General features: G+C 38.6%; 12 protein-coding genes across 25 annotated transcripts; 3 read left to right on the forward strand and 9 right to left on the reverse strand.

Moving 5' to 3' along the window:
• Window positions 1–2,049: 2,049 nt before the first annotated feature.
• On the reverse strand, window positions 2,050–33,421 carry ctbp1l (C-terminal binding protein 1-like). Of its 3 annotated transcripts, none has more exons than XM_079839834.1 (11): window positions 33,272–33,421; window positions 32,213–32,270; window positions 30,987–31,147; window positions 16,881–17,035; window positions 16,664–16,808; window positions 16,360–16,566; window positions 7,220–7,434; window positions 4,040–4,170; window positions 3,768–3,895; window positions 2,709–2,829; window positions 2,050–2,624 (listed from the first exon to the last, which is right to left on the reverse strand). In XM_079839834.1, exons 3-11 carry the CDS (start codon window positions 31,042–31,044, stop codon window positions 2,435–2,437), a joined length of 1,350 nt encoding a protein of 449 aa, XP_079695960.1. In that variant the 5' UTR covers window positions 31,045–31,147; window positions 32,213–32,270; window positions 33,272–33,421; the 3' UTR covers window positions 2,050–2,434. The 3 variants fall into 3 exon arrangements, with proteins under 3 accessions (XP_079695960.1, XP_079695959.1, XP_079695961.1); XM_079839833.1 differs by having other exon boundaries at window positions 33,281–33,412; XM_079839835.1 differs by lacking the exons at window positions 30,987–31,147; window positions 32,213–32,270; window positions 33,272–33,421 and adding an exon at window positions 25,446–25,578.
• A 2,795-nt stretch (window positions 33,422–36,216) lies between these two features.
• Window positions 36,217–60,187, reverse strand: ankrd13d (ankyrin repeat domain 13 family, member D). The gene is made up of 16 exons (XM_079839826.1): window positions 59,366–60,187; window positions 59,147–59,282; window positions 56,615–56,739; window positions 55,994–56,039; window positions 55,674–55,817; window positions 54,952–55,141; window positions 54,798–54,864; window positions 52,647–52,728; window positions 52,444–52,505; window positions 51,531–51,661; window positions 51,281–51,438; window positions 44,742–44,855; window positions 44,488–44,660; window positions 40,330–40,409; window positions 39,997–40,221; window positions 36,217–36,709 (listed from the first exon to the last, which is right to left on the reverse strand). Exons 1-16 carry the CDS (start codon window positions 59,447–59,449, stop codon window positions 36,646–36,648), a joined length of 1,881 nt encoding a protein of 626 aa, XP_079695952.1. The 5' UTR covers window positions 59,450–60,187; the 3' UTR covers window positions 36,217–36,645.
• An 8,371-nt stretch (window positions 60,188–68,558) lies between these two features.
• On the reverse strand, window positions 68,559–92,087 carry kdm2ab (lysine (K)-specific demethylase 2Ab). Of its 2 annotated transcripts, none has more exons than XM_079839824.1 (23): window positions 91,880–92,087; window positions 90,995–91,030; window positions 90,394–90,532; window positions 88,036–88,114; window positions 87,899–87,945; window positions 87,627–87,805; window positions 87,180–87,286; window positions 84,256–84,349; window positions 82,775–82,928; window positions 82,565–82,680; window positions 81,552–81,678; window positions 80,987–81,270; window positions 80,824–80,901; window positions 80,477–80,743; window positions 78,032–78,163; window positions 77,873–77,953; window positions 77,469–77,735; window positions 76,942–76,974; window positions 75,881–76,773; window positions 75,282–75,445; window positions 75,060–75,206; window positions 69,661–69,873; window positions 68,559–69,576 (listed from the first exon to the last, which is right to left on the reverse strand). In XM_079839824.1, the coding sequence occupies exons 2-23, from the start codon at window positions 91,025–91,027 to the stop codon at window positions 69,395–69,397; spliced, it is 3,816 nt and encodes a 1,271-aa protein (XP_079695950.1). In that variant the 5' UTR covers window positions 91,028–91,030; window positions 91,880–92,087; the 3' UTR covers window positions 68,559–69,394. The 2 variants fall into 2 exon arrangements, with proteins under 2 accessions (XP_079695950.1, XP_079695949.1); XM_079839823.1 differs by having other exon boundaries at window positions 68,562–69,576; window positions 75,881–76,803; window positions 91,880–92,039.
• A 952-nt stretch (window positions 92,088–93,039) lies between these two features.
• Window positions 93,040–141,308, reverse strand: stx3b (syntaxin 3b). Of its 10 annotated transcripts, XR_013818237.1 has the most exons (12): window positions 140,853–141,302; window positions 125,354–125,428; window positions 125,154–125,253; window positions 109,284–109,358; window positions 108,180–108,250; window positions 107,994–108,102; window positions 107,719–107,792; window positions 103,256–103,390; window positions 103,015–103,127; window positions 100,253–100,363; window positions 94,721–94,800; window positions 93,320–93,765 (listed from the first exon to the last, which is right to left on the reverse strand). XR_013818237.1 is itself a non-coding variant. In XM_079839844.1 (11 exons), the coding sequence occupies exons 1-10, from the start codon at window positions 140,880–140,882 to the stop codon at window positions 94,723–94,725; spliced, it is 858 nt and encodes a 285-aa protein (XP_079695970.1). In that variant the 5' UTR covers window positions 140,883–141,302; the 3' UTR covers window positions 93,040–93,765; window positions 94,721–94,722. The 10 variants fall into 10 exon arrangements, 5 of the variants coding, with proteins under 5 accessions (XP_079695970.1, XP_079695969.1, XP_079695968.1 ...); XM_079839844.1 differs by lacking the exon at window positions 103,015–103,127 and having other exon boundaries at window positions 93,040–93,765; XM_079839842.1 differs by lacking the exons at window positions 93,320–93,765; window positions 94,721–94,800; window positions 100,253–100,363; window positions 103,015–103,127 and adding exons at window positions 97,123–98,134; window positions 98,453–98,542; window positions 100,533–100,643.
• A 1,779-nt stretch (window positions 141,309–143,087) lies between these two features.
• On the reverse strand, window positions 143,088–148,379 carry ran (RAN, member RAS oncogene family). Of its 2 annotated transcripts, none has more exons than XM_079839847.1 (7): window positions 148,294–148,379; window positions 147,623–147,699; window positions 145,167–145,251; window positions 144,909–145,034; window positions 144,640–144,827; window positions 144,054–144,224; window positions 143,088–143,970 (listed from the first exon to the last, which is right to left on the reverse strand). In XM_079839847.1, exons 2-7 carry the CDS (start codon window positions 147,653–147,655, stop codon window positions 143,926–143,928), a joined length of 648 nt encoding a protein of 215 aa, XP_079695973.1. In that variant the 5' UTR covers window positions 147,656–147,699; window positions 148,294–148,379; the 3' UTR covers window positions 143,088–143,925. The 2 variants fall into 2 exon arrangements, with proteins under 2 accessions (XP_079695973.1, XP_079695974.1); XM_079839848.1 differs by having other exon boundaries at window positions 148,187–148,318.
• A 1,958-nt stretch (window positions 148,380–150,337) lies between these two features.
• On the reverse strand, window positions 150,338–152,951 carry ndufs8b (NADH:ubiquinone oxidoreductase core subunit S8b). The gene is made up of 7 exons (XM_079839849.1): window positions 152,900–152,951; window positions 152,345–152,388; window positions 152,200–152,265; window positions 152,020–152,109; window positions 151,236–151,408; window positions 151,037–151,165; window positions 150,338–150,746 (listed from the first exon to the last, which is right to left on the reverse strand). The coding sequence occupies exons 2-7, from the start codon at window positions 152,385–152,387 to the stop codon at window positions 150,615–150,617; spliced, it is 633 nt and encodes a 210-aa protein (XP_079695975.1). The 5' UTR covers window position 152,388; window positions 152,900–152,951; the 3' UTR covers window positions 150,338–150,614.
• Window positions 152,952–153,881: 930 nt separating this feature from the next.
• Window positions 153,882–172,892, forward strand: tbc1d10c (TBC1 domain family, member 10C; the record flags this gene model as incomplete). Its single annotated transcript, XM_079839822.1, has 10 exons — window positions 153,882–153,977; window positions 154,239–154,351; window positions 154,783–154,879; window positions 157,725–157,832; window positions 159,261–159,367; window positions 159,482–159,596; window positions 162,103–162,168; window positions 162,255–162,444; window positions 166,239–166,399; window positions 169,764–172,892. Exons 2-10 carry the CDS (start codon window positions 154,239–154,241, stop codon window positions 172,890–172,892), a joined length of 4,086 nt encoding a protein of 1,361 aa, XP_079695948.1. The 5' UTR covers window positions 153,882–153,977.
• A 25-nt stretch (window positions 172,893–172,917) lies between these two features.
• rad9a (RAD9 checkpoint clamp component A) lies at window positions 172,918–182,974 on the reverse strand. The gene is made up of 11 exons (XM_079839839.1): window positions 182,667–182,974; window positions 182,426–182,496; window positions 182,213–182,335; window positions 180,132–180,246; window positions 179,633–179,732; window positions 179,429–179,535; window positions 179,248–179,354; window positions 176,498–176,562; window positions 175,857–175,964; window positions 175,571–175,772; window positions 172,918–173,261 (listed from the first exon to the last, which is right to left on the reverse strand). The coding sequence occupies exons 1-11, from the start codon at window positions 182,698–182,700 to the stop codon at window positions 173,139–173,141; spliced, it is 1,155 nt and encodes a 384-aa protein (XP_079695965.1). The 5' UTR covers window positions 182,701–182,974; the 3' UTR covers window positions 172,918–173,138.
• A 927-nt stretch (window positions 182,975–183,901) lies between these two features.
• LOC307140356 (uncharacterized protein) lies at window positions 183,902–194,931 on the forward strand. The gene is made up of 6 exons (XM_079839827.1): window positions 183,902–184,067; window positions 185,537–186,567; window positions 190,324–190,460; window positions 190,723–191,233; window positions 191,330–191,572; window positions 193,918–194,931. Exons 2-6 carry the CDS (start codon window positions 185,746–185,748, stop codon window positions 194,104–194,106), a joined length of 1,902 nt encoding a protein of 633 aa, XP_079695953.1. The 5' UTR covers window positions 183,902–184,067; window positions 185,537–185,745; the 3' UTR covers window positions 194,107–194,931.
• Window positions 194,166–204,948, reverse strand: p2rx3a (purinergic receptor P2X, ligand-gated ion channel, 3a). The gene is made up of 12 exons (XM_079839838.1): window positions 204,660–204,948; window positions 201,193–201,328; window positions 201,008–201,079; window positions 200,850–200,904; window positions 200,643–200,745; window positions 200,469–200,546; window positions 199,895–200,036; window positions 196,451–196,587; window positions 195,661–195,754; window positions 195,523–195,588; window positions 195,361–195,438; window positions 194,166–195,267 (listed from the first exon to the last, which is right to left on the reverse strand). Exons 1-12 carry the CDS (start codon window positions 204,791–204,793, stop codon window positions 195,145–195,147), a joined length of 1,218 nt encoding a protein of 405 aa, XP_079695964.1. The 5' UTR covers window positions 204,794–204,948; the 3' UTR covers window positions 194,166–195,144.
• Window positions 204,949–212,627: 7,679 nt separating this feature from the next.
• On the reverse strand, window positions 212,628–237,115 carry ssrp1a (structure specific recognition protein 1a). Its single transcript, XM_079839825.1, has 18 exons — window positions 236,966–237,115; window positions 236,467–236,522; window positions 232,560–232,745; window positions 231,733–231,838; window positions 230,170–230,363; window positions 229,966–230,066; window positions 227,837–227,966; window positions 225,923–226,026; window positions 225,711–225,839; window positions 224,944–225,165; window positions 224,700–224,772; window positions 223,100–223,229; window positions 217,482–217,527; window positions 217,078–217,222; window positions 216,629–216,796; window positions 213,874–213,986; window positions 213,191–213,353; window positions 212,628–213,112 (listed from the first exon to the last, which is right to left on the reverse strand). Exons 2-18 carry the CDS (start codon window positions 236,518–236,520, stop codon window positions 213,038–213,040), a joined length of 2,139 nt encoding a protein of 712 aa, XP_079695951.1. The 5' UTR covers window positions 236,521–236,522; window positions 236,966–237,115; the 3' UTR covers window positions 212,628–213,037.
• A 2,019-nt stretch (window positions 237,116–239,134) lies between these two features.
• clcf1 (cardiotrophin-like cytokine factor 1) lies at window positions 239,135–254,870 on the forward strand. The gene is made up of 3 exons (XM_079839840.1): window positions 239,135–239,878; window positions 249,198–249,358; window positions 252,136–254,870. Exons 1-3 carry the CDS (start codon window positions 239,863–239,865, stop codon window positions 253,093–253,095), a joined length of 1,137 nt encoding a protein of 378 aa, XP_079695966.1. The 5' UTR covers window positions 239,135–239,862; the 3' UTR covers window positions 253,096–254,870.
• Window positions 254,871–281,347: the final 26,477 nt, after the last annotated feature.

Consider the following 281,347-nt stretch of genomic DNA (forward strand, 5'->3'; position numbering starts at 1 on the left):
ACGTGGCCAATGGGGAAGCGAGGGGGAGGGGCCTGATAGGTGTGACCATCTCGTTATCATGCATTCATCCATGAGGATTGGCAATAGAGGACGACGGCCATCTGGGGACACTTACCACAACATCGGCCAGCAAATCATGCCCAATCACACCACTGCCACTTCCAAATATTTTCGGACCCCTCTTCTCCGTGTATTAACATACATGTCGACAAAGACGTGAAACTGTGCTCCTTTATACAGAAAATTACAAAGATCAAGAACTTTCTAAAGCTAAAGCCTGAGATTCAAACTACATCTAATGAAACAATATAATAGACATCCTATGCTTGAAAGAAGCTTTATTTTGTCATTTGCAAATTAACTGATGCACCGGATAGGCAGTCACACACGGTCACATACATGCAGACGCATACACACCCCCTCAGAATAGGAACCTATGATCTAAAAAAGCTGTACAAAGCGAGAAAGATTTGAGCATACATTCAATATCTGTTACTGAGGTACTAGAAAGGCCTTTCTCTTCAGACAACACGCCATCCCGAGACACTCTCCTACCTTCTTTGGAAAGCAACCAGCGTTTCTGTGACCTAGCTTTTACATTCTTTCCACCTTATCTTCTGTGCTCTAAACGGTGAAAACGCAGAAAAAACAAAGGCTGATATCATAGAAGACGCCCATGCAAATGTCAAACTCAGGGCATGACCTGCTTTATCACCCATCCTGAGTATCTGGAAGTGTGTCGATGAGTGACAGATGGAGCGGCCCACGACAGGCCTGTCTGAATCTCTGCTAAACCTTCACGAGAGGCTTGCTGTGCAAGCATCAGCTGAGTGGGGATGAACTAATCAGCCCAAACCTGAGGGGGAAAGCAAGTCACCGCCACCTGCTGGCCATCAACGTTACTACAGCCTCCAGAGCACGCAAGCCCCAGCTCGCCTAAAACCAGGACTTCCTTCCAAAAAGGTGGATGAAGTTCAGTTTGTTTATCAGGCCTGTATGAAAACGTATTACAAAGTGTATTAAGAGTTTAAGTGCCTTGCGGAAAGGAGGAAGGGCAGGGCAGGGCAGGGCAGGCGAATGCGCTACACAGTGATTTCATGGGTATTGATGGAGGGGGGGGGGGGCGAGAGGACGAGAGCGGAGATCTGAAGGGTGGACGAGTATGCCTCGCCGCGTCACAAAGAGAAGGCCTAATCGGAAAAGGAGGCACAAGGAGGAAGTACAGCAAGAGATAATCCAGGACAGAGAGAAGATATGGAAAACAAGGCAAATTTTCTTCAAATGGCTAAGAATAAAAAAGGTGCCAATATTATCAGCTTAGCAATGGTGGATCTCAGTATGAGTCAAGGGGAGGTCAATGTACGCACATTGTAAAAAGAGCATCTGGGTTTGTTTGTTTTTTTTTGAGGGGGGAGTTGTGTAGATATGTTTTGTTAAACCAGCTATGTTACACAGTTTGTCAAATGAATATGGCTTTGTTTGAAACTTGCATCTATGAAGATGGCAGCCTACGAGCAATCTCCCATCACAAAGCAGCACAAGGGGCGACACAAAATAAAACGAAGTCAGCCATCACAAGACGATGGAATCTCACATTTGCGATTTCAATGACACTTGTTATGCAGACCTCAGGCATTACGGACGCTGTAAATCTTGTGACTTAAAGTGGAGCACATGATCAAACCCCCAACAGCTCTGGGGGTGAGGCTCTCATTTTCTGAAAGACAGAGAGAAAGAGGATGGACAATTCTAGAAGATGCCTTCCACATGAAGAGAGAGTGAGAGGAACGTGAAACATCTGAGCTCTTCCCATGGACCGAGTTACTCATAGCCACGGGCTATCACCATTAGCCTTGATCTCTGTTATTGAACACCAGCTGTGAAATAAACACTGATGGCTCTGCTGAATTTAATCAAATATGTTAGCCAGCTGTTACTTTGTTTTGATGATCAAACATTTGCTAAGATGGGACAGGTTGAGAAGGTTTTACAAATGTATGCTAGGAGGAGGAGGAGGAGGAGGATGGGCAGGGGACGAAGGAAAGAAAACAAGGTCCATGCGTTTATTTCCACGCTTTTAAAACAGATTAGAAAAGAACAAAATGTAAGAAACACTACTCGGAAACAAACTCCAACTAGTCCAGAGTAGATACAAAGCAAAGGAATTGGGATTTCGTAGCTTACAAATAGTGTGTTTCAACCCAATTATTGAATCCTTGAGAGAAGTTATTGCTTTCTGCCAGAGTGAACAACAGAGGATACAGTGAGTGGAAATGAGGGGTACTTTTGGGGTTGAGGGTTTCACTCCTGGGTTTGTACATGTGTTCTGTTGGACTGGGGTGACCCAAGGTCACATTGAAAGCAAGGGGTGTCGGTCCCCCTGGGTGAGGTGAAAGGGCATCAAATCAGGGCAAAGATGGAATGTGCTGGGATGCTATTGGTCGGAAGGGATGTCTCTGTCCGCCTCTGCCTTGGAGGGTTGCCCAGGCGATGGGGTATGAGGCGGGTGTGAGACCGGGGCGATGGCGTGGGCCAGGGGCAGAGATCCAGCCACGATGCCCTCCACTCCTGCCCCGGCTCCAGGCAGCCCGCCCGTTGCTACACCAATCAGCCCTGCAGGGAACCTAGGACAGAGACACAAGTCAGTTTTTACCCTCTTAAACATGGTGTAGGGAAACCAATAGCAGTCAGGAAAAATGTGTAGTCACCTATAGGCTGCAGCTCCGTTGAGTTCAGAGTGCACGGTGGTGGCCTCCATAGACGGCCACTGAGAGGCTGCCATCAAATACTCCTTATTCACACAGTTCTTCAGACTGTCCGGGATACGACCTGCACGGACACAAGAGAGCATGAATTAAAGGCTTGCATCAAAGACACTTTAACTGGTTTAAACAGTCATTTATACAGAGTCAACACAAGAAAGGGCAATAAAGTGTCAGGGCTTTATAGGTGATTTTTTGCTGTTAGAACCAGCTAAGAAAATGTCTTGGATTTTAATTGGGTTAAGTTATTTTGACCTCCATTTCCATACGGATTTCTTAAATTACTCTACAGGCATATGATATTGTGACAGGTAGGTATGGGTATCGAGAACAAGTTCCATTTTAGAACCAGATCCAAATTTCCCAGAACTGGTGATTCGATAAGAAACAGGCATTTCGATTCCGCTTATCGGTTCCTATGTGTGCATTTTATTGTGATTTTAAACCATTTCAAGCTCAAAAGACTTGTGCGCCGTTTTCTGTTTTCTCACCCGAAGTAGTAATATATAGAGAGAGAGAGCCAGCATCACTGGCTATTACATGGCAGAACATATTAAACATTTAACAATTTCAATTCAAATAAATAAAAACAAACATTTTATTAAATAAAATAAGTACATGTACAAAAGGAGTACAATTTTATAAAAGATTCTTTAAATGTACTTTTAAAATTAAAAGATTATCTGGATCCATAAATCCTTAAAACTGTCCTGATAAAAAAAGCACCGTCTCATAACATTAAAGATTGGGCAGTCCAAAAATATAATTACGCACTGTTTCGTGTCTTCATCTGTCCATCCACACAAACATCTGCAGCAGCTCAATTATAACTGCACATGTAAGAATACTTAAATGTTTTGTATTACTTGTTTATTCTATGATAAGTGTTGGAAAGCATGTCAAACACGCATAAAAGAAAATAAATGAATCCTCCTGCAAATAATTGTATCGAGTAGATATTCACAGCAGGCACAGGCTGATAATGACCACCTGGTGTTTTCTGACCTGTTATAGCTCTGCGCACCTCCCGCGCCGCCTCCTCTCTGGCCTCAATGGAGGCCTGTTCACTGTACCAGGATGTGTGTGGGGTACAGATAAGATTTGGGGCGTCCTTCAGTGGGCCCTGAGAGAAACTGGTGAAGAAAATGGGGTTAGTGTCACACAAAGGGAAAAAAACACTACAATAAGAGGTTTCACAGGCCAAATCGTTAAATATGGATTATTAAATTATTGTATAATAAAATAATGAAAGCAAAAAGGAAACTTGTTTCTCTCACCTGAAGGGCTCTGTCTCATGAACGTCCAGAGCTGCTCCCCGTATTCTGCCCTCTTTCAGAGCCTGGGCCAAAGCCTTCTCATCCACCAGACCACCACGCGCAGTGTTCACTAAAAAGGCGCCCTGCCGCATCTACAAAAAAAAACCAATGATTTATATTAAAAGTAAGCCAAATGTAGCATACTGCAAAAGTGCTGTTACACTTATGCCGAGTTCAGACTGCACGATTTTCAATCACTGCTCTTTTCACACTGCATGACTATCTGGGGTAGCGTTCAGTTGCTGCTTTTTTCACACTGCACGAAAGGTCGCCAACAGGGGGTTTCACACTGCATGACTGTACAAGAGGAAAAAACGCTGACAGCTGTCCCGTCCGCAAACTACGTTTCAAAAGCAAACACAGTCGAGAAGTAACAAGGAAACAACGCGAGATCACACGTGCGTCAGACTTGAGCTCTCGCGTGAGACTGGAATTGTAATTAAAAATATAGACTGTAGAACACTTGCAATCCAAATTGTCGGTGTGCTGATTTGCAGCGAAAAGGAGAAAAAGAAAAAAGATTATGGCAGAGGAAATGGTTGGAGACACAAGGAGCAATGTAAGAGTTCTGCAAAGAGACTTTGAGGTAAATCAATCATTTTGCACCGTGCTGCTGTTGCGGGCTGGTCAAGCAAATGTTTGTGCTTTGTTTCTGTTTGATAGAATTGTAAATATATCTATTAAAATACTGATGTTCTGGTCTATAACTCCTCCCCGAACCTCCAGCTACCCTGTATCTTGCCCTCTCATTGGCTGTCTGTCATCACCGACATTTCACACAGCAGGAGTTTGAATCACTGACAGGTCCAGATATTTAGCATGCCAAATATCTCATGGCTTCGGAGACTCTTCGACGAGTCTCTGATTGCGTCTTTGATCATTCACACTGTGTGACTGTCACTCATGTGCACGAGCACCGATTTGCCTATGATTTCGGGCATTTGTCTGCGATATCGCAAAACCTATCGCCGAGTCAAAATCGGGGCTAAAATCGGCAGTGTGAACTCGGCATTAGTTTCCACATGAATCTTTTGCCACCACAGGGGTGTATTCCAGAAAGTAGGTTACCCATACCTGGCTAAGTTCACGGATAAGAAAACAGCCCTAGTTGAGAAACTCTTTCACGATTCAACGATTAAATTAGAGTAGTCGAAAAATCCTTGATTGCAATTTACTAGTGTCAAGTAACCGGCAAAATACTAGAAGTGGCACATTCCACAGAGAGAATCAATTTCATGAACCGCATTATTAGACCGTTTTCCTAGGCTGCATGATATATTAAAACACATTTAAAAACCATACTATAGCACAGTGCTATTATGAATTCACAATGGCTGCGATTGAATTAAATAAATATGTCCTGCAGGTTTAATATATATACACACTTTATTTAGATGCATGTAGATTTGTTTGATTGTTTATATTTTCTATTAAATTATGCATTAACAGTGTTGTTCTATAAAACCATATGATTACTTTCTTTTGATACTTTATTTGAAATACAATTGCTTCGCTGTTATTATATATGTATTTTAAGTAATTTTAAAGGCTTTCGTATGCTTGGGTCAATTTTTATTAACTAAAGAAAAAAAATCGGATTACTCGATTACCAAAATAAATGTTAGTGACAGCCCTCTCAACTTTCAGGGTATGCAAGTAGACAACTTATTCTCTGAACATAGCTTAAAGTTTATCTCGGAGGCATTCAGCGCATGCGTGCCCTATTGATGAGGCTCCAGGGGCATGAAGGATTTTGCACAATATTGCGTATAATAAAGCAATGTTTATCTTATTTTACTCTATACATTTTATTTTCATCATTGCACATATACATTCAAAATTATTTTTGCAACATGGCGCTCTTTATAATACATTTCTATAATAAAAATACATAATACTTCTCACCTTACAATAAAAGTACCAAAATGACTAGTAAACATGGAGGAAAAAAAACCTTTAAAAACAGCCTCTGCTTACAGGGATATGGCTGTTAAATCAATCTTTCTGTAATGTATATATTTAGCATCAAGAAACAATACAATTAAATGTTCAAATAAACTGATTAAAAACATAAGATAAAAAAAAAAAGATTGCACAACCACCCAGCAGGTGGTGATATGCACAAAGTCTATAAAATCAGCATTAAACAAAAGAAGTAGTATGTTGCACTTATTGTCAATTTCCATGTAGATTCCTGTATTTGGCACGTTGTTGAGAATGTCTATGTGTTTTTAATGTGAACATACTCAGAGTTAAAATGAACTTACTCCCGGATAGGTCTTTGCAACCCATAACCTTGAATAAGAAAGATTTGGGTTTAACAACCAAGAGTTCAGGCTTTATGTGTGACAGGTGTGCTTTCTGCAATAATGCTTTTTTGCACTCAAACAATGCATTCCCTTAAAGTATTCACTTAATTTTTCAAAAATTAAAATTAGCCCATGATTTACTCCCCTTCAAGTCATACTAGGTGTATATGACATTCTTCTTTCAAACAAATACAATCAGAAAAAAAAATGTCCTGGCTAATCCAAGTTTTATAATGGCAGTCCAAAATTTGAAGCCCAAAAAAGTGCATCCTTCCATTATAAAAGTAATCCATACAGCTCTGGGGGTTAAAAAAAATGATCACTTTTTTGGGCCTCAGATTTTTGGCTGCCATTCACTGCTAGTAAATCATGGGGTAATTGTAATTTTTGGGTGAACTATCCCTTTAATAGCAGCAACTGCAGCTCAGGAATGACATGTTTCAGTATTTCCTCCTTTTAGGTTCTTGAAGACAGAGAGAACAAATGTTTGTGTGTCTACCACAGATGTGTTGGAAGAGTAAACTTTTTCCCATTCATCTTGGGAATAATTGTGTAACACACATGGCATCAGCAGTTTACTTCTGAAAATTAGGCCAGATTGCCTTCTGTGAGCCGTACTGGAGTCCACATGAACATAATCCAGTCCTCCATTTTCAAGAATTGGGTGCGGTCCCATTGCGTAAACCCAAGTTCAGAAAACAGCTTCCACAGGAAGCAAATGAATCAAACTGATGTCAAACGGACCCAGGTTCATACTAAAAGCAGTCAGAAGCGAATGGCTTCAACAGTGCCGTTAAATGAGAAGAGTGTTACTGGAGGGCTGCATTCGTACCTGTTTGATGGTGAAGTCATTGATGAGGTGGTGGTTGTGTTCGTTTAGGCTGCAGTGTAGCGACACGCAGTCCGAGTGGATGAGCAGGTCCTGTAGTGTCGCCATGCGCTGGAGCCCTAGTGATCGCTCCACCCCATCTGGCAGGTACGGGTCATAGAAAATCACTCCAAACCCAAATGCCTTTGCCCTCAGAGCAACTGCCTGGCCCACACGTCCTAAAAACAGCCATCACAAGAAACTGTTTAAGTCTCAGCTCAGGTTTGAACACATTACTAATCTCAAATCAGGTTCATAAAATTACTAACTGATAATTAATTATAAGGCAAGACACCCCAGCTGAAGAGAAAAATATATATTTAAAAAAATCGAAATGGTCACGATCCCAAAATAATTACTTTGATACCCGACTAAAATACCTTGATACCAATACTGAATCAAAACCACGGCTCATCCAGCTAGTGAAGAGCAGCTTGAAATGCTCCAACTGAAAACACTGCAAGTTTGAGTCGCTTATAACGTGCATTTGAAAAAGCAACATGCGTCAATTGTCTTCTCAAACTTGCGAAGCGTTCATAAACCGGTTGTCCAACAAAAGACAACATTTAATACCATGTTTTTACTTCAAACTCACTTCATAACATCAGTTGTTTGAAATAACTTCCTTTTGTGAGCTGATGTGGCTTCTTATCATAGAATGAGGCAGACAATTTATACAGTGATAAAGGCCATGTCAATTAGCATTGCAATTGACGATAGCTTAATGCCTTTGTCCACAGTCTTTCCTGTAACGTCAAGTTAAATTACTTCTGTAAGGCATGTGGTAGAGATGTGCTATTATTTTATCCGCAACCACATCACAAAACTCCTCATCTGTCCACCATCCATCCACACTAGCGTTTTTTGACCAATTTTCAAAGCCGCACTACAAGAATCCCACAACTAATTAATGCCTATTGCACTTTATTTTTTTGCAATTTTGACAATCATACAAGAAACAAACTATGGAGCCTCGATATTAAAGAAACTGACTCTATTCATTAACTTAATTCGCTGTCCACCGCACAACGGGCATGTTCACATTTTGAATGGTCCATAACAACCCCATATCTTGCCTGCTTCCCTTGCACATCTAATTAATGGGCAAAGTTTTCAGACTATTTTTCTTACCTTCTTTTTTTGCTGTGGATGTTATTGAGCTTGTAGAAGTTTAGCTTTGCGTTCTTCTGAACATCTCGCGCTGCCAATGCCCGATGTCATTTCTGATATCACTCCATAATCTGTCTCCCTTTTAAATGCCTATTCCCCAAGTGGTAGGCTACAATGACTGGCTGTTTTAAAATATAACTAATATCGAAACAAAATAACCCAGGCCTCTCATCTACGAGACGTTTAGGCCTCCATACTGACAGCTGGGCTCATAGCTTGCAGGTTTGCTTAGTGGCCTACCAGGCGCTGCAACGAGACGCGACATGATGGGAGATGAATTATCGGTCAACTTGCACTGTATTCTACTTTCTTGTTGCACACTGGAGATGAAAAAATGCTGGTAGGCTACCATAGGCTACTTAATTTAAACTTTTTGTTACCTTTAGTGTGAGTGTGTCTGTGTGTGTGTGTGTGTGTGTGTGTGTGTGTGTGTGTGTGTGTGTGTGTGTGTGTGTGTGTGTGTGTGTGTGTGTGTGTGTGTGTGTGTGTGTGTGTGTGTGTTGCTCAGTGAAACATCGGAAAATACAGATTATGCGACACAGAAGAATCTTTATTGGTATCTCTCAGACAATGCCTATTTTATGTGCCAAAAGACACAACAGGCAGGGATACAATTAAAATAAATACAATTTTCTAATGTAACCCGATCGAATTTAATTATTCTATTCTAATTTAAATATTTTTCGTCACGTCATCCGCCAGATCCATGGTTTATCCGCGGCTGTAACCGCCAACCGCACATCACTAATATGTGGAGTTCCGCGCTCTGTAAGGCTCACTCCATCCTATTTTGGGGTGTGGTGTGGTGTGGTGGGGGTCTGGGAAATATAGGAAAAATAATACTTCTCTCTAAAAGAAATGTACATGATAATCCATGTTTTTCTCCAATGTACAGAAGTGTAGGCTTTGTTTTTTCCCCCACAGTGGATGCATAAGAGGCTCATATTTTATATTAAAAGACATGGATTTTGATTTTGCATACCTCCTGAATTTTTTTTTTTAAACGGATTGATTTTAATCATAATATAATATTAAATAATAAATCCTTAAACTTTTGATTTTTGATCTAATGATTTATAGTCATAGTCTGCCAGTAAACAGGTAATCCTGCACTCTCGTGAATGTTTTTTTTTTAATTATTATAAAAAATTGTATTTATTATTTTCGTCTTTATTATTATTATTGGTAACTCTTTAAGGTGACATAGATAAACACTATTACATGTACGTACTATAATAATAAAAGTTAATTATGCATAATTACAAGCAACTAACCACAAACCAAACCCTAACTGTAACTCTATAGTAAGTACATAAATATGTAATGAGGAACATTAATTAACGGTTCCTTTACTTAAGTACAATGTAACCATGTCACCTTAAAATAAAGTGCAACCTAATTATATTGTTATTTTTAATTCTTAAATGCTACATTTTTTATTTTTAATATGAAAGTGTTATTACAATAGTACTATTTCTTGTTTAATATTTTTATTTGAAAATAATAATAATAATAATAATAATAATAAATTGTCGTAATAATGAGATCTGTTGTTAAAACGACATTTTTCCCGTTAAAACTATTCTCCTAGTTATTACTCCGTTGTTCTCCTAATAAGGACATGTGTTGTATAGTGATGTGTGTATATATGTCTGTATCCACATTAGAGAATTTATTTAGCCCATGCCTTTGTCACACTTGTTTGAAAAGCAGAAGCAAGCGCAGCAAAAATAGGCTCATCTGCTGCCTTTATCAGTGGCAGTGCCCATAACACGAAATTGTAATGTATTGATGTAGCCTACAGTTCTTAACAGCCATGGGTAGCAGGTGCCATGGATCACTAATGATTAGGGCAAAACTTTAACCTAGTAATGACGGACCCCGGTGCAGCCACAAATATCATAACTCTATAGGCCTACTGTAATTAAGACACATTCAAGAAATGTATTAAAAACAGAAAGACGCTATAGTTTCAGCCTTACTCAAAGGCCGCGGAAACATGGCCAGTGGGTTCGTTACGCACGTCAATCCATTCCCGGCGTTCTTGGTTTGCTTCTTATTTATTAAATATACAGGCAATTAGATGAAACCTTGATCAAAATTAAAATACAATTTATAGAAAACGAAATTCATTTTAAAATAAAGACTTTCTACAAAACAAAACTCAATAAAAATCATGTCTGACCATTTGTTGTTATTGTGAGTTTACACAAATAAAAGTAGACAGTTTATAATTATGTCTTGAACTTATCTGTTTGGCTAAAAATGACAGAGTAGGCAATTCTGATATTCCATCGTCATAAAGGAAAAAAATTCTGGCGCTTTCGTCGGACAGAGGGTTAAAGAAAACGTATAGCCTATTTAGTTTCGTAGTTAGGCTATGTTTAAATATTAGCCTATTATATAATTTTTTTTAAAATTTCATATGTTGATTATGGAAAGTGAGCAGCATGAGTAAGACGTGCAATATGTCTGGAGACATGGAGTGGGGTTAGACTTGATTTTTATTGAGTTTTGTTTTGTAGAAAGTCTTTCTTTAAAGTGAATTTCGTTTTCTATAAATTGTATTTTAATTTTGATCAAGGTTTCATCTCATTGCCTGTATGTTTAATAAATAAGAAGCAAACCAAGAACGCCAGGAGTGGCCTTTGAGTAATGCTGCATTCACACCAAATGCGAATAGAGCATCAAAAATCGCATCTACCGCATCTAGTTGGACTTGAACATTTTGAATCTATAATTTGTTGTCTGCTAAATCGTTTTGACTGCAGGGCAATTGAAGATAATGACCACACCACATTTGTGTGGCTATTGTTTACTAGCCTATATTTTTTTTATGAAAATGAAGAGGCAGAGTGGTGTTTTATGACATATTTATCCTGGAGCGCCTTGAACGCGTGTCTATTTCACTTCAAACGCTCGATTTATATGGATTCAAAATGTTCAAGCGTCCAACTAGACGCGATATTCGTGTTCGGTGTGAAATAGCGTCTTTCTGTTTTTAATACATTTCTTGAATATATGTCTTAATTACAGTAGGCCTATAGATAGTTATGATATTTGTGGCTGCACCGGGGTCCGTCATTACTAGGTTAAAGTTTTGCGCTAATCATTAGTGATCTATGGGCACTGCCACTGATACAGGCAGCAGATGAGCCTATTTTACGCTGCGCTTGCTTCTGCTTATCAAACAAGTGTGACAAAGGCATGGCCGAAATAAATTCTCTAATGTGGATACAGACATATATACATACACACACACACATCACTATACAACATGTCCTTATTAGGAGAAAATATATGTCGTTTTAACAACATAACATGTTATGTCGTAAAAACGACAATTTTCTCGTAATATCTCGTTATTAAGACATAATTGAGTGGGAAAAAAAATGTGGCAGCAAGGAGTCACGGTAATTATATATACATATACATATACATATACATACACACAAAATGCAATTATATTTTGTGTAGCCCTATTCTGTTATTGTTTCTGAAGAGTGTGTGCCCTCATGCATCACGCTGTGAAATACACACTGAACAGAACACCTAAACATCCCACCGCTGGCCAGATACGCAAACTATGTTTCTCGGCTACATAAAGCAAACCGGCGTCTCTCGCCACTGAAGATTTGATGGTTGCGGCTTGTAATCAAGGTAAAGGGGTAAAGTGACGTACAAGAATCGTACAGCAAGTGCTTAAGTCCATTATATTGAAGCGCAAAACAAACAGTGTTGCACTGTACACTGAATTCTGAAAGTTTTTGTTCTGATTTTTTTCTTCATGTGTGTTTGGTGTGCATAAATGTATTAATTACACAGACTCCTTGTATAATTGGTAATTTGATGTCCTTTTGTAGTGTCCAAGTGTCCTTTTTTGGAAAGAAAACCAAGTTTACCTTGAAAAAAAATATTTTTGCGAGAATCACCCTTCAATCTGATAGTTTACTCAATGGCAAAATAAAATGTTAAGATAATGATGTATGCTTAATTTCACAAGTATGTGATTAAACCAAGTGTGCCACACGATTGCAGAAAATTGAAGCCAAAGCGTCTCAATCGCCCCCAGGTGACTGGATGCAGTATAGGTCATAAAGCCCCCCCATCCATGAAATGTAATGGGACATAGACAAACTAAACAATCAAATTATACTTCACATTTTTTCCAAAGATGGTTTCTGTCATTTCAGGCTGTTTTTTAATCGCACTGATGTAAGTTCAAGTGTTCGTTCTTTAAATAAGTTTAGTTTTAGTTAGTTATTTGATGCTATAAAAACAGGAGTGTGACGTTATGATTGACAGCTGAGATTGACAGCTTCTCTGAGAAAGTAGTCACTGAGGCACTAACGGACACAATGGAAACAGTCTCAGATTTCAATTCTGTCCATTTTACTCAGAAATTAAAACAAATAAATACGTTTTAACACTACAACCAATCATCTCCTCAGCCCATACCAGTTACAAACATTAATGAACATCTGAAGGAATGTTCACAGTAGATCTTACCGGAATCTGTATCTATGTCTCATGTAATTGCTCAGTTTATCAACCGTGAAAAGACGGCAATAAAACAGCTTGTAAACAATGTCATGTCACACTTAACTCAGAAAAAAAACTTATTCAGTGACCATTAAAGGTCCCATGGCATGGCATTTTTCTATTATTTTATAATGTTTCCTGAGGTGTACTTATATTGTTAGTATGACTTTTACATCATAAAATGTCATAATTTAGAAATAAAAGGCATTTTTTCTATACTGTTGTTTGCCCTGTGGCTGAATGCCCTGCTTCAAGAGGCGTGTCTGCTGTGAGACTTCAGTAAAAACGCCCACTGTTGTGATTGGCTGACATCTTTGCATTTTAAATGAGCGGAGGGGGCGTGGTTTAACGAGGTCTACGAGGCACGAGCAGGCACGAGCTGCTGCCAGAGAGACGGATGGACCCGAGTTCACTTCACATCAGTTCTCAGCATGTCTGAACTGTTGAAGTTACAGCATATACTTCAGGTTATTAGTCTATTTCTAGTCGGAGGGGCTGTCACTCATGTCAGAAAGTTAGTAACTTTAGTAAATTATGGATCAGCGCTGACTGGAGACGTGAACCGTTTAGAACGATTCAGTCCGATTTGGTGAACTGATTCGGTTCACTAAAAAGAACTGGTTCAAAAGAATGATTCGTTCGCGAACCGGACATCACGGAGACGGAGCTCAGCGATTGCTAACAAAGTTATTTATAGTAACTACTGAGTTATGAGAGCGCTGTCTGTCAGCGCGAGTTTATTGTGTTTGTATCTGAGAGTTCTGAATAAACACGAGTCCCAGTCACGCCGAGTCCGTCTTCATCATTATTACCAACTTTGTAACACATGCAAAGTACCATTACAGCTGTCGAGATGAACGAGTTAAAAGTAAGTGTTGATAATAGCATTATTTTTAAAATAAAATAAAAGCGTCAGTGACGCGCGTTGAGTACACAGCGCAAACAAAGACACAACAGCAGTAATCGAATGTAATCCAGTTTATTGTGGGGCTAGGCTGGCTAGCCCGTATACCCTCACGCTTACCCCCCTTCTGCTTAATCTCACGCCACGTTTGGTGCCTCCGCTGTGGGCCAGATGCAGTACTGGGGGTCGGGGATGATGAAGGCCGACCGGTCAGCCCGAGCCTCGGCGTGTGTAAGGTTTATCTAAGGATGTTACTCTGCCGATGTTGAGCAGAAACTCCCGACTGTATGCACATTCTAGAACCGATAGACGCGACGAGGACGTACAAAAACACTGACTCACAAGATAGAAAACACCGTTCTGTCTGGAGAGAGAGAAGCCGCATTGTGTGCACGAATAATAAATAATTAGCTACACATCAGAAATCACTGATCACAGATCAGAAGGAACTGAAAAAAGACTTCTGTTTTCATTTGTACATCCAAACACTGAGAAACTGCCAGCGTTCACAACCCATGATCTCTCGAGCGTTTGCATGGGTGTGCCAGATTCTCTGGGCGGAGGAAAGGGAGGAAACCGTTCCTGCTTGGACGTCAAACCAGGAGACTTCAGGATTGGCTCGTCTGGCCTGTCATTTTCTCAAAGGCAGAGAAAGACAGCCAGCACTCGGGTTTACACCGATAAACATTTCTATCCACTTGGGGACAATATTCAGTCTAGGGGAACTCATATTAATGTTGAAAAACCTCATAAAAGGAAAATTTCATGCCATGGGACCTTTAACTCATTTGCCAGCTAGCAAAATTAACTCTAGAGAGGAGCATTTTGCTAAATGCGCCATATTACATTTTCAATATAATTTTTTAAATGTTCAATATATAGGCCTAATGCATGTTTGAATAAATCAGTCAAGTTGAAAGCCACCATTTAAATGTTTATATTTCAAAAAACGATTTGGAGTAGAAATATAATGTAATTGTAAAGTTAGTATTAGAACTTTATTATTATAAAAACTTCCCTGAGTGTAATTTAAGTGTTTGTATACTAATCAGTTAATTTTAACCTAACTAACCTCAACTAATTCACGCCAGAATTTCCATTTTGCATGAAAGCTCATCCTGACACGTCAGTCTGCATTAAGCTTCTAACTTCACTGAACGAGCGCCGGTGTGGAGGGAAAACGCAGACGCATGCGCATTAAACAGACTGAACACAGTAGAGAGACAATTAATATTCAGCACAATAACATTCATTTAGCTGAAATATCTGCTGTTGGACACTACATTTAGGTTTAAAAGTCAATATGTAATTCAAGAATTTTATGAGTGTACTTTACTGTAAAAAGATAACTGCGTGTAATTGAATAGAAATGTCAGACGTTTCCACAGGATAAAGAAATGACAGTAACAGGTGACTGTCCATAGCGAATGTGTGTTCCTGCAGAACATTCCTCTTATCTGGTAACACAGAGTTTGTGTTTATTTTCTTTAATATCTCTTTAATGTAGGGATTTAAACTAACAATGTATAGCACAGATATACCCTTACAAAAATGAACCATGGTTTTATTATAGTAAAACCATGTTTTTTTTGGCATATTGATTACCATTTGTATAACCACACAAATACCATAGTTAAACTATGGATTTAAAGCAAAACTATGGTTAATTTGTGGTTACCATGGAATAACTACAATAGCCCCGTTTTATTTATTTATTTTTTGGGGGTTTTATTCGTTATAAAGCCATGGTTAATTTTTGTAAGGGTAGATTTATTCAGTATGTATGTTTTCATAGCACTCAGCTGACAAGTTTGTTTGAAGGAAAGCATTGGGCAGTATGTGGAATAGTGCATTTTGTCAATTAAAAAAAAAAAAAAAAAAGCGCTTTTTCATGGATTAAATCTAAAAAATAAAAATCGGCCAACTAATCTATAATCAATCACAAGTTGCAGCCCTGGTTTACAGCATTAGTTGAGAGATTTTTTTTTCTTTGAGAAAATTTGTTATGTACTGTACCATACATCTCCAAAATAATCGATACGGAATCGAAAAGCTTGTCGAAAGCTTATTTTTAAGTGCTGCTGAAGTGGAGATTTCTGCCTCAATGCATGAGAAAAATCACATTGAGAAAACCGCCTTTAAAAAGATATTTATTGTAATTGAAATCTACAGACAAAAAAATAAACACATAAGGGTATTTTGGATGTTTTCTTTCCACTAGTCTGAAGCTAAAAAGCCCAAAATCTCAAAATTGACCAGTGCATGAAATAAATGTGACAAGTGTCTTGCTTAAGTCTTCTTTAGTGAATTAATATTTAAATAAATTATCCATTAATATTTAAATGCTGCTGTTTGTCATGTTTTACAGTGTAGTTATTTTATATGTATTGAGTGTAAATGTGCTGTCAGCTGTCACCTTAATAGAACTATTCATTAAAAAAAGCCTTGGTTTTCCTGCCAGCCCTGATTTAATCATATCAGGACTCACCCAGTCCGATGATGCCCAGCGTTTCCCCTCGAATACGTGCAGCGCCTCCGGCAACCTCCCGGATCTGCTCCACGCTGGAGGCACGGGTGCCCTCGCGCAGAGCCTGATGCATCCAGGTGACGCGACGATACAGATTCAGAATTAGACACATGGCAGTGTCTGCCGTCTCCTCCACAGATGCGGCTGGCACATTACACACTGCTATACCTGTTTAAGATGGAGAACCAGTTTAAACGGTCAGTCTGACTGAAACTCATTTATTCAATCAAACATGATCATTTCACAACAAAGGAACAAAACTCACCCAGCTCTGCTGCAGCTTTTATATCAACATTGTCAAAACCACTGCCAATCCTCACAATGACCCGAAGACCTTTAAACTTGTCCAGGTCGTCTCGCGAGAGCGTAATGGTGTGGTAGAGCAGAGCACCAACAGCCTCATTTAGGACCTGCAGCAGAAGAAAAACCCATGAAACTGACTGTATAAAAGCCTTGGATATGGGCACAACCTGTGACATTACCTTTTCATGGATCTCTTGGGTGGACTGTGCATCACAGAAGGCCACGGTGGCCACGTCTTTCAGGATAGGCATCTCCACAGTACAGTCCCGCCCATCCAGCAGTGCCACCAGAGGACGAGGGTGCATGGGCCCATTGAGGATGGGTGGTCGAATACCTGCAGGACACCAAAGATCATCTAACTTAATCATTTCTTACACACAATGGAAACTCAAATGGTTCATCAAATGACCACAATTCTCATCACAAACACTACATGTCCTTTACAGGAACCTACAAGCAAACATTTTAAAATCATTACTAGGGTTGGGTATCGTTTGGGTTTTTTTCGATTCCGGTGCCAAACCGATACTTTTAAAACGGTTCCGGTGCCTAAACGGTGCCTGAACCGATACTTTTTTTTTTTTAAAAGGCCACCAAACGAGGTGGATGACATTAAATGGCTTTTTATTTATTTATTTATTTATTTATTATTTAAATTGAACCATTTATTAAAAGTTTAATGTATACTTAAATGTATGAATATAAATAAATACAAAACACAATTTACTTATTTACAAATTATAATTGACATATTTACAAATTCACAGTAAAACCTAAGCCACCCAACTACAACAAGCCTAATATAACTCTAAACAGTTACAGTAATAACAGCAGTCGTCTGTATTCTTGCTCTGCTACAAACCAGCATCGAGCTTCAGCTTTATTTTGAAATATGATAATTTTCTCTGGCTAAATATTTTAGAACGCATCGCCTTAATGTTTCCATGACGACGCGTCATGTTTCTCACATGACACAGCAGCCGCAATAGCGCTGACAGCTCAGCTGTATCGGGTTTATTTCGTTTTTTCTTTTTATTCAAAATATTCACAAACTTCTTAACTGTGTCACGAACTATCTGATGTTCAAATGTGTGAGTCAATGTGTGTTAGTTGATCTATAAAGCGCAATGGGCGGCGCCATGTTAGTTTGCGCCTCAGAATCGGATCTGTCGGATTTACAACACTTGAGTCTTACAAAATACATGAAAGTAAGTGACCAGTGAACTGGAAGAAGAATAGAGTAAACTATAAAGTTACTATATAATGTGCATTTATCTGATGTGAATAAAACACGTAACGTTAGTCAAATTATAACCGCCTGAAAGGATTGTCATTGCCGCTTTCATAGACATCAGTGTGTGTTTTTTGCTAGTACTTATGAACATTTAAATGTCTGAAACCTGAAATAAACATGATGTCGTTGAAAACACTGAGTAGTTGTCATGAGTTGTGATGTGACGAGCGCTGAGCGTCTGTCTCTGGCTCAGCCAAAGCGCGAAAGCACGTTTGAATTTTGGCACCGAAATGAGGAACCGAAAACTGCGTTCTGATTCGGTCCGGTACATACCGGTTATATAAGTACCGGTGCCATATTGGAACCGGATTTCGGTACCCAACCCTAATCATTACAGAAAAGCAGCACCTTAACTCAAACAGCCAATAAGAACAAACACCAAAGCTTATGGATACTAGTAGGGATGCTCCGATCGATCGGCCGATAATCACATTCTATGACACAATCGGGAGTCTCTAAAACTATATCTCACCAATCTCACCAGCCGATCACAAATTGATGGTGTCAGACTTTAGCACCACAGTCATGTCATTAGTGGGGAGTTATTGCGCGGTCTCAATAATGCGTTTAAGCCTTACGATTTAATCAAAGTGAATTTGAAACTGTCCACACGCAGTAAAGCCTTTAAGTGAACATAAACCGTGCATTCGGTGTGAAAGTGAAAACAGGCAAATAAAGCTGCTGCTGTTGTTTTTGCATTCATGTTAATCAAACAGTCTCTCATTGCTCTTAACTAAATCCCTTTTGTGAAGATTGTGCACTGTTTTTGTTCAATTGATTACCTTATGCAATTTATGCTGCATTTCTATTTCTAGTGCTTGATGTTTATCTTGATGTTAAGTGTTGATGGTGAGCAACTATTCAGTACAGGAGGAAAGAGGAATATCTCCCAAAAAGGCTTGAACTTTTAAAGAGAATCCTGCCTTACCTAATTAAGTAGATGTTAGAAGGAAGGACACAAATACTCAGCACTTGCTGAATAATATTCCTGATCCTTTTTGTATCAGACTACTCATTTTGTACATTTTTTTGGAATTGTACAGGAATTGCAGGATTTCTATTTGTTTTTGTCCTCGGTCACATATTGCAGTGGGTCTTAAACCGGTCCTGGGGACCCTCAACCAGTGCATATTTTGCATGTTTCCCTCATCTAACACACCTGATTCAAATCATTAGCTCATTAGTAGTGTATGATGAGGGAGACATACAAAATGTGCAGTGGTGATGGGTTCCCAGGACAGGTTTGAGAACCACTGACATTTTGGACTTTGTTTAATAACAACCTTTGGTGTGTAATTAGGTTCAGTTTGACATTGTGAGACCGGTGACGATTCACACCTCTACAAGACTTCATTTGATTACGATTATCAAGTCAACGTTTCGATTTGATATCATGTTCATCACGATTCGTTGCATCCTCAATTTTCAACATTACTGCACATGGCTACGTTTTCGTCAATGAATGCAACCAGTCAGATATATGAACTCCCTTTTTATTTTATCTGCTCCAAGAAAGTACACTTTCTGAACATAGTAAACATCAAACAAAACTTAAGTCTGCACACAGCAGATGACAGGAGCATTTAAAACTAATAAAAACTAGTAAATACTTAAAGTTACAATAATGCTCTCAAACACACACACTCACATGCTTGCACGCTGTAAATGTTAAAATAGTGGGTCCATTTTTTTTACTCACTTTTGTTTCGCCTCCCTCTGCCATTTTACACTACCACGAGAAGCGCATGTGAGACGAATGACAGAGAAAAGTCGGTAGGCTATAATCAGTTATGGCCTATTATAGCATTATCTGCATTGATGCAGAATCGTCCACGTCCGCATCGCGGACCCCTAAAGTCTTGTAGGCTCTTTAATAAGCCAGAGTACCTTAATATGCAGGGGTTTTCCTACATTGAACATTTTTGGTGGCTGCCAAACTAATTTTAGTCCCGCCAAAGCCTTATTTGATCAGTTATTGTGATTTATGAGTGATGTAGATGACTGTTGCGCTTGTTATAGGGCGCATGTTAACGGAGTGACGGAGAGAATGAGCAGAGAGCCCTCCCCCGCACACTCTCTCCGTCTTCAAAATAAGCATGTCTTAGCTCGCTCATATTTCACGTATTATGTTAATAAAAATCCAAATCCATGTTGCAAGTGGCGCATTCGGACATTTTTTTTCCCTGAATTACCGCTGGGTGTGAATTGCGAAAAATAAAATTTAAAACATTTTTAAAAAAGTTGACTGACAAGCTGACATAAACCACACTTTCAATCAGTACCGTTGCAAGGGCTGTGCCAAGTGTGCGACCGCACAGGGCCTCGCGCAAAAGAAAAGTGACAGCTGACTTGATGTAAAGCCAATAGTTAAAGTTCATGTTTTTGTCCTTCAAAATAGTTAACAGTTAAAAAACATAGCAAAAATGTGTATAGTGATGCTTTATTATTCTGCTTGTTCATTTATTATGCAGTAACTTGCAATAGCCTATTGCTCTGTGCGTGTGTCAGTGATTCATGTGCGTGTCAGTCAGCGGCCATCTCACGTCAGGCTCGTAGAGCTTTATCACAGTCCATTCAAATTCTGATTTTGGCCGCCTCTGAAATGGGTCAAACCATAGGTATTGAAAGAAGTTCAAGCAAATACGCTAGAAATGCACGCTCATTCAAGGATATGCATTTATTGCATGGACAGAGAAAAGCACGGACGTCTGCATTTCATCAAGGTTTTTATTTAACACTATTAAAGTAAATAAATAAGCGTAGCCTAACTATTACGCACCTTTTGGAGCATCAGTGAGAGCAATGGCACTGCAGAACGAGTAAAGCGTACTCTTATCTCTAGATGTTTTAAACGTTTTTAAATCTGAAAACTGCAAAAAGCAACAAAATTGTCAGACATCCATTTAGCGCATGCTCACAAAGGAAATACTGAAAAACAGTGCTGGTCCTCTGAATAGTATACGGTCTGTTTATTTTACTAAGAAATCGCTTCTGATGATTCAGTGAGAGCAGTCCAAACTCATTCAAGTGGATTCAGGCTGTTTTGCAAACACATTTGACCCATTGACAATTTAGAATATCATTTTGGCGTCAAAATGTGCGCACAGCGCAGTTGAGTTACAATTCAACGTCTTGAGCCTAATGCTGTTAAACTGAATATACAAGTGTTTTTCTTAAATATCCACGAAAACAACAAATTGTTCGTCACTATAGCAACAGTAGACCCCCGTTTATAGGCTATACCCCCAGGCCTCGCACATCACGTTCGCACAGGGCCTCGCACCCCCTTTGCGATGGGCCTGCTTTCAATAAACGGGAAACAAATCCTGTCCAGTTATTAAATGTTTTCTGTGTTTTGACGAATCTTTCGCTGTGTTCTAACAGACGGGATTCGCACACAACGCGTCTGCTAATGTCTGATTCGCGGCCTAATGACTCCTTTGAACCGAATCATTTTAACGACTGGTTAGAACAACTGATCTGTCCAACACTGGACAAACGAATCAGTTTAATAATTTACTAAGAACACATCTGAAAAGAGAACAAGTGTGCTCACCTAATTTAGCAAGAGTGGATAGTAAGAATTAGTTTTAATTATCCACAGTCTTTCAGCTTATTTATGTTGAATATGTGTAGTAAAATAAATAGCCTAAAATCATTTAGACTGGAGTGAGGTGAAACCAGAACAAAGTTATTATTAGCTAGCTGATAATTTTATGAAATTGTATATGGCAGAAAATGTGGCTTTTTGTTCATTTGTAATACTTTTTAATATTGAATTGATCATCTGCCAAAACAATTATCTGTAAATAAAGTAAAAAATGAGGAACAAAAACAAACATCAAGATAAGATAAGCAAAAGTTACAAACTACAAAGATTTATTTACATTTTATTGTCAGTATCGCGCTTACAGATCATGTGGGTAGGGTTAGGGTACTTTTTACTGTTTTTGTGTTTTTGTGTTTTTGTGTTTTTGTGTGTGTGTGTGTGTGTGTGTGTGTGTGTGTGTGTGTGTGTGTGTGTGTGTGTGTGTGTGTGTGTGTGTGTGTGTGTGTGTGTGTGTGTGTGTGTGTGTGTGTGTGTGTGTGTGTGAATATGGATAGTTTTTTTAGAGCCTTATCAAAATGTTCACTGTAAAATTAATATTTGTTGTGCTTATTTGATTAATTAAAACAATCTATAGCAAAAACGTCTGTGGTATTAACTATCTAGAAAAAAAACAGACATTCAACAAAGGGCTTAATTATTACTTGTATAAAGCTTGAATGAATGGGCTCGGTATTGGCCAATCATGATGGAAAAAAAAAATTGGTAGTTGGTATCGGCTGCAAAAATCCTGATCGGAGCATCCCAAGATACTAGTCATGTTAATGAACAACAGCAGCAGCATCTGCCATCGTTTGCAACCAAGATGACATTAACTTCAAGGTTCATTACATCAGATCAGCAGATTAAACAGCATTAAATTAATTCCTCCTGTAAAAACATCCTTGAATGCATTATGAGAGGCAAAACCAAATATTCTCAAGCCTTTCAAGACTATCAGCATTTCTTTTTACCAAACAGATGACGGATTATTTACGTCAACAAACATCCATATTAAATGACACCAAACTATAACCAAGCCAGAAGAGAAATTAATAATATTTTGAATGTTAGTGGCCTGATAAATTCCAGGAAACCATCTTATTATTGTTACTCTTATGGGACAAGACAACAGCTAACAACTACAGGGTCCAACCCAACCCCCCCAACCTGACAAACGAAAGTGTGAGCAGGGGACAGAGGGAGGGAAGGAGACGAGGAAAGGGGGTAGGGAGTCTTCACATGACTCATAATGACCTACATTCAGCAGACTGGAAGCTAAATTATCTTTGTCTCCATACTGCTAAACCATCACTAACTACTTCAGGTCTAATACATTTAAGATAGAAATCTCAATGTAATTATAATTACACATAAACACCACAGTAAATCCTGCATGGAGCCATACACAAGCCTATCAAATTTTTTTAGATGTTGCATCATAACTTATTTTAATGAGGGTTGAAGTGATAGTTCACCCAAAAATGAAAATTGTCATCATTTAGCCTACACACCCAAATGCCGTTCTTAAGTTTCTTTCTTCTATGGTGCATAAAAGATGATAATTTGAAGAATGCTGCTAAACCGTTTTGGTTACAATTGACGTTCATTGTATGGACAAAAAACAAACATTCTAATATCGATCATTTTGAGAAATGTCTGTCATCATGTTTGTCGTAATTAGTGTGAGAACATTTTTCATTTTGTCAGTTAACTAAACCTTTAAGGTTGAAAATAGTCTAACTTTTGAGAGCCCTGCATTCTATTCCATTACACTCCATCTAGCCGCAGTTTTGCACATCCCTTGGAGATTTCACTATAATAACAAACATCAAGGTTTAAAGGTTATTTAACAATCAACAGTCAATACATTCAGAGTAACGGTTACGGTATCAATTGTAAAGAAGAAAAAAAAGCAGTTATGCTTCAAATGAGATGTTTTTAAAGACAACTTCTTGCTGTGAGTTATAGTGTGATAATCTAAAGATGTTTTCTGTAAAGGGCCATAAAATTGTGCAATAACTTGTTATTTAGCACATTAATGAGCTAACCTATCTGAAGGTCTGAGCTTACCTTCCATATTTCATCTAGGGTCCATTTTGAATATGTGTAGATTAGATCATGCCGCCTCGGCACATGCAAGCACTACTGCCTATTGTAGACACTTTTTTAGATTGAATTGTGAGGTGCAGACATGCTACAGAACAAGGAAAAGAGGAGGAAGACCGCACAAAGATGCCATGACAATGCAATACAGCATCATTACAAGGCAAAATGCCACATTAAAAGAGGATTGGTCATACATACTAAAAAGTCATAAACAGCCATATCACAAAGCAAGCAGTGCTGTATTTACTGCATACACAGCACATGACAGGGACAGGGACAGGATCTTAAAAGGCAAATATTTTAGTACACAGTCACCATTGACTGTAAAAACGAGCAGATATGTCATTTTTGTTCACAGTTGAAGACAGCACTTTTTTTTTTTTAAATTAGCAGGGTAAAAAGCTGACATCAGACAATGAGGAACTTCTGCCTGTTACAGCCAAATGCAGAACAACTACAGGAAGGACATTTCTGGGCAAGGGCAAAAACAAATCCAGCCTGGGACGCATTTCCAAAATGTATGGTTCTTGGGACGAGACAGGAAAGGATGCAAGAGGAGAACTTAATTGATCTGCATCATCAGATTCCCATCATGCATCGGGATGTTCTACGTGCCACGATCATTAAACTGCATTACATAATGAACAGTGTTACAAATGGCAGAATTCATTGCGGCATCATCAAATCTGCAATTAAGAGCTGCAGTTCAGGGAATGCAATGCAATGGCAGAATAAGTGTGTGAGATGTTGCTCGTCACATAATGATGATCTCATTAACACACTCGTCTAAGAACAGCTGTGGGGTAAAGGGTGTTAAACCGTTCATCCAAGAACTCAAACACCAAAACCTATTTCGAACAATGCTTATGTAAAACCGAATCTGGTGCGATCCGAAAAGCCATGTTACATTTTACGATTTTAAGACCCAACGCCCCCTTCCATCACTGACAGGTGTTGCTGCACTGTCGGCTGAGATGGGGGTGGGGTAAGACGCCTCTGTGATGTTCACCAACACACACACACTCATGCTATCACACTCCTGTGCACAGCTAATGATTAAGGAGAGTGCCATAACGAGACCTTAAAAGACAAATATTTGCACTCTTTCCCTGCAAATCAATGCTTTGTGGAAACACACACACGCTGCGTGATGGCAGGACAGAGTGTTCTGGGAGTGGAATAAACATAATATATGAAGCAAGAAATATGCAGAAGGAAAAAAATGGCTGAGAGGCAAAATTCGTAGTCTGCGGTGCTCTCACAAGGAACAATGCAAACACTTATTGCTGTAGGGTCACGGCTAGAACGCCGCTGAGAGCACAGATGCCGTGTGTTGAGTTCGCGCCAGGCTGCATGAGAAAGAGAGAGGGCCGCAACACAAGCATGGCCATGCAAACAATGCCATTCATTCAGCGCTCGTTTCTCCTCTACTTCACCCCCCTCCCAAACCTTCTCTCGCTCTCCCTCCCTCGCCATTTCACCCCCCACATGGTCCTCACACGCACACACGGTCTCAAGGAGAGGGGGGGAAGGGTGGGTGGATGATAATACAGCTGCACCACACCCTGCCTCCTGCTTGGCCAACACACACACACACATACACTCTTGCTCAAGCTGCAAGGACATGCACTAGAAGCGGCAAAAAGGAAAAATACGCCCGTTGCTGACACCACACCCATGTGAATTACTCGCACTGCATCTTCAAGGCAACTCACACACACAAACAACATCAAACAGGTACACGTAGGTCCAAACCTTGCATCATGAAATCCACGCGCCTGTCTTCTCTCCCCTCCTCTCCTTCTATCGCTCTCTCTCCACCCTTTACAATCAGTGTCAGGCTGTTTTTGCCTGGCAGACACCCATCTCCCATGTCATCCACACTGGCCCCTCCCCCACGGCGACGGTCCAATCAGAGGCCTGGGCTTTGAGTGCCGGCCAACCAGCACAAACCTCCACGGCATTGACAAGCAGCACTAGAGGCAGTTAGGCAGTTGTTGTTTTTTAAAGAGACAGAGTCTTGTTCTGCTCACATCTACATGACCTCGCTCTTCCAAAGAAACGCCTCCGTTATCCTCTTCGCCCGCCCTCTCGCTCCCTCTTCTGCTATCACTTGGATAAATATCACTGCCATCTGCAGCTGTAGCCATAAAACGGGACTTAAATATCAGGAAAATTATCAGCAGGGATATTTTAACAAAAATCGCTCCGCCTGAGCTGATGACATTAATCATTTTCCTCATAGGATGTAATCTGCAAGCAAAACAACTTGCTTAGCTAAATAAGGTTTGACCCGAGGAAACTGCTGTTCAGAGTGAAGCTTCCAGTTACAATCTCCATGTAAATTGCATAAGGACACAAGACCTATTTGAATCAGCATTTAAAATGTCACAATTAAGCAATAAAATACAAGAGACTGTGATATACGGTTAATATTGTCGTTGCAAAGGGCACAATGTGAGCCAAGATTGAAAAAAAAAAGAACCATTTCTTATTCAGCACCAGTTCCATTTTTTATTTTGTTCTGGAACAGTCTTTGGTCAACGTGGAATCCTTTAAAATTACTAAAGCATTGTTAACAAAAACGTTAAGAAGCCAGGATCAATAATGATTGACATTTCTCATATTTAAACAGCACAGCTTCTTAAGGCCTTATTGCGTTTAAAAAAAAAAAAATTGGTACCACAATAGAAATAGAGACTCTTACCAAGCAAATTAATTTAGTGTCATCCATCTACCTACACTTGCAATGTAACGGAAGCAGCTAAATATATTTTATTTCTTGTCATACATCCGAGTAAAATATTATCCCAAAGGGAAAAAAAAAAGTGGGCCGTGTACTTTGTTCTGAGCATTGGTTATTCACTGGATTTTGAGATGTGGTCGTGGCACTCAAAAGTAGAGGCAGATAAACGGGAGCTTGCAGTGACGAGTTTAAGCGACTAAATTATTGGAGAAGTCCCTCAAGCCACCAGACAGAAGTCTGTCATTTGCACCGGAAGATCCATTTATGATATTGTGATTTAAAAAAAAAAACATATGCATGGATAATTCGTTTATGATCAATAACCATGCATTTAGAGTGAATTTTCATTTAATGCAGAGTGAGTAAGAATCATATGGTCTGCTAAATATTTTCCCATATCTCGACTATTTAACAGGTAACCTTCATGACATTTATATCAACAGCGAGGTTGAAATAAAAACAGGGCATGCAAATACAGGCCAAAACCTAAAAAATAATGATGCCATGTAGCAAGAGGATTCTCGAATTGTCTTGTCAATCAATAGCAAATTGATGCAGAATTACATAAGCCACGTGTCCACCGCAGGAACTTTCCCCAGGAACTGGGAACTTTGGGGTGGTACTCGGTGTGTTTCAACCGCAGGAACCAGGGTCTAAACGAAGTTCCAGGTAAATATTTTCCCCTCCAAGCGGCCCTGCTCACGAGGTAGTACTTTTTCAAAGTTCAGGAACTTTCGGGGTGGGACTTGGGCACTGAACATGCTGATAGGTTGAGCTCACGCAGCATTTTATTTCAACTGGCATTTTTAAAAGTCTTTTGCGAGGTTCGTTCTGCGTTCAGTAAATAACAGTCTTGCTCTTTCGGTCCGATGTCGCGCGTTCGTCTCAGCAATCGCACGGTCAATGTTCGTAATAGCTGATAATAACATACGTTGATTTATTTGTTATTACGCTTTAGCATCAGTGCTCGTCTCTTTTCTGCCGTTTTGTTAATGACCTCTTTAGTAAACCAATACATAACCAGCAAAAGTAGCACAGCTTGCATCTCCTCCATACTTGTTATTGTTGCAGACAATGATTACTGATTACTGATTAATAAAAATGATTACTGTCCGTCGGTGACTGGGAGGAACAGTCGCTCGCAGTCCCACGTCTCTGGACTAATTTGCCTAATCTTCACGGTACTTTAGACCGCAGTGGAAACGCAGACAGTAGCAGGTCTGGGGCAAAAAAAAGTTCCTGGTACAAATTGTTCCGGGTAATTTCGGTGGAAACGGGGCTATAGTCTATTCAACTAATAGTCATGCTCATCTTGATTTATACTACGGGACTGAAGAATGCTTGAATGTGATTGGTTGGCGGACGTTCTAAACGCACTGCAAGAGTAGTTCCAGACAGGTCTTGACCGCATTGCATGTCAATATCACGTCGCCAAATGATTTCAGTTATTTAAAAAGGTTGTTACAGCCGACGACAGCAAAAGAACCAAAACCTACAATGACACTCACCAAGCTAAGGTTAAAAACGACAAATTATGTCCATGTTTTTTGCCACAAAATTACATTTTATTATGTACGAAAAGCACGTCATGCTCTCTTCTGCTCTCTCACTTAAACGCACACACATTCAGTACGGACACACGGACAGAAGTGTGTTGTCAGCGGTCAGGTAATAACAGCGCTGTTCTTAGTTTCATATTAGCAGACGCTAATGCCGAACACTGTTTGAAAGAGGTGCACAGACAGAGGTAATTCACATACGCTCTCTCTCGCTCTCATAACTGCATTAATAACTAGGGCTGGGTATTGACACAGATTTCCCAATTCGATTCACAAGCTTTCGATTCGATTCAATTCAATATCTGAATAAATTTTCTCAAGGAAAACCAATTTCTGAACTAATGTTGTAAACTATGGGAGTCAGTAGATACTACATTAGCCTACTAATATTGAAGGTAAAAATTTACTGATTTGTAAACAAACACTCATAATAATAATAAAGTTATAATATTAACTTTACAATTACATAATCATAATTCCACTCCAATTAGTTTTTTGAAAAATAAACATTTAAATGGTGGCTGTCATAACTTCCCAGATTTATTCATGCATTAAATATTGAAGAACATAAAAAAATGAAAGTGAATATCCCATTTAATGTGGTGCATATAATTAGCAAAATACTCCACTCTAGAGTTAATTTTTCTAGCTGACTAATGGGTTTATGGACACTGGATATGGTTTTTCTGAGAAATGTGACGTTACACGACATGGTTTACAAGCCGTTTTACTTGCGTCTTCCTGCGGTTGAATTGAAACACTGATTGAGCTATTCTATGTGACTTGATACGGATTTCGTTAAGTTGTCCTGTATCTTTTAACACACTTTCAGAAGCTCATTCATGTTTATTTTGCGCTGTTACTGGTATTAAGGCGGAAGAGAAGATCCATTCATGTTTGCTCCACGCTGCCGGTTCTCTTGAGCTGAGCGATCTTGCGCCACAGCGCCAAAACGGTGTATGTTATTAAATTTCGTACAAAAAGACATAATTTGAAATCTAAGACTTTGTTTCATATCAATAGTAATAAAGCACAAAGATTTTTGCGATGTATTGGATGGGAGGCGTGCTACAATGATTATTTCATTCATTAACTGAAAACAGGATGCCTAATCGATTCTTGGGATTTAAGAATCGATATTGTTTTGTAAAAGTGAGAGTCGATTAAAACCGAGAAATAAATATTTTTGTACCCAGCCCTATTAATAACTGCATTAGTCTGCTATCAATGGCAGAAGGCTCCGTTACTAGCTCTAAAATGGATTTAGATGTGTAAGAAATGAGTCCTTCACACAAGAGCGTTTTAAAGACTAAACCTGAAAAATGTCTTGGAAATAGATCTGAACAATGTTGAAGTGTGGTAACCGTAGTATAATCGGAATAATTGACTCCGGGCCGTTGAAATATTGAAAAATAAAAAGCAAACCCATGACCACATTACCATTTCGGGTGTGCATTATTTTTCAAAAAATTCAAAGGCCCGTCGTCAATTATTCCTTACATAATGCCAAATAGATACTGCACATTTCACTGATCCGACCACACAACTACAACCCATTAAAATACTGGGTCCATAAATTAGGATTTTTTAAAAAGAAGAAAAACGTATGATGTTCATATCATCATATGATCCGCTCTGTGCCATCATGTCTCTGTACCGGAGCAGACTGTGTGCACGCTGCGTTGGATCGCGTGACACTAATGTGAAACCAGACTTCATTCGCCTCAATAGAAAGCATATTTACACTGTCTGAATCATTCACTATCCCCTAGTGCACTATGTGCCATTCACCATGTAGAAAAGAGTAAATGTGTCAACAAGTGACTGATTTCAGCCACAGCTTCAGTCTATTTATAGTGTAGGGGGGTGGGACACTTCAGATTCTCAAGAGCATTTGATTGGACAGAAAACCTGATGAGAAGCTGAAGTGCAGAGTGATGTCATCAAAATCATTTATCCATATTGGCGGATGAGAGAGACTAAGTTTTGAACGCTTATAAATGCAAAGTTTGTCATTGTTTTGGAGCACACTAGCTTACAGATAAAAGTAAGGCTAACAATTCACACTAAAAGCCAAAAAAAAAAAAATTACATTTTGATTTCATGGGGACTTTAAGAGGGGAGACTATATTCACCAAATCTAAAGAAAACAAGCTTTCCCTATATTTTATGAAAGTGGCAGAAAATGGACAGGAGTTTCATTCATTTAGTAGTAATGTACCATTTAATAAAGTACACAACAGGCACTGTTTTTAATAACAGTAGTGTGTGTCTGTGCTGCCCGTGCCGCCCAAGCACAAAACAGGAAGGAGAAAAGATAAGCGAGAACAGAGCTTAAACTGTCTAACAACTACATAACCTGCCACACAAACAGTCACAAAACAACCATATAGCCCATTACTCAGTGTTAGTTTTTCACAACTACACATAGTACAAGGACAGTAGCAGACGATTCACTCAAGGTTTACACAGACACACACAAATAAATAAACAAACATTTGGATGATACATTTATGTTAATACATAACAGTCCAATATTTAAAGCAAATGCAAAACTGACTAACTACAGTGGCAAATCTAAATTACAAGGTACATAATCACTTTTTGAAGTTCAGCTCAAGACATAAAATGCAATGCTTTTCAGGCACGTGTATCTGGTGGTGGATGCAAGGATTCACTTAAAGTCAACATGAAATCAAAATGTACCCATTTGCATGGTCTTATTGCTCAGTGTACATAATACCAAAGAGATAAAAACATAAATTTCTTTCATCAAAATGTAATAACTCCACTTAAAATGTAACCAACTGGTGTCTGTGGAGAACTGATAACTATGCAATGACTGCTTCTTCATAACCCAGTCCCACCCTAAATGTGGTCACATTACGGACTTAAATTGGGTGCAAACTTTAAGATTAAATTTAAGAGTTTTGGGTTGTTGAAAGTCAATAGGATGTATCTTATCCATCTAATATGGTTGCATCTTCTCACCTTCGCAGATGCGGTCGAGTCTCTGCCGCTTCACTTTGTGTTTGTCCATCAGAGCCATCGACTGGCAGTTTTTCAGTAAGACCAGCTACGGCCACAACACGAGGGAGAGCGAGGGCACAGCGTAGCGTTCAGTCCAGAAACCACCCAAATCCTTAAAATAGCTGCAAAGAACAATTTCACAGGTTAATAAACAAGCCAAAAGCACCTTGACTACCTAAAAAATTCAAAAATTAAAGCGTCATGCATTTGATCTAGTGAAAAATACAATTCATTCTAGAAATGTTTCACGGTGAGGGTTGTTCAAGCACAAAAATGACTTGATTCTTAAAGGGGGGGGGGGGGGGGTCTAATGCCATTTCATGCATTCGGACTTATTCACACTGTTAAAAAGTTGGATTCTCATGCTAAACATGGACAAAATGTAATGTAATCCATTCAGCCGATCTTTGTATCTGGCGGTAGCACTTTTAGCATAGCTTAGCATACATCATTGATTCTAATCAGTCCATAAGCATCTCATTTAAAAAATGACCAAAGACACTTTGAATATTATTCCTATTTAAAACTTGACTCTTCTACAATTACATCGTGTGCTAAGACCAACTGAAAATGAAAAGTTGCGATTTTCTACACCTATATGGCTAGGAACTACTTTCTCATTCCTACGTAATAGTCGCGGATCTTCGCGGCCGTACCATGGCTGCAGCGGCGCAATGATTCATTGGTATTCTGTGAAACATGGTGGTAGTTTACACCTTCGACTTACTATCACAGCCCTTTACAACACACAGAACCATGGCTAATCACACAGGTAAATCCACAACACAATTTGTCGGCTGCAAGCCTGAAACTTTCTCTGCAACTACACAAACTTAGTGCCGGTCACATTGAAAGTTACCTAGCTGGGGGCTACTTTCAGGAGCTGTGTAATATCATTGCCATGGTACGGCCGCGAAGATCCGCGACTATTACGCAGGAATGAGAAAGTAGTTCCTAGCCATATAGGTGTAGAAAATCGCAACTTTTCATTTTCAGTTGGTCTTAGCACACAATGTAACTGTAGAAGAGTGAAGTTTTAAATTGGAAAAATATTGAAAGTGTCTTTGAAGGATGCAATACTACTCTATAGGTACTCAAGATTAACATGAGACTGGCAGAAACTGGGTGTGTTTCATGTGCCCTTTAAAAATAGTGCTGGGAAAATGTCAAATGAAACTAGAACCCACCTGATGATGTCAAAGCCAATCAACTTCTCTGCTGACGTCACGGTCTTTATACCGGCGGCTGAAGGGGGAGAACATCAGACAAGCATTAGTTATGACCCAGGGCACAGCGAAGAAAACTGCCATTCACTAAATCACTCTAGTATACCATCAGGCATTTGAGAGAGGAAAAACGCCCATTTCTCCACTAGCATTTATGTTGTAGTGCCTTTAAACTCGCTTATTGAAGACCATTTCGGTGAACAATTTGATACTTGCAATATAAATATCCGTAAACGAACGAATAAACGCGTTTCAAGAAACAAGACTACATCGCATGTATGTTTTGAGCGCTCAGCTGACGATAACTTCATGATAGTTAACTTCAGTTTCATTTCGCTTAGTTATTTCTCTCTCGTGGTGTTCAATGGGCAAACCTGTGACTGTAGAGTAGCTCAAGACACTAAAAACTACAGAAGAGAACATAAATGAAGTGAAACCTCCATAAATCATGACAAGCGTCGTGTCGCCGCGTCTCGAGCGCTCTTCGCTCGCGAGACTGCAGAACTCTGCGCGCGGATAGTTAGAGAGCGCGAGACCAACGGCTGCGGTCTCAAACGGTCGCGTTTAACGGAATAAACTCAGTTTCGTTCATTTTAACGGGTGCGTTGTAGTTTTGTCGCGTCGCTCGCTCGCTCGCTTCAAGTTCTCCAGTTAGCGCGGCGCTAGCTAATTAGCACATGCAGCAAGACACAATGCAAATGACTACACAATTAACCTCCAAACCCACTAGTCAAAACACACAGGGGGAAACAAGAGCTTATTAGTGGTTTTTAATCGCCCCTATAACTATATGAAGCTCTGGTAGCTTTGCTTCTCTGACTGTGAATACACACTGAGAAAGGCGCTTAGACTGGTTGCTAACTGAGCTACCAAACATTACACACACACACACACACACACACACACACACTGAGTGTGAGAGATACAGTCATAATAACACACTGCAGTCTCACAGCGCACACAATCGCCAGCCTGATGTCCGTAACGTGTCAAAGATAGTCCAGAAGCAGGGTAACGCACCCCACTCACCCGAAAAAGCGTCTCTGGAGGTTGATGTACGGGTCAGTGTGGTCACGGTAGGTGATTCAACTCTTCCCCGCTATCACTCGCCATGAAATCTGCACAGAAAAGGAAGTCGAGGCCGCACAGACAACGTGCTGTGGAAAGAGCGAGTATTCAGAGCAGAGACATGAGCGCCGTGCAGACGAGCGCCTTCCACAGGGCAGCCCGTGCTATTGCGGGGTCCAGCAAGCGGGATGCACTTCATTCTCTTTTCTTCATACGTCCTATTATAAGGTAGACTACAGAAGCTCGTTTCCGAAATAAAAAATAAAAAAGGTAATTGCCTTGCGACGTTTTTTTTTATCTCACTGACTTTTTTCTTGCAATTCTGAGGGGGGAAAAAGTCCGAATTGCGAGATGTAAACTTGCCATTTTGAATTTATAAAATGGGAATTTTGAGGAAAAAGGTCCGAATTGTTAGATGTAAACTCGGAATTCTAAATTCTAGACCTCAGAATTCTACTGACAATCCTGACTTTTTTTCTCAATTGAAAGTTTATTTCTCAAAATTAAGACCTTTTTTCTTGCAATTCTAAGAAAAAGCTCCGAATTGCGAGATATAGCCTACATTCGAAGCTAAAATGTCGGGATAGAAGTTAAAACTGTGAGATGTAAACTCGCAATTAGACATTTATAACTTCAGAATCAGAATTCTATTGTGACTATCTCAAAATTCAGATTTGCTTCTTGCAAAAAAAGTCAGAATTGCAAGATAAAATAAACTCCCAATTGTGAGAAAAAGTCAGAATTGTGCCTTTGTTGAGAATACCTTTTCTTATTTTTAAGAAAAGGGAGGGGGGGGGGAGAAAGGGGTAAGATGTGTCAGTATGTAAGCCCCCAGTGTGCATTATTTTTCACATGATCATTTATTTAGAAAGGGCCCTCTATGCTTTAAGCAGTTCTTATCATTTATGCTGATAAATTGTGTAAAACCATACTATTATTATATCCATGAATTATTAAATTAAGCATTAAGCAAGTGTTGTGGGGTAAAATGTATTATCATATGCTTTAAGGTAAGATGTATCAGTGACTAAGCTATTAGTGATAATAAGCATTGTATCTAAAAGTAGTTATATCTTAGAATAAACTGATTTAATTAACCAAATTAATTGGACAAACTGCATTGGTTCTCTAACTTTTTGCCCCCCATTGTCCCATTTTCTGCCTTAATTATGACAACGCTGAATCCAGAGGATTCAAGATCAGTCAGTCAGACAGACACAATATTGGGAAAAGTTTTGGGACCTCTGCCTTTACATGCACATGAACTTTAATGACATCCATTCTTAGTCTGTAGGGTTTAATTTGGAGTTGGCCCACCCTTTGTAGTTATAACAGCTTCAACTCTTCTGGGAAGGCTTTCCAAAAGGTTTAGGAGTGTGTTTCTGGGAATATTTGACCATTTGTGAGGTCAGGCACTGATGTTGGACGAGAAGGCCTGGCTCACAGTCTCCGCTCTAATAAATCCCAAAGGTGTTCTATCGGGTTGAGGTCAGGACTCTGTGCAGGCCAGTCAAGCTCCTCCACACCAAACTCGCTCATCCATGTCTTTATGGACCGTCGCTTTGTGCACTGGTGTGCAGTCATGTTGGAACAGGAAGGGGTCATCCTCAAACTGTTCCCACAAAGTTGGGAGCATGAAATTGTATTAAGAGCACAGTGTTCCTTTCACTGGAACTAAGGGGCCAAGCCCAACCCCTGAAAAACAACCCCCACACCATAATCCCCCTCCACCAAACTTTACACGTGGCACAATGTACCGTTCTCCTGGCAACCACCAAACCCAGATTCATCCATCGGATTGCCAGACAGAGAAGCGTGATTGGTCACTCCAGAGAACACGTCTCCACTGCTCTAGAGTCCAGTGGCGGCGTGCTTTACCCCACTGCATCCAACGCTTTGCATTGCACTTGGTGATGTAAGGCTATGATGCAGCTGCTCAGCCATGGAAACCCATTCCATGAAGCTCTCTACGCACTGTTCTTGAGCTAATCTGAAGGCCACACAAAGTTTGGAGGTCTGTAGATATTGACTCTGCAGAAATTTCGCAACTTCTGCCCACTGTGCACCTCAGCATGCGTTGACCCCGCTCTGTGATTTTACGTGGCCTACCACTTCGAGGCTGAGTTACTGTTGTTCTCAATTGCTTCCACTTTATTATAATACCACAAAGAGTTGACCGTGGAATATTTAGTAGTGAGGAAATTTCACGAATGGACTTATTGCACAGGCGGCAACCGATCACGGTACCACACTTGAATTCTCTGAGCTCCTGAGAGCGACTCATTCTTTCACAAACGTTTGTAGAAGCGTCTGCATGCCTAGTGCTTGATTTTATATACATTTGACCATGGAAGTGATTGAAACACCTGAATTCAGTGATTTGGAGGAGTGTCCCAATACTTTGGTAATATATTATCTATATAATACGAACGATAGATAGATAGATAGATAGATAGATAGATAGATAGATAGATAGATAGATAGATAGATAGATAGATAGATAGATAGATAGATAGATAGATAGATAGATAGATAGATAGATAGATAGATAGATAGATAGATAGATAGATAGATAGATAGATAGATAGATAGATAGATAGATATTTTTCTGAACTACCCGCAGATGTAATGGATGATTCAGTTGCCTTACATAACAAAATGACAGCAGTGTAAGATTAATAATAGAAACACTGGAACTCTGCAGCACCTAAAATCACACACACTGTGCAGATGCAGATCTGTGTGGACAGCAGCTTTTCTGAAGCCTAAGGCTACCCCAACATCATTACATCATTGATACCAATATATTTAAGTGTTTCAGTCAGTTTCTTTGTCTGCTGCCTACATCTTAGATGGCCGTTTCCCCATGCACACAAAAACGGCATAACAGAGATCATTGTTGTGAAAGTGTTTGTCAACATTTAATACTTATTCTTTCATGTTATCATCCACCATACATAAACTCATTATTGTATGCAATAGTATTTTCAGTACTTTACCTTTATCATAGTCATCAATATTCATAATTTATATTCACATTTTCATCCGTATCATTATACAATGAAGTTGAAGTTGACCTTTTATCACTCAAAAGACAGTGGAACTGAGAGGATATCATTCACATTTTCATGCCACGTTTTATCATCTCTTATGAATTGTTTCAGTCTCGGCACACACACTCTCTCCAATTCCTCTGGCTATCCCATCTTTATTATTTTGGAAAATAAATAAAGAGTGATGAATCTATAAGAAGAATAATTTAAAATTGCAGAAAAAAACACAACCAATAAATTACACCTTTAAACCCACATCAAGCATCGCTACAGTTACTTCTCTGTGAGAGACAGCTGTATTATCCTCTCCAGCTCTTCTTCCTCTTCCCTCCTCGTCCTTTAGGGAACAAAAAGAGGAATGTTATTGGCTGATGCACAAATAACTGTTCCACATCTTTTATATTAATTGGAATAGTTAAGTTTATTCTCTATTGAACTCATGAGATGATGTGGTATGTGGAAAATCGCTCACATTAAAGGTGCAGTGTGTAAATTTTAGTGGCATCTAATGGTGAGGTTGTGAATTGCAACCGTCCACCGCTCACCCCTCCCTTTCGGAGCACACAGAGAAGCTACGGTGGCCGACACAGGACAAAGATGTCATCGTCTGAGACAGCAGAGAGTAGCTAGCGCTCTGTAGAGAAGTTTGTCCATTTAGGGCCACTGTAGAAACATGGTGGCGCAAAATGGCGGCTTCACTGTAAGGGGACCCGCGGTGTATGGAGATAGAAATGACTCATTCCAAGGTAATAAAAACATAACGGTTCATTATGAAAGGTCTTTATACACCACTGAAAACATCGTTATGTATATTATATTGCATTTCTGTCAATAGATCCTCATAAATACTACACACTGCACCTTTAAGGGGGCCGTTTACACGACACTGCTTTAAACTAAAAACAGAAAAACTATGCCGGTCTAGGCCGGCCTTTTACACAACAGCGGCTTTTTGGGGGCCTGAAAACACTACTTTAGAAAAAAACTGTTTCAAAGGTTTTTGAAAACAATACCGTTATCATATCTGTGTAAATTACAAAAACACGAATTTGTGAAAATAGTGACATCATGCGCATTACGTGTTCAGTCTATAAGCAGAATTTCTTTACAAAGTGACATCGCCAACTACTGGCCTGGCATGAATAAAACAGCATTTTTAGTCGTTTTCGGGGATCCATGTGAACAGGGATCCTTTTAACAACATTGTCACCTTTAAGCGGAAAAACAAATTCGAAAACACAAAGTAAAAACTTTTAGGTTTTTTTAGTTTGTGAAGAACAAAACAACAAAAGGTGTTCATGTTTTTGTGACTAATGTAGATTTTTAGAGACTGATATATTGTATATAATGCTGCAAGTGAAAAAGGGAAGAAGTAAAGGGGTTAATGTGTAGCAAATGTTCTTGTCATGCTGTATATAGCTTACAAAGCAAAAAAACAGAACAAAACAACTTTCTCTTTTCTCTAGCGTAACAATACCAAAAAAAATACACACAAAAAAACAAGAGATAAAACAAAACAAAAAGAACAAAACTATTTTCTCTTGGATGAAAAATGTGTAGTAGATGTTCTTGTCATATATAGAACACAACAAAACAAAAACAGAACAAAACAGTAAATGTTGTCATATTATATATAATGCAACAAAAAAACAGCAACAAATGTTCTCTTGGATGAAATATGTGTAGTAAATGTTCTTGTCATTATTTATATATATATATATATATATATATATATTTATATTTATAACGCAACAGAACAAAATGAAATTCTCTCTTGGATGAAAAATGTGTAGTAAATATTCTTTTCATGTTGTATATAGCGCAACAAAACAAAACATTAAATTTTTTTAGTAAATGTTGTCATATTACCGTATTTCCTCAAATAAAAGCCTGTAGTCAATTAAACGCCGGGCCTCTGATAGTGGCCGGGGGCGTGGCCAGCACGAACAAATAAAGGCCGGTCTTAAATTAAGGCCGGGGAAAAATGAGTGTGGATTATCTCCTAAATGCCTTTCATTTCATGTGCATTCAAGTTCATCGTAATGTACAGTAGGGTTGTGCCGAAGGTGTGAAACCATCGTGACCGTCTATTCACGATAGACGTCCAAGTTTAACGTCCAAGTTTGTAAATAAAGAGTAAATGACAGCTTCTGACATATTTGTATAGCGATTTATTTCATACACCTCATCTCCCTCCTGCTGGTGTACTTTTGTATTGTGTGACAAGGTCCAGTGAAGGCGTGTTTAGGGCGGGTTTTACAGGAGTGCCGCGAGGCATGTTTTCGGCCTCTGTGCTCGCGCTGGCAAGTTCTATCGTTTCAAAGAATAGCACAACGGCGAGCGCGTCGAGTATACCTCCCCAAACAGACGAGGCGCGTGCGCAGTCAGCGCCAGCGGAGGCTCGCACTGCGGAGCAAAACGAAATAAACAAGGCTTAATGGGGCAGAAGAAGACTGTACATTCGTGAGATGGACGTATGCGCATTACTTCGAGTTTGTCAGAGATAAGGACAAGAAGAACGTAATAGTCAAATGCAAATGCAGCCTTCGTCTAAAAACGAAAAAAACTATCGACGTCGCGAAATAGCTCAAGCTATTTAAAAAAAAACAACTCTTGCACTTTTTACACTTGCAATGACGTTTTTGCGTTGTGAAATAAAATAATGACAACAATACGAAAAGAACAAATGTGCATCTTGTCATGGAATTAGAGTTTACATACAGTTCTGTTGTGTCTAATATCAATAGACCCAAGCTATTCCCAGATAATCACTTTACCGTCCTCTACCCTACTTTTAACAGACTTGGATCATTTGTGATTCACTCTGTCATCCTTTCTTGCATTGTCTTGAGCCTTCCCTTTGCCAATTATATGCTATATTGTTAGTAGCCTGGATAGCTTTCTTATGGATGTAAAATGCTCTGTGGTAGCCCTACATTTTGTCATTTTAGAATGTTAAGTTCTACTTCTGTAGTTATGTTGGTGAAAGTAACTCAAAAGTAATACATGAGTAATGTAACGCATTACAATTCTGAGACAGTAATATTGTAATGTAAAGAATTACTTTTAAATAACAGTAATAAGTAATCTATAATGTATTAGAGTTTGGAAGTAACTTGCACAACACTGGTCGCCAGTGCATTATAGAGTTGGTCTGGCACCTTCCTATTAGTCAGATCTTTTAAACGTGAATAAGTCAGTAAGATGCCTGCGATCCTCAGACAGTATTACACTGTCATATCCAAGATCAAGATTGAAGTTGCGAGGTGACCGTGCGTTTTCAGTGGCCGGTCCTAGGATATGGAATAGCCTTCCTTTATCTGTGAGGTCTGCATCATCCGTACTGCATCCGTAGTTAGTCTTATCTTTTTATCCTTGCATTTCATTCATTATAACTTTTGGTTTCTTTGAACTCAAATTGATGCATTTCATTTTTTATTTACTTTTTATTTTATTCTTTTCTGTGTACAGCACAGTGATCAACTTTTGTTGTGTTTTTGTGCTGTATATATAACTAATTGAAATGAATGAAATAACTTTGTGTCCGGAGTCTATGATGCCTTGAAACCCTCAATAGCTTTGGGAACGGAGCTTATGTCATTTCTGCTCCTTCGTCATTCGTACCTATCTAACTCCTCTTGTTCTCTGCATGAAAGCTCCATTGCCATGCGTAGCTGTTCATCAAAACTGGAGGCCACAGCAAACGCTCCCGGCGCCCGAGGCTCGGCCAGTGAGCTGTAACACGGAGGAGAGTTGAGGGCGGGATCAGATGGGGATAACGGCAGGCCAGGATCCGACTCTCCACTCTCCCCTCCAGCCAGAGACAAAGACAGAGATTCCTGAATCGCCCTATCAGAGACAGAGTCGCATTTCAAAGCAGCCGAACAACTGATATCCACATCCTCATACACTGTTGTTGATTCATACACACACACACACACACACACACACACGCACCTCTCAAGCTGAGAGTCCTCCTCATAAAGCGGAGGCTGAGAAACTGGACGAGTGTTAGTGAGAGCCTCCCATATGGTCACCTAGAGAAACACACAGGAAAACAAAGAGAAATGAGGGAGTGGGTGGAAAGCAGTGGAGGGAATAATGGAAAGCTAATGTCTGCTAATTGTTTAGTATTGACTAATCATGATTAATTAGTCAATACTAATTAACCACTGACTTCAGCTGAACAACAGCCGAAATGCATAATTTTCCTGTCATCACTGTAAAGCTGCTTTGAAACTATCTGTATAAATAAAGGTGACTTGACCTGACTATTATTGCTTCAGTTGAGTGTTGATTTCAGCATCTACTTTAGATCTGTTCCTGTTGCATTAACAACATGTTTTTACAGCATTAATTACAAACATGTCCGTTGTGCACATGAGTGGTTTTTAACATTAAATTAAATTAATAAAGGCAAACATTGTTAAGTATTTTAATGTTAATTCCCTGAATCTCTAAATCAAGGGTGCTCAACCAGTCGATCGTGAGAGTAAATTGCACTCTGGTTTGCCGTTTCTCTCTCTTCACCGTTCCCATATCTCAGACCTCAAATATATAACATATAGACATAGTATTTCTTGAGTAAAGAAAACGCTGTACTTATTTTAATAAACAGTTATTTTACCCTAACAAGATCACTGATTACGTTCAGCTCTGTGTTGCGCTGTGTGAGGAGAGGCGGAGCCATGAGCTGTGAGGATTTGTTTGACAGTCCAATGGAGTAACGAGATTTAACACAAACTCTTTTAATGCTTTTCATTGGTTAAATATTTGTTATTATTTTTGCAATGCAATGCATTTACAAAACATGACTATACATTCATAAATGATTAATAAGTAATATGCTAACATTTTATGATCATTTACTAATGGTTTGTTCATCATTTGTTCAAGATTAACCATTGTTTATTGAGATGATACTAAAACAATTTTGACATACTTCAATGATTTATAGATGATAAATAGTGTATCAACTAATAACTCATCAAACATCCACTATTTTGGTTTATTTCAAGATTTACAATTTTTTAAAGATAACTTACAGCATATTTGTAAATTGTTAACATACCACTGATTAATAAGTTATAAAAAATATAGTCATCTTTTGTAAATGATTAGTTCATCATTACTAATAATTTATAAATTTTTCACGTGGGATCATGTACCTGTGCTTTTACTTGATATTTTTGTTCCTATTTTTTCTCTCTCTCTCTCTCTCTCTCTCTCTCTCTCTCTCGTTTTTTTCTTTTGTGTGAGTTATTTTTGATGCTCTGTTCTTGTTTTTAGGTTGACTTTTTATTTTTTTTTATTCTGGCACATATACATTCATGTTTATTAATGTGCATCCCCTGTAAAGAAAATAAACTAAACTAATGACTTATAAGTGACTTAAAACTGAAAGTTATTGACCACGACGAAATTAGGGGCTGAATTCGAAATCGCATATTAACACACTTCTCATATTATTTCATATAACTATATGGCAGGAATAGCAAGAATACTATGCTAGTACGCTAATATGAAATCAGCCAGGGTAGATCTCAGCACACTGACAAATTTAAAAGTAGATCTGTGTTCAAAATGAATAACATTTGATTACCTATGTCCTTAATAGGTTGTATCTGTGGTTGCATTCTTGGTTACAGCACAACATTTTTTTAGATGGTGGTTAAATAATTGATTCAGGAGTTAATTATATGATTTGTTATGGTGGCTGGTAAATGGTAACAGCTTATTTTGGTTAAAAAAAAAAAAAAGCTACTGTCAAAATATCTATAGTTACTAATCATGGAATGTTTAGTTTTTGCATGAAAGTAAAAGAAAAAAAGCTAGATAATTCCAATGTTATAGGGACACTTACATTAAAAAAACAAATACTAAATTTTCTCTAGAATGAATAATGTACTATGCTGCAACAAAAAACACATTAAAACATATCTTGAATGAAAAATGTGTAGTAAATGTGCTTTGCAACAACAACAAAAACAATGCTAAAATCGAATTAAATAATAAATTAATTAAATAAAAATTGAAAAAATAAAATAAAATAAATAAATAAAAACAATTATAAAATTAAATAATAAAATAAGATTTGGGCCATAAAATATTTTATCATAAAATTGCATATAGCTGTTTGGTGAAGGCTTTGTGTCCGAAGACTACAATGCCTTACAATCCTGTTTAGATCACTAAGTTTGGGAACAAATCTTATGTCTGGATTAGTGTTAATTTTGTCACCTATTTTTAATTTAGTCTTAGTCTTAGTCTTGTGCCAAATGTCCTTGTTAGTTTTAGTCATATTTAGTCATTCACATATCTTTTTTTGTTAGTCAAGTTTTAGTCGACTAAAAGTCTTGTCATTTTAGTCTAGTTTTAGTCAAAAGACAACACAAGGTATCTTAGTCAAGTTTTAGTCGACCAAAAGTCTAGTCATTTTAGTCTAGCTTTAGTCAAAGGAAAACTCAATATATTTTGTGGCAAAATAAGTTACATAAAATATATATAACTGGTTGATTTACAGCATAGATGCCTAAAATCAGCATTAGCTCATGAGACGATGGGCACAAATATTGATTTCGATCTTGATTCAGTATGAATTCATTTGTATATAGCCTACTGTACATATAAGGAACAATACGTTTTTTACACTTTTTTGGGGTTATATTATATTTGCTTGCATTCTTTACTATTCACTATTATTAACATTTCAAAATTTCACAAATAAGTAAGCAGTTATGATCTGCAATACTTTTTTGAGCAACTAGACTACATGTGTATTATTAAAGAGCCATACAGGCACCCAGTGGGTAATGGCATTACAAGTGACATTTTTGTATTTTTCCAGCCACAAAATGGCTCTAATTTGCCTCTTTGCAGTGGAATTCTCTATTTTAACCTTAATTAACACACTAATTGTAATATAAATAATAAAAATATTAGAAGAAAAATATTTTAAGTGGTCATTAATGGACCATAAGTATTGCACAAATAGTATTTAGTACCAAAAGATCTCCTCAAAATATTCAATAAATATTATTGAATTAAAATATAGGCTATTTATTTTAAAATAGTTAAGGTGTATGGTCACATTTGACCACCAATGAGTATAAGTGTGACTTAATTAGTAAGGAATACCTGAGGGTTAAATACAAGAAAAACATTAATATTAATGTTAACAATGTTGCATCTCTACCACTCTCCCTAATAAAATGATACTGTAAATGTGGCTGACGCACACTATGCTGTACGGTTTACCAAAAATTGCTGCAAACACCTGTATAGTGAAGCTGTTGTGTAACTTGCGCGGCTTAAGCCATTCACATACACTGACACAGCGCTAGAAGTGTTGAGCGCTCTGGGAACCACGTGACCACACGCGCGCGGCCGCGAGATGACAGGAGGAGTATGAGAGACCTGTAACCTACTCGAGCAACAGCGGGAACTCTTTCGGAATATTTTGAACAGCTGAATATTCATCTCATGATGAAAAAGTAGAGACAATTGTAGACGAAAATGAAGAGAGATTTTATCTTAGTTTTTATTTTATGCAAAACATTTTAGTCTCGTCCTTTTTCGTCAACAATAATGCATGTTAATTTAGTCTTAGTCAGTGTTTTTGGACATTGGTGCAGTCTCGTCATCGTCTCGTCTTCTTCACGGAAAAAAAGGTTGTTAACGAACATATTTAGTCTCGTCTCGTCTGACGAAATTAACACTAGTCTGGATTATGTAATTTGCCATAGATATCACAATAAATGTAATAATTGCAGTATCAGTTCATGAGCAGCTTTACAGAAATGAACCTGAATCCGCCAAATTTTCGCCAAAAAATAACATGTACTGATTATTACCTGAATATAAACTCTAAATATCTTTCTTCTGTTATACATATTTGAAAGAATTAATGCAAGTGTAAAAAATGATCAAATCCAGTGATACGTTCTCTCTCAAATCATAGATTCTTCAACAACAATCTTGTTTCCAGGCAGACTGAAATATGCACCGACTCTGAGAAGTTGAGTCCAGCCAGCCAATCAGAATAGAGCTTGCCAAATTGAGAAAGTGCAATCTGAGAGCCTGTCCATGGACATACCATCTGATAGATGCCAATACCTGGTCGCTCTCTGTTCCCGCGTCCAGCAGGCTCTGCTGTATGGCGAACTGGAGTAAATTATCATCCTCGTCTCTCATCGGTTCACTGCGGCCTGGTCCAAGTGTGGTGTAATCTGGAGGAGGCTCAAACACAGACGGGTCTATTTCACACTGCAGAGGAGGAGGTGTCTGACCTGAAAGCAGAGAGGTGAGGGTGAATAGCCAGCACAGTTACAGCCTGAGGAACTTTGGACCTGAACAGAGGAGATGCATACCAGCCTCTGTGGCTCCCTCTGGAGATAGGACAGTAACAGAACTGACCGGCTCATCACAGCCACAAAGATTGCTGAATGTCACTCGAGCGTTCAACACGTGGAAGAGAGGAATTTCTACGAGTAAGAACATGATATAAGTCAATTTAAAGTGCCCTGTTATGCTATTTTACAGGTCCTCCTAATTTAGTTTTGGAGGTCTACTACAACAGGTTTACATGCATCCAAGGTTAAAAAGCACTTATATTTTCTCATAATATACAGTGTAGCATCAGCTCTCTGAAATATTTTGGTAAAGGATTCAGTCTCTCTGAAGCCCGTCTTTCAGTCTGTTGTGATTGGTCTACTCTGCTCTGATTGGCCAGATGGGCCAGTCCATGTGTTTAGTCTACTCTGCTCTGATTGGTCAGATGGGCCAGTCCATGTGTTTAGTCTACTCTGCTCTGATTGGTCAGATGGGCCAGTCCATGTGTTTAGTCTACTCTGCTCTGATTGGTCAGATGGGCCAGTCTGTTATGATTGGTCTACTCAGCTCTGATTGGCCAGACGGGCCAGTCCATGTGTTTAGTCTACTCTGCTCTGATTGGTCAGATGGCCCAGTCTGTTATGATTGGTCTACTCAGCTCTGATTGGCCAGACGGGCCAGTCCATGTGTTTAGTCTACTCTGCTCTGATTGGTCAGATGACCCAGTCTGTTGTGATTGGTCTACTCAGCTCTGATTGGCCAGACGGGCCAGTCCATGTGTTTAGTCTACTCTGCTCTGATTGGTCAGATGACCCAGTCTGTTATGATTGCTCTACTCAGCTCTTATTGGCCGGATGGGCCAGTCCATGTGTTTAGTCTACTCTGCTCTGATTGGTCAGATGACCCAGTCCATGTGTTTAGTCTACTCTGCTGTGATTGGCCAGATGGCCCAGTCTGTTGTGATTGGTCTACTCAGCTCTTATTGGCCGGATGGGCCAGTCCATGTGTTTAGTCTACTCTGCTCTGATTGGCCAGATGGGCCAGTCCATGTGTTTAGTCTACTCTGCTCTGATTGGCCAGATGGCCCAGTCTGTTATGATTGGTCTACTCAGCTCTTATTGGCCAGATGGGCCAGTCCATGTGTTTAGTCTACTTTGCTCTGATTGGTCAGATGGCCCAGTCTGTTATGATTGGTCTACTCAGCTCTGATTGGCCAGATGGGCCAGTCCATGTGTTTAGTCTACTCTGCTCTGATTGGTCAGATGGCCCAGTCTGTTATGATTGCTCTACTCTGCTCTGATTGGCCAGATGGGCCAGTCCATGTGTTTAGTCTACTCTGCTCTGATTGGTCAGATGGCCCAGTCTGTTATGATTGCTCTACTCTGCTCTGATTGGTCAGATGGGCCAGTCCATGTGTTTAGTCTACTCTGCTCTGATTGGCCAGATGGCCCAGTCTGTTATGATTGGTCTACTCAGCTCTTATTGGCCAGATGGCCCAGTCTGTTATGATTGGTCTACTCAGCTCTGATTGGCCAGATGGGCCAGTCCATGTGTTTAGTCTACTCTGCTCTGATTGGTCAGATGGGCCAGTCCATGTGTTTAGTCTACTCTGCTCTGATTGGCCAGATGGCCCAGTCTGTTATGATTGGTCTACTCAGCTCTTATTGGCCAGATGGCCCAGTCTGTTATGATTGGTCTACTCAGCTCTGATTGGCCAGATGGGCCAGTCCATGAGTTTAGTCTACTCTGCTCTGATTGGTCAGATGGGCCAGTCCATGTGTTTAGTCTACTCTGCTCTGATTGGTCATATGGGCCAGTCTGTTATGATTGGTCTACTCTACTCTAATTGGTCAGATGGCCCAGTCTGTTATGATTGGTCTACTCTACACTGATTGGTCAGATGACCCAGTCTGTTATGATTGGTCTACTCTACACTGATTGGTCAGATGGCCCAGTCTGTTGTGATTGGTCTACTCTACACTGATTGGTCAGATGACCCAGTCTGTTATGATTGGTCTACTCTACTCTAATTGGTCAGATGGCCCAGTCTGTTATGATTGGTCTACTCTACACTGATTGGTCAGATGGCCCAGTCTGTTGTGATTGGTCTACTCTACACTGATTGGCCAGATGGGCCAGTCTGTTGTGATTGGTCTACTCTAAACTGATTGGTCAGATGGCCCAGTCTGTTGAGATTGGTCTACTCTACACTGATTGGTCAGATGGGCCAGTCCATGTGTTTAGTCTACTCTGCTCTGATTGGTCAGATGGCCCAGTCTGTTATGATTGGTCTACTCTACACTGATTGGCCAGATGGCCCAGTCTGTTGGGATTGGTCTACTCTGCTCTGATTGGTCAGATGACCCAGTCTGTTGGGATTGGTCTACTCTACACTGATTGGCCAGATGACCCAGTCTGTTGTGATTGGTCTACTCTACACTGATTGGTCAGATGGGCCAGTCTGTTATGATTGGTCTACTCTACACTGATTGGTCAGATGACCCAGTCTGTTGGGATTGGTCTACTCTACACTGATTGGCCAGATAACCCAGTCTGTTATGATTGGTCTACTCTACACTGATTGGTCAGATGGCCCAGTCTGTTATGATTGGTCTACTCTACTCTAATTGGTCAGATGGGCCAGTCTGTTATGATTGGTCTACTCTACACTGATTGGTCAGATGACCCAGTCTGTTGGGATTGGTCTACTCTACACTGATTGGCCAGATAACCCAGTCTGTTATGATTGGTCTACTCTACACTGATTGGTCAGATGACCCAGTCTGTTGTGATTGGTCTACTCTACACTGATTGGTCAGATGGCCCAGTCTGTTATGATTGGTCTACTCTACACTGATTGGTCAGATGGGCCAGTCTGTTATGATTGGTCTACTCTACACTGATTGGTCAGATGAACCAGTCTGTTGGGATTGGTCTCCTCTACACTGATTGGCCAGATAACCCAGTCTGTTATGATTGGTCTACTCTACTCTAATTGGTCAGATGGCCCAGTCTGTTATGATTGGTCTACTCAACTCTAATTGGTCAGATGGGCCAGTCTGTTGTGATTGGTCTACTCTACACTGATTGGTCAGATGGCCCAGTCTGTTATGATTGGTCTACTCTACACTGATTGGTCAGATGGGCCAGTCTGTTATGATTGGTCTACTCTACACTGATTGGTCAGATGAACCAGTCTGTTGGGATTGGTCTACTCTGCACTGATTGGTCAGATGGCCCAGTCTGTTGTGATTGGTCTACTCTATACTGATTGGTCAGATGGCCCAGTCTGTTGTGATTGGTCTACTCTACACGGATTGGCCAGATGGGCCAGTCTGTTGTGATTGGTCTACTCTACACTGATTGGTCAGATGGGCCAGTCTGTTATGATTGGTCTACTCTACACTGATTGGTCAGATGACCCAGTCTGTTGGGATTGGTCTACTCTACACTGATTGGTCAGATGGCCCAGTCTGTTATGATTGGTCTACTCTACTCTGATTGGTCAGATGGGACAGTCTGTTATGATTGGTCTACTCTACACTGATTGGCCAGATGGCCCAGTCTGTTGTGATTGGTCTACTCTGCTCTGATTGGTCAGATGGGACAGTCTGTTATGATTGGTCTACTCTACACTGATTGGTCAGATGGCCCAGTCTGTTGTGATTGGTCAGATGGCCCAGTCTGTTATGATTGGTCTACTCTACACTGATTGGCCAGATGGCCCAGTCTGTTGTGATTGGTCTACTCTACTCTAATTGGTCAGATGGGCCCGTCTGTTGTGATTGGTCTACTCTACACTGATTGACCAGATGGCCCAGTCTGTGTGGATTGGTCTACTCTACACAGATTGGCCAGATGGCCCAGTCTGTTATGATTGGTCTACTCTACACTGATTGGTCAGATGACCTAGTCTGTTATGATTGGTCTACTCTACACTGATTGGTCAGATGACCTAGTCTGTTATGATTGGTCTACTCTACACTGATTGTCCAGATGGCCCAGTCTGTAATGATTGGTCTACTCTACACTGATTGGTCAGATGACCCAGTCTGTTGGGATTGGTCTACTTTACACTGATTGGTCAGATGACCCAGACTGTTATAATTGGTCTACTCTACACTGATTGGCCAGATGGCCCAGTCTGTTATGATTGGTCTACTCTACACTGATTGTCCAGATGGCCCAGTCTGTAATGATTGGTCTACTCTACACTGATTGGTCAGATGGGCCAGTCTGTTATGATTGGTCTACTCTACACTGATTGGTCAGATGGGCCAGTCTGTTATGATTGGTCTACTCTACACTGATTGGCCAGATGGCCCAGTCTGTTATGATTGGTCTACTCTACACTGATTGGCCAGATGGCCCAGTCTGTTATGATTGGTCTACTCTACACTGATTGGTCAGATGGGCCAGTCTGTGATGATTGGTCTACTCTACACTGATTGGCCAGATGGCCCAGTCTGTTATGATTGGTCTACTCTACATTGATTGTCCAGATGGCCCAGTCTGTTGGGATTGGTCTACTCTACACTGATTGGCCAGATGGCCCAGTCTGTTATGATTGGTCTACTCTACACTGATTGGTCAGATGGGCCAGTCTGTGATGATTGGTCTACTCTACACTGATTGGCCAGATGGCCCAGTCTGTTATGATTGGTCTACTCTACATTGATTGTCCAGATGGCCCAGTCTGTTGGGATTGGTCTACTCCACACTGATTGGCCAGATGGCCCAGTGTGTTTTGATTGGTCTACTCTATACTGATTGGCCAGATGGCCCAGTCTGCTATGATTGGTCTACTCTACTCTGATTGGTCAGATGACCCAGTCTGTTATGATTGGCCTACTCTACTCTGATTGGTCAGATGACCCAGTCTGTTATGATTGGTCTACTCTGCTCTGATTGTCAATTGGCCCAGTCTGTTGTGATTGGTCAAACACTTATGCCGCGCTTTGGAAACTAAATGTCCATATGCATATCTGAATTTCAGCTCCCGAGGCATCCTCAGCATTTGATACACAGTGAACAGTAACAATGATGTCGGTTTTACCGTATCAATACCAGCGCCAGTCCTCATTCTTTGGAATTGCATGCAAAGTGTATTTGCTTTGACAGTGCTGAAAACAATGTCCTTCTCGACATGACAACAACACGAACCAAACTCTTCCAGAGCTCGGCTACAACTACAGTGTTCGAGGGTCAAAGCAGACGTTGTACACGGGCAGCCAATGAAGACCATAGCCTGGCATTATACAAATAAATAATTAGAAAAGGAAGTAATACTGGAATTACTGGCGACATGTTTCAGGCAGTTCAGAATCGGTTCTTACTTTTAGGAGACAATAACTCCATTTATCTGCACTTTGATCTTTGAATCTTTGCAGACCTTTTAACCTTTTACATTCACAAACAGCTTTAACACACTACATGAAATACAATATCTGAAAAAGCATAATAGGGGCACTTTAAATTTGCATTGGCAACAATTTTTGGTGTATTTCTGAGTAAAACAGGATATTCTTTGAGAAAATATTTTAAATAAGAAAAGTTAATAACAATAAGACAAAGAACATATATTAAGAAATCATGTTGAATTTAAGGGCGCTTTCACACCTACCTTGTTTGGTCCGGATTTTCTGACTTTTCAGTTTGGTCCAAATCAAAATTACAGGTGTGAAACCTCCCCCGTACCACGGTCCGGACCAAACAGATGAAATTAGGTCAGACGAAAAGAGGTAGTCTCAGTCTGGATCACACTGAACAAAGGTTTGGTTCGTTTCTAGTGAAAGCATTTTCTGTATGGTTTGTACTTTCAGACAATTTACAGGAAGTTCCTGTTTATGTTTAAATATTATAATGTTATTTTTAAATTTCATCTAGGCTACATTGATTATGAAAAGTGAAAAGATGCGCAATATGTCAGAAGACAGAAGGTCAGAAATGATTTTGAAAGAAATGTTGTATGATTTTGCTTAGAAAGCCTTTCTTTAATGTGAATTTTGTTTTGTATAAATTGTATCTTAATTTGAATCAACGTTTAATCAGATAATTGCCTGGATTTAATAAATAAGAAGCAACTAGTCTATAGCAGACAATAATCACGGGATAATCATGCTTTGCACATGAACTGGAGCGCGTCTCAAATAAACCGAAACTCAGCAGGCTACTTGTCTCACAAACATGAGAAATATGTGTATATAAAGCTTAAAATGTTCACTTTTAAACGTAACGAAAAGAAAACAGTCAAGCAATGCGCACTGTTCAATAGTGGCAACGATATGCGTCCGTTCATTCGTTCTTGTCAAAGACGCTGACGTCAGACGCACGTCCGTTTACAAACCAATCAATGTCCAGATGCAGCCCACATAGATGATGGTGGACGCAAGTGTGTCATGTAAAGTTCTTTAGTCCGCTCGCATAATTGCAATGTGAAACCAAACCAAAACTAACCGAATGTATAAAATGTATCAAAACATGAACTTCGGTTCGGACCTTGGTGCGGACTTTCAGGTTTGAAAACGGCCTTAGATTTTAAAATAGTCAATCAACTGGATGTGTCTCTTCTTCTCACCTATCTTTACAGGAAAGCCAGGTGGTAGGCGTAGGGTGATGAAATCACGCAGCTTGGCAAAGTGGGCGTTAGATATGGCCATGAGGTCAATGATGGGCGTCACCTGCTCAGCCAGTGAGAGAGGATGAACTTCACTCAACCACAGAGTGGCTTTAAACCTGACAGACAGACAGAGGTATAGAGACAAACAACATATTCTTAATTCACGTACAAACACTGTTCAGACATGGAGTTGCCATAGAGACAGTACCTCTGCACTTTGCTGGTAAGCTCAATGGGCCGCCCAATATCTCTGCCGTTCAGGTTAAACTCTGCATCGAAGTACTCCTCTGCTGTGATAGCTGTTGGATTATGGGGACTAGCGCACTGAGAAACCTGACTCTACAAACACAATATACAAATGAATCCGTGTTGTCTCATATCAATACAGTCCCCAATGTACATTTTTTAAATGTCTTTGAAAGTAGTCTCTTCTGCTCACCAAGGCTGCATTTATTTGATCAAAAATACAGTAAAAACAATAATAGTATGAAATATTATTACAATATGAAATAACTTTTGTAATATATTTTAAAATGTAATGTATTCCTGTGATCAAAACTGAATTTTCAGCATCATTGCTCCAGACTTCAGTGTCACATGATCCTTCAGAAATCATGCTAATATGATAATGTGGAGCTCAATAAACATTTCTTATTGTTATGAATGATGAAAACAGTTGTGCTGTTTAATATTTTTTGTGATGCATTTTTCCACAATTCTTTGGTGAATAGAAATGAAAGAACAGCATTTATTTGAAATATAACTTTTTATAACATTATAAATGTCTTTACTTTTAATCAGTTTATGCATCCTTGCTGAAAAGTATTAATTTCTTTTTTTTTTTTTAAGTCCTAACCCCAAAAGTTTGAATGGTAGTTTATGCTTATTATTATTTTAATTTGTTTTAAATGATTATACTCATTTAATAATCATTTAACAATTACATTTTTTTTCATTGTAATTATTTTGTTAATTTACTTCCTAAATATATTATTAATTTATCTTTGAAATTTATTTGAGAGCATTTTTTTAATTATAGTAAAAAAAAAAAAAAAAGTAAATATATTGAAAATGTAAATAAAAACTAAAATGATATGCAAGTGACCACTGACCACACTCACCCCAGTACTGGAGATGTGCTGCTCAGCAATACCGAGGAACGACTGTAGAGGAGTTCTAGATCCTGAAAGCACAGAGGAGGCCAGGAGCGTGTAGAAGGTGACCGTACAAAAGGAAAATCATTTTCAAAAACTGTCTCAGACTGTATATTAATTAGTTAAATTGACTGGCAGCACCATTTTTCTGTCCGTATGGGTTTATGTACCTTTACTCCTAGACTTGTCCTGATCAGAAAGGTGTTCAGTCCGAGAGCGTGTCACTAACTCCACATTACAAGCACTGTAAACCTACAATTATGTAATTATAAAAAGCAATTAGTAGTCCTGGTGCAGAGTTAAAGCGATTTCTGAACATTTAAAGGGTTAGTTCACCCAAAAATGAAAATTCTGTCATTAATTACTCACCCTCATGTCGTTCGACACCCGTAAGACCTCCGTTCATATTCCCGTAATGGCCTCCATTGGCATTCAGTACATTTATAATCCCAAGACCGATAAAAGGCACTTAAAACGTCATTACAAAGTCCATCTCACCACAGTGACTCTACAATAATCTTACGATGCGACGACAATAGTTTTTGTGCGCCAAAAAAATCAAAATAACACCTTTATCCAACTTGTTATTGTCTTCCGTGTGTGCCTCCACGACGCATGCGCGAGAATATGATGCAGATCCGGCATTCGGACAGATGACCCAGAAGTGATTTGTTTACAAGCAGAGGAAGACGCGCGTATCTAAGCTGTTGGATTCTACATTGATCGTGCTTTAGGTCTCGGCGTAGTTCTCAAAATCGGGCTAAAGTGTGCATTTCATGGATTCCCGAACGCTGGTGCTACGTCATATTCTCGCGCATGCGTCGTGGAGGCACACACGGTTTTTTTTTCGCACAAAAACTATTGTCGTCGCATCGTAAAATTATTGTAGAGCCACTGTGGTGAGATGGACTTTGTAGTGACGTTTTAAGTGCCTTTTTATCGGTCTTGGGATTATAAATGTACTGAATGCCAATGGAGGCCTATCTGAAGCCTTTCTCAGCCATCAGCTTTCAACAAAAATATCTTAATTTGTGTTCCGAATATAAACGGAGGTCTTACGGGTGTCGAACGACATGAGGGTGAGTAATTAATGACAGAATTTTCATTTTTGGGTGAACTAACCCTTTAAATCAACACCTAAAAACAAACACATTTTTGTGTGTATTTGTTGGATGTCTGTTCTCTGTGTGCGCTGAAAAAATATTGTGTTTGTGGATCGGACCAATCAATGGAGCACCACAACACACTTGTAGCCAATCAGAAGTAGTGGGCGTATCTGCTTTTGATGGGGGAGGAGAGCGAGAGAGCAAGAGGGAAATTTGAAGAAAGACTGCAGATGGCTGAGAGACATTACAAAAAAAAGGTCAGAGGAATATACCTTATTGTTCCGAATATAAGACAACCTTGATTATAAGACGACCCCCCCCCCCCCACACACACTTTTTTTTGTCCCAAGATGTACCTTTTGGAAAAAGGCCAGATCTAGTATTTTATAAAGAAAATGCTTGCATAAATATTTTAATTTTAGTATTCAAATTATGGTAAATACTGATAAAAATGTACCACCAATCACATTTAAAAAAGAAACCATAAAAATAACCTGTAGCCCATCTGAATTAACAATTAGGTTCTGCATCTCAAAGTGAAAACCATGTAGCCTACCAACATTTCTTTAACAGTAGAAGTGAAATCTGGGTACAGTCTTACATTTTAAAATCACGTGCGTTGGAAGTTTGGTCCCGTCGGCGAGGCACGCAAACATGACAGTCCCGCGGCTCTTAGACAGTAAGCTTTTCTTTGACTGTTTGCATCTGTTTGCGCTCACAACCGTCCAACATTACACTCTGACACACCGTATTTCTTGGCACACTCGGTGTTGCGGGTGTATAATTGATAAAAGTCTAGACCCTGAACATAAGACGAACCCGTTTTACCAGATGTATTTCGTCTTATATCCTGAACAATACGGTAATTGGAAGATGAAGGGTTAGCTTTAGGACCCGGCGTTAATATTAGAAAAGCTTTCCAGCGCTGGAGAGACCAAAGCGGGAAGGCTTGAAAATGGTTGCTTTGTTTCTGCTCAATACGTGAGTTTCACAGAACCAAGATAAGCTGTTGTTGTTGTTGAATGACAGCTGATTCATCCATACTCACGCTGAATGATGCGCCAGCTGTTAGTGTCCGTTATTTGAGGGGCGGAGCAATAAAGGGAGGGCTGCGTTTGTTTGGGTGTCGATTTCAAATATCAACAGTGTTTCTCAGAAATCGCTTACTGCACATTTAAATGCCTCTTAAAGTGTTTAAAGTGAAATTAGACCCACCTTTGCTTCATATCCACTCACCACCTCCGTCTTCTCTGAGCGCCATCCCCAAATCCCAGACTTATTTCTACAGTCAGGGCAGAACAGAGAATTAGGTATGCATTCCTTACAGACTCAGAGTAATTCATATCTGTGGGAAATGCTTTTCCTGTACCTCTCAAAGGCAATGTTTCGTGTGTTGAGATGAGTGGACACTATAGGAGAGGTGAGTCTCTGGGCCGTGTTTTCTTGTGAGGGCAGCATTGCGGCGAGCAGCGAGGGAGTGTCGCGTGGAGACAGAGACAGCGGTTCTGTATACACCACCTGCTTCTCGTGGTCCACCTCCATCACCAATGCCCCACTCTCTGCAAAACACAAGCCTCTTCAAACCCCTGAACTCTGCATGTGCACCCTCTGCTTGAGCGTGTGTTGAATAGGACCTATTAAGCTTAGTTACATTTTCAACTTCCTTCAGTGTGTAATGTTGCTGTTTGAGCATGAAAAAGTTATTCTCTATATCAGTGCGCAGTGTTTCCGAATTCTCTGCAACGCTGCGATTGTAGTCTTGAGTTTTCTCCCATTAACATCACAATAAACCTCATTTAAATAATTCCCACCCAAGGCACGTGCAAAATAAAGGAGCGAGGCCTGGATGAGTTGCGTTAGTAGTGTGTCGAAACTATCAGTTATGGCAAGGTGTGTGACATTTCCGAAACATGCTTGAAGCAGTTGATCACAACACACTAGTCCAGCCGACCAATCAGAGCACACTTTTCAGAAGGAGCGTTACTGACAGACTGGGAAGAGAGGTGCTGCAACAATGTAAAATATGTAAAAAAACATTCAAGCATGAAAACCTATTCTAGTAAACCCCAAAAACAAACTTTAAAGACTCACCTCCACCTTTGAAGATGTAGCTGCGTCGGCCCTTAAGCCAGGTCATGTGCTCAAAGCCCAATAAAGTGGTGTCCACCCGCAAACATGAGCCGCTTTTCCATACGCGATACACATCGCTTGGACAAACTTTCGACACCAGAGGAACTGAAACAGAATGACAACTGACTGTCAAGAGCAACTGATAACAGGAGCTGTCCACATCTGTGGTGCTGAAATGGTTAAAGTTGCAATCTTGGCTGTCAATGGTGGGACAGTAGTGATCTACAGTGAAGGCGGAAGAGTTTGCGGGTCTTTCCGAACATTTTAGTTCTTCAACTTACCCCAGCTAGTAAATTCCCATTTCATCTCCACATAGAAATCGCGTGCCTGCGGAAAAAGACAACATGCTGGAATGCTTTCTGAGAGAGGATGTTGATTCAAAACAACACTGTACCTGATAGGTTTACAAGTCCATTTTATTTATAAAGCACATTTCGCAATACACACAATCATAATGATGTTAATGTTTATAGTATTTTAACTCCTTATGGCATTTAGCAGATTAGAGCTGGGTGATACACTTTGCGACGATACAAACAAACAAGCAGTTGAGATTTGTTACATAGTATATATTGCTTTCCATGGTTTGTATTGTATGTATGTGGATAAAGTTGGATATAATATACATGTATATCCAACTTTATATATAGAGCTGGGTGATAATACAGTTTGCGACAATATAAACAATCCTGTAGCCGCGATTTGCAAATAAAGTTTGGATTTACTTATAGCAGTTGTATAATTGTTATTAATTATTAATTTGTTAGTTGATTTGAGTTATTACTTTATGGGTTGATACTGAGAATAATGTGGGCCGGTTAGGTTCTAAAAAGGCTGGGTCTACCCAGTGAACGGACATCAAATGCACCTTCAATCAGGGTGTATGTGTGCATGTGGATCACCTGTCTGAGTTTGCTCAGTAGCTCAGGAATACCAGCCAGTCTCTCTGTGGCTCTTCTGAAGTCTCTGTACTGAAGGACCAGCTGCACCAGCTCAGGGTCTCCAGTGCTCACTGCTTCCTGCAGAACTGCACACATAATTCAACACTGCCATCACCACTGGCCTGCACCCTAAAGATGCACATGTAACCGGTCCTACTCGACCCGCTCCGAGCGGGATTCGAACAGTGGTCTCCGGAGTGGGAGGCGGGCGTCAGTCGCTAGAGCGTCTCTTGAGATCAGGGAAGTGAGGTCTACGTCCGTTACACTCATCCCCCGAACCTCACTCCCCTCCGGGTCGCGGCATCATATGTAACCGATCCCACTCAACCCGCTCCGAGCGGGATTTAAACTTGGGTCTCTGGCGTGGGAGGTGGGCACTCTAACAAGGAGGCTAAAGGCCCCAGCTTCTAACGTCAGTCGCTAGAGTGCCTCTTGAATTCAGGGGAGTGAGATTCACATTTACTGGCCTATATCACCTACACATGTGTTAGGAAAACCAGAAAAAATTATACACTTCATTATTAATATTGTCCTCTGTGGGATTTCAGACCTGTATTATTTCTGAGGAATAAATATAAAGATATTCTATAGAATGCAATGACAGCTCTTTCCCATGTAATGGAAGTGAATTGACATTTGGAACGATTGACGTTTGCGGGTCATTTTGACCCGCATTATTTTATTGTTATAGGCAGCTGCATAGACCCGAAATAAAAACTATTTTTAATGTATTTTTTTATGTCAGTTTCTCAACTACCCTCTAGGCGTATTTATATTTATGCATTTTTTGCAGACACTTTTATTCGATGAAACCTACACTGCACTGAAGGCCATTTTTATCAGTTCATGCATGTTCAGTTCAGAGAATCGAACACATGATCCTGACGTTGCTAACGCCATGCTCTACTGTTTGAGCTTCAGGAAGTGCTTTTCCACAATTCTTCCATTTAAATGTAAAAAATTTATAATTATATTTACAATATTGTTTATAATATTTACAGTTTATATAAATGCTTAAAAGCTCTTAAATAGAATTTTTAAACATGTTCTCATTTTTGTTTATTTTATTTCGTTTTTTCATTTAATTTTTCTTTATTCAACCAGGTTAAAAACTCATTGAGATATTATAATACCAACCACTATACAATCTGAAATCACAGCAACAATTTAGCGGGGGATAAAACAGTCTTTTTTATAAAAAAAAAACTACAACCTTAAATTAATTTACACATACGCAACTTTAAAATATGTTGTAGATTATTTCAAGGAACAGAAGCATTATACCTAAAGGAACATTGAGATTAAACAGGCCATTCGAGCAAAGATTATAGTGTATATTTGTGTTAGATAAACAGAGACAGATAAAGATTTAAACGACTGTTGAATTTGAATAAAACAGTACCAAATTAAACTTTTCCGCTTAAAGCCACAATATATCATTTTTGCTGCTAGAGGTCACTTATTCAGCTTGATGTTGGCTTGAAAAGCGGAGCTTTTATTATGCCGCAGACGAGCGTTTCTGCTTCTTCCACTCATTGGTATGTGGGGTAACGCAGAGCTGTTTTATCATATTACATAAATTTGAGTGTGTTGAAAGTTGTTATAATGCTACTCTGTGCGTTCACTCTGTAGCTACTATGAGACACTTGTTAACACTGCAGTGAGCTCGATCGATATTAGGCATGGTAAAACATGGTACTAGCGATAAATCAAGAAAACAACATTTAAACAATAAGACTAACTGTGTTGCGTGTTTTCTGTCGATGAATGTCCAAACATTTGCTCACCTGTCCAATAAAACACAATATATTAAAGCGTATTTGGTGTTTCCATGGTTTCTACAAAATAAAACTGGAAACCGAGGGTAACGCGGGTATGATGTCATTGATAGGTGAGGTTATATATATCCTGGTTATAATGGCTTATTTCTCTGGATTTAAACATTTTTGGAAGCATTTGAGTACACAAGTCAACAAAATATATAACATTGTTCTAGTAGTTGTTGGATATTTTAATCCAAAAATCTTACATATTGTGCCTTTAACCAGAGGTGGCAACTCAGCCTTGTCATAACAAACAATGACGTGTTTGTTATAAAACATAAAAAAGACAGTGTCAAGTAGGATACAGGAGCATTAAAGCAGATCTCCAGTCCAATAGTGGTGAAAAAAAAAGGTTGCAGACACCAAGTATTTTATCACACTTAAAGTCCTAAATTAAGTTTAAGTTTAAAAATGTACTTATCATTAAAAAAAACTTAAAAGAAGATTGACTATCAAATGCAATACCAAATAGTTTGGGTGAATTGTACTGCATCAAGTTAGGTGGTCAACCTGACCAAACCTGACGATTTTGAACATAATACAATACAAGCCCGTCATTGATGGAAAAGTCCAAACTTCTTCTGTGTTCCATAAACACAGGCGTTTGGATATAATACATTATAAAAAATTGTTAATTAGAGATTAATTACTCATGTAATGGTTCGTGTACCTGTCCATCCCTGTGTGCTGCTGTGTGTGGGGTCAGCGTTGTGTCTCAGTAAGACGCGCGTGGACTCCAGGTGCCCGAGACACACTGACAGCTCGAGCGGCGAGCGCCCGCGCGGATCCAGCCGCTGCATGTCATGCTGAAATACACACATTAAACAACAATCAAACCGGTTTAGGGGGAAAGCCCATGATTTAAAATAATAAAGAGTACTGCATGCACCTGCTGTTTCAGAAGCTCTCGGTCCAGTTCTTGATATTGATTGTTCCACACCAGAAAATGTAAAGGAAACGCCTCTTCAGCCATTTCAGCGATGTTGAATTTAAGTTTTCAGTTGTCTATATTTTATTTTACGTTATGTTTTATTTTTTTGGTCGCCGAATAGGCTTTTAGAAAATGTTTGTTGGGCAGCGGCCACTTTTTCATCCAAACAAGCGTACGTTTATTTACGGACCGTTCATTTAATTTGATAAGATGTGTCGTTTAATCTGCTCTGTGAATGAATTCCCTCAGGACTCCAGATGTCTCATTTACACTCGGATTCGTGTGTTATTTCGTTGTAAATCCCCCCGTTTGCTGAAAATATCCACAGACAGTCAAGCAAACAGCTGCTTAGCTAGCGAAGCTACGTCAAAATATTTGCAAGTCTTTATAAAATATCCTCTCCGAGGCTAAAACGATTGCAAATTGATCGGTAAAAATGAGCGGCGTTCCGTTAAATGAGGGAAAACCGAGAGCATGGATGAGTTGGAGGTTTATTTGGAGTAAAGCATCCTTGAGTTAGCAGATAGCTTCCCATCATCCTCATCATCAGGCTAGTGCTGGTAGAGCTCGCTGACACATGATGTTCTCACTATCCACTGATAGAGAAAACGACTTGTTTCCATTATATTCCCGTCGGGCTGTAAGGACCTGGCGGGAAAATGTGAATAAACCAGCGCAGACAGCAAGCGGAGGCCTAATTTCCACCCATGTCCATGTGAAAAATGCATCGGATGCGGGCTTGGCTGTGCTGATGATACCCTCCTCATGCGCCTTCAGCATGGAGGCTGGATGTAACTCATCACACAGCTGCATGTGCAGAATATATAAACTCACCTGAGATCAGATAACATCACATGCAGAATTTTAAACTTATCTGAAATCAGACTTCATCATGGCTACAATCTATCATTTATTTGAAAACATAACATCAGATGGGTTTGGCAAAATCATAAACCCAATTCTTATATCAGCAAGGATCGTGTGCTGAATTTATAGACTCATATGAGATCAGACAACACCTTCAATTGAATTTATGCTCATATGAGATCAGACAGCACCCTAAAATGAATGTACTCATCTGAGATCAGACAGCACCTTGAGCTGAATTTATGAATTCATCTGAGATCAGACAGCACCTTAAACTGAATTTATGAATTAATCTGAGATCAGACTGCACCTTAAAATGAATTCATCTGAGATTAGACAGCACCTTGAGCTGAATTTATGAGTTCATCTGAGATCAGACAGCACCTTAAACTGATTGTATGAATTCATCTGAGATCAGACAGCACCTTAAACTGAATTTACTCATCTGAGATCAGACAGCACCTTGAGCTGAATTTATTAACTGATTTGAGATCAGACAGCACCTTAAACTGAATTTATAAATTCATCTGAGATCAGACAGAACCTTAAACTGAATTTTTTAACTGATTTGAAATCAGACAGCACCTTGAGCTGAATTTATTAACTGATTTGAGATCAGACAGCACCTTAAACTGAAATTATTAACTCATCTGAGATCAGACAGCACCTTGAGCTGAATTTATTAACTGATTTGAGATCAGACAGCACCTTAAACTGAATTTACTCATCTGAGATCAGAGAGCACCTTGAGCTGAATTTATTAACTGATTTGAGATCAGACAGCACCTTAAACTGAATTTATATTCATCTGAGATCAAACAGCACCTTAAACTGAATTTACTCGTCTGAGATCAGACAGCACCTTGAGCTGAATTTATATTCATCTGAGATCAGACAGCACCTTGAGCTGAATTTATATTCATCTGAGATCAGACAGCACCTTAAACTGAATTTATATTCATCTGAGATCAGACAGCACCTTAAACTGAATTTATTAACTGATTTGATATCAGACAGCACCTTGAGCTGAATTTATATTCATCTGAGATCAGACAGCACCTTAAACTGAATTTACAAATTCATCTGAGATCAGACAACACCTTGAGCTGAATTTATATTCATCTGAGATCAGACCGCATCTTGAGCTGAATTTATTAACTCATCTGAGATCAGACAGCTCCTTAAACTGAATTAACTCATCTGAGATCACACAGCACCTTAAACTAAATTTATTAATTCATCTGAGATCAGACAGCACCTTGAGCTGAATTAACTCATCTGAGATCAGACAGCACCGTAAACTGAATTAACTCATCTGAGATCAGACAGCACCTTGAGCTGAATTTTTTAATTAATCTGAGATCAGGCAGGACCTTAAACTGAATTAACTCATCTGAGATCAGACAGCACCTTAAACTGAATTTTTTAATTAATCTGAGATCAGGCAGGACCTTAAACTGAATTAACTCATCTGAGATCAGACAGCACCTTGAGCTGAATTTATTAACTGATTTGAGATCAGACAGCACCTTGAGCTGAATGTATATTCATCTGAGATCAGACAGCACCTTAAACTGAACTTATGAATTCATCTGAGATCAGACAGCACCTTAAACTGAATTTACTCATCTGAGATCAGACAGCACCTTAAACTGAATTTTTTAATTAATCTGAGATCAGAGAGCACCTTAAACTGAATTTATTAATTCATCTGAGATCAGACAGCACCTTGAGCTGAATTTATATTCATCTGAGATCAGACAGCACCTTAAACTGAATTTATGAATTAATCTGAGATCAGACAGCACCTTGAGCTGAATTTATTAACTGATTTGAGATCAGACAGCACCTTAAACTGAATTTACTCATCTGAGATCAGACAGCACCTTGAGCTGAATTTATTAACTGATTTGAGATCAGACAGCACCTTAAACTGAATTTACTCGTCTGAGATCAGACAGCACCTTGAGCTGAATTTATATTCATCTGAGATCAGACAGCACCTTGAGTTGAATTTATATTCAACTGAGATCAGACAGCACCTTAAACTGAATTTATATTCATCTGAGATCAGACAGCACCTTAAACTGAATTTATATTCATCTGAGATCAGACAGCACCTTAAACTGAATTTATTAACTGATTTGAGATCAGACAGCACCTTAAACTGAATTTATATTCATCTGAGATCAGACAGCACCTTAAACTGAATTTATTAACTGATTTGATATCAGACAGCACCTTGAGCTGAATTTATATTCATCTGAGATCAGACAGCACCTTAAACTGAATTTACAAATTCATCTGAGATCAGACAACACCTTGAGCTGAATTTATATTCATCTGAGATCAGACAGCACCTTGAGCTGAATTTACAAATTCATCTGAGATCAGACAGCACATTGAGCTGAATTTATTAACTCATCTGAGATCAGACAGCACCTTAAACTGAATGAACTCATCTGAGATCAGACAGCACCTTAAACTGAATTTATTAATTCATCTGAGATCAGACAGCACCTTGAGCTGAATTTATTAACTCATCTGAGATCAGACAGCACCTTAAACTGAATTAACTCATCTGAGATCAGACAGCACCTTAAACTGAATTAACTCATCTGAGATCAGACAGCACCTTGAGCTGAATTTATTAACTGATTTGAGATCAGACAGCACCTTAAACTGAATTTACTCATCTGAGATCAGACAGCACCTTGAGCTGAATTTATTAACTGATTTGAGATCAGACAGCACCTTAAACTGAATTTATATTCATCTGAGATCAAACAGCACCTTAAACTGAATTTACTCGTCTGAGATCAGACAGCACCTTGAGCTGAATTTATATTCATCTGAGATCAGACAGCACCTTGAGCTGAATTTATATTCATCTGAGATCAGACAGCACCTTAAACTGAATTTATATTCATCTGAGATCAGACAGCACCTTAAACTGAATTTATTAACTGATTTGATATCAGACAGCACCTTGAGCTGAATTTATATTCATCTGAGATCAGACAGCACCTTAAACTGAATTTACAAATTCATCTGAGATCAGACAACACCTTGAGCTGAATTTATATTCATCTGAGATCAGACAGCATCTTGAGCTGAATTTATTAACTCATCTGAGATCAGACAGCACCTTAAACTGAATTAACTCATCTGAGATCACACAGCACCTTAAACTAAATTTATTAATTCATCTGAGATCAGACAGCACCTTGAGCTGAATTAACTCATCTGAGATCAGACAGCACCGTAAACTGAATTAACTCATCTGAGATCAGACAGCACCTTGAGCTGAATTTTTTTATTAATCTGAGATCAGGCAGGACCTTAAACTGAATTAACTCATCTGAGATCAGACAGCACCTTAAACTGAATTTTTTAATTAATCTGAGATCAGGCAGGACCTTAAACTGAATTAACTCATCTGAGATCAGACAGCACCTTGAGCTGAATTTATTAACTGATTTGAGATCAGACAGCACCTTGAGCTGAATGTATATTCATCTGAGATCAGACAGCACCTTAAACTGAATTTATATTCATCTGAGATCAGACAGCACCTTAAACTGAATTTATTAACTGATTTGATATCAGACAGCACCTTGAGCTGAATTTATATTCATCTGAGATCAGACAGCACCTTAAACTGAATTTACAAATTCATCTGAGATCAGACAACACCTTGAGCTGAATTTATATTCATCTGAGATCAGACAGCATCTTGAGCTGAATTTATTCATCTGAGATCAGACAGCACCTTAAACTGAATTTACTCATCTGAGATCAGACAGCACCTTAAACTGAATTTTTTAATTAATCTGAGATCAGACAGCACCTTAAACTGAATTTATTAATTCATCTGAGATCAGACAGCACCTTGAGCTGAATTTATATTCATCTGAGATCAGACAGCACCTTAAACTGAATTTATGAATTAATCTGAGATCAGACAGCACCTTGAGCTGAATTTATTAACTGATTTGAGATCAGACAGCACCTTAAACTGAATTTACTCATCTGAGATCAGACAGCACCTTGAGCTGAATTTATATTCATCTGAGATCAGACAGCACCTTAAACTGAATTTATATTCATCTGAGATCAGACAGCACCTTAAACTGAATTTATTAACTGATTTGATATCAGACAGCACCTTGAGCTGAATTTATATTCATCTGAGATCAGACAGCACCTTAAACTGAATTTACTCATCTGAGATCAGACAGCACCTTGAGCTGAATTTATTAACTGATTTGAGATCAGACAGCACCTTAAACTGAATTTACTCGTCTGAGATCAGACAGCACCTTGAGCTGAATTTATATTCATCTGAGATCAGACAGCACCTTGAGCTGAATTTATATTCATCTGAGATCAGACAGCAACTTAAACTGAATTTATATTCATCTGAGATCAGACAGCACCTTAAACTGAATTTATTAACTGATTTGATATCAGACAGCACCTTGAGCTGAATTTATATTCATCTGAGATCAGACAGCACCTTAAACTGAATTTACAAATTCATCTGAGATCAGACAACACCTTGAGCTGAATTTATATTCATCTGAGATCAGACAGCACCTTGAGCTGAATTTACAAATTCATCTGAGATCAGACAGCACCTTGAGCTGAATTTATTAACTCATCTGAGATCAGACAGCACCTTAAACTGAATGAACTCATCTGAGATCAGACAGCACCTTAAACTGAATTTATTAATTCATCTGAGATCAGACAGCACCTTGAGCTGAATTTATTAACTCATCTGAGATCAGACAGCACCTTAAACTGAATGAACTCATCTGAGATCAGACAGCACCTTAAACTGAATTAACTCATCTGAGATCAGACAGCACCTTGAGCTGAATTTATTAACTCATCTGAGATCAGACAGCACCTTAAACTGGATTAACTCATCTGAGATCAGACAGCACCTTAAACTGAATTAACTCATCTGAGATCAGACAGCACCTTGAGCTGAATTTATATTCATCTGAGATCAGACAGCACCTTGAGCTGAATTTATGAATTAATCTGAGATCAGACAGCACCTTAAACTGAATTTATTAACTGATTTGATATCAGACAGCACCTTGAGCTGAATTTATATTCATCTGAGATCAGACAGCACCTTGAGCTGAATTTATGAATTAATCTGAGATCAGACAGCACCTTGAGCTGAATGTATTAACTGATTTGAGATCAGACAGCACCTTGAGCTGAATTTATTTAACTCATCTGAGATCAGGCAGCACCTTAAACTGAATGAACTCATCTGAGATCAGACAGCACCTTGAGCTGAATTTATTAACTGATTTGAGATCAGACAGCACCTTGAGCTGAATGTATATTCATCTGAGATCAGACAGCACCTTAAACTGAATTTATGAATTCATCTGAGATCAGACAGCACCTTAAACTGAATTTATGAATTCATCTGAGATCAGACAGCACCATAAACTGAATTTATGAATTAATCTGAGATCCGACAGCACCTTAAACTGAATTTATTAATTCATCTGAGATCAGACAGCACCTTGAGCTGAATTTATATTCATCTGAGATCAGACAGCACCTTAAACTGAATTTATGCCTTCATCTGAGATCAGACAGCACCTTAAACTGAATTTATGAATTCATCTGAGATCAGACAGCACCTTGAGCTGAATTTATTAACTGATTTGAGATCAGACAGCACCTTAAACTGAATTTTCTCATCTGAGATCAGACAGCACCTTGAGCTGAATTTATTAACTGATTTGAGATCAGACAGCACCTTAAACTGAATTTATAAATTCATCTGAGATCAAACAGCACCTTAAACTGAATTTATAAATTCATCTGAGATCAGACAGCACCTTGAGCTGAATTTATATTCATCTGAGATCAGACAGCACCTTGAGCTGAATGTATATTCATCTGAGATCAAACAGCACCTTAAACTGAATTTACTCATCTGAGATCAGAGAGCACCTTGAGCTGAATTTATATTCATCTGAGATCAGACAGCACCTTGAGCTGAATTTACAAATTCATCTGAGATCAGACAGCACCTTGAGCTGAATTTATTAATTCATCTGAGATCAGACAGCACCTTAAACTGAATTAACTCATCTGAGATCAGACAGCACCTTGAGCTGAATTTATTAACTCATCTGAGATCAGACAGCACCTTAAACTGAATTAACTCATCTGAGATCAGACAGCACCTTAAACTGAATTAACTCATCTGAGATCAGACAGCACCTTGAGCTGAATTTATATTCATCTGAGATCAGACAGCACCTTGAGCTGAATTTATGAATTAATCTGAGATCAGACAGCACCTTGAGCTGAATTTATGAATTAATCTGAGATCAGACAGCACCTTAAACTGAATTTATATTCATCTGAGATCAGACAGCTCCTTAAACTGAATTTATTAACTTATTTGATATCAGACAGCACCTTGAGCTGAATTTATATTCATCTGAGATCAGACAGCACCTTAAACTGAATTTATTAACTGATATGATATCAGACAGCACCTTAAACTGAATTTACTCATCTGAGATCAGACAGCACCTTGAGCTGAATTTATTAACTGATTTGAGATCAGACAGCACCTTGAGCTGAATTTATTAACTCATCTGAGATCAGGCAGCACCTTAAACTGAATTAACTCATCTGAGATCAGACAGCACCTTGAGCTGAATTTATTAACTGATTTGAGATCAGACAGCACCTTGAGCTGAATGTATATTCATCTGAGATCAGACAGCACCTTGAGCTGAATTTATTAACTCATCTGAGATCAGACAGCACCTTAAACTGAATTTATGAATTCATCTGAGATCAGACAGCACCTTAAACTGAATTTACTCATCTGAGATCAGACAGCACCTTAAACTGAATTTATGAATTCATCTGAGATCAGACAGCACCTTAAACTGAATGTATTAATTCATCTGAGATCAGACAGCACCTTGAGCTGAATTTATTAACTGATTTGAGATCAGACAGCACTGTAAACTGAATTTACCCATCTGAGATCAGACAGCACCTTGAGCTGAATTTATTAACTGATTTGAGATCAGACAGCACCTTAAACTGAATTTATTAACTCATCTGAGATCAGACAGCACCTTAAACTGAATTTATTAACTCATCTGAGATCAGGCAGCACCTTAAACTGAATTAACTCATCTGAGATCAGACAGCACCTTGAGCTGAATTTATTAACTGATTTGAGATCAGACAGCACCTTGAGCTGAATGTATATTCATCTGAGATCAGACAGCACCTTGAGCTGAATTTATTAACTCATCTGAGATCAGACAGCACAAACTGAATTTATGAATTCATCTGAGATCAGACAGCACCTTAAACTGAATTTACTCATCTGAGATCAGACAGCACCGTAAACTGAATTTATGAATTCATCTGAGATCAGACAGCACCTTAAACTGAATTTATTAATTCATCTGAGATCAGACAGCACCTTGAGCTGAATTTATTAACTGATTTGAGATCAGACAGCACTGTAAACTGAATTTACCCATCTGAGATCAGACAGCACCTTGAGCTGAATTTATTAACTGATTTGAGATCAGACAGCACCTTAAACTGAATTTATTAACTCATCTGAGATCAGACAGCACCTTAAACTGAATTTATTAACTCATCTGAGATCAGGCAGCACCTTAAACTGAATTAACTCATCTGAGATCAGACAGCACCTTGAGCTGAATTTATTAACTGATTTGAGATCAGACAGCACCTTGAGCTGAATGTATATTCATCGGAGATCAGACAGCACCTTAAACTGAATATATGACTTCATCTGAGATCAGACAGCATCAAAAACAGATATTTATCAGATCAAATAACATCAGTCAAGTATGTGCCAGAATTTATACATCGGAGATCAGACTCTATGGTGGTCTGAAGTATTTAGGACTGGACCGAATCAGAATGTCATGCTGCTGTTTTTATAGACTCCATGAGATCCGACTGCATCAGATTAGGATGTACTGAATTCATAAACCCTTCTGAGAACAAAAATAATGTATTCAACTGTTAACCTATCAGCCTCAGACTAGGGTGAGATGAATTTACTAAGTCTGAGATCTGACAGGATCAAATGAATCGGAGCGCAACTTTATGAATACACACTATAGTAACAGTGCAGCTATGTCTTAAAATACTGAATGAATATATATATAGGTGTGTGTGTATTATATTATATTAATAAGTTGTGCAATGGCTATTAAGTAAACTAGAAACCAATGACACAATATTTGTTTAATTGGATAACTAAGATCAATATGTAAACATTTTCAACAAATCGTCAGATGTCAGCATTTTTACTTATTCAAATCAATTCAAGCTTACATTTTTCTCTCATTTTTTTTATTTTATTGAAAAAGAAAAAAAAAAGTGAAAAAGTTTCTCAAAATAATTATAATGCTACAGATGTTTTTTTTTTACTACAGGAGAGGAATACATTTACACAAGGGTGCTTATATATTTATATATCTCTATACTCTCAGGTATTAAGGAGGGAGAGGAATTAAGAACAAAAAGGTATTCCTCAAGTAAAAATGACATTTAAAGTAAGGGGATGAGTGAAAAAAATGAAATTTAATGCTAACCTCCACACTACTAAGGATAAATGAACCGGTGTCTATGTGACAATGGATCAGAGAAGCAAATGTTTTAAAGCAGACAGTAAACTGCTCTGAAATAGAAAACAAACTGTAGAGGAATAGCACCTGTTGATCTCTTTAATAGAGCCCATGGCATGACAGGCCTGAGAACCGATCTGATTGCCAATTGCAGTGTGTTTGTGTGTACACAGAACAAAGGGAAATAGTTAACTACAAAAGGATACTCATCGCCCAGATTCATTTATACATAAGCCCCACCCTGGATGCTTCGTGCTCCTCCCTCCTAAGCCGCTATACATGAAAACTGGTCCCCTGTCAAACAGAGAACCTCCCTACAGACCTACAGAACCCATCACACACACACACACACACACACACACATACAGACTCTGCGTTCCTTCTCAGTCACACAAATATTCACAAAGTCTCTCTCTCTCCCTGAGAAGGGCAGCTTTTACGATATCCGCTGAATGAGCTTGTCATCTGATAGGCAGTAGAGGGCGTTGACAGACAGCTCGGAGATAAAGCTTTCGCATGCCTGCCGCGAGACCCCTTTGCAGCCGCGAAGGTCCAGTACAGAGAGACAGGACAAACGGCGCAGGTACTCCAGACAACGGTCTGTCAGGCGGCTGCAACCTGGTGACATCAAACGGAAGAATTCATTTTTGCATAATGTCACTAAGTTGGAAGCTATAAGCAGGTCGGTGTGCAGTTGCTTACCTGCCAAGTTGAGGTGTGTGAGTGTGTTGCGTGTGGAGGAGCCCACTGCGCTGAGGAGGTTGAGAGCACCGTCTGTGATGGGACAATGCGAGAGCTCCAGGCGTGTGAGCAGAGGCATGTGTCTGATGATCAGCCTCAGTGTGGCTTCAGTCACCTCCAGACCGCACAGCCACAAGCACTGCATGTTCTTCATCTGGGAACGGTTATCACTGCCTACAGACACACACACACACACAATATGTATTGCACACCCCTACTTGAAAACGGTGTCTAAGGTAATATAGAAATTCTTGCTTTAAATGTGCAAGCTGACATGGAGTATGTCACTCGTGTTACAAAAACATGCTTTGAGAGAGCGTGCTTTCACTGCATGATGTAGCCCATTTTAATGCAGTTTAAAAGACGACAAAATTCAAGATATAAGGGGCCATTTTCCCCACAATCTGTCTTATATTTAATTATATATTAAATTATATAATTAAGCAATATTACAATCTAAAAAGTAATTCAGGGGACCCATTACCACAACTTAAATAAACGCATGGTTGCAAAGTTTAAAATTCTCATTTAAAGGGATAGTTCACCCAAAAATGAAGATTCTGTTATTAATTACTCATGTCGTTCCAAACCCGTAAAACTTTTGTTCATCTTCAGAACACAAATGAGGATATTTTTGATGAAATCCATGAGGTCCGTGTGCTTTCCTGTAGCTCAAACAGTAGAGCATGGCGCTAGCAGCGCCAAGGTCGTGGGTTCGATTCCCAGGGAAAGCAAAAATGGACAAAATGTAAAATGTGTACCTTGAATGCAATGTAAGTCGCTTTGGATAAAAGCGTCTGCCAAAAGCATAAATGTAAATGTATGTAAATGTCTCTGACCCCTCCATAGACAGCAATTTAATTAACATTTTCAAGATCCAGAAAGGCAAGTTAAGAGATTGTTAAAATAGTCCATGTGACTCCAGTGGTTCAGCCTTCATTTTACGAAGCGACGAGAATACTTTTTGTGCGCAAAAAACGAACAAAAATAACGACTTTATTCAACAATTTCTTCACGTCTGTGTCAGTCTTCTACGCTGTTGATGTAGTAAATACAGTGCAGGGCTTCAGAGTTACGCCAGAGCTACGCCAGGATGCCGGCTTACCATTGGCCGATGCTGTTCACGTGAGCACCGTGACGCACGCATGTGATGCTGATGCAGGAGCTGGACAACGTCAACAGCGTAGGAGACTGACACAGATGAGAAGAAATTGTTGAATAAAGTTATTTTTGTTTGTTTTTTGCGCCAAAAAGTATTCTCATCGCTTCATAAAATTAAAGGGGCACTTCAGCGCTGGGAAGATGAATGTGTATTTAAACTGGGTCATTTATGCAGTAGAAATGTGAATTTTTTTTTTTAAGTTGGTGCCTTCTAGACCGAGAAAAGACAGAACATTTATTTTTGTCTCATGTGGATGAAAGACAACAACTCCCAGAATGCACTTGCTTCGCTGCCCTACAAGGCCACTCCCAAAGCCACAGCTATTGGTTATCACTTGCCCACCATGACACCGCCCCACCGTCGTTTTAATTTTCATAGTAATAAAATAATTTAGTTCAGTTAGAGACACTACAATAAAAAACTGAGTGTGTCTTTTCAATAAAGTGTGAGTGAGCCGAACGAAAGTCACGGCACAAACCAGGCAGGAGTCAGAGCTGAGGTGAGCGCGGCATCATTCACGGCGTGTGTCCAGTCTGGTGCATTATCAGATCGCATGTGGAAGCTTAACTTTCATAGGAATTCATTGAAAAGTTGAAACACTCACTTTGCTCCGTACCGCTCCGTTATGAATGCCCGAGCCGAGCGGCAGCGGGCGTGCTAATTTACATTCTGTGAGTGAGATCCCTCCCCTGTGGGCGGGTTGAAAGCATGCGGAACTAGTTCTTGTACTCTCTAGGCTCTGGCCAAAAATCCTCAGATGACGCAAAATGACGATATTTGCGTCGTCGTCAGATTTTTTCCAGCAATAAAATGCATAATTCTCTCATCTCAGGGGGACATGAGGGGGGAAAGTACCATAATTCGAATATACTACCGGGCTATTACTGATACAAAGCTGAATGCTAAATCATTGAAGTGACCCTTTAAGGCTGAACCACTAAAGTCACATGGACTATTTTAACAATGTCTTCACTGTCTTTCTGGATCTTGAAAGTGTTAATTAAATTGCTGTTTATGGAGGGGTCAGAGAGCTCTCAGATTTCATCAAAAATATCTTAATTTGTGTCTTACAGGTTTGGAACGACATGAGGGTGAGTAATTCATGACAGGATTTTCATTTTTGGGTGAAATAACCCTTTAAAATGTTAATTAGACCTTTTAAAGTTGCAAACATTATTTTGTGGAGTTAAATAACGTCTTAAATGAACTTAAAGAGTTGTGAGAAAATGAGATGTGTGTGACAGCATTTCAGATCCGCGTCATGTTCGGCAGCGGCAGATCTTAAAGTCACAGCAGCACTGATGATGTCTGTCATTAATGTTAAAGGGGCTATATGCAACTTTTTCCACAAAATAAACGTAACAATAGCCTTTTTATTTTACCATTTATGACTCAAACATCTCCTGATGAGCATACTGACACCTTGTCCGCTCACAGTGGGTGCACCTATAAGCCTGTATCCTATTTTTCCTATTTTCTGGCGGGTCGTTTTTTCCCCGCGCTGTCTGCGGATGTGACGTCACCACCGCTGCGAGAGCGAGCAGAAAATAAGAGCAGTTCTGTTTTTTGGCCACAGGTGTCAGTCGCGAGTTTAAATTTCAGAAAACGCATATAGCCCCTTTAAATCAAAAAACAAAGGGAACAGAGAAAATTGTAGGTTTAATAAGAAGTTATTCTATATTTAATTTATTATTTATGCAGTGCAGACTGTTTGATAACATTATTCAATTTCTGTATATGTCTAACAGGTAGGAAGGCCACAGGTAAATATGACATTTATTATAATGGGTTTATGTGAAGATTGTTTAAAATTCACTAAATGAAGAGTTATTTTTTAAAGCCTAATAAATGAAATTGATAGCTTTCAGTATCAGTGATACTGGCCTTCATTCATAAAAGATGCCATTATTATACTGCCGTCCAAAGGCAAAGCGCAGTAACTACACATTTGGTCAAAATTGAGGTAAGACTTGAAATGGGCTTTGTGACATCTGTTCTGTCTTGTGACAAAGTTTGCTGGTTCAATTTTGTCCAGTTTTAGAGAAACGAGCGTGTCAAAATTGCAGTAACTACAAAATCCAAGCCAATACCAAGGCAAACCGCAGTAAGTGATGTTACTGCGTTCTAGCTTTGTTTCCCCGTTTTTGACACCGCAGATACTGCGTTTTCAGCCTTGTCACGATGGGGATTGTATGCAGTTTGCCCCGATCGTAACACACAGAAACAACAAGCCTACCATGGCACAATCCCGCAGCCAAATGATGGTTGAACTCGCGTTAAAACGCAAATATTCAAAGACTGGTAAGGAAGATAGCAAAATATAAACTCATAGTAAGGCAACTGACAGCTTTATAATCAGTTAACACTGACTAGCCAGCCGCTAGCAAATTTTGACTTAACGTTACCTGTGCTGCTCTATTAAAGGCAATATCCTCTGACAACATAATGATAATCTGATTTAATCACGTTGGTGTTTGTTGATTCGGACATCTCTCCGTTTCAGGCAGCTAATCCAATTGTATTGACAGGGGTTACTTCTTCAAAAGTTAGCTGGGTCTGGTAAAGTTATCTTGTTAGACAAAGTTACTCTAAAAGTTAGCGGCGCCAGTCAGCAGGTGACAACCGGATGAGCGCAGCCGGGCCGACAGCAAGCACACTAGGTGAAAAAGTACACTTGCATAATGTACTGAAAGTACTCTATTTTCACGCACTAATTTCGTAGGCTACTTAATATACAAAATCAGTTTTTTGGATTTCACAGATAGGCTAGCTAAGAATACATAATAATTATATTTTAATTATTAATTATAGCTTTAAGGGTGTAGATAGCATAAACAGGAAATGTACATGTTTGAGAAAAGCTTAGAAGTTAGGCTAAAGGGAGAAGAAGCATATGCAAGTTAACTTACTCTCTAACCTCTAATTCTAGGAAATTATGTATGGTCATATTAAAGGGATAGTTCAACCGAAAATGAAAATTCTGTATTATATAAAGTTTATTATTACTATAAACATGTATTAAGAAGCATGAAAAAAGTTGGATGAACACATTTAGTTTGTAGATACTGCGCTTTGCCTTTGCAATAGTGTTTTAGTTGTTTAAGGTAATTCAAAGGCAAAGTGCAGTATCTGAATTTTGGGGGTCAAAGATCACATCGGTGGTCATGGTTTTTATCTATAAAAAAAATGTCTTCCTAAGAAGACAATACATGAATGCATTACCACTAATCTACCCACAACATGTTTGACTGGCTGGTGTAAAAACTTTAAAGCCATTTTTCTCAGTTTCAGTGTTTGCGTAGTTACTGCACTTAGCCTTTGTAGGGCAGTATACTTTACTGTCTTTATGTTGTTTCTACATTAATTTAGAGAGTAACTGTGAAATTATTACCATATAAAATGATTAAAAACTCTGATGTATAAATTACAGAATAAATGTGCGATTAATTAGTGCATTTCTTTTAATCGATTGACAGCACTAGACTACAAATGTCATCGCTTTTATAAAACGGTTGAATAAATTTTACATTAACATTGCGAGTTACATTTTACAAACAATTGTAAAATATATTTTCTGTTTTTGCTTTGGTCAACAAAAATTTCCAAATGAATCCACTGCAGATCTGTTTTGAGTCTCTGAGCACCGCAGAAGTGTTTCAATACTGAATGACTTTAATGAATGATTCAATCACTGAACGAATTCAGTTTGAATGAATCTTCTGAACGAATGACAGACTCAACTCATTAAGCCGCACTGGCAGTTTAAGTTTCATACTTGCTCAAGTATTGTTCATTCTTTTAAAACAAATTCATAATGAAATATTACATTTAAAATAAGACGCACGCATTAAACTGTCTGTGTAAATACATCCAAATCTGAAGAGGCAGCTTGATACAGATTGCATTTGATAACAGTGTCTTATTCTTATTTAATTTATTCATGAAATGTAACTGACAAAAGATGATGCATACATCTACTAAGGTTAGAAAAAAAAAAGAAAGGAAAAAAAAGTAAATAAAAGAAAAAAAAATCCCTTGAAATCAGTTTAAGGGGTGGAATAATCTAGATAATAATAATAATATAATATATAATCCCAGATAATATAGAGATATGTTTGTCAATATCACACACCCCTAATTTCAAGTAATACAGGAAAACGTAATAAATAAAAGAGTTTAAAAAAACCCGAAATATTACCTGGTGGGTTCAGCAGATCCCTGATTTGAGCGTCCTTGACGCCGTCTGCCCAGCGCAGGTCTAAAGAGCGCAGTAAAGGACAGCTTGGAGAGCTCAGTGCTGAGACTGACGCCCAATTACACCCTGATAGCACCAGATCTTTAAGGCCTGTGAGAGAGCGGGCTGTGAGTCATATCATACAGTACTGTGACGCAGACACAGTGGCAGGGTGAGAACACGCACCTGGCAGGCGGTTGATGAGCCAGCTGAGCTGCTTCTTGGAGATGTTGGCCCAAGAGAGGTCCAGTGTGACGGGCTGCCGCTTGATGATGCCCGTGAGGGCCTGCGGACTTATAGAGCGGCATCGGCTCAGACTGATCCGCGTCCATAACCGCTTGTCACAGCCCCTATTACAACACCACAGTATTAAAATAAACACACACACACACACACACACACACACACACACACACCTTTGCTTTGTTCCAAAGTATATTGAGCTGCCTCCATAGGAAACATTTAAAGGCATCATTGGGGACCCACTCCTTGATATCTTGTTTGGGCTTAACTCTCAAAATCAAAGCTTGATACTTGACTGACAAAACGAGAGATATGTCTAGAGATATATATATATATATATATATATATATATATATATATATAAAAAAAAATGGGAATAATATAGGGAAATGAAGGGACTTTCAATTAGGTTTTTGGAATTAGGAAACCCTAAATCCTTTTCATTTCAGTTGGTACAGCGTTTCAGAAGTGTCGACAGTAAACAAGGTAGCTCACTAGATTTTGTATCACAGCCACAGGAACGGGCAGATGCGTGCACTCACCATTTGTACCAACTCTTGCACACCGCCATGCAAACGCACAGCTCTGCACGGGTCAAGTAGCGGAACACGGACACCCAAACCTCTCTCTCCCAGCCTGGCTCATTCCCTCCTCCATTCTGCTCCGGCGAGAGCCGTAAGGTGGAACTGGGACAGGAGTCAGAGGACTTTGCCCTTTCCGATCGAGTTTTTGTACCAATTTTCTCTCGAGTTAGCCGGTGAAAGGAGCCTTTGAAGTTTGATCTCAGACTCCGCACCACCTGCGAGTGTTTGGACGCGCTCCTCGTCAGAGTGTGTGATGATGACGACGAAAGAGGTGATTTGTTTAGGTGCAATCTGTCCGCAGCCGAATGAGGACTATCTGAGGGAGGGGCGCCGTTTCGCAATGGTGGACGGAGCAGGGCTTTGTGGTTTTGCGGAAGGTTTCTAGAAGATAAGTTGGCTTCCAATTTGGGAACAATTGTGCTAGGGTCACGCCGACCTCTCGATGGCTGTAACGTCACCGTGACGCAGGACCCCTGGCCTCTGACATCATCACTCAGCACCACAGAAGGGTCAGACGGAGTCGGCTCCCCTCCCTCACTACTCTCCTCGCTCTCTCCGTTTCGATGACCGTCGCCGTTCTCGTCTTCACCTGCTTTACCGCCTCGTCTCTGAGGACGGTTCTCTTTACCATTATACTGTCCGTTCTCTTTCCTCTCCTCCTGTTCTTCTTCCACAGAATCATCTCTTTCTGCCTCCGTCTCCATTCTTTCTCTCAGACCTCCACCTCTGCCACCACCGCGTAGTCGTACCCCTCTTCCGCGACAGGAGGATGTCCCTCGGCCATGGGAAATGCTCCGGCCGAGTCCTGCTCTGACCACACCCCCTCTCTCCAGACTCCGCTGACGCAGGAGCTTTGGAGAAAGAGAGACAGACGAACGAGGCTAAGAGAGAGACAGAAGTAGAGAGAACGAAAAAAGCACGGCGGAGAATGACAGAGAGAGCATGTGAGAATGGTAAGAGCGGGGATTACAGATGTGCTGCGATGAGGGAAGCAGATGTTATAGACTCAAAACACTCACCGACTGGAGGATTTTGTTCCTTTCCAATTTGATCTGCAACAGAAAGCAAGAAATCAGACTGATGTAGTCATACTGACCCACACTGCAGCTTAATTTGGCCAAGAACCACCCACTTAGACAGGAAGTGAGCATCAGACCAACCAGAGTCCTTTATGTTTTGAGTGATAATATTTCTAAAGTATCTCTACATTGATAAGAAATGTTTCTTGGGAAGCAAATCATCATATTAGAATGACTTCTGAAGGATCATGTGACACTGAAGAATGGAGTAATGATGCTCAAAATTCAGCTTTGCATCACAAGAATATTGAACATTTTAAAATATATTAGAATAGATAATCTCTCACAATATTTCTGTTTTACTGTATTTTTGATGACAAATGCAGTCTTGAGCATAAGAGACTTCTTTCAAAAACATTAAAAAGATCTTACTGACTCTCCAAATTCCGAAAACAGGAGTGGTTGTCAAACACGTATTGAATGGAAAGCAACTTTATATTTTATCCGTAAAACACGTGTATACTTACTCTTTTCCTGAGCTGTAACTCCAGTGCCCCTGCTCTCTTCCTGTTCTGCTGGTGCTGCAGCAGGAGTCTCTGGGAAGGGGGCGGCTGCCGTCTGGAGCGGGTCAGGGGCAGGGAGGAGGGGGAGAGGGGCGTGCGACCTCTACGCGCTCTACGCAAGCCGCCCACTCCAATCCCCTCTCTGTATGCTCGCTTAGCCAGAGGACCAGACAAGCGGCCGCCGTTGGACACACTGCTGTCCGTCTCCTCATCACTACTACTACTGGAAGACTAATACCAATAAAACACACAATCATTATCAATTTAGTCTTCAGATCAAATTATCATCTGTCACTCAAGGCCTGTTAAAACAAGATGACTTGTTGCATTTTAAAAAGGACGGTTGATAAAAAAAGCAGAACGAATACCTCGGTTTTCTTGCCCTGGACACATTTTGGACACTCCCAACAACTGGGAAGGTCCTTATTGATAACACCCTCACCGGGTACCTGCAATATACACGTGGAATTAACATAACCGTACATATAACGGCTAATTCCATAAAGAGTGAGATGCATCCCGCGTACCTTTATACATTCTGGATGAGTGATCTGAGCACATTCGGAGCATTCCATGAGCGTCTGGACGGACTCGGAGTCTTCAGACTCTTGATAGCCTTCCTCACATATGGCACATACTGCAGTAAGAGGTAGCGCCGGCTAGAAAACAGAACAAGTGAATTTTAATTGACAATATGCACATTATACCACTGAAAAATGTGTTTTTTGAAAGTCTCTTATGCTCTAGCGCTGAGGCTGCATATGATAAAAAAAAATACAGTAAAAAAAAAAGTAATATTGTGACATTACCATTTAAAATAACGGTTTTCTATTTTAATATATTTTAAAGTGTAATTTATTCTTGTGATAAAGCTGAACTTCCAGCATCATTACACCAGTCTTCAGTGTCACATGATCCGTCAGAAATCATTCTAATATGACGATTTAATGCTCACGAAACATTTATCATCAATGTTGAAAACAGTTGAGCTGCTTAATATTTTTTGTGATACATTTTTCAAGATTCTATGATGAATAGAAAGTTCAAAAGAAAAGCCTTTATTTGAAATATAAATATTTTGTGACATTACAAAGGTCTTTACCATCATTTTTGAACAATTTAATGCGTTACTGCTAAATAGACGTATATATATATTTAAAAAAAATCTTTGGTGAAGTAGTGTAAACGGTCAATGGTCAATTTATCATCACATTTTCAGTAATATCTGTAACTTAACATTAACACTGAACACCGGTGGCCTGGCAACTGATTTGGCCTGGTGCCCTTTTTTATTATTATTATTTTATATTATTGTAAATGTACTATATATTATAAATATATATATTAAAAAAGTGATTGTTTCTGAATTCTGCATTCAATAATAAATCATGAATTGGTAAGTCTACACTGGCAATGCTATGATTTGGCTCATGTCCGCTCCACGCCACCGCCAAACAGTTTTGAATAATCAATGCGAGGGGCACGAGGATTGGGAGGAAGTGCAATATAGCAAAACTACTGACCTGTTCAGGGGTTCAATTGCAGGACAAATTAATATATAAAGAGGCTACTGTAGTTTTGTCTTCATAAGTATTAAACTGCTAGAAAATGTTAGCCTATCAGTAGCGCCCCATTATTATCGTCAGTCAAAATACTGCATGCTAAAGGACATCATTCTATTCTCAATATTCTCATCTATTGTAAAGCTACATAAATAAATTCACACTGATTTATGATATAGATATAAGGAGGGAGAAGTTACAGAAACACAAAATAGAAACAAAATATAATAATGCAATGATATGTTCAATATTAGGTTCTCTACAAAAATGTGTGTAGTCATTATACAAATTTTGACATTTAGAAAACTTGTTTTCATATATTTGTATGAAATTATTCATGGGTATTTAACCTGTTAACTGTCACTGGCCCACCGGTGGGCCCATTTGCCACTGCATGTTTAAAACAATTATATCCTATATTTATCCTGATCTAATGTTGACAAACTATATATCTTTCGAAAGCTTACGAACTCAAGATTCATCCTGTGAAAACTGTTTTGAAGTCGGATTTTGCGTTACCATGGAAACGGTACTCTAAATTCTTCTAGCGGCTCCTCCCCTAGTGGGCGTCGTCATGTTTCATATTACAACATTTATTTTAAAAACTTTATAATAAAAACCTTTTCTAATCTTGACAAAACACATATTGTCGGAAAGGTCTGAGTCTCACAGTTCTATATCTGCCCACTGTTTTATTATATTTGGACAAAAATATATACATTTGTTACAGGAGATTGCGTAAAAAAAATCTATGGAATTTCAATGACACCCGGTGGCTATTTGTGGTACAGCGCCTAAACAAAATCTCATGGGAACTTCAATTTTTGTGATATCAACTTCAAATTTGGAACACAAATTGGTTAGACATTTGGCTTTTATGTGATAGTAATTTTAGAGTACAAATTATTTTGTAACATATATATTTTACATAAAATATAAAATATTTAGTACAGTACATTTGATTAACAGTAAATTTAAACTTTCATAACTTTTTCATACTTTTATTTTTTGAAGTGTTTTCACTTGAGCCATAATCTGCTGACTGTCTTCTTTAAAATGAGACCAAACTTATGTCTATATTCCAAAGCATTCTTGAATTGCAACCATTTAAGTTTGTATAGTGCATTTTCATGTATATTTTCAAAAAGGGGGGTGACAGTTAACTGGTTAAATAATTTTAAGATAAATAACACCAATAATAACAACACCTAATGTAATACTTAAATTGAACAAAAATGTAGATCTGCAAACAAAAGGATTTAGAACTTTTTTATGTCAAGGACATAAAAAAAATAAAGTTTTCCTTGGTTTCATAATTTCTAGTGGGTGTGTGGGATGCCCTGGATGAGTGTGCGATTTCCTGGTCTTATATTTTGTCCCAGTCTGGCCCTGCTGAACACAGATACTCACGGCAAGACACTGTCGGAGAACACAGCTCTTCTTGAGTCTGCCAGGTCCTCCAAACTTCCTCATGTCCCTACAGTAGTTGCAGTCGCCGCACTCAGTGCGCAGACAGGCCTCGCAGCGTTTGCAGCGTACGCGTCTGCGTCTCAGAGCAGAGATGGAGGAAGATGGCTTCACGGGCCGAGGAACCGGCGGCAACACGGGGGCTGAACCAGGAGCGCGTGGGCGGTAAAGCAGAGGCAGAGGAGGCGGCGGTGGCTGATACCACGAGGGCTGCAGACAGAAGCGGACACATTTTTACTTCCTGGTCTGTGATGTAAGGACGGTGGTCCTAGAACAGGTGTATAACCTACCCTTTTGGGCCATTTAACAATTGGTTTTCCAGTGTAAGACAATTTGGGGTTATCATTGGCATGTTCCTCTAGCAGCGTCTGTTGGCGCAGATAGAAAAGAAATTATCAATGCGCTTGTTTATAAAAAAGTATTACCATGGCCACATGGCATTTATGTTTGTACCTTTATGTCACTGAGCAGTGCTGGAGCATTTCTGATGCCTGCTGGAACACATTTTTTGTGTGCTGGCAAATCCTCCAACTTCTGTATTAATCCCCAAAGCCCCTCAAGCTCAAGGGGTGTCAGGTGAACTTTCACCCCTGGACGAGCCGGAGGGGTGAGTGCTGCCTCATCCTCAGGCTCCTCCTTCACCTTCACCTTCACCTCCACATCCACATCCTCTTTCTCTTCATTTCCTGCATCACCATCAAATTCCCCTTGTTTGATCACATCTTCCTTTTTCAGCCCTGTGAAGCACAAAACAGATGCGCCTGTTTAATTACAGTTGCTTTGATGTTAGGGTGTAACAATACACTTATTTGTCTAATGCAGCACTGTTTTAACCACTGCCCATGAGGAACTTCTGTGCGCAGATATCAATATATTTTGATATTGCAAACAATAATCAAAACAAAGGGTATATACCAATCCGCTGATTTAGTGTACCGTTACACCCATAATTGAGGTGATTTTGTAAACATTAACAGTCATATATTTATATATATATAAAAAAAGGATGTGTACTGACCAATGCCCAGCGAGTGCTTCTGGAACTCAGGTGTGAGGTGAGATGTGTTGGTCAGACAGTACAAGTAACGCTCCAACACATACCAGCACATCTCAAAGTAGAAAGGGTAGCGAAACTTAGCAGGGACCTGCACAGATAAACCATAGACACAGTCAGAAACAGTTCGCAAATGGGAATCAGTGGAATGTAGGAGTGTGAGGAGATCTCTTGCCAGATTAAAATGTGACGAGGTGAAAAGCGGTCTCGCACGATATCACCATGACGGCGTTTGATGATGAAGTTAGGCTAGAATATGCCACCGCTACGTCGTTTTGCTTTTTATAGAAATCAATTCCATCCAACACGAGTAAGAATCAGAGAGTATACCGATCGCGTGACGAAATTACTGACAGGAACATGGCGGAGGACTCGTTCGTTGCGCAACAGAGTGTCTGACAAATGTCTTCTCTTGTAGAATGCCCATTCAGCACCTCCGCTCTCTATACACGGAGTACGCACGATCGCAAAATTGAAAGCGAAAGTAAACTTGAGGTTGCATTGAAGCGCAATTTCAATACCGCGCATTTTGAAAGCGGCTCCCTGATGCATGCGAATATCTCTCAATATGAAAGCTATCTTAGGCTGGGCTGTGTAGTTGTAACCATCTCTTTACTCTGTATCAAGCTTGAAGAAAAAAAATTGGACTCATGAAATAATACAGGAGAGAAGCCAGTCAGTTGAGTTTGTGGCAAAACCTTTTACATTGCTTGTATAGGCCTATTGTTGTCTTATGATAATTTATACTCAGAAAGTAGAACCAAAATAAAATTCATTACAAGATGACTTAAAACATTTCAAATGCACCTGCAGACTCTTTTTCTAGTCACGTATTTCGTCATTGAGATTTCTTAAACTGTGTAAAAATCTTGTCTCGTTCTCGTGAACCCAATCTCGTGTCTCATCTCGTGAGCTAACCGTCTCGACACACCCCTAGTGGAATGAATAATCAAATGTGTGATTGTGTATGCGCTCACCCGTGTGCGTTCCTCAATGTTGTAAATGTTAAGCTGCATGGGAATGTTAAAGCTGTGCAGAAAATTACCCCCAAACACCAGAGTATCCATTGGAGTGTATACTGCATGGATCCACCCTACAAACAAAGACACAGTGGTTTGCTCCCAGAACACCCAGCAGGCTTCCTAGATAAAGCAATTGAAGCATCATAAGATTCCACATGTGTGTACCTGAGGGGATCATGAATGTGTAGCCTTGCTTCAGTTCAATCCGTTGGCATGCGGTGGCTTTATCGCCGAGAAAGATGTCACCTTGCTTCCCTGACAACACCCAGTTCTCATAGAGCTCCAGGTTCTGAGGTGTGGGCGGGATCAGCCAGAACACCTGAGATCATTCAGCACAACAAAGTCAATAGGGACAGGTAATTACGAAATACCAGAGAGATAGATTGACCCATATTTTTATATAAATGCTGCAATTACAGGAAACAAGAGGATTTGACAGGGAGAGGCTGATACAAAATAATCATACAGCAATTAGAGCTGAGAAAGAAAAAGATTCTCACATTTAATGGTTTTAAGAAAGCAAGCTACACTACCGTTCAAAAGTTTGGGGTCAGTAAGTTTAAAAAAAAAAAAGAAATGAATACTTTTATTCAGCAGTAATACATTAAATGCAGTTCTTTTTTATAAATATCTAAATATTCTTCAAAAGAACCCTGAAAAAATGCAACATTGATGATTATAAATGTTTCTTGAGCAGCAAATCAGCATATTAGAATGATTTATGAAGGATCATGTGACACTGAAGAGTAACAGAAATAAATGACATTGATATACTCATATATATTAAATTGCATCGTTTTGTTGTATTGTAATATTACAATTTCTACTGTATTTTTGATCAAATAAATGCAGCCTTTAAAAGGTAATATTTATGAGGATCTATTGACAGAAATGCAATATAATATACATAATGTTTTCAGTGCTGTATAAAGACCTTTCATAATGAACCGTTATGTTTTTATTACCTTAGAATGAGTCAATTATATCTACATACACCGTGGGTTCTCTTACAGTGTAGTCGCCATTTTGTGCCGTCATGTTTCTACAGTGGCCCTAAACGGACAAACTTCTAGAGGGCTAGCTACTCTCTGCCATCTCAGACGACGGCATCTTTGTCCTGTGTCGGCCACCGTAGCTTCTCTATATGCTTTGAAAGGAAGGGGTGAGTGGTGGGCAGTTGCAATTCGCAACCTCACCGCCTAGATGACGCTAAAATGTACACACATAAGAAAAAGATACCAGCCCCAAACTTTTGAACCATAGTGTATTTTTACAATAGCTTGCTACCATACTATCATTATTTCTGCAGTAGCGATGATTGCTACATTGCCAAAGCATGCAGTATACAACAGAAGACTATGCATGCATTACCATGTCCCACAATGCAATGTGCTTGACCTGACCTTTAATATACCACTTGACTCTAAATATTTACAGTCATGATATATTTCTTAACTTATTTAATCAACAAGTGGAGGTCTCAATGTAACGCAACACTGTTTGAAATATTTAGTACTGCATTTTGATTCTGTTTCACACACTATTTTTGTTAATGGTACACAGTTCAGAATTAAATACTAGCCCACTCCTCACTGAATACCAAGTCAGCACACAACATAGTGCTGTGCCTTTAAGACAGGACTCACCTTCCCTCCCCTAAGGATGTGATACCAGACTGATGTGCCGCCAAAGTCTATGTGGAAATCTGTGAAGCATCCCTCCACACTCATCAGACAATACCTGAAAACACACACACACACGGCTGGTGTGAACAATCTTCACAAATCAATTTAGCGTTAAAACAAAACTGTTTAAATGGGAATTATACCATGGTCTGTCTGAATACTCGATTCTGATTGGTTGGAAGGTGTACATTCAAACCGTTAAATGCACAGGTATTTCCAGGCAGTTTAATTGCTGTTCTATACTAATGCGCTGCTTTCATTGACACGCACACACAGAGATTGAGATTGTGCAAACATTCAGGAGCACAGATACTTGAATGCTGCCCCACGACTTTTATTAATATTAGAACTTCGCTACATTATACATTTCTCATCAACATCACTGAAGCTGTGCGTTTATTTACTTCAAAACCATTGTTAGTAGAGCGATTCTGCAGATTCAGGTAATCCCTCCCTCTCCCGCTCTCAAAATCAAAAGAGTGCTATTGGCAAGACAAATTGTACGTTGTATTACCAACGCATTTAAATGAGCATGAATAAATAAATAAAATAAAAATGAACAAAGTAGAACAAATTCTGTATTGGACAAATATGAAAAAACAGGAGGGTGGGGGGAAAAAAGAGAAGGAAAAAAAAACCTGTCTGGTATCTCTCTTTCTCAAGAATTCATTAAAATAAATGTAATCTTACTGCACTGCATCAGCGTCTGATTCAAAGCTGGCAGAATGTTAGACCTAACAAGCCGTAACTGACAAAAATAAATCACCCTTCCGGTCAAATATTGCACAGCAAAAAAACAAGATCAGCTCTAAATTGTCAGTGCTGGCAAATGACCGGTATGTATGCTTGTATATATATATATATATATATATATATAATGTGTACAATGTGTACAAAATGTATGTGTACAAAATGTGTACAAAATATATAATGCGTATATATATATATATATATATATATATATATATATATATATATATATATATATATATATATATATATATATATATATATATATATATATATATATATATATATATATATATATATATATATATATATATATATATAGTGAGGAAAATAAGTATTTGAACACCCTGCTATTTTGCAAGTTCTCCCACTTAGAAATCATGGAGGGGTCTGAAATTGTCATTGTAGGTGCATGTCCACTGTGAGAGACATAATCTAAATAAAAAAAAATCCAGAAATCACAATGTATGTATACATGTATACATACATGTATATAATGTATTTTTTTTTTAACTATTTATTTGTATGATACAGCTGCAAATAAGTATTTGAACACCTGAGAAAATCAATGTTAATATTTGGTACAGTAGCCTTTGTTTGCAATTACAGAGGTCAAACGTTTCCTGTAGTTTTTCACCAGGTTTGCACACACTGCAGGAGGGATTTTGGCCCACTCCTCCACACAGATCTTCTCTAGATCAGTCAGGTTTCTGGCCTGTTGCTGAGAAACACGGAGTTTGAGCTCCCTCCAAAGATTCTCTATTGGGTTTAGGTCTGGAGACTGGCTAGGCCACGCCAGAACCTTGATATGCTTCTTACAGAGCCACTCCTTGGTTATCCTGGCTGTGTGCTTCGGGTCATGTTGGAAGACCCAGCCTCGACCCATCTTCAATGCTCTAACTGAGGGAAGGAGGTTGTTCCCCAAAATCTCGCAATACATGGCCCAGGTCATCCTCCCCTTAATACAATGCAGTCGCCCTGTCCCATGTGCAGAAAAACACCCCCAAAGCATGATGCTACCACCCCCATGCTTCACAGTAGGGATGGGGTTCTTGGGATGGTGCTCATCATTCTTCTTCCTCCAAACACGTTTAGTGGAATTATGACCAAAAAGTTCTATTTTGGTCTCATCTGACCACATGACTTTATCCCAAAACTCATCTGGATCATCCAAATGGTCTTTGGCAAACTTAAGTCGGGCCTGGACATGTGCTGGTTTAAGTAGGGGAACCTTCCGTGCCATGCATGATTTCAAACCATGACGTCATAGTGTATTACCAACAGTAACCTTGGAAACGGTGGTCCCAGCTCTTTTCAGGTCATTGACCAGCTCCTCCCGTGTAGTTCTGGGCTGATTTCTCACCTTTCTTAGGATCATTGAGACCCCACGAGGTGAGATATTGCATGGAGCCCCAGTCAGAGGGAGATTGACAGGCATGTTTAGCTTCTTCCATTTTTTAACGATTGCTCCAACAGTGGACCTTTTTTCACCAAGCTGCTTGGCAATTAGCCCTTTCCAGCCTTGTGGAGGTGTACAATTTTGTCTCTATTGTCTTTGGACAGCTCTTTGGTCTTGGCCATGTTAGTAGTTGGATTCTTACTGATTGTATGGGGTGGACAGGTGTCTTTATGCAGCTAACGACCTCAAACAGGTGCATCTAATTTGGGATAATAAATGGGAGTGGAGGTGGAAATTTTAAAGGCAGACTAACAGGTCTTTGAGGGTCAGAATTCTAGCTGATAGACAGGTGTGCAAATACTTATTTGCAGCTGTCTCATACAAATAAATAGTTTAAAAAAAATCACATTGTGATTTCTGGATTTTTTTTTAATAGATTATGTCTCTCACAGTGGACATGCACCTACGATGACAATTTCAGACCCCTCCTTGATTTCTAAGTGGGAGAACTTGCAAAATAGCAGGGTATTCAAATACTTATTTTCCTCACTGTATGCGTATGTGTGTGTGTGTGTGTGTGTGTGTGTGTGTGTGTGTGTGTGTGTGTGTGCGCGTGCGTGCGCGTGTGAATGCGTGCGTGCGTGCATGAATGTATGTATGTATGTGCATCAAACGACTTGAATGCACACTTGGATTAACCCTAACTTTCAAAAGAGAACAAAATGGAACAACCTACTTCTGTACTTTAGGGTACTGCATGTCTATAATGGCATTGGTGGAGTCTCTCTGTCTTTCTTTAAGATGACGTGGCCACATGTTGTCCACCCAGTCAATCATATCAACCTAATGAAAACACAAGCCAACACATAAAGAAACCATTTTGTGGACACAAAAAAGGCATTTTTGTTTGGGTAGACTGTAGAGCTCAACCGAAAATGTATTTTGCTGATTAACCAACTATCAATAAAATATAGTAAAATATAGCATACATGCTTCATCTGTTTTTATCACAGCCCATATTCATAATTATGCCCTCCATAACCCTCCAAAATCATAAAAACCCATTATTAGCTGATATCACAGTGTCTTTTTTCAATATCCACCACTCCCAAAAGCTGTTATTGGCTCAGATTAATCAGCAAAAATTATAAATTGGTTGACCACTATTTGAGCGTGCACGTACCGAGGCAGGTCTCTTGACTAGATTCTCTAGTTTTGTGTGACTGAATTCAAGGCTGATGACATTATACAGCTTTTCACGCTCAGATGGCGGCGTCTCGTAGTATCTCCTCCACTGACCCATTGACATCTCAATGCCTTTTTGAGTGGTCACATCCATCACGTCGACCATCCTGCGACTGCCTATCAGAGTAAAGGTAGGAGTGCGAATATTAGCAGCCGTTACTGATAATACAAATGTTTAAAGTGTGAGAGGAACAAAAACTTTTTTCTTACCCACAAACAATTTCACATCACTGACACTGAAGTCCGGGTCAGGCATCCTACAAAAAAAACCCAGATAATATAAACAGCTTCAAATGATAAAGAGAAGCAAACAGCTGTACGAACTGGCATGATGTTATGAGCCATACTTTATGCCAAGACCATCTGCTTTCTTGAAGATAATGGGGTCCCGGAGTCCCTCCCGTTGGATGTATTCCAAGGTTAAGTCTGCAGAGAATACCATACACAGTTAAAGGATTAGTTCACCCAAACATGAAAATTACCCCATGATTTACTCACCCTCGAGTCATCCTAGGTGTATATGACGAATACAATCAGAGATATATTAAAAATGTCTTGCCTAATCCAAGCATTTTAATGGCAGTGAATGGGAGCCCAAAATTTGAAGCCCAAAAAAAAGTGCATCCATCCATTATAAAAGTACTCCACACGGCTCCGGGGGGTTAAAGGGATAGATCATCCAAAAATGAAAATTGTATGTTTGTCTGCTTACCCCGAGGGCATCAAAGATATAGGTGACTTTGTTGCTATAGAACACAAATGAAGATTTTTTTACTTCAACCATTGTAGTCTGTCAGTCGTAATACACCACTATGTCGAATAGCCGAAAAACTACGCCAGATCGTGTACAGACCTCACTCACCGGAAGTGAGACCGTGCTCAAAGCTGTTGGACATAGTGTTGTGTTAGAGGTAAATGCTGTTCGGTTTCTCAAAAAAAAAAAACGTTCGTTTCGCGTCTTAAGACATCAGTGTGTCGTCACGAGCCGCAGGGTTTAATTTGTTGATTTGTCTGTACATGATTGTTTTACTCTCATAGACATGCATTATACGACTAACAGACTGCAACGGTTTGAGTTAAAAATCTTCATTTGTGTTCTACTCAAAAAAAACAAAGTCACCTATATCTTGGATGCCCTGGGGATAAGCAGATAAACATCAAATCGTCGCTGTCCGATGAAAACCACGTATGTCCATTTTGCAGATTTTGAGATTTTTCGACGGATTGAATGTCCAGGTTCATTTCCGTATACAGTATGCGTCACATATCTAAATGGCCAATGAAAAGTTGTGAAATCATGTCATCTGATTTTCACGTATATCCATTTGGTGTCAAAGCTGTCAATCACGCCGCGTATCTCCCGCCCTGTGGAAGCATCTCGCCGGTCTCGTGAAGTTGTTTCATCGAAGCTCAGCACAGGATAGCCGAAAGTACGACATTGAAGCTCTCCACAGTTTAGTTCTAATCTAGTTCTTCACAGATTAGTTTGCTTGCTAGTATGTAAATAAACTCGGTCTCATTGATAAGATTCAGCCTCTTTTTTCTTAGTCAAACTGATCAAATTATAGCCTGTAATGCTACTGTCATGATTGTCACTAGAACATGCCTCACTCATACTGCTATCACCGCTTGCCAGAGGCTGAGAATGTCCAGCACGTATTCCTCTGTCAATATGAAACGCGACTTGGCCATTCTAATTAATGATCGGATGAACGCGTATCGACCACCGTTACTGTAAAATATGCACGTATGTCCATTTAAACTCAATTTTGGTCAAATGTGGATTATATCATTACACTGGGAAGAATATGGTTACATGTAAAGATGCCGTACCAAGTATGACAACGCTACATTCAACTGCTTTTGAAATACTGTGTTTTTTTCACTTCCTGAAAAGTAAGCGTTTTGGACATACGTGAGTTTCATCGGGCAGCGACGAAATGTTCCTTTTTGGGTGAACTATCCCTTTAATAAAAGGCCTTCTGAGGCGAAGACGTGTTTTTGAAAGACAAATATCCCTATTTAACACGTTATAAAGTAAAACATCTAGCTTCCGCCAGACCGCCTTCCGTATTCAACTTACGATGAAAGCGCAACGGCCTCTCGCAGTTCAAAAATTTTACGCTACGTCCAACGTCATCACCCCAGTTACGCATTTTTCATAAGCTGAATATGGAAGGCAGTCCGATTGAAGATAGATATTTTACTTTATAACGTGTTAAATATGGATATTTTTCTTACACAAACCCATCGATTCGCTCCAGAAGGTCTTTATTAACACCCCGGAGCCATGTGGAGTACTTTTATGATGGATGGATGCACTTTTTTGGGGCTTCAAATTTCGGGACGCCATTATAAAGCTTGAATTAGCCATTTTTTTATATAAAGCTCTGATTGTATTCGTCTGAAAGAAGAATGTCAGATACACCTAGGATGGCTTGAGGGTGAGTAAATCATGGGCTAATTTTCATTTTTGGGTGAACTATCCCTTTAACTAGGATCTCCAAATGTGCTGTATATCAGTGATTTTTTTAATAGCATTTTTTTTTTTTTTACAATTTAAAGCGTTTCAAAGCAGCTTTACATAAAATGCTGCATCAACCAAAATCAAAGGTGGCAGTGGCAAAGAAAAATCTTACAATATTGTTGGAAAGTATAAGAGAAACCAAAACTCAGTGCAGGAACTAAACAGGTTTTACACGCACCTTTCCCATCCATAATTTTGACCAGATCAGAGTTGTATCTGTCACTTCTGAGTTTCTCGTCAAGGTCAAAGGACCTCTTCCCTTCAATCTCATCATCTGAAATTCCATCATCCTGGTAACGCCGCCGTGTGCCAGTCCGCTGAAAACAGGGGTTGAGGAAACAAAAGTCAGATTAACATAGAAATGCAAAGGCCATTTTTGCTAAAATCATCTTGATTCACATGTATGTATCTGGGAAGCCAGACGTAGATAAAATATTATCTTTCACTACAACACACACTGACGAGAACAGATGCTTTTCTAGCTTTCAAATATGAACATCAGAAAGGGTGCAACCCCATTTAAAGCAAATATTTAACAAAAGTTAACATGTATTGTTTTGCTGTGATAACGCAGTGTACATATGAGACTAAGGTTTTGACAGTCTCTTCCCTTGGGCGTGTTCACTGTAATATCAACAAACCCCTCGGGTGTGACGTCAGGCCTAGAGCGCAAGCTGTCGGCAGGATAACGCATTACAGCTCGGTTAAAACTGCTCACAAATGTTCCCCTGACAGCGCTTTGCTTTGCATAATAGTCGATGAGTAAATGAGAAACTTACCAGGCGTTTGCTATAACGTGAGCTCTCTTCCATGCTCTGAAAAAAAGAAGGGATAAATTAGAAGAGCGTTTCTTGCAGTGCGCCCATAATAAATGACACCAGGTGCAGCGAGTATAACTGCATTAATGAATCAATGCAGCTGAATGACGGGAAGACACGACTTCATTTTTTAAAGCACCTATTGATCACCTACTTAAATAACAACCGTTATATTAAAAAAAACTATACTCCACAGAATATGTAGTCGTCAGAAAAAAATGATATTAATGTTGTTCATGTGTCTTAAAAACTATTGAGCTGCATATCTGAAAGCATTCTGGGCATTAAGAGGGAGATGAATGCTGTCTAGGTAGGCGGTTCACTAACGTTAGGCTTTGAGACACAATCTTTATAATCAGCAGTGCGATGTGATCTAACAACAGAGCCCGTTTAAATGCTCCGTTGTCTTCCCAAAAACTTCCCATTCCTGAAACAATAAATCACAACGAAACTACGCATCTTAAATCCCAAGCAATTGAACATCTTCCATCCGCTACTCATAAAGTAAACAAACAGTGACAGATATCTGACATTTATTACAGTTGAAGCTCCTCTGGTTTGAAGCTGCTAGCCTGAGCGAACGCTGCACTATTTTTGACCGATAACCGGTAATGCTAATAAAATTCAACTTTAATTTAACTGGCTTATTTTCATCACAAGGCTCAGTTGTGTCGGCTCTGTTGCTGAAAAGCATACGGTGAGTTTACAGTAGCAGAGTCAAGCCCCTGACAGTGGAGGCTAACCGGCTAATCCACTAGCATTTCCATTGACAACCCGCGCTAGCCTGTTAGCCTGCTAGAAACAAAACAAAAAAGACCTTTAAACAATACCTAGCCTACAACTTACGTTTTCTGCCGATAGTGACGGGTCGCTTTGTGGGAACAGGCTTAGAAATTCCCGTTGGACTGCAAATTCATTCTGTGCAAAGGTGTCGTTTTTGACTTGATATTCTTATTTTTGTACGATAAAGTTAAATCAATCCGCTTTCATCCGCCATTTTCAGATTGTCATGATACACACACACCACTACTATCTACTCGTACGACACGCCCCCGAAATGAACAGCCAATGAGGTAGCGGTAATGCAAAGTAGAGGAAAGATGATTGGGTGAGAGCGACGCCAATCACACTGAATATTTTTATTGTCAACGCCTTCCGTTCGTTCATTATATCACGGGAGCCAATACATGTTCGAATTGTTGCTTATAACGGGCAGTTTATTGGCTGCGGTGTGGAAATCGGGTCATTATAGCAGCCTATTAGTGGCAAGAATATTTTTGTTGAAATATCAGCGGACGCATACAATCTCCGAAAACTCATTGGTTGATTTTCTTTTTGTTGTAAGCAGCCGAGGATTAAAGCGAAGGCATTATAATAGTTATTGTCTTGTAAATCAGCCAAGTCAAAAGCCACCTGCCATCATTCAAAAACATCCAAGGGTGTCTGTATCCTGATTGGTCGCTGATGGGGATTAAATCCACGTCAAACTAAATGTATTTTGCGCACTTCAAAAATTTAAATGAGAATGAATTTTGATGTGAATAATTATTCTATTTTATTTTTACTGGCTTCTTTGTTCATATTTACCAAGGGTGTCAACAATTCTGACCGTGTGTGTGTGTGTGTGTGTGTGTGTGTGTGTGTGTGTGTGTGTGTGTGTGTGCGCGTGCGTGCGTGTGTGAAACAAATATTGAATATTTAGATCATGTTAGGTGCTGAACTGGTTATGGTGCAGGGAGGTTGAACTCCCACCCCTTATACTGTGAAGTTATTAAAAATTAGGTTTGGTGTCTGGAAATAGGCCTAATTAAATGTATTTATCGTTATGTCTTGGAAAGTTTTTCATTCATAAGTGAAGATGGTTTATTGATGAGGTTAATGAATGACTCTTGTGCAAATCTTTAAAAACAAGAAAGCCTTCAAAACAATTTCTCTTTTGGATATGTTTTTTAAATCCCCTTTGGATTAATTAAATTGTTTCAATGTAATTATTTGTTTGTTTTATTGTGATTTATAAAAAATAAAAAAGTCAAATATATATGATATATACAATTGCTTCCTTCACGTGCTATCGGAAATGTCCTACTTCCCACTTCTGAAGTTGTGACTACGAGCTCATAGCATTCAAATTTTGACTTGAGAGGGCGTTCATGTCCGATTTTTAATAGTAGGCTATTATTCACTATTCAGGATAATTCCGATTGCACGTGAAAACAGCATAACGCAGTTTTTCTAAGACTAACCCTATATGGACATTATAGAAAATTCCAACAAAACCGATTTCTTAAGGTCTTGTTTTAATAGATAGCTAGTCTACATAACACATGACATGTAAGACAACAAGTGCTGGGCATTCAAAAGACGCAAACAAAAAAAACACACAAAGCGCAAAAACATACAACCAAACAATAATAGTTTTCATTCCTATTAGACTGACACATGACTACGAGAAAAAACTAACCAGAAAAACCACCTACAAAGAAATAGAAAAAAAAGTATATATATCTCCTTTCAGTAGTAATTGTCCTTGCTTGAGAAGCACAGAAGTGTTGTGTTGCTGTGCGGCAGGAGGCGCTGGTCTTCAGTCACTCTGTGTGAAGAGGGGTTTGTCTGGTTGAAGAGCAATACACAGCAAATGCTTCTCTTGGAATCATAGCTCAAACTGAGAAGACTGAAGAAGAGCAGGAGATATAAGGGGAGCTGGCTGAGCATAGTCTCGGGGTCACTTCAGCCTGAAAGATTGTAAGAGTGACAATTTGAGATGAGCACACAGATGGAGCGAGTTAACCATTTAATAACAATATTTATACAATGTAAAAAATTATATGATCAATAAATTATGACAACATATGTTTTTACATTGCTTTAACTCATCAAAATAAGTTAAGCAAATTCCAACTTTTTTACAAGTTATAGAAGATTCAACACATTTTAATATCAAGTCTGTTTAATATAATTTAAGTTGAAAGGACAAGCATCCAAGTTGATTGTACTTAAAAATTTAAAGCAGCAACCTTCTCAGTGTATCACTGTAAAACATGATTGTTGATTTACCATCAAAAAGTAAGTTACCTGGTTGCTTTAAAATTTTGAGTTCATTAAACAATGAAAGAGATTGATTTAAATAATAGAAACTAGGGCTGTCAAAAGATTAATCGCGATTAATCACATCCAAAATAAAAGTTTGTGTTTACATATGTGTGTGTACTCTGTTCATTATTATTTATATATAAATACACACACAAGCATGTATATATTTAAGAAAAAAATATTATTTTTATTTATAAAACATTTATATTTATATATATTATAGATTATATAAATGTATATACAGTATATACATGCAAATATTTCTTAAATATATACATGAATGTGTGTGTATTTATATATAAACAATAATTGGGGAAATGTCCCAATAATCCTGAATCAACAATAGCCTCTCTTTTAAAATGTACCTTCATTAGGCTATACGGTATATTTGACTGTTATGAATACATGTCAGTGGTTTTGTTGTGTTCATTTGATTACCAGAGATAATGATATGCATTATCATTCTCTGGAATTTTAGTTTGGAGGACATTATTCAAAAATTCAATAAACACACATTTGTGAAATCAGGCGGATGGCTCCACAAACTTACAGTTTCCCTTACATATGTGAATACTGTATATGAATGTGAATGCTTACCATTAAGAAAAGAAGCTGTAAAGGTAAGAAAACACAACAATCCCCAGAATCACACAGCAAAGCATGATCATCATTTTCTTCTACAGAGAGAAAGATGGATATCAGTGAGACAGCGAAAACAAATAAGAGAACAGGAGAAAGTAATTCAATTAAGTTGCTTATAAAAAAATCGTGCATAATTCTTTTAAATTGACAAAGGGGAGAAAGAGGAATAAAACAAAGGAAAAGCTTAGGTTTAGGGCCTGTGTGTTTAAGAAAGAGAGATCACTCATATACACATCATGTGTGTCATTGGCTCATAGTATAAACCACAGACGAAGCTGTGCTTCCTAATAACATGATTCTGCTTTTTTTGCGTAAAAAGTCACCTTACTGTGACTCGGTTCAGCCTAAACAGGTGATGTTACTTTATATATTGTCAACACTTAGGCCTTGTCCTAAAATGACACTGTACTGATATGATGTCATCCAGGACAGCAACATGTCCTCATTCATCACAATAACATCTTAAAGGTACACTACGTAACTTTTGACCTGCTAGTCTAGTGTATGGAAGTAAAATAGTGCCAAATGTATTTGAAACAAAAAAGCTTGTTGAATTGTACTACTTGAAAAAAAAAAAGTGCATTGCTTTACCTGTTCTTGCATTTTAATGCATTGTATTTTTAGGGCTTAAAGGAACACTCCACTTTTTTTGAAAATAGGCTCATTTTACAAGTCCCCTAGAGTTAAATAGTTGAGTTGTACCGTTTTTGAATCCATTCAGCCGATCTTTGTATCTGGCGGTAGCACTTTTAGCATAGCTTAGCATACATCATTGATTCTGATCAGTCCATTAGCATCTCAATCAAAAAATGACCAAAGACACTTTCAATATTTTTCCTATTTAAAACTTGACTCTGCTACAGTTACATCGTGTGCTAAGACCAACTGAAAATGAAAAGTTGCGATTTTCTACACCTATATGGCTAGGAACTATTTTCTCATTCCTGCGTAATAGTCGCGGATCTTCGCGGCCGTAAAGACAAAGCATCATGAAGCTTCGAAGCGTTATGAATCACTGAGTCGATTCAGCGGTTTGAATCGCCAAATTTCAGCAGTTTGGCGGTTTGACACGCGATCCGAATCATCATTCGGCTCAGTGATTCATAACGCTTCGAAGCTTCATGATGCTTTGTTTTGAAATCGTCATCACTATGTAAGTCGTTATTTAGGGTTTTTTTGCGCACAAAAACTATTGTCGCCAATTCATAAAGTTATTTTAGAACCACTGTAGTGAGATGGACTTCGTAACGACGTCTTTATTACCTTTTAAGGGTCTTGAGAGTGTAGAGTGCCATTGAGCCAATGGAGGACTTTCAGAGGCATCAGATTTCAACTAAAATATCTTAATTTCTGTTCCGAAGATGAACGGAGGTCTGACGGGTGTCGAACGACATGAGGGTAAGTAATTAATGACAGAATTTTCATTTTTGGGTGAACTAACCCTTTAAAAATACATTCCAGGACAGTGCTACAACCATAATGAAACGAGCCTTCACAATAGATAAGGCTTTACAATGAACTATTGTTCAATAAAATACCGTACTCACCTGTTGAGTAATAAAACATCTCCACATCATTTACATTTAAAATCCATCAGTTTTGAGGGAAAAAAGCCAAGCCATGTTGATTCTGGTTTTATAACGAGCGTTATTGCCAGCAGACTTTCCTCTGTTGAGCGTTTGTTTAAAACATGTGATTCTCCGAAGGTTGGGGATTTAGAGCGCTCCATATCAACCTGATCACTCGCTGTGACAACTCGACAACAGATCAGACACACGTCACACTAGCCAGAGCAACATTTCTCTATTTACGGATATGCCGGTCATTTCCTGCAAAAACCACCCCGTCTGATCAAAAATATACACACTTAAAATAGGCTTACCATAATGACACAGGGTAAGACAAAAACACACTTTGGAAGAAGGAAGGATTGATGATATATTGACTAAATTTTTTGTTCAAAATTAACAAAATTGAAATAAGTTACATAGTGTACCTTTAAGTTATATTGAATAAAATAAGCAGTATACCCTATGTAGCTTTTATTGAAATATTCTTTCTCGATGTACTTTTTCCTAAATAATTTAATGCATTTTCTTAGAAAATTCAGAATTTGAGTCCCTGCACTGCACTTTTTCCCCAACACTGTTAAACTGTCATTCCCCTTGATAAAATAAATATTTTTTTTTTTTTTAAATATATATATTTAAAAGAAGTGACTACATGGTTAAAAAAATTTAGGTAAATGTTTGGATAAATAAACATAATTCAACTGATATGGGTAAAAATCATTGTAATCCATTTTTTTACTTAAAAAATATTGTTCTTCGCACATGAAACACAAGAGTGCTCTGAATATGGTGTGATGCAATTATATTTGAAACATAAGCGATAATAGTTTAAGAATTTGACTACTGAGAACCTATACTTATAATATTTAAACCCATTAAAACTATTCAAACCATAGTTGCTAAATATTGAGGTGGTGCATCACCAGCAAAAATTAATCAGTAAGCAAATGAAATGACCAAAAAAAGAGAGAAAAGCTTGAATATTTCTAGCATAAATAGCAGTTTTCTGACCATGATCCCCACAAATACATCCATTAGCTTCTCATGGATTTACAACATACTTAGAAAATATATAATGTATTTTATTCATTTGGTTAAATCTGGTTTTCCCATACAGAAGGTAATCACATTAAAAAACATAGAGATGTGCGCTTCAATTCTGGACAACCAATCAATGCTTAGCTTATTGTGTTCATTTCACAGGGTCCTTGAGCAGAAGTAAAATAACACTTCTGAGCCATTTTGATCAAAAACATTTTAGTAGCTCATCCAGTAGATGTAGCCATTGAAGTCTGAGGGGTTCTTAAGAACACAAGCTAAAACAATAAAAACATTAAGGCATGAAATGGAGTTTATGTTTCCCTTGTAAGTCTCATAAAAATCCCTTATTCGGTGCTCATTGATTTGTCCATGTATTTAAAATATTCTTCCTTCAAAAGCCATTCCTGGCATGTAGTATTAGTTCCTTAAACATTTCCCATCACGTCCTTACAAAAAAATAAAAAATCTATTTCCTTAACCATCGCTCAGGTTCCAGCAGAGTAGTTTCCCATTGGTTTGTGCTGATGAAGGGAGGGGCCACAGGCGGAGGGGGCGGAGCATCTTGCTTCATAACTCCGAGGAAGAACAGGGAGGATGAAGAGGAGAGGAGGAAGTGATCAGCTGCAATAAAGGAGAGTTGGTGAGCAGCCACAGAGGAGATGTGCTGATGGAGAGGTTATCATAGAACCTGTGTGAGGATGACGATGATGATGATGATGAGCACAATAGCACCAATCACACCCAGTATGATCATCTTCTACAAGAGACGAAACAAACACGATCCATTAATCCAACAGCAAACATCTAATGACTTCAACCCTTCACCATCAGAACAAACACCAGAGCCCAACAGAACCAAAACACACAGAGAACCTAAAAATGAACACTACAACTAAACCAACAGATGCCCAGGACACCCCAAAGCCCAAACAAGGCATGCTGGACTTCCCAGAGGAAGACTAGAGAAGATCAACTAAAATCCCGGTCACCAGAGCTTCATATCTGCATGCTAAACAAACACCCACAACATTCCCAGCCCCAAAATCTTAAACACGTTCCTCTGAAATTTACTCACCAGACTTTATTTCAGACCTACAGATAAACCCACTATTAAAGCAATAACAGCCAAAATCACCAAAACCACTGACACTATAATAATTGTTTTCTGTGAAGGAAAAAAAAAACAGATGCACACAACGGTTAGCATCTACTTGAACATTTGAGTAACAATTAAACAACTCAGACTGACAACAATTAAACAATGAACTGACACAGATTTGCTGACATTCATTTCAGGACTAAACTTGCATTCATGGAATAGACAGTTTAGAAAACTGGCATTGAAGAAAGAAAGAAAATGAAGGAAGAATGAATAAGAAAGAAAGAATTTTTTAACTTTTTTGTATACTTTTGTTTGTATGATATATCTTTAAAGGATTAGTTCACCCAAACATTTTAATTAGCCCATGATTTACTCACCCTCAAGTCATCCCAGGTATATATGACATTCTTCTTTCAGACGAATACAATCAGAGTTATATTAAAAATGTCCTGGCTCTTCCAAGCATTATAATGGGAGTGAACGGCAGCCCAAAAATTTAAGCCCAAAAAAGTGCATCCAGCCATTATAAACGTACTCCAAATGGCCCCGGGGGGTTAATAAAGGGCAATACATTTTTTATGTAACTCTGGTTGTATTCGTCTGAAAGAAGAAAGTCATATACACCTAGGATGACTTGAGGGTGAGTAATTCATGGGCTAATAAAAATGTTGGGGTGAACTATCCCTTTAATGAACCTTTTTATAGAATTGTATGCTGTTTGTTTTCTCTATTACTATACATTTAAATGTATAGTAACTTTTAAATGTGTAGTAATAGAGAAAACAAACAGCAATTCTATAAAAAGGTTCATTAAAGGGATAGTTCACCCAAAAATTTGAATTCTGTCATCAATAACTCACCCTGTAAGGCTTACTTTCATATGTGGAAAATAAAGAAAGATATTTTGAGAAATTTCTGTGTTTTTGTCCAATGTTGTTTGGTTCCCAACCAATGTTGACATTTTCAAAAACATCTTCCTTTGTTTTCCACAGAAGAAAGAAAGCCATACAGGTTTGAAACCGGAGTAAATGATGACGGAATATTCATTTATTTTTGGGTGGAGTGTCCCTTTAAAATAAATGTGAAAACCTTGAAGAGTACCGAAAAAATCTTGTTGTACCTGTACAAATGACAATGAAGAGAAGTCATTTCGGAGGCGGAGCAAGTTTTTATATTTGTATATACATGTACAAACATGCACAGATGAATCATTCACAATAAGGACTGTGAATTAAGCAATTACTGTCGGTTTAGATTTCATGTTGATAAGATCTAATAAGATCTTGTCTGTGGGTAGCTGTGTTACTATAAGAGTTATTCAAATCCGTCTTGGGAAATTTCCTGATTATGTTCCCCCTTCCTCGCAAATTTTCCTGTGTTTTTAATACTATCTGTATCATTACATTGGCATGCTAACAGATTGAGACAAGCCACGGTAAGCTCTCGCTCGCACCACAAGGTGCCGCTTTTCCTCACATTTCAACTCAGAATGTCTGCGAGTTCTTCTCAGCTGTGTCTGTGTGTGTGTGATGTTGCCGTTAATATGACTTGAAAACTGAAGGCATGGCTTAATGTTTATTTCATTGCCTGAAATACTGAAGTCCTGCAATAGTAGTTTCAGGGCGTATCAGGATTAGTATTAATCGCTGAGTTTGTTTGTGTTGGTGTGCGCGTGACTCTATGTGTAATGTCATAGGGTTTGGACACAGTACGGAGAGTCTTTGGGGAAGGGTGGAACAGACGGGACAGGCCTGATACTTATCATGAACTCACACGTCGAGCCTCCTGCTGATATTTAGCGGCTTTTTTTGTGTCAGCAACAGCCCGCTCCACAAAACCAACTGACTGGTCCATGTTGCACTCAATCCTGTCAATCATACCACCCTAAAATGGATTTTGGGTGGAAGAGAGAGAAGGAAAGAGCAAAAGAAGAGGAAATAGAGAGGACAGAGAGAGAAGGAGAGAGAAAGGGGCAAAAAAGGAAGAAAAAAAGAAACAGCAGAAACCACAGTGACTGTTATAGGTCAGACTGAGCGGCAGGTGAGGTCCGTACCTTCCGGGCTTTACTCTGATACCTGACTGCTTTCTTGGTTTCAGCCTTTGCAGCTTCAACGTGATCGACTGCTTTACCCACATTCACTTCAATGTTATCAACCATGTTGCCCTGAAACATAAGGAAAAATAAAAGAAAATACTCAATGGACACACATATAGGGTGTCTTTCATGCATAGATGTCGAGACCAGGGCTAGTCGACACACAGGAAAGTTATTCCGGTCCTAGTAGGGATGGGCGATATATGTGTCAACCGGTAGAGATTTTGGAGTATCGTCTCTAGCGCAGTTACGCTCATGTGACGTTGCTGTGCTGCGCGGTCACAAAAGCTTATTGTTTGCATGCGTTTTTAAGCACTGCGGTTTAAAAACAGGTGATTTTAAACTGTTGAAGCTCAATTAGCAGCGAAAGACGACTCATTTCAGTTTATTTGCACGCTCTCGAGAGACTGTTTCTCAGCGCGGCCTGAGACGCACGACATGAAGCTGCTGCTCATAGAGCATGTGAGAACTGAACAGAGTGATTTTGCCGTTAAATAAGCATACATATGTGTCAAAGACACCATGTATTTGCAAGTAAACAGAGTCATTTATGTCTTAAAGGGATAGTTCACCCAAAAATGAAAATTCTGTCATTAATCACGCTCAAGTTGTTCCAAACCTGTATGAGTTTCTTTCTTGTGTTGAACACAAAAGAAGATATTTTGAAGAATGTTTGTAACCAAGAAGATAGAGCAACCATTGACTACCATAGTAGGGAAAAAAATACTATGGTAGTCAATAGTTGCTCTCTCTGCTTGGTTACAAACATTCTTCAAAATATCTTCTTTTGTGTTCAGCAGAACAAAGAAACTCATACAGGTTTGGAACAACTTGAGGGTGAGGAAATGATGGCAGAATTTTTTTTATTTTTGGGTGAACTATCCCTTTAAGTGAGAAAGAACTGAGAAATTGAGAAAGAACAACACACAAGTATAATGGGTCCGAGCAGTCGGTCTTAAAGTGACAGGGTCCAAATTGACCTGCTGTCATTATAAATGCTAATCAAACAAACAAAAAAGAGAGAAAATCTCTCACTGCTCTTGACTAAATCACTTTTGTAACTTTAATAAGAAAATATGTCTATTTAATTTACACAGTAAAGACTATGCACTGTTTTTTGAATACTTTATACATTTTATGTAGTATTTCTAGTGCTTGAAGCTTTTCAGGTTTTCCTTTGTGTCTTTGTTCTGTTGTAGTTAGTTTTCTTTGCTCTTTCTTTATCACCGTTTATTCGTCTTCAGTAAGCTTGAGAGTTTTTTTTGGCTAGTAATAGTTTTTTAAAATATATGGAAAATTGTGATAAGAATTATGAAGAATATGACATTTTGATATCATAAAAACCTTATTTAAAGCAAAACTAACTATATCATGACATATATATCATTATCGTGAAATAAAATGACTCATATTGTGATATAAGATTTTGGTCATATCGCCCACTCCTAGATTCAAGTATTAAACATTCAATGTGTTTAATGAGCTGTAACTTTTTTCCTGTACAATAATGTAGATATTTTTGTAGTCAAGATGCTGGTTATATAGAAATGGGTATTCAAAAACAAGCCGGGTAAACTGGAGTAAAAAGTGTTACAACTAGCCCCGATTTCCCTTATTCAATGCTGACGCTCTGTAGAACAGGGACTAGAATAAAATGAATTAATTCGAGAAATACCACAATCTTACCTTTCAGTTTTCCTCCATAGCAGGAAGCAGTTAATAAGCAAAATAATGGTGGATTGGTCAATATTATATCAGAGCTCTTTAGATCATGTGGATTTATTTCATCATTATTTTAGCTCTGCTCCAAAACCTTGCGAACTGCCTTCTCAGGAACTAATAAGTAATTGATTTGAAACACGCCTCAGCAAATGGTCACTCATAATTCTGTTCTTTTGACAAAGAATCACTGCAGCATGACTGTTTTCAACATCGATAAGAAATGTTTCTCATAAGCAAATCAGCATATTATGCTCGAGGCTGTTCACATCCTCTGACTCAGAATTATACGTTTATATGGCAACAATATCAACGGCAAAATGAATCTGCAGCGGTCAGGAGGTGCCTGAAAATCCAGAGCTTTACAAGTAATATACATTAATGTACTATAAATAACTTTAAATTTAGCATTTCACTTGACTCTGCCCTTCGTTTCTTTCTTAAATGACATGCAATACTGCTTTACACGTTGACCGAATCAAGGCATCTTATATAATTATATATAGTATAATTTTGCTGCAGACTGTTCACCTCCAGTGTTCCTATGATGCTTAAAATGTAGTCAAGAAAAGCAGCTCACTGGGTTTTGGAAAAGAGCTATTGACTTTAGTTTCTTCTAAACAACTCTTGAAGGTGTAATGGCTGTATAAAATGAATGAGAGGAAAACAGGCAGTAAGGGAAATAAAAAGGTACGAACAAAGAGGAGTTAATTACACTCACATGTGAAAGAAAGGGCTGATGGGAAGTCACTCCGACCAGTTGCATATGACTTAGCAACCGAGAGACCAAACCAACAGAACGAGTTTGAACAAAGAGGAAGAGAGGAAAGGATGCTACAGAGAACAGACATATAGAGGCAGAAAAAGAGAGGGAAATACATGACAATGAGGGGAAAGTTAGAAAACAATGACAGTATGAAAGGATGGAAAAACAGATGAGTGTGATGAAAAGTGTGCTGTACCTGGCTCTCCACCAGCATGGCGATGTCCACAAACATGTCATGCAGTTCCTTTATGCTGCTCTCCAGACGCACAATGTCTTTGTGGCGCGCTTCAATCTCACTCAGCGCTTGTTTCGAGATACCAGAATCCACAATCTACAACACAAACAGCAGTTTCATCAGGATGTAGTATGAAATATTCATATTCAACAGATTTTGGGAGTGTTAACAGTAATGCATTTACAATACAGTTTTTTCATACTAAATGGTAAATTAGCGTGAAAGCGCAATTCCACAAAAGCACAGATGGGAGTGGATATACTGACAACACACAAATGAAAGAACACAGATGCAGCCGGATCATTTCCATAATGGCCAAACCAATCTAGTAATTAGCGTTTGGTTTAAGACATGTTTTTTTGGAGCGGAAAATAATGGGGCAAACACCAGTAAATTGACGAGCGCAAACCTTAGTAAATCAACTTGATTTATAGACACCCTGATTCATTTAAATACTTTCCTCCAATACATTTTGCATCTGAAAGGGAAACTCCAACAAATGCATATGCAATAAGTTCAGCCGCAAAATAACCCTGTCCACGCTCTTTCAGCACTAATCTATCACTGGGTGTCTTTAGTAAATCCTGACAGTAGTGTTTTAATGCCAAAAGAGGGTTTGCGCTGGCATAAGCTGTTAGTAAATCTGGCTTGAGACTTACTGATATAAATATTATAATTAAACTTTATTTGGAGTACCTTTTTATTGCACAATACACATTTCTTAATATTAAAGGTGGGGTAGGTAAGTATGATCTAAAACACTTTTGTCCAAATTTGTTTAAACCGTCTTTATATGTCAATACATAATTAAAATGTAAGTACTCTGAAAAAGAGAGTATAAAAATCGAGTGACTCTAGACTTTTTAATCTGCAATAAACGCCGCTCATTATTTTCGTTCGGGCCGAAACAAGTGATTGGCTTGGGCGACTGTCACTCTCTCTCTCGCTACCATGGCTACCGCCGCTTTTGCTCCAGGATCTGCCCACATGCGCGCACCCCACTGTTGCCAAGTCGGGCTACTTCAAACACTGTTGCCGCGGGCTGTTTTTCATGTCCGCGGGTTGAAGCGACCCCCCCAATTATGTGATGTTTTGCCCGGGGATTTGCGAATTTTAGTAGGCAGCCCTGCCAAAAAGACACATATTTTACCCCCCAAATGCGATTTTTACCAGAGAAACACGATTGGGCTTGTTTTGGGCTAGTTTTGAGTAGCAATTGGGCGGATTTTGTTGTGAAAACCTGGCAACCCTGGCGCACCCGTTTGAGTTCACGAGGCTGTATTTCTGCTGGACAGGTAATCTTTCATTTTGATTATACATTTTTTTGGTTTATGTTTTCATGAAGCATGTCTCACTAGCACACGTAGCTGCCTAATATAGCTAACATAACATTACTTAGCATAAAGTTACAATGTTATACACCTAGCGAGCCATTAGTAGAGATGATAAATACTCAATATGCTTAGGTCAAGTTGATCGCTGTCGTGTTGAATTTCGCAAAATGTAACTTTAGATAACAAAATGCATGTGTAAAAGCTGGTACACCGCATCCAGGAACTTTTTTTAGAACTAAGTTAGCTTTAGCTACTACCCTCTGTCTAAACTCTTTTACCATGTTCACCGGGAACTTTACCTGCACGTTTATTTCGGCCCTTGGTTTGTTTTTATATACTCTACCAATGTTTTTATCTTGTATCTGTGTGTGTCGTAGACACTGTGTTGTGTGTGTATTTTAAACTTTACCAGTATCGTTATTCTAGCTTGAGAGTGAGTACTAAAATACATCTTATTTGTTTATATTCATAATGATAAAGTTAGATTTTTTATTACATGTGATTCTGACATGATGTCACTACATGCACTCCGCTCCTTCTTCTCCTCTCATCTCAGGTAAATAATGCGTCTTTCAGCTGATCGCGGTCGGCTTCGCGCGTTCGTGTGTTTTGGGGGCGTGGCTTTGGAAAGAGCCCAGAAGGGAGAAGGTGGAGTGAATGGAAATAATGAGCTGTCTTTAAAACAGTCGTGAGAGGTCTACAGACACTCAATTTTCATACTTTCTTTTTCAGAGTACTTACATTTTAATTATGTATTGATATATAAAGAAAGTTTAAACAAATTTGGAAAAAAAGTTTTTTAACCAAATCCTACCTACCCTACCTTTAAGCCTAAAATGTGATGTAATATCAATATTAGTAAGGATGGTATGATCTCTGTGTAATATCAGTCTTTAAATGCTAGATAAATGCTAAAGTGTCGCTAAAGTATACTTGCAATAGTTGCACTTTAGCACAATCAAATATACTTCAGTATATCTTAAGTTGGACCTGAGCACTATTTCTGGATAACTGAAGTTGTTCCAATTTAGCAGACTTTAAGTATCAGTTTAGTATACCAACAGTACAATTGCATGGTATTTATATTAAGTATATAAATGTACTTGTAGTATACTTATATCTCAAATACATTTTAGTATATTTATTTTTCACTAGGATGGGTTGATTTGATCCAATGACTACTAGGACACCGTAGTAAATGGTCACAGGTTCAGGGGCCATATTCACTAAAAATGGAGTCTGGATCATGAGACAGATCTTGGATCTTGGTCTGAGTGTCAAATATTATGGTCACGCTATTGTCTAAGACAAAGGTCTCAAACTCAAATGATCACTAGCCTAGTGGTGTTCACCATCTGTGACCAGTTAAACAGTTTTCAACAAATACCTCAGATGTAACCAGCATTGAGAGCACACTACTTTAAAAGCAAAGTGTTATATTGTTCTTTCTTATAAAAATTAACCATTGTTACTTCATATGCAAAGTTTTGCGTTTGCATTACATTTGCATTATAAAGTGTGTGGGTGGGCTACTTCTGCATTGATGCTGTAAGATAAGGGTGTATTTATACAGCAACCACAATCACAGGAAACAATGAATCACTCAAATGTTACATTTGTGACGAAATATTGCTAGCTGTGCTGATTAGGCCGGCCAGAGTCAACATATTTTAATCAAGTTTTTTTGTTGTATTAGAGGTGGTCAATATAAATAAAATCTCATTTTGTGCCACCAATTTGGCAATGTCAAGGTTTTAAAAAAATTATAATCCCCCTTTTTTTTTTTATATTATTAAAATGATAAAATTTCAGGATTCCATCAATTTTAAGAGCTTAATGTTCTTCAGGTATCCCATTCTTCTACATTTTTCCAGTTGTTTGTGACTTAGTGGATTAAACTATATTGGATTTAAAATCCAATTTCTACCCGATTAAATATTTTAGAGCTTGACATAATTTAAAGGCACAATATGCAAGTTTTGCCCTTTAGAGGTTATTTATTCAAAACAAAGGCGTAGCTTGATGACACAGTGAATGAGCGTGGAATCATGGGAGTTGTAGTCTTGATTCTTCACCTCCACAGCCGATGGAAAGGAATCCGACGGACTCGGGCAGAAATCATGTTCATGAATGAGCAAACGTATTACAGTTTTATTAACATTGCGGTGGTATGAAGCAGGAACCGCTGAGAGCCCTCGGAGCGAATATTAATGAGAGAGACCCACGCGAAACACCAGTCCTGAGCTTTTATTCTGCTTATGCAGCAGTCGGACGTTTCCGCTCTTTTCATTGTGTACGTGGGGTAACGCAGTGCTTAAAACAATCATACTGAAAGTTATGTTATAACGTTACTCAGTGCGTTCATTCGCTCTGTGGCTGGTATGAGAGACTTGCAAAATATCTAGATCAATATTAGAATATCATATTAATAAAAACAGGATGACTAAATGACTGTTGCTAAATGACATGCAATTCATTTTAAAATATATTGTATGATGGAGAAAGCTCTCTCTGATAATGCTGTTAGCCATTTGACAAAATAGCGTTGTCTCTGAGGCATGGTAAAACATGGTACTCGCGGTAAATCAAGAAAACAAGTGATTCAAACAATAAGACTAACTGTGTTGAGCTGTATAACAATGATTCATTGTCGGTTGATAAATGAATATCCAAACATTTGCTCATCAGTCTAATAAAACACATACTATATTAAAGTGTCGTTGGCGTTTCTGTGGTTTCTACGGAACAAGGGTAACACGGATATGACGTCATTGACAGGCGATGCACGGGCACGTAGATCAGACTAATCTGATCAATTACCGTTATGGTGTCAACATTTATTCAAATTCTTAATGGATTATATCTAGCCTAGAAAGCGCGGAGAGCTTTATAAATCACTAAAAAGTAAGGCAGGGATTAATACTTAATGAGGCAAGGGTGTAGAGTTACATTAAAACTATTTTAAGGCAAGAAAAAATTATTACATTTCACTGGAAAAAACATTTAAATATTCCATTTTGAATATCAAAAATGAGTTCACACACACACACACACACACCACACACACAAACACACAAACACACGCATTACCCCTGCAGTGAAAACAGCTGCATTTCCTCCCTCCAGCATCTCCTCCAGCTCCTCATCAGTTGTGGCTTTACCAGCTAGAGCCAGAAGCAGAACAAAAGCCAAAGTCAAAAACAGAAAAGGGGAATAGAACAGCGTCAGTTTGACACGCTTGAACCACAAGCCTGAGAGAGAAACGTGTTGTGCGCTGCACACTGTGTGAGGCTGAGGTCATGTTTAATAAGATCTGTCTCATGCACTGGTGTTTAGTCAGGAGTGAGTGTGCGGGCGACACTTACTGATCTCTAATTGTCTCTGAATGCGACCTTTGCTTTTCTCTCTGAAGTCCACCTGAGCTTCATTGTATTTGGTCATCACATCAACAAACTTCCTGGAAAGAACAGCGTGCTGGCGGGGCAACATGAGGGCAGAGTTAATTCAGCATGTGTATTTGTGTGTGTTACGTGAGCGGGATGTTGACTCACCTGTGATTTGCGTATTCTCATGTCTGCCGATACTCTTTCCGCTTCTTCTGCCTCGAGATTCCGTTCAATGGCTGTACGGACACATACACACATGGCAGGGTTATTATAGTTCATTACAACTAAAACTAAAACAACTGACTTGAAGTAAAATAAACATTAACTGAAATAAAATAAAATATCATTTTTATTTAATTTATTTCAGCAAGTTGCCAAAGTCACATTTCTCATTTTTAATTAGTTTAACTTGATGTACAATAAAAGTTAATAAAAAATATATAGACACATTAAAAAAACTAAAAACAATTACTAATAAAAATGATGAAAGCAATAAAATGACAAAAGATTTAACTCAAATTAAAATGAAACGGAAAATACAAACTAGTGCTGTCAAATTGATTAATCATATCTAACAAAAATGTCTATATTATATATGTGTGTGTGTGTGTGTGTGTGTGTATGCGTATATATACATATACATATACACACATATATATATATATATATATATATATATATATATATACATATATATATATATATATATATATATATATATATATATATATATATATATATATATATATATATATATATATATATATACATATATATATATATATATACATATATATATATATATATACATATATATATATACATATATATATATATATATATATATATATATATATACATATATATATATATATACATATATATATATATATACATATATATATATATATATATATATATATATATATATATATATATATATATATATATATATATATATATATATATATATATATATATATATATATATATATATATATATATATATATATATATATATATATATATATATAAAAATAAGCACTATTAAAAACAAATCCAAATATGAAATAAATCTATAACAGTATCGCAATGCTACTGAAATAACGTTGTCACAGGGTAAACAGTGCATTAAAGGTGGATAAATGGCTCACATTATTCTGGGTCAGATGTGTTTGAAAAGCCAAACCTTGTTTTCTGTGTGTCTTAGTTCTTTGCCCTAATGAGAAAAGCACAAAAGCAGGCCAGCACACAAGTAAGGACACTTACTCTTCAGTTTGTTACGAGCATTGTTGGCCATTTTCTTGATGTCATTAGTAAGTGCCTCCAAATCATCCTGCGTTTCTGTTCACAGAGAAAAAAACTGAAGTTAAGGGAGGTATAAGAATGGAGAGATGAAAGGAGATTACAATAGCCCTGGTTTGTGTATGTTTTGTCATTGTTAAACACTCCCATAGGAATAGTTTATTACTCAGAGGTTCCTCTTTCACAGCTCAGGAGACTTAATGGAGTTATGTTTCATATGCGGCTAAACAAGGGAATTGAAAGAATTTAAAGTTTTTGAAAGCAGTCTCTTATGCTCACCAAGACTGCATTTATTTGATCATAATATTACCATCCTATTTTAATTATGTAAATACAATCTAAAATAACTGTTTTCTATTTGAATATCTTTTAAAATGTCATGTATTCCTGTGATCAAAGCTGTGTTTTCAGCATCATTACTCCAGTCTTCACTGTCACATGGTCCTTCAGAAATCATTCAAATATGATTTGATGCTCAAGAAACATTTATGATTATTAGCCATGTTGAAAACAGTTGAGCTGCTTCATATTTTGGGGAAACGGTGATACAATTTTTCAGGATTCTATGCTGAATAAAACACTCAAAAGAACAGCATCTCTTTTAAATAAATATCTTTTGTAACATTATAAATGTCTTTACTGCCCATTTTGATCAATTTAATGGATCATTGCTGAGTAAAAATATTAATCTTTTTGAAAAAAAAACCTTTGAATGGCATTGTATCAAACCATTAAATTAGATACATTTATTACTCAGTATTAATTTATAAATGCTGTATTGTTCACTGTTAATTCATTTTAACTTAACTAATTATCTAATATAATGTTAATATACAACTGTATTAATACATGTACAAAAAATAAACATTAAAGGGATAGTTCACCCAAAAAAGACAATTAGCCCATGATTTACTCACCCTCAAGTCATCCTAGGTGTATATGACATTCACATATATAACTGTCATGTATATGACAGTTACATTTTAAAGGGCACCTATTATGCAAAATTTATTTGAACATAAATGTGTGTTGGCAGTGTGTGTACACAACCACCCTATAATGGTAAAAATCCACCCACTCCTTTTTTTTAATCCCCATCAATCATAAGCAGTATCTCAAAACAAGCCTTTTGCAGATTCTGGGCAAAGTGACATCACATTTCACAGGCCCCGCCCACGAGTGTTGATGGACACTGCCTTATTGACATAGACCCCGCCCTCAGAGAGCTGTACAAAGTCTGCCATGTTTATCTCCTCGCCAGAGCATTAACAGCAGCATTCAAGTAATAAATGTGTTCTTAATAGTGCTGGGGAAATGAACTTTCGATTAATTTTCTAAAAAATATTTAACGCAATTAACATTTTAATAATTAACATTTTGCCTAGCGTTATATAACCAGATCCCTAGTTGTGCCAGTCTCGTGCACACATCGAGTTCTCTTTCGCTCTTGAACAAACAATAACAACAACACAGAGAATGTTGCTAAAATGTCAGTTTTGTCGAGTTTTCTCAAAATAGGAGTCTTAAATGAGTTAAATAACGCCTTAAATGAACGTGAGAAAATGAGATGCGTGTGACAGCGCGTCGATCTTAAAATGACAGCAGCACTGATGATGTCTGCCATTAATGTTCATCAAAGAACAAAGGCAACAGAGAAAAGATGATTAATCTATATTTAATTTATTATTTATGCAGTTAAAGCTACACTGTGTGATATTTTCCCCCATCTAGCGGTGAAAAGGTATATGACCATCCAGTATTAGTTTCTGTTCCTCTCAATTCTGATTTCGTTTTAAAGGTCCCATGGCATAGCATTTTTCTATTATTTTATAGTGTTTCCTGAGGTGTACTTATATTGTTAGTATGATTTTTACATCATAAAATGTCATAATTTAGAAATAAAAGGCATTTTTTCTATACTGCTGTTTGCCCTGTGGCTGAATGCCCTGCTTCAAGAGGCGTGTCTGCTGTGAGACTTCAGTAAAAACGCCCACTGTTGTGATTGGCTGACATCTTTGCATTTGAAATGAGCGGAGGGGGCGTGGTTTAACGAGATCTACGAGGCACGGGCAGGCACGAGTCTGCCAGAGAGACGGATGGACCTGAGTTCACTTCACATCAGTTCTCTCAGCATGTCTCAGTTCAGGGTGAACTGTTGTAGTTACAGCATATACTCCAGGTTATTAGTTTATTTCTAGTCGGAGGGACTGTCACTCATGTCAGAAAGTTAGTAACTTTAGTAAATTATGGATCAGCGCTGACTCGAGACGCGAATCGTTTAGAACGATTCAGTCCGATTTGGTGAACTGGTTCGGTTCACTAAAAAGAACCGATTCAAAAGAATGATTCGTTCGCGAACCGGACATCACGGAGACGGAGCGATTGCTAACAAAGTTATTTATTGTAACTACTGAGTTGTGAGAGCGCTGTCTGTCAGCGCGAGTTTATTGTGTTTGTATCTGAGAGTTCTGAATAACCACGAGTCCCAGTCACGCCGAGTCCGTCTTCATCATTATTCTACCAACTTTGTAACACATGCAATGTACCATTACAGCGAGATGAACGAGTTAGTAAGTATTGATTAAAGCATTATTTCTAGATATGTTCCAATCATATGAAAAGCGCCAGTAACGCGCATTGAGTACACAGCGCAAACAAAGACACAACAGCTGTAATCGAATGTAATCCAGTTTATTGTGGGGAAAGCTGGCTAGCCTAGCCGGATACCCTCACGCTTACCCCCCTTCTGCTTAATCTCACGCCGCGTTTGGTGCCTCCGCTGTGGGCCAGATGCAGTACTGGGGGTCGGGGATGTTGAAGGCCGAGCTTCGGCGTGCGTGAGGTTTATCTCTAAAGATGTGGCTCTGCCTATGTTGAGCAGAAACTCCCGACTGTATGCATATTTAAGAACAGATAGACTCGACGAGGACGTACAAAAACACTGACTCACAAGATAGAAAACACGAAAACACAGTTCTGTCGGGAGAGAGAGAAGCCGCATTGTGTGCACGAATAATAAATAATTAGCTACACATAAGAAATCACTGATCACAGATCAGAAGGAACTGAAAAAAGACTTCTGTTTTCATTTGTACATCCAAACACTGAGAAACTGCCAGCATTCACTCGTTCACAACACATGATCTCGCGAGCGTTTGCATGGGCGTGCCAGATTCTCTGGGTGGAGGAAAGGGAGGTAACCGTTCCTGCTTGGACGTCAAACCAGGAGACTTCAGGATTGGCTCGTCTGGCCTGTCATTTTCTCAAAGGCAGAGAAAGACAGCCACAACTCGGTTTTACACCAATCAACATTTCTATCCACTTGGGGACAATATTCAGGCTAGGGGAACTCATATTAATGTTGAAATACCTCATAAAATGAAAATTTCATGCCATGGGACCTTTAACTCCTACGGTGGCCGATTTAGTCCAAGATTAACATGGCTTCCAGTTCGACCTCGTCCACATTCGACACGGTGCCATCGAGTGTTAAAACGCGAAAGGCGAAGCTTGAATTTACGGGTATGTCCCTCTTTGGCTAATGTACTTTCAAGATGGAGGGGCAACATGGCGACCGGCATCCGAACCCCTCACCCGTATGTATTTTCAATGGCATATTATAAACTTACGAGAATACTTTATTACTTGAAAGAAGTAAATATACATTAATGAGCACATATATTTTTGAGTTTTTAGCTAAGAATAAACTAAAAAAAGTTACACAGTGTAGCCTTAAAGGGGTGGTAAACCACGATTTCACTATTCTTACTTTAGCTAGCGTGTAATGTTGCTGCTTGAGCATAAACAACATCTGCAAAGTTACAACGTTCAAAGTTTAAAGCAAAGGGAGATATTTGCTTTTAAAGAAATCCATTTCTAAGGACTACAGCAAACGGCCAGCAGGCGACTACACACATTCCTCCAGGGTTGGTGACATCACCAGGCTCAATATTTACATAAACCCCTCCTCCGAGAATATTAAATAAGGGGGGGTGAGGCCATTTTGTATCGCTGTTGTTGTGGTATAGTGGTAGGCTACAGGCATGAGTGGTGTTGCTGCAATGCCGACGAAACACTGTTATTTTCATCCGGATTGCAGGTCTGGGGATGGGCGTTTAACATACAGCATGTTATATGCATGTGTTTGAGACAGAGGGGAACAGGTCTCAGATATATGCTGCCCATCATAAAGCACGAGACAGACAGGGTCGGAGGAGAAGACTGGAAAATGTGACATAACGGACAATATTCGTCCGTTGCAATTCATGAGCGGTTCAGTGTGAATCATGCGCGACGGGCTCGCGGCTCCCGCTGCACATTTCACGGAGGAAAACATCCACCATCTTTGTGAGTTCAATGCCGGATTTGCACCTCGGCTTGTCCTGAAAGATGGATTTAAAAACAGACGCTGTTTACGGGCCACAACCTGTAAGTCTGATTTATTTTTCGTCTATGTGTTTTCCTGTAATAGGTTAATTGTACTTTGTAGCAAGGAAGTAAACAGATGACAACGCTGTTCTGCAAACCAGTCTGTTAAATGCTCATTCATACTTAACGTTATCCGACGAACACCTAACGTTACAAACACCTAACGTTAAAATCTCAACAGTGAACTTGGCATTAGTGTAAATGATTCTTTGATTAGAGCTTTTATGTATTGTTTATCTACAGGCATGCTAAACATGGTTCTGTGTGTGATTTGGCCACTAGTAAAGCCAGTGTTTAGTGTTCGTTTTGGGTTAATCGTTCTTGCCACAGATATTTGGCTATAATCGTTCTAAAAATACAAAAGTGCCATTCAGTAGCGATCACTATAGATCCGCAGTCTTTACTCTTGAGGACTGAACAGCTTTTGCTCGATCATCTTCACTAAAATGTTCTGGGTCTGATTCGGGCTCAGATTGGTATGGTTTTATTGACGCCATCGTTTCTAATACTGACCAAAGCACAGTCTACCGGGAAAGGTAAGGGGCGTGACCAATCTGAGCCCATTGCGTATTTTTGAGGGACTGGCTTCATACAAGCATCAGACCGTTTTACAAGGAGGGACAGAGCAGTGTAGAATAAAGGTCAAATATATGAAAAATAATGCAATTTTTTTTTAAAACGAAGCATGAACACATGTTACAGTGCACCCCACAAACACAATCAAGCCTTCAAAAGAATGTGTTTTACCACCCCTTTAAGAAAGGTGTTTGATAACTATTACCTTTCTGTATGTCTAACAGGGAAGGCCACAGGTAAAAATAACATTTGTTATAATGGGTTTATGTATTATGCGTTTATGTGTTTATTTGTTATTTCTGGGTTAGATTGTTTTAAGTTCAATTAAATTAAAAGTTGTTATTTTTTAAAGCCTAATAAATGTTGAAATTGGTAGCTTTCAGTTATACTGTAATGTCATGTCATTAATGTTTCATAGAGACATCAGTGATACTGGCCTTCATTCATAAAAAGATGCCATTAAAACACATATTTAAAATATGCTGTCTTTAAATTGTTTCTACATTAATTTAGAGAGTAACTGAATTTATTACAATATCAAAATATTAAAAACTCCAAAAATATTAAAAACTTGCGATTAAATCGCGATTAATTACAGAAAACAATGCGATTAATTAGTTAATTTTTTGTAATCGATTCCCAGCACTAGTTCTTAATAAAGCTACTAAAGTTCATTCAGTCAAGAGCAGTGAGTGATTTTCTGTTTGATTCATATTAATAGCAAATATAGCAGGCGGTACTGTATATTACACTGCTTTAACTTTAATAAACTAGTATACACACAGGATTTCTGTACTCTGCATACGTGCACAGACATAACCTTGTGTGCATTTGACAGTTGATTGCTCAAGTTGAGAGTGATATGGCTTTAAAACACATGCAGATGATAATATTTCATGATGATGAAGAACTGCAATGTCATGTAAGGGTGTTACAGATGCATCATGTTGCACTTTTCATTCACATGTTCATTCTGTGAAGGCTCCACCACCCAAACACACAAAACAGCTAATTTTTCTCAAACACAAAATTTGCCTTTTCCAAAATGGTATATCAAAAGATCTGTTAGGAATTTTGATCTGAAACTTCACAGACACACTCTGGGGACACCTGAGACTTCTATTACAGCTTGTAAAAAGGGGCATAATAGGTGCCCTTTAAAATGTCCTGGTTCTTCCAAGCTTTAATGCATTAAATAAACCTAAGAGGCGTGAATTGAGAAATTCCAAAGACCTTTTTTTTTAAGACAGCTTAAAAAGTTTGGCATATCTAAAGTTGGAAGGTTGAATTTTTATAGAGCGGTGATATAAACTGTGCTGACATTCTCAGTTCAGCAGAGAAGTCAGATCTGTAATATAGTGTGGTCTACCTCAAAAATTACAGGTTGTGATCTTCCCAGCATCGATGGCATTTATGTCTCTCCATACTTTTTCTGACGAAATGACTAGCAATTCTGAACACATCCGGCTGGACACCTCTTAACCCCTATACCTTCAGGCAGATGACTCAGAGCAAATAAAGCTTGGCCACACATTTTTGAACAGCACTTATTATAGCATTGTTAATGCTCTGTATATCATTCCCTTGTAATTGATAGGATATGTATGTGTGTTTTCTTTTGCATGTAATTATTGTTAATGAGCTCACCAGGAAAAATTCCAGACAACCAGGTTGTTATGACAATAAATAAATAAATATGAAAGAATATGTATAAAACCTTGTTGTAAAGTGTTACCATGATTAATCATTACAATGCACTGATGTCACATTTACACTAGCTGTTCCGGCCCTGCTACTGTATACGACTCATCCATTCAGTCATCTCTGCATCCCAATTCACCTACTTATACCAAGCCCTATAAGTATGTGCTGTTTTTGTGAAGGAAAAATACATATTTTTGAGTGTGTAGCAGAAGTGTAACAGTAATGATTCAATCAGTCATGTGGCAGGATAGACCAAAGTCTGAACACCTCACAGCCCTCGTGACTTGTCTAATCAAATCATGCTTAAACAAAGGGCCTGTGTGTTACGCTGATTAGATCCAAACCACATCATGTAGCCGCAAGAGCGTTGAAGGCGTCGGCCTTCCCCTCTATAAAAACTGGAACCGACCATCAGCTCTTTGCATTCTCGCCACCACAAGGAACGGACCTCTTGGCATTTCGCCATGGAAGGGAAGACCAGCCCTGGTCTTCCCAACCCTGAGAGAAGGCCTCCACGGAGAGAGAAACCGGCAGACTTCTGGAGTGACTTTCCTAAACTTCAAAGAAGTTCACCTGGGACTCACAAATCCTTAGCGAACTTCCCCGACGATTCGAACTCAGACACTTACACGAGAAGCCGTAGTAATGCAAGTATTCTATTTCACAATCAAACTGCTTGAAAAAGGTTGTCGGAATTATGAATTTATATGAATTTCTTGTGGGCTCTTACGAAAAGACTGAAGCTGTCTCTCTCTCTCTGTCTGTCTCTCTCTCTCTCTCTCTCTCTCTCTCTCTCTCTCTCTCTCTCTCTCTCTCTCTCTCTCGTTAATTATTCTTCCCTTTTTATTATTCGTTAAGTTTCATGTTTCCTTGTTTGTACCATATTGTTTTTCTCCTACATATATATGCATATTTCCCCGTATGAATCGTAGCTTTGTAAACTGTAGTTGTTTTATTAAAACCCAATAATTGCATTACATTGAATCCGTATTGTTTTGCTCACAGATATCAAAGTCAATGAGACGTAAGATTTTAGCTACCCATTTAAGCTTGATTTTCTTGTATTACTCCTTCAGTGATACAAATGGTACAAACATAAGAGATATTATTTGTCCTGATCAAACAGATCAATGTTTCTTAAGGTTTGTAAGATTGATAATTGATGAAGAAATCAATTTGGATAAAGGTTACTTTTAAAAGATTAAAGGTTCCGTTATACGTAAATTTTGTCTGTACAACAAGCAAATAATATTCATAGACTCATGAATATTCATACCATTTGAATTAATTATTCCCCAAAACTCATTGTTGCTACAGTGGTGGAGAATGCGGGCAGTTTCAAACTTTGTTTTTGTGAGCAATATTAATATTCATATTCATGTGTATTTTTGGGTATTAATATTATGCACGCACGTTTTCGTTCGTTTGGTCGAACTGTGAGACAAATCGCTCAAAGCGAACTCACTCACTGACTAGGCACGACGCCGAGCTCAGTTAAAGCATATTAACAGATGCTAAATTGGCAATATTAAATGTCCTGCAGAGATAAAGAAATCTCTGTTCAGTCCGTACATGCGTAATATTGTTTTGTCCCGCTTGACTTGAACGAAGAAATCTTCTTTCAAGCGGAAGATTGAATTAGAGCGAGTTTCCTCTTTTCAATAATAGGCCTAATATAATATTAAATCGTTAAGATAAACGATAACTCCTGGTTTAACATTGGATTAGCTACCCAAATCGGAGACCTAAAACATTTGACTCATAAATGCTGACTGACCGTCAGCCAGTTTGATAAATGTCTATTGGAGTTCTTTTAAATGTGACGTAAGCAGATGTTTATTCCTGTATCCACATTTTCTTGTGCAGCGAATGAATCCTGCCAATTTGTTTGTGCCAATATAGCACGAAAAGATCCGACGTGGTCTAAAAAAGTAATTGTGATTTGTGTTAATCCTGTGTGCGGCCATTATTTGATTTTTGGTCTTCAAGTCACATGAGCAGGTGCAACTCTGCGTGCTAGAAACCAGAGGGCGCGACCTAACAGCTCTCGAATTACACTTCACCAAAACTTTATCCCGAGCGGGCGTAACAGCGCCATCTGGTGAGCGTTCCTCCTAACTAACTCTAGTCTGGGTGGACTCGACTGCGCCATCTCGTGGGCATTTTCGGATAGTTCTACTCTCCGCTATTAATTTTGTTTTAACAAACTTAATTTCCTTCCTAAGAAGAGCATGTGAATTGTTTATTGATTACTTATAGAAAGGTTTTCATTTATGCAATTTTACTAGTATTAGGCAGCAACCAGGTCTCCGTTCTCGCTGATTAAACACACTTATTTGAATTTGAGTTTAAAAGGAAAAATGAATTTCCTCTAACTTAAATTGAAATTAGGTTCTTAAAGATACTGACAGTCCACTTGGAAGGAAGGACGCCACCGTGTGGCCATACCCTGCTAAGTCAGCTTACAGCTCTCTCTCTCTCTTTTCCCACTTCCTTTTCACCTGCAACCATAAATCACTTGATCCGGTAAACAAGCGAGTCTTAATTAATTTTTGATTTCACCTATTTACCCTCTTTGTGTATTTATTGTAGGGCTCACAAGCATCGGTGGTGAATTGAGAATCGTCTCAACGTGGTCTCCATGAGCAAGGTTGTCCAACCGACGTGACCGGCATCGGCTGTGTGTGAATCTCGGTTTCTTTTACCTCTGTCCGCCGTTGTGGCCCGCAGTGGCGACATCAGCAATTTGACACTCCAAAGCCAGTCAACCAGTTCAGCTGACACACACAAGGCAATGTCTGGCACCTGTATCTAAACCATGGCTTAATAGGGAGCCACTCTTGAAAAAGAGGGTTCTAGGGAACGTGCCAACTTTGCTGTGCTGGCTGGCGGTTGACGGGTGGGTGCTGTCAGGTTGTGTTTAAAGTCTAAACTGTTTGAGTGGGCGTAACGCGATACAGAGTAACGAAGGACCGAGGACACGGCAGTTGGGTGTTTGGGAACGCCCGGAAGGCTAACTGTGCCGCTGGTTTTCCACCTGAGCGACCTCAACTCGCCCCGGATAAACTAAATGTGATAAAACCCACATTATAAGCCGAATATTAGATACTCCCCCGAGTATAGTCTAAACGTTTGGCCCACCTTTCCTCTCTAAGCCGCACCCTCTTCCTAGGTTTCCTAACCCGATAGCCACACATGCTGTAGGCCCCAGAAACTCTCACGAAAGGTAGCAGGCTTAGCCCCTTTAGTGTTTCTCTAACACCCAGCGTTCGCGCTTGTTTTCCTTTTTATTGCAGACCAATTCATTTTTGTGTTTGTTTCTTTCCTACCTTCACTTTCCGGACTGTTGTAATCTTGTTTCTCTCAGTTCACCAAGAGACCCCAAGGAAAGCTAAGTAATAGAGTGACAACCAAGCAGCCGGCGTCACCAGGTGACCCACAGGGCTACCGCCTGTCAAAGTCTCTATTTCAGGCCGACCCAAAAATTGGCCCGCCTAATTGCCTAACTGTCTAACTGTTTACATCAGTTAGCCAAAATTCTTGTCGACGGCATGGTCCGTACAAGAGCTCGTTAACCTTAGAAAAAACTTGCATTGGCCTCTTTGTGTGTGTGTGCTGTGTTTCTCTCGCCCACAGTGAACCAGTATGCCCCGTTCATCCAGTCCCGCTGTCCCTTGGGATCGCCTAGCGGTATGGCTGGAAGCGATGACGAGCACTGTTCCGTCGGAGGACACCAGTGATCTGCAACAGCTGAGCCAGGAGGAACTGGACACAGAGCTAGACAAGCTGACGGCACACGACCCGACGCAGAGTTACTCTCACAAAGAACTGGCCAAGATCCTCGGGAGCCTCGCCCACAACCTTGTCGCCCAGGCACGGCTAAGAGAAAAGAGCCACACCGACCTGGAACAGGAAGCGGCAACATTAAAGCTCCAAGCCGAGGAGGCCCGGAGAAACCAGGCCCTCACCCAGCGTCATCTAGACCAGCTACTTCTAGAGACCGAGAAAAAGGGTGAAACGGACACAGAACGAGAGAAAGAAGTAAAAAGACTTCCAAAGGCCCTGAAAGATCTGCGTCTGGACACAGACCGCAGAGAGCAGTCAGAGAAAGACACCAGGGAAGAACTCAACGAACAGCTCCGGCGAGGCGAAGCTCTCCTAGAGAGAGCCAACACTGCATTCAAAGACAGAGATGCTAAAGCCAAAGCCTCCGAATACCACTTGCAGGCTGCCCGAGCCGAGATCAATGAGCTGGTCCAGCAAAGACATGAGCTCAAAGATGAACTTGACCTTGTTCACAGAGAACTGAAACATTCATATAAACTGCAAAGTGACCGGGAAGGGGGAACGCACCACACAAAGTTTCCCCCGACCAGCTGGTCCGCACCTTTTAGCCAAGAACCAAGAGCTAGAAAGGGGGGTGACAACCCACTGCTAAGACTGTCACCCTCTAGCCTCCACGAACCCCCGCCAGCAGCGGAGGAAGGGAAACACTTCCAGGAAGTCAGGGCCAGCAGCCACGTAGCTCATAAAGACCTTGACAAGCTGGCCAGAAATATCCCTACGTTTAGCCCAGACCCTGCAGGAGGAGACGACGTTGACGCCTACTTGCAAGACATAGACTTTCACCTGCAGACTGTCGCTAACGCGAACACTTGGGACAGATTGTTCCTACTCAGAATCACTTCTAACCGGGACGTACGCAGCTTTCTAGACCGTCAACCAGAGACTGTTAAAGCAGACTACTGGCAGCTACGACGAGTTTTAATTCACGAACACTCTGATCCAGAATCAGACCAGGGGCTAATTGCTGCTGTGGACCTCAGGCAAGGTCGACTTGAAACCCCACTGACTTTACAGCCACACGTCTCCATCAGTCATGACAACCTCATGGCAGGACAGACCATCCCGAAGGTCTGCACCCTAGTCAACGAACAGGGAACGGTGATACCAGCATACACCAAAGGGGTCGCTGTTCGGCTCAACATGCGATGTGGCCAAACCTTAAACCACACGCTGGGCTTCTTCCAACCCTCACCTGAATGTGTGGAACTCGGACTCACACTTGAAGCCACACCCCTCACTGAAATGTCATCTTGTGTAGTCTACATCCTCTTCAACAACTGCACAGCAACTGACATCAACATTCCCAAGGCCTACCCGCTGGGATGGCTAGTGAGCCATGACTTTCATGATTTTGAACTTGAACCACCCATCATCGGGCCCATTCCACCTGCACTGATACCAGAAGGGAGTACAGATAACACGCTGTTCACTGCACCCTTCAAATTCATTGCCATCACGTCTGTCATGCCGATGACCAAAGACCAGGTGTGCCGAACAGAGCTGACTGAGGACAGTCACCTCGCAGTATACACAGTCTCCCACCAGCCTGTCGGTGAGACTGATGAACCTGCTACACCTCTCAAGACCAACCTGATCTATGTAGACGACGTTCTCATGAAGAGCACAACGGTGGCCGACCACCTGAAAGAAAGAGACTATGTTTTGAACCAACTATCCGCAGCCGGTGCCAAGATCGCCCTCCACAAAGGACAGTGGTGCCGGGCCAAGGTCAACTACGTGGGCCTGCTAATCGGATCCCAAGGCATTGAACCTCAGTCAAACTGTATTCATGCCATTCAAAAGATCAAGCCTCCTACTAACACCTCTGAGCTGCGCAGTTTTCTAGGGGTATGCAATTACTCCCGACAGTTCATTGAAAACTACTCAGACATGACCAGACCTCTAACAGCCCTGCTGAAGAAAGACTGCCCTTTTGTCTGGTCGGATGCACAAGAACCCCAACAACAACTGACCTGTCAAAGACACTTTGAACCGAATGCGTGCCAGGGCATGCCCATGGCCTACGTCGATGGGTGCTCCTACAACCACGACGGCATCCTCAAGGCAGATGCAGGAGTGCTGTGGGTGAACGATCAGCCGTGCCCACCACAACACTTCAAGTTGGGTCCTCAGTCATCGCAATATGCAGAGATAGCAGCTATTCTCATAGCCCTACAGATTGCATCAGCACACAACATCAGAGAACTGCTCATCTGCTCAGACTCTAACTATGCCAGACTCAGTTTCGTGTGCCACCTTCCAAGCTGGAAACAGAATGGTTTCAAGACCACTAACAACAAGCCAGTCAAACACCAACACCTGTTCCAGGAATGTGACAACATCACAAGAACACATGACCTGACAGTGTACTGGAAGAAGGTAAAAGCACACTCGAAGCTACCAGGTCTCGACAAAGACTTAAATGACCAAACCGACGCCCTCGCCAAGTCGGGCGCACTACACGGCGACATGTGGGTACCCCCAAACCCCACATCCAGCCCCAAAGTTGCAGTGCTAACCCGCAGCAAGCGACCGGCCCCGGCTACAATGCCCGCCTCGCAGCCGCTATCGCTAACTCCGCAGATGTCCAACAACGACATTGCGGATATGCAAGCCTCTGACACTGCGCTATGTATCTCCATGATCATCAGCAATACCCTAACCCTAGGCATAGCCTTTCTCCTGTACAGGAAGTTCAACGAGATGAGAACCCGCTTCAGCCAAACTTACGACAGCTGTGTCTGGAGGTCTCCGATGGAAACCCTGGAGGGAGGGTAACACGCCAGAAGCAGATGGGAACCTCATCGAGCTGGCTCCTCAGCCACAACGAACACCTGCTATCCAGCCGTCCCGATTCACCTGCCATCCGACCATTGTGATGGGGGTTGTCCGATAATGACCATAGGTCATCATCTGACAAAAAGGGGGACTGTAACAGTAATGATTCAATCATTCATGTGGCAGGATAGACCAAAGTCTGAACACCTCACAGCCCTCGTGACTTGTCTAATCAAATCATGCTTAAACAAAGGGCCTGTGTGTTACGCTGATTAGATCCAAACCACATCATGTAGCCGCAAGAGCGTTGAAGGCGTCGGCCTTCCCCTCTATAAAAACTGGAACCGACCATCAGCTCTTTGCATTCTCGCCACCACAAGGAACGGACCTCTTGGCATTTCGCCATGGAAGGGAAGACCAGCCCTGGTCTTCCCAACCCTGAGAGAAGGCCTCCACGGAGAGAGAAACCGGCAGACTTCTGGAGTGACTTTCCTAAACTTCAAAGAAGTTCACCTGGGACTCACAAATCCTTAGCGAACTTCCCCGACGATTCGAACTCAGACACTTACACGAGAAGCCGTAGTAATGCAAGTATTCTATTTCACAATCAAACTGCTTGAAAAAGGTTGTCGGAATTATGAATTTATATGAATTTCTTGTGGGCTCTTACGAAAAGACTGAAGCTGTCTCTCTCTCTCTGTCTGTCTCTCTCTCTCTCTCTCTCTCTCTCTCTCTCTCTCTCTCTCTCTCTCTCTCTCTCTCGTTAATTCTTCTTCCCTTTTTATTATTCGTTAAGTTTCATGTTTCCTTGTTTGTACCATATTGTTTTTCTCCTACATATATATGCATATTTCCCCGTATGAATCGTAGCTTTGTAAACTGTAGTTGTTTTATTAAAACCCAATAATTGCATTACATTGAATCCGTATTGTTTTGCTCACAGATATCAAAGTCAATGAGACGTAAGATTTTAGCTACCCATTTAAGCTTGATTTTCTTGTATTACTCCTTCAGTGATACAAATGGTACAAACATAAGAGATATTATTTGTCCTGATCAAACAGATCAATGTTTCTTAAGGTTTGTAAGATTGATAATTGATGAAGAAATCAATTTGGATAAAGGTTACTTTTAAAAGATTAAAGGTTCCGTTATACGTAAATTTTGTCTGTACAACAAGCAAATAATATTCATAGACTCATGAATATTCATACCATTTGAATTAATTATTCCCCAAAACTCATTGTTGCTACAGAAGAGTACACATCTTTGGGATGTACTACTTCGTCATAACTGCATCTTTAACGGACCGTTCTGTTGTTTATTTAAGTGCATCCTGTCACTGTTTAACCTGGCCTGTCAATCATCTCGTCACAGTTCAATTTAATTTAATTTCCTACCGTTTCAGAGAGAAATGTAGAACACTTAAAAAATTATCTTGATTTTTAACCGTGAAAACCAGTTAACAGAACGTTTGCATGTATGGTGAATAACTGTAATAGATCTAACTGTACATTTAATGTTGCCGAATTTTTTTACACTGTAGCATGTTGATCTGCCAGTCGTGGGTCCTTCATGCAGAGACTCTCCTCGTGTGTTTGCATAATGAGGCTTTTAATGGATAAAGCTACAATGTGTATTTTTTCGCCGCTAGGGGACGCTAACCTTTTTAAAACAATAACAAAGGAGTAGATTGATGACGCAGTGAATGAGTGTGGAATCATGGAACTTGTCGTCATGCCGATGGATCTAATAATGTTTATGAGGAAATTATGTTTATGGATGAGTGAATGCATTCATGTTTTTAACATGACTGAGGTATGAAGCAGGGTGCGATTACTAATAACAGACAGATATAAGCGCCACTCGCGAATCCCGGGGATATAAAGAAATGAGGATTTAATTCTACCGAACTACCCGCAAGTGCTGAATTAGTAGAAGAAGTTTATTTGACCAATTAAAATTGTGAGGAAACGCAATGCTGTTTCACTTGGTCTACACCAGGGGAGTCCAAACTCGGTCCTGGAGGGCCACTGTCCTGCAGAGTTTAGCTCCAGCTTGCCTCAACACACCTGCTGAAAGTTTCTAATATGTCTAGTAAAAGCTTGATTAGCTGGTTTAGCTGTGTTTCATTGGGGTTGGAGATAAACTCTGCAGGACAGCGGCCCTCCAGGGCCGAGTTTGAGGAACCCTGGTCTACACTATCTAAACTTTTATTTTTATTTTTATGTATTCGTGTTTGTAGTTATAATAGAATCCTGCAATGGGTTGTGGGCAATATTAGCCGTTATAGTGTGCATGGATCCGCACTTCGAATTCTAACCGGGAAAAGTAGACCATCCAGGTATCTTTGGAATACTCATTTCAACATGCTACGATTCGGGACACACTAATACTAACTCCAAATACTATTTAGGACGGAAAGTATGCGAATTGGGATGCAGCATGTGGAAAACACTGTTGAACTGAGTCATAATGTGTGCACATGTGAATGTGACTTACTCTGGTCGGATGTTGGTGCAGAAAGAATAACTGAGTAAAGTTTCTTCACTTCGGCCACATTCTCATCAATCTTGTCAATGCTGTTCCTGATGTCTTCAATCTGAAACAAAGAAACAAGGTCACTCAAAATGCACAAACCACAATGACCCACATTCAGGCAAAGCACATCAGAAGTATTTACACAAACATGAAGAAAGTACCTGGCCGAAGAACTCATCCATAAAAGCAGCATTGTCCACGGCGATCTCAACATCCTCGTCATCATGATCGCATGTCTGAAACATACAGCATGAGAATTATTTTGTAGTTATATTTTTTTGTATAAGTAACCTAAATATATTATGCAGAAATGTATTCTATCTAACAGAGAACCCTGATTCAGACCTGCCTAAAACACCTAGAGGTCCAGATATTCCTTCCTCAAACGTCCACGTCACAATGTGAAACATTAGCATAATGCCCGCCCAAATGCATCCTCAAAGAAACACTGTGACACTGTTTTTTTGTGCTCCTGAACCTAGGAAAGTACTACGCCGGCTATATACAGAGACTACTTACTAATGAGAAACGCATTTTCAGAATCCAACTTCGGCTCAAACTGATACGGTAAAACCAAGAATACTATTAACTGTGTGTTTACAACAGCTGTAGAAGTCCTGTAAGCTGAAGCTCGCGATTATGGTAACAGCCGTTACATTTCCATCACACAATGTTTGGCCATTCAAAATGCACTGAATCTGCTGGCCAATCAGAACACTCTGAACCTATTAGAAGAAGGGGCTTTGTAGAAATCAACGAGTTACAGAATGTGAAAAATGTGTTTGTTTTTTTAACATTACAGCATGCTTACTTATTCTGTTACTCATAGGCGGAGCGTGTGTAAGGCTGGGCAAGGCTTAGCCTTCCCCTGGCCACGGACTTGAGACTTTTCTCACTCAAACGCTCCAGTGTGTATCTGTGTTTGCGCTCTTGAGAGCGTCAAAGGTTTCTTTTTACAGCATTGAGCAGTGTAACCCATCACAAACATATCTGTTGGTAATGGCCAATCAGAAGTGTTTAAGTTAGAATCCACCCTCTCTGCACATTGATTATACTGGAACTTTGTGAGAATATGATGAACTAAAATGAGTGACAGCTTATTAGCGATTATGAAGGGAGCGCTCTTTGCACACTTTCCTCAATGTCAAATCACGCATACAGTGGCCTATGCTTGCTTTTCTGTTCAAATTAAAAGTGGTTTGTGAACGTAGAGCTTTTGACATATAAGAGGTCATCATACTATAAGAAAATAAATATCTTCATATACTGTAAAAATATAAAGTTTCAGAACTGAAAACTTCCTTGTTAGTCCAAAAACAGCTTTTATTGTAACAAGTCCAGAGAATGTGCCTGTCTTTGACAGGTGAAAGACCGCCTCTGCAGAATAAAATCAACGGCTACTTCATCATTGCAACTTTGGCCCCGCCCACTGGTGTGTTAGTGAGATGATGAGGAGAGAAGAGCGATACAGGATTACTGGACAAAATAACATTACCTTCCAAAGGATCCTAATGCTAGGAATGTGCTTATTTATTTTCAGTAATCTAAGTTGAGCATTATTTATTTTTATTCAGTATATTTTACTGGGAATTCTTCAGTCACAATTTCGGCACAGACTTTTACGATATGGACTCGACAGTATTGCGACAACATGTAAGTAACTGTGTTAATTCTAATGCCTGATCTGTGACCAGTGATTTCTGATATGATTCATGTACAGTCAGATGTTCTTTGTCTATGTGTCAGTAAATCAAACCAGTGGCTAAACGGTCAACTTCACATTATTTCTCTTAGTAGGATGAAAATAATCTGCTATTTAAACTGTGATTAAATTATATATAGAAAGTGATCAAAGAACGCTCCCTTTACAATCGCTGGAGCTGTCAATCAAACTGAAAAGTTTATCAGTGACTCTCGAGTGACTTTATCCAAAACTCCCGTTATAATCAGCAAATCTCTTCTTTATATTGTGTTTGCACTGTCAGTTATGATGAAAGCATTCGCTAGTTTGCAGAAATCGAGTTACAATGACGAGATCACAGCATTCATGTGCTCAACATGTCTGTGATCGGCTACAATGCTCATCACTGCAACCTTTCACGATCTAAATATAATGCCATAGATCAACACTTTTCACGACTAGTTAACCTTGAGAGATGTAATAGTAAAACGCGCTAAAAGTTTTCGAGGGACTTACAAAATACTATTTTGTATGCAAGATGTCAGACAATCGCAGCAGTGGGTGTTTACACTGAAGTCTCAGAGCAGACACTTCCCTTCAAACAGAGCGTTCAAGTCAGAGGCTAAATGCCTTGTACCTTCTAAATTATGACCATTTTGAATGCAGTGCATGACCCCTTTAATAACAAATAATTATTTGTTTTAATGATGGGATGTGTATGTTGTGCTGTGACACGTAACTTGAAACCATTTCATGGAAATCTATTTAAATGTGTTTTAGCCTTACCCTGGAGTTGGTTCACCCTCCGCCTTTGCTGTTACTCCCAATAATAAAAATAATGAACTTTAAAAATAGAATCATATGACCCCTTTAAAAAACAACAGCACCGATGGAATGAAATGTCCCATATGGACCTTAAAGGGATAGTTCACCCAAAAATGAAAATTGTGTCATCATTTACTCCCCCTCAAGTTGTTCCAAACCTGTATGAGATTATTTGTTCTGCTGAACACAAAAGAAGAAAGAGTGAAGAATGTTTGTAACAAAGCAGAGAGAGCAACTACTGATTACCATAGTATTTTTTTCCTACTATGGTAGTAAATGGTTGCTCTCTCTGCTTTGTTGCAAACATTCTTCTAAATATTTTCTTTTGTATTCAGCAGAACAAAGAAACTCATACAGGTCTGGAACAACTTGAGGGTGAGTAAATGATGACAGAATTTTCATTTTTGGGTGAACTATCCCTTTAAGTCATATTACAAATACACTAGTTTTGAACCCTATTTTTACTTATTACTTAATTAAACGAAATTAAAATTAAACACCATATTGTTGTTTATAGCTGATGATCCTGATTAAAAAAATGCAAGTACACAGTACATAGATCCTAAATAAATCCTTACAAAGTGACAAGACAAGCCAACATGGCTCAAACACTGGATATTTCCAGGTCACACTTATACGCTGCACTGGCACACACACTGCGGCATTAGGTTAGGAGGTCTTACATGGACATTACAAAAAAAAAAAAAAAAAAATACAATTATGCATATTAGTGTTCACAATTACCTGCTATAATCTCACTATCGGCAACCATAATACTAGTAATTGAATAAGTCATAAGTGAATGACATATCAGCCACCGATATAAATGTTCACCTCTTGATCCAAGTCAAGTCATGAGTTTATGGTCAAGTTCTCTGATATTAATCTGCACTTCTTTAAGATTACGGATGTTCGATTTTTCACATCACATGAACATCCGGTGTTACAGGCCTCTGCTGACAAGGCACAATGTAAGCTGCCCAACAGTTGCTTTAACAAACTGGCAAATGTAGACTTTTATTGCATGAAAAGTCTTCCTAAATGGACAACACATCTCTCTATAAAATCCTTTCGAAAGGAAGAAAGGTAAATTATGATTTTGTGCAATGTTAGCAGCAATGTTACAGCGGACTTGCCAGCACTTTATAAGGACAGACAGGTGAGCCTTGTGACGTTTTATGAGGAGCATGTGGAGACAAGAACTGTTTTGCATTTTAATAATAGCTTTACTGTCAAATGACGCAAATAAACACATTAACACCGTCATAGAACAGAGCTTTGTGCATGATAACATATAACTCAAATGTCAGGAGACAAGAGGGTTAAAGTCTGACCTTCTTTATTACACCACACAAGGATTTCTTAACAGTCATCAAACTTGCAGCTCTGTCACTTCACCACAGAGAAGCCAAACACACACATACACTAAACACTCAACACACACACACACACACATATCTTTGGATCTCTGTGAAACTCTATATGAAGCTCAAAAACTTTAACTCATTCAGCATTTCTAAGGGATCAAATGACATGCATTCAACTACCAAAATAACAGTACAGTTAATTTGCTTCTGTAAAATTATGTAATTAATACGATATATTTTGCTGAACTTTGTCTTTTGATGTAATTGTTTTAAGGCATACACTACTAGTCAAATGTTTTCTATTTCAAATGTTTTACTGTATTTTTGATCAAATAAATGCAGCATTGGTGAGCAGAAGAGACTTCTTTCAGAAACACTTTTTTTCAAAATCTTACCGAACTCACACTTTTGAATTTTAAAGTCGGTGGATAATACCACAGTATTATTGCAGTAAAAGCTAGATTTTTACATTTTCTGAAGAAAAACAAATGGATATATTGGTATCAACTCTGTTTTCAGACGATACTAGATAAGTTTTAATTTGTCTGTAACATTCGATATTGAATATTCAATTGTTCATGCTCATTTTTCTTATTTTTACATTCAAAAACCTTTGACATCATTTATCACTTAAAGTTACTCAGTAAAAGCACAAATAATTGAAAAACACTGAAAAATATAATAAAATAAAAAAAAAGTCAGGGTACAGGTGAGGTGATGCTCAGTAAGCATGATGAAGTAGAATTAAATAAACAGTATTTATTTAACCTCCAAAATAAAAATTTAAAAAATCAGGAGAAGATTAAACTCAAGGCTAAAATACACAGTAAAAAGCTGAACAGAAACAGGTGTGTGGAACTAATGAACAACCAAGGAAACTAACTAGGGAACATAGGCAGGCAAAACTGGGACAGAACACAGTGAAAACGAAACCAAAACTGAACATACAATAATGTTGTGTTTATAATGCTATAATGTTATACTGAATACTATAATGTTGTGTTGCGCAAATTCACATCGATCAAAAAAAAAAATATATATAATAAAAATAATAATACACAATAAATGACTGATTTTAGTTTTTATTGTTTGAATCTTAATTTTAATATTGGCCATAACATTGTTAGGGAAAGTTACTTTTAAAACTAAATGCATTACAATATTGCGTTACTCCCTAATTGTGTACTTAGTTACTGTTTATGGAAAGTATTGCATTGCTTTTTCTCAGCTGGGCTGGCCTTGCTTTTTTGTTTTATTTACTAACATTTATATTCTAGCAAATGTAAAGGTAAAAAAATATATTTTGGCAAACATTACTTAAAAAAGTATTTTGTTGTAAATTTAAAAGTAATGCATTACTTTACTAGTTACTTTAGAAAAAAGAATCAGAATCGGATCACATAACTCGTGTTATTTGTAATGCGTTACCGGCCATAACATAAAATTAATTATCAGTTGGTCAGTATCAACCAGAATTGGGTTATTCATCCTGATAACACGAATGTTGCAGAATGATTTACAAAGTTTAATACTTAGGTTTAGATGATTGTTAGATGAGTGATCCTTAACCATAAGAGCATTTATTTTTGGCAAATGCCACTGATACCCATATTAATGATGGTATGGTGGAAAATATGTTTACCATAGTACATTTTCATAAGAGACCATCAGCCAAGGGCTAACACATAGGCAGTAATATGAAAACAAGCACTTACTGAGGTTGTACTAGAGAATTTCATAGACAAACTATTCCTGTGACAAAATGTAATATAACCTATCCTGCTGACAAAGACTCCTGCTCTTTTTTCAAGTTTACTTGTAATATAAACAATGTGTTGCCAACCCAACGGGTTTTTGTGAAGGTCAAAGACACACACACAAATGCAGTGTGCTGGAAAAGCTGTGAACTGAGGTTGAGAGATAAGACTAAAAGAGACTTCCTGCTGAGGGAACATGAGAGAGAGAAAACGTCTTACTAGGTTAAGGTATAGTGAGTTAACAGTCTACCCTGAGAGTCGGGCTGTAACGATTTGACCAAAAATAAAAACCTCGATTAATTGAACATTTTACCTCGATTACGATTAATGAACGATTATTTTTCTCTTTTTTTTTTCTCTTAATTTTTTGCCCTCATAAGGTTTTTGAGTAAGTTCACTGATAAGGTTTGTACTGTAAATATTTTCTACCATTAAAGGTGGATTTTTTTTTTCTAATGAAAGTGCATTTCTTTGTGATTTTAAAGTACTTGAAGGAAACGGTTCACTTTCGGCAGTTATTGTCTATGGGGCAGATTTCTGCTTGTTGTACATCAGATAAAGATAAATTAACACAGTAGGCCTACATTACATTTATTTGAATGCATTAATGAGAGAGTGATTGTGTGTGTGAATTAGCCTACTCATACCGTCTCTATTCATTATGAAGCTGTGGTTTGTACTTACTTCATTAAGGTATTAAAAGAGATTACTTTAGTCACAGGACAGCGTTGCCGTTGACACTGCGTTACTCTCTGCACGCGATCTTCACGTGATGTGCGATCTTCTGTCTGAGTGCTCGTTTGTCACAATATATATTAGGCATTAGTTCAACATAATACACATCTGATGGTCGAAAAATGGCAGGGCTTAAACCACATACAAATGAGTCGACAAGCTTTGTGAGGACGCAGGTGAGAGGTCTGCCTTCAGGGAGCGCGCGTTGTCAGAGACGCGACATGGCTCGGCTCTCTGTGTCACAGAAAAAAGCTGAGCCCTGAACGGATACATTGTCCGTTGTTGTTTTTGAATAGTGCACAATCGCTTTAAATGGTGAAACTGGCAAGCCTTTAAACGCATTTACTTGACAAACTTTATGAGCACGAAAGTGAAAGCGATCTGGCTCCGGGGCTTGCGCGCGCCGTCTGTGTGTGTGTGCGTGCATGTCAGCGCGTAGGCTATAAGAACAGCAATTAACTGACCTGTATAAACTGTGTAAAACATGCAGTTACTATAGTGATTCTGGGCATCTATATACACAGATAACTGCTCCTGCATCTCTCTGTATGCCTGCAAACTGCACTTGATGTGACTGACGGGGCGGAGTCACGTGAAAACCGAAATAACGGACATGGGAAAAATACGTCGGTTAGAGGTTCTGAATGTCGGTTTCGGTTATTTTTCGATTAATCGTACAGCCCTACCTGAGAGTTTTTTTCACTCATCATACTGCTAACACTTACAGTAGAAGGCCAATTGGAATTGCCGGAAGGACACAAAAAACAAATTAAATCACCCTCACACAGTGTTCCCGCTCAGCTGTTTAATGTCCCACAGTTCCCTTAGTGCTCCAAGAAGAACAACAGTGTCTGTGTACACTTAGCCTTTAATACTCTTACATGCACACAAAGAAGAGGAAAACAGTTCAGCCACACCAAGTTAAACATTACAGAGAGACACAGATAGAAAAACCCATTTATTTAGAGGTTAGAGCGATAGAGGTTTTTTTCTCAACAGGATTTCCTTTAGCACAGAGGGTCAACACAGACGAGTCCCAAGCAGCTGTTAGTAGTGTTTTTTGCTAAGACAAGCTTCATTACTACTGCTGCTCAGACCTAGGGTTAAAGATTTGAGCAAACCTCTTAAAGGGATAGTTCACCTGAAAATGAATATTCTGTTACTCACCCTCATGTCGTTCCAAACCAGTAAGACTTTCGTTCATCTTCAGAACACGAAAGAAGATCTTTTTTGATGAAATCTGAGAGCTTTCTGTCCCTCCATTGACAGCCACACAACTTCAACAACTTTTGACGCTTCAAAAAGTTCATAAAGCGATCATAAAACAAATCCATATGAATTGAGCAGTTTAGTAAAACATTTCTTAAAAGACTTGATCGCTTTATATGATAAACAGATTTAATTTAGGCTTTTATTCACATATAAACATTGATCAGCGAACATAAACAGAAGCTCAAACGTGCTGCGTAACACAAGAATGAATCTCATTGGTTCTTGAGAAGCTCAAACGTGCTGAGTAACACGAGAATGAATCTCATCGGTTCTTGAGAAGCTCAAACGTGCTGCGTAACACGAGAATTAATCTCATCGGTTCTTGAGAAGCTCAAACATGCTGCGTAACACGAGAATTAATCTCATTGGTTCTTGAGAAGCTCAAACATGCTGCGTAACACAAGAATGAATCTCATTGGTTCTTGAGAAGCTCAAACGTGCTGCGTAACACGAGAATTAATCTCATTGGTTCTTGAGAAGCTCAAACGTGCTGCGTAACACGAGAATGAATCTCATTGGTTCTTGAGAAGCTCAAACGTGCTGCGTAACACGAGAATGAATCTCATTGGTTCTTGAGAAGCTCAAACGTGCTGCGTAACACGAGAATGAATCTCATTGGTTCTTGAGAAGCTCAAACGTGCTGTGTAACACGAGAATGAATCTCATCGGTTCTTGAGAAGCTCAAACGTGCTGAGTAACACGAGAATGAATCTCATCGGTTCTTGAGAAGCTCAAACATGCTGCGTAACACGAGAATTAATCTCATCGGTTCTTGAGAAGCTCAAACATGCTGCGTAACACAAGAATGAATCTCATTGGTTCTTGAGAAGCTCAAACGTGCTGCGTAACACGAGAATTAATCTCATTGGTTCTTGAGAAGCTCAAACGTGCTGCGTAACACGAGAATGAATCTCATCGGTTCTTGAGAAGCTCAAACGTGCTTTGTAACACGAGAATTAATCTCATTGGTTCTTGAGAAGCTCAAACGTGCTGCGTAACATGAGAATGAATCTCATTGGTTCTTGAGAAGCTCAAACATGCTGCGTAACACAAGAATGAATCTCATTGGTTCTTGAGAAGCTCAAACGTGCTGCGTAACACGAGAATTAATCTCATTGGTTCTTGAGAAGCTCAAACGTGCTGCGTAACACGAGAATGAATCTCATCGGTTCTTGAGAAGCTCAAACGTGCTTTGTAACACGAGAATTAATCTCATTGGTTCTTGAGAAGCTCAAACGTGCTGCGTAACATGAGAATGAATCTCATTGGTTCTTGAGAAGCTCAAACATGCTGCGTAACACGAGAATGAATCTCATCGGTTCTTGAGAAGCTCAAACGTGCTGCGTAATACGAGAATGTTTATATGTGAATACAAGCCTAAATTAAATCTGTTCATCACATAAACCGATTCAGAAAATTTTGGTCTAAACTGCTCAATTCATTTGGATTATTTTTAAGATCTCTTAATGAACTTTTTAAAGCGTCCAAGTGGTAGTTGCAAAGCTGTCAATGGAGGGACAGAAATCTCTCATATTTCATTAAAAAAGATCTTTATTTGTGTTCTGAAGATGAACAAAAGTCTTGTTGGATTGGAGCAACATGAGGGAGAGTAATAAAATAATTAAAATTTTTGGGTGAACTATCCCTTTCAGGTCTCCGTCTAATATTATTGCTATTTAGTGACATTTGCATATGTATTACATGCAGACTGTATATGGTTTATAATATACAAAGCCTATTATTTGTTAAGTGAAAATAAAATTAATTTGAATTTTTATTTTTATATTAGCTAATTTTGGAAGATTTTTTTATTTTTTTTTATTTAGTAATTATAACACTGATCAGAATATTATAGTGACTTAAGAATGCACACTTTTCACTTGGACTAGTACATAACCCTGCCAGAACCCCCTAGCAACCCCATAGCAAACACCCAAAAGGCAAGGCAAGGCAAGTTTATTTGTATTGCACATTTCATACACAGTGGCAATTCAAAGTGCATTACAAAGAAATGGAATTAAAATATTCTTAAGTGAATAAAATAAAAAATATATATAGTATAACCCATATCTGGAGTGGAAGAAAATGAAGAGTCAGGTTTACTTGAAAAATATTTGTCAGGTAACTGTGCATTTAAACATTACCCTTACAGACAAATCTTCCTGGACTGGACCACCAGGGCTATCTCTACCTTCTATATGGGATCATCAATTAATCAATCCTACCACCACAGGAAATCATACAAAGACAACTTACTGAGTGATGGAGGATGACTTCTCAGTCTCGTGTTTCTTGGGTGTATCCCAGTAAAAGGATATACAAAACACCCAAGATACAGCATAGCAACACGCAAAAACACTCTAGCTACAGTATAGCAACACCCTGACAACCACCCATCTCAGGGTTTTGTCAGAGAGTTTTGCACAAGAAAACACCAGAAAAAGAAGAAAATTTGTATAATTATTTATTTATTATTATATTATTTTATCTTACAAAGAAAAGAAACCAGTAACAGGCAAGTACAAAAAACTGAGCAAGTGAGATTGTCTGCATGCAAAACAGCACGGAAACAAATCTATGAGTAATGTAAATAGGGTTCGGCCATAAGCACACACGCACACAAGTTCCTCTTGCCAGCCAGGCTGCTTCAGGTAACAAAAGAAATATTTGACTGGGGCAGAGTCATCACAGAAACAAATCCTCACCTCTGACCCTGCCCATAGGATCTGACATCCCAACAAACTCAGTCCTCAATAACCCCCGCCAACAGTACTCTAATATACTATATTCATTTATCACAGAATTGTATTGCATACTTCAATTTACCTGAAAAAATACCATGATACTGCCATGATATTGTAGTGTCATGGAACATTAACAAAAACATGATGCGTGTCCATTAAAACATGGCAGTACCATGGCAACCCTCTACGGACACCATGGCAATTTAATCGGCATTGGCAAGTACATTTTTTTGTTTACTCCCCAGACTGATATACTATTTTATTTATATTAGAGCTGTCAAATCGATTAACCGTATCCAAAATAAAAGTTTGTGTTTACATAATATGTGTGTGTACTGTGCATAAGTACTATGTGTATATAAATGCGCACACATGCATGTTTATATTTAAGAAATGTTTTTAAAATATATAATATATATATATATATATTGATATTTGATAATCAGTCTATTCAAATATACATAATAATTATTCACAGTATTGTTGGTCATTCAGTGTTTCTAATGGTCTAGTGACTATATACAACGCACTAAGGATTGATGAGCTGCCGGGTTCATGAATATTAATCACATTGTCTGCATTCGCTCAAACTGATTTGCTGAAATCAAAAGAGTGAAGGTAATAGATGAGCACCAGCCAATGAGATTGCCGTTTGCGCATTAGTCCCGCCCACTACTGGATAAAACCGCATATCTTCTGCTTGTTCTTAAAGTCCCAATGAACCGGAAGTTGCAACTGGTTTTATTTCAGTGCTGTGACGTATTTCCAAGTGAAACAGAATATTTAATAGGTGGGCAGGGTTTTACTTCAGCACACCTCCTCTCCATCCCTCACTCATAGCAGACTAACGGTTGGAGGGGAGTGGTTAAGGATATTCAAACTCAAGCTCTCAAACTGCCGTCTTAATCCTAAAGGGAACGCCATTCCAGACCGGAAGTTACTTTTTAGATTTTGATTAAAGATTACCACGGCAAACAACTTTTTGTGTATTAACACGGATTAATTGTTCGCCCTAAGACCTGTAATTAGGGGTGCTCCGATCGATCGGCAACCGATCTCGATCGATCGATAATCGCTTTGGGATGATTGATCGGCGGTCTCCAAAAAGGCCGATCTCATGAACCGATCGCATGCTGACGACACATAAAACCGGCATCTGCCGTGAGAGCTAGGGCATTCTCCCGTCTCATTCTCTTTCCAGCGCGGGTAAAATAATTATAATGCTGAAGGTGAGGTACAATTCATATTTCTATATTAAATAACTTACGCAGTCATTTGAAAACGTTCTGTGGGACGTAAGTTCACAAACAGCGCGCGTGAATCACCGCGTGCGCGCGCTCTCTCTCTCCCTTTCAAAATGCTCAAATGGCTTCACATCAGCGCATCGCACTAAAATCGAGCTGCTCAGTTGACACAGGATTTGCCACTTTGCACAATCGAGGCAGTGTCGCATCGTCATTAAAGTTTATCATTTGCATTTATTTTTAAGTCTTGCCAGTGTTCACTCACTCGCGCGCACGGTCTGGAGAGACACACACACACACACAGGCCATCTCACAAAAAGCTTGCGAGTACAAATTGCGCTGAAATGGTCAGATACACACAAATGTATGTACTAAATGACCGTCTTGACGAGGGTGCACGTAAACCCCGTCGTGACTCGCGAGTGAACGTTTGTGCAACTGCATGTAACCTATCCGTGTTCGCTCTTAAAGTGACTGCTGTCGAATAAACTGCTGCTGTCTCTGAGTTTCTCTTTGTCTTGTGTTGTTTGATGAACCTTTATGACACTCACTGCTCTTGAATGACTAACTTTTGCAACCTTAAGTGTAAGGATTAATGTAATTTAATTTATTCAGGGAAGACCAATATTAATTTACATTTGATTTCTTATTAAATGTCTTTAGTATTTCTTACCTCAATACTAATGTTAGACCTACCTGAAAATTTTTTTTTTTTTTTTTAAATGCACTGCATGATCAAATATTTAGGTGAGATAATTATATACATTTATTATATACATTTATTTGGGAAAGATGGCCTACAGTAGCCTTAAGTTATCTCATTTTTTAAAATAAACACTTGGTGGTTCTTCAAGATCTTGACTCCGTTAATTTAGAGTTTAGTTTCATTTGGTGCAAACTCTGCAAGATTATAGATAAAAGATTGCCATTCCCCTGCCATTCTGTGATCGATTTTCGACATTCGGCAATCGGCAGATCATGATCATGAAAATGCTGATCGGAGCATCTCTACCTGTAATGTGTGCTAACAAAGTAAATAAGATCGATTTTGATTTCATGAGGACTTTAAAAGCTGAATAATTCCAAATGAGCTCCGTTGTTTTGACAGGAAAATACAACCAAGAATATAATTTGAATGTTTGCTGTGATTGTACTTGTAAATGGTTTAATATACACAGGCAAATAATTGACATTTAGGAATGAGATTGCGTTAGTGTTAGAATCAATATCGCAATCTTTTAATGATTAATCGTGCAGCTCTAGCATATCTAAAAAAAAGTATAGTATGCAGGACATGGGCGTCGGAAGCAAAAAAAATGTGGGTGGGTCCTCTCTCAGAACAATTTTACTGGAGTAGATGCCATTTACATTAAGTACAAATATAACGTCTTGTTTGCTAAACGTCTGGTTGGACAAGGCAAATCACTGTATTATTAAGAGCGGAAATAGTGTAGGGGTAAGACGCATGGCATAAAGTTGACGCAAATCGACCCAAGGTTCGAATCCGCCTTTTGCCGAACTCACTCTACTCCCTTTTCCCATCACATATCAGATCGGAAAGGCATTTATTTTCAATAAAAATTAAGAAAATATTAGAAAAGTGGAAATAAAGCATCTAACATGTATTTAATAATAAGTGTTTATCGGTTAGGGGTAGGTAAACGGACATGTGCCGAATTAGAGACCGTTAAAGTGAGTGGGTCCAATATCATTGATCGTAAAGGTTCCGACGCCCATGATGCAGGACAAAAAAAACATGTTAGTAGTACCATCATAAAAACTGTCAAAAAACAGGAGCACTTTGATACATGCAAAAATAAAACATGGTAGTATTGGGGTTTATATTATTTAAAAACATGGTACATATCAAAAATGTTATATTGTAACAATAGTTGTATCGGATTATATGATTAGATTTATGAGGAGAATGTAAGGTAATGAATGTATATAAATTACATCCTTTATATTAATATAACTTTTGTTGTATATCTGTATATTAGTAGGATTAGGGTAATGTCTATAAATTTAAAGGAAGGCAGTTGTAGCTTGGAATTGTATAGCCTCAGAAGTCACACCCACGGACTGTTGGCTGAACATCTGATGCATATGGCACATCAATTTGGAAAGTCAACAGTTTTGAAGTCGTTATCTGATTGGTTGAATTCTACAGGATTTCCAGGAGACGTGCATGTTGCGTACTTTAAAGGTCCACCTGGAAACAAAGCTGCCGTGACGACAAACCCCCTCATGGAAGAAGAAAGCCGTCGTGTTTGCAACTCTCCCAATGAGCGCTTATCAGGATCTACTAAACGCTCGATTTTCAAAAGTACGTAAAGTGTTTAAAGTTCGAGATTAGGAATTGTATGGCACTGATAAAGGGTCAAGACGGTTTGTGCTAGACACTTCTTTACACTCTTGTACTTTTTTTGGTGGCTTCAGTTCAATAGAATAAAATGTATGTGAAGTGAGCTTTTGCCTACATTTTTGTGTGCAGATATTTTCTCTTCTTTCATTGAGGGTTCAACAATAAGGCCTGCCCGATAGTCCGATAGCCCAGGGCCAGGGTGAAAGATGCTCGGGACAGTTGATGCCCTTTTGTCACGAAAGGTTTATCATTTGCATGTGTTTTTAAGTCTTGTCGATTTAAACATTCAAGCTATTTTTAAATATTCAGATTCAAGCGCAAGAAGACGTGAAAGAGAACTCAATTCTGTACTCCCGAGCTGTTTTCTGTGTACTGAATCGAGTTCTCTTTCACGTCTTCTTGCACTTCAATGGAAAAATACACACAAAAAAGTATGTCCAAATGTCACGAGTATTCATTCACATACACACTGTCAGTTGTCTTAACTGATGTAAAGAGACAAGAAAAAAACGCATGTGTCAGAGCTGTTGCTTTTCAATGGCTCTGGCTCTGGTGTAATAGTATATTGGATCTGTGCATTCAGTCTTAAAGTGACAGCAGCCTATTATTCCTTTAATTTGTATCTTTGTTCTGTTGTATTTATTTGAGCTGTTGATTGTAATCTGTTTATTTGTTTATTTTATCTCGCTTCAATAATGTTTGAACTTTATATTAGTTAAGCTAGTATTTACTGTGGTATGGAAATTGGAATCAATTGTGAAATGTGAAATTTCACATATCTAAAATTGTAGCGGCTTATTTATTAGAATACAATGTTACATGGGTCAAAACATCAGCTTTTATTTATTTATTTTTTATGTATGTATTTATATTTTTTGGGTGGGGCCAAAAATTTGAACCACTGGCCCTTAGCATTGAGCCCTGTCATTGCATCTGGATCGGCACATCTGGATATTTTGTATGTTTTGGTGATTGGGCTATGCTGTTAATCGCATTGTTTATAAATATATATATATACATAAAACATGGTAGTATTGGGTATGTCTGAAAAAAAATTATTACTTAAACACATGTAAACCTATGTTAGCATCAAGGTAAATGTCCAAAAAGCAAAGAATTTGTCAGAACAAAACTATGGTAGTACCATGGTGCACGAGTAATCAGGGTACACATCCAAAAAACATGGTAAAAATGTTACTTTTTGGTAAGTATGCTACAGATTGGAAGGCAAGCTCGGTCTATTTTTATTTTTCAATAAGTATGTGAAGATCAGCATCATCTCCCTCACCCCATCCCCCATCTTTCCAGAGGCCTGTGACCCCCTCCATGAGTCAGGTGACCACATCAGCTGTCCAACATCGTCTGCCCTCCTCTATCCATTCCTTACTATATCTAATATGACTTATGCTTCCTTTGGTGAGGACTTGTTGGATAATTCATCCACACACTCTATTAAACGTCTGTATCATTCCTCTTTGGTGTAACAGTTACAATCTTAAGTACAAAAGTTACAAATGTTCCTTATTCATACTGTGTCTCCTCTACTGAATGTGACATGGAGGTTTTAGACAAACTCCATTATGTAATGTAATTCCCATACACTTGCGGTATGAATTCGAGTTCGTTCATGTCGCGTTTACTTCACGAGAAATATTTAAGCACACGCTTACCGCCTTTAGTTGTTCCAGTCGGTCCTTCATCTTTCAATATTTTGGTTAACACTATCTAAAAAAAAATAAAAATAAAAAAATAATAAATAGGACAAAGTCAAATCAGACAGAAAAGTGTGTTGTAGCAGTGGCTACTGAGCGGGTCGTCAGAAGTCTGGATGTTTCCTCCTGAACTCCGACTATTCCTTCTCCGGTGAGTCTTGTTATTCCACCAAAGGTCCATGCAATATGGCTGCTCTTCTCCAAACCAGTAGTTTTTTTCCTCTAAATCTATCCGCTCAGAGGATTAAAACAACAGTTGTGTTCGGTCTGCTTAATCTGTCTTCCTCCCTCTCCCTCTCTTTTCTCGTTATAATCGGTCTGAAAGAGCTGTTGTCTCACGCATGCTCTCTGTGTCTCACCTATACCCGCTGCTCGGCTACTGGCCGCGGTCACGCCCTGCGCGCGCCCGCGGACACCTGTGTGCGTGCAACTCAGGACACATTTGTTCCTCGAAACTAACCAGTGCTATTTATAAGTTCTACTAGTAAGTATTCCCATTTGTTGATAAGAATTCAACTGATGCTCAAGTATGTCAAGTAATTGAAGATCAACGTATGTGGTCTAGTCAAGATTTACTAGAGTAGCCTAGACTATGAAAGGGATAGTTCACCCAAAAATAAAAATCACCCCATGATTCACCCTCAAGCCATCCTAGGTGTACATGACATTCTTCTTTCAGGCGAAAACAATCGGAAATATATTTAAAAAATGTCCTGGCAAATCCTATAGCTTTATGGCAGTGAACGTGGCTCACGAGTTTGAAGCTCTAAAAGGGCATCCATCATTATTTTATACATGAAAATATATACCTTCCTTTTAACATTTAGGATGGGGGGCCTCACACCAAGATGATCATATTTGGTGGTCAATGACATCTAAAAGATTGAAAACCCCTGTTCTAATATATACTGTAAGGATACTTTTCATGTCAAGACCTTTTCCCGTTACTGTGCATGGGATGGAGTCAAAGATCATTGGGTATAGCTCAATCCACCACACATTCAGCACGAGAGCTGACATTCATTAACCCTCTCTCCTCTGTCAACAACACTAAGCGGATGAGGAAGCGCAATCACACATGAGCACAGCACGGGCGTCTGATCATCTCGTCAAAAGTGGATCAAACCGTTTATACCGAAACGCGACGGAATGTGTGTATGAATGACGCTGTTGAACGTTGTGTTTCACTAAACCCTTCCTTGTGATAGTTTGTGAACCTACAAAGTCCCCAAAGACTGACACGAGGAGCATAAGTTAGTATTTTCTGCTCTCTGGTGGCTAAATCGTAGTATTACGTATTACGGAGGAATTGTTAAGTAATCACTCTGGAAATGTACCACGGTGAACGTACCACATGCAGCTAGTGCCCATTTTTGTTATTTTTTCGCAAAGACTTGAAATGTTATTTGGGTACTGTCTATTCTACCAGCAATGTCAAAGCTTTAAAGTCCTTTAAGAAAATGTTATAGAATCCTTAAGAATTTATTTTATATGTTGCCCCTGGCTCAATGTTTTGTTTTATTTTTAGTTTATTTTACCGCCTCTCTGTCTACTTTTTATAATACAGTTTTTGTTGTTAACTTCTGTTTCGAGTCGAAAATTCTGATTATTTTACTACGCCATGGTCAAAAACAAAAAGACAAACCTCTTACACTGTTCGAAGGAGAATCTCATAGCTTTACAGTAGCAAATGATTATTGGACTATTGTGTCAGAAACTGCTTACCAGGGTCACGTCAACAGATATAAATTACCTCCAGCCTGGCAATATTTTATATTATACTACTCGATGTTTGAAATAAAAAACATTATACATATACAATTTCTTATATAACAGATTTAGCATGGAATCCACACAAATGCCATGATGAACATATCTGATATTAAATTCACCTAAGAGGAAGGTAACAAATGTTTTTCATCAAAAAAAAAAAAAGCAGCCTAAATGGATTTTGGCCCATCCCATCTAAGAGGTCTGACAACCTTACTGATTATATATACCAATATAAAAAAATAAAGCCATAATTTTAACATTAAATGCAATATCAAATCATTTGTATGATTTCGTAATTTTCAATGAACATTGCATTGTAAGGTTGAACTTTTTTCTTTGAACATTTGCTGAAAACTTCCTTTAAATCCTTTTCATGCTCCATTTTTGAACTGCAACAGTAACTTTTTCAATAAAGACTAGTGTCCATTTCATGTTTATTGGCATAGTATTCATTTAAATACTAGTAACTATTCCAATAGCGACATCAAAATGACAAACTTCTTACATTGTTTCAAGGAAATCCCATAATTTCTTTACAATAGCAACTGATATTAAAATGAAAAGGCTTGAAAGGCTCACCCATATTGGTTTTAAACCACATCAGACCTTAAACTAAATACAGTTGTATTTTGACATAACGGACCAATCTTGGACTGCAAACTCCACAGCATTTAAACGTCACAACCAGTGACCAGTAACTTGTCATTTTAGACCTTCCGAGCATTGATGCACCCTTGTCTGAACTAACCCAGAGAAATTTCCTGAGCCATGTATACAAAGCCTGAAAAAAAAAAAAAAAAAAATGCTTTACATGTAAAACAAAGGACTGACAATGTTGTTGGTCAACAAAATCGTTTACAAGAACTTCATAATTTGCATTAACATAATTTGTTCGTAAGAAAAGACCAAGCAAGGATTGTTATATCGAGAATGTTTTTATTCCAAGAATTCCTCTAAGTGCTTAGAGCTTTACATAGAGAAGTAAGCACTGGGACACTCGACCTGCGCTCACACCTTCGAATGAGTGAGTGTGTCAGTGTAGGCATGTCTGCATGTGTGTGTCTGTCTGGTGGCAACAGTTAGGCATGTCTACAATGAAATGAACCACACAAATTTACTCAAATTCAAAACACAAAACAACCCAAAAATTGAAAAATAAAAATATTCTGCGCTGGGGGTTTACAGTAAAAGGGGCAGGGAGAGGAACCATCACCAGGAAATCCCGGTGATTGCCAAAAGGAGGTCAGAGGCTAACAGGTTAAAGGTCGTCGTCTTCATCTGGGAGAGCTGTTTCTGATGCGACCTAAAAGAGAAGGAACAATTACAGATTAAACAGACCTTTTCGGGAGCAGATATAACGGACTGGCCACATGCATGTACACTTACTTTCAAGTCATGCTCATATTGTGCAGCAAGTGATGGGTCCATAGCAATTTCAGGTGGTGCAAGGGCTGGCATCTCAACAAACTCCAGATTAGGATCCCCAATCAGCTTCCGTGCAAGCCACAGGAAGGGCTTCTCAAAGTTATAATTACTCTTGGCAGAGATGTCATAGTACTGAGAAAGAGAGAGAATCACATTAATGTCTATAAAAGCCTGACAGCACTATTGACCACGGGAGAATTAAGAGGATGACCATTTTAAAGTACAGACAAGCTTTTCTTCAGTATTGACACATCTGAGTAAAACAGATTATATGGGGTGGGGGGTGTAGGCAAGGGATTTGGTTGAATTGATACGTTGCACTCAAAATGGAGGCAGATGAGCTTGCAGAAAAAGGCTGGTTTAAGCGACTAAATGATTGGAGAAACCCTGCATGCGTCACCAGAGAGAAGTCTCATTTTCAATGGAAGACCCAGTTATGAAATTGTAATTAAACATTACAAGCGCTAATAAAAACAGGCATGGATGATGTGTTTACAATACAGAGGGCTTATTTCATGCCAACTTGAGTTCAAAAGGTGCACTGTACCTGTAGATTCTTCTTACGATGGAACACAATACTCTTTGCTTTGACCTTCCTGTCCTTGATGTCCACTTTGTTACCGCACAGCACTATGGGAATGTTCTCGCACACACGCACCAAGTCACGATGCCAGTTGGGCACGTTTTTATAGGTCACTCGAGAAGTTACATCAAACATGATGATTGCACACTGAGCTGTAGAGAGAGACAGACACACGTTAAACCACTGCTGCACAGCAAGGACTAAAAGTGTACATATGGTAAACCGCAGCATACCCTGGATGTAATATCCATCTCTCAGGCCTCCGAACTTCTCTTGTCCGGCTGTGTCCCATACATTATATTTGATGGCTCCTCTGTTGGTGTGGAAGACCAGGGGATGTACCTCAACTCCAAGTGTGGCTAAGATGACACAAAGAAACATTTAAGAGCTGCACATCGCTGTGACCGTCACACCAAAGCCACACATTCCTCCAAAATAGTTGCGTCGAGATGCCACATGAATGAAACGTGCAAAGGCTTCAAAAGACTTACCAACATATTTCTTTTCAAACTCCCCAGTCAAGTGTCTCTTCACAAAGGTGGTCTTCCCCGTTCCTCCATCTCCTACCAGAACCAGCTGTGGACGGGAAAGTTTGCATGAGAGACTGACACTTCCAAAACAACTGTCTGGCACTAAAGATTTTGACATGACAAAACAGTGGCAGCAGGGAGACATACTATATAAAACTATTACAGATGATTCAAGTTTAATAAAATACTTTTGCAACCTTAATTGAAAAACACAGAATCTTGGCACTTAATCCTACAGCATGACAAATATTTAAGTTACAGCAAAAGGCCATACAGTGCCCTAAGGCATTGATGCTTTTTATTCAAAGAGGTCAACTATAATTGGATATCCATGGCCTTGATTTCATGTAAACATTAAGTGGCTGGTGTAAACAGACACATGACCACAATAACTGGATCAGGGGTCCATTCTTCATACATGGATTTCTCAGCTATCTGGATTTTACGGTTGATGACTTGACATGATCCAGGATTGTTTGGTTCTTTGAAGCTCATCCTGGAGTTGCTGTCATAGCAACAGGTCCGTAAACTCAAACTGGATTAGATTGAATCTTTTTAAGCGGATGTGATACTAAAAGTCTGTCCCAGCCACTGCTACTTTCTTAAAAGACTAAAGAACCAGGCACAATAAAGATTTAAGATAATTTTCATTTATTTGAAAATATAATATAAACCACCAGTTTTTGTAGTCTTACATGCAGTTAAAGATGTGCATTAATTTGCAGCTATTATGGAAGTATCTTGATGCAGCGCAGGAGATGCAGGTAACTTAACAAAAATGCTGTTAAGTGCCATTACAAAAATTTTATTGACTTAAGAAACTTCAATGTGGGCAAGTAACATTTGCTTCACAGACAAAATTAAACTAATTGCTAATTAAAAAAGTGAAATAAAAATGAAAAGCCTATGCAACTACATCTACATGCATCTAAATCTATCGCTTGACAGGTCCAGAAATTCAAGTTTGTCACTTGTTTGATGATTTTTTTTAATTATATGTCATGACATTGCGGACTTGCCACCAACCAATCACTGCATTGCTGATCATGGATACGAGCAGATACATCTGCCCTTTCTAAAGAGCACAGTAATCATAGACAACTTCATCCTGACATTTTAATCAAATCCACAAAAATCACTTGAACCAGATTAGCCAGAGACCAGTCATCACGATTAGAAGATCTGGCATCTGACAAATCTCAGATGTATTAAGTGAAGTACATAGAATGGACCCCTATTTTAAACTTAACATTGTTTTAGAGGTGTGTGATTACATTATTGGATCTTTCCTAAATATATTATATTAAGATCTTTAGACATATACGCTTTTTTTTGCGCAACTAGTTATGGTCTTTTAGGCAAATCCACTGTTTTTGCTCGTTTTAATCTGGATCATCTTCTGTAAATAGGGTTATGCTGTTTAAAAGTGTGTGAATAACAAACTTCACAAAAAAATTACTTAGGTTGATGTTAATTATCCAATAATAAACTGTGGCATACATCATGTCCACAATACAAGTAAAGATATCAGTGGTCATTTTAATGACAATCCAGAGCCCCATATTGAATAAAGTAAAGGATTAATTAGAAGGGTCATCAAACGATTAAATCACATCCAAAATAAAAGCTTGTTTAAATATTTGTGCGTGTACTGTATATTTGAATACACATATATCTATCTATCTATCTATCTATCTATCTATCTATCTATCTATCTATCTATCTATCTATCTATCCATACACACATAAGGAATAGTTGCATGTATATACTTATAAACATTCATATCATGTATAGTACATATAATGATTGATATTTTAAATATAAATATTATGTTCTTAAAGATATACATGCATGCCTGTGTTTATAAACACATTATACACAGTACACACGTTATGTAAACAAACTTATTTTGGACGTGATCTCATTTAACAGCACTAATTAGGACATGGTAGATTTAAAAGTATTAAAAAGTTCTCTTTTGTTTATAAACCTAATATGTACAATAGTTGCCTGGTGGTTTAAAAAAAAAAGTTAAATTGTGGCTTCTCATTTTCTATCAGTTACAATCGGATACAATCTTCATACACAAAGCTGTTTGGTACACCGTATGTAACGTTAATAAGATGGGTGAACTGTGATTAAATAGGTTAACCGATTATCAGATACACCTTTTCCTTGCTTTCTCCTATAAATTAACCTACTTTAAATTTTTAAAAAGTACAATAAATGAACCGTTTTCCTGATTAGTGCACCATCATTCAGTGACTCGAGGCGCTTATCTCTGCACTCGTTATCAGGTACAAGCCTCCTAATTTACTTCCAAACAGTTCAGCAACTCATCGTCCTAACAAGTAAACACTCAAGTCCGTTCTTTAATTCGTTATTGTAGTCTGTGGTAGTTTTAGAGGTGCCTTACCTTAAACTGAACTTGCGGCTCGTTCTCTGCCATGGCTGTTGGTGTGTGTGTGTGTTGGTCTTTGTGCTGCAGTCACTCTGCGGGAGAGATGGCGGGACGGTTAGTCACATCACACAAAGGCCGCAACAAGCGCAAATACATGACACAGTTACACAAAACTACTGAAAACAACCCTCCCACACACATATTAAAACCCAAATAGCCCAAAAAAACAAAAACAAACAACTGCGTTGATGAACAACTACCGCGTCTAAATAAAAGGATGCGCGCGAACACACGAGGCCGCGGCTACCGGAGCCTGAACTTCGGTCGCAGCCTGAAGGCCTCAAACAGGCCCATCAATTTGGAAATTCACATATAGTGCATTAAAGATGGTGATTATTAAACGAAAAATGGCGAATTTGACAAAAGAGCGGAACAAAGCGAGCGTTGTTCACGCGAGCCCGCCAGCATCGCGCGCTACAAACAACTCACGATGGCGCTACGACACAGATGAGCCATGATGAAACACTCACAACTCCTTATCAGCGGCGAATAAACGCGATCTAATCGACTGAAGACTACCTTAGCAAAAGTGTAAAGACTTTCAGGGGTGTTCTGCTTTTAGCAGAAAACAAAGCGTCTCCGTGAAATAAGTTTGTGATGAGACGAGCAGGTCGTTCCGCACTCACCGGTGTTGAAGTGATCGAGGAAGAGAGCAAATGGCTGCGCCCGCGCGGGATTCAGCATGGCTCACATAAACGCTTCCGCCCCTACCACGTGACCCTCTATTGCCGCGAGACAACTGCGCCACCTGGTGGCGGTAGAGCGCAACGAACTCTCACCGCTCTGAAATCTTACAGTCAGCATGAGACGAAAGTTGTGATAGCCTTTTCTCAAACATTGAGACGTATATCCGAGTGAAACGGCTACTGGAAGGAGAAAAAATAGAGGGCTATGGTATTGTCCATAGACGTCCAGAGAGGAGGAGCTGGACGTCGTTTGACTCTGTAGTAAGTACAAGTGGATTGCTATTGGTCGATCTCATGTGAGTGACAGGTTGTCCCGCCCTCGCGCCAGTAAAAACTTTATCAGAGAAGATGGTAATTACAAATAGATTTCTAATTCTGTTGGATTCCAGCACATAGGTGTTAAAGAAAATGAAATAGCTGATATATAAGCAAATAGAGATATAGCAAATATAAGTAAATAGAGATTTCCCTTGGAAAGAATGAAGGTAAATCAATAATTAGGCTACGAGCAACACTGGCAAAAGATATGCATTATGCAGGCATACATATACTCATTTATCCTATTATCTGTTAAATTAATTAATGATAAATTCCAGCAGGATGTTAAAAAACTGCAATAACTGGCACAAAAGGGAACTGAGGGTTGTGTTGTGTTTTTTTTTCTTAATATTTTTTTATGATGCAGGATTATAGGATTAGAATGGTTGTTAATCTTGTATGTTAAATGTGTTGTGTGTTGACTTTGCAACAGTTCTATAATCTAAAACAAATTTCTCCTAAGGGAGACAATAAATATTACTTTGACCTTGACAAAAAGATATAGGATTGAGATAATAAAGGAAGAAAAAAATACAAAACAACAACAACAAAAAATTAAAGTTAGAGTAAAAGTAGAAATGTATACAAGACTGCGGTTAGGACATACAAGATTTAATAATGCATTATTTTTCAAGAATAAAGTCAGATTTGCAAATAAAATGTATAACATATTTTAATAAATTGTAGGACATTTAGGGAAGAAAGGAAGGGAACTAGGAAGTTATATATTTTAGAAATATTGTGTTTATCCTATACGAAAGTAATTGTTGAAATAGTTTGCATACTATAAAGCCAGATGTGTGTTGAAGGCCTAACTGTGCCTAACAAGGGTCAAACGCATCTAAGAAAGGGGGGGGGGGGGGGGGGGTGTATTTTGATTAAAGATTACACAGGTAGAAAACGTATAATAAATACTGCAATATTCCATGAGAAAAAAATAATTTTCAATTTTGATTTCATGGAAACATTAAAACATATCATATGATATGACTGATTTAATTAAATACTTCAGTCACAAACACGACACACATAATTGTAATATGTGTGCCTCTTATACAACACAATACATAATCTCTGAAAGGCATTGACACTGCGGGACATCGAAGATACATTTGACTGGAGCATGAGAATTAGAATAAGTTTAATATGCACATGTGACATGAACAATAATGTCAGTGAAAGACCAGAATAAATATATTGTGTGAAAATATATAAACAGTATGTAAATAATATGTAAAGTAAAAATAGCTGACAATAACAATAACTATTTAATAAATAGTTAAATTAGTAGCATTATGTTAAGAAAAGAAATACAACATATTTGGTTTATTTTATTTATATCATTAAATCACTTTATCAGAGAATAAACAAATGTGAATTTCCCATGAACATTCACATACAACTGTGCGTAATATGTGCCCCTCCCCTGATAATATAGTCTAGTAAATTTTAATGTACTGAATGATATTATAATACACTATGTTAAGACTATTATGGGATGTACTATATGTGCAGTTTTAAAATAAGTTTGAATAAAATATAAATACTGGACAACTTAAGTAAAAATAGCTCGACAGCAATGACATTTGTTATGTGAATGTGGTTAATAGTTCAATCATTAGCATCATGTTAAGAAAAGAAATACACCATATTTTGTTTGTTATTTATATCATTTAATCACTTTGTCAGAGAATAAACAAATATGTGCATTTCCTGTAAACATTCACATACAACTGTGCGTAACATGTGCCCCTGAGAACCTATTGTGTTTGAATGCACTGCTTTAAAATGAACAGACAGATGAACATTCATTGTGCATTATGTTTTGTGCGTTTAGACAGCAAATATATTCATACTTTTTGTGGTTCTATACAAAGTGTCATTTTTAGTTGCAGGTAGTTGATGAACTGACATCGTCTATTGTTTGTGTTGCTGTTATTTATTCATCTGTACAGGTAATCTGCCTGAATGTTAGCAGCAATCTCCGCCTCCCATTGATCTCCATTATTCAGCAGTTTCTCTTTATTATACAGCAGCTCTTCATGAGTCTCAGTGGCATACTCAAAATTAGGGCCCTGCACAAAAAGAAAGGGACAATTATTGTATTACTAATGGAATCGGTGTATAATATGAACTGTTTTGGACTAAATGACCCTCGGTGGTCAATTAAGTATATCTACTGCATCTATCCTATCTCTCAGTGTAACACCGTGTCTACACCGGACAGCTAGAAGCTGTGCACACTGAACGAGACAAAGCGACCGTTGTCCTTCATGTCAGAAATAAAACAGGGCATCAGTTTAATGTCAGGAATTTGTCATGTTGAGTTGCACAGCGCCTGACACGGTGTAATATATGTGTGTACCTCTACGATTGCGTCCACAGGACAGGCTTCCTGGCAGAATCCACAGTAGATGCATTTGGTCATGTCAATGTCATAACGAGTTGTTCTTCTGCTGCCATCTGCACGGGTCTCTGCCTCTATAGTGATGGCCTACAGGAGACGAAAGCACTGCTAACACACACCCGGTACAGGAGAAAAATGCATGTGTGTGTGTGTGTACCTGGGCAGGACAGACAGCCTCACACAGTTTGCACGCGATACAGCGCTCCTCTCCATTTGGATACCTGCGTAGCGCATGCTCGCCTCGGAAACGGGGAGAGAGAGGGCCTTTCTCAAATGGGTAATTGATAGTAGCTGGTTCTCTAAACAAATAACTCATGGTCATGCCCAAACCTGCCATACAGACACAGAATATAATATTAATTTTATTATTCTTATTTATCAGATGTCTCAGTCTGTTGTGATTGGTCTACTCTGCTCTGATTGGTCAGATGATCCAGTCTGTTGTGATTGGTCTACTCTGCTCTGATTGGTCAGATGATCCAGTCTGTTGTGACTGGTCTACTCTGCTCTGATTGGTCAGATATCATATCTGAATTTCAGCTCCAGATCTCCCTCAGCATTTGATACACTGTGAACAGTAACAATGGCGTCTGTTTTACTGTATCAATTCCAGCACAAGTCCTCATCCTTTGGAAGTACATGCAAAATGGATTTGCTTTGGCAGCACAGAATACAGTGTCGACAACACAAACCAAACTCTTCCAGGCCTCGGCTACAACAACAGTGTTTGAGGGTCAAAGTAGATGTCGTTTGTCAATGAAGACCATAGGCTGTTACATTGTAATGTAGGTTGGTAAGTGAGACTGGAATTGCTGACGACTCGTTTCACCAGTTCAGAATTAATTCTTTCTTTTAGGAGACAATAACTCCAATACACATTACACATAAGGCAAAATCTGAAAAAGCATAATAGGCGCACTCTACGCATTATACACCCAGACCTCTGAAAAGTTCGGTCCACAGCAGTGTTTGTGCTGCACGGTCTGTAATGGACTTCATGTCGGTAGGCAACTCCTCAGCATTCACATATTCTACAGAGACAAAGAGACAGGTATTGTAGGACACTGTATGGCCACTGTTTAGGGTGCGAAAATGTATATGTGTGTTGTGTATGATCTCACTGTAGCCTCCCCTGTGGACGGTAAGGCTAAAGGCACGGACAGGACCAAGTCTGACTGCGAAAGTGCCTTAATGAAATTAAACATAATTTTGCTTGGTCAAATGATAATTTTCAGACTGCTACATCATATCACAGCATATACTCACCTGTGCGGCATGAGGAATACATCATGCGCAATGTCATCTTCATCCTAATCAGCGAAAGAGACATAAATATTCATGTCTATCATGATGGCAAATATATCACTTATACTGAGATTGAAACAGACGGGCTATATGCCAAATGAACAGATTTGCGTTATAAGCCTGCTGGTAATCTCCTTTCCTAATCTGTCAGACCTTAGCGAACAACTTCTGTCATAAGTAAATTATTGTTAACAAATGCCTTTCGTAAACACAACATCCACTTGTGTTTAGAGTTAGTTGTGTCATATGTGTGGTTTATTCCATTTAATTTATCATGCTGATATTTAGGCAGAGATGCCGACTAAAGCAAGCAGTTTTATATTATTTTATATCTATTGTTTTTAGGTTACTTATTTTTACCATTCCTTTACACATTAACCCCCCTAGTATCCTGCTGGCTTAAGTGATGGTCTAGCGTTAAACAGCTTGAAACAATGTAACTTTCCTTTCATGTAAAGATGACCTACAAATTATTCGAAAATATACATATTAATAGTAGTCGCGTGTTTAACTCACCGAGATGCTTCCGTCGGTCGGTCAGAGGATCTTTGCACTGCTCGCGCTATGCGCTTTCAGAGAGCCCGTTGGTCACGTGGTGTTTCTTAACCTGCGCGTGACAGACAAGAGCGATTTACTTTTGAGTGTGTTTTCAAGTTCATTGTATTGTATATTTTATTTTACCTTTTTTAAACGTTATTGTTTTACAGTCATTGTGCTTCTGATTGGTCAATACAGCTTTTTAAAAACCTCTTCAAATAATCATTTTGAAAACTGTCCACACAATAAATCCAAGCAGAATACATTGAATATATATATATATACTTTTACTGTTTTTCAGCTGGTGAAATCCAGTCATTTCAATAGGAATCCACACAACTTGGAATTTTGCGAAAGGGGCGAACGGTTACCTAGATTTCACAACAAGTTGGTCATGATTTCGCAGCATAGACCAACAGAAAGCTGCTTGATTTGAAAGTGACTTTTGTGTGAGCTGCACTTCATTGACAATAAACTCAGATCTGGACCTTTTGCCTGCAAAATGTCTCCAAGATGTTACTGACCTTGGGCCAGTTTGCCAGTAACACCTGGTGAATTGTGAAAATGTTATCTATTAGGGGTTTGAAGAAGAATTTTAAGTTTCGCAAGAAACATTTTTATTTTTATCTGTATAGCGTGGTGGATGCATTTCTAAAGTGTTATGAGGCATTTGGAATATATTTGAAAATAAAGCCAATGATAAATTATCAGAAAGTTTTCATCTCCCTTCACAATTAGTAGTCTCTCAATTAATATAAGGTTAAAATAGTTGTACATGAAGTGTGCCATCATCACATTGCAGAGCTCTAGTGAAACTGCACTCTCACTTCCTCATGATGGTTAACACATGAAATCACTGGCCTATTCGATTTTCATAATAAAGAAGGATCCAACCTGCCCTTTCCTTTAGCCATTAGTGATTCGAACGCATGCACACACACACACACACGCACGCACAACCACACACTAGCTGACTTTACAGCGGAAGTCTTAGTCTCAGTTGTCTTCCCTCCCATCAGAGGACAACTGCACTTTTCATTGTGGCAGAAGCGTGAAGGTAATTTTTGCTCTATTGACCTCTATTGCACAACTTTGTTTTTCTATTGTTCTTTTGTATTAGTGATAACTCTGTGACTGGTGTTCATTAGGAAACAGGGTTTAATTTCAAATCAATACATACAACAGTTTCTTTCTTCTACCAAAACGTTGTCATGTATGTTGTGTCGTGCAGATAAACTTGCTTTTGATATGGCGCTTGTTTTCCAACCTGAAATGAGCCTGACATAGAATTCCGTTTCTGGATGTATTGTTCACATAGATGTCTGTTAAACCGGACCACAGCGAGGATGAGGAGGGGAATCATGGGCCGGAGGTCACGGTCGTGGAGACTAACCGCTTTGGCTTCATTTTAGGAAATGGAGAAACTGACAGGTCTGTGCTGATGTTCGTTCACTCCCGTCCATCACAGATTAGAGGTCGATTTAAGTGTTTGTCACTCCCAGCCCTAGTTGAGCACAGTGTGTGTGTTATACAGTGTCTGATCAGTGGACAAATCATTTTCAGAAGGCATTTCTTATCCTGTGTTGTATTGACGAATTCACGATTTATACGCAGCCGTTACCTTCTGCACCTCTTACTCTCATTTTCTCCTTCTCAACATCCTGTCATGTTGCTATAGAGATATCTGGCCTGTCAGAGTGTGGTTTCCTGTTTTCTGTGTGTTTGCCTCTTATGACACTCATGCTTTGCACTGGTATGGAGACGCCTTTGTAGAGAGTGAGTTAGGAAGCAGGGGAGAGGTGTGATTGATTGGAAAATGTCTCATTTGGTGTAGTTTTGCTGATTGTGTGTGTCGTTGACAGTGACGGTCCATGTCCAGAGTTAGTGAGACATCGAGAGTCCAAATGGCTCAGCCTCATGACTCAATGGGAGCAAGTCATGGAGAAAAAGAGCAACAAGGTGTGTGCATCTCGCTGTTGTTAACCTGTGTTTGCATATATTAACAAGAAAGATCATATCTACATCTGGCACATTTAAAATATTAATTTAGGCATGGGGGGCCCATCCATCATTCAGACATTTATTCATATTTTGTCCCCAGTTACATCTACACCCATATAGAAATCCTCATAGAGACATGAGAAATTCATATTTAACATATAGAAGACATTTATAGTTCACATGGAAAATCATGGAAAAATTGTCAGGCAAATTCAAACGTTGAGGTGGCACACCACTATTCTTTAAAAAATGTTAATTCAAGTATTAACTTTATAACCATGCCATGAAAAAAATGAGCAATTATGTGCCAATGAAAAAATATTACTTATTACAGATAGTACATATTACTTATTGATACTATACTTAACTTGTACTATATTATTCTTATACTCTTACTTATGTATAGTATATATGTAGGCTATATTATAATGTATTTATGTATAGTATAATATATGTATACACTTATTATTGTATAGTATGTTTAGTTTATGTAGGCTATAATATGCTATGCATACTAATACATTTAATTGCATGTTATTTGAATATTAAATGAAAATGTATTATTGTTGAAATTTACAAATGCATTAGCTGAACTTATTGCTTTTTTGTGGGAATTTAGAACATTTATATGTCCTGAAAAAGATTTATGGTAAACTAAAATATAATTTATTGTTTCTGTTTCTCTATTGATACTGAATATATTTGTCATTCCACATTTGTAATAAGGAAGTTGCATTTGAGGACATTTAAAATATTTTAAATGTAAGTGTAATATTGAATAACACTACAGTTATAATTATAATCAAGTACTTTACATGTGCTTTAGTATGTTAGTCAACACATCAAAATAAGCGTTCTTCTTTAAAGCATGCCAAAAGATTATTAAATCAGTGTTGATTATTACAAAAATCACTTAAAGTGTACTTAAGTGTGTTAAGAAACAGTCATATCATGTGTACTCTCTTTAAATACAATTAAAGTGCATTTTATTTAATTAATATTAGATTGCCTACAAGTAGTTTTTAAAAATATTCTTGTAAGATTTGAAGTACAATACAATTAAGAGCATTTCTTTTTCACAAGGGACAGTATAGAGAATAATAACATATTCAGATTATGTGTAAATTTAACAGCTGTAATTTCTAGTTTTAAAAGTAAATGTATTCAGCTATTTCTGATCGTCTTGATTCTTTGAGCATTGATTTGTCAGATTATTGTGTGAGACTTCATATGTCGTTGTCAGTGGGCCCACATACAGGATGTTGAATGTCAAATACTGCAGGCTGTAAATGAGTGCCAAATTCCTCTATGTACACTATACAGTTTCCCCCTCCACTAATATTGGCACCTGTGGTAAATATGAGCAAAGGCGGCTGTAAAAATAAATCTGCATTGTTTATCCTTTTGATCTTTCATTAAAAAAAATCTCAAAATTCTAACCTTTCACTGAAGTAAAACCATTGAAAGTGGGGGGAAACTCACATTCTGAAATAAATACGTTTCTCTAGTTCACATTGGCCACAATTATTGGCACCCAATTATTGTAACGTCTTTTTCCCAAGAAAACAGCTCTGAGTTTTCTTCTGTAATGCCTGATGAGTTTGGAGAACACCTGACAAGAGATCAGAGACCTTTCCTCCATACAGAATCTTTCCAGATTCACAGATCCATGTTGGTGCTGCTTCTCTTCAGTTTTCTGTAGGGTTCAGGTCAGGGAACTACCATAGCCAGAAGCTTCATTTTGTGCTCAGTGACTCATTTTTGTGTTGATTTTGATGTTTGTTTTGGATCATTGTCCTGATGGAAGGTCCAACCACGGCCCATTATAAGATTTCTAGAAGCCGTCAGGTTTTGATTTTCTATCTGTTGGTATTTGCTAGAATCCATGATGCCATGTATCTGAACAAGATGTCCAGGACCTCCAGCAAAAAAATAGGCCCACAACATTAAAGATCCAGCGGTATATTTAACCGTGGGCATGGGGGACTTTTTATCCCTGTTTGCACCAAATCCATCTGCTGGGTCTTCTGCCAAAAAGCTTTTTTTTGTTTAATCTGATCACAAAACCAGGTCCCGTCTGAAGTTCCAGTCGTGTCTGACAACTCAATATGCTGGAGTTTGTTTTTGGATGAGCGAGGAGGATTTTTCTTGAAACCCTCCCAAACAACCTGTGGTGATGTAGGGGCTGTTCCATAATTTTTTTAGGCTTTCGGACCCCAAGACTCAACTAATCTCTGCAATTCTCCATCTGTGATCCTTGGGGAGTCTTTGTCGACTCAATCTCTCCTCTTCACGGTGCTTATATTCTTTGGTTTTACTCATTCTGATGGATGATTAAGGGAATTTGGCCTTTGTGTTTCCTCATATTTATACTCTTGTGGAACAGGAAGTCATGGCCGGATAATTTTATGTTCCTAGTCAACCTGGTGTGCTAAGAAAAACAAAAGGAATGGGAATATACTTCAGAGATATTTTACTCATAAGAATTTCTAGGGGTGCCAATAATTGTGACCAACACGCATTGGAGAAAAACGTTTATTTCATAATGTGATTTCCCCACTTACAATGGTTTTACTTCAATGAAAGGTTCGAATTTTGAAAGATCAAAAGGATAAACAATGCAGAATTATTTTCACAGCTCATTTATTTTGCTCATATTTACCAAGGGTGCCAACACTGTATCTAAGATGTGGGGTCATCTTATTTAATGCATTTGGGTATGAATATGAGTTCATCATTTGGAAGTCAAAACAGCATTTAATTGTCAGCATGAGCATCGCTTAGCTCTCTTCCTTTGTCTCAGGTCAAAGGTCAATGTCAGAAGGGCATCCCAGCTTCCGTCAGGGCAAAGGGCTGGCCACTGCTCTGTGGAGCTAAGGATAGAAAAGACAAAAACAAAGAGCTCTACGAGGTAAGTGATTGGTTGCATTTGTATGTTTGTATATTTTTATACACTGTCCGGCCAAAAAAGTCACTATATGACAAGCATAGGCAAATGCTTAAGAGTCTATGGTTGGATCATTTTTGCAGTTGTAAAACCGTGTCTTAGGCATATATCCGTACTGTTATGGTTATAACATGAAATACTGAGTTAATAACACAAAATGCGTTGTGGTAAGTTTAAAACATAACGATTTATTAACCAGGTAAGAAACATCAATCAAAAGTCAACTCAAAGAGTGAAAAGCATCAATCAATCATATACAAAAACAATATTTCAAGAATCAAGGATTCTAGAAATCTTTACCTGGTCATGAAAAACTACACACAAGTGTGGGAAATTTCAATACAGACTCCCCGATTCTTGTATCACCTTCCCTTAAATACCCAGATAATTCAATAAGTCGACAAATGGTGGTGTTTGAGGTTATAATTAGATTTTGGTCCCTCATTCAGGGGGGTCACTAATGGGCAATCAGGATCTGTGTTTGAATGGGTTCTAGACTTCTGCAAAGGAGGGCACTTATTTACATACAGGAGGCACTTGAGTAGATGATCTGTGGGGGGTCACCTTTTGGTGGGACATAGTATTTTTATCAACTTACATAACTTCTTGGAGGTTTGCATTATGATTAGGAGAATGAGACCGTTTTACCAGACACACCGATATGTTTCAAATGATACTAAACATGCATAGTTACACATTGTACACATTTAATGTTGCATAGATTTTGAATGAGTTTTCAGCGTGGGGGAGAGTGAGTTATACAGTGGGTGTTGTGCAGGGTGTGAATGTGTGGTGTGTGTGTCTCAGTGTGATGTGTCTCGGGTGGGGCTGTTGTGTATTTGGGGAATTGTTCAAATGGTAATCTTTGGGAAAGTCCTTTGTTTCCGGGAAATCACGGTTTCTCTGTTCAGACTGAACGGCATCTCTCGGCCCAGACCGATCGGCACCACCTTACACAGTGATTATTATGTTTCTAGCATGTTATATGTTTGGCAACAGTTCTTCTAACCCTAAGTGTGTAGCTTTTCATTTCTTAAATAACCATTTCTTAAACAAAATGTAGGAAGACACATTATGAGAGATTGTGAACGAATGGTTGTGAGGGAGCATGAAGAATCCTTTTCACTCACTGAAAGTCTTTGGGATGTGCTGGAGGAGACTTTAGAGTGATCGACTCTTGCATTGGCAATACAAGATCTTGACCAAAAATGTATGCACCTCTTGATGGATATAAATGTTGTGATGTAACTGTTGTCAAACATAAAACATGCTAGAAACATAATAATCACCGCATTAATGATCCAATCATAGACTCTTAAGCATTTGCCTTAAATCCAAACAGTGTCTTGTTTTTGCCCGGGCAGTGTATAAGCCTTGTTTGCTCTGTGTTAGCATCTAGTTAAAGCTCCAGATCATCAGGGATGGACCGATGTCATCAAAAGAGACACAGACAGACAATTTCCCTTCCATGAGATGTTCCAGTCCAAAGACGGCCATGGGTACTGTCCTTTCCCTTCTCATGCTAAATGCAATGTGCTCTGTAGCATTATGAATCATTCACAACATTACTCATAAACCTCTCTTTCTCATTCGGTCTGCTTCTGTGTGAGTAGTCAGAAGGACTTGCTGGAGGTCCTGAAAGCGTACACTCAGTACCGTCCAGACGAGGGCTACTGTCAGGCACAGGGTCCAGTGGCCGCTGTCCTTCTGATGAACATGCCCGCTGAGGTACTGCTTCTGTCATGATCATACAGTCGATGACATGTACTATATTTTAGTTTGATAATGTTTTTTTTTTATTTAATATTTTGTATTTTAGGAGGTTTTATGGTACTAAATTATATTTATGCTGTAGTTATAATAATTATTCATATTTTGAGCATAGACCTGAAAATGAAATTTCCAACTTTGATTGTAAATCTTGAATGCTTTAGAGCACAGACTTAAAGGTGCAGTGTGTAATACAGTGGGGCAAAAAAGTATTTAGTCAGCCACCAATTGTGCATGTTCTCCCACTTAAAAAGATGAGAGAGGCCTGTAATTTTCATCATAGGTACACTTCAACTATGAGAGACAGAATGAGAAGAAGAAAAAACATTCCAGAAAATCACATTGTCTGATTTTTAAAGAATTTATTTGCAAATTATGGTGGAAAATACAGCAAGTATTTGGTCAATAACAAAAGTTCATCTCAATACTTTGTTATATACCCTTTGTTGGCAATGACAGAGGTCAAATGTTTTCTGTAAGTCTCCACAAGGTTTTTTCACACTGTTGCTGGTAGTTTGGCCCATTCCTCCATGCAGATCTCCTCTAGAGCAGTGATGTTTTGGGGCTGTTGCTGGGCAACACGGATTTTCAACTCCCAGCAAAGATTTTTTTATGGGGTTGAGATCTGTAGACTGGCTAGGCCACACCAGGACCTTGAAATGCCTGAGTTGCCCGGGCGGTGTGTTTGGGATCATTGTCATGCTGAAAGACCCAGCCACGTTTCATCTTCAATGCCCTTGCTGATGGAAGGAGATTTTTACTCAAAATCTCACGATACATGGCCCCATTCATTCTTTCCTTTACACGGATCAGTCGTCCTGGTCCCTTTGCAGAAAAACAGCCCCAAAGCATGATGTTTCCACCCCCATGCTTCACAGTAGGTATGGTGTTCTTTGGATGCAACTCAGCATTCTTTCTCCTCCAAACACGACAAGTTGAGTTTTTACCAAAAAGTTCTATTTTGGTTTCATCTGACCATATGACATTCTCCCAATCCTCTTCTGGATCATCCAAATGCTCTCTAGCAAACTTCAGACGTCCCGGACTGGTACTGGCTTAAGCAGGGGGACACGTCTGGCCCTGCAGGATTTGAGTCCCTGGCGGCAAGGTGTGTTACTGATGGTAGCCTTTGTTACTTTGGTTCCAGCTCTCTGCAGGTCATTCGCTAGGCCCCCCCCGTGTGGTTCTGGGATTTTTGCTCACCTTTCTTGTGATCATTTTGACCCCACGGGGTGAGATCTTGCATGGAGCCCCAGATCGAGGGAGATTATCAGTGGTCTTGTATGTCTTCCATTTTCGAATAATTGCTCCCAAAGTTGATTTCTTCACACCAAGCTGCTTATCTATTGCAGATTCAGTCTTCCCAGCCTGGTGCAGGTCTACAATTTTGTTTCTGGTGTCCTTTGACAGCTCTTTGGTCTTGGCCATAGTGGAGTTTGGAGTCTGACTGTTTGAGGTTGTGGACAGGTGTCTTTTATACTGATAACGAGTTAAAAAGGGATGAGCGATGAGCGGTTGTAATTCACAACCTCATTGCTAAATGCCGCTAAAATGTACACACTGCACCTTTAAGTTTGATCTTTTTTAAAGACATTTATTGTTATGGAAAATGAACAAAAATACTATAATTTTATATGAAATTTATATTTCAAAAACACGTTTTACTCTAAAACGCCAAGGAAATAAATAAATCAAAACAAGTGGTGTTCCAAATTTGAGCTTGACATCTCAAAAAATGAGCTTTCAGTTAGAATTTGTTTAGGCGCAGTACCAGACGTTTCCACTAGATGAAATTCATCTCCCATTAATTTCCAATGCGGCCATTTTTGACTGTGAAAAACTGTGCTGTGATTTTTTTTAGGACCATTTAACCTTTCGGATGTCCATGATTTTATTGTGTTCACATAGCAAGTGCCAAAACCTTTACCAAGTTTCGTACCATTAAAAAATATGTAAAAAAAAAAAAAAAAAAAATTCTGTCAAAAATGTCAGAAGAGCACCAGAGGGAAGAACTTTTTTTATTTGAACATATTCTGAAATGTAATTTATGTCTGTGATCAAAGCTGTATTTTCAGCATCATTACTCTAGTCTTCAGTGTCACATGATCCTTCAGGAATCATTCTAATATGATGATTTTATGCTCAAGAAACATTTCTGATATTATCAATGTTGAAAACAGTTGGGCTAATTAATATTTTTTGAGGGTGATCTATGGATAAGTTTGCAAATTAATACTACCTGTCATTTTTTTTATTGCATAACGAAACATATGCAATGATAAACATTTCAAACGTTAGTGAACTACCATTTAATGCCACATGACCTCATTACTATTGTTTAATTTTTTATTTCATGAGCAGTGTCCAGTTATTATTCCGGAAATTACTTGCATAGGCTAATACGGAAATATTCAGCATTGTTTGCTAACATCACATAGCATAACTGATTGTCTTTCTGTTTTAGGAGGCGTTCTGGTGTCTGGTGCAGATTAGTGAGCTCTACCTCCCTGGATACTACAGCCCTCTGCTGGTAGGGCATCTTCACTGTAACCATGAAAACAACTTTTAAATGTGTATGAAAATGATAAATTAACTTGTATTATCCTTTCTCTTTAGGAAGGTGTTTTATTCGACGCTGCTGTTCTCTCAAGTTTGTTAAAGAAGCTGTGTCCAGCTGCACACAAACACCTACAGAATCAGGGGGTGGAGCCTCTCATGTTTGCCACTGATTGGCTGATGTGTCTTTACAGCCGCCACCTGCCTTTCAACACCTTGCTCAGAGTCTGGGATCTCTTTTTCTGTTATGGTTTGTTTTAAACTTTATAACAACTATATACAACTAAGTAATTGTTGTTTTGGCTGTGGCATTAGACATTATACGGACTACAAATGGCAAAAAAAATTCAGATATTGGATGCCATTGTTACAATATTTGTCCCTTTTTACAAAAGTATGTCACTCACCCTTATTATTCTGCAACAAAAAGTGTCAGACGATTGGAGTTTAACTGTGATCATGTGAGTAGTATAATAATCTTTTTAAGGCAAGTCAGTTCGCTTGGCGGTCATCTTGGCAAAGCCCCATGTCAGCTATGGAGGGCAACAGTGCCCGTCCACTTTTTCAATGGTTCGGAAAGTAGTTTTATTCATTCATTTTCCCCCTAGGGAACAAGTCTTTGTTTAGGGGTTAAACTATGAACCAAACTAACCATCAATGAGGTAAAAAAGGTATTTAAAGGTCCCGTTTTTCGTGTTTTTTTGAAGCTTTGATTGTGTTTACAGTGTGCAAGATAACATGTGTTCATGTTTCGCGTGTAAAAAACACAGTATTTTTCACACAATTTACTTATCTGTATACCGCTGTTTTCACTGTCCTCAAAACGGCTTGAAAGATTTCCCTGTTCTATGAAGTCCCTCCTTCATAAACACGTAACGAGTTCTGACTGTGCCAGCGGTTCCCGTGTTGTGATTCGACTGCAGCTTAGCGCACGTAGAGCGCACGTTACCGGAAAGGTCACGCCTCTTACCAAAACGGGGATGCATGCGCTCAATGATCTCTAAGTACAGCGTCCCTGGGAAAGCCAAACAAAGGTGACTTGACTCCGGGATGAAAATTACAGCGTCTCGACGACATGGCGACAAACACACTATACAAACGCAACCGAACGCAACACTTCCTATTCTCCACGCGGGAGCAACAAGACCACGCCCCCTTTTTCGCGTACTCTTGTGGGCGGAGGTTAGTCGACAAACTGTTCTACTGACGTAATTAAAGCAGGAAATACCAGGATGTAGTCCTAACCAGCTGTTCGCTGTAGGCTTTGAAAGGGAACTTCTGTTAAATAAAATATCTCGCTTGGCATTGAACTTTGAGCTTTATAATTTTACAGGTATTATATATGCTCTAACAGCAACATTACACACTAACTAAAGTTTGAAAAATGCGATCACTAAGAACAGGACCTTTAAAATTGAAAAAATAAATATACAAAACTGTTTCCTTAATGGCTTTAGTGAGGGAAAGAACTACAATCCCATGAAGCATTGCAAATCACAATCGAATTTAAAAACAGTGGAGAAATAGAAAACTATTAATTTAAGGATATTTTATAGAAATGCTAACATTTTATTTTTTATTGCAAAATATGCACATATAAACACATATTTAAGTAGTGAGGAAGTAACGTATGGAGACTGATGGCATTTCGTCATTTGTAGTGCTTCATGGGACTGTCAGAGACTTTTGGCGCAAGTCGCTTGTTGCAATTCTCTGATTGGTGGAGTTTTTTGTAGAATCATGTGTAATGTAGTTTTTAACCAAGAATTCTTATGTTAGATATGAGCATTTAAAAAAATCGGTTTAAATAATGCAAAGCATATACCATCGATTAACAACCTCAGAACTCACTGAAGGTCTGTTTTTTTAAAGGTTTATAAGCTATCGTTCAAAAACAATTTCCCTATGGAGAAAACTAATGTTTTTACTTCCAGAAACTGACGGTTACACTCTCTTTTCTAATTATGCAAGTACAACTCTAAACTGCTTGATTAAATTATGTTAACTATCCAATGATATCAAAAAAACCTGTTGTCTCTAACTGAAGAGTGGGACTTCCATTCCTACAGCCACCATTTTAAGCGTTTAGGACCAAGACAGAGGCCAGAAGCAAGCAGTGCTGCTTTTAAGCTTGTGAACCCCTTGCAGAATCTGTGAAAATGTGAATAATTTGAACAAAATAAGAGATCATACAAAATGCTTTTTTTTTATTTATTTAGTACTGTCCTGAATATTTTACATAAAAGATGTTTACATATAGTCCACAAGACAAAAAAGAAGATCAAGGTAAATTGTACTTAATTTGTCTTCCGGGAGGGCAGTACTAAATGAAAAAAAAACAAACTGATACAAATTTGGACATCTTGTTCAAAAGTTTTCACCCCGGCTCTTAAAGGGTTAGTTCACCCAAAAATGAAAATTCTGTCATTAATTACTTACCCTCATGTCGTTCGACACCTGTAAGACCTCAGTTCATCTTCGGAACACAAATGAAGATATTTTAGTTGAAATCCGATGGCTCTGAAAGGCCTCCATTGGCACAATGCACTGTACACTCTCAAGACCCATAAAAGGTACTAAAGACGTCGTTACAAAGTCCATCTCACTACAGTGGTTCTAAAATAACTTTATGGAGCGACGAGAATAGTTTTTGTGCGAAAAACAAAACAAAAATAACGACTTATATAGTGATGACCGATTTCAAAACACAGCATCATGAAGCTTCGAAGCGTTATGAATCAGTGAGTCGATTCAGCGGTTTGTTTCGCCAAAGTCACGTGATTTCAGCAGTTTGACACACGATCCGAATCATGATTCGACTCACTGATTCATAACGCTTCGAAGCTTCATGATTCAGTGTTTTGAAATCGGCCATCACTATATAAGTCGTTATTTAGGGGTTTTTTTGCGCACAAAAACTATTCTCATCGCTTCATAAAGTTATTGTAGAACCACTGTAGTGAGATGGACTTTAGTACCTTTAATGGCCAATGCAGACCTTTCTGAGCCATCGGATTTCAACTAAAATATCTTCATTTGCGTTCCGAAGATGAACAGAGGTCTTACGGGTGTCCAACGACATGAGGGGAAGTAATTAATGACAGAATTGTCATTTTTGGGTGAACTAACCCTTTAATGCATCGTGTTTCCTTCTGGAGCATCAGTGAATGTTTGAACCTTTTTTAGTAGTTGTGTTTGAGTGCCTCAATTGTCCTCAGTGTGAAAAGATGGATCTCAAAATCATACAGTCCATGCTGGAGAGGGTTCAAATATGCAAAAGATGCTGGAAAACTGAAGAATTTGCAGGACCTGGAGGATTTTTTCTGAACATTGGGCAGTTTAACTGCTCAAGACAAACAAGGGACTCATGAACAACCATCACAAAACAAAAAAACGACACAGTATTAAGAATCAAACAGACTTTTTTCTTAGAATTGCGACTTTCTAACTTGCAATTGTATGTTTATATCTCACAGTTGTGAGAATTTATTTTTTTTACTCAGTGGTGACAAGATTCCACAGATTATTAAATCTTGTTGTTTGTTTGTTTGTTTGTTTGTTTTTTTCAACATGTCTGTTTTATAGTAAATTTGTACACCGTATTTAGCAACAGGATTGAAGAGTTATATCTGTTTTACTGCTTTTTATATTTGTATTGTTCTCTGTAATCTTTTTTATTGTGTTTTTAGGTAGACAATTTTAAGATCTGTCCAGGGACAACAGATGAAAAATAGCCTTTTGGCTAACTCTGGTGCATTTACAGCAATGTCAATTAATGTACACTGTCCCTATCAAATAAAGAAATAAATTAAATTAAATTAGAGCATAGGCACATAGGCATAGGCTAGGTAAGCGTTTAGTTTCAGTGCTGAGTGTATTTATATTGTTTAGCTCTGAGGTCACAGGAAAAGGTTTTATGGGCCACTAATACTGCTGGAGTTCATCATTTGTCCAGTCAAGTACCATCACTCTTTTACTGTAAAATACTTGGCATGTTGTTGAAGTCCATGTAGTGACCACAGCTTGCGTGTGTGTGTGTGGCAGGTGTGCGTGTTTTGTTTCAGGTTGCTGTGGTGCTGGTACGCCGATGTCTGGGAGAGGGACGGCACAGAAAAGAATGTGATGGACAGATGGAAACCCTGGAACGACTGCGAGGTGTTAAAGAGCGTGTCCAAAATGAGCAGACTGATGCCTTTATCCACGAGGTAATGTTACTGATAATGTATTTCAACCAATTTAAATAAAGGCCTGTTCACACCAAAATCAATGTTCCGTGTGAAAATCTGGTGCGATAAACATCTTAATTTGAATGAATGGCTGTTAATGCATCTATTCAGACTGGCATGAACATTCGTATGCGGTCAATGTAACATGTTCTCATCTCTTAGAAACCCATGAAAGGACTATTTTGGCGTGTTACAGTAAATAGCAGAGGAATAATCCAGAAATTGTATCGTCAGAAATTTCTTGAAGTCAAGTCTACATTAGGACCCCAAGTGATCCCATTTGAATGTTTAGTGGATGCTGTCGCCTGATTACAATTCCTACAAAATCACATTATATTGAACGGTTATAATGACCACCAATGGCTACGTTTACATGCAACCAAATAATCCATTAGTAATCAGATTGATACAGTTAATCGATCCATTTGAGCTTGATCCGAATAAAATTATTCCTTTTCTAATCTGATCGAGACAACATGTAAACCCTTGATCGGATTGAAAACCAAAACTTGAAAGTACTCTGCACGTGCAATTACGTATAAATGCCGTTATGACAGAAGATGTGTGGAACAAGCTGCAGTTGTTGTTAAATAAAATGTCATAAATGACTCTAAATGACTTATTCTAAGGGGGTATTCACACTTGTAATTTGTTTCGCTTGGTCCAGACCAAAAAGAGAAGGTATTTTTTTTAAATGTGAAAAACGGCAACCAAAATTATTCATCCCACAGGGCTCGCAAAATATCTTTATCAAACAAACATCTGTGGATCTGTGGATATAACCGCGAACCGTACACGCACGCACGCACACACACGCGCATGCACACATGCACACACACGGCAAGTACATTGCAGACGGCATGATCAAAACTTCCGCGATTGTATTTTACCTTCAAATATCAAGTCAAGAGAGTGAACAACGCACATCAAGAAAGGAATGTTATTTCACAATTTAAGATAGTCCGTTGGCATGCCGGGCTTACGTTTTGGTAGCCCGTCTGAAAAACACATAGCCTCGGGACGTTGTGCTTTGCAAGTCCTTGCCCATACATGTTCTAGTCTGATCTCGAATCGCAATGAACCAACAACACCACAAATAAAGGATTCTTTAGCCTTTTACAGCGTGCTAATGTTCAGTTAGACACGTCCACATAATCAATAGATCTATATAAAACAATCTGTAACAACGCAATACTATCACATATAAAAAACATTTTTACTCACATAAGTGTGTTTCTTCATCCATTCATGTAATCTCATCCCTTCTGCAAATCCAGTCTCGTTTACAAACGAATCCGTGTTGAAATGAAATAACAGATGCGCAATGTCTTCCCCACGCGAGCTGGATATTCATTAAAAATAAAGTTCATCCATGCATTCATAATATCGGAATCCGAATGAAGCTTATGCGGTATGTTTAGAAATTCGATGCGGTTTAGCTCTCTCTGTAGGCCTATGTTATGTTAGTGGCACGAGTCGGTGGGCGGGGCAACAGAATCAGGCGTTGTTCTTCTTCTGTTGAGGCGATGCTTCACTACACTCTGACGTCATAGCCTGGCACATTCTGAGATCGATCGTTTGCTGGGCCTGGTGTCAGTAAAAGCTTTTCTTTGACTAACAAGTAAGTTTTCAGCTCTGAAACTTACAGGATATTCTTATATTACCATGACCTTTTATTTATCAAAAGCTCAAGGGAAAGTTGATTTCTCAATTCATGACCCCTTTAAAGGACTAGTTTAAACGAAAATTTCCTGATAATTTACTCACCCTCATGCCATCCAAGATGTTCATGTCTTTCTTTCTTTTTTAAAATTAAGTTTAAGAAAATAAGTTAAGTTGTCCTTTTTAGGGTCTCATCTTCCCGTTTTTGGTTGGTTTACATGTCTTTAGTCTGTGTTACGTTCTGTTTACATGTCTTTAGTCTGTGTTACGTTCATATTTCATTCGAACCACACTCACATTTCAGACCATGACAGTTCATGTGCTCATCATCTAATTAGGACCCGAAATAGATAAATATTAAGTCTGCTCTTTAAAACAAAGAAAATAAGCTAGAGAGGCTTTCGCAGAGGAGGAACCTTTTCATAGTTCCTAGAACTATTGGCGGAAGTGGCCGGATTTTGCTGTGTTCGCACCGCAGGAACGATTTTAGTTCTAGGAACTCCTTTTGGGGGAACTAAATTAGCTTCTACTTCAGAGTAGGGTCTAACCTAACACAATAGGAACCACCAGTGACGTAAGTGTACACTGATCAGCCGAAGGCGCGCGAAACACCAGTACCGCCATTTTTTTAAAAAACTGCTTAGACAGACAGATTACAGTCTATACATTTACTCCAGAAACTAACTCTACGAACATGGAAAACAGTGATAGATGGACCTCTCAACCTTTACGCTAAGGAGGAAATCCAACGCAACTTCGAGGGGACCAAGCGAAACATGATTGTGTTTCTGCTCAGCTAGCGACATAGGACATCAACCGCACAGCAAACGCTAATACTTTTTCATTTACTGTCTACTTTCCTTGTATACCAGTTCTTTCAAATAATGTGTTAGACAGGGCTGTTAAACAGATGGTAAACTAATGAAGATGGAGAATGTGAGAGCTGTTTGCTCAGGCTTTGGGGTTCTCAGCAGTGTCAAAATAAGTCACAACAACAAGCGCGGCTTACGTCACTTCACAGTTCTATTGGCGGTGCGAATGCAACCAGGAAAATGTTCCTAAGGGAACTTTTAGTTCTCGGGGAACCACCCTGGTGGCTAGACCTATGTTCCTAGAACTACCCGGTACGAAGGCCCCTAATGTAGGAAAATAGTGTGTGCAAACAGCGTTAAACTCTGTATATTCGTACATCAACCCGATCACTTTATTTGTTGTACATGGAAACACTATGCTTGGATTCATCAGTCAGAATGAATTCATTCCGACTGAAATTAAAGGTGTGCATGTAAACGTAGCCATTGTTTGTTTTAGTTAGCTTAAGTATTAGGATAGCATACAGACATCCGATTAGCCTGATAGCTTATACACCACTCATTTGTCCTACAACCAGCAGGGTGAACCGGGGTAACCAGAGTATTTCTGTTTTTCTATAACTGCCACCTGCTGCCAGAGAGTGAATTTGAATTTTCATTCAGCCCGTCTGCCATGTTTTTACACATTAAGTTGCAGCCATATTTAATGTTATTCAACCATTATTCATGGCAAAATCCAGACGTTTTGCGCATTTAGTCTGAAAAGGAAAATCACATTCAAAAAATGTCATGCCGAACATTCCTGTTAGTGTGAACAGGCCTTAAGTCCTGATAGATTTCTTTACTCAAAAACACTGTTGCACCCTCAGGTATGTTCAGTGTCCCTGTCCCTGTCGGACCTGCAAAAGCAAACTGAGAAAGAGCTGGAGAAATGGAAAAAAGATAGACCGAACTCGACCTTTGACCCACGAGGGCGCTGTTACGGATACCGCATGGCATGGGAGAGTGTGCAGGATAAACAAAAGGAACACGAAAAGAAGGAGCGACATAAGGGGAGCCTTATTATTCCTCTAATGCGCTCACATTCTTCTCTTTCTCCTTCGGTTCTGCGCAAGAAATGGAGGAAGAGGAGCAGTAAGACTGACACAGAGGAGTGGGATGGAGGGGGAAGAAAATTCTCACGAAGTGTGATGGAAGAGAGCGACGATGAGGAGATGAGGAGGAGAAGTGTGTGTGGTATTGTTGGGGAGCAAAGGGACAAACGGGACAGGCTAACAGATGAGCTCTGTACACACAAACACAAAGACCACAACACACATCCAAACATCTCAGTTGTGGTGTCCTCTAGTATTGACTCTGATGTGTTTGAGAAAGAGCATACAGAAGCATCTTTAAACCAACAGAAAGATAATTCAGCAACAACGCAAGGTGATGAGAAAGAAAGGACGGCTGGGTGTGTGATTGAGGAGACACGCCATCATGAACAGGACATAAATCAAGATGAACTGAGAACAGAAACGCAAGGACATCAGGATAAACAGAACACAGAAAAAGACAGAAGTCAAGATGATAAGAGCAGAGAAGCACCGACAAATCAAAATGAACAGACTGAAGAAGAAAGTACACCTGTTGAAACACCACAGGAAGAAGAAATACAGACTGTTTTCTGTAAACAGGAAGAGGAAATACAGCCAGATAGCACCATCCAGGAAGAGGATATACAAACAGAACACCGTGAACAACAAGAAGAAACAGAAGATAGGTTGCCAATTGTCATCATAACTGAAGACAACTTGCAAAATGAGGAAAATATCCCAGAGAGAGAGGTACAGATACATGAAGTCCAGGACGAAGAGAGGTCTCAAACATCTAGCGTTCAGCATGAACATTCAGAAAGGCAGAAAGAAGAGGATTTGTACATACACACAGCTACAGAAGAAGATGAAGAAACTGGTGAAAAACATGATGTAGACAAGGAGGAAGGTTTTCAGCAAGAAGAGTTTAATGTTGAGGAGACAAAGGGAACCAAAGAGATAACAGAGCCTGCAAAGATGCTTGAAGAGAAAGATGACGAGAGATTGGAGGAAGACAGACAAGATACAAGCTTAGAAGAGAGAGACAATAGCCCACTGCAAACATCTGAAGCAGAGAGTGAAACTGAGAGATCAGCAGATCTCAGAGAGCAATCCCAATCAAGTGAGCCAGAGCGCAATGACAACGATGCTGCCGTTGCATCCAAAGAGTTAGTGCACTGTCCAATGGATTCCACTACACAGGATAAAGTGGGATCTGGCAACTCAGAGCAGAGTGAAGTGGATACTGCTGATGGCACCAACACCCTTGAACCAGATGCAACACTAGCATCTAGAAACTCTGAAAGCATTGACATGGATGCTGCCGCTGTTGCCACATCTGACAACAACAAAATCGGTGAAATCAATCCCGAAAATAGTGAAGAAGATAAATCACCAGGGTCTGAAAATACATGTGAAGGCAATACTACTGAAGAAACAAGCAACCTCACACACAATGCAAATGATAGTATCCTCTCAGAAAGCAATGAAATGCATGTTCCTCTTGGATTTGGCAACCCTGAAAGCAACACGATAGATTTTACCACTGAACATGGCAAAACAGAAAGCAATGGTGTGGAGATTGTGTTTGAATCTGGCAATCCAGAGAGCAACAATGTGCTTGTTACAAGTGAATCTGGCAACCCTGAGAGCAATTTAGTGGATTCTGCTGTTGGCAACCCTGAAAGCAAAGATGCGCTTACAACTAGATCTGGCAACCCTGGAACCAACACGACAGATGCGATCACTGAATCTGAAAAAACAGAAAGCAAACAGGTAGAAATTGTTGTTAGATCTGGCAATTCAGAGAGTAATTTAGTGGGTTATGCTGGTGAAAACCCAGAAAATAAAGTGCATGTTACAACTGAATCTGGCATCCCAGAGAGAATTACAGAGGATTCAGCAGCTGAATCTGGCAACCCAGAATGCAGTGATGTGCATGTTACAACTGGATTGGGCATCCCAGAGAGTAAAACGGAGGATTCAGCTGTTGAATCTGGCAACCCAGAATGCAGTGATGTGCATGTTACAACTGCATCTGACATCCCAGAGAGTAATACAGAGGATTCAGCTGTTGAATCTGGCAACCCAGAATGCAGTGATGTGCATGTTACAACTGCATCTGACATCCCAGAGAGTAATACAGAGGATTCAGCAGTTGAATCTGGCAACCCAGATTACAAAGAAGTGCATGTCACAACTGAATCTGACCTTGCAGAGGACAACAGAGATCATGTGACTGCTGGATCTGGCAACCCTGAGTGTAATACAGATGATTGTGGTGCTGGATCTGGCAACCCTCATAACAGTGAAAGTGCAACACCTGGAAACAGCCAGGAGTTAGAGTCTCCACCTTTAATTCCATCTTCAAAATCCCCAAACCCAAATGTCCCACCAGCTCAGCTCCGCGTACGACGGACTTCCAGCTCGCGGATTTCCTATCCCACAATCCTCTCTGAGGAAACCTTCAGAGAGCCACAGCAGCAAGAACACATGCACTCAGAAAAGACGACACGCACACTCACACAAGACACACACGCTCAGCCCGACTCGTCAACAAAGTCAGACAATCCAAAACGTCTGGGCCTGTTCCGCCGTCTCCGCGGGGAGACCAGTAAAACCCCCGTCCCCAAAATCCTCATCCAGGACTTTAGCGAGAAAGAGGAAAAGCTGACGGCGAAAGAGAGGAGGAAACGGAAGAGAGAGAAAGAGCGAAAAGAAAGGGAAGAGAAAGACAGAAAGAAACGAGAGAAGGAGATGGAAAAGGGCAAAGAAAAAGAGAGGAAAAAGCCTCAGACAAGAGGGAAGAGTTTCCAGGTGCTCAGCAGGAAGTGTGTCGATAACGTTGCGACCCCCGGGAACAGTGACTCTCAGACATCTCACTCCAGGAGAAACTCGGCCCCCTTTTCCGACAATTACTTTTAAATAATCAGAGACTCGATCAAATATTCGTATTCCACAGTGGGAGTGAGACGTTTTAATGTGACTTGTGCAATGATTTGACTTTTATATTCACTGCTTCATCTCTTGGTTTAAAACCATTATTATTTTGATAGAAAAATAAAATCAGGAGGAGACATGTGTTCGTAAATGTATTTAGCAGTCTTTGTGAGTTTGCATGTGTGAGTTCCTTTCCACATCGTTCACTTCTGAGTTCAAGCGATGGTGCGGTTATGATGTTTCTGTCTGATTTTCGTCTTCACTGTCACTTGCGAGCACTTCCTGGCTCTGTATCGTCTGATTGGTCAGCTGAGAGGGAGTGGGCAGAACTGAACCGAAGAAAAGTGAACAAAACTGAAAAAAAAGAAAGAAAGCAGGGGCAAATATTTAGTGAGCATTGGGTTTCATGATTTTTAACAAATGCGTCATTTAAAGGGTTAGTTCACCCAAAAATGAAAATTCTGTCATTAATTACTTACCCTCATGTCGTTCGACACCCGTAAGACCTCCGTTCATCTTCAGAACACAAATGAAGATATTTTAGTTGAAATCTGATGGCTCTGAAAGGCCTGCATTGGCTCAATGGCACTCTACACTCTCAAGACCCTTAAAAGGTACTAAAGACGTCGTTACAAAGTCCATCTCACTACAGCAAGGTTATTATAGTATTGCATTTTTAAATTAGTTTTTATTTTATTATCGTTTTCGCTTTTGCAACAAATTTCAGTTTAGTTTTAGTTAGTTTTATAAATTATGTAGCTAGTTTTAGTTTAGTTTTTATTTTGTAAACACATTTCTATTTAGTTTTTATATATTTAGTTTCAGTTTTAGTTTTAGTAATTATAGTTTAGCAGAGTTACCAGAACGAAGTGTAGAGACCAAATCAAGATTTTTAATTTCAGCAAAGTTTAATGTTTGCACCGATTAAAGTTTACTCTTATGCAGACATCTTAATAATATAAATAAAATAATGGAATACAGATTGTTTTATTTAATGCCATGTCATCAGCTAAGGCTATATTCATGGCAAAAATTAAATTACAAAAATACAAATATCATATAAATACAATAAAACCAAGCAAACAAACACGTCATATCCAAAGCCTTTTCATGCATAATCTTACTAAATAAGTTTTAAGTGAAATAACTTGATAAAAGAGAATTCTTGTTTTAACCAAGGACAGTCCAACAAAACATGTTTAACGGAGAGGGGAATCTTACAAAACACGCATTAAGTTGGGTCTTTATCTTTAAGCAAAAAATCTTGAGTCAAACTATGACCTATACGACAAAAAAAATGGTCTAAGATTGAACAAAGAACCAAATAAATGCAACGTAAAAATATGAAAGTAAAAATGATAAATTCCAGACAAACTCATTCATATTAAAGATGAAATATTTTTAAACAATTAAAAGCTTATTTATTTAAAGATTATTTCTTCAGTAGTACAATGTAGGCTAGCAATGTGACCACAGCTAAAGTCATCTGACTACAGCCAACACAAACTGTTATGAAGACAGTGGGATTAAATAATGAAGTGTATATGCTGTCTGTATGTGTATGTGTGTGTGTGTGTGTGTGTGTGTGTTTGTGTGTCCTGGTATTCCCTACTTTGTGGGGAAATGTCTCCACACTGATGATAATATTATTAGTAGTAAATGATTTGTAAAAACAATGATAACACCTTTGAGCCTGTCAATATTATGCGAACATGAAATCTCAAACACACAGTAGCACTTGCTGTAGTTGCTGTTGTCTCTCGTGTATGTAATGGCGTTCTAAAAGCAGTGAGCTTAAGTTCAACGTGCGTCTCATTACCTTGTGTCATTTCCCATTTCACTGCCACGAACGCATTCTTTGTGAGCAGCTGTTGAACGGGACTAGCGATGTGTGTTCACTGCATGCGTTGCATCACAGGACAGCAGTTAATCTCCTCAGCTCACTTCACGCGCCGCGCTGTAGCTCCCTAAACCGAACCGCCACAGGGCAGATTTTCCACCACAGTAAAGAGAGCTTATTAAATACGAAAACGAATATTTATTTTTGCTAATTATTATTTTATTTCAGTTAGTTTTTAGTAAGAGTTGTTAGTTTCGTTTAGTTTTAGTTTTTCATTTATTATGATTTTTTAATTTTATTTCAGTTTACGAAAATGTTTTTTGACCAATAGTTTTAGTCTTAGTTTCAGTTTTCGTTTACGAAAATAACCTTGCACTACAGTAGTTCTAAAATAACTTTATGAATCGGCGAGAATAGTTTTTGTGCGCAAAAAAACCCTAAATAACGACTTACATAGTGATGACGATTTCAAAACACGGCCTCATGAAGCTTCGAAGCGTTATGAATCAGTGAGTCGAATCATGATTCGGATCGCGTGTCAAACCGCCAAACTGCTGAAATTTGGCGATCCAAACTGCTCATTCGACTCACTGATTCATAACGCTTCGAAGCTTCATGAGGCCGTGTTTTGAAATCGTTTGAAAGGGTCTTGAGAGTGAACCGTGCATTGTGCCAATGGAGGCCATTCAGAGCCATCAGATTTCAACTAAAATATCTTCATTTGTGTTCTGAAGTCTGACGGGTGTCGAACGACATGAGGGTAAGTAATTAATGACAGAATTTTCATTTTTGGGTGAACTAACCTTTTAAATGATTATTGTACCTTTTTATTGGGAGGTCCTTCTGTAAGTGCTTCCTCCTGCTCCTGCTCCTCTTCACAGACTGGGAGCCTTCTGTTATTGGAGAGGGGCGGTGGGGATGTGGGTGCATGTGATGGTCCAGGAAGTTCGCTGGTCTCCATGGCGATGAGAAATGAGTCCATGTCGTCATTCATGAAGTCGTCTGGTGGTTGCTCGGTATCAGGGCTTAGGGGGGAAACAATAAAAGTACCAAATAGAAATTAACGTTTATAAGATAGATTATATGCTATATTTCATGATTTGACGTACTGTTTTGTGCTGGATTTGCTGTGGTTCTTTGGATGCGAGTCCTCTGACAGTGTAGCGAGGACAAAATTAGCCTCCAGAACGCTGTCATTTACACTCAGGATAACTGGACTTAAACACAAATCACAAACACACACACAGCGATATCATTTTTAAACATACACTCGAGTTCAAAAGTTTGAACTCAGTATTATTTTTTTAAAGAAATTTATTATTTTATTCAGCAAGGAGATTAAATTGCAAAATATTTCTATTGCAATAAATGCTGTACTTTCTATTCATTCAAAAATCCTGAAAAAAGTATCACTGTTTCCACACAAATATTACGCAGCACTCTTTTCAACATTGATAATAATCAGAAATGTTTCTTGAGCAGTAAATCATCATATTAGAATGATTTCTGAGCGATCTTGTGACTCTGAAGACTGGAGTAATGATGCTGGAAATTCTGCTTTGATCGCAGGAATACATTATGTATTGTGTAAAGTTAAAAATATATTAAAAATATTATATAAAAGAATAAAACTGCTATTTTACATTGTAATAATATGTGAGACTTTACAATGGTAGAGTACATATATTTCTTAAATATTAAAAAAACAATATGTGAATTTGGGCTAGTTAATAAGCAAATATAAACCAACCTGCCTGGCTCATCAAAATACATAGAGATCGGAAGACCAGATGACTCGGCAAATACAAGCAAACCCTGATGGAAAACCAGAGAGACAAAAAAAACAATGATAGAGCATTCTATGGATATTTTAATGGTAAAATTAAGGTTAAAATACATTCAAGAGAAACCAAAAAAGACCAAATCAAAAATAAAATAAATTGACACCATCCATGTTTTTACTATAACAAAAATACCTTTTCTTCTTGTGCAATTTAAAAGAAATGAATGGGTGGATGTGGCTCAAGGTCAGTTCAAGGTAAAACCCTAAACCATAAAAATGACTGTAAAAAAAAACCTTTAAGTTTAATTAAAAGCACAATATGTAATTTTCGCTACTAGAGGTCGCTTATTCAAAACAAAGGCGTTGCTTGATGACACCTTGATTTCATGGAATCATGGGAGTTGTTGTCTTCCCCTCGTCTACAGCCAGTGGAAAATAATCTGACAGGACTGTAATAATCCGTCAGAAATCATAATTATGGATGAGCTAATGTATTAAAGATTTATTAACGTTACTGTAGTGGGGCTGAACGCCGCTGGAGCGATTGCTAATGAGAGACAAGCTTGAGGGATTTAAACATTCCTGGAAACATTTGGGATAATGTAAGTACACAAGTCAACAAAATATATAACATTGTTCTAGTGGTTTTTGGATATTTTAATCCAAATTAACCTCACATGTCAGCCTTTTAAGAAAAGGGTTGAGTCAAAATGATAAATGACTATAATAATCATCAATACTACATTTGATTTATCCTTCTGGGAGCCAGGAATAGACTTTTGTCCACTTTTGTAGACATTATATTTTAGTGAATTTCTCTGACACCATACATGTCTCAGTTTGAAGTCTTTTAAGTCCTGTAAGAGCACATTCAGGGCTTTTCAGAGATACAACACATGTTTGGAGGTTTCACCAAGACAACAGCTTCTCATTTGTCGTAAAAAATTGACTGACATTAATTTCGTGAGCAAATTTAGCACTCATATGGAAATCATAATTTAAAGCATGTTTATCAGGCATTTTGAGAGACACAATAAGTGAATAGGGGAAGGAATTATATATCAATATTCCTATGAAATGTTAGATATTAAATAAGTGTTGCAAATTATTACTCCCATTATTACACTTCTTTTTTCATTATATGTTGCCCCAAGAACATACATCAGGCATAACATTATGACCTTATATTGTGTTGGTCCCGTTTTTGCTGCCAAAACAGCCCTGACCCGTCGAGGAATGGACTCCACTAGACCCTGGAAGGTGTGCTGTGGTATCTGGCACCAAGATGTTAGCAGCAGATCCTTTAAGTCCTGTAAGTTGTGAGGTGGGGCCTCCGTGGATCGGACTTGTTTGTGCAGCACATCCCACAGATGCTCGATTGGATTAGATCTGGGGAATTTGGAGGCCAAGTCAACACCTCAAACTCGTGCTCCTCAAACCATTCCTGAACCATTTTTGCTTTGTGGCAGGACGCATTCTCCTGTTGAAAGAGCCACAGCCACCAGAGAATATCGTTTCCATGAAAGGGTGTACATGGCCTGCACCAATGCTTAGGTAGGTGGTATGTGTCAAAGTAACATCCACATGGATGGATGGCAGGACCCAAGGTTTCCCAGCAGAACATTGCCCAAAGTATCACACTGCCTCCACCGGCTTGCCTTCTTCCCATAGTGCATCCTGGTGTGTGATCCCCAGGTAAGCCACGCAAACACACCCGGCCATCCACGTGATGTAAAAGAAAACGTGATTCATCAGACCAGGCCACCTTCTTCCATTGCTCCGTGGTCCAGTTCTGATGTTCACGTGCCCACTGTTGGCGCTTTCGGCAGTGGACAGGGGTCAGCATGGGCACCCTGACTGGTCTGTGGCTATGCAGCCCCATACACAACAAACTGCGATGCACTGTGTATTCTGACACCTTTCTATCAGAACCAGCATTAACTTCTTGAGCAATTTGAGCTACAGTAGCTTGTCTGTTTGATCGGACCACACGGGCCAGCCTTCACTCCTCACATGCATTAATGAGCCTTGGCCACCCATGACCCTGTCGCCAGTTCACCACTGTTCCTTCCTTGGACCACTTTTGATAGAGACTGACCACTGCAGACCAGGAACACCCCACAAGAGCTGCAGTATTGGAGATGCTCTGACCCAGTCGTCTAGCCATCACAATTTGGCCTTTGTCAAACTCCCTCAAATCCTTTTGCTTGCCCATCTTTCCTGCTTCTTGTCCTTTATCCTAGGAACATTTTTTCACTTGATGCCTAATATATCCCACCCAATAACAGGGTGATGAAGAGATAATCAGTGTTATTCACTTGTTACATACAGTCATAATGTTATGCCTGATTGGTGTATATATATATCTGGGACTTCACCTTCTTTGATGTGGAAATCCTTTCAGGTTAATTTCTTGACTGTTGAGGTCTGATACAAGTACAACATAAACACACTAAAGAGCTGCTTTATAGATGAAACTAAAGTTGTAACTATGATTGAAATTCAGATTTGAATGTTGCTGGAATGTTCACAAACAGTATTCTGTTGCTCGGGTATTTCAAACTTATTTTTCCCTCTGAATGACCAATAAAAATTAACTTTGCCGTCTGTACATCAGGGCTTAAATGTTGTTCCACTCAGATATACTTCACACTGTGCTAGATGTGTCCCTGTCTTTGGGTCTGAATATGTGAATGTTTGTGTGAGTTCACACTCACCCTGAGCTCTTTGAGGCAGAAGGTGATGCTGGTCTGAGTGCTGATGGCAAAATGATCAAACTCCTCCGAGCTCAAACACAGTTCAGTCATCATTGCTCGTGATGGGTCTGAAAGAGGAAAAAACTTGGTTTGACTTGACTTTGATTTGATTTGCATAGCAGCAGAATGAAATGACTGATACCTGCGTCGTCCTCTACGTGGTTCCTGAGCCACACTCGATCGCTGCTCACTGACATATTCACCTCCTCCAGAGATGGAGGGAAATGCAGAACTGTGTCCACCATCAACCTACAGGGAACAACAGAACATCCTTAAACAGACTCTGAAACATACTGCAAATGGGTTGATATTAATATTTAGTATTATTATTATTATTAATGTAAACCTGGGTTGAGCTTGTAGCACGTTTGCACAGCTTTTTTTATCAAACACGGCCTGCAAACTCTCACAGTCCTGAAAGGACAAATTATGTGTTTTCAAGAGCCCTGTAACAAACACACAGTTTCGTTGGTCATACTGTACAACATGCCATTGCCATGCAAGATCTGTAGCAAGTTCCTTATGAAATCAAATGTATTTGAGTACTATGCCATAATAAAGGTTAGTCAAGTCAAATGTATTTGTATAAATCATGATGTGAATGTTTATAGTATTTTAATATCTTTATGCCTTATAGTCGCATTTAGCAGATTCGATTACAAGCAATCAAGCCATTGAGATTTGCTGCTATATTGCTTTACATGAGTATATGTATATACCGTATGTGGATAAAGTTAGATATACCTTTATATTCAACTTCATATAGAGAGCTTTGTGATTATATAGTTTACATTTAACCCTACTAAGCATGTGTGACGATGTTGTTTTCAGGGGAACGTTTTTACCGTGTTTACAGTGCAGAGTTATGGTCAACCGACTCTTTTCACTGTTCAACTGAATACGGCACTTTTCTACAGAGCGATCCAGAGATGACAGGGACTTGAACACAGCCTGAACACTCTGAAGAACACAAGAAAAAGACACTCCCTTCAAGAAAATTTTACATTCTGAATGTTCTTTGATGCCACATTTTTCACCATGACAATTCTTGTTTTTTTATGGAGCATTGGAGTTATTATTATTATTAGGATTATTATTATTACTTTAAGTGCTAGTTCACCCTGAAAATTCTGTCATTAATTACTCATCTTCAGAACACAAATGAAGATATTTTTGATGAACTCTGAGAGAATTCTGTCCCACTTTGATGCTTCAAAAAGTTCATAAAGAGATCGTAAAACGAATCCATATGAATTGAGCGGTTTAGTCCAAATTTTCTGAAGAGACTCCGTTGCTTTATATGATGAACAGATTGAATTTAAATGAAAATGTATTCACATTTAAACATTGTTCAGCGAACATAAAGCAAGCAAACCTGTGTAACACTCAAGAATGAACCTCATTTGGTTCCCACATTTGAAGTGAACATGCTTGAGTTTCCATTTATCACAAATGATGTGTGTGTTTATGAACGTTTGTATGTGAATAAAAGCCTAAAGTCAATCAGTTCAGTATATAAAAACGAAAGTGTCTCTTTAGAAAATTTGGACTAAACCACTCTAATTCATATGGATTAGTTTTACAATCTCTTTATGAACTTTTTGAAGTGTCAAAGTGTCAGTTGTGTGGCTGTCAATGGAGGGACAGAAAGCTCTCAGATTTCATCAAAAAGATCTTCATTTGTGTTCTGAAGATGAACGAAAGTCTAACGGGTTTGGAATGACATGAGGGTGAGTGAATTATTTGGGTGAACTAACCCTTTAAAATAACTTCCCCTCCCTCTTGCAGAAACATCTCTGATGACATATTTACTGGCACAAGGGCGGGACAACCTGTCACTTGCATGAGATCCACCCATGGGCGTTGGAACCATTGTATGTGGGTGGGACAAGACCCACTCACAACACTTCATTATTAATAACATTTTAGACGCTTTATTTCCACTTTTTGGATGTTTTCTTCATTTTTATTAAAAACAAATGCCTTTTCGATCTGATATGTGATGGGAAAAGGGAGTAGAGCGAGTTCGGCAAAAGGCGGATTCGAACCTCGGGTCGATTTGCGTCAAAACTTTCTGTCGTGCTCCTTAGCCCTACACTATTGCCGCTCTAAATGATTTGGTGACTTTTGTCATTTTGTCTGGCCCAACCAGACGTTTAGTAAACAGTGTGGAGCATTTGCACTTAATGTAAATTGCATCTACTCCAGTAAAAATTTTGGGGGGACCCACCCACATTGTTTTTGCTTCCGACGCCCATGGATTCACCAAAAGGAAACCAAAACCATCCAATCAATTCCCCATGGACAAAATCAAGTCCCGCCCTACATTATTTCTTGTTTCACTTGAATATACAGTTGTGGTCAAAATTATTAGAACACCTGACAGATCTGAAAATATTGACCTTTTTTTGCCTCCAAAACATGATTTCATTTCATAATGTTCATGAATCATGCAGATGGTTGGTGATGACTCTTGCATCACCATCAATTTAACCACGATCACACCTGACAATGATTAAACAAGTAATTGGGCTTCTTCTGCGAAGGAACATGATTGTGTGACAGTCAAATAGGCCTAAGCTTAAGGAAAATGACTTAAATCTCCTTATGGTGGCTTTATTCTATGGTTTATGGAGTATAATCATAACTTCGTAGACATTTCATTTATTTTATGGGTATTGTAATGGCCAATTAAAAAAAAAATGAAACCTCTTAAATATGCCAAGTGTTCTAATACTTTTGGCCACCACTGTACAACAACAGGGAAGAAAACTCTAATCCTACATTCAATTAATGCCACAAAAAAAGAGACATTATAGTGTATAAAGTGATGCATGGTTTTTCAAACCAAGTTATGCAAAGTATTAAGCTCCCAAAATATAAAGAGGAACTGCTGGGACGGAGTGAACAGAACAGGAAATGTTACCTTGATGGGTATTTTGCAGCGAAAGCTCTGGTCTGATGGAGTCTGATATCTCTGGAAGAAGAGAGGAGAGAGCAGGAAACAGGCAAAGGCTGACCGGGAAGAGTTGACCGACCGCAGGGCCAACTAAAAGCACAGGACACACATTATATACACTATTCCAACACCTCACATCTGTCTTAAAAAATAAATACCCAACCATAAACAGACACATACCCCATCCTCCACAGGCTCCAAATACAGCTCCTCTCCTATTCTTGACAGCGAATGTATAGCTTTAGCTAAAACTACAAAAAAGTGTGCATTACTATATTTCCATTCATAAAGTCATTTGATATTAGAGCAGGGAAGGTCACACAGGAAGCGTCTGTTTTGCATTAGCGTACTTGTGTTTTAAAAATATTTATATATCTTTGAAAAACACGTCTCGGCCTGTGTGAACGGCTTCAGTTATTACCTTTCACGTTTCCTCCGGTTGCAACACAATCCATTATATTTTTGCTTGTCAACAATATTCTTTTTAAACAACATCAATTATTTACATGATTTTTCCACCGGCTCAAGCTGATGTATCTGTAGAATCACGGAACCAGCCACATGACGCCAGTGGCTCTTATAACGCAAGAAATTGATCGTAAAGAGAAGTTTATGAGTTGTTATCTGTTATCGCACAACATAAGGTACATAATTCAAACAACGGTAAACTTGTTAGAAGCTATAATGTGTTTACTTCGAATCCGACATGTGGCGCGTATTTTCTGCTCTAGCCAATCAGCGTGAGGTATCAGATAGCAAATGTGCGCGTCATAACAAAGCGCCCATGAGATGAACAGCATACAAATCAGATACAAATGCGTAAAGAAACGTCAAAAATAGGTCAGTTTGACGTTAAACGACAGTTAAAAAGATATTTTTTGGATTATTATAAAGCATTTGATACTTTAGAATAGGGATATGCAGAAACGAAGCTTCTGAAGCAGTGGGGCTTTTACAACAAACTGCGTGCGTTGGTGCTTCGAGGCTTTTGACAAGGGCTCTACTTTACTTTGCCATCTGGTGGTCAATAAAAATTCCTACACCAACTGTGTCATTCTGATGTTTTGTTCATTGGGAAAGTTTATTTTGCACAATGAAGTGACAATAAAGGCTTTCTGTTCTTCATTTTTACTCACATCAAACTTCTAAATATAATGTTTAAAACGCCAATAAATTAGGCATGCAATTTTTTTCATTGCACAATTTTTTTTAGTGTTCCTAAAAAAACTACACAAACATGCACATTGTCACAAATGCAATTACATATTTTTATTCAATACTATTCGAAATTAAACACACCAATGTGAGCTGTTGACAACTGAGGACAGTGTTTACAAGCAGCAACCAAGTTTGGGGTTGAGGAAGGACACTTATTTATTTTTTGGGGAACAGTGTTTGAGCTCAAGGTGTTTTAATTTACATTTAGAAAACAGAAATTCACACGACATTGTTTTTAATAATATTTCAATTAACAACAATACACCAAGTTAAAAAAAAGCTACATACATATGCGTGACCAATATAATTATAATATTGCACTAAATGGATAGCAGGCATGGGACAGCACAATCGATGCGCTTTGTAATTGAGCCCGGCGTGACGTGTCAGTGAGGTAAAGAAGCTTCATTTTCTCAGGTCACGTGACAGCCTCGTTTCAAGCAATGCTCCGGATGTTTCCAAGCACTAGTGCGTCAAAAACTCGAGACGTGTGTCGATACTGGGTGTCGAACTTAGATCAACGATTATTTTTTTAAAGGCACATATTGCATAGTGAACATGGACTATTGCATTTTAAACCTGAGCTATAGTGTGTATTTTCGTGGTAAGTTAAAATAACATACCGGTAGTATTTTTTTTTCATATGCATATTTTCTTTTCTTGTTTTCCTACAAAATATTGTTCAACCCGCTGTTAATCTTCCATTAAAAATATTTTAATAAAAATTTAGCATTATTCTACTACATCATTAATCTCTGATATACACTGGTCAGGCATAACATTATGAAGTGAATAACATTGATCACGGGTGCGTCTCAATCAGCTCCCTAGTTCTTGTTTGGCACTCTGCTGAACACATAGCTGATGTGTTAGAAGCAGGAAAAGTGGGCAAGCGTAAGGATTTGAGCGAGTTTGACAAGGGCCAAATTGTGATGGCTAGACGACTTGGTCAGAGCATCTCCAAAATTGCAGGTCTTGTGGGGTGTTCCCGGTCTGCAGTGGTCAGTCTCTATCAAAAGTGGTCCAAGGAAGGAACAGTGGTGAACCGGTGACAGGGTCATGGGCGGCCAAGGCTCATTGATGCACGTGGCTGAAGGATGGGCCGTGTGGTCCGATCAAACAGACGAGCTACTGTAGCTCAAATTGCTCAAGAAGTCAATGCTGGTTCTGTAAGCCACACACCAGTCTGGGTGTCCCCCATGCTGACCCCTGTCCACTGCCAAAAGTGCCAACAGTGGGCATCAGAACTGGACCACGGAGCAATGGAAGAAGGTGGCCTGGTCTGATGAATCACGTTTTCTTTTACATCACGTGGATGGCCGGGTGTGTTTGCGTGGCTTACCTAGTGAACACATGGCACCAGGATGCACTATGGGAAGAAAGCAATCCGGCGAAGGCAGTGTGATGCTTTGGGCAATGTTCAAACATTTGGACATGGGAAACCTTGAGTCCTTAAAGGATTACAGGACTTAAAGGATCTGCTGCTAACATCTTGGTGCCAGATACCACAGCACACCTTCAGGGGTCTAGTGGAGTCCATGCCTCGATGGGTCAGGGCTGTTTTGGCAGCAAAAGGGGGACTAACAAAATATTAGGAATAATGTTATGCCTGATCGGTGTAGTTTTGATTCACATTACCTTAGTTCTTGCATTGTAACCATATAATTTATTGTAATTTACTTTATAGTAATATACATATTTATAGCCATATAACTATATACAGCTATCTAATATACCGCAATAATTACTACAATTAGTGTAATAATAAAATTAGTGATTCTGCATTAGATAACAGTTGTTGGCTGCTTAAAAGAAAATGGGTCACCAATTAAATGAAATTACTCCACTTGCTGAAGCTGTGACTTCATATTAAGACATCAAAATGTTCTCACGGTTTTTTTTTTTTTAAGACAGTGTCTCAGTCATTCCTCAGCTGGTCAGAGGGAGTGACAAAAATACTAAATGTTTCATCCTGACACACTTGTCTTACCTGTCCATCTGGGTGTTGGACACACCTCTTTCTGTCATTTTGCACTATTATTCATAACACTCCTTCCTTCTGCAACCTTTCAGAAATCGAGAAAAGATTTAGAGAGCTAACAGGAGGGATGGAAAACAAGGGGAGCTGAATGACTGATAGAAATAAGTACTTGTATGGACTAACATGAGGATATAAATGAAGGATCTGTGGAATTGTAACCAGCATGGGTGAAAGTTGAGCGTCTAGAGTGAGTCTGCTTTAAAGTGTACATCTACCCACTATCTGTGAGGTGTCTCTACTCATGTGTGCGCATGTGGTAACATACAGCCCAATGGCAGCGTTGAACCCCGTCTCAGACACTCATGCCTTGCTGGAATCTATGCTTCAGAAATTACGGCTGAACGCTGAGAACAACAGTAGCTCGCTCGCTGATATGCAAACATGTAGTCCATCTGGAACAGCGGAGGATTCATCTAAAACAACAGTTTATCAGTTTGGATTTTCTTCCCAAAATAAAGAGCAAGATGGAAGCGCCTCAGTTTGGAATAACTGTGAGAATTCTTGGACTCAACAATCTTCTCATTTCGGGGGTGCATTGACTCCTAAGCGACCTGTCAAAAGGATCAGTAAACACAACTCAGGATTCTCTTTGAAACCAAAACGACCACCATTGATTTTGGGGGAACACAAGCGCTTTACGCCAGAGAGGACCGATGACGTCACTTCCTGGGTTGGAGACGATCAGATACCCAGGCCGGAGAAGATGCAACAGTTTTCTCCGGAAGGGGAGACCACCAGCTCAAATGTGCCACCGTTATGCAAACCAGACTCCTTCCAAAACCCCCCTGACCTTTTAGCTCCAACACTGATATCATCGTCATCTTCAGTGGTGGAAAAACCAGAGGTCAAGGATCAAAGTGGCACATGGAGCTGGGTTGCTGTGAATGAGAAAATTGAAGGCATCGGACTTCATGAGCAATCAGGAAAAACGACAAAGACGAGTAGGAAGAAGTGGGGGGAAGCTAAAAGGTGGGCGCAGAATGTGAAAGAGAGATGGAGAGAGAGACACAGAAGCACATTGACCAGAGGTGATGGAGAAAGACCAGCGCAGAATGAAGTACAAGTGAGTATTTAATACTGTCAACGCCAGGTTTCTACTAGTTCTTTGTCTATTAATGGAGCTTGCTTAGGCATCAATATTACTACACTGAAACGGACACTGCAAGTTATTAAACTAGCCTCATTTAGAAGTCACGACTGTTATTGGGATTGTAATTTGGGATACTTTACTTTTTAACTCTATTTCGTTTGTTAGCGCACATTACTTGTCTTGTGGTGAACAATTCATTCGTTAATACACCGAAAAAAATGGTTTGTCGTGGTTTTTTGCTCTGGAATGGCGTTCCTTCTCTGATGGGTTGAATATCCTTAGGCTGGCCACACACTTGAAGATTTTAAGTCTGAATTTGAGCCTGATTTGCACCTCCAAGCGATCAGGGGGTTGGAGGTGTGGCCTGATTCTAGGCTTGTCGCAAACGACTTTTTGTCAAAAAATGCTCAGTTGTTCAGCTTCACCAACCGGATGCTTTTATAGCTGAATCTTGGCAGCCACAAACATGCCACGGAAATTAACTATAGAGCCAATATAATCCAGCTATGAGTAACCCACTTCTAGCCAAAAGAGCAGAGGTGGACAGTAACTAATAAAATTTACTGTTTGAGTATCTGTACTTTCCTTGAGTAGTATTTTTTCTGGAAACTTATAACTTTTACTTCACTACATTTGAAAGACAAATATCATACTTTTTACTCCATTACATTTCTATCAAGGCCCTTGAAGTAGAAAGTCGTAGACGTGGATGGTTTTTCTTCTTTAAAGCGTGATTCGTTTTTTTTTTTTGCAGACAGCCTATCTGTAATCACTCTTGTAGGATCACATGAAGTTCAATGATTTACAAGTATTTTTTGAACATTAATCAATTGATGGCAAAATAGAAGGCGGCAGTTCCCAGACGCAGTGCGCGCAAACATAGTCATACTTAAAAGTTAAAATTCAGAAGAGCAGACGTGGATAAGTCTTAAAAAGTGCGACGACACGAAAGTGCACACAGAAAGCTGCCTCTCAGACGCCAGACCACAAGTACTGAAGTTTAGTCTATTGAATCTACTAAAATCTTATTATAGTCAAAAGACTGACTAAAACTAAATCCAAATTTGCTGTCAAAATTAACACTGGTGTGAAGTATGATTGATCAAATGATTTTTATAGATTTACCGACCAAGCTGCCATAGCCTTGTGGATACAGCGCTAACGCATAATGTTCCACAATGATGTTAGTTAGCATGCAAAAGCGTAGTTGGGCTAATAATGTTAACTGAAGTCCATTCAGAAATATGTTTTTACATAATCCTGTCAAATAAACACAATGTAGAAACCTTTCTTTTCTAGTATGATTTTGACTTTGATAAGTGCTTTGTAACTTTTAAGCAAGTATTTAAATGAGTTCAATATATGCTAGCATGTCAGATAGAGTATGACTGGCTTAAACCACCATGATGGAACAGCGTGCATTCATACAACAATGTTTACTTTTACTTTTGATACTTTTAAAAGCAAGTTCTTCTGTACTTTTACTTAAGTAAAAATCTATCTTTACAACTTTCACTTGTAATGGAGTAATATTTAACCAATAGTACTTTTACTTTTACTCAAGTAATGGAGTTGTGTACTTTGTCCACCTCTGCAAAAGAGCCAACCCAAATTTTGCCTTGTTTTAGCCTAGACGCCAGGGCTGTGTTTGGACGACTTAAAGGAACACGCCGATTTTTTGGGACTTTAGCTTATTCACCGTATCCCCCAGAGTTAGATAAGTCCATACATACCATTTTCATCTCCGTGCGTGCCATAACTCTGTCTGACGCACCCACTGCTAGCCTAGCTTAGCACAAAGACTGGTGGTAAATGGCTCCAGCTAGCCTACTGCTCAATAAATGACAAAATAACGGCAACATTTTCCTATTTACATGTTGTGATGTGTGTAGTTACATCTCATTCTCATTCCTGCGTAGTAATCAAGGAACTTTGAGCCGTACCATGGATGCAGTGGTGCAATGATATTACGCAGCGCCTGAAAATAGTCCCCAGCACGCTCTCTGTGCTAGCAGGTTGTCACGTTGGTTATGTTGACGGAAGTTAGCCTATTTTCAGGCACTGTGTAATATCATTGCGCCGCTGCACTCATGGTACGGCTCAAAGTTCCTTGATTACTACGCAGGAATGAGAGTTCCCAGCCATATCGGCCTAGAAAATCACAACTTTTCATTTTCCGTCGGTCTTAGTACATGATGTAACTACACACATCACAACATGTAAATAGAAAAATCTTGGCGTTATTTTGTCACTTATTGAGCAGTAGGCTAGCTGGAGCCGTTTACCTCCAGTCTTTGTGCTAAGCTAGCGGTGGTTGCGTCACACAGAGTTATGGCACGCACAGAGATGAGAATGGTATGTATGGACTTATCTAACTCTGGGGGATACGGTGAATAAGCTAAAGTCCCAAAAAGTTGACGTGTTCCTTTAAATGAAAAATTGCTTGCTGGAGATATATTCCCATATTCTTTTTTTCTCCTTTGTTTTTCTTCCGTAAAAAAAACTCACGCCAGGAGAAAAAATTGACGACGTTGATCGTCCTCCATCTGTTTTACTTCTCAAGTCACGTTTAATGTCGCGAGTGTCCGGGAGATCTCGTCTCACTGTGGAAATGTTCCTATAATCGACAGGTGTGTAGTCTCGCGGTCCGGACGAATCTTCTAGTTTGTGCATTCGGAGGATTATAGTGCTAAATATCACTTAAAACTGCCCTTATGTCTGTGGTCTCCCAGAGTTTTAAAATCGGTTAAGATTTGAAAAATGTCTAGTGTGTCCCAGGCATTAACCACTCCAACTGTCAGTCTGCTATGAGCGAGGGGATATGGAGAGGTGCGCAAAAGTAAGACTCTGCCATCTATTCAATATTCCATTTCACTTTGAAATATGTTACAACAAGAAGTACAGTCGGTTGCACCTTCTGGTTCACAGGGACTTTAAATATTGAAGTGCAAGAAGTCGCAAAAGTCGATTTGTTACTTGCATGATGTGCGGGAAGTTTTGTGTGCACACATCCGAATCTGACACACATCTGAGAGCTGACAGCGCACAAATAGCCTACTGAATTAAGCTCTTTTTCACGCCCTCTTGCGCTTGAATGGACAAATTCACAAAAAATATGCCAAAAATCTCAGGGAGTATCCTCGTAAACATAGTCGGTGATATCTTAAGTGAGCGTAAAAAGTAGAGAAAGATGTGAACCTGTATCAGTGTATTGGATCCGTGCATTAGGTCTTAAAGGGACAGCAGCCTAATATTGGCCTAATCAAACAAAAAAGGACAAAGAAAAACAACCATCCACAGCTCTTTACTGATTTTGGGTTAGTTTGGCAAGTAGTTTTAGCTGTGGTATCGAAATTTGAATAGAGAATTGTGAATTTTCACTGGTATCTAAAATTAACTGGTTTCATTGCCGGTAAAAATATTTATGGCTAGTAAATTTTAAACTTAAGTCACTGGCCATTGGCAGGTGTGGCAAAAAGTTAGTTTTAGGCCCTGCTCAGCAACCACCTAGCAATTGCATAACAATGCCTTAACTACCACCTAGGAATATTGCATAACAATGTGTGAAGAAAACACTAAAACAATGTCAATTTCAACCACATAGCAACGTCCCAGCAATCATTTACCCAAACAATTCAACATCACGGCAGAGGCTTTTTGTGAGCAAGCACAAGCACCATGCAAAATCTAGAATTACTTTAAAAGCACGTCCTTTATGCTTATATTCAGAGTAATCTCTCGCCGGTATCGGGGCCCATCGATGTGAACAACACACCTACAGCACCCGCTGGGACTACAGATATCCACCATGAACCGATCAACACAGCACTGGATGAAGATGGCCCTGCTTCGCTAAGTTACATGAGGTACCATGTTAGAAATATGCTTCAGACATAGTTAACATTCCACGGGTCTGATCCATGAATCACTTTCTGTTTCTTCTAAAACGCCTGTCTCATCAAGAAAGAATGTGTGACCCTGTAAGGGCTAAAATAATGAAAACACGAGAAAATATGAGAGCTATTCAGAGTAAGGGTGCAACTATTAAATACTGGTTTTCATTGGCTGTATTTGGATTTTTATGAACATTCAAATGACTAAACTCCTATCTTTCATACTTCTTCTCAGTGACAGTCTTTTGTCATTTGGCACTACTTCTAATTTAATGGAGGAGATCTTCAGCGGGACGGAGTGGGCTCAGTTTCTCTCAGTTAACCGATCAAACGAGCCACAAAGTAATATCAACCAATCACGTGAAGAAGAACGGCACAGTAAATTGACTCGCAACGGCACAACCAATTCCCATTTAGGTATGACTAAACCTTCGCTCTCTGAGAGCTTTGCCTCCAATATACCTGTTTACAACCCCACCGAGACGTCCCAGATGAGTGTTCCTTCATCACATGTTACTGATCGCACCACAAATCTATTACAAACTTCTGACCCGTTTACAAATGAGTTGCAAAACGCTGATCTCAGTGAGCAATCAAACGAACAATCACAGTTTTCCCAGCTTGATCCAAATAAATCAAAAGCAACTGAGCATAGCGATCCACAATTGATGTCTAGTCAAGTGTCCGACCCCAGCCAAGGTGGGACAGAGGATTTCATACCTCTCTTGGACTTTTCATATATTAAGGTGAAAGTATAAGCATTAAGATGTGTAGTTATTAATTAGCAACATGTTAGACTATTCATTCATTCTTTCTTATTTCTTTTCCTTCTTTTCTCTCAGCCAATGGACAGATCGTCCATAAAATCCCAGGGATCTCTGAGCCGTAAAAGAGAGCATTGGACGAAAAGGAGAAGTCCATTTGAACACACAACACAAGACATGGAGGACGAGGACTACAGCAGCTCTTTCGTGGCTGCAGAGACATCAGACTCTGTCCGCAGCATCTCACCCACGTCTTCCCTCAACTCGCAGATGGACACCATCTCAGAGTCTTCTGTATCTGTGGAGACTACGGTCAAAAAGGTACAAGATTTACTATATGCCAAAAGAAAATATGCATTCAACAAGCCAGTTTTAAAGTGCCCTTATTATGCTACTTTAAAGGTTCCTAATATTGTTTTTGTTGGTCATGATTAACATGCATCCAAGGTCAAAAAACACATAATTTTCTCATAATTTACAGGGTAGCATCACGTCTTTTCTCACAGTGTCTGAAACGGTTTGATCAAGGATTCGGTCTCTCTAAACTCCTCCTTTCCGAGAGTCTACTCTGCTCTGATTGGTCAGATGACCCAGTCTGTTGTGATTGGTCTACTCTACACTGATTGGTCAGATGGCCCAGTCTGTTGTGATTGGTCTACTCTACACTGATTGGTCAGATGGCCCAGTCTGTTGTGATTGGTCTACTCTACACTGATTGGTCAGATGGCCCAGTCTGTTGTGATTGGTCTACTCTACACTGATTGGTCAGATGGCCCAGTCTGTTGTGATTGGTCTACTCTACACTGATTGGTCAGATGGCCCAGTCTGTTGTGATTGGTCTACTCTACACTGATTGGTCAGATGGCCCAGTCTGTTGTGATTGGTCTACTCTACACTGATTGGTCAGATGACCCAGTCTGTTGTGATTGATCTACTCTGCTTTGATTGGTCAGATGACCCAGTCTTGAGTCCTCCTCATTTGGAAGTGCATGCAAAGTTTGCTTTGGCAAACAAACAGCTATCAATGCATGCAGTTTAAAAAAAAGCATAATAGTGGCACTTTAAATGATATATAACTTCAGTTGTATGAATATTAGGATCAGTTTTGTGATTTAATTTTGATTCAACATAAACAAATGACGGGTGTGAACATAATCTGTTATTATAGACTACAGACGCACGTGTTATTATGTCGAGATGGTTGTGGCTTTAGTGCCATTATTGAATTAATTGTTGGGTGGTGCTGAATTTTTAGCTTGTCTTGTGACACAGGCTACTACGATGTGAGTCACTACAAAAATTCTTTGGCAGATTCTGTAGGTCATACTGTGATTAATGTGTAACGTCAGGAACCTACACTGCTATGAGGACGATCCTCATTACTTTCAATTAGCATGCACATTACCATTCAAAAGTTTGGGGGCATTAATACTTTAAAAAAAAGAAATTAGTACATTTATTCAGCAAGTATGCATTAAATTGATCAAAAGAGACCGTAATTATGCTTTGTTTTGCAAAAAGCTTTTTTTACTTTCTGTTCATCAAAGAATCCTGAAAAAATATATCTATATCATGGTTTCCATAAAAATATGACGCAGCACAACTGTTGATACATAAATGATAATGATAATTGACAACATTGATAATAATCAGAAATATTTATTTGGCAGTAAATCATCATATTAGAATGATTTCTGAAGGATCATGTGACACTGATGCTGGAAATTCAGCTTTATCGTCACAGGAATACATTACATTTGAAAATATTTTAGAACAGAAATCTGGCAGTACGTTTTGGGAGTTCATTTTTAGTCCATCTCTGCAAAACGGACTTCAGGATGGACTAAAATGAACTCCCAAAACGTACTGCCAGATTCTGGAAGATGAATTCTTCAAACAGTGGTACTAGAGGATGTGGTGCTGGTCCTTCAAGAGTCACTCTCAACCTATCTGTCCATAAAGCCTATAAAAAAACCTTCTTCATGTATTTTACAACACTTTAGCTTGTGATTCTTATCTAGTGGGGGTCATTTTTTAGGATTCTTTACCTAACTGAAGTCTCTGAGATCCTGACACCTTGCACTTCTGGAGACTCCAGGTAGGTTGCAGCTTTGGAAAATGGTGGCGCTGGAGACTAAAGGGTTCCTGATGGTTTCACCCTTAATTCTTCACCTTAATTCTTAATTCTTTTGCAGTTAACAGGTGTCTTTTCTTCACCACCTGTTTTTGTCAGATCCTGCTGACCCAACGAGCATTTCACTGTCCAATGGTCATGCCTTAACTGCAATGTCTAGTATTGCATTAGTATTGCATCCTTCTCATGGGCATTTAATACTTTTTGACTTTTCAGTCTGAGTTAAATCTCTTTTTTGGCTCAATTTATCTGTAAAAGAAAACATGCCTAATAATTCTGCACACCTGAATATAAGGTGATTTTCATTTCCAGCCTTCATGAACAATTATATATCACTTATACATTATTAAATACTAAATCAATAGTAGTTATTAGGATTACTGTGGTTTGGAATTGGTCAAATGTGCCTGGAAAAAAAATATGATCAGAAAATCAACGTGCCTAATAATTCTGCACTCCCTGTATAATATAACATTTGTAATAATAGTGTCCACAATTACAATCATGTCATTCTTTCTATCTCATCTCCCAGAGGAGGATGGAAGATACTCGGCGCGTGCGATTCTCTGAGGAGGTCATCATCTTACAGCCCAGCCACTTGCCAGAGTATGATGATGATGAAGATGATGATAATGAATGCCCAGAGGAACCTTCTCCCCGGCCTTCATACCCTAAGTGGATGGTGTCTTTAAAATCCAAAAGTGCAAAGTACAGATTTTAACTCCCTTCGCATCTGACTCCACACCTGAACTTCTGCAGCTCACATAATAACAGACAATTATCAGTAATGCACTTTTTAATGTGTAAAAATGGTACCTATAGGGGTACAACAGCTTGTCACTAGGGCAGTACCATTAAAATGACATCTTTGTACCTTTTTCACCCTTGAAAGTTGCATATTAGTAGAGTGTACATATATATTATGACAACAAAACTTATTTTAATGAGATTGTTATATGCCAGTGCCGTATTGAAATTATTTAAAATAAAAATGAAATGTAATAAAATAGCAATAGAAATAATTCACATTCATTTGATAAGATTAACATTACATACAATCTCAACAGTCAACAGAATGAAAGTTTAGACTAATATTTCACACTAAATAAATATCAATGAATACTGAATGCACTTTTAGCTTCTGAAAGGAAAAGTGTGTATATACTCACATATATATTTTTTTCTTTGTTAATTTTACATGCTGAAAGATGATCTGTAACTTGAAGAATTCTTTGTTTGTCATTTCATTTGCTGCTGCTTATTAATGTAAACTATCATTCAAAGGTTTGACTAAAAACAAATTGTGAATTTCTTTAGAAAATAATATGTTGATAAAAACTGTATAGCAGCCAAGTGTCCAGCAAACATGGAAACTCCTTAAATACTGTTTAAAGCTCAAATATAAGAAAAGAAACAAGATGTTTTGATTGTATTTTGGGTTCAACGTAACTCTCATACTTGTGTTATTTCATGATAGTTTAAACTTGATTATTACTCTAAAATGTAGAAAATAGTAAGAATAAAGAATGAGCAGGTGTTTACAGACATTTGACTGGTATATAGTGTATATGTATAGATGTGTTTTTTCTGAGGGTTCGAGTAAAGAACGTCTTTATTGCAATTCATTAACAGCCGGAAGGTTCACAGACTTAAAATAAGCTATTTATACTATTACTTGAAGAAACTGCAAATAATTCAAAATCTAGAAATAAGTATTATAATGATTTGAAAGTCGCATGGGTTTGTCGGAGCGTGTGACTCACTCCTGCCGTCCAATAGAAAAGGTCCCCGAGTCATTTGAGCTCTTCCCCAAAGCTTTGATTGACACCTGGCTGCCCTGGTAGGGTCTTTCTTTCCCTGACTCCGACACAATGCCAGACACCTGTCACGAAGACGACAGAAAGATAAGACATTGTTCTACTTTACCTCTGCATACTTCTACAAGTAAATTCAAGTCAGATAAACAATCAGGCACCTCTTCAAATTTCTTCGCTTTGTACTCATCCGCCCCTTTGAGAAAGTTGAGAAGGATGATATCACAGAACACCGTAGCCTGAAAAACAGTCAGATATGTATAGTATGTGCCTCCACGTGTGTTTTTGCCAGCATTATTCTTTGCATCTCAAAAAGATCTTACCAATCCGACTGAAGTGAAAGCTGCGACCAAATTAATCAGAAATGGCACAGTGTTAAACTTCCCCGCCTGCAAATAGATACGCAACGTTAGACACACACAAGCCCATATATAGCGTATAGCGCTATACAATCTACCTACATTGCCAGACACTATTATTTCAAAGCGGATGGCATAAGCTTTATGAAGCGTTCGAGACTCAGTTCCATCTTCGGACTGATAGTATTTAGCAAACCTGGAAGAGACAAAAACAAGATGCAGTTGAAGAAAAGCCAGAATGGTGCATGAGTAGACCAAAATCACCCCCTAAACCAGGGGTCTCCAAACTCGGTCCTGGAGGGCCGCTGTCCTGCAGAGTTTAGCTCCAACCCCAATTAAACACACCTGAACCAGTTAATCAATGTCTTACTAGGGCCTTGTAAGACACCGTTTAGCTGGTTCAGGTGTGTTTAATTTGGGTTGGAGCTAAACTTTGCGGACAGTGGCCCTCCAGGACTGAGTTTGGAGACCCCTGCCCTAAACCCTCGATCACTATTAGTTAGTGCACTAAGAGAGTTCACTTGTAGGAGTGAATGAAAACGAGTGAGTGAATTCAGACAGCTGTTGAGTGTACATCGGCTGTACACTGGTTATAGCGGTGCAATGTGGGATTGACTGATTGCGCTCGATAACGTCCACTATGGTTTCGGACACCACTACAAATGGCTGTCCCCTCAAATAAAGCCCTATTATAAAGGGCGATTTCGGATTTAGCCTACACTCTAAAAAAAATGCTGGGTTAAAAACAACCCAAGTTGGGTTGAATATGGACAAACCCAGCAATTGGGTTGTTTTAACCCAGTGAATGTGTTGTTTTAACCCAGCGGTTTGGTTAAATGTTTGCTTAAAACAACCCAATTGCTTTTAGAGTGTATGTGTGTTCATGTGCTACCTGAAGTTATATCCTTTACTGACGCTGCTCTGCGCAAAAGGAGCATCCAGGCGTGTGAAGAAGTATGTGGGATTGCAGTTCTCCACATTGTAGTCAAGATTACACTTCCAGTTGATGTTAATTCCAATCTCTCCTCCCTGACACACAAAAAACAGAACAGAACAAAACAAAATGTGACAAGCAGATTCCACATTAAAGGGTTAGTTCACCCAAAAATGAAAATTAGCCCATGATTTACTCACCATCAATTCATCCTAGGTGTGTGTATATGACATTCTTCTTTCAGACAAATACAATCGGAGTTATATTAAAAAATGTCCTGGCTCTTCCAAGCTTTATAACGGCAGTGAATGGTTGTGTCGTTTTTGAAGTCCAAAAAAGTGTATCCATCCATCATATAACTGCTCCACACGGCTCCAGGGGGCCAATAAAGGCCTTCTGAAGTAAAGCGATGTGTTTGTGTAAGAAAGATCCATCAGATGCTCTTTTATGGACTTCGAAAATGACCCAACAATTCACTGCCATTATAAAGCTTGGAAGAGCCAGGACATTTTTTAATATAACTCTGATTTTATTTGTCTAAAAGAAGAATGTCATATAAACCTAGACTTGATAAGCCAAGCCAAGCCAACCCAAGCCTTTTCCCCCTGGGGTAGTTTTTGTTTGTCTTGTTTCATTATTATCATTAAAAACCCATTTATCTGCATTTCCTCGCCTCATCCCTTACCTCAACCCTGACAGCAAGACTGTCCCATGTCTTAAAAAGGCCAAAGTGCAGTGCCATTAATGCTTAATGCGGAGTGGTATTTGAGGCTAAGCATATCCCATTATGCATTACGTTCTCGAAATCACGAGATGACGAGGAAAACGTTCCACTGTAAGTTAAATTAGTTCGATATTACATATAATTTGCTATTAAAACAAAGTTTTGTACATTTAATTTGTGCAATGAGTAGGCTATGTGTATTTTGAACAACATTTGCAACTGCTTTTTTTATCACTTTTTATAATTATACATATTAGAAGCACCACATTTGTAAAATTGTGTCTTCTGTTAGTTACATAACAGACAATTAGAAGGTTTAAAAAAAAAAAATGCATTGAATGCATTATTGAAAATAAAAAAAGCTCTGTAAACACTTGCATTTTTTGCAACCCTATACACTTTTTAAAAAAAAAATCAGGTCTCCAATTGAACATTTTCAAGGGACCGGTCACATCTACATTTTTTAGTTGGCCAAATTGAATTTCTGTGAATTAAATTGCATCAATTCACAGAAATTCAATTTGGCCAACTGAAAAATGTAGAAAATTTTCAATTGGAGACCTGATTTTTTTTTTACAGTGTAAGTGTGTCGGGTAATCAAAAGTTATAAGCACACTTGCCATCTTCATGCCTACTAGAACCAAATACAGGAAATACATCATGTAAGTACTAAGCTGACAAGTGGTCAAGTACAAAGTGTAATATTTAAAAGTGTAATACAAAATATTACCATTATGGTGATTAGTGTTTCCTTTAGTTGGGCAGTTTGACTTTTGGCTTTTTATGTGAGTTTGTGGTTTTTGTTACAGTATTATCTATTCAAATCAAAAGAAGCCATACACACAAATGTCATGAAGAAAATGTTTTGACTAAACTCATCACTCACCGAAAAAAATTATGTTTATAAATAATATTCACCAACAATACTTTATTGCCACAGATCAGACATTCTGAATTTTAATTTTTAGATACATTCTAGGGGGAAAAAAGTTTAGATGCACACATATATCAAGAATCAGCATATGAATCTCAACAATGGTGACATACTTAATGCTGCAATGCATGTTGGGAGCCATGAGTTTTATACTGTGGTGTTTTCGTAGGGTTGGAGCTAAACTCTCCAGGACATCAGCTCTCTAGGACCGAACTTGCCTACCCTGACTTAGAGGTACAAAAATGTACCCTTTAGGGTACCACCCCAGTGACGGCCACTTGTACCTTAAAAAAGTACAATTTTGTACTCTTATTTTTGAGAGTGTATGCACTATATCCAAATCACTGAATTCAGGTGTTCCAATCACTTCCATGGCCACAGGTGAATAAAATCAAGCACTAGGCATGCAGACGCTTCTACAAACTTTTGTAAAAGAATGTGTCGCTCTCAGGAGCTCAGAGAATTCAAGTGTGGTACCGTGATCGGTTGCCACCTGTGCAATAAGTCCATTCATGAAATTTCCTCACTACTAAATATTCCACGGTCAACTGTTAGTGGTATTATAACAAAGTGGAAGCAATTGGGAACAATGGCAACTCAGCCTCGAAGTGGTAGGCCACGTAAAATCACAGAGCGGGGTCAGCGCATGCTGAGGTGCACAGTGCACAGAAGTCGCCAACTTTCTGCAGAGTCAATAGCTACAGACCTCCAAACTTTGTGTAGCTTTCAGATTAGCTCAAGAACAGTGCGTAGAGAGCTTCATGGAACGGGTTTCCATGGCCGAGCAGCTGCATCATAGCCTTACATCACCAAGTGCAATGCAAGCACGGGATGCAGTGGGGTAAAGCACGCCGCCACTGGACTCTAGAGCAGTGGAGACGTGTTCTCTGGAGTGACCAATCACGCTTCTCTGTCTGGCAATCCGATGGACGAGTCTGGGTTTGGCGGTTGCCGGGAGAACGGTACTTGCCTGACTGCATTTTGCCAAGTGTTAAGTTTGGTGGAGGGGGGATTATGGTGTGGGGTTGTTTTTCAGGGGTTGGGCTTGGCACCTTTTAGTTCCAGTGAAAGGAACTCTTAATGCTTCAGACCAAGACATTTTGGACAATTTCATGCTCCCAACTTTGTGGGAACAGTTTGAGGATGACCCCTTCCTGTTCCAACATGACTGGACCCACAAAGCAAGGACCCACAAAGACATAGATGAGTGAGTTTGGTGTGGAGGAACTTGACTGGCCTGTACAGAGTCCTGACCTCAACCCGATAGAACACCTTTGGGACGAATTAGAGCGGAGACGGAGATGTTGGACGAGAAGGCCTGGCCTTCTCGTCCAACATCTCCGTCTCCGCTCTAATTCAGTGCCTGACCTCACAAATGAGCTTCTAGAAGAATGGTCAATAAACACACCCCTAAACATTGTGGAAAGCCTTCCCAGAAGAGTTGAAGCTGTTATAACTGCAAAGGGTGGGCCAACTCCATATTAAACTCTACGGATTAAGAATAGGATGTCATTAAAGTTCATGTGCTTGTAAAGTCAGGCGTCGCAAAACGTATGACAATATAGCGTACTTTTAATCGTACTACATTATATCGCAATTTAACTTTTATTGAGAATAATTGTTCGGCCCAAATTATATATTTAAATTTTACATTCAATTTAATTATTAGCCTTTCATCAGTAAAGACTGTTATGTAGCACCTTGCCGATCAAGACCAGACGTATTAATAGCTAAGGTAACCTACATTCTTAGTAATGTTGTCCAAACTTTGATCTGTGTGTTTCAGGATATCTCCTACTTTGAAGATCGGACAGAACGGATGATGCACTGGGTCATAATTACAAGTCTTAATGTAAGCATCGTCAATGATTGAAGGGAAACTGCCCCTGTGAAATGAGAGAAACAGCACATCAGAAGTCTGAAGCAATATTAGGCTATTATTATTATTTGGGCTATTTGAATTCCCTTTCTTTCAAAAGGGCACTTTATGAATTAAGTTTAGAGCTGTCAATACATTTTAATTGAATGACTGGCATTAATCACAAGGCAACTGAAATGCACATTGTGGCAGATGAATAAAACTTTAAATATGAACAGTGCACTCAACATATTGGTTGTTTTACCTTTGTACCATTGAACATAAGTCCATAATTTGACCCACATTTTGCAATACATTTTTTTAAAAGAATAATTAATTGTAGTATATTCATACATAGCATTGACAGCCCTAATTTAAATGATTAATATACATTTTTAAATTAAAATGGCTTCTCACAACAGAATAGTTTTTAATCCTTATGCAGAGGTAAGAAACTCACCTAATGACATTGAACATAGGGAAGCGAATGCTGTTTTTGATGAAGATGGTGAAGTTCTCCACCTCTTTCATTGGCGTTCTGAGAGTGAGCGGATTAATTCATGTGTCTAGCGTTAAAACTTTCAAACACATTTAATCCAGTTTGGATTATAATTCCTAAAGGTTGCACTCTTACCCAGAAATTTTGTCATTCTCTGCAGGGCACCAGCCTTCCATTTCACACCATCCTTTTGGGCCATTTCCAACATCATTGTTCAAGCACTTGCCTGTTATAATACCTGTGAGAAAGGAGCGATGCATCTGAAGCAGCCTAGAAAGTATTAGCATGCTTCTCTGCTACATAGTTACTCGCTGAAGTATTATAGAAAGACAACGAACTCACCATTCCCTAAATGATTCTTTATGCAGTCAGCATCAGTTGTGCACTTAATGTCAGTCTGACAGAGAAAGGAAGAGTAGAGAGAGAGAGAGAGTGTGTGTAAGTACATAAGGGCGCATACTTAAAGTATAGAAGAAAGTTAGCTGAGGTTTGGGTGTCACCTCAGGGCACCGTCCTTGCGTCTGATTGGCTGTGATGACCATGTTGGTGATGATAGAGAACATTGAACCACCCTGAAAAATGTGCAGAAACGTTCACCTCAGACCAATACTTTGAAAAGAATGGGGATCCGAAACGTAATTATGTGGAGTTTCATATTTCATTGTTGAAATGCACATTTGCTGACCTGTGATGGTACTACATAGTCTGCTACATCCACCACACGGTTACTGAAGTTGCCCAAGCCCTTCACTTTGGTCATGACCGCAGACTCAATCCCAGTGTCCCGGACCTGATGTCCTTTTTCATGCATGAACACCCAACTGAAAACACGCACACATAACAACAAAAAATGAGTGATTGAATCTGTTCATTATTAAGATCATTGATTTTTTTTTAATACTTTTACTATCATCTGTGCAACACAGGTTAGAATCCTGCTATATGAGAAACAGAAAGAAAAGAATATCATGTCCAAATAATTGTGAGAGGCACACGCATTGCTGATCGCGAGCGAGTGAGAGAGAGAGAGAAAAGAAGCAAGATCAATCTAAGAATGAGATTGTTGATATTACCACCGACGATTGCTGATGAGAACCCCTGTAAATCCATGCGGGTGTAAAATATATAATACCTCCGGATTTGGTCATGTTTTTAGTGCGAACCCTTTGACACTGAGATGGCGAGCCTACCCAACCCGAACCACAGTGACTTGAGGGAAACGCAAACGGAAGATTCCGGTAGTGCCCTCTACAAAGCAGGTGGAATCCATTTTTCATTGTGTACATTCTGATCGGAAGGATCCGATTTTTTCCCGACGTTGATCATTTTGCACTATTGACTGTCGCAACACAACTTTTAATCTACAGCAAGACACTTTCACTCTTAAAAATAAAAGTTCTTTGGCAAGATGTATGGTTCCATGAAGAACCGTAAATATCCAAAACCCTTCCTTTGCACAAAAGGTTCTTTATAGCGTAGAAAGGTTCTTTAGACTATAAACGGGTTAGAAAAAAATGGTTCTTTAAAGAACCTTTCCCAAATCGGTTCTTCGGGGAACCAAAAATGGTTCTTCTTATGGCATCGCCGTGAAAACCCCTTTTTGGTTCTTCCTGGCACCTTTATTTTTAGGAGTGTAACATATTTTTCCACTTTGAGTGACAAAAGAACATTTTGATTGAGAAGTTATTGACTGTTATATTGTTGAAGAATTGAATTGTTTCAAATTGTTTTGATTTGTGATTAATGTAATTTATTTTTCTCATATTTTATGTTTTAATTTGGTTTAATCATTTCTATGAGTGGGAACTAAAAGAGTGAAAAGGAACTAAAACCCCAAAATAACAAAAGCTCTTATTAAACTAAAAGTTAGTGAAACTAAATATCTAGAAACTAAACGGCTGAAATATAACTCGAATAACTCGAAGTAAATAGGAGAAAGCTATTTAAATAGTGAACAGAACTCAAAAGATATCTGAAAAGGACTATTGTTTCATTTGAATTTATTTATTTTATTTCATTGTTGTTGTGATTGTGTTACATTTGCATTTATTATTATTTTTGCACCAATCAAAATACATATACATATATATATATATACATATACAGTCGTTTCCTGTGTCTTGAGTGCCTTGATTCTTACCCTCCAGTAACCAAACCTAGGCACTGGTCCAACATCAGGCGCTTAGAGCGACCTGTCACTGTAGCATAGCCACCCACTATATGTTGCATCTGGCTAAAAGGATAGTAAGCCATCTAAATGGATAACAAGCAGGCTAATTAAAGGGATAGTTCATCCAAAACAAATTTATGTTTATTTGCTTACCCCCAGGGCATCCAAGATGTAGGTGTCTTTGTTTCTTCAGTAGAACACAAATGAAGATTTTTAACTCCAACCGTTGTAGTGTGATAGTCGTATAATGCATGTCAATGGGGATATTTTAGAGTATGAGAGCAATGAGAGTAAAAACACATAGACATACGAATCCTTATTAAACCATGCGGCTCGTGGCGACACATTGATATCTTAAGACACGAAACGATCGGGTTCTGCGAGAAACCAAACAGTATTTATGTTATTTTTTTACCTCTTATCAGACGTATGTCATCTAGTATTCCCAGCGCCATAACTTCCGGCGAATAAGGTCAAAAACTGGCGCGATCAAAGAAATATATACATAGATGCCTCATTCGACCGATCTACACGGGCACTAATGAGGAATCTATGTATATATCTATGATCGCACCGGTATTTTGCATGTTTTTCGACCTTATTCGCCGGAAGTGATGGCGCGGGGACGGCTGATGCAGAGCCATAGAAAAAAAATTTAATACATTTTTAAATATGGATATTTTTCTTACACAAACGCATCGATTCACTTCAGAAGGCCTTTATTAAAACCCTGGAGCCGCATGGAGCACGTTATTTGACGGACAGATGCATTTTTATGGACTTCAAAAACAGAGCAACTATTACTGCTATTATAATGCTTGGATTAGCCAGAACATTTTTAATATAACTCAGATTGTATTCGTCTGAAAGAAGAATGTCATATACACCTCGGATGACTTGAGGGTCAGTAAATCATGGGCTAATCTTCATTTTTGTGTAACAATTACTCCCATAGTTTAATAACATGGTAAATAAATACATAAAATGACTCTTAAAATGATAATACACTGGAATTATGAGATATTCCAGATAGACAGACAGACAGACAGATAGATAGATAGATAGATAGATAGATAGATAGATAGATAGATAGATAGATAGATAGATAGATAGATAGATAGATAGACAGATAGACAGATAGACAGACAGACAGACAGACAGACAGATAGATAGATAGATAGATAGATAGATAGATAGATAGATAGATAGATAGATAGATAGATAGATAGATAGATAGATAGATAGATAGATAGATAGATAGATAGATAGATAGATAGATAGATAGATAGATAAATAGATAGATAGATAGATACTGACCATAGATACTACTAACCATATGGCACAAAATCTCATCTCAGCAATTTTGATGAATGGCTACGCCTTTTTTTTATTATAAATTTAGTCATTAATGGTTATTATTCAGTATTCTGCTTTGTCTGTCATCGGTTATTTAATTATTCAACTAAATCTAAATTAAATTTTAAATAGAATAGTTGGTTTAGTGTTTTACAGTATATATATAAATATTATTAAGAATTATATCAAAAGTCATTGGGAGGTGGAATGGGGACTTCTTATCCCAGATATAAGGGACCAACCAACCAGGCCTCTTTGAATAATTTTACATTTTGTTCTATTACATATAAATTTGCAAATGTTTCTGTTTATTTCCTATAATAACACATTGCTAAACTTATATCTAAATATGTTACAGATTAAAGGTAAGCACATCAGTTCTGCTGCGGCATCTTCCCCCATGTTATACATTTTTCCATTTGCAACAAAACAGAAATAAAACATTATAGTCAGAAACCTTCATATTTCGAAACATTTCCAAAGGTTAATTACATGTTCTGCTCAAACACCAAGTAAAATCCCTTAACTGCATTCAAACCTATTTTCTTGTTTTACTTTAACCAACACTCTAATATTTGAAATGAGTGTAAATTAAAATTAGCATCAGGGAAATAATCAAATCTTACCCGATGAAATACAGAATAATTAACAGCTGGACGACACGGTTGATGACTCCAACAGACCAGCTCTTCACCACAACTGATTTGGCTGTTTCATAGACGAAGAAATCACTGATGAAGCGCAGCACTTTGGGAGCCATAGTAGAAGTGTGTACGCTGAAGAAAGTCTTGAGATCAGGACAAACCAGTGTGTTCCTCGCTACTGTGCGTCTGCTGAATGAGGGATCTTATTTTACTTGACGTATTGGAAAAAAAAAATACTTTTGACCACAAATTTCCTCCCCTTTTTATGGTCATGCCCATCGAGCCCCAGGGGGCTTTGGCTGCATTTCCTTTATAGCCTGCCCATTTGCTCATCTCTTCTCAGCTTTATTTTGGGGATTTTTTTTTTTTTACAAACCAAACCTTTAATAAATATAAACACATCACTACATCTAATTATAACAGTTGATTTGCTCTTTAGGCACACATACTGTAAATTTAATGTATTCCACATTGTGACTCTGGGTTTGTCTTTGGCATTTTCACCACAGTCACAATATGACCATTGATATTGTTGTTTTCATTTCGCCTCCAAAAATTGCAATCATGTTGGTACTTTTTTAAGTAAGTACATTTCTAAAAACTCCAAACTGTTCACCCTTGTCACATTACTACAAGTCAATCATTCAAAGCCTGCTATAGAGTGCAAGAGTAAATGCTCCATAGGGAAACTGATTTTGAACGATAACTTAAATTAAAGACAGCCTTACTGTGAGCTATACAAGGTTGTTAATCGGTGCTATTTTCTGCTGTTGAAGCCATCAGTCTGAATTATTTCAACTTATTTTTTAAAGTAATTATGTTTAACAGCAGAATTTGTTGTAAAAAAAACTCATTACCCACGTTGCAGGAGAAAATTCGGTAACACTTTAGATTATGGCCCGGAAAGTACTGTTTAAGTAAAACGATGTTACAGTGTAACTTCCGGTAATTATAAATTATGGATGTGTAGGAATAAGGGAACAATGTAATATTTGGGGAATAAAGGGGTAACTACCAGGAAAATTAACAAATTATTTATACTGTAAGTATTTTTAATTAACAGGTAATTATTTGTGTAGTTACAGGGTAAATACCATAAACACGTACACAATCGGATATCACTCAGAAACATTTATTTGAAAACAGACTTGACACTTCTTATTCATATATATATATATATATATAAAAAAAAAAACTTTTCATTTCAAATACTAACGTCCTTAAAGAAAAAAGCATGTTTTGTCCCTTTTTTGTTTCTCTTGCTTGCTTCTCCTCTTCTTGTTTTCCTTCATTTTCATTATTTCCACTGAAGGAATCCCATGTCTTTTACTATTGTGTATTAATATTTATTTAAATAAAAAGTACACCCAGAAATGCTCTCATAATTGACTTATATTTTCGCTTCTGACCAACTGTTACCAGCTCGTGCAACATGAGTAACGTGAAGCTTCAAGCTTTCAACTTTTAGGAACCCAAATGAGTTTTCATTAGCAGAGATTATTTATTTTTCTGTGTTCATCTGAATAAAGAAAGTCGTATACGTCTCGGATGGCATGAGGGTAAAAGACGAGTAAACGGTGTGGATATTTCTGGTGTTGTAAATCTGTTTTGAAAGTTGTTTTTCAAATAAAGATTTCAGAGTGATGTCAAATTGTGTACGTTTCTTTGTTGTACTTACCCTGTAACTACACGAAACAAGAGGGGAACAAGCACCACTTTAATTTACAGCTGCAGATTCACACTTACCCTGTAACTACATGGATAATTAACCCTTAATTAAAAAATACTTAGAGTATAAATTATTTGTTAATTTTCCTGGTAGTTACCCCTTTATTCCCCGAATATTACATTTTGTTCCCTTATACCTACACGTCCGTATTTTATAGTTACACTATAATTACAGAAAGTTAGGCTGTAAATTCGTTTTAATTACACAGTACTTTCCGGGCCGTAATCTAAAGCGTTACCGAAAATTCCACCAATCAGAGAGTCGAAACAAGCATAAACACACCAAAATATCTCTTTCGCTCCGCCCACTTCCATGAAACACTGCGAAAGAAGTAATCGAATCAGCCTCCCTGCACTCTCAAAATACAGAAATGTATTACCTGTATTACTTTATTTTTTATTATTATATTACTTTAAGAAAATGTTACCAGTATTTAATATAACTGATCACCATTAAAACTATTTTCATGGGTTAAATGTCACATATTGTTTGTGTTTTTCAAAAGAATTTAAATGGACCATGAATTGAGAAATACATTTTTCCATGAGCTTTTGACATTTAATACTATACTATACATACTATAAGAATATCCTGTAAGTTTCAGAACTGAAAACTTCCTTGTTAGTCCAAAAACAGCTTTTATTGAAACCAAGCCCATTTATGACATCAAAGATAGGTGAAAGACCGCCTCTGCAGACGAAGATCAATGCCTACTTCATCATCGTTACCACTGTAGCCCCGCCCAATGATTCACGTATGATGACTAGTAGTAGGTAAATAACATAGTGTACGTGACTAAACGGTCAACTTCACATTGTTTCTCTTAGTAGGGTGAAAATAATCTCTTTTCACGATTAGTTAACCTTGAGAGCTGTTATAGTAAAAATGTGCTAAAAGTTTTCATCGAGTTACTCATGTAACACTAGATATTTCATATGCAAATATACACTGACGTCTCACAGCAGCCAATCACTGAAGTGGGTGTTTACACTGAAGTCTCACAGCAGCCAATCACTGAAGTGGGTGTTTAAACTGAAGTCTCAAAGCAGCCAATCACAGCAGGGGGTGTTTACACTGAACTCTCACAGCAGCCAATCACAGCAGTGGGAGTTTACATTGAAGACTCACAGCAGACACACCCCTTCAAACAGCGGTTTGAAAATCAGGGTAGAAAAATGCCTTTTATTTCAAAATTATGACAATTTTATGACAAACTCTAATTAAGCATTTTCTGTAATCACTTCATTTGGCCGAGTTTGTTTCCGTAGTTGCCAACTGTGCACACCTGTTTATCATTATTTAATATAGGCCTATTTGTAGTCTTATGTTTCAGTTCTCTTTTGTCTGATATTGTCTTGGTGTTTTTGGGTTGTTTTTTTTTGCTGTGGACATCTGTGTTCCAGAGATTCACTTTTGTTAAAGAACCTCTTATACTTAGATCCTCGCCTCAACTACTTCTTCCTTGCCTGCAAAACCGTGATATTAAATCAGGTGAACATCTCTTTAAAGTAACAATTACAGGTTTTAAAGCAAAGCAGCACACACTGGGATGAATTATTCCCTCTATTCTCTCTGATATTATCTCTGATGTAATCAGCCTGGTCTTCTTTACATCAGCGCTGTTTTGGACAGATTGTTTGAATGAATTCGATTACTGGATCACTGAAAACTTTCCCAGAGTTTAACGGCTTAAAATGGTCTGAGAAGGGAAATGTCCTCCTACCAGGGTTACAGGTACAGGGTTACCCCGAAGTTGTTCCAAACCTGTATGAATTTCTTTGTTCTGCTGAACACAAAAGAAGATATTTTGAAGAATATGGGGAGCTAAACATTTGATGGGCCCCATTGAATTCCATAGTAGGAAAAACAAATACTATGGAAATCAATGGGGCCCATCAACTGTTTAATTGACCAACGTTCTTTAAAACAGCACTAGTTAAAAGTTTTCTGAAATGTTATGTTTAAATATGCAAATGATGCATTATCTAATTAAACAAGCCGAAATCGGGACATTGGATAAAGCCAGGTTCAAAATTCTTCAAAGCAGTTTTTTTTTTTTTTTCATATTAGAGTCAAAGGTTTTCATAGAAGGCAGAGTATTTTACTAAATACTGTCAACAGCCAATTTTTTTTCCCCCTCAAGGTTGATGTGTTAGAAGCAGGAAAAATGGGCAAGCGTAATATTTTAGTGAATTTGACAAGGGCCAAATTGTGATGGCTAGACGACTGGGTCAGAGCATCTCCAAAACTGCGGCTCTTGTGGGGTGTTCCTGGTCTGCAGTGGTCAGTCTCTATCAAAAGTGGTCCAAGGAAGGAACAGTGGTGAACTGGCGACAGGGTCATGGGTGGCCAAGGCTCATTAATGCATGTGAGGAGTGAAGGCTGGGCCGTGTGGTCCGATCAAACAGACGAGCTACTGTAGCTCAAATTGCTCAAGACATTAATGCTGATTCTGATAGAAAGGTGTCAGAATACACAGTGCATCGCAGTTTGTTGTGTATGGGGATGCATAGCCACAGACCAGTCAGGGTGCCCATGCTGACCCCTACATCGCCGAACGCACCAACAGTGGGCACGTGAGCATGAGAACTGGACCACGGAGCAATGGAAGAAGGTGGCCTGGTTTGATGAATCACGTTTTCTTTTACATCACGTGGATGGCCGGGTGTGTTTGCGTGGCTTACCTTGGGAACACATGGCACCAGGTGCACTATGGGAAGAAGGCAAGCCGGCGGAGGCAGTGTGATGCTTTGGGCAATGTTCTGCTGGGAAACCTTGGGTCCTGCCATCAATGTGGATGTTACTTTGACACAATTCTTAACTATTTTTCACATGAATTTGTCTGTTTAGGTGTGGACCTTAATGCTCTTTCTAAAAATTGTATTTTTGTACACAGTAATGCCATTCGCAGGTTTTCTTGACAAACAAGATGTGATGGAACTGCCAATCACAGAGGATCCTGCTCTAAGAAAATCTATAGGTATACCCAGCGTTTGACAATATTAAAAAACGTACTTACGTAAAAATATACACTTAACGTAAAAATAGGATCAAAGTGATACAAAAAATTCACGCTGTTTGCCTTCACACTATACATAACCCTTATTTACTGATGGATGCTTCTCTGGTCTGCTAGGAAACTTCTGGAATCGTTTGCAAATTGTGTACACTTAAAGTGAAGATCACATTTCCTCATCACTAAAGTGAGCCCATTATGTATGTGGTCAATTACAATGTCACGTCATCTCAACTGGAAAGCTTTCAGAGAAGCGTTTTGAGTGGACACAACTTCTCATAAATTACCCATGCCAGAGCCATGAGGAGCGTTTAGCAGTGGTATTAATGACTCGCGCATGGCACAAAATGGATTATCCTTCAGACGACATACCACGACACCCATGAGACAATACAGGGCGAAAGAGGATGGGATATATGTATATGTTTTAATTGATCTGTTTTATATAAGCTATATACAACATATGTAAATGATACATTTTATTTGAAATCATTTTAAACACTGAGATTAGACAAACTTGTATTATTCAATTCCACTTTACATCAGACCATCAAGCACAACTCCACACTCTTACCCCTCTAACATATTAAAAACCACACGTTCTTTTCAACTTCCCTTTGCTTTTGCCAGACCACATATCTTCACTATGCTGTATTAAAAGCCACAAGCTCTCTTTGTAGGCCATTACTGGTATACTTTATACCCCTGATGGGCTTCATTTACTTGCCTTTCAGTGGTAACAAAGTTATTTTGGAAAGGCTGATTGGTTGAGTCATATTAGATGTCTGACAGCAAGACCCGTGCTGTGTTGGGACAATGCCTTGCTACTTAAGTGGGTTTAATCTTCCCTAATTACAGGATGAGCCAAATTTAACAGATAAACCAGGGCCAGGAGAGACATTTGGAGGCCCTAAACAAAATGTATGTTCCCCTCCAAATAAACAGCACTTGAAACAAATATGATTCCAAACCCTTTTATTTATACCCGTTATTAAAATTTGTATGTCTATCTATCTATCTATCTATCTATCTATCTATCTATCTATCTATCTATCTATCTATCTATCTATCTATCTATCTATCTATCTATCTATCTATCTCAAAAGTTTTGGGACGCCTGCTTTACATGACATTCCATTCTTAATCCGTAGGGTTTAATATAGTTGGCCCACCCTTTGCAGCATCAACTCTTCTGGGAAGACTTTCCACAATGTTCCTCCACACCAAACCTCTTCCATGTCTTTATGGAACTTGCTTTGTGCACTGTTGCGCAGTCATGTTGGAACAGGAAGGGGCTGTCCCCAAACGGTTCCCACAAAGTTGAGAGCATGACATTGTCCAAAATGTCTTGGTATTCTGAAGCATTAAGAGTTCCTTTCACTGGAACTCTTTACACTTGGCACAATGCAGTCAGGAAAGTACCGTTCTCCTGGCAACCAACAAACCCAGACTCATCCATCGGATTGTCAGACAGAGAAGCGTGATTGGTCACTCCAGAGAACACGTCTCCACTGCTCTAGAGTCCAGTGGCGGCGTGCTTTACCCCACTGCATCCGACGCTTTGCATCGCACTTGGTGATGTAAGGCTATGATGCAGCTGCTCAGCCATGGAAACCCATTCCATGAAGCTCTCTACGCACTGTTCTTGAGCTAATCTGAAGGCCACACAAAGTTTGGAGGTCTGTAGCTATTGACTCTGCAGAAAGGCAACATCTGCTCACCGTGCACCTCAGCATGCGCTGACCCCGCTCTGTGATTTTACGTGGCCTACCACTTCATGGCTGACTTACTGTTGTTCTCAATTGCTTCCACTTTGTTATAATACCACTAACAGTTGACCGTGGAATATTTAGTAGTGAGGAAATTTCATGAATGGACTTATTGCACAGGCGGCAACCGATCACGGTACCACACTTGAATTCTCTGAGCTCCTGAGAGCGACCCATTCTTTTACAAACGTTTGTAGAAGCGTCTGCATGCCTAGTGCTTGATTTTATACTCCTGTGGCCATGGAAGTGATTGGAACACCTGAATTCAATGATTTGGTTGGTCTACTATTTATGGTAAATTTTCAAAGTGTGGTTCTGTGAACACTATAACAGCTAATATTGCCCACAACCCATTGTGCTTTGGAGGATTCAGTTCAGAACTACAAAGGCAAAAAAACAAAAAAAAAAGTGTTAAAAAAATAGACAAACTACAAAACATGGCGGATAGCCTATGCGCGACAGATGGTGAGAGGTTTAAATAAAGGTTTGAGTGACTAATAATCAGTGTAACCTAATACATTTTTTTAAGGTTATCGGTGTTATATTTTATCTGCAATAATGTGGATCCGTCTGGCAATTAACTTTTAAAAGCATCATTATGCATTAATTTGAGGCGAGCGGCAATTTTACTGTAGTATGTCCCAAAGCTTGTCTACTCTTTTGCTACACTCAAATTGTACTTTTCTTCACAAAAAGAGTACACCAGCATCACCAGCTTTTTTTGCAGTTTAGAGCAGTGGTTCCCAAACCCTGGCTCTCACTATACCGTTGACTTCACATCATCTGAACAAGCCAAACATAAGGTTTTCGCAATATAGAGAGCAGCTCTTCAGCGGACAGCATCACAAGCTGCTATTTGTGAACACTGTGCTTCGCCAGATTCCTTTAAAGGGGGCCGTGAACAAAAAGTTTGAGAACCATGATTGGGTCCTACTTTATACCTTAACTACTATGTACTTACATCAAAAAAATAAGTACAATGTACTTGTGTACATATTGCATTGCAAAACACTTTTGTGGATATTGAGGTGGGATACGGGTAAAGTTAGAGACCGGTATGGTGTTGTGTGGTTTAAGGGTAGGGTTAGGTGTAAGGGAAGTGTCAACAGTGCAATTATAAATGTAACTACAGAAATTACAGATGTAATTACATGCAGGTAATTTTTAAAATGTAAGTACGGTGTAAAAACATGTACACAATAAATGCATTGTATCAAATGACTCATTTAAATGTTAGTATATAGTAGTTAAGGCCACCTAATATAAAGTGGGTCCCATGATTGCTCCAACCCTAAACCAACCATCACAGAAAACGTTCTGCATTTTTACATAAAACAAGAACATGGGGATCAAAAATGTCCCGACAAGGATTTCAGATATTGCCATCTTTGTGGGGATATTTTGCATATGTAGGGTTTACCTGAACCACACACACGCACACAATCACTGAACTTTTATTTCAAAAGAGTGATTAACATTTTCATAGTACAAAACACGTTAATGAAATAACCAATACATTTACTGAAGTGCAGTTTTTCCATTAAAAAAAAAGGGCAAAAAATTGAAAATCCTCTGCAAGTTTGTCTATCTACACTTCCCTGAATTATGACAGTCTACAAAAACTGGAGAAAAAAAAAAAAAAAAGATTTGTTGATGTCACTCTCAAAGGAGGGAAAAATGTTACCGGACTATTTCCAAGTTCTCAGTCTGAATGGAAAAGTATGTGAAACAATGTGCGTGGAGCGGGTAACAGCACGGAAGCAGAAAGTCTTGGTCCAAGTAATCATCAATTATTCATTTGGTGAAACCTGAGATGTGGAAATGTCTCTGTGCCGTCAGTGTGACATCAGTCAGACCCTGACTCCTCTGAGCTGGCTGGTGTGGAGGCGGCTTCCTCTTCCTCCTCCTCATCATCAGAAGCCTGCAATAGATTAGGCAGGTTAAATGACGCAAATCTAAATGACTGATAAACCCGAGAGGAAACGCATCGGCCACACACCTTGCGTTTGCTGCCTCTGTCGTGGTCAGAATCAGACGAGCTCTCCTCGCTGGAGATGAACTCTTTGCTCTTAAAGCTGTCGTTTCCGACTTCTTTCTTTTTCTCCTTTTCTCCTCCACTCTTTTTCTTAGCTTCCACCTTGCCTCCTTTCTTTTTCTTTTCCCTAAAATCATAAGCGGTGATTTTGTCAATATAAAGCAGAGCTGCAAGGAACACGTTCACAAGAACAAAGTAGATTTATACTAATACTTGTATTCGCCAAGAACACATTAAACTGATCAAAAGTGAGATTAAAGACAGATTTCTAAATATTCCTCTCACATAAATACTGTTCTTTTGAACTTTCTATTAAATCAAAGAATCCAGAAAAAGTACCACAAAAATATTAAGCACAACTGTTTGTATGTTTATACTTGGTTATAATAAGAAATGTTTCTTGAGCAGCAAATCAGCATATTAGAATGAAGATTATTATTTAGAATGATACATCACATTATTATGTAAATCAAATATATGCAGCCTTGAAAAAAAAGATATGAATATGATTCATCTGGTGAGTTCTCTGTTAAAATGCAAATTGAACTTTATATAAATTCTACACAATACACATTGTGCAAAAATGTGTTAAGATATAAAACGATTCTAACAGTGTGTTTTTGATAGATTTAGAGTGGTTGGCTCACTTAGTAACAGATGCCGCCGCCGCCGCAGCAGCCGCTCCACCTCCACTCTCTTTGTACTCCTTCATGGCTTTTTCGTATTGTTTCTTGGCCTCTTCCGCTTTTTTGTCCCACTCCTGCGAAACACATAAGAGACATTTAGCTAAACATACTGCTGAATCATATAAACAAGTCAGATGACTATAACAACACAGCATCAGAAGTTTATGCTTCCATCATCTGTCTGTGGCGCTATAAAACAAACCAAAGACAAATAATTCAGTAAGTGGCTAATAAATGCATTCAGTGGTGCAGCATTCACTCTGCATTTGCAGGAAAGGAAGCAATTTTCCTGAAAACTATGGACTCCATGCATAAAACATTGAATTTGCCACAGAACTAAAGCCCATAAACGATGCGTTTTGATTGAGGAAAGAGTCAAACCAGAGGTGTCCAAACTCGGTCCTGGAGGGCCACGGTCCTGCAGAGTTTAGCTCCAACTTGCCTCAACACACCTGCCTGGAAGTCTCTAGTATGCCTAGTAAGAGCTTGATTAGCGGGTTTCCTTGTGTTTAAATGGGGGTGGGACTGAACTAAACAGGACAGTGGGGCAGGATTGGACACCACTGGTCAAGACGATGTAAATCTATGAAATTTAAGGCATTAATGATTGACATTCCTCACAGTTTTATGCAAGGCAAGATTTATTTGTATAGCACATTTCATACACAGTGGCAATTCAAAGTGCTTTACACAGAAATTAAATTAAAATATTCGTAAGTGAATTAAAACAGTTATAAGGGGAATGAAAATAAATAAAAAATTAAGATGAAATCCCCTATCTGGGGATTTCCCAGATATTTCATTGCATATTGATTATGCAATGAAATTAATTCATACCACTCAACCTGCAGACAGTCTGGGTTGTGCTATACGTTTTAAAGAAATGCATACTTTAATATGACCACCAATAATGGCACTGTAATATTTGCGTGCTGCATGTTGATTGCCATTTTCCTAAAATCGAATCTCCAAAGGTCGCATAGAAGTAGGGTTGTGTTGGCATGAGATTTTCACGGCACGATAAGTCTCAGAAAAAGATCACGAGTTTACGGTTCCGCGGTAAACAGCATTATACAAATCAATTATTATTATCATCATCATCAGTTAAAATGACTGCTAAATGAATGAAAGCGGGTGTTTTGCTTGAACAAATGCTTTGTTATGCTTTATTTTAACTTGAAAGCATTTATTTTTGTTTATTCAAATTTAAATAAAATGAAAAACATGTCTAAATTAAATATAATTGATTATGGATTAGATTAGCACCTTATTTTTATCATTAATAATTAATTAAACTTTAAAGTCCTATGAAATGTATTTTATTTATATTCTTTGTATGATTTAATACAAATATATTAAAACAAAAAGTGGTAAACAAATGGATGCATAAAACTGACAGATTTAATTCATTCAAAAAATGTAGTCAAATGAAAATTTAACAGCTTTTATCCTTTTATTTTTATGGAAAATGCTGCTCAACAGATTTACTAAATTTAAAACGGACAAATTATATTCCTTAATGTTTAATTGTGTTATTGTTATTAAAGAAGTACATTCTATTGTACAATAGTAATAGCCTAAAGTTGTGTCATCATTTCTTCAAATTAAACTGAATTTATTTTGATGGGTTGTAGTGAAGACCTTTGAGTTTCAGAGTGTATTTGACAATGGTTTTTCTCAAATAAAATGATAAAATGCTCATTAAGTGTTCTCTCATGTGTTCACATGTCCTCATATTGTGAGATGGCAGATGCAGAAAACACAGTGAGCATCACGCGTACTTCAGTATGTAGACGAAACGGTGTCGCTCATTCACAGAGACACAGATTATAGCAGTTTTTTGCGCTTAAATAAAATCGTGACTGGTCTGTGAATATTAATTTTGCAATTCTACTTTAAATGTATTCATTAATCCATCAATTTGTGCATTTATGACTGGATTCTGGGATTACCTCTGCATCTCGGAAATAATACATATACGGGACTTATCTTCATGGAGGGAGGGTGTTCTCAAATAGGTTTCCTCCTTTTGCAGCCACTTTGCATCTACATTTTTTTGCAAATTGGATATCTATCCTCAAGGACAACTATGCATTCGTATAAAAAAAGCATTCACATAATTTTTACAACTATTTCGATGGGGATAGAGATTAGTGATAGCAGCCGGTGTCTCTGACATTTTCTCCCCTGTACGTGTGTGGGTGGAGCAAGTTGAGAGTAGGGATGGGCAACAGTGGTCGAGTAATTGAGTACTCGAACGTGACAGCGACCCTTGATCATGAGAACGATGATTGCCCTGACTTAAATATATTTGTCTCTTTTATTGGTTATTGCAGCATTTTGGGCTGTACCTGAGGTCTTGAAAAAAATTATAATAATAATTTAAGTGCATGATGAGCAGAGTCAAACTGTCACGTACATAGCATTATAATGAGAACACGATTGTAATAAAATGTTGTTTCTCTGTGCTTTCGTTGTCCGTGTATCATCGTTGTTAAGGGAAGAGCGCATTCAAAATGTGATAGTCTGGCTTTAATGCATCGTTGTATTTTTACACTCAGTAAATGAAATGACATACTAAATATATTTTCATCAGTTATATAGCAATGCAATTATTATAAAGCTTCCTTAAAAGGGACTGACTTTCTGGTTGTTGGTGTGTGTGTGTGTGTGTGTGTGTGTGAGAGAGAGAGAGAGTGATTCTAATGCAGCTGACCTCTTTCCGGTCTTTGCCCAGCTGCTTCCACATTTCTCCAGCCTTCTTGGAGATTTCAGTAATAGATATCCCAGGATGCTCACTCTTGATGCGTTCTCTGTTGCCGTTCAGCCACAGCATGTAAGCGCTCATCGGCCTCTTAGGAGCAGCTGCATCTTTCACTTTTTTCTGTTCACCGCAGAGAGAGGAAGTGAGGTTTAATAGTGTGCAAGTTGGGGTAAAGTCGGTTTCATTTTCTAAACTATTGAACAGACGCCAATAAGTGTATTAAGGTATTTCACAGTGATGTTTATCATGCGCAGTTTTAACAGACAACAACACACTTGACACTGGTGTCAAAAGTGCATCTCTCTGATGCCCTTACTCTTTAAGACATATCGATATTTATAGGTAAATACTGATATTTCAGATAATAGTAACATGTTGCAACAAAAAAAAAAGTCCAAGACCTCTTTCCGTGGTTTTCTCTCTTTTCTCTCTTTTTTCTCTTTCACCACTTTCTTGGGCTTCTTTTCAACTTTTTTCTTCTTTCCTTCATCTTCACTGTCGCCATCCTCTCCTTCGCTATCACTCACTGAAGCGTTACTGTCATACCTGCACAGACATAACATTAGAGGGAAAGATCGACAAATCATCTAAGAATCAAGATTACAGATAGTTTTATTTAAGGCTTTTTTCATGGCAAAAATTCAAATGACAAAAGTACAAATATCATATAAATACAATAAAACCAAGAGTCATATTATATTTTATAAATTAACAAAAAAAATTTAATTAACATGATAAAAAAAAAATCCAAAACCTTTTCAGGCATAATCTAAGAATAAATAAAGACCAGTTTAAAATCCCTTACTCTTCTGGGACGTCGTCATCCTCTTCCCCAGGGTTGAAAGACTCATCTACAGGAAGATATTAGATATTAACTACTCGACAGAATTCAACATGTTGCACTGACAACATACACTTTGAGGTTCCATTACTTGACTTTTTAAATCTATTAAAACTTACTTTTTTAGGGTAGCCTTTATGTGATCATTTTGTAATTGTTATTTTATAGTGCATTCATCTTAAATTAATTTGATATCATGTTTCATTTTGTATTTTAATGCATTTTATTTTATTCTTGTAAAGCACTTATACATTTATACAATGGTGTATTAGTGCACTCCCACTTTTTCAGCTACTTTGGTTAGGGAAGTATATTTTTTCAAAAAAAGTCTCCATTAAAACCTTTTAAGCCATGAACAAAGCCAACCAACTACAAGGTGAATCATAACATTACATACTTTGATTGGAAGCTAAAAGTATTTAAAAATAAATACAAAAAATAGGTACAAGTCTGTGTACTTAATGACTTTAGTGATAGATAGAACTACAATCCCAAGAAGCAACGCGAAAGACAATTAAATTAAAAACAATGGAGAAATATAAAATTATTCATTTAAAGGTGGGGTAGGTAAGTATGATCTAAAACACTTTTGTCCAAATTTGTTAAAACTGTCTTTATATGTCAATACATAATTAAAATGTAAGTACTCTGAAAAAGAGAGTATAAAAATCGAGTGACCCTAGACTTTTTAATCTGCAATAAACGCCGCTCATTATTTTCGTTCGGGCCGAATCAAGTGATTGGCTTGGGCACCTGTCACTCTCTCGCTACCATGGCTACCGCCGCTTTTGCTCCAGGATCTGCCCACATGCGCGCACCCCACTGTTGCCAAGTCGGGCTACTTCCACACATAGACCGTAAAAAAATATGGACGACGCGACTTCATTGACTTCCGCTGACCATAGTTGAAGCTTTCATAGGCTCGCTCACGGCGCTGACATCTTGGGGCCGTGTCTGCGCAGTAGAGAACAGGAAGTAGCGGCGCGATTATCAAAAGCCCGCCCACACTCTCGCAGATGCAGAACAATTCATTATGTTGGTGTGAAATAAACAGTTATGGAAAGTAGAAATTAAAGCTAAAGCTCCAATCTCCTCCCAAAAATCCTGAAAAAAGTCCATTAGTGCCTCAGTGACAACTTCACTCAGAGAAGCCATCAATCTCAGCTGTCAATCATGACGTCACATCCCCCGTTTTTATAGCATCAAATAACTCACTAAAACTAAACTTATGTAAAAAACGAACACTTGAAATGAAATTATTGTAATAAAACAATTATTTGAAGTGTAATTGAATTGTTTAGTGTGTCTCGCGTCCATTCAAATACATGGAGGGGTGGGGTTTAGGAGCTATAATGGGACCGGCCACCGGGGGGTGATCGAGGCGAGGAAACTTCAATTTCTGACAGGAGCACTACAGGCTTGCTTCTACACTGTTGCCGCGGGCTGTTTTTCATGTCCGCGGGTAGAAGCGACTCCAATTATGTGATGTTTTGCCCCGGGATTTGCGAATTTTAGTAGGCAGCCCTGCCAAAAAGACACATATTTTACCCCCCAAACGCGATTTTTACCGGAGAAACACGATTGGGCTTGTTTTGGGCTAGTTTTGAGTAGCAATTGGGCGGATTTTGTTGTGAAAACCTGGCAACCCTGGCGCACCCGTTTGATTTGAGTTCAAGAGGCTGTATTTCTGCTGGACATGTAATCTTTCATTTTGATTATACATTTTTTTGGTTTATGTTTTCATGAAGCATGTCTCACTAGCACACGTAGCTGCCTAATATAGCTAACATAACATTACTTAGCATAAAGTTACAATGTTATACACCTAGCGAGCCATTAGTAGAGATGATAAATACTCAATATGCTTAGGTCAAGTTGATCGCTGTTGTGTTGAATTTCGCAAAATGTAACTTTAGATAACAAAATGCATGTGTAAAAGCTGGTACACCGCATCCAGGAACTTTTTTTTAGAACTAAGTTAGCTTTAGCTACTACCCTCTGTCTAAACTCTTTTACCATGTTCACCGGGAACTTTACCTGCACGTTTATTTCGGCCCTTGGTTTGTTTTTATATACTCTACCAATGTTTTTATCTTGTATCTGTGTGTGTCGTAGACACTGTTGTGTGTGTATTTTGAACTTTACCAGTATCGTTATTCTAGCTTGAGAGTGAGTACTAAAAGACATCTTATTTGTTTATATTCATAATGATAGTTAGATTTTTTTATTACATGTGATTCTGACATGTCACTACATGCACTCCGCTCCTTCTCCGCTCGTCTCAGGTAAATAATGCGTCTTTCAGCTGATCGCGGTCGGCTTAGCGCGTTCATGTGTTTTGGGGGCGTGGCTTTGGAAAGAGCCCAGAAGGGAGAAGGTGGAGTGAATGGAAATAATGAGCTGTCTTTAAAACAGTCTTGAGAGGTCTACAGACACTCAATTTTCATACTTTCTTTTTCAGAGTACTTACATTTTAATTATGTATTGATATATAAAGAAAGTTTAAACAAATTTGGAAAAGTTTTTTAACCAAATCCTACCTACCCTACCTTTAAATATGCTGATTATATAAGAAATATATTAAAAGGTGCGGTGTGAAATATTTATGAGGATCTATTGACAGAAATAGAAATAATATACATAACTATGTTTTCAGTGGAGAATAAAGACCTTTCATAATGAACCGTTATGTTTTTATTACCTTAGAATGAGTCATTTCTATCTCCATACACCGCGGGTCCCCTTACAGTGAAGCCACCATTTTGCGCCGTGATGTTTCTACATGGCCCTAAACAGACAAACTGCTCTACAGAGCGCTAGCTACTCTCTGTTGTCTCAGACGACGACATTTGTCCAGTATCGGCCACAGTAGATTCTCTATATGCTTTGAAAGGAAGGGGTGAGAGGTGGGCGGCTGCAATACGCAAACTCACCACTAGATGCCGCTAAAATTTACACAGTGCACCTTTAAGTTTATGGCAAAATATACGTGTATACAAATATTTAACTGGGAGACCGACTCTTTTGGATCGTTTTGCTTGTTTTCGACTCGTGCAATTTTCTGTACAGCATCATGGGTAATGTTAGACTGGGTAAACCCAGCCTGATCTGTCAGCGATTTGATTTCGCCCTGCAGCTCAGGCTGGAAACATGTACATTCGTTTATCCTGCTTCTGTCACACTTTTGCGGGAACCAATCACAGACTGGCTTATCCAACTGGCACGCTATTGGAGGGTTTAACACGACGACGGATAGAGAAGCGATGCCCGTTGATCACGCCTCTTGTGGTCTGATTTAGGGATGCACCGGTTGACCGGCCAAAAACCGGAACCGGCCGGTTTTTGCTTCTAGCGCGCGATCGGCAACCGGCCGGTTTTCTTTGTATTTTTCTGCCGATTTATCCGGAAGTGCGCCCGCGTGCACATACGCCTATATTGCAATCATTCGCGAACATGTCACTTGTGTGTTACAAACGGAACCTGGAGAACTGAGGAAGAGCCGCTTTCCTGCGCGAGCCTACCTCTCCGCGCCCTGCACAAGTGCAGATAGTGAGCGTTTGTTCAGCTCAGCTTCATCTGCTCACACAACGCGTCTGCTAATACAACGCGTCTGCTAATGTCCGATTCGCGAACCAATGACTCATTTGAACCGAATAATTTTAACGACTGGTTAGAACAACTGATCCGTCCAACACTTGAACTAACGAACCAGTTTATTAATTTACTCAGAACTCCTCTGAAATGAGAACACAAGTGTGCTTACCCAATTCAGCAAGAGTGAATAGTAAGAATTAGTTTAATCATCCACAGTCATTCAGCTTATTTATGTTGACAATGTGTAGTGAAATATAATTTAGTGTAGACTGGAGTTAGGTGAGACCAGAACAAAGTTGTTAGCTAGCTGATAATTTTACTAAATTGTATATGGTAGAAAATTAGGCTATTTATTAATTTTTTATGCTGCTTTTTAATATTGATATGATTATACCAAAACAATTATCATTAAATAGTGTAAAAAATGAGGATCAAAAGAAACAAACATCAAGGTAGAGATCATACATAATATCAGATGTCAAAATAAGATAAGCAAAAATTACAAAAGTTTCTTTGCATTTATTTTACATGTATTGTCAGTATTGCGCTCACAGATCACGTAGGTAGAGGACTTTACTGTGTGTGTGGATGACAATGTCTGTCAGCCACCACCGAAGACCATTTTTGACCCAGGAAAAACCCTGCTATAGGATGATAATTTTTATTTGGTAACACTTTAGAATAATGGTCATTAGTTAATATTGGTTAACTAAATTAGTTAACATTAACTAATAATGAACTGCACTTATAGAGCGTTTATTAATTTTGTTAATGTTAATTTCAACATTTACTAATGCATTATTAAAATCTCGTTAACATTAGTTAATGCACTGTGAACTAACATGAACAAACCATGAACAGCTGTATTTATATTAACTAATGTTAACAAAGATGAACAAATACAGTAACAAATGTACTGCTCATGGTTAGTTCATGTTAGTTAATACATTAACTAATGTTAACTAATGACCATTATTCTAAAGTGTTACCTTTTATTTTACCTACATTGACTTAATTTGATTTAAAAAGCACCTGCTGTAGCATCTTAGTTTTTTTTCGTTGCACTAAACATTATTTGATTTAACATTTTGGAACAATTATATACTTTGGTTTTATTTAATTTCACTGGTAAAGACTTTTTCTTTACACTGAATTTAAAAACAAATGCTGATTTAAGTAACATCTTTGTTTGGATTGCAGAATATGCAGTTGTTGCCTTTAATTTCACCTTTCAGCCTTTAATTTCCAATTAAATTTCTTGTTAATTTCAGATTGCGGACTTGTTTTCATTAGCCATAAGCCAATTTAGCCTGTTAAATACCAAATAAACATCTTGTTCATGTATACTTTCATTCTTTTATTGTGTTAAAAAATAAATTAAAAAAATCGTAAATCGGTATCGGAATCGGCCAGTTTTCTTGAAAAAAATCGGTATCGGAATCGGCCATGTAAAATCATGATCGGTGCATCACTAGTCTGATTGGTTGAAGGACTTTCCAATTGTGTACAGAGTCATTTGAATTATGCTCATTTATCACGCCTCTTGTGCAGTAGAAAATACATAGCAGACTGCCCAGACCAATGTTCAATCTTAAATTGAGCTTGGTCTGGTGATAGCCAGACAAGGGTAATGTAGTTTGCACCACGAATTCTGCTGTGATTTAAAAAAATACATCTTCAGCAGAAGCAAATAGCATCGATTAACAACCTCATAGCTCACAGTCGGTTTGTCTTTAAAGGTTTATAAGTTATTGTACAAAATCAATTTCCCTATAAAGATAATGAATGTGTTGCTAGAATGCTGTGAACCAAATCATTGACAACCACATTTTGGTAATCCTCTTTTTCTTTGAGGAAAATAAATGCTCATATAATATTTACTTTTACCTCTTGAGGATCAGAATATTTTCTCAAGGTTAAGCACCTCCTATTTAATTTATTGAAAAATAAAGTTTGCATTGTGTGTTTTAGTTGAGGCGTGTCATTACCGCTATCACCCTCGGATTCATCGCTGCCGTCTCCCTCCTCTCTGATCTTGCCCTCTTGCTTCATCCTCTCCAAGTAAGCGTCATGCTGGTCTTCATCAGAGTCACTGTAGCCGTCTGCTCCTTTCATGCCCTACCACACACAAACAGTTCGATAAATAATGGGAATCTAACACATTACTGTGCACGCTGCTGCTGTCCACAGGAAGTTAATGTAGTAAAAGTGTCGCCATCAGGGGCACTTTAGTATAAACACACAGAGTCTGGATCATAGAATTAGAGGTTCAAACGCTCTTCCTGCTTATTCCCGTGAGTGTAAATCCATCAACAGAATGGATTGTTTATTTAGTTAAAACCAGTTTCTCATTGCACATTCAACCATGCGTGAACGTGGCATGCATGTAACATTTGGGTGTGCCCATAGAAAAAGCTCCTAACAATCTATTAAATTATAACTTTTGAAACAAACATGGTCATCAGAACAAGCTCAAACTCAAAGAAAAAATTTAATTAAATCAAGAAATTAAATAGATATTGCGCATTAAGGCTGGGCCATGTGTAAAATATTTCCTTTTAATATTTATTTTGTTATCAAACAATACAGCAAATAAAGTGATTTTTATGTTAAAGAGAAATATTTCCGCAAATCGGTTTTATCCCGTTTCAGTTCAAGTGAATCAGTTTACGTCACAGGTTGTGTTTCCACTCACTCTATAATGTGATTAAAGCAGTACTGTGGTGAAGTTAAATCATGTAAACACAATACTGTGATTAAGCAGAGTACTTATCTACTGCAGTTATGGTTACACAGGCATGTAAATGCTTTAATTGGATTTCTGCTCTGAACAAAGTGGCAATATGCTACTGCTGTAGAGATATGACGTCTCACTCATGCGCCAGTTTGAAAGCATGGATGAACAGAAGCCACTCATACAAACATGTATGTGTTATAATGGTGCTCAAATGCTGTTTTAATACAATTTAAAATAAGTTTTCTATTTTAATATACTTTAAAATGTAATTTATTAATAAAATTTTTTTTGTAATTTATTCGGTGATCAAAGCAAAACTGGAGTAATGATGCTGAAAATTTTCTAGTTTTTTCAGCCAGATATACTAAGTGTTATTCAGATAAATATTAACCTACAAAAGAAATTGAATAAAGTAATCAAATGTAAAATAACATTGCTGTATACATTAAATATAGACTAATCCTTATTAAAACTACAGTTTATTCATTCAAGAGCAGTGAGTGATTTTATATTTGTCTTTTGTTGTTTGATTAATGACTGCAATAGATTATTAGGCTGCTGTCACTTTAAGAGCTAACGCACAGATCGGGGGGGTCATTCGAATATACTACCGGTTCCATACAAAGCTTAATGCTAATCGCTGAAGTAACCCTTTAAACATTTTCCCTTGAGTTGATTTAGTGAAAAACTGTAGAAAAGATGCTGGATAGCTATTTTTGGATAGCTTATTGACTCTTGCTCTAAATATAATATGCTTTAAAAAGGCTAGACCTTTTCCCTACAGCAAATGCATTTCTATTGTGCATTTTGGCCTAAACCAAAATGAATGTTTTGGAAACAACAGAACATACCTCTTTAACTCCTCTGTTCTTGATGTTCAGCTTCTTGGCATTGACAAAGTCAAAGAGTTTCCCATATTCTTCCCTACATAAGACAGAAGAGACGTGATCATTATTTGTGAGGGCCGGGGAAAAAGAACTTGATGCTCATGTCTATTAAGGCCAAAGTGCTGCAGAAGTTGAGGAAGGGATTAACTACTTATGTTAGAGAGATGAATAACAAAAGGTGTGATGACTTGTGGGTAATGTAGTTTACCTCTCAATGTTGCTAAAGGTGTACTGGTTATTCTGTTTAGTCTCTATTTCGAAGTCAAAGGAGCGAGTGGTGGTGGTTCCTCTGGCGAAGTTAACGCAGGAGATCTCCTCGAAGCGCAGGTGAACTGGTGGCTTGTGCACATAGATAAAGCCTCTTTCCAGTGGATACAGCAGCCCTGAGCTCGCCTTGTACGCACACGTTATACACTGAGACCCGGAGTGACTACACACACACAGATAAAGACTGACATCAGTAAAGACATTTCAAAACAAGAGCTCAACTTTATCTTGACACTATTATGAGTATGAGAACTAGGGGTGGCCAATATGAGCAATTTATATCAACATTTTGGGCAAAAAATATATTTTTTGCTACTATTTGCAATAACATCCACACCATTGAGGATGAACACGTCCAAACAAGTTATTCCTCATTTTCTCTAAAGGCCCCGATATATTAGAAATCGAAGGATGAACTGGTGTAACTTAATTTTGAACAAAATCAGGCCAAAACAACGTTTTTTTTGGAGTTGCTTGCCAAAGCAAACGTTCCAGAAGTTTGCTCCGGCTGGTAAACGCCTCCAAAAAAGAACTCCAGCGTGAGTATACTGGGGCCTTAAATGTAAAGTGATTGTAATGTAACTCCCAACGTCCAGCTGTGCTTTGCTCAACCACAATAAAAATACTAGAATAGCGTCCACCCCTAATGAGAAACAGAAAAATGTTGAGTATTATATCTTTATAAGAGCATTTGCTTGTGTGCGTTACCCCTGGAAGTTTCCAGGCACCGTGATCTTCCTGTTGACCAGAGCCTTCATGACCCTGCTGACAATCTCATAGAGCGTACCAGACATGTTCTTACTGAGCTTCCCATCAAAACGCTTCTCCACCTCATCCCTAGAAAGAAGACAGAGAGAGATCCATCAGTAGAGCTAATGGAGGATAACATTTGACATACAGAGAAAGTCCAGTGAACTTACTCGCTCATGTTGAGAGCAAGACTGAGGTCTTCATCTTTGGAGAAGAGGAGGATGAGGAAATGATAGCGTGTTTGACCCTGTTTAATGGGCGGGTCGAGACTGATCTGGAAAATAAAAGGATCAAGGATAAACCCTCTAAATAGCCATGACACAGCATTTTCATAAAGCATCTGTAAAGATTTACTGAGCTCATAATTAATAAACCCGTGATTCAACATTTAACCAGTAGATGGCAGCAGCACCAATGCATTATTTAGCATGGGGCACATTAATAAGAGAACACATTAGGTATGTTTACATGCACTAGTTGGAATGAATCAAATCTGATTTCAGATTCAGAAAGTTCTGTTTATATGAACCCTTAATGGTACAATCTGATTGACATTTGTTTACATGTGCATTGGGTATATGCTAAGTTAACATCAAATGTAAGACTTTAAGGGTTTCACCAATAAGGATTAAGCTTAAATCTAGAATAAATCAAGGTTTATCTAATAATTCTGTTGCACCAAACTTTAAAACTAAGGTTTGTATTTAAACAGACTGGGCCAGACAGTCAACTGCAAAACAGGGTAACTGCAAATTATTAACAATAAACTAAATTTCAATACATAAATATTGAATAAAACATCTTCTGTTCGGGTACCTATAATCTTTTTATTGCCTTTCTTTAAACACTCACATTCATTGGATTCAATTAGTGCCTTTTGAAGTTTAATAAAATCACAATAGGTCGTATCATGATCCGTTATTTTCCATCCCCAAATTAAAGATCTCTTAAAATGATACTTAAGACTTTTGTTACACCATTGAAGACATTTAATGAAGACTTTTTAATGACCATAAATTTGATCCAACTGGAATTAAGATGTTTAAAAGACCCGCAGGAACCCGGTGCGCAGTTGCTGCATTCAGAACAGGAGAAACTCACTGCCATAATGTCACCGGAGCTCCTACGCTATAACTTACTATTTTAACTTTGCCTTAATGACATTTAAACAAATACCTGACATGTCAGAGCTTTTTTATTTTCAAATATTTCAGATATGCGCATCTTATTTATTTTTATATAGATAGATAGATAGAGATAGAGAGAGCTGTCAAATTGATTTATCGCAGCTAACAAAAGTTCCTTATATAGTATATATGTGTATATAGTAGGGATGGGAGATATGACCAAATTCTTATTTCACGATATCTATATATTACGATATAGGTATTTTGTGTTGTTTTCTCTAATTTCTATTATTAAAAAAGACAGTTTGAATTTCAAAAGAACTGAATTTGCGATCACGTGCTGAGGCGCGGCTTTCTGTGCACACGTTTACGCTGCGTGTCAGTCAGCGCATTCAACGCATTGAGCTCTTTTTCACTGCTTATTGTGCTTAACACTTTAACAGGGCACGTCCCAAATTCACGATCGCCTTCTGAGAGGCAGATTTCTGTGCACACACTTTGGCAGCGTGTCACTCAGCACGAGCACCGCACCGACTTCCTTTTCAGGATATATTGCGCTTAAGTCTTTTTAACATCAAGCACGTTGCGCTCTTTTTATTCTCATTCATGCATTTCATCATCATCATAATCATCATCATATGTATATACTGCTATATATCATATCACCCCCTAATATGCATGTATGTATATACTGTATATAATATTTAAATATTCAAACATACCTTGCATGTGCATGCTTACATACGTTATTTAAAATCTAAAATATACACTGACCTTTTCAAACTGCTCGAAATTTCAATCATAACAAAAAAAAATTGCTTTTTGTTACATTAAGCCTTTTCAGTCCGAGTGAGCCATCAATCTGATAAACAGATTATTTGGCCGCATGTAAATGTAGCTATTGTCAAGTTTAATCCATCTCTGGTGGGGAGCAGCACACAAAACCACACAACTCACCACAAAGAACATCTGCCTCTGGTCCTTGTGTGGCAGCAGGAAGAGACGCAGTACAGTTGTGTAGGGGATCTTGTAGTCAAAAGTCTTACCATGCAGGTGCAGGAAGGAGGGGTAGATACGAATGTCATACCTAAAAAAGAAAAACACTAACTGAGCCAAACAAAAACAAAAAAGACTCAAATACAGGCCATGTGCATGGAGAGACACAGAGCTCCAGATGGTTGCAATGCACAAAATAAAATTGCAACCATTTAAAAAGGTCCATATTCAGAAAAAAAGTTGTACCAAATGTACAAAACTACATTTTTTAAATCAACTAGTCAGTCAGCCTCAAAGGGAGAGTTCACACAAAAATGAAAATTCAGTCATAATTCACTCACCCTCATGATCATCAAAAGACTTGTGTTTATCTTCTAGAAACATCACAATTGCTTGATGCTTGAGAACAAACCTCATTGGTTCTCACACATCAAGCAAGCGTATTTTATCCATTTACCATATTTAATAAGCTCTATGCATGTGTCCTGATCAATGTTTATGTGAATAAAAGCCTAAATATAATCTGTTCATTATAAAGCAATCGTGTCTCTTCAGAAGACCTGGATTAAACCGCTTGATTTATATAGATTACTTTTACCATGTCTTTATGAACGTTTTAAAGAAATGGACTTTCAAAAGAAGGACAGAAACCTTATAGATTAAAAATATATTTCTTTGTATTTCAAAGATGAACGGAAGTCTAATGGGTCTGGAATGACATGAAAGTGAGTAAATGACAGTATTTTCATGTTTGGGTGAACTAACCCTTTTACAACATGTCACCCATTCTGGCCAAAGATATGTATTAGAGCTGCACGATTAATCGTTAAAATTGCGATCCGTAAGATCGCGATCAGAATTCAAAAACCCACGGGATCTTGCCAAATGACCACGTATCTACTATTTTATGCCTGTTTCACATCACAAGCATCAGCGGAGCGTGAACAGCGCATTTTGCCGCTGCCCATGTTAATGAATGACGAGTGTCCACTGGCGCAAAGCTAGCAGAGCAGAGCGAGAATTTCCAATTCATTCCTTTGAACTTCCATAGGAATTAATTGAAAACACTCTCTCTTGTTCTGCGCCAGTGGACACTGACCATGAGAGGGTTGGCCGTATGAAGCAGCTTCACAAACAAACAGTCTTTTCAACCACACATTATCGTCATTTATGCGTTACAAACATTTAAATAACAGGCGATAAAATTTATAGTTTGGGTTAGGGGTGTGATACACTCATCACGTTTCGATACAAGTCGCGATACTGAACTCACAATACGATATGCATCCCGATATTTTAAGCCAAAGTAAAATACTTTTTTTAAAACTTTATTATTAAAATAATATTATTATTAGTGTATTATTATCAGGACCCACAAATATTCCCCCATTGCATTATTATACATTATATTCAACATTATATATTGTCGTTTAATGTAATAATGTCACTGAAACTAATTTTCCCCCTAAAGCATTACTCGTGCTTTCAATGCAGGCAGGATTCTCTCCCCATGCTCGCAATTCTCCCGGTGCTCGCTATGTCCCGCCTCTCCCACTATTAATGCACTATACATATAAGAATAAACCATCTAAAATGCTTTGAATAATCATACTACTAAAACTAAATGTGATCTGATGATTTAAATTATGTTTGCGCTATAACTTTGAGGAGTGCCACTTTAAATGTTTGCGCTCTCACTTTGAAGAGTGCTGTTCCGGCAGCGCGTGCACTTCAGATGGTCAATGCAATCAATCACAGTTCAACTACAAGAAAGCGTGTCAAAATGACCACTCAAACTGTAAATGTTTAGCTCATCCAAGAATTTTAATTCTGCATTTACTCACTCATGTTGTTTTTGCACGTCAGGCAATCATTTGAACATCTGTGTTTACTACAGTATGCGCATCGTGTTCAATATATTCATCATATAAAGCCATCGTGTCTCTTCAGAAGACTTAGATTCGATATAAGAGCGCTCTCCATTTTATACAACAAAAAATAATAATCGTCATTCTCAATTTATCAAGAATCATGCAGCTCTAATGTGTATGGTCATAACACCAGTGCTTTAAAGACACACAGACACTTACCTTCCTCTCGGCGTAAGGCACTGAAGTTCTTTAAAGACACACACAGCATCTCCAGTAGCTTGGATGACGTCTGCCTTTGAGAGAACATTCTGAGCAAACCCCTGACAGCATCAGAGAGAGAGAGAGTGAGAGAGCGATATTATCAGCACCAACAACAGCTGCTCACACACTGACAGAGACAAACACATTCACATACACACAGACCTCCACAGGGTCTGAGCCGTCGTCCCCAGTGTTGGGCGGGACATAGAAGCGGACCTCCATGAGTGACACCTCCGCATCATCATTCTGATGGAACTCCACCGTCACCTCGTTCTTTCCCGTTGCACACTGGGATACGCTGGACAGCGGGATCTCAAAGACAGGACTGTCGCTCACCTCAAATGACAGCAGAGACCCTGAGCGCACACACAAATACATCAGTGACCACATCGTGCAAGGAAACCGTGGTTTTGATTGCCCTAGCTCTTATTTCAGCCCGAAATAACTAGTTTACCGTTCATATCTAGGAAGATTTTTGAGAGAAGTCTCAAACCAAGGCTGCATTTATATGATCAAAAAACAACAAAAACTGAAAACAATTCTTTTAAATTGTAATATTTCACAGTATTGCTGTTTTAATATATTTAAAAATGTTATTCCTGTGATGATAAAGCTGTATTTTCAGCATTACTCCAGTCTTCAGTGTCACATGATCCTTCAGAAATCATTCAAATTTGATGATTTGTTGGTCAAGAAACATTTCTGATCATTATCAACACAAGCTAATTTTTTTTCAGGATTTTTGTTTTATAACATTTTTATTTTAAAACATCCTTGAATACATTTAACTATTCTACTGAATACTGAACAGAAATTTAAAAAAATTTCTAATGCATAGTTTATATATTTTGATGCCTGAGGTGATATTCATTGGAAATTTTCTGAAAAATAAAATAAAATAAATAAAATAAAATAAACATACCCCAGTACCAGGGCTCCAGACTAACATTTGAGAGCAGAGGCACTGGAGGAAGATTTATCATAAAATTAATTTAATAATAAAATTACTATTTGTTTGTTAATAAGCACAGTTACTAATATTACATGTTTGTTTATTGGAAATTTAACAGAGACGCGCTGAGCTTGAATTGATATGCAGAAAAAAATTAACTTTAATTAACGAGTCAAAAACCTCATTTTTATCCATGATTAACTTCCTACTTTTACCATATATTAGGAAAGGGGAGTGGAAATGGCTAATAAGTCAAATAAGTGCTCCTCTGCCACCAACTACTGGTTATAGTAGTAATTTTATGTCTTTTTTTAATAACAGATTTCTGTGCCGAACACTTCCCACTAGATCTCACAGTAGCGATGTTCTTAATTCTGTGGCGATTTCAAACGCTCTCTCACTAGATCTCAAAGTAGCGATAATATTAATTCTGTGGTGATTTCAAACGCTCTCACTGGATTTCCCAGCGCTGTGTAGTAATGGTGTCGGATGATCGAGATCACCTCGTGTATGCGCTCATAAACGGTCCGTGCAGATCAAACAAGATATTGTTGGTATCCATCTACAGTACTGTATATTAAATTGTACAATGCTCACTTAAATTTCATATTAAAAATACAAATTTAACACTTATTTTAGTCCTTCAATTTTTATTAATTTCAACTAAATATTATAGAACTTTCATATCAGTCATTTATCAGCATTAACATGAAAATAACGAGCGCTTGCTTTCAGACTATTTGAATTTATTATTAGATGATGGGTGTGTGTACCTGAAAATTTGGCAGTGCCCCAATTCCAGCCCTTCACACACATGTCCTTCTCTGCCAATTCGACCTTGTAGTTCGTTTTAAAAAACGCTGAGATTTTATCAAAATCCTGCAGCATGGAGGAAAGCAAAAAGGAAGGAGAGAGCAAGAGAAGGAAGAGATAAACAGAATTAATGCCTCACTTCCCCTGACTCTCTTTCTCATCCAGCCCTGGGTTCATTAATAAAGAGTTGGCAGCGGCGCTCGGCCTGCTGGGACGGCGGAGGTGTGTGTAATCCGGCCGGAGGCTGATGCGGAGCACGCTCAATCAGCCTGTTTATTTATCCAGCACTGCACAATCGCTTCCACATGTCACTCCACCAGGTGTGTGTGTGTCCATCTGTGTGCTAATGAGCTTGGCGCTGGGTTACAGAATCCCTCACCATCACTTAAACATTACACAAACCAGCATTCCCTGATCCTCGAAATATTGTCTTTTTTCCAAATGTAAAGACAATGACGATGCTGGTTTAAAGTTAGCCGTTAAACAACACAGCGAACAAACACACACACACACTCATGTCAACTTTGTCTACATGTTACAGATTCTTCCGGAGTTATGGTACACTGCTTAATAATAAACACCACACACATAATGACTTCATACAAACACACACATACAGAGCAAATCCATTATTGGAGGCCAGTGATTAACCCCTGGAGAAAAGCATTCCTGTAACATCTTGAATTACACACACACTGCACTTCCTTTGACATAGAAGAAAAAAGTTTTGCATTAAAATATTACATTTATGGATATGCAGCTACTATTGTTCACCCTGCACACTCACTGTGTCTTTGAAGCCGTCGTATTTGTAGATGTGTCCAGTGCTGGTGACCAGTTTGATACCATGACCCAGGCAGACCCGACGCCACTGGGCCGCAGAGAGTTCAGGGGCCGGGATATTGTCCACCTTCCCTGTTTTATGGCTTTTATAGACCACAGACTGCTTGCTGAACCTCAGACGACCATCGTTCTGATGACAAACACAAACAGGAATGTGTGGAGAGCAATTATAGATCATTTACTATGCTACTGTCATTTCTCTGTAAATAACCTTGTGTATATTACATATTTTCTGTACATTCTTAAATGTTTCCATCTAATGGCAAGTTTCTGAGTAAGTGTAACTTGTGATACTTTTGGAACGGCATATTATTGCTGTAAAGAGCATGCAAATGTTCTCGATGCATGGAATACCTACATGACAACTATGACAAGAGTATGAAACACTGCACAATGCATACTTCTGTGAATTGATTTGAACCCTGACATACATATGGGAGTGTGAGGAAAAATATTTTGGTTAACAGTTTATTGAAACTTTAGACAACAATAATAATAAAATAAAAATGTCTGTACATGTGTTTTATGTTCTATTTGTTGTTGATAGTGAGAATATGGAGTTCACACTTGAGGAGAAAAAAAAAAACCCAAACCAAAACCGTTTTATTCAGAGGCCTAAACAGAGCAAAAATATGCAATTTTGGTTGCTGATTATATTTATATGTACCAAAAATTGATGTAACTCTAAAAGCTTATAAGGTAAATCAATGAGATCTTAACACAATAGCAGACTTGCGTAAAATGCATATAAATATCAGTCACTATATACAGAACCGGTCAAAAGTTTGGACACATTTAGGTTTTTTATTGTTTTTAAAAGTAGTCTCTTAATCTCAACAAGGCTGCATTTATTTGATTAAAAATACATTAAAAAAAACTACGAAATTGTGAAATATTACAATTTAAATGTAATGCTTTAAAATGTAATTTATGTCTGTGATCAAAGCTGAAGTTTCAGCATCATTACGCCAGTCTTTAGTGTCACATGATCCTTAATTATCTATTTATTTATTAATTAATTTGGAAATTGATACACTGACATTCAAATGTTTAGGGTATCAATTTCCAAATAAATAAATAGATAATTAAGGATCATGTGACATTGAAGACTGGAGTAATGATGCTGAAACTTCAGCTTGGCATTTAAATTGTAATAACATTTCACAATATTACTCTTTTTAATGTATTTATCAAATAAATGAGATTCAAAAACCTTAATGTTTCCAAACATTTAACCTGTACTGTGTATCTACAAATAATCGTACGAAGATATTTAAATACTCAGTTTATTTATCAAAGCTCTGTAGTTTTTATTGTGGGGGCAAAACATAAATGAAATGCAATACAATGATGACAGAGATGGACAAATAAACGCTCCTCACATGCCTGATGGATCATATTTGATAACATTTTAACATGATTTTTTCAACAACAAATAAATGGTATCTGGATAATCAAGTAAAAGTTGCTTCAGTCCAGTAAGTGTTTATCTTGAAATATTAGCAATCTAAAAGTTATTCTTCAGTTCTCAGTAAAAAGTACCACACAACCATAAAAGGGATAGTTCACCCAAAAATGAATATTACCCCATGATTTAGTCACCCTCAAGCCATCCTCCTAGGTGTGTATGACGTTCTTCTTTCAGACGAACACAATCAGAGTTATATAAAAATGTCCTGGCTCTGTTCCACGCTTTATAATGGGAGTGAATAGAGGATTTGATTTTGTCCCAAAAAAGGGCATATAATCCATACGACTTCAGGGGGTTAATAAAGGCCTTCTGAAGCGATGCATTTGTGTAAGAAAAATATTCATATTTAAAACTGATTGAATGAAAACTCAATTGAATGGTCAATTGCCATTCATTTGCTGCCCTCGCTATGCGCGAATACACTGCAGGCTCGCTCTCGCTCGTATCTAAGGTAAATCATCAACACTATCATCTATACATGTATGTTATTGAACTAATGACATTATAATCAGCTAAAACGCATGCGCATCGAATATTATTTTAGCTTGAAATGCCCATCCCTACTTAATAGTGATAAAACCGAGGTCCACAAGATCTACTCTGACCAAATCTGATGGTTTTTCTGTGGACATCGATCATAATGTAATTGGTCCTTCCCCGCAGGTTAAGAGTCTGGGTGCACACTTTTCTTCGAAGTTCATGTTAATAATGTTACGTGCACTGCATAATTTCATCCGCGTAATATTAATCGTCTCCGTCCTTCCCTCACATTGAACAGTACTGCAATCCTCATCCACGCACTGGTTACTTCACGTATCGACTGTTGCAAATATCTCCTTACTGGTCTTCCTTCCAAACTTCTTTATAAACTTAAACTCTGTGGCTCGTGTTCTTACTAGCACTCCTTCTACTGAGCACATTTCACCAATTCTCCAGCGACTACACTGGCTTTCAGTGAAGTATCGCATTGTATTCAAAATTCTGCCTCTTACATTCAAGGCACTACATGATCTCGCTCCTCCGTACCTGATCTTCTCCATATTTACACCCATTTACGCGCTCTAAGATCTTCACTATCACTCTCTCTGGTGTCACCACATATACGCCTAACTATCATAGGAGCTAGAACTTTTAGCCATGCTATAAGTATTTGACTTCCTATTTATAGAACTGTTTTGTTTGCTTGTAATGACCTTGGGTGTTATGAAGGGCGCAGTTAAATAAAAAAATGCATTAAGTGCAGAGGATGGAGCAAAATAAATCACTGGATTAGAAGTGAATTAGAAGTTCTCATGAATTAGAAGTCTAAAACGATTTTTAAAGAGAAATATCTGAGGATTTCGATATAATAGAAGAGGTGCTTGAGTTTGTTGCCCAGCCCTATTAGTTTGAACGGCGTATTTGCTTGAAAACTGTTTGATGAGGCAAAGCTTGCGCTACTCCTACTACATCCTACTAGGGCTGGGTATTGACACAAGTTTCAGAATTCGATTCGATTTCAATTCACAAGCTTTTGATTCAATTCGATATCGATTATTTTGGATATATATCAGGTACAATACATAGCAAATTGTCTCAAGGAAAACAAATCTCTGAACTAATGTTGTAAACTATGGAAACAATGTTTATTTAATTCATTAACTGAAAACAGGATGACTAATCAATTCTTGGGATTTAAGAATTGATATTGTTTTGTAAAAGTGAGAATCGACTAAAATTGAGAAATCTATATTTTTTACCCAGCCCTACGTCATACATCGCATCAGAGGTTACTCTTTTGCCGGATAGGCGGTCTAGCGGAAGCAAGTTATTTTAGTTTATAAAGTTATAAATATGGATATTTTTCTTACACAAACGCATCGATTCACTCCAGAAGGTCTTTATTAACCCCCTGGAGCCGTGTGGATTACATTGATAATGGATGGATGCACTTTTTTGGGTTTCAAAATCTCATCCTCCATTCACTTCCATTATAAAGCTTGGAAGAGCCAGGACATTTTTTTATATAACTGTGTTCGTGTGAAAGAAGAATGTCATACACATCTAGGAGGATGACTTGAGGGTGACTAAATCATGCGGTAACATTCATTTTTGCGTGAACTATGTCTTTAAAGGAGAGGGGGGGGGGGGCATTTTTATAATTATACTAGGTATTTTAGTCGCAAAAAAACATTAACTATTAATCAGACGACAGTAGATTGTTTCATAATGATATAAAGGCTTCAGAAATTCATGCATCGGACATGAAGCTTTATAGGTTACAGTAATGCGAAATGTCAAACTGCGACACCCAGGGGTCATTTACAGTTTGCTAGATACGGTGTGTGTTAAAAGAACAAAAAACCCTCCATATTCGAGTGAAAGTTTTAATGTCACCTACCCAAGATCCCTTCATCTCTTGATGGATGTCATTAAACTCCAGAGTGTCTCCCATCTCTGTAAAATATGAATAAATCATAAATAATACATCTACCCAGAAATAACACAGCATTCATCACAGACGAGTTTCAATGATATCTGATATAGTTGGTCTTGCTCTGGAGGCTTTATTTCACGTCTTCACGAGCTGTATTGTGTCCAGTCATATCGTTAGTTGTGTTTCTCCCTCATCTTTGTGTTTGGCAGGACAGTGCTTGTGTCGCTAACTGACTGAGCTACTTAACGTTACACACAGTTCGTCGTGAGTTTAAAGGTTGAATTGAGTGGATTCGAAAGCGCTAATAAGGCTGAAGATGCGGCCCATGTAGGAAAGCTCAGTAAGTTTTGAAACACCGCCGCTGCGTTCACACACTGCTGTACATGTGGAGCGGACGAGATTGCCTCAGCCGGCTTGATTTAAGAGCATCATCATCATACAATTATACATATTTAGCACTTACTTTAGGTGAAGAACGACTTTATAAATGTATACGCGTGTTTCCCGGTGTTGAAGAAATGTGATGAAACACACACAAATAACTGCAATGATCAAGCGATCCTATTCTCCGGTTTCCCGCGCCAAACCTCCGGGTTCTGAAGACCGTGACCCGGAAGAACTGCTAAAGGGTCACGCGTTTCCATGACTCCGCACTCACATGTTCCTGACATTTAAAAAAATATTTTTTTATAAAGTATTTCCCGTGAAAAAGTGTCAACATTTAAACTGTAGTATTTTTTATGATTATTATTTGTCCCATCCCCCCCGAATATATATATATATATATATATATATATATATATATATATATATATATATATATATATATATATATACTGCATACATAATGATTGTAACAACGAAATAAAAAAATAACCTCATAATTAAAAACATGTTTCATATTTTATATTAATATATTAAATGTAATATTCATATTTTAGTTTAATGTTTAAAATTGTATTATTAATATCAAATAATAAAAAATGCTTAATTAAATTAAATTAATATAAACATAAAATAATACAAATACTTGAATATTAAAATAAGGTCTGTATTCGTTCCCTCACATTCTCATAACATTTTTCATTGTAGGCTACATTTATGAAATGCACTTTCTGTAAAGCTGCTTTGAAACGATGTGTATTGTGAAAAGCGCTATACAAATAAATTTGAATTGAATTGAATTGAATTGAATATGTGCTGTCCTAGTTTGATTTTTCTGTGAAAATTCTTTACTTCTACTTTCTTTGAAACATTTTTTGGGATTGTTTCGACCTATGTTTGGGTCAAATATGGACAAACCCAACCGTAAAAAATTAAACCAACAGTTGGGTTTGTCCATATTTGACCCAAAAATGGGTTGAAACAACCAGTCTGTCCTACAAAAGAAAAATAGAATAGGCTACAATAAACCTGACTTATAGATTTAAAACATTTATTTTAACTTTTGCTAAAAAGGCTATAACCATATAGCTACAGTGAAAGATAAAATAATATTTTCTATTCACTTAATAGCGTTGGGTTAAAAATAACCCAACATAGTGACCCAATATGTGTAAGTGTAACCCAAAAAAACAACCCAACGTTTTTTACTGTGTACGCAAACATTTTTTTGTCAATTAAGTTTTATTGAAAGACAAAACATTAAGTCATGCATTTACTGAATTTATGTCTATACAATATACAATACAATTAAAAAAATAAATAAATAAATCACCCCCCCCCCCCACCTCAACAAATACCATCACAAACAATCCCATATACCAGACCTGTTTACATTTCATTGAAAAGTATGATGAAGAAATGTTAAAACATTACATAAACACAATGATGCATTAGTCCAGGGTTTCCATCAAGATAACAGATAAAAGGGTGCCAGATTTTGTCAAACAGCTCAAGTTTGCCCTTCAAACTCTGTCAAATACATTCCAAATTTAAAGTAGGCCCAGAGGTCATCTCTCCAAGCCATAACTTGACAACAGGAGCTTTTTCTTCCAGAACAACAGTAGTAACTTCTTGGCTGCAATTATATGCAGTTTGTGCTCCTGATAATGTCCATTAAGTTCCAGAATGATGAGTGCCAGGTCCGGCTGCATTTGCACCCTAAAAACTTCTGAAAGCACTTGAATAATTCCATTCCAATAACTCTTGGAGCAAAAAAATTAAACTAACAAATCAGCATCTACTGTATTACATTTGTCACAAAGATATTTTGGAAACTTCTACGCAGTTTCTTTTTTGAATAATACAGTCTGCGAATGACTTTAAACTGAATTGATAGAATGTTCATTAATTAATATCCTTTAAACTCTTCGTGTACGCAATTGTGTTCGTGTCTTTTCATTATTCGGATGAAGAATGATAGTCGGTCGAGCTGTAGATATACCCGTGTTAAACAGCAGAGGACGCCAGCAGCATCACGAACCGTCCTCAGGTAAATCACTCAAACATCTCAATACCGTATTATGCGATAATAATCACAGTGTTAATCCCGTCCTGTTCTTTTAATGTCACGCTGTGAACTGAAGCGCTTATCCACTTACACACCTCTGACATAACCCACGCATGAAGCCCACACACACAAGCGCACTTCAAATCTCAATAATCTCACTGTCAATAAAGGTATAATACCAGAGGCATGACACATAAAGCACGAGACTAGGACAGTCTAAACACTGCCCGTTCTCAATGAACAACTCAACGACAAATTATAATTGAGTCACCGAGTCCGAGAGAGAAAAAAGAAACATAGGCTATGCTGTTGGTGAGAAAATAAATGGAGGAATTATGAAATATCTGTCAGAAGTGTAATTCCTCCCAGCTTTGTGGTTTCGGAGTCTCGTGGCAGGGTCCTTCACTTGAGAGAAGATGAATCAACAGTGAATCACTGAAGAGAGGAGGAGGAGGAGAGAGGGACTGGGGAAGGAGGAGAGGCCGGGGGACAGAACTTTCTCTCAGGCATGTGTATAAAATCACTTCAGTCAGTCAGTCAGTCAGTCAGTCAGTCAGTGAGTTTCATCGACACTTTACCTGGATATGAGAGCACGCGCGCGCGGTCACCCGCGAGCTGTCAATCACCTCACGCGCTCACAATCTGCTCGAGAGACTTTATTTCCTGCATTTATTTTTTTAATTCACACGACAGGTATTTGTGTATTTCTCTTTATATAGTGCTCCAGACACACGCAGGCTAATTCAAGAAAAAGCTGTGTGAGAGTTTAGGCCTACTAAATCACCAGGCAGCGCACGAAAATAACAGGGTTGATTTTTTTGTTTGTTTTTTTTTTTAAATTAAAAACTCCTTCAAGCCCTCAAGAATAATAAACGGATCAGAACGGAAACAGGATTTGTCCAATTAAAATGCATCGCTGGAAAGGTAAGTGACAAGCGACTTTGGCTTTTCACAGTTACTTTTGTTTAATTGACAATTATTATTAGATAGGCCTACATATTAAATATAATTATATAAATATAGGCTAATTGTTTGTTGCTTTAGGAGCTTTAAGTCTACAATAGTTTGTGTGTGTGTAGCCTACGTGCGTGTGTGTGTGCGTGTTTTGCAAGGTCGCCAGAAGGAGAAAATAATAGTGAATGAATCTTTAGTTTTCATGCGCATGTGATGCTGCTTTCTATTCTAAAAACTGTTTCTAAAGCTCTCGAATCTTCCAAAGATTGACTCTCTGAAAATCTTCTTTTGAGAGGCCTAAGCAGCCAGTGCAGCAAAATAAGTGAATTTCGTTTTAGTAAGTTAACGAAACGTGTTTACCTCGGGGATAACTTTTCTTTTCATGTAAATTTTTTTAATTAAAATCGAACAAATTTTTGCTCTAAAGGTCAGTTTTTTTATTTGCATATGTTAAAACAATCTAACTTGAAGGTGACATGCTATAAGAATAGCCTACTTTCAGATTAAAATAGTTGTATAGCTACTTTTAAACAAGAGTGTTGTAAAATGAGTAAAGCTAAGTTTATCCAATTTCTTGTGAATTATATTACATGATAAAGAAGAATGTGAAGATAGATTATAGAAATCACAATAGAGAATGGGTTGTTCTAATAATTATGTCAATTAATTAAAAAAGTAGGGATTTTTAAGAAACAAACGTTTTTTTTTCTTCATACAATTAGCCTACTTTTTATAATATAACTTTATAAAAAAATATTTCTAAAAACACAAGTATCAAACTCAAAAACATGCTGGTTTCAACAGTGAGAGAGAGAGATAACCCAAACTCTCACACAAACCTGTTGATTTCATCAGATTTAAAGCATTTAGGAGCCTTTCAAAATAGAAGACTCCTAAATGTCCTCTCACGTTCATTTTTGTCACGTTTCCCCACATTTGTGAAGGCATTTTCATAACCTGTGCACACGCACATACCAAGACTAGTTATGCTTCTATTCTTGTTCTGAAGTGCATGTGGTTCATAGGGCAAACTCACCCCTGTCTTGTTAACCGACACTGATATGAGAAAGTACATGATTCATGTTAGTCAGGGTCTAAACACACAAACCCACACACATACATAGCACCTGTCTTCAGGGAGCCTGTGAAAAGGAGGAAGAGTGTGTGACGAAATGATGCGATTTACGCCTGAACAAAGCAGCAGAGCAGTCTGTCACGCTCACACACACACACATTCTCTTTTTTCGTGTTACAGTTCATTTTGTCCCACATGCACGCTTGCCCCACATGCATATACACATGCATCTATCACACACAGCCCAAACTGCCAAATACACTCAAACGCACACAGATGGTTTTAGAAAAAAAGCCCCAAACCATTAACATGTCACAGCGCCCCATGCATTTGCATTTTAATCCACGCAGAGATGCGGACAAGACAGTAGAGAGAGAGAGAGAGCGAGAGAGAGAGTGTGTGTGTGTATAAGCGAGGTAGAGGGATGAAGAGCTTCAGGAAGTGCAGGGCTTAAGGAGAAAGAGAGAGATGGAGTGATGGAGGAAAGGGAAGAGGGTTAACACAGCCCAGATTCCCTCTAAAAGAAAAAGGAGAGAGCGAGCACAGGGGAATGATATAAAATGAGTTGGTCACGGTTTGAACAGTTACACATGCTGTTTACATTTTTCCCAAATTAACATGGCCCCTCGCTTCACCAAGCCCCTTTCTCTCTCCCACTTCTTTCTTTCTTTCTTTCTTTCTTTCTTTCTTTCTTTCTTTCTTTCTTTCTTTCTTTCTTTCTTTCTTTCTTTCTTTCTTTCTTTCTTTCTTTCTTTCTTTCTTTCTTTCTTTCTTTCTTTCTTTCTTTCTTTCTTTCTTTCTTTCTTTCCATCTCAAACTGTTCCGTTTGAGATCCATATTTGATCTTCTAGATTGGACGTGCAGATAGTTGCTCTTCATTTTGTTATATTTATTTTCAAGAGCGGCTCCTTTTGGGCGACGTTAAATGAGAAACTTGAGTCAGAGAGATGGGGAAATGGCAAGGAGGGGTGGGGGGGGGGGGATAATTAAAAAAAGCAAGAGAGTAAAGAAGAAAGCTAATTACAGAGGTAGAGATATAGTGCACCCGAATTGGACAGAGAAAAAAAGTGGGGGAGAAAAAAAAGCATGAGAAAAAGAACAGAGATGGAGAACGCGTGAGGAAAGTGCAAAGGAAAAAGTGAGGGTTTTTGTTAACGCAGGTTTTATTGTCCATTCCTGCTTTGTTCTGAAGGTCCTTGGCAAAGCCGACGACGTTTCAGGCCAACTTCCATCGATTTAAATTTCAAACTGACTATCCACGGGGAGACTGAGGAGTGTATGTCCTCTTCTAGAGCTCATGGAGAGCAAGTGTGTGAATAAGCTGGTTTGATGTATCTACAATTGCTAGACGTCCATCATGCATTTAACGGATGCATTAACATCCATCTGAGTGCCTTGCATAGTGTGTGTGTGTGTGTGTGTGTGTGTCTAGTCAGTAAAGGAATGCACGTTTGATTGAGTGCAGACTGCACATAAATCTCTACTTTAACTGTACACAGACACACAACATGACCCTGACCCCCTTCACAAACACACACACTCGCTCATGAATATGAAAGACTAGCCTCTTTGTGCACTGAACTGACCAGCCCATCATATGGGCAATATAACTTTATATAATGTGATAGGAGGGAACTTGTTTTATGATATTGCACCATAATGCCAAATTCTTGGTATTGTTGACTGGAGCCTCCAAGACTCGTCTGTTTAGTGTTAACACAGAGGCAACAAATCAGTCAGAAGATGGAAAGCGAGAGGCTACGTGTGCATGTGTGTGAGACAGAGAGAAAGACAGCGCAACTGACTGATATACCGATTTGACATAATATCATTGCTGCCAGCTGTAGGCTCTATGCAAAGACACACACACACACACACCGAGAGAGAGAGAGATCTGTAATGAAAGCCGTGGTTATTCAATAAAGTCGCGGGGGATTCGTTTCAGGGGTTATGTAAATATGCCAGTGCTCTGTTTTAGAGCTGTTGTGCTTACATCCAAATAAGCAATAAGAGAGAAGAACATTCTTCATGTGATTCTCGATAATATCTAATATGCCATGAGAAAAACAGCAGTTCTCATATCATAAGAGTTGAATTGCTCGCTGAAAGGCATCGCTATTATTATTGCTCAAATGTATGGATAGTAACCCTAAGAATTAAACGTTGTGGTGTCAAATCATGCGGATTGTTGAGGAGATGTTTCTAAGCAATTACGACTTCTGCCCGGCGACAATCATCAAAATGACTTTTGTACAGGCAAATTCCACTCGTGTTTTCTTTAGAATTATGGATATGATGTTATTAGTATGTGGCGCCTTTACTTTCGTAGGAAAGAAAAGAATAAGTTATCTCCTGCTTCTCCATTTTTTTTCCAGAGAAAAATACCCTTGTAATTGCATATGTGTCTGATTCATCTCTGAGAGTTTCAGAAGAGAGTCTCTCCAAGCCAAGTCTGCAATCAACATTTAGAGATCTCAATATAAACTCAAATATTTTTTCATCAAATTCTAAAGTCATAAATTGACAACGTTTTAAAGCTCTAAGGCACTTTTGTGCACACTGTAAACAAAATAAGTTGGGATGACTCGGAAAAAATAATCAGTTACATTACATTTATGAAAAATGTATGATGTTCCCAATTTTAAGTAAGCAGAACTATCAAGTTTTGAGTTTTTAGTACTCATGCATGTTAATTGCTCCTAACTTGAAGTACTGAGTTAGCTAACATATACATTTTGATAGCAATTGACATAATAGATTGTTAGTTCACTTTTTTATTCTGAGTTCTTGCTAATCAAATGATTTATTTACTTCACTGTAAACCATAAGTTGTCAGAACTCAAATTTGTTTTAAGTTAAGAAACTATTATTTTGTACACATCAATTTTTATTGTTCTTAACTTGAAATATTTGAGTACACTAATTTATGCATTTAACATAAAATTTTCTCAACATAAATATTTTGCTAGCTATAACAAACTAATTCAGAAAATGCCAACTTAATTTGCTAACATGATAACAATAGCATGGTATAGCACATTAAGCCATGTGACTTACCTGCTCTCAAACCAAGCTCATGCGCCACCCGTCACCATGATGGGTAACTCTCCAAAAACCCTTAACAGAAACTCTTCTAAATTAGCATAGCAAAACATTAATCACTAATAAATCTCCCTTACCATAAATCTTGCAATTTTTTTTAGCATTTACTCTCCCTTTTGAGTTCCATGGGCAAAGCATGCTGGGAAAATAAAACATCCCAGCCCAGTTTCAGTTAAATTAAAGGAAATTAGTTCATACAACTCAAAACAATGAAACAGTTCAGTTAACTTCAAAATATGTCAGTGCTGTGAACTCAAAAGGAAAAGAAAGTTCTAAATACTCATAACAGTTCATTTAACTGAACTAATTTGTTTAATTTAAGTTTGTCCTACTCAAATCAGTATTTTGAGCGTTAGGGTTTACAGTGCAAATGGAAAGATTCCATGGATGTTAAAGGTTCTTCATGGAACCATCAAAGCCGTAAAGAACCGTTATTTATATACTGTACGTTAACAATTGTCTATTAGTATTTCTCCTTGGAAATATAATAGTAGAAACATTTGAGTCATGCTTTAAAAACATCATAGAGAATTCCACAAAGTCCCCTGAGCTCTGAAAGAGAAAACTTGGAGCAATAAAATGTTCCTCACGGTACTTTTATCGAGTTATTCGTTGAAACAAAAGACTGTTATAATAGGAATAAGATGTCAGTCAGTGTTTATAAGACTTTAATGGAAGATGTTAGTGGATCTCTTTTTTATTTGTTACTGTAACACACAGAAACATCATTCAATATCTGATGTTTTCAATAAGCCGATTATGTTGGATCAGGATTTTGGATCCATCTGAACTCTTCCACTCCCGGCTACTTATCTAACTGAAAGACTTTGATGATTATTGTGACCTTGGGTTGAGGAAAAGGTGTGTCAGGACATGGACTGTGTGTGTGTGTGTGTGTGTGTGTGTGTGTGTGTGTGTGTGTGTGTTTCAGGTAGTGTTTTAGATGAGCATTTCATAAGAATTGAAGGGGAATGTGAATGTGAGAGTGAATTAGAGGAGAAAGAATGGGAGAGAGAAAAGAGAGAGGAACAGAGTTGAAAGGAAAAACTGGCAGGGCTAATCGAGGTTAATAAGCTGTTGTTATTTTGGCCGGGGGCAAAAATGAGATAAACCACTTTAAAGCAGGGGAGGAAACATAGGCGTGTGTGAGAAGTAAAAAAAACAACCTGGAGAACTTGACGGGGAATATGAGGGGAAGAAGAGAGAAACAATGTGTGACAGCGAGACAAATGTGTGATTGTGATGAAGAGAGCTGGGAGAAGAAAGGATCGAGAAAAAATGGACATCATGAGGATGATGGGGGGTTCAAGAAGAGGAGACGAACAGAGATAAAAAGGAAAAAGCAAAGGGGAGGAGGTGCACATATTTCACACCTGTTGAAAACACAATGCCTCAAACAAGTAATTACACATCTCTGCCATGTTCCTCTGAATGCTTGACACAAAAAAGAAAAAGAAGAGAGACACTGGGTGAGATGTGTTTGCGCCGGATGACTCCCTGAGGCTCGCACACACACATAATGGGAGCACTGTGTGACCCTTTTCGAAGTTCGAGGTCCATTCTCATTTGCTGCCATTTTCCCAGCGTGATTTCTGAGGACACGGGTCTGAAAGGGTCTCCGGATGGGCACATTTACACACACTCATGCACAATACCAAATGTAACAAATGCACTGGTCTGTGTACAGGCATGTATATACACATAATCCAAAACAGAAACCTACAAACACACTCCAAAACAAAAACATGTCCCAGGGTAGAGGACCACACACACTCACACCCCTGAGCAAAAAAACACACACACACACACACACACACACACACACACACACACACACACACACACACACACACACACACACACACACACACACACACACACACACACACACACACACACACACACACACACACACACACACACACACACACACACACACACACACACACACACACACACACACAAAAAGTGCTGTGCTATTTGTCAAATGATAAAACTATAGATGTACGGTTTACATTTATTGACGCTGTCTGTCAAGCGTTATAGAATTATGTTGATAAAACAAAAAATAAAATAAAAAGAGAATATATCTAACATACACCTTTTTAGGGCTAGTTCACACAGAACACGTTTTTAACAGCATAATGTTTTCTGTTTGAACCAGTCCTAAAAGAGTGTGAAAGATTTAAATAATAATAATGTCAATTTATGATATTGGAGTTTATATTGAGAACTCTAAATGTTGATTGCAGACTTTAGTACCTTGGCTTTGAGAGATATTTACGTTCTCTTCTGAACACATATGTGATCACAAGGGTCTTTTTCTCTGAAGAAAAAATGGAGAAGCAGGAGATAAAACTGCGATATTGAAGAGATCTCGTTTTTTTCGGTCCTGTGAAAGTAAAGGTGCCACATACTCATAACGTCATCATTGTGAAATCCATAATTCTAAAGAAAACGTGAGTGGGATTTGCCTGAACAAAAGTCAATGGGCATAAATCGCAAGTCTGATTGCAGAAAAGTTCAGACACAGTTCAGTAGAGCGAAAAAAAGTGCAATGTGTAGAGGATTTTTAAAAGTTGAACTTATGTGTCTCATTTTCAGAATGGCGTGTCATGCGCAAGAAATTTCCCGTATATTTGAACTGACTGGCGTTACATTCAATGGTCAAACATGTCTGTCTAACGTGTGTTTACATTGAAAAACAATGGAAAAGTAGCGCAGTAACATGCATTCTGTTTGAACGGCCCCTTAAAAATAACAGTTCTGTATTGGCATTGATGGTTCCATGAAGCACCTTTGACATGCACAAAAGGTTCTTTATAGTGGGAAAACATTCTTTAAGCCATGTTTCCACCGAAATTACCCAGAACAATTTTTCCCAGGAACATTTTCCCCCCTAGACCTGTTTCTGTGTGCGTTTCCATCACGTCTAACATGAAGACATGACATGAAGAGTAACATGAAGATTGGGCAAATTAGTCCGGTGACGTAGGACTGCGCGTGACTTTCCAGTTCCAGCTGGATTTCGTCCTCCGCATATAAAGCCTGAACCTCCTCATCGATCCTCCATTGTTGATTAGAATAGCAAACAACTCTTACGGCACGCACCACAACAGACTTTTAAAAATGGTGGTTGAAATAAAATCCTGCGTGGAGTAAACCAATCAAAATGCTGCGTGAACTCAGCCAATCAGCATGTTCAGCGCCCAAGTCCAGCCGTGAAAATTCCTAAACTTTGAAAAAGTATTACCTCGTGAGCAGGGACTTTCTGAGGGGGACATTTTTCCCACAAGTATTTTGCACACAAGAAAGAAAAATGGCTCTTTTATGAACTGTTCACTGAATGGTTCTTTGAGGAACTGAAAATGGTTCTTCTATGTGGAATCGCTGCAAAAAAACTTTTGGAACCTTTATATTTAAATGTTATTCAATTGCAAATGCACTTGCTTGGAAATTTGGGTCACACTTTAAATTAGGGTCCAATTCGCTCTATCAACTACCACTTTTGCCTAAATAAACTCCTAATTTACTGCTTATCAATAGTTAATAAGGTAGTTGTTAAGTTATTAGTTGTTATTGGGTTGGATTAAGGGATGTAGAATATGGTCATATATTAATATGTCCTTTATGAGTACTAATAAACAGCCTATATCCTAGTAATATGCATGCTAATAAGCAACTAGTTATAGCAAGAATTGAACCCTAAAATAAAGTGTTACCATGTGTTGACTTTTGGAAAATGTTAAGTATGGCTCAATATGTTTGGGCCCACTGTATTTATGACTATCATAAATTGATCTCATTAGTGATGAAACAGAAACAGATGTTTTCTACCATTTTGGAAACATTGAAAACTACCAGATTGAGAAACGAATGATCAAAACATTTCAAACATATAGGGTGGGGACTCACTGGAATATTGAGTTATGGCATTTTGATTAAAAATGACAAGGTCAGAAAAGAAAGAATGAAAGGAAAATGCATGGATGAATCCCTGACGATAAGATCAATAACATACATGCCAGGGTGAATTTCATTTCATGCAGAATTTAATGCATTAAAATATTGCAGTGAGGGACATTTTAACAGTAAATATATATAAAAAACATATCGGTATAATATACTGTATGTAAAATTTATGTCAACCTTTTATGGCCCGCTTCAATATGAACATAAATCCCTTTAATAATCCTGTGCAGAACTTCTCTCTCTCTCTCTGTACAAACAAACTGTACCAGAGACCAGTAGCAGAAGCAGTGCCAGACATATCCGCATGAAATTGTAATCTCTATAATCAAAGTATAACATAAAACTAACTGTTTAATTTTGAATACCTCAAAAGAATTACAGTTAAAACCACTATATTACAAAAACGACGCACCATAATGTCTGTGAACCCTTATAAACCAAACATTTATTCAGAGCTGATTACAGACAGATTTTCTCTGCTTGGTGTTATTCCTCAAACAAAATCGCAGTCTTCATTTGTGTTATTTGAGAAATAACAAACTTATTAAAGCATTTTTACAAAACGAAATGGCAAAAAGGAACCAAACAAGAGAATTGGACATTAAGGGCCAGATTTACTAACAGTTTTGAGCCAGAGCAAACCCTCTTTTGACATTAAAAAACTACTGTCAGGATTTCCTAAAGACACACAGAGAAGAATTAGCGCTGAAAAGGCATGGACAGAGTTATTTTTGCATATGTATTTGTAGGAGTTTCTCTTTCAGATGCTAAATTTATGGGAGGACAGTATTTAAATGAATCATGCGAGGTGATTTACTAAGGTTTGTGCTTATTTTCTGGTATTTGCTCCATTATTTACCAACAAAAAAAAGCATGTCTTAAACCAGATGCTAATTTGCGCTGCTCTTGGTAGATTGCGTTAGGTGAGATTGTGCTACCAACACTATATTTGCATTGTTTTAAGGGCAGGTTTGATTTGAGTGTCGTCAGTAGATCATACGCAGAACTTTCTACTCCCATCTGCGCTTTTTTGTAATTGCGCTCACGCTAATTTGTCCTGTTCAGTAAATCTGGCCCTATATTGTCAACTGTGCATTTTCACTGGACTTAACTCCCTGTTTTCCCTGCTTTCTATTCCAGTTGCTCAGGTTGCTCTGCTGCTGTTTTTGGCTGCCCTGGTGGCATGTGGTCAGGCACTGGACCGCACACTCATTCTGTCCAATGAGAGGAGCTCGATTGAGAGAACATACGAGTTGACCAAATACCTGGACCACCAGCTGAAGGAGATCAGAGACACCTATGTGAGTCACAATCTGTTTGTGTGTGTGTATGTGTTGTTAGTGTGTGGCGATGAATCTGACGTTTTTGTTTATAGATATTTTCCTGTGGATGCCCCCCCATCCCCCCCTCCCACTCTCTTTGTATCGCTTTTGCCTCTTCCTGACAGTATTGTGATACATGTTCTAGTTTTATATTTAGCTGTTTATAGTATCACGTAACTTAACTTTTGCCGTGTAATGGTGTATAAAGACTCCTTTCAATAGTTTGATAGCAGTTTTGTTTTCTTGCCAACACCTAATTAATCAACTTAAAATCAGCATGAAAAGAAAATTCACTCTATTTTCTAAATGCATATTATAGACCCTAATGTGAACAGTTAAACCATGCATATGTTCCTTTTTTTATATTTTTATTTAATTTTCTTCCTGTGAAAACGGCTTCTCTCTGGTGAACTATGCAGGACTTCTCAAATCATTTAGTCGATTAAACCCGTCCCTGCATGCTCACGTTCATCTGCCTCCACTTTTGAGTGTAACACCCAATGAACCAAGTAACCAAGTACATAGAACTGAGTTTTCTTTTTCAATTTTCAATTTCACACGGGCTGTACGTCACAGAAAAGAATTGTCTCTGCTTCCATTTCTTCGCAACTTTAAAGGAATAGTTCATCCAAATATGAATATTATCATCATTTACTCACCCTCATGTTGTTCTAAACCTTGACTTTCTTTCTTCTGTGGAACATAAAAGAAGATATTTCTATTTTTTTCAAACAGTTTTAGTTACCATCGACCATCGAAAATGAAAAACTATTCATTTTTGACCAACAAACATGCCAACTAAACCAAAACAAACAGCCAACCTCCCGCGACTTGATACTTTATAGTCAGAGGCAGCTGGTATTTAATATTGAAGAGGACATTAGCAGACTAGAGAGCGTTTTACTGTGAAGCATTGTATAATCTTCAATATGTCATCAATACGCATGTTTATTTAGTCCTCTTTTAGGAGTACACTCTTAGGGTGCGTTCACACTTGTAGTTTGGTTCGTTTGGTCCGGACCAAAAAACAAAAACAAAACATATAGTCCTGGTCCGCTTAGCGTTCACACTGGCATTTTTAACAGCGAACCTAAAGTTACCGAACCAAAGGCATAGGGATACGGTCACAACCTGATTGGTCGGCTTTTATGGCGTATATTTCGCGACGGAGCTTGCTTACCGAACATTCAAAACAATGCTATGTGCTGGATTAAACGCATCATTTTATGCGTGTACATATGGTTTTATTTTTACCAGCTGAGAACTCACAAAGAGCTCATAAAATGTTCAAAACATTCAAAACAGCAGCAGGATTTCCTCCGTTGTATGCAGAAACGAAGATCTGCATATATTGATGAGGCACTTTACCTCCTCGTTGGTCCACGTTTGCCCTCTACTCATTTTGGATACACCGATCTTTCCGCGTCGTCAAATCAGCTAACTTGTAGCGGCATCTTGTGACAGCACGTCCTATTTTTGGTTTGTTTATATGTCTTTTTTCCGTGTGGCATTCATATATCAATCGAACCGCACCAAAGTTTGTTAAGAAGCGGACCGAGACCCATCTTTTTAGTGGTCTCGGTCCGCTTGTTTGGTGCGCACCAGGGTTCGGATGGCAGCGTTCACATATGTTCAAATGAACCGCACTAACCGAGCAATCGCACCAGGGTTCGTTTTAATTGAACCAAACATGACAAGTGTGAACGCACCCTTAAAGTGCCCCTATTATGCTTTTTCAGATATCACCTTTCATGTAAGTTGTTGTCTCACAAAAGAAAGAATCGAACTGCCGAAACGAGTCGTCAATAATTCCAGCCTTACTTCTGTAACTTACATACGTAACAAATTTGCATAATGCCAGCCAATGGTCTTCATTGGCTGCCCACGAACAACATATGTACCCTCAAACACTGAAGCTGGTTTGTGTTGTGTACATGTCAAGAAGACGCTGTTTTCTGCGCTGCGAAAGCAAATTCTCTTTCTAAACACTTCCAAAGGATGAGGATGTGAAGAGTCAATGGTTACAATGAACACAGCGATACATCAGCTGGATAACCTTTTGAAATACTTCTGCTAAGTGTCCATTAATGCAGATTGTAAAGTTAAAGGATGGAGCATAACTAGTTACAAATAACTAGTTCTTCCAATGTTTCATCATCGGACTCGCGGTCGGATTGATAAAATCGGCGTCATCATTACTGTCTTAACAGGGTGTACAATTGCTGAGCTTTAGGAATCCTCCGGAGCTGAGGTTCAGTTATGGTAATGGACGTTTAGCTTCTGAGACACATGCTGGAAGTGGTAGACCAATCGTAACGGACTGGGCCATCTGACCAATCAGTGCTGAGCAGGTTCACAGAAAGGAGGGATTTAGAGAGACCAATTCACCCGACGATATGTTTGAGAATCATTGAACAATGTGGTGATGTGCAATGTATATGTATAAATTAAAGTTTTTTGACCTTTGATGCATGTAAACCTTTTGAAAAAGACCTCAAAACTTAGATTTCAAAATTAGATTTCAATAATCTAAAGAACATTTTTCCACTATAAATAATATTTTGTACGATGGAAGGCATTAAATGTTCTTCATGGAACCGTCAATGGCAATAAAGTACCTTTATTTTTAAGAGTGCACTAGCATATAGATGACAAAAGTATTTTGAATTTGGTCTTACAAACCTAAAATGACATCTAAGATGCAACATAATCAGTGTAATTTTTCTCTAATATCTCTCCTCTTCTCTGGTCCTCAGTTGTCGTATCTTGGGCCCCCATTCAGTGATCCCGGCTTCTCTCCTCCACGTCCCAACAGCTCCTCCCTGTCCGTGCCCAGTGCAGCTACACGTGTGGACTTGTGGCGCGGGCTGGAGAACGGTGCCCGTCTGGCACAGAACCAGCGCGCGTACAGCATTCTTCTGTGTGCCGTGAGGGAGCTGGCGCGCTCCACCCTGTGTCCGTACCTCCAGAGCTCTCTCCTCCACTTCTGCTCCGGCCTCAGCGGGTTACTCGGCTCAATATCCGGCCTGATGAACGCCCTGGGATACACCAACCTTCCACCTTCCACAGGATACGCCACGCCCGCTCAAGGATACGCCCCGCCCATGTCGTCACAGTTTCAGGGCATGAGCGAGAACAGCCCCGCCCCTCTACGGAGTTATGTGCCTCGAAACAAAGGCGCTCAGACGGCCTCGGGTGTGAGAGAGGGAACGACTCGGGCGGATCTCAAGCGGGACAGAGAGAGGGAGAGGGGGAGGAGAGGGAGGAGAAAAGAAGGAGAGAGTTGGGTTGCCAAAGAGGAGGGAGAGAGGGAGGAAGGCATGGAGAGATGGGGGAAAAGGAGAAGACTGCTGAGCATGGAAGAGGAGAAAACGATAAAACTGGACAACAACATGAACTACACAACTTTAAAAGTTGGAGATGGAGACAGAAAGCAACCCCTACTCTTTTCCTCGCCATACCTCCATCCTCGTCGATCTATCCGCTCCATCTCGTCTCCTCATGCCGGTCTCTCTCCTCTCTCGCTCCTCTATCAGTACGGAGGGCCGGCCACTGAGGTTCACACTTTGCTGGCGGCCCCTGTGCTGTCATCACGTCCCACCCCTAATGACTTCTCTCGGAAAGTTGAGGGATTTTGGGTACTGCGAGAGCTGCAGAGCTGGCTGTGGAGATCTGCGAAAGACTTCACCAGACTGAAGAAACGGCTACGCGTTTGAGAAAGGCTCAGGTCTAAAACCTTGTGAGCTGCCTCGCTGCCTTCTAACAATTTGTGGTTGAAATTTCAAGGACAAAAAAGGTTTATTGTCAATAGTCTAGCACAGCTCACACAGAAGTCACATCTAAACCTAGCAGTTTTCTGTTGATCATCTCTGCAAATTCACACGGCCAACTTGAATGTGTGTGGGGAAATCTTTCGCGTTTATGCAAAATTCCCAATTGCATGGATTCCTATTGAAATGACTGGATTTCACCCACTAAAATGTGGCTGCACCTTGAAGCCTTATAAACGAATGATCCACATATATATTATAATCAAGATTTCTAATGCTTCAGCCACCATGTTTAACTTATTTTTTCACTAGGCTTTTAGCAATGCTTATCAGGATTGTCTTATTTGCAAAGGATTTTGGTCAAAACGCATCCATGTCAGGAGCTTGGATGTGAAGCCTTAAAACGCTGCCTGTGGAAGCAGCCCACTAGGTTTTGGAGCAGAGCAGAAATGTGCGTGAAACCGATTGATTCATGCTCTACGGATGGAGATCTAAGGACTTCAGATGGTCACGCTTTGCACTAAATCACCAAACAGAAAAGAGCCGCCAGTACGTCACAGACAAAGGGAAGAGAGCGCTCATTGAGAGAGCGAGACGTGATTCAGCAGAAGGAAAGTGAATCATGTTTGGAGTCATGCAGTAGTGAAAGGGTCAATGGGCAAAGTGGAGGAAATGTGGCATAACTAAAGAAACAATGGAGAGTTTTTTGCTGCCTCACAAACTGAGTCAGTAATGCCTCATTGACACTGAGTCGTCTTTTTCCAGAGACACACAAATACACACCTACACATTTGGAAACAAATGCACAAATCTGATGCTCAGATGGTGTGTGTACGAACAGAAAAAGGGACCACATGAAAGTATATTATTCAAAAGCATCATAACATTTTTGGGTATGGTACCATGGTAATACTGTTTTATAGAAATGTACAATGAGAATAGCATGGTCATTTTTGTAGAAACATGCAGTACTATGTAAATGTCATGGTACGTGAATGTGGTAATAATTCAGTACCAATGTATATATGTATCAAAGTACCACAGTATTACTATGTTTTTGGTGTGGTACCATGATACTACGGTCTTTTCTGGAAGTATACAATGGTAATACCATGGTATTTTTGTAGGAATAATATGGAGTATTATGTAAATACTATGGTATGTGAATATGGTAACCATTTTTTTAAAAGATGGCAGTATTCTTGAAGGTTCATTGGAGTATCATGGAAATATATAGGGTATGAATGACATAAAAAGGACCATATGGCATGTTTTTGTGGGGATGCACCATCTTGGCGTACCATGGTATATATCAGTGAACATAGTTTCATGGCAATCAATCAGTACCATGGTATGTTTTTGACATGGCATACCATGGTATTTTTTGATATAGGATATAATATAAATACCACTTTATATAATTATGATAATCATACAGTCCCATAATATAGATCAAAGTACTATAGTATTACCATTCTTTTACCATGTTACCACCAGTTTTTTTTTTTTTTTTTTTTTACAGATTCTACAAACATGAACATGAGTTATAATGCAGATGAGAGGGTGTATAAATATGAGTGTTTGTGTACAGTCTGTAAACTGATTTCTGTATGTGTGTATATGTCTGTTATATTTATTTAATACTATTTATTTCTCTGGGGTACGACTGTATGATGTCACATGTTTTTTTTTTGAGAGTACAAAAGACCTTTACTGTCTACACTTTGGGTGTGTGTGTGTATGTGTGTACTGTTACCCCTTGAGAAAAAACCAGAGGGACTGGGAGGATAGCGAGAGTTTTATTCGTCTGTCTGAGCGAAATTTATGACCACTCCGTTCTTTCATGTAATCCCACATCCTCTCATCCCTCTCTTCCCCTCTATCTCTCTCTCACGCCTCTCCTCTTCCCTAGCGCTCACCTACTTACACACACACACACACACACACACACACACACACACACACACACACGTTTACTTCACTATCTAAATGGGAACATTGCATAGACTTCTATTGTTAGAAAGGTCCCAATTTATATTAAGTGACTATGTAATAAGATTTACATGAATAATTTGACAAAATGCACTTATTGTGTACATACTTGTTTTATTTTGTACTTATATTTTAAAAATATCTGCATATAATTATATCTATAATTGCACTGTTGACCTTACACTTAACCCACCCATACCACCAAACCTGTGCCTAACATTACCTATGTCCCACCTAGTGTTTTGCAACAACTTAGTAAGTACATTATAACTAACAGTTATTTATTTTTATGTAAGTACATAGTAGTTAAAGACACTTAATATAAAGTGTGACCGTTAAAAATACTACAAACTGACCCCAACACTTTCTGCATTTTTACAAAAAAAAAACCAACAACCTTTTTTTAAATTCCATTTTTACAAATGAGGAGGTCCCCAATGGGAGGTTTGTTCAGGTTTAGCTCATTTCTGGGTACAAATTTGGATTGCACTTTATTTCAAGGTGTTGTTGTTACAGTGTAATTATATATTTAAGTACTAAAGTACATACTTTTCTGTTATTACCATGGTAAGTACATGTAACATATGTAACAAGGACACTGCAAAATAAAGTCTTACCCAAATTTGCCACCAAAATATGTAGGTGGGCTACACACACACACACATTCAAACACAAGATAAAAACAAAATGTCACATGTCATTCTGACTTGCGGCATAAACATCACAGTACAAACAATCAAATGAACGAAAGTTCAGGTGCTTAATGTTCCTTTTCCTCAGGCTATGTTTGGGGTAAAATTAAAGGATCAATGATAATTTGTGTTTCCCTTTGAGCAACACACCTGCACTGGAGTTATCACGGCACACCCACACACTCACACTCACACACACACACACACACACACACACACACACACACACACACACACACACACACACACACACACACACACACACACACACACACACACACACACACACACACACACACACACACACACACACACACACACACACACACACACACACACACACACACACACACACACACACACACACACACACACACACACACACACACACACACACACACACACACACACAGGGGTGTGACGTTCTTTCATGAGCAATTATCACAAATTACGGGAAAAGATGAGTTTGGTGAGGGGGAACTCTCTTTCTCATACACATGGCCGAAGACTCAGCGAAATGCGTAATGCAGAGTCCAGTCAGCTTCGGCCCCTAAATGGATGACCACACAGCGGTAACAAAGGCCGCATTGTGCGCCCATGTGTGTGTGTGTTTGTCATCACGTGTCGCTTCACTGAATCAGTGCGAGTGTGTGCGAGACTGTTTATGCATCTGTGCGACTGTAAAGTAGTTTTATTTGTTTTACTTTAAAAGCCCCCTTTTCGGAAACCTCTCATCTCGTGCCATCGGGTCTGCCTGGATCTTTCTGCCATATGTGCAGCAGAGCGCAAGTCTCCACTGCCAATCACGCATTAAATCACTGGTCTGTCATCAGGCCATCAGCAGCAGCCTATTTAGTGGATCTTTATAGCTCCCTCCTTCCGCTGCTCGTCGTCACTGTCTTTCTCCGTTTTTCTTTCCCATCCTCGTCCAGCAAACCCCCTCTCTCTCTCTCTCTCTCTCTCTCTGTCTCTCTCTCTCCGTGTCGAGCCCTGATCACCTGCAGCACATAAAAATTCCTTTTTTCTCTCTCCAGAGAATTGCGCCGCTGCCTAGGGAGTTTCTGCATTCCTGTTTCTCTCTCTCTCTCTCTTTCTGCCTGTCTCTGCCTCCTCGATCCTGCTGTTTTTTCTCTTGCCGCTTTGTCTTTCCCTCTCACCTGTGACCCAGCCCTTCCTGTTAACTCACGGCACCCACCTGCCGCGCCCGCGCCCCCGCCGTGCCGCGCTTCTTTGGCTGCAGGGCTGGGCTGACTCTCCCAAACCGCTCGGTGCGGGGGAAACCTAGGGCACAGGTTGACTGATTTATTGCCTAATCAATTGATCCTCCCAGATAAGAGTCGGTAACCACAGTCAGTCACTGTTCATTTATGTACACGAATGTTGACTGAGCCCTCGAGGAAAAACCCTTTAATGTACCGTGGCGTGTTTTAGTGTTATTCAACATGCTTTGCGAAAAGATTATGGATGATTGTTTTGGATTACCTACAGAGAGTTTGGTGTAGGCTACGTGTGTGAATGTGGGTGAATGAGTCAACTAGGCTATGTGTGTTTATAAAGTTGCACCTGAGAGCTGCTTGCTATCTACCGCCTACATAGTCAGCATCTTAACTGAAATGACACCCTGATTTTAAATGCTCTATGTACAAATAGTACTCCTCTAAGGAGGTCTATTAATACATAGAGAAAGCTAGAATTCATATTTGCTGTGTCCCAATTCAGAGGCTGCATCCTTCGAAGGCCAGACTGACCGTTGGCCAAGTGAAAACAAGTGATAAGATTTTGGTCGATTTTGAGGTTTTCACAAAAATGTGTTCATTAAGCCCTCGTCTAGCGATCCCAATGCTCCAAAAAGAAATTAAACATCTAAAAGTATCTTTATTTGTACGTTTTCTGGGGGGAGAACTTTTCCCTGTCCATGAAAACGATCTTACTCGCTGACTGACAAAGCGTGCGCCCAAAGACGCCTCAGACAGCGCGCGATCCCAATAGACACACAGAGTATACACAGAATCACAGTACTTCAAAATATCTGTCTTGACCATAGACTGTAAAAACATGGACGTAGTGTTCGTGACATCACCCATAGGATTCTGAAGAGCAGTTTTGAAGCGTAAAGTAGAGACGAGCTGGCTGTTGCCATCTTGGCAGCGCGTCACTCCCGGATAACAGAAAATTGGCAAAGAGGCGGGATGTGGGTGGAGCTGAGGTGACGCGATGACTAACAGACAGCAGATAAATGGCTATCCACCTGTTACTCAAAGTGGCCACGCCCCTTAATTATGCATAACTTTAAGGCTTTATATAATGTAAACGAATGAGTTCGGTGAAAAAATTAATCCCCATCGCAGTTGTCATGAAGGGCAAAATTAGCCGTATAGACCAAAACCATAATTTGTATCAGGCTGTAAACATGTTTTTTTCCTGCTGTAAAGTTGGATATTTTAACATTGAGCTCAATGAGATTCTGCTCCCTTTTGGAGCCGCTAGAGGCCAGTTGATGAATTGCAGTTTAAGTCACTTCCGTATTGGCTTCAAGAGAAACTGGGGGAGGTTGCTGCTTGGTCTGGACAAGTATTCACACAAAAATTATCTGTTATGTCTTAAATGAACATCTGGTTAACTGTTGTGGGAAAATATCTGATGTGTGACATTATTTTAGATCCGTGCAGTACAGTGGGTATATAGATGGCCTCATTAATGTTAATCAAACAATTGTGGTATCATGGAAAAATAATTGAATATATATTTTTCCTATAGATATTAGGTTTTGGCTTGATGTGTGCCAAATTTGGTGTGACTTTAAAGTATGGTTGCTTAGGTGATTTTGTTTTGGAACCTTCAGAAAACTGGATTTTTCTCAAAATTGACTTTGCTGACTCTATTGACTTCAAACAGGTGTATCTCATTCATTGTATGTCCGATTCAAACAAACCATACATTATTTTGAAGGGTTTTTAACTAATTTTGCCAGTATGGGTTTCTGTATAATAAAGAGTATAAACGTGGGGCAAAAAAGTATTTAGTCAGCCCATTGTGCAAGTTCTCCCACTTAAAAAGATGAGAGAGGATTACAATTACAATTACAAAAGATGTAATTTTCATCATAGGTACACTTCAAGTATGAGAGACAGAATGAGAAAAAAAAATCCAGAAAATCACATTGTCTGATTTTTAAAGAATTTATTTGCAAATTATGGTGGAAAATAAGAAAATAAGTCACCTACAAAAAAGCAAGATTTCTGGCTCTCACAGACCTGTAACTTCTTCTTTAAGAGGCTCCTCTGTCCTCCACTCGTTACCTGTATTAATGGCACCTGTTTGAACTCGTTATCAGTATAAAAGACACCTGTCCACAACCTCAAACAGTCAGACTCCAAACTCCACTATGGCCAAGACCAAAGAGCTGTCAAAGGACACCAGAAACAAAATTGTAGACCTGCACCAGGCTGGGAAGACTAAATCTGCAATAGGTAAGCAGCTTGGTGTGAAGAAATCAACTGTGGGAGTAATTATTAGAAAATGGAAGACATACAAGACCACTGATAATCTCCCTCGATCTGGGGCTCCACGCAAGATCTCATCCCGTGGGGTCAAAATGATCACAAGAATCCCAGAACCACACGGTGGACCTAGTGAATGACCTGCAGAGAGCTGGGACCAAAGTAACAAAGGCTACCATCAGTAACACACCTCGCCGCCAGGGACTCAAATCCTGCAGGGCCAGACGTGTCCCCCTGCTTAAGCCAGTACATGTCCGGGCCCGTCTGAAGTTTGCTAGAGAGCATTTGGATGATCCAGAAGAGGATTGGGAGAATGTCATATGGTCAGATGAAACCAAAGTAGAACTTTTTGGTAAAAACTCAACTTGTCATGTTTGGAGGAGAAAGAATGCTGAGTTGCATCCAAAGAACACCATACCTACTGTGAAGCATGGGGGTGGAAACATCATGCTTTGGGGCTGTTTTTCTGCAAAGGGACCAGGACGACTGATCCGTGTAAAGGAAAGAATGAATGGGGCCATGTATCGTGAGATTTTGAGTAAAAATCTCCTTCCATCAGCAAGGGCATTGAAGATGAAACGTGGCTGGGTCTTTCAGCATGACAATGATCCCAAACACACCGCCCGGGCAACTCAGGCATTTCAAGGTCCTGGTGTGGCCTAGCCAGTCTACAGATCTCAACCCCATAAAAAAATCTTTGCTGGGAGTTGAAAATCCGTGCTGCCCAGCAACAGCCCCAAAACATCACTGCTCTAGAGGAGATCTGCATGGAGGAATGGGCCAAACTACCAGCAACAGTGTGTAAAAACCTTTTGGAGACTTACAGAAAACGTTTGACCTTTGTCATTGCCAACAAAGGGTATATAACAAAGTATTGAGATGAACTTTTGTTAATGACCAAATACTTATGTTCCACCATAATTTGCAAATACATTTGTAAAAAAATGACAATGTGATTTTCTGGATTTTTTTCCCTCATTCTGTCTCTCATAGTTGAAGTGTACCTATGATGAAAATTACAGGCCTCTCTCATATTTTTAAGTGGGAGAACTTGCACAATTGGTGGCTGACTAAATACTTTTTTGCCCCACTGTATATATAATCGCATTCTCGATCATGCTAACCAGCCAAACCTTGATCTCTTCCCCACATCGGAATATGCAAAAGGCAGGATGCAAAGTACACTGTGAAATCAAACTTAACTTACATGTATTCATTTAGCAGACACTTTTATCCAAAGCGACTTACAACTGAGGAATACAGGAAGCAATCTGTCATGAAGAGGATTGCTTCCTGTATTCCTCAGTTGTAAGTCGCTTTGGGTAAAAGCGTCTGCTATATGAATACATGTAAATGTAAGAGTTAAGTTTGATTTCACAGTGTACTTTGCATCCTGCCTTTTGCATATTCCGATGTGGGGAAGAGATCAAGGTTTGGCTGGTTAGCATGATCTAGTTGGCCAACTAATGGTTAATAAATATTTTTGCACACAACGTGCACTTAAAAAAAATTAGCTGACCCCAAACTTTTGTATGTATAGCTAATATTTCATAATATAATATAAGATGTTTTACCAGTGCCTGGTTCTTTTTTGGAGAGGTATTTAAAGCATTAAATGAACTTCTGGTGGTGCCATCAACCATAATTGCATTTAAAGGGATAGTTCACATTACATTTTTAATTTTGCCATTATTTACTCACCATCAAGTTGTTCCAAGTTGAACACAAAGGAAGATATTTTGAAGAATGTTTGTAACCAAACAGTTGATGGGGCACCATTGACTTCTATAATAGTCTCCCCCCAACCCCCACATTGTTAATTAAGCTGAATGACTCAATTTAGGAATTAAATTAAATATATTTATAGTCAACGTTTTTCTTGACTGTGTTGGCCATCTCGGATGAGTCACTGAGCTTGTTGCAAAGCGTTTTGGGATTGGCTTCTCTTTGGGCCCGTTTACACCTGCATGAGGCCCTATTTTAACGATCTAAGCACATGGTCTGAAGCGCATTTGTGTGCTACTGCGCGTCCCTGTGTGTGTAATGAGCAGAGTGTATGCGCATTGTGCACCCGCCTATAGGCGCATATTACTAACACGTCCTTTAAATAACACAAAAGATACAGCGCTATTGACTTTACACCAGGTTTTTGTTGGCCAATGGCGCAGTCGTTTTCAGTTGCCTTAAAGGTCCCATGGCATGGCATTTTTCTATTATTTTATAATGTTTCCTGAGCTGTACTTATATTGTTAGTATGACTTTTACATCATAAAATGTCATAATTTAGAAATAAAAGGCATTTTTTCTATACTGCTGTTTGCCCTGTGGCTGAATGCCCTGCTTCAAGAGGCGTGTCTGCTGTGAGACTTCAGTAAAAACACCCACTGTTGTGATTGGCTGACATCTTTGCATTTTATATGAGCGGAGGGGGCGTGGTTTATCGAGGCACGAGCAGGCACGAGTCTGCCAGGGAGACGGATGGACCTGAGTTCACTTCACATCAGTTCTCAGCATGTCTGAACTGTTTTAGTTACAGCATATACTTTAGGTTATTAGTCTATTTCTAGTCGGAGGGACTGTCACTCATGTCAGAAAGTTAGTAACTTTAGTAAATTATGGATCAGCGCTGACTGGAGACGCGAACCGTTTAGAACGATTCAGTCCGATTTGGTGAACTGATTCGGTTCACTAAAAAGAACTGGTTCAAAAGAAAGATCGTTCGCGAACCGGACATCACTAATGTATCAGAGACTGAGCTCAGCGATTGCTAACAAAGTTATTTATAGTAACTACTGAGTTATGAGAGCGCTGTCAGTCAGCGCGAGTTTATTGTGTTTGTATCTGAGAGTTCTGAATAAACAGTCACACCGAGTCCGTCTCTTCATCATTATTCTACCAACTTTGTAACACATGCAAAGTACCATTACAGCTGTCGAGATGAACGAGTTAAAAGTAAGTGTTGATAATAGCATTATTTTTAAAATAAAATAAAAGCGTCAGTGACGCGCGTTGAGTACACAGCGCAAACAAAGACACAACAGCAGTAATCGGATGTAATCCAGTTTATTGTGGGGCTAGGCTGGCTAGCCCGAATATGCTCACGCTTACCCCCCTTCTGCTTAATCTCACGCCGCGTTTGGTGCCTCCGCTGTGGGCCAGATGCAGTACTGTGGGTCGGGGATGTTGAAGGCCGAGCTTCGGCGTGTGTGAGGTTTATCTCTGCTGATGTTGAGCAGAAACTCATGACTGTATGCACATTTTAGAACCGATAGACGCGACGAGGACGTACAAAAACACTGACTCACAAGATATAAAACACGAAAACACCTTTCTGTCTGGAGAGAGAGAAGCCGCATTGTGTGCACGAATAATAAATAATTAGCTACACATCAGAAATCACTGATCACAGATCAGAAGGAACTGAAAAAAGACTTCTGTTTTCATTTGTACATCCAAACACTGAGAAACTGCCAGCGTTCACTCGTTCACAAGCCATGATCTCTCTAGCGCTTGCTTGGGCGTGCCAGATTCTCTGGGCGGAGGAAAGGGAGGAAACCGTGCCTGCTTGGACGTCAAACCAGGAGACTTCAGGATTGGCTAGTCTGGCCTGTCATTTTCTCAAAGGCAGAGAAAGACAGCCACAACTCGGTTTTACACCGATCAACATTTCTATCCACTTGGGGACAATATTCAGGCTAGGGGAACTCATATTAATGTTGAAAAACCTCATAAAATGAAAATTTCATGCCATGGGACCTTTAAAATAGCAACGTGCCAACAATGCGCCTGAACACACCTCGTTTTCAGACCAGCACGCCCATGGGCAAACAGATGGACGCGAGTGCATCTGCTATTTAAACATCGTGGAGCTGGAAACTAGCGTTGAGCCAGGTGTATGATAGGGCCCCATGTCACTTTATGCATTTTTACAGATCGGATAGCTATCTGATTTGTTAAAATGTTCCGATTTACACAAGCCCACATAAACGTGTCTCCGCAAAACAATCTGATCTTCCTTTCTCGCGCTATATGCAAATTTTACAGAATTCACATCAACAAAAAGCAACAGATATGAGCTCAACAGGAGAGAGCGGCATCAGTGCTGGCAAGATCATTTAGTCTCACTGCTTTTAATGAAGAAGTTTATGGATTGAGCTTATGCCGAACTTTCAGTTTCATTTGTGGCAGTTTGGGCGTTTGCGGCTTGCTAAAGAGATACTCAAAAGTGCCATATGTGCCTCAACAACCACATGCATTTACACTATTCCAGTTTTGTTTGGAATGTGATTTGAGTCTAGTCTGTCACAAAGCATTTTGTAGGGCATTTACACCTGGTCTTTTCACGATCGCATAGCTTTCCGATAAGACAAAACACATAAAGTGACCAGTTGTAAACAGGCCCTTTGAAGAGCACATGCAATGGTGCCTTTGATTTTAGCTAAAATATTATCTTAGAAGACTGCATAATGTTTCTTGAAATCTGTAGCACACCTGATGCTTTAAAGTGCTGAGAGAAGAAAAACTAGGTGATAGAATTAGTTCAATAGCCAATGGTTTGGTTTACAATGCATGTTGGCAGTTTCTCAGATGAAAAATAAGGTTAACATGTGTTTGAGTGTGTGTGTGTGTGTGTGTGTGTGTGTGTGTGTGTGTGTGTGTGTGTGTGTGTGTGTGTGTGTGTGTGTGTGTGTGTGTGTGTGTGTGTGTGTGTGTGTGTGTGTGTGTGTGTGTGTGTGTGTGTGTGTGTGTGTAAGAGAGAGACATAGGTGATCGTAATAAACTCTGCCGGGGAAGATGAACTGTAATGTGAAGTTTGATGAGTAAGTGAGTGAGTGAGAGGTAAATAAAAAGCTTTTAGTGTCAGAGATGGAAGGACAAAGATTACAGTCACAAAACCTCCCACACTGTATTACGAACATGCCGTACACTCACACACACACACACACACACACACACACACACACACACACACACACACACACACACACACACACACACACACACACACACACACACACACACACATATCTGATTTGTCTCTCCACACACACATGGCTGGGCCTATTTTTGGAGGCTTTTAAAAGTTCCAAGAATCTTCAACATAAACGAATGAACGGTTCCTTAAAACCCGGATGGGCATGTGATGTTCTTCCATTCCGTTCTGCTTCTCCTCTGTCTCTTTCATTTCGCTCTGTTGTTTCTCCGTGACCCAAACACAAGCTGACAGGTGAAGAATGGCTTTCTCACGCTGTGAGCGTGAGCGAGTGATCGCGCACCCAGCTCGAACCCAGAGCGGTGCACACGCCCTCGAGTGATTCCACTTTCACAGCAGTCAAATGAGTTTGGCTAAGTGCCACCATCAGAACATCTAAAACAGGAGCTCATTTAATGAGAGGAACGAAATTCTTGTCACAAGTGGACAGCGCTAAATACTAAATACCGGTCTGACGCCCTAGGCGAAATCCTTATTGGTGCCCCCAGTCAAATCTTAAAAAGCAACATTGGTATTAGTGGTATTAATTAACAAATACATACATACATTCCAAATTATATTTGTATATATTTGTTAATAAGGATTCAAATTAATACCAGTAGCATTGTGTAGCCAGATGCCTTTATAGCCCTAGGCCTTTATAATATGTAGCCTATATTTGTGCAATCCGTAGTTGCTTCCCCTCTGTATGACACTGCTTGCATTAAGCACTATTAGAACTGAATAAATCAATTCAGCATTCAACACCATCCGTGAAGATGCGTTAAATTCGACAAAGTGATTTAATAAAGGATATATTAATGTTGTGAATTAGCACATGTGAATTTTGCCTCTAACATACACACTGAGCAATGCTATCTGCCCATTTCACAACGTGATTTCTCAACTGCCACAAATACTGCCCTAACAACAGATTTGTGCACTTTTTACTGTACCTGTTTTTTTTAAATAGGCCTTTAGTTTGAATGTAGCTTTGTTGTATGGTTAAAAAAAGCGGTACCTTGCCAAAGCATTGACCGAGCTTTTTGATCTAATGGTGTTTTTGAGTGCTCCAAACGCAAACTTTTTTGACAGTACTCTGATCCAGGAAAGGTTCTCTCACCATTCCTGATTTCGGACACACACTCACAGCGTTTGGACAGAAAGCCGATGCTCTCCGTATGTTTTTCCGTCGTCTCCGGGCATGTTCATATGTAAATTGCACAACTTAAAGTGTTGGGCGGAATGGCGATATATATCATTACCACGGTATAAAATGTCTATCGTTAAAGATTTTCCTATATCGTGTATATCGCCGGTGTTTCCGGTTTTATTTTGCAGTTCGCTTCACTCTCACTGCAGTGTGTGTACTGCAAGTGTCATAACAGCCGCAGAGCGAACGCACAGAGTAATGTCATAACATCATTTTCAACACACTCAGATGTTTCTAATATGATAAACAGAGCTGCGTTACCTCATACTCATGACCGGAAAATCGGAATTGGCACTGACGACTATGCCATAATAAAAGTCCCACTGCTCGCGAGGCGTGTGTTGCGCTCTTCTCATTAACAATCGCTCCTGCGGCCATGCTCAGCTCCACAATACTCAGTCCTGCTCTGCTTCATACTACAGTAACGTTAACAATCGCATCCATGAACATGATTTCTGCATTGAGTCCTATCCCGATTCTTTTCCATCGGCTGTGAGGTGAAGACCACATGTCCCAAGATTCTGCGCTCAAAAGTGGCGTCATCTAACTATGCCTTTATTTTGAACAGGCAACCTCTAGTGGACGGAAAAGTTACATAGTGTAGCTTTAAGATATTGTTGGTCATTCAGTGTTTCTGTATGGCGTGAAGATAATAGATGAGCGCCAGCCAATGAGATTGCCGTTTGCGCATTGGTCCCGCCCACTACCACATATCTTCTGCTTGTATGAATAATGAATGATTCCAAATGAACTCCGTTGTTTTGACAGGAAAATACAACAAAGAATATGGTTTACATGTAGCGCGCTGATTCTGCAAGGTATGTAAGACTCTCTCTCTTTGCGCGTGTGTGTGTTTGTGAGAGAGAAACAGAGCGTTCTCTCAACGCAACGTCGAGTTGTGTGCCTTCACACTCGAGTTTATGGTACGTCAGATACAGATACTCTGCGCATCCGTTGAGCTGAACTGAAATAGATAGATCGCTTGACGGAGAGCGAAACTGTTTCTCTGAGTGTTCAGGGAGTGAAAATATATCTGGGCTAAACTTATTCTTAGCCTCTTAGACATACTAGCTAATGATAGATATTGTTTAGTCGCCCAGAGTAAAGATTTACTTGCAAAAACAAGGCGTTTAAAAAAAATTACGAAGATTTGACTCCCTTTGTGCACACTCACATTGGCAGCCTTTGTTTAGTCACGAGGCATTAAATGTCGGCGATAAACATAAAAATAAAATAAAAATCGTCCCGGTGTGAACAGGCCTAAGCGGCAACCTCTCGCTGTTTCTTTTGAAGCCAATACGGAAGTGCCTTAAACTGCAATTCATCGACTGGCCACTAGGGACAGGCTCCAGAAGGTAGCAGAATCTCATTGAGCCCCATGTTAAAATGGCCAACTTTACAGCAGAATAAAACATGTTTACAGCCTGGTACAAATTGTGGTTTTGGTCTATACGCCTAATTTTGCCCTTCATGACGACTGTGAGGGGGGTGAATTTTTTTATAACTCATTCGTTTACATTATATAAAGCTTTAAAGTTCTGCATAATTAAGGGCGTGGCCACTTCGAGTGACAGGTGGATAGCCATTTATCTGCTGTCTCTTAGTCATCACGTCACTTAAGCTCCGCCCACGTCCCGCCTTTTTGCCCATTTTCTGTTATCCGGGAGTGACGCGCGATGACGCGCTCCCAAGATGGCAACGGCCATCTCGTCCCTACTTTACGCTTCAGAACGGCTCACCAGAATCCTATGGGTGACGTCACGTCACGGACACTACGTCCATATTTTTACAGTCTATGGTGTAAACAGGGACTATGGCTTTGTGAAGAACCTTTAACCTTCATGGAACCTTTCCATTCCACAAAAAGTTCTTTATAGTGGAAAAAGGTTCTTTCGATCTTTTTAAAATGTTCTTCACAAAAAAAAAAAAAAATTTTTTAGGAACTATACTCTGAAAAAACCTCTTTTGGAACCTTTTTTTTAAGAGTGTATGTTTACATGACTTTGTGTCTTCGTTCACCTTCATTATATGGAAAAGAGTAGCCTCAACATTCTTCAGAACATCTCCTTTTGTTTTCCACGGAATAAAGACGTTTCAGTCGGGAAATTCCAATTTTTGTTTCTTACTAATCAAATCCTCCACACATTTATTAAGTGCCTTTGTTATTTCTCAATAGATGAATTACAGCCTTCACAAATGGGACTAAAGTTAGAATTTAAAGAGAAACATCTTGCCAAATGCCTCCATTGTATTTGGCCATTGAATTCAGGGAAGTCTAAAGAGTATGTTTACGTTCCATTCATCGAGAACTGTCAAGGTGGAAACATGTTGAAAAGATGAAAAGTCAGTGGAGCCTCCTTTAAATGCTTGAGCAATACTGTTTAGAATCACACACCTGTTTTTAAAGCAGAGGGAACTATAGGCTACATGCGCACACACACACACACACACACACACACACACACACACACACACACACACATGCACATAAACGCAAGTAAAGTTTGGGGAAGCAATCGGGGAGAAATTACTGACATGTGTGGACTCTGAAGGTAAGAAGTCAGTTGTACGAACTCTGACATTAAACCATGACCTTTGGAGATCTTTACGGATGCAGACTTAAAGACAAGAGTTCAGCTACTGACATAGTGTATATATACATAGCACTATGAACATATGTTAGAAAATTCAACTGTCAGCTTAACTAGACAAATTGAACAAAACAATGTTCATGGAACATTTTTAGACAGGCAAAGAGTGTGTATGATCAAGCAGACCAAAAAAAAAGAAAGACTTTTGGCGTTTTAAATGAATGTGTAAAATATATTTTATAATAGTTAAATAGGAGTTAAATTTTAAATAGAATATTTTTAATAAGGGATTCAAACTAAATAATGAATGCACTGTTTTGCATTTATTTGAATGTTTATTTGGTTGATTTCATTATACTAGCAGGGTTATTTAACTAAAACTGACAAACCATTAAAAAAAAAATGTATGTTACCTTATAACGGAAATTAAGTAAATGTACTATTATTTTACTTCAGCTAGCTGCCAAACCAACACATTTCATTTTCGTTAAGTTTAACCTGATGTACTAAAATAACTAAAATTAAAATTTTAGAATTTTAGAGCTGTCAGGACGGATTGTACGTGTTCACGTCATAGGCCTGCGTAAGCTAAGTAAAGAAAAGACAGATAGGAAGCTACTATGCGGTGGTAGGGTTCCTGTTATTTATTTATTTCTTTATTTTAACGTCACCTTGCTAGGCTACTAGCCAGTGTTTTATAAGCCTATCTGATATAGCTACCAATTGAGAATGAGGAGATACGTCATGGTCGTGGGCGGAGTCTGGCCCGTACACCATTCCGGGATCCGACGCTATCGGTTGCCAGGGGTAACATTGTAAGAGCGAAACAGAGATCAGAGCAGGAAAGACGGCTCGAGGAATTATCATCGCGGCGTTTAAGCGGAGAAATTACGAGAAAACTTGAAATGGAGAAGAAGAGGTCTCGTACAGGGAGAAACTTACTACCAGCGCCAAGCTGAGGTATTTAGAGAAGCTGATATCAAAAACGTTGACCCATACGAGCTGCCACGGCAGAACTCTTTACCACCTTGCACTGAAATGTTTCTATAAATATATTTCCTGTGCATTCTGAATAATAAATATATCTCCCCACTATCCTGCAGCAGTCCAGTGCTCGTCATCCTTAGCAGTGTTTTTCTCTTACTGATCATATTTTGTACCTGTTGAGTTTATATTTTTAAATTAATTTGACTAAAAATTTAAATGATCGTTTGTGTGCGCTGGTGCTTTTATTCCAGCCTTCTTGAGTAGAATGAATGCTCGGTACGTGCTTTAAATGGATGTAATGTATGTTAAATATTGAATTAATCTTAAACAGTGATGCACAGTAGAGGAAAATGACAGTCAACTAGGCCTACCTTGAATATTAATTAAGCGTTTTGGGCATAAACATGTTTATAGCATACAGTAAAATGACCGACAATGAAAAATGACAGAATAGTGATCAACATGTTTGATACAAATAAATAAAGGTTCGTATTGATCAAGTGTCTCACACTTCAGCATCGCGCTCACTAGTTAAGACCATGACTGACACCCTGTGGTGAAATAATGGCGTACGTTTACCAGCCGCTGCTTTCTCAGATCGGCTTGGGTGGATTAAAACTTAATGTTCAGTTGAGTTTGGAAAACTATGTACATAGTAATCATCAGAATATCTCTTCTCCAGTCTCTGTCCGAATTCATTACCTGGCGGGCAGACCCCCAAAATGGCGGAAGGGGGGCGGGGCGCTGTGTCGTGACGACATCTCCTCATTCTCAATAGTGTAGCCTAATAACAGCCTATCTCGCCATTGCCTAACATTCGCTTTAGAACAATGATGTTTTCAAGAAATCAAAAAACAGTAACATAAATGCTATTACCTGCTCATAAGACACGTTTTTTTCGTCCGTATTTCATTCGTTATTTATTTTTTTCATTTGCAGGGGAGCTTTGATGTTGTTGACGATCAGACAGACCGTCCGACGCACCTCAAACGATCAGATCCATCCGCGCAGGAGAAGCAGAGCCGAAGCACAACTCAAGGCAAATACCTAAACAAAGTTCCTCCGCGATTAAATTGCAGTTTAACGCATCAACCGTTAGAGGGCCAAAAGTAGTAAGGCTCTACTTGTAGACTTTGAAATTTGGAAGAAACTGAGATTTATTTTAATAGCTTGATAAAGTTGAGAGGGGACAATATTAGTGAGCACGTTAGTGATTTTTTTCTATGTGTTCTGGCTAGTTCTAATCTAATATACAGTTCTCTCTTAAAAAATATGTTTTGTGCCTTAATTGCTTTAATAAAAACTAATGTGACTACAGGTTGTACCTTAGCTACTCTTGGAAAGTGCTCTTTACTGTCAAAATAATAGTTTACAGATTCCTATACTTACAGCTACAGATTCTGCACCTAAAGTTTTTTTTTTTTTAAGCAGCAGTAAAAATGATCACAATGTCATGAATGACCAAATCCTACAAATCAAATTCGTTCTCGCACTGCATTTGAGGAAACTAATGTTTTCTGACAAAAGGAACTGTGATCTTGTCAAAGCTCATTGCTGATCTGGTCTAAATAAGCTTTTTATGGCAGCAGCGCTGTATAGCTGGATCTCAGAAGTGCTTTCTGTCACGAGCAATCATATAATCAGCAGAAAACACAGCGCCGCTGCAAATACTGCACAGTTTACAAGTCTACAGAAGTCCAGGGGTTTGTTGAGTTTGACGTTTACAGAGTCTGCAGACAGGGAAATTGGTCTCCTTTGGCTCAGTTTATCCGAGCAATGGAGGATGTGTGAACAATTTATGAGGGCTAACTGTATGAATGACAACACTATTGTTCCTTATCCTCAGGATGGGTGAAGGAGCGGATTTTAATAACACCATTTTAGACATTTAAGACACCTTTTGTTGTTTTACAGTTTAACCCTATTCAAGGCTTTTCCCCCTCACATTCTCTCCTCTTCCACCGTCATCCATCATCCGTGTCGCTGGAGGTCACGAGCCATCGATCAGTCTCTCACCTAAAACATCACCTCTTGCTCTCGTTTGTGGCTTAATCATAATGACGGTTATTCAAATAATGATTTGTTCAATTTATATGTTTATCTTTTAATAGGATGTGAGAGGCTGTTTTTATCATGGGTCCTGGAAGGAAACGCGGTAGTCTGATAGTGTGTACACAAAAAAAACACAAACCCAACTCTTAAAAAAAAGGGGAACATTTGATTTTTTTGTTGAGAAAACTCATATCATGGCAGCATAATGTCCGACTTTTCTCAATTTTTAGACTTTCCAATGTAGTTGAGAAAAGTTTACGGTACATTTTGAAATTATTATTATTTAAGATATTGGAGTGTGCGTTTCACTAGAATATTCTTGTTTAATTCAACGTGTTTCTTGCCATTTCTTTGTCATTATTTGTGAAATTTACTTGCAATGTCTGAGTGAAAATGTTACACCATTTTTTTCAGATGCATTGAAGATTTTTGAGTCCTCAAAATGCTAAATGTCTATTTTCTCTATCACTTAATTTTTATTTATTTATTGTCATAACAACTAAAAATATTATCCAGCAATTAGCATTTGAAACATTTTGATTTTTAATTTATTTAACAATATATTTGCCCCTAAAAAGAGGGAAAATTAACATTTAATAATACATATAGACACGACAAAACATAAAACACAATAATGGGGACAATTAACAAAAATATATTTTGAAGTGTCTTATTGCATGGTATTGCAACTCCAATGTAATCAGTATAATTACAGAAATAACGTCTTGATCACAATACTTACAATAGAAAAAAAAGCTAATGAGTTGTGTATTTACTCAAATACACTCAGAAAAAAGGGTACAAAAGCTGTCACTGGGGTGGTACCTTTGTTTTCAAAAGGTACACTTTTGTACCTAAAGGATACAAATTGATACCTTAAAGGTATACATTACCTAAAGCAGGGGTTTTCAAACTGGGGTCCGGGGACCCCCAGGGGTCCTCCAGAAGGTTCTAAGGGGTCCCCCAAAAAAATTTCAGAGAGTAAAAAGACAAAGCAAAAATGGTTAAAGTCTACTGCACTTTCATTGCCGTACACATACTTTCCAGAATTGTATATGTTTGCTTTGTATCTTTCTAGTGAGTTTTTCTCACTATAGTCCCCTTTATCTCGCTCACTGAGGTTGTGAGGCAGTATTCTTAACACAGTTCATTAGCTGCTTACATACATTTATTGTGAAAGATGCTTATACAAATAATTTTTTATAGAAAATGTTCTTCTTCTGGTTTATACATCCAACATTAAGTATGGCCAATTTAAATTTGGAAATAATGTTGTATTTATAATGTCACACTTACTATTTATCTAACAGTTTAAATGTTTTTTTTCTTTCTTTATAAATATATAGATGGATTTTGGGAAGGGGGTCCCTCATAAAAGGTTCATCATATCTGGGGGTCCTTGGCATCATAAAGTTTGAAAACCCCTGACCTAAAGTGTACATATTAGTACCTAAAAGGAACAAAATTGTACCTTTTTGAAAAGTGACAGCATTTGTACCTTTTTTTCTGAGAGTGTAATATGATTAAATGAAATACAAAACAAATTCAAAGGATATAGTGCTAATAAAAAATTAAGTGTTTTGGTGCCACCAAGTGGATATGAAAAGCAGCTGAGTGAGCCATCCTGGCCCTTAAGAGCCAATGAGAGCATGGAGCCCCTGGGTCGGCCCCTCACAGATCTTCTGAAGAAATAATAATAAACTCAAGTCCTGTGTTTCTGCCTTGGAAGTGGAGTTTGTCTTTTACTGAAGTTTTACAATGAAACTCAAGCTCAGCCAAACTCCAAACGTTGCCTGGGGACGAAAATTAAAACCACATGAGAGAGAGAGAGAGAGAGAGAGAGAGAGAGAGAGAGAGAGAGAGAAAGAGGAGAGAGAGAGAGAGAGAGAGAGAGAGAGAGAGAGAGAGAGAGAGGAGAGAGAGAGAGAGAGAGAGAGAGAGAGAGAGAGAGAGAGAGAGAGAGAGAGAGAGAGATGTCTGTTTATATGTTCATACTGATTGCAGTCTGGTCATCATTAAGAACAGAGAAATTGAGGAATGATAATAAGGTCTAATTTGAGAGGAATTTAAATCTCATCAAAGCATTTGAGATCGTTTGTTAGGTGATCTACTATTGTCTTAGTGTAAATCACAACATTATAAGGGGTTCATAATGGGTGGGGTGTCATTCCTTCAAAATCTGAAATTCAATTTAATCCGACGAAGGAAGATGCTCATTTGTGATGTATTTCCTGATCTGTGTCTGTGGGTTTTGTGCTGGCTGGTTGAGCGTCAAACACAACATGTGACATTTACAAAGCACCAGTGTCTTTGTAGGAAAATTTGTGTCAGCTTCTTCACATTAGCAGGCCTGTATGTAATTTTGTAAATTTGCTTTTACTGTTTTTAACACTTCCAATTAGAGAAGCCACATTTTTGCACAAATTCTGACAGGCTGTGTGCTTTACACTGGATCACACACATCAACTTTTTCATTTTATATAACAAAATGTATTTTACATGTGTAAAAAATTGTCCTAGAGACATGTAATTTGTTAACTGTAAGTTACATTATGATATGCATAAAAAATAAACTGTCTAAATTGGACAAAATGTGTAATTTTAGTGTAAAAATCTGTTTTGTTTTTTGTTTAAAAAAAAATATCTATGGTGAAAAAGGCCTAGTACATTCAAAAAGACAATACATACAATCAAATATTTTTCTGTACAATGTTGTACAAAGCAAATGTTACACATTTTACATTCAAAAGATTTTCATATTACTAGTCTAATTTGTTTAAAGTTACCTTACCATGTAAAATTATGTTAAATGGTTTTTTAAAAAAATTGGTGGGGGGGGGGGGGGGGTAGGCCTATGATTTAATAATTTATGGTGAAATATGTATCATATTTAAAAACCATACATGTAGGCTACAGTAAAATAGAATGAAATTATTGTACAAAATTTTAGTAGTTTAGTAGTTATAGTTCAACATGCCCAAGTAGGTTGGTATTAAAGGGGCTATATGTAGGAATTTTCATGTATTAATTGCTTTTTTATTTCCAATGGGTGAATAGCTTCTAGCTAAACTTAAAGGAACACTCCACTATTTTTGAAAATAGCTCATTTTCCAACTCCCCTAGAGTTAAACAGTTGAGTTTTACCGTTTTTGAATCCATTCAGCCGATCTCCGGGTCTAGCGGTAGCACTTTTAGCATAGCTTAGCATACATCATTGAATCTGATTAGACTGTTAGCATCTCGCTCAAAAAATGACCAAAGAGTTTAGATATTTTTCTTCTGTAGTTACATAGTGTTCTAAGACCAATGGAAAATGAAAAGTTGCGATTTTCTAGGCCGATATGGCTAGGAACTATTCTCTCATTCCTGAGTAATAATCAAGGAACTTTGTTGCGTACCATGAGTGATATTACGCAGCGGCTGAAAATAGGCTAACTTCTGTCAACATAACCAACGTGACAACCTGCTTGCACAGGGAGCATGCCTTGTAACCATGGAGACGTTTGTGAGAGACGATTCTAATGATATTTACTTTGGTGCAGATCCTATTTGAACTGGAATACCTGCAACTACACAAACATAGTGCCGGTCACGTTGGAAGTTACCTAGCTGGGGACTATTTTCAGTCACTGCATAATATCATTGCGCCACAGCAAAGTTCCTACTTTACGCAGGAATGAGAGAATAGTTCCTAGCCATATCTGCCTAGAAAATCGCAACTTTTCATTTTCCGTCGGTCTTAGTACCCGATGTAACTACAGAAGAGTCAAGTTTTAAATAGAAAAAATATCGAAACTCTTTGGTCATTTTTGAGCGATATGCTAACGGTCTAATCAGATTCAATGATCTATGCTAAGCTATGCGAAAAGTGCTACCGCCAGACCCAGAGATCGCCTGAATGGATTTGAAACCGGTAAAACTCAACTGTTGAACTCTTGGGAAGTTTCGGGGAGTTGGAAAATGAGCCTATTTTCAGAAAAAGTGGTGTGTTCCTTTAAAAAAGACCTGCCCCGACTACCTAGGTTGTCTATGATTTTTTACGCGAAGACTCGGGACGTTTTTGCAAATGTATTGGATATATTGCTGCAAGGTATTTCCGGTCATTAATAAGAATGTTTTCTGAATTCTACAAATAGCCCGTTTAACATTATACATGAAATTAACCATAACAGTTATGAACTGTAAATATATAGGTACCAAAATGCATGTAATACCACTGTATTTTTATGGTGATTTTCTTGCAAGTAGCCTACAGCTGCCTATTAGCCTAATAGCATAGAGCAACAACATCAGTTAAAGGCATCAATAAAGGATTCATGACAGGCTCTAAGGGCATTGTGAGATAAGCCATGGCTTGCTGAATAATACTTCATCAGTATAAGGTCATAATTTGGCACAATGTGTGCCAAAATACTGTTCAAGACAGATGTTCTGATGATCTCCGGGGTTTTTTAACACACACGCTTCAGTCTCAGTAATTAAATGACATCACAGCCATTTATTGCCATTAAAAAACCACCAGGTGCATCTGGACAGTGTTTACGATATTAAACAAGAACAGTACATTTCTGTGTCTAGACATAAGACGTCAGTTATAGCATAGTCTATATTACACCTTTTTTGTACACTGTAAAAACTTGTTGGTTGAACTTAAAAAAGTAAGTTGAAATCATTGAAATTAAAAATGTTTTGTTAATACAACAAATGAGATGTCAAAAATGATCTTACATGAATTAGATTCATTATCTAAATTGATTTGACAAAAGATAAAAAATTGTGAAAACAAATCATGAAAATATATTTTTTTACAGTGTATTCCAGATTTTATTATGCGTGAAATAACTTTTTAATTCAATTACTTTTTTAAATGTGAGTATTGGGTTTCAACTTACTCAAATATTTAATGATACAAATGTTAATAAAAAACAAAAAAAAAACTTTAAACGGTTCAAATGTTGACATATTTAGCTAAGATGCGATTATATATAGTTTATACTCTATTATTTACAGAAATGAACGATGGTGCACATAATTAGACAGTTTGTGAACCCTGTTTGTTTTCAGAGAGTTCAATATAACTTTAAAAAATAAAAGTCCAGTACAAACATGCCACTCATCAACAGCAGCTGTCACAGTTGCTAGGCAACAAGAACAATCCTCTCTAGGATTTTGACAACGCTCAGTCCGACCTTTGCGGCCTTCGAAGGATGCATCCTCTGAATTGTTACGCAGCAAATGTCACGCCTGATGAATCAGAATCAAGTATTCCAGAGAGCCTTGTAATAATGCCAAATAATAATGCATCCTGTTTTGATGTAAATCCACTGATTTGCAGTAGAAATCTTGCTTGGCTTATTGAAAGTTGAACCTGGGGGACCAGAAGAAATGACACACAACCTCCTCATTTAAGTTTGTGTGTCAGATTCAGCTGTCAAGCATCAGTGACATCTTCACTGATAGTATGTCTCCAAGGTTACCGGCCCACCTGTTCTTCATCACCACTGATTCGATTTCTTATGCCACCTTTTTTTTGTTGTACAAAGCCTTGCATGTTTTCCTGTACTGGAGTAATTTCCCTGTCTGGATTCTGTTTATAATTTTGAGTTCATGATCCTAATCTGTATTTTTGACTTCTCTCTTTGAACGCCCCTCTTATGTTTGGATTATTGGATTACATCAGCACCAAATTTGGAACTGATTTATTGATTACTGAAACTGGACTGCAGATTTAGCTTTGAAGCTATAATTGTTCACAGGGATGATAATCATATGTCATCGATACTGAAAGGCATTACTTTGAATCTGTAATCTATTCTGAGTGTATTTATCAATACTGTTCGTCTGTGTTTTCCAGAACCCTTTTATTCATATGCTTCCTCCATCATCGGGAAGCTTCAATTAATCTTAAATTCAAACATTGATTAAGATGATGGATCCCTTGATCATTGAATCATTTTATTACAATACTCTTAAAAAAAAAAGTAATATCCACTTCCCATGAATAGGATACAGTGGGCATTTCCAGTGTAATTCTGTACTCACTGTACATCAACAACAATGGTTGACATTTTAATGTTGCATTTATATTTTATGCGGTATAAGAAACACAGTGTCTGTAATTGGATACGCACACACAGAACATTTTTCCAGCACTTCGAATGTTATTTTTAATGTGATGACCAAAAACATTATTTGTTCACCCTTCTAAGATTGTCCCCATTTGTAAAACCGATCGTTTGAAGATGTAGGAAATACAGCCTTTGATAGAAAACACTTTTATTTAAAAAATAAAAAATAAATTAATTACCACTATAACCTGTAGATGGCGGCAGAGGAGCATTTATTGCCTCATATTAGCCATTTCCAGTTTTTTCTACACGTTTTGCTTTTGAATAAATATTAAACATTATAAAATCACTAGGTTTAAAAATAAAATGCGTCGAGGTGAAGTATGAAGGACTCACAAAATCTTATCAAAACAATAATTGTGAATACTTTTACGAATACAAACTTTTATTGTGAATAAATGACATTCTCCTCCCTCCCTTTATGACCACAGCTGTCAGTCAGTTCATCGGAAGCTCTCTCATTTCAGCACTTTTGTTCAATGAATCTAACTAAAGTGCACAATTCATCTTTAATGTACAGTGTGTTGACTAAAAAAAGATGGTCAAATTGAATTTTGCTGAAGAGGAACAGTGAGGGAACACTGTTGTCTTACGTTTGAATATCTACATTAATGCTAGGTCTGACTATTTAAGTGACTATATTAAGTGGCTATATAAACAAAGTAGCCTATTACACTACTGATGCTGTTAAAGCTACCTCAGGACATTGAAGAGGACAAGGACACAAGAACAAGTGATATTTGACCGGAAGTTTTCCAGCTGGCTTATATAGGGGAAGTTCTTAAAGGGATAGTTCACCCAAAAATGAAAATTAGCCCATGATTTACTCACCCTCAAGTCATCCTAGGTGTATATGACATTCTTCTTTCAGACAAATAAAATCAGAGTTATATTAAAAATGTCCAGACCCTTCCGAGCTTTATAATGACAGTGAATTGTTGGGTCATTTTTGAAGTCCATAAAAGTGCATCCATCCATCATAAAACTGCTCCACGCGGCTCCTGTACTCTTTTAGCGCAAGTCGACTTGCGTACCGCTGGAAGCTAGTTATTATTATTATGGCCCCGCCCTCACGCCAGTAAATACATCATCAGATAAGAGATGATGCTGCAAGAGGGAGGGAAAGTTATTTTGATACGAGGGCACATGATAAAGAAATTAAAAAAAAAAAAAGAGCACAGATAAATTATTTCTAATAAATAGTGCAATAGTCCATAAAAATATAAGAATAGTTTATTTTGATTTCATGGTGACTTTAATCAAACAGGTCTCACAGCAAAAGATTTTCGCCTCAAATGCTTTTTAAAACACTGGAAACCTGAAGTCTACTGTTTTTGTGAAATATGCCATGTCTTTTATAAGAAACAATGATGAAGATTTAAAGATCTTGATGAAGAAATGTATTGCAGCATAGCAGTGACAAAGTGCACAAAGCACCTTGGGTTCAGAATGAACCCTGAATATAATCTCTGCTCAAACATTTTATACATGCGTATTCCTGCTTGACATGTAAATGAAGCTCTGCCTTAAAGGTAAATTGAGGATAACAATAAAAGTGATAGCCCTCCGTTCTCACGTCTTTGATAGTCTTTCAGATTGGAACACGATAAGATTGTCTGAAATCCCTGCTAATGATGTTCATGTATCCTTTTGAACAATGGATGGTTCTTGATGGCCCATTGCCACTCCCCACGCTATGGGCCTAAGTGGTAATATTTACATATTACTGAGATGAGGAGGAATTGTCTCTATGATAATTAAGCTCTTTTTAGGCAAGGAGCTTATTCTAATACATATCTTGTAGTGCAAGCTGGGTCAGGACAGAGTATAATTTCTTACACTTTTCAGGATTTGTGGCAGAGAGAGTGTTGCAGTGTGGATTTAGGTTTCGAGGAGGCCAGTTTCAACCATCTGTTTGAATTACAGACACGTGCCTGATCTGGAAGCAGCTGATTAGTGTCAGGAAGGGTTAGGTTTCCACAGATGATGGTATGTGCACCTTGAGTGAAGCTGAAAACTTTTTGCTCAAGAGACGATTACACAGCACTCTTTAGTCTTAAATGACCTGCAAAGATTATGAATATTTCATATGAATGTTTCCCATGCACTTTCCATCCAAATTGATTATTTATGAGTCCTGATAATATCTGATTCTGAAGAGTTTTTTTTTTTATATATGGCAATTTTGTTACAGTATATTAAAGAAATATACTACGTATCAAACACAATAAAATTGACTGTAGATGTCAATCCATCTGCTTGTCTGCCCGTCACTGCCCACCACACCTTAACCAACTGCACAACTGATAACAGGACATTTGCAGTCAAATAAGAGAGAAAAAGTTGACATTTACATGAGAATAACTGCCGTTGTGCCGTCAAAATAATTAGCATACAAGTAAATCACTTCTCTGTGTCACTAATTAATCTGATTTAAACAATGTTAGAACCCTAGGGCTCAATAAAAAGAAAAACCTTTATGCCAAAAAATTCCTGTATAATACTTTCTCGCATAACAGGTTATTTAATCTAGTGATAATGTACGTATAAAAATAATAAATAAAGTAATTAAAACTAAATCCATAAAATGATCCCATGAAAGGTTCTTATATATGAGCTACCTGACAGATCCCTGTAAGGTTCTAAGTACAACTTTCACTTGAACACTGATACTATGAGCATGAGACTATTTCGTCGGCCTCAAGAGACTCTACAATCCACCACCAGAGGTCACTGCTACCTCATTGTTGACCTCGGTCGCCATGGTTACTGCCACAAGTGTTCCATGTTATCGTGATTTTTTCTAGATGTTCTCTATTTAGGGCCTCTTGATATGAATAGCACTTTGTAAAGTTTAGCATGTATTCTCACTGAAATTTTGAGTAATTCTCCTCATTATGTTGGTAAATCAAACCTGTAAATATAACATACGTCAATAGCAAAGTAAGGAGCGATCTTTAAAAAAATATGATATATATATATATATATATATATATATATATATATATATATATATATATATATTATAGTAGTATATATAGTATAGGACATTATAGTAATAGTATATATATATATATATGTGTAGGTTAAATAAAATCTGGAACAAATGTTTTTACTTGATTTACTTGACCATCATACTAAATGTGCAAGTCCTTCGCTTTAAATAACCATGTTTTGACGTACATGTCCATCTCCTTGTATCTTACCAGCAGATATATTATTCCAGCTCTTAACAGCAGGGGGCACTATTTGATAGACTATTTATTAATGCATATCTTGCCAACATTTGGTAATACATAATTTCTAGTGCTGTCAAATCGATTAACATCTAACATAAAAGTTTGTAAATATAAAATAACGTGTGTGTGTGTGTGTGTGTGTGCATATGCACATATTTATACACATTTTTTATATACACAGTTCAGGTTCGCTGTCTCTGTGGGGACTCTCTATAGACGTAATGGTTTTTACTGTACAAACTGTATATTCTCTCCCCTTACACTTACCCTACCCCTAAACCTACTCATCACACAAAACCTTTTACATTTTCAAAAAATCTCATTCTGTATGATTTATAAGCTTGTTTCCTCATGGGGACCTCAATTTAGATCCCAACAGTGACACGGGTCCCCATGAGTCAGTGTGCATTCAGTCCCCAATTTTCAAAATATTGAAAATGTGGGGGAAATCTCTTTATGTAAGAAATGCTTTTCTCCAAAACACAATGGCCACAATTATTGACACAGTTTTATTAATAAAACGTCCTACGTCCTTTTCCCAATTAAGATAACAGCTCTGAGTTTTCTTCTGTAATGCCTGATGAGTTTGGAGAACACCTGACAAGAGATCAGAGACCTTTCCTTCATACAGAATCTCTCAGATCCTCCAGATTCACAGATCCATGTTGGTGCTGCTCAGGGGCGCAGCTAAGGGGGGGAAAGTTAGGACGATTCTAAGGGCCCACACACTTTTGGGGCCCCCTGAGATGATCTTGGATAGCTAGGTTGGTGTGGTAGAGGGCCCAACATCAAATTCTTTCATAGGGCCCAAAATTGCTAGCGGCGCCCCTGG

This window comes from Gobio gobio (assembly GCF_949357685.1).
Source record: "Gobio gobio genome assembly, chromosome: 16".
NCBI lineage: Eukaryota > Metazoa > Chordata > Actinopteri > Cypriniformes > Gobionidae > Gobio > Gobio gobio.

Bases quoted from the DNA above. Each gene is read 5' to 3' on its own strand.
- clcf1 (XM_079839840.1), top strand. The intron at 249,359-252,135 runs GTGAGTCACAAT...TCTGGTCCTCAG, and splicing joins AGGAGATCAGAGACACCTAT to TTGTCGTATCTTGGGCCCCC.
- ssrp1a (XM_079839825.1), bottom strand. From the start codon at position 236,520: ATGGGAGACACTCTGGAGTTTAATGACATCCATCAAGAGATGAAGGGA. The intron at 231,839-232,559 runs GTGAGTGTGCAG...TCCATGCTGCAG, and splicing joins ACGACGGCTTCAAAGACACA to GATTTTGATAAAATCTCAGC. The intron at 230,067-230,169 runs GTCTGTGTGTAT...TGATGCTGTCAG, and splicing joins ACGGCTCAGACCCTGTGGAG to GGGTTTGCTCAGAATGTTCT.
- ctbp1l (XM_079839835.1), bottom strand. From the start codon at position 25,563: ATGGGAGATGGGTGTCTGCCAGGCAAAAACAGCCTGACACTGATTGTA. The intron at 16,809-16,880 runs GTAATGTCACAG...CTTCTGCTGCAG, and splicing joins CCCAAGAGATCCATGAAAAG to GTCCTAAATGAGGCTGTTGG. The intron at 16,567-16,663 runs GTGAGTTTTGTT...CATCTTAAACAG, and splicing joins AAAAGCTGCAGCAGAGCTGG to GTATAGCAGTGTGTAATGTG.
- ndufs8b (XM_079839849.1), bottom strand. From the start codon at position 152,387: ATGAAGATGACATTGCGCATGATGTATTCCTCATGCCGCACAG. The intron at 151,409-152,019 runs GTCTGGGTGTAT...TCTGTATGGCAG, and splicing joins GTGGACCGAACTTTTCAGAG to GTTTGGGCATGACCATGAGT. The intron at 150,747-151,036 runs GTACACACATAT...CTTTTTGTGCAG, and splicing joins CTGTGGACGCAATCGTAGAG to GGCCCTAATTTTGAGTATGC.
- p2rx3a (XM_079839838.1), bottom strand. From the start codon at position 204,793: ATGGCTCCCAAAGTGCTGCGCTTCATCAGTGATTTCTTCGTCTATGAA. The intron at 195,589-195,660 runs GTAGGTAGATTG...ATCTATTTGCAG, and splicing joins AAATAATAGTGTCTGGCAAT to GCGGGGAAGTTTAACACTGT. The intron at 195,439-195,522 runs GTAAGATCTTTT...ACTGTTTTTCAG, and splicing joins CTTTCACTTCAGTCGGATTG to GCTACGGTGTTCTGTGATAT.
- stx3b (XM_079839842.1), bottom strand. From the start codon at position 140,882: ATGAAGGACCGACTGGAACAACTAAAGGCG. The intron at 125,429-140,852 runs GTAAGCGTGTGC...TGTATGTTTCAG, and splicing joins GACTGGAACAACTAAAGGCG to ACATGCGATCATGATGACGA. The intron at 103,391-107,718 runs GTAATGCGTGTG...TTTGTGTTGTAG, and splicing joins CAGCTGTTTTCACTGCAGGG to ATTGTGGATTCTGGTATCTC.
- ankrd13d (XM_079839826.1), bottom strand. From the start codon at position 59,449: ATGGCTGAAGAGGCGTTTCCTTTACATTTTCTGGTGTGGAACAATCAA. The intron at 59,283-59,365 runs GTGCATGCAGTA...TGTGTATTTCAG, and splicing joins GAGAGCTTCTGAAACAGCAG to CATGACATGCAGCGGCTGGA. The intron at 56,040-56,614 runs GTGATCCACATG...CTTTTTCCGCAG, and splicing joins TACTGAGCAAACTCAGACAG to GCACGCGATTTCTATGTGGA.
- rad9a (XM_079839839.1), bottom strand. From the start codon at position 182,700: ATGGATTGTGTTGCAACCGGAGGAAACGTGAAAG. The intron at 179,536-179,632 runs GTTTACATTAAT...TGTTCCCTGTAG, and splicing joins GTGCTACAAGCTCAACCCAG to GTTGATGGTGGACACAGTTC. The intron at 179,355-179,428 runs GTATCAGTCATT...TTCCTCTTTCAG, and splicing joins CCACGTAGAGGACGACGCAG to ACCCATCACGAGCAATGATG.
- LOC307140356 (XM_079839827.1), top strand. From the start codon at position 185,746: ATGTGTGCGCATGTGGTAACATACAGCCCAATGGCAGCGTTGAACCCC. The intron at 190,461-190,722 runs GTACCATGTTAG...ACTTCTTCTCAG, and splicing joins GCTTCGCTAAGTTACATGAG to TGACAGTCTTTTGTCATTTG. The intron at 191,573-193,917 runs GTACAAGATTTA...CTCATCTCCCAG, and splicing joins TGGAGACTACGGTCAAAAAG to AGGAGGATGGAAGATACTCG.
- ran (XM_079839847.1), bottom strand. From the start codon at position 147,655: ATGGCAGAGAACGAGCCGCAAGTTCAGTTTAAG. The intron at 145,035-145,166 runs GTAAGTCTTTTG...GTGTCATCTTAG, and splicing joins GTTTGAAAAGAAATATGTTG to CCACACTTGGAGTTGAGGTA. The intron at 144,828-144,908 runs GTATGCTGCGGT...CTCTCTCTACAG, and splicing joins AGATGGATATTACATCCAGG to CTCAGTGTGCAATCATCATG.
- kdm2ab (XM_079839823.1), bottom strand. From the start codon at position 91,027: ATGGAAGAGAGCTCACGTTATAGCAAACGCCTG. The intron at 82,929-84,255 runs GTGAGTCCTGTC...GAATGATCTCAG, and splicing joins ACATCCTTAGGGGAGGGAAG to GTGTTCTGGCTGATCCCGCC. The intron at 80,744-80,823 runs GTAGGTTATACA...TTCTGTCTGCAG, and splicing joins TTGTTAAATGGCCCAAAAGG to CCCTCGTGGTATCAGCCACC.